At 38.1% G+C, this 288,358-nt stretch overlaps 2 protein-coding genes across 9 annotated transcripts; both read left to right on the top strand.

The window, feature by feature from the left end:
* Positions 1 to 2,286: 2,286 nt before the first annotated feature.
* Positions 2,287 to 14,039, top strand: SYT4 (synaptotagmin 4). Of its 2 annotated transcripts, none has more exons than XM_083882849.1 (4): positions 2,287 to 2,371; positions 5,107 to 5,915; positions 7,488 to 7,608; positions 10,580 to 14,039. In XM_083882849.1, exons 1-4 carry the CDS (start codon positions 2,338 to 2,340, stop codon positions 10,885 to 10,887), a joined length of 1,272 nt encoding a protein of 423 aa, XP_083738975.1. In that variant the 5' UTR covers positions 2,287 to 2,337; the 3' UTR covers positions 10,888 to 14,039. The 2 variants fall into 2 exon arrangements, with proteins under 2 accessions (XP_083738975.1, XP_083738974.1); XM_083882848.1 differs by having other exon boundaries at positions 5,107 to 5,921.
* A 76,894-nt stretch (positions 14,040 to 90,933) lies between these two features.
* Positions 90,934 to 273,661, top strand: RIT2 (Ras like without CAAX 2). Of its 7 annotated transcripts, none has more exons than XM_083883562.1 (6): positions 90,934 to 91,292; positions 147,937 to 147,993; positions 169,033 to 169,106; positions 187,651 to 187,842; positions 199,543 to 199,603; positions 254,939 to 255,006. In XM_083883562.1, exons 1-5 carry the CDS (start codon positions 91,190 to 91,192, stop codon positions 199,555 to 199,557), a joined length of 441 nt encoding a protein of 146 aa, XP_083739688.1. In that variant the 5' UTR covers positions 90,934 to 91,189; the 3' UTR covers positions 199,558 to 199,603; positions 254,939 to 255,006. The 7 variants fall into 7 exon arrangements, with proteins under 7 accessions (XP_083739688.1, XP_083739687.1, XP_083739690.1 ...); XM_083883561.1 differs by lacking the exon at positions 254,939 to 255,006 and adding an exon at positions 250,284 to 250,466; XM_083883564.1 differs by lacking the exon at positions 254,939 to 255,006 and adding an exon at positions 217,158 to 217,212.
* The last annotated feature ends 14,697 nt before the right edge of the window (positions 273,662 to 288,358 follow it).

The following is a 288,358-nucleotide window of genomic DNA, read 5'->3' as shown; positions in this document are numbered from 1 at the left end:
CAGTGGGGAAAAGTGCCAGGTTTGCACCTGGGCTGGGGCAACCCTAGATGTATGGAAAGACTGGGAGATGAGATGCTGGAAAGCAGTGCCAGGGAAAGGGACCTGGGAGTCCTGGGTCAGTGGCAAGTTGAACATGAGCCAGCAGTGCCCTGGCAGCCAGGAGGGACATCCCTGTCCTAGGGCACCAGGCCCAGCATTGCCAGCCAGGAAAGGGAGGGGATTGTCCTGCTCTGCTCTGAGCTGGGGCAGCCTCACCTTGAGAGCCGGGGGCAGTTCTGGGTGCCACAGTATGTGACATAATATGTAAGAGATGAAGGTCTTACAAGGCGTCCAAAGGAGGGCTGTGAGGATGGTGAAGAATCCAGAGGTGAAGCAGAATGAGAAGTGGTTGAGGGCACTTTGTCTATTCAGCTGGAGAAGAGGAGGTTGAGGGGAGACATCATCACAATACACAACCATATATATATTCTGTATATTTCTCATGAGAAGAAACGGAGGGGCAGCTACTAACCTCTACTCTGTAGTGGCCAGTTACAGGACATAAGGGAATGGCCTGAAGGTCAGTCATGGAGATTTTTACTGGATGTTTGGAAAAGACTCTTCCCCCAAAGAATGCTTGTACACTGGAACAGGCTCCTCAGGGCAGTGGTCACAGAGCCAAACCTGACAGAGTTCAAGAAGCATTTGGAAAATGCTTTCAGGCACAGAGTGGGATTCTTGGCATGTTCTGCTCAGGGCCAGGAGTTGGACTTTGATGATCCTTGCAGGTCCCTTTGAACATGAGATATTCTATGATTCTATGATCATCCTACTTTAATTTTTCTAAAATCCCACAAGCTTTGCTGACTTCACTCAGAAGGAAGAACATGCTTTTAAATGGGGCAAGACGTACTAGCTTTTAAGTGGCTGACCATGGAGTAAGGTCATGCTAGTCTATGTCTGCATCTGGATTTGTTATTTAGAGAAAAAACAACACCTGTTTCCCATTTATGCAGAAGAATTAGCTCCAAACCTGTATGCTTACTGCCATTTAAATCCAGGAGGAGTCAGATGCCAGGTGCTGGCTTTTGCAGTTATGTTTCACAAGGAGTTAGCTTGGTTTATTATACACTGTAGACATTCTAGTTACAGGCAGCCCCACTTTCTTATCCTGTTCCCCTCACATTCCTCCTGTCTGCCAGACTCTCCCTGTCTCCCCACCATATTCACAACTCGCACTGGGAAACAAGATGTCTAAAATCTAGAAGTATCTAGATAAAGTCATCTCTTTCCCAGACCTGCAAGAATATTTCCAAACTGAGGAGGCTGAATGTTGATGTAGGGGTAGATGTTGAGAGGAAGCAGGAAAGAGGCACAGGGACAAGTCACATCCGGAGTTTTTGTGACTCAAATTCAGTAAATGTATCATGTCAGTAATAAGAAAAATTTGTGCCCTGCAGCTGGAGCTGAGGTGTCTGGACTGTCTCAGGTTGGCAACTCTTTCACATTGTTGTTTTAAACTGTACAGCTGTTAGTTAATTAAGGAAATGAATAGATCTTACCCTGGCAAAAGAGGCACACCCATGTTTTTCAGAGGGTGCACTGAATCACTGACTGCCATTTCACTGTTTGTGTCCAGTGGAGGGGTGTGTGGGGGAGCTCATAACTTGCAGCAAGGCAGTTAAAATAATCGATGAGTGCATGTTCAATCCCAAGACAGGGACAGGGAGCGGGGGGAGGAGGAGGGTGTGGGAAGGGAGAGAGAGAGAGACAGAGAAGAAGGGAGGGAGGGAGGGAGGGAGGGTGTGGTGGCTAGGGAGAGGGGGAGGGAGGCGGGAAAGGTGCTGATTTCAGCCCTGTAGCGTCAGGATTGCGTCAATTTGGGTTTCAACCACGTACTCAGTCTCAGAGCGGAGCTACTCAGAAGAGCCAAAACAGGAAGGGGGTTGCAAATCAGTGTGCAAAGGGGAGGACCAAAGGTTCCCCTCCCCCCCTCGCAGCCTCCTCCTCCACTGTCCCCACTGCTCGCGTCTTCGGGGTTTTGGGTGGTTTTTGTTGTTATTTCCTTTTTTTCCTTTCTTTCTAATTTTTTTTTTTTTTTTTTTTTCTAAACTGCACTGTCAAAGACGGTTACCCGGGCGCCGTGAGAGCGGATAGCCAGGGAACAGCAAGGCAGTGCGCTCGGTGCCCCGGGCGGGTCGCTTAGCATCCAGGGAGGCGGCTCGCGCATCCGGGACAGCGGCTCCGGCACCGCGGACAGCGGCTCCAGCACCGCGGACAGCGGCCCCAGCACCGCTGACAGCGGCTCCAGCACCGCGGACAGCGGCTCCAGCACCGCGGACATCGCTCGCCACCAACATGGCTCCGATAGCGGACAGCCGCCAGCAGTTCGGTAAGTGGGTGCCGGCTCCCCGCACCCGGGGCCGGGCGATGCTCCTCTCCCCTCCCCGGGAGAAAAGCAGCCTCTGCTAAGACCCCCGGTGCCTCCCAGCACGCAGCTTGTTGGGAGAGACCTGGTTTCCCCCCCAGTTCTCTTCAGCTCTCAGAAGTTGTTGGAATTTGCTTTCTTTCCCTAATCTCCCTTCCTTCCTTCTTCCCCGTTTCTCCTCCTGCTAAAGTACCGGAAGAGATAAAGAGATTTTTGTAGGTGCGGTTTCTGATGAGAGAGGTTTGGGGTTGTTTTCTGAGTCTCTGTGAAAGTAACATGCATCAAGAGTTAGATGATGTAAATGCATCGTGTGCCACAGGGAAAATCTTTGTTCAAATCATTCTTAGAATAATTATCATTCCTTTTATCCTTATTGTAGGTCACCCGTTAGTTAAAGTGAAAAGACATTGCTAGGAAGATGAAAATACAGGATTTCAGTGTTTTTAGCTGAACAGCTGCATCTTAACCAACCCGGTTTCATTGAGAATAACAAAGATGACAATGAACTTTTTGGTTTTGTCATTTCTATACACTGCACGTAGTGTGGTACCAGAAGTTTCAGAAACAGTCATGTATGTGCACTTATAAAATGCATACATAAGTTGCTTTAGTTAGAAAAGCAGTGAGAGGTAATGTTTCTGAACTCCGCTTTACAAATGTTAACCCTAGCCTACATTGTGCTTGCTTTGGCAGTCGTTTTATTCAAGGATAATTCCACTGACTTAGTGAAGAGACTCCAGATTTATATCACATAACTGGAAAAATAACTTCTCTAAGAATCAGATGATGTTTTCTACTAATGCACTGCCTTGAATGCTACCCAATTGATTATGGCAAAGGCAAAAAATTCATGTTTTGACAAAATTTGTTGTAAATATAAAACCATTTTGGTTACCATTTCATCTTCTTTCTTATTCCATCCACTTGAGGTTTCTAACCACAGTTGTGACATCATGCTTGTCTAATTACTTATTTAAGAAAGATAATTAATATTTTAAACATCAAATCGATTCTATCACTACTTTCAGTAGTTGTAGAATTAAAGTAGAACATACTATCAATTCCTATAGAAAGTTTATCTCTGAGAAAGTATTGTAAATATACAAACCATTCCTTAAAGATAATAAAGCGTTCTGATTAGTTTTCAATTACTTTTAGCTTTCTATTTTTATACCATATATATTAAAATTTCTGCAACCCAAGGAATTCTTGAAATTCAAAACCACGTGCTTAAGTTAGGAAAAATACTTTTTGGTTATGTATATGATTTTCAGTCATTTCATTAAGCTCTTGTTATTAAATATATAGACTTCTACAGCTTCTAGGCATCAGGAAAGTGTTGTCATAAAAAATTAATAGCAAGGCCTGATCCTTTCAGTGCTGGAACATTATGTCCTACTTTGCTCTGATAGTATTGTTGTGGATTTTTGTTTTTTTTCTGAATCATCTCACTATAAAGCAAAACTGTATTGGCAGCACATTTATCGGCCCAGCTTTTGCCTGGATGAAGCTTATTTAGTAATACAGGGGATAGTTTTCTTTTACTCATCCAGAATGACCAGGGAGAAACAGAACTATTACATAATTGCCTTTATGCATAAACAATGTCATGACATCAATATTCTCTTGGACATCCGGGGTTGCAGGGAATAAAGATTAAGCTCTGATTGTTACATTGTGGGAGGTTTAAAGTCACTTAGTAATGTTACTTATGGGCAAAATTGGATTTCTAATTAGTTGTGCTCATTTACCCTTTGATGCATGCTTTGAAGGGCTAATGATAGTCTGTATGTAAATAATATATCCTCGTGGCAATGGAGGTTGTAACACTTGCTCAGGTTTCTCTTTATTCGATGTAAGCATAGGATTTATATTAAAATTGTAAAGAATCATGATTTCACATCTTTTCTTATATATTCCTAAGTAGTACTGACCTTTTCTGTAAACTCCCCATAAGCTTTGCCTAAATGTAAAGTTCAGTGGTTATCAATGATAAACTTAACATGATTTTCTCAGCTTTGAACTCACATGTGCTACCTAATGTCACATCCATCTGGAAAACACATCCAGTATATAATTATTCTAAATTTTCTTGATCGACTTCCTCCTGCAAAGTGCTGAAAATCCCAGTGAAACTCTTGAGTGCTATAACCTCCAATTAAACTCACTTCTTTCAAGAGATACCTCCAGGCAATTATGGGATCAGACCATAAAAAATTGGTTGTTTAGTGTACAAAGTATTCTAGGAAATACTATGGAAAGTAGATGATGTATCTATACGTAATGTATATTTTAGAGTGTGTTTTAGCTAGCCAACAAGCCTCTGTAAACCCAAACCTGAAACCAGCTGAGAGCTGGTATTATTCAGACATCCAAGCTCAGAAACTACACACAGAGGGTTGAGACAGTACAGAAATTACAAACAGTGTTTATTATTAGGATGGGAATAGTATTTTCCTCCCTAACTCTCTGTGTATGGAAAAATACTAGCCTAACAAGCATGCCTTAGAGTGGGACTGCACACTGGTGCCTGCAGGTGGCGCACAACGTGTACAATGCAGAGCACTTCCAGTCTGTCAATCCTGCTGATATCACCATCTCATATCAGTTTGTTTTACTAATTTATTGCCTGATTAAATATCACGCAGAATTCAAGGTACTGCTGCTTATGTGCTTCTTGCTGTTTATTTGATTTGCAGATGAAATTCCTACAGTGGTTGGGATCTTTAGTGCATTTGGCCTTGTCTTCTCTGTCTCCCTCTTTGCTTGGATCTGCTGCCAACGCAAATCTTCCAAGTCCAATAAGACCCCTCCATACAAGTTTGTCCATGTTCTGAAGGGGGTTGATATTTACCCTGAGAATCTCAACAGCAAGAAGAAGTTTGGAGCAGATGATAAAAGTGAAGCAAAGAACAAATCAGCAATGCCAAAGAATTCTCTGCATCTTGACCTGGAGAAGAGAGATCTAAATGGCAATTTCCCCAAAACAACCACAAAAATGCAGGGCTTTCCAGATCTTGAAAATTCATCTCCTAAGCACTTTGCAGAAAGGAAGAAAGATTCAGTATCTCCTGACAGCTTAAAATCCATTGCTTCACTGTCATCTGAAGACAAACAAGACAAGCTAGGAACTCTTTTTTTCTCCTTAGAGTACAACTTTGAGAAAAAAGCATTTGTAGTGAACATCAAAGAAGCTAGTGGGCTGCCAGCAATGGATGAACAGTCTATGACTTCTGATCCCTACATCAAAATGACAATCCTACCTGAGAAAAAGCACAAGGTGAAAACAAGAGTGCTGAGAAAAACCTTAGATCCAGCTTTCGATGAGACTTTCACGTTCTATGGAATCCCCTACAGCCAAATTCAAGACTTAACACTTCACTTCATGGTCTTGAGCTTTGACAGATTTTCCAGAGATGATGTCATTGGAGAAGTCCTCATCCCTCTTGCTGGAATTGAACTCTCAGAAGGAAGGCTGCTAATGGACAGAGAGATCATCAAAAGAAATGTTAGGGTAACATCTTTTCTATTCAAAGTTTGAAAATGCTGTGATAGGGTTAGTTATGATTCTTGTGTATTGCTGCCGCCATCTTGGAAAGAAAAGCCAAAACCCTCACCATTCAATTTCTAAGATACTTTCCTATGGCAGAAAAGGCAGTGTGAGGACGCCATTACACATATGCAATTGAAAAAAAAAAAAAAAAAAAAAATCAGGCATGTTGAAAAAACCTGATAATGCCCTAAGCTCTAATTTCTTATTCATCTGGTCTAGCAGATTTGAGTGGACCCATTCCAGTTAGCTCAAGCAGACTCGACCCCCATTGATATGCTTTTAAATGAAAGAATGCAAATATTTATGTATTATTTCCTTTCTCTTCCATCCCCTTTTATATTTGACATCATTCTTTCTTAAATCTTACTGAAGTCAATGGAAAATGTCAACTGCATGGGTTGTGTAGCACATTCTTAAGGAATGTAGGTAGTGTTTAGTTAGGGAAGTGGGACCTGCTAGATACCATATTGTTGATGTTGTAGTGTGTTCTTGCATGTTGGTGCTGACACGACCTTGTCTCTCATTAATTGTGATACAGGCTGCAGCTTTACTAAAGGTAGTAAGGGTGAACCCATAGACCTGCTGGAGTTACTAACAAAACTTCCTGACTTTACTGGAAAAAAATATTTCATGCTATGTTGTCTTAATTCAGAGTGTAAGGGTCATTTACACCTCAGCTGAAGCACAGAAATGCACAGGCATTGCACATACGACTCTTAAATCTCTGCCAAAGAAGTAGAATGTGTATTGATGTTCAACATGATTGGTTTCAAATGACAAGCATACTGCCAAATAAAATAAATGTCTACTAGGCAACATAACCTATAGCTAATACTGTTATTTTGCAATTCTATCACTATATGACAACAAATATAAGTATGTCACTGATCTTTTGTTGATAACTTATTGGATTTTCTAGTATATAAGGTACTATCTTGTCTCCCTTGCCTTCCTTCTCCCTTTGAAATAAACTACTCCTGCAAATTCAAATCCAAATCAAATAATCATAGAGAAGATCTTTGATCTCACCTTTATTTCATGTATATTATACTGCTTTAGAGAGTGTCAGGGGATAAGATTTCACTGACAGTTTGAATCCTTCCTGTTTAAAATAATTTACTGGATATTTTTTCTTTACTTGCACTGGATCTTTTCTCCCCAGTATATTTTTATGGAATTTTGCTTTGCTTAAGATAATTTTCTTTTTTAAATGAGATTTTTTTTTCCTCAGGATTTCATTTCTACTCTCCAAAGATAGTGATGTCATGTCAACCTATATTGTCCACTTATTTTTTTAATTTTCATTCAGTCTCATAACCAATCATAGGAAAAGTTATATAACTAATATAGAGAGAAAACCTTTTACTATGTAAATCAGAATAACTTCATGTATTATATCCTTTTACACAGTTTCAGAGCATACATTTCTATGACATTTCATAAACCTTTTTAACTCAGGTTTAAAGCTTGGTCAATATAACTGCTTATAAATAGTTTTATTCCATTTTTTTTCTTTAATTTCCTCAGAAATCATCTGGTCGTGGAGAATTACTGGTCTCTCTCTGTTATCAATCTACAACAAACACACTCACTGTCGTTGTTCTAAAAGCCAGGCATCTACCTAAATCTGATGTGTCAGGATTATCAGGTAATGGTTTTAATAATAAAAATCCCCTAAGAATATAAAACAGAATGCAAAAGACAGCTGAAATGTGGCATTTCAAACACTAAAAATTCTCCATAAATGCAGAAATTATGTTTCTATTATTTACAGCCTATTTGTTAAATTCATGTCTAGGTCAATGCTTTATTTCCAGGATATGCTTTATACAAATTTGTTCTTCAACCACATCAAGAAAAGGTGACATCTGTTAGCAGTGAAAACCAATGAGTTTTATGATTGTCTTGAACAGAACCCATCTGCCATAAGCGTGGGATGTTGTTTGCACATACCAAAAGCTTTTATTTATGACAAAAAATGAGTTTATTTGTAGAAGACCAGTGTTGAGTGAGATCATCATATGATTTATCTCAGAAGAAAAGCAGCCTCTTACCTCTGTCTTGAATTTGGCCCACTGAGCACTAACATTTTTTTGGCAAGGTGAAAAGGTGAGTTGTGCCAGTACTGGGAGGAGGCATGACACACACTCTTTATTGTGAGCCAAACACTGAGAGGGTTCAGGTTTTATCCTCTCTTTTCCTTGTCTGCGGCATTTCTCATTCACTGGAACCTCATCTGAAGCCAGCACAATTCAAGAATTGCACATAGAAGACATATTAAGGCTCTATAACATATTATATAACATAATAACAGTATAAAATTTAATGTCCGGTATATAAGACAGCCACACAAAAACAACAGTACACAAAAAAGGGCCGTAGTACCACATCTGCTGCTGCTTCTTTATAGAACTTATAGGCTTTTATTTCACTCAATATTATGAAAGAAGCAGAAGAGGAAGTAGTTTTGGGAAACAGTGAATTATTATCATTGCAGCCAATAATACAGTTTTTGCATTTCTCATACTGTAATTTACCTGGAAAGTGAAGCCATCCTGAATCCAACACAACAAAACTACAGGTAGCTCTCACCAAATTCCATTTACATATTTCTTTTGATCTAAATTTTGTTCACATATCAGAAGGAGAAAGGATGCATATGGAGCCAAACAATTTACTTGACTAAGAGAGGATATGTATTTTTAAAAATCATTCCCAAAGTCACAAAGATAGTGGTTTCATGAAGGTTTCATGGTTTTGTGACAGCCAGCTGATTTCAATAAACCTGCCTGATGTTTACCCAGGTGTGAAAAAGGCCTCCTAGTCCCAGAATCGACCCAGAACCTACGTAATATCCATTGTTTACTGCATCTCTTACAACTAAAGCTATAAAATTTGTTTTCTTTTCCTGCATCCCCCAGGAGAGCCTTGCTAACTATAACGGGAATGGCATCCCAGTACTTCTGCAGGCAGCCATGTTGCACGTGAACATCTACTTCATTTAAACAGGCTTTCATTATTTTCATTTTGTCAATAAAGTCATGTACAATAGACATTTGGGTGTCAGTAGCATACTGCACTCAGTACAGTCATAATTTCCTCTGTGACTTTCCCCTCATCCCAACATTAATCTTAGAAAAGGAGGAGAGTGAAGTGGTGTTTCTATGGCTTAAAATAAACAATTCCACAATTCAACCTCCTTGAGAGGATGGAAGATTTTTTATACTCAGAAGATCTTCCATTTTCACAATCTTCTTGATTTCCTTTGTCACTGATGCTGAGTGTCTTTTATTAGTCTAATAAAATCAAGTGGAACTCTCTAGCCTTATCCAGTAGCTAGTCAAAGGTAACAGAAAATTTCCTCTAAAAAGAAATGGAAACCAGTATGAATCCACTGATTGATATTGATTTTGGTATTTCTAATGCTGATACGATATACAATAATTTCAAAGTCAGTGAGCATTTTCTGTGTTTTTGAAATGTTCATGGTAATAGAATATGAAAATGAAGAGGTTCTCTATTACACCCCCACTTCTGGTAGACTATTTTGAGTTCAAGGAAAAGCATAAATTTTACTCCTCCAACCATTTCAGTCTGATAAGTGTGACACAACATGTATAAATACTGTTCAGTTTAGTGTCACATTTTTTTAAAAAAAGTATTCAGGTTTCTTGATGATTAACTTGGCTGATTGTTTACATAAACAATCATGTTTGACTGGGTTCAGTAGAGAAGATTTTGTACTACATCACTGCACCCCGAGAACCTGGAAACAGGCCCACAATTTCACTGAATAAATGCCAAGGTAATTGAAAGCATTGATTTATATAATGTCTCCTCTGAAAGAATAAATGTTGCCATTATTGAAGACAATAGCAAGGGAACTTCACAACAATTAAATAATTATGATGGATGCAAAAACTCAAAGTTGGTTGGCAGCAAAGAAATGGACATTTTCACTTCCTATACTCAACAGTAATACAACACAGATGTAAAGACAGATACACATTGCAACAGTAAACATACCCTTACATTTAAAGCTTAGTGTCAAATTTGTTCAATAGAAATTGGTGGCCTCAATTTAACCAGCTTAATTGTCTTCAATAAACTCCAGCAGAATTATTACATCCATTCTCTCAGCCCGAGTTTATTCACTTATTTCTGAATGTTTTCTTTTCATGCGTTAGATTAGTGATGATGATTATACCCTAGTAGATTGTGTGAAAGGTAAATTTCTGACTCACATAAATATGTAAAGATACATATTTTTCAGAGACCTTTAGAATTTTGTGCACTTTCACATCATTTTTGGATGTGGTAGAGGTGTTGGTTTAATGGACTGCAGGAGAGGATTTACCTCATGAAAGAAATACCTGTATTTGAGCGCAGTCTAAACTTCACTGCTGTCTTGAACACAGCTTTGGTGACCATAAAGGAGCTAATTCAGATGTAAAGAAAAAATTAAAAAATAGGATTAGATTATTCATCTTTAATATATTTGAAACAACTACTCAGTGAGATGTAATTATATTGGATAATTATAGAATTTATCATAAACTAGATCAAGGAACTTCTGAACACTATTCAACACTGATCTGTGCTGTTTCTTTTCATTGCAGACCCTTACGTCAAAGTGAACCTGTACCATGCCAAGAAGAGAATTTCTAAAAAGAAAACCCACGTGAAGAAGTGCACGCCCAATGCAGTGTTCAATGAATTGTTTGTCTTTGACATTCCTTGCGAGGGCCTTGATGATATCAGCATTGAATTTCTGGTTTTAGATTCAGATAGGGGTTCAAGGAATGAGGTGATTGGCCGGTTAACCTTGGGATCTTCAGCAGAAGGAACAGGTGGAGAGCACTGGAAAGAAATTTGTGAATATCCTAGGAGACAAATTGCCAAATGGCACATGTTATGCGATGGTTAGCAATTTAGAGAGGGGCTGAATCTTAAATAACTATATATATTTCCATAGGCAAGGAGCAGGGTTTTTTTTCTTTGATATGTATAATTACAAGCTTTTAACTATAAAACTTTTATTTTTTTTTTTCCAAAGGGGCAGAGGCTTTGAAATAAAATTGGATTGAATTATCAGAACAGAAGGTAACTTAATTTTCACAGTAAATAACGGAATTTCTATTCCATTAAACTTTAACATCATTAGTTCAAATTAATATTCTTCTAGAGTTTAAGTGGCCTGTAAATTCTAAAGCACTGTAAACCTCAAGTAGAGCAAACTATGTTTTGAAAGAGTCACTTATTAGTGACTCATATATGGAAGAAGATAACAATTATTACAATATATCCAAAAAAGACCCAACCTGTGGCTTATTAGGGAAGGGGATGGACCTATAAAAGCCATGGGGATTGAGGCTGAGTAGAGGGGGAATTCCTTCTGCCCCTCCAACAAAAAAAACTTCTTTTATGAACATTTAATCATTATTTGTAAGTTTTGGTTACTCATGCTTTGATCATCCCAAAAAATGAACACGTATTCTGCTTTACATATCACATTGTGCAAAACTATTTTTTTAAATGTTGAAATACTATATAACTACTAACACTTGGATTTTTTAGTAAGTTTATATATATAATTTTTTTATTACAGTGACCAAAATAGATACATACTTCAAACTAATGATTAAGTTAACATAATTTTTTTTGTTAAAAGGGCTCCTTTACGGGTGACTGTACATGCTACAGTATAGCTAGAATTTGGGGTTAGATATGGCTTGCATTTTTTTCCTCTAGGTAGGATTACACTTTAAACATTTCAAGCCGTACAAAAGAATTTCTGTTGAGATGAGGTAACATACAGGATATTACAAGCAATTACTTTTCACCGATTATATTTTAACAATTCACTAGTACTAAAAAAATTATTTTGATAGTTTCATTAAAGAATAAACAAAATAGTGAGACAAAGAAGAAAACCTTATTCTGCTGTTGAACTTCCTGTGTTTAACCTCCTGGACTGTAACAAATGCCATTACAGTCAGTACCAATATACAAATTTCAGTGCATTTTTAAAATTTTTCAGGAGAGGAAACCAAACTCGCTTTATAATTTCTCCAATATTATTTAGAAAAAAGTACTTGGAAAGTACTTTGATTATATGAATTAATGTACATTACTGACTGTACTGAAAATGGTGGTGGTAAGGGAAAATAACATCCTGATTTCATGTCAGTGTGACACATGTCTATTTAAACTTAAACTGTGTCAGGCTGAGGAAAAATCAAGTGTAACAATAACAAATGTATAAATAAAGCATTTAGACCTGTGCAATTTTGTCTTGGTCACACCGATAGGTTTTTAGGCTGTCAGAACTATAGCACAACTATAAGCAGATTATTTCCTAAAGTTTGTGCACTAACTTCTGATAAAGAATTGTTTGCAAGTATTAGTCCTATTTCATTTTCAAGTACAATATATATAAAGAAGAAGATAGTGACGTTAGTTGTTGACATAAGAAGGGTTAAAAAAGTGGAAAACATTTTCAGTATTTTTGCATACGTCATTTGTCAAGTGTAATCCCATTGAAGCAAATGAGACTACTTGGGAATCAAGGTACTGCTCATTGTGGGTAAAGGTAGCAAAATGGGCATGCCAGGTTAGAACAAACCAAACATACATTGAATGTCAATCTACTTTCATTAAACAACAGACCTAAGTCCTACTTAAAACTGTTGGGGATTTGTTGTCTACTTTACCTGTTCTCATATGGCCAAATTATGTTTGCAGGAAAGGACACTGAAATATGAAATATGCAAGTAGACAAATAGTACTGGAAGAATTCCATTGAGGCTCTTCCAGGTTTTGTGTCAGTATTTTCTCCAGTTTTTGAGAATGTGTTTGATACAACAGTGTTTATAGATTTCTGTAAAAATACATTTTCAAAATAACATAAACATGCTTTTTATGATAATGCTAAATGTAAAAAATTTGCGTATTGTATGTATAAAGGAGAGGAATCTTTTTTGATTATTTCTTTAGAAAGCTGATTAACTGCTTAAGGGCTAGAGTTTGCCAGCCACATTCAAGCAGAGCTAATCCAAAGCCACCAAATTAAAGGAAAGATGTCCACAGGCTTCAGTGGGGTTTGAAGTGCAATCACAGAGCAAAACTCTTCTAAGTCAACCCAGAAACGTCACTGGGACCATGGATATGGGGAGACATTGTTTAATCCAGTGGAGACTGGGAGAGTTTAGGTTCCGTACAACGCAATCAGAATTGTTACAATTTCTGAAAAGGAAAGAACTGAGCTGGAAACTATTGCATCTAAGAGAGTGGGGCATCTTTCAATTATAAAAGATGGAGGGTTTTGTACGCTGGCCCGTAAGTAGTTCATTATCTCTGAAATCAGATGACAGGCATCATCTGTCTCCAATGAACACAAAATATGACATTAGGGGATAACAATTAATCTTTTTGAATTAATGCTGGGCTGTAATGACCATCTTTCATTTTGCATCCAGCAAGTCGTCATTTCTTTTTTATTATTTTTTTATTTTTAGTTTTTATAGCAGCTTGAGGGTCAATATTTCTACCAGCTAAATGGCAGTTTTGGTTGAGGGTAGGGGTTTGGAATGGGAAAGGGAAGAAAAGGCATTTTTATTAAATCTAAAAAACCCTGTAAATAGATGGGGTTTTTTTCATTTAAAGCAATCCTTAATTTGGAAAGTTGAGTAAAGACGACTTGTAACACATTTTAAACAAGAAAGAGGCAGGAGAGTGAATGTAGGCCTGTACTGAGGTGAGAAATTCTGCTGTTTTATAAAGTATTCAATTCTCATTGTGAATATCTTGAATTCTGTTAAGGATACTGTACTGTATTAAACATGTAAAAAAAAAAAAGATGTTTGTCTAAGTAGCTTACAAAAATATTAACTCCTTTAATGGGAGACTATCCATGTCTGGAGATCTGTCGTAACTAAATACCTGATTCGTTATGGTGTTGTAACTTAATAGAAGCTATTCAAAAGGAAGCATGGTGTATGAGATTTTGTAAGTTATTTGTGCTGGTTCTGTATGTTGTGCCATGTGTGTAAGACAAGAATAAACTGCTGCTTTTGTTCATCTCATCCCAAAATAATTATCCTACCTATGTATCTCTCCCCCCCGCCACCCCAACCCAAGGATTTCTGCTATTGTTTGTGTTCATGGTCTACTCTCCCATGCTTCTATTGGAAAGCATTTGACTTGCAGTCTTCCTCTTCTCACAGAGATGGATTAGATTTGTTCTGCCAAATACTAGCCAGGCACATCACATGTTCTTTATTCCCAGCTGCTTGCTGAATTCAGCTGAATCCTGAATTGTACTCTGCAGTCAGGTTACAACTTGGAACATGGCCCATGACAGAAGTTATGAGTCTTATAGGGACAGATACATAGATGCAAACAAGAATGAATTTTAATATATTAGGTAAGAGGAACAAAATTAAAGTCAAATTATCCTCCTGTATTCTAGTTGTTTTCCAGAAGCAAATATTTACCCTGGCCAATCATACCACATACCGATGTACCACTTCCTCATAGACAAGGAAGTTGTATTAGGCTCCAGCTTGTCTGTAAGTTTGGAAGCTGAGGTAGAGAAAACATTCATTTAAGTGCTATATACAAATATAAACTTTGCTGTTGTGCTCTCTAGGAATATAGAAGTATTTACTCACACAGAAACAAAAACCAGAGAAGGAAGAAGGCAGGTGAAGCTGGGATACACTCTGCCATTTAATGATTCCCATAGTGAGTTCTAACACCTGGAAGGGATCCCTGATCTTTGTCACAGAAATCAATTACAGGATTCACTAGCCAGATGTATAAAATAGAACATCTTTCACAGTTATAAGCTGGTATATTGTCTCTGACAAATCTCCTGTCCCCAGGGGACAGGTATCAAGTGAAAGACTGCTCTACTCCATCCCATGCAGGCACTTCTTTTCTCTTCCTTGTATGGTACAGCTCTCCTAAAACAGTGGTGATTCACATGGTTCACATTCCAGGCCCACTTCTTCAGGATAGAGATCAAGAATGTCTTTATGTTTTCCAAATACTATTCAGGTGAGCCTTGAGGGGAGTCTCAAAGCTAATGTTCTGATTGCTATTTGTACCTCAAATTGCTGCAACAGACCACTGAGAGAGCCCTTGCAGATATCCTCCTCAAATCCCCAAGGTCTAACACTATTTTGTACGCCCGTTGTATTTTATGGCATCATGGATAAAAACATGCTTAACACATGGTAAAAATACATAACCACAGATGGCCATACACAACACTTCTTTTTTTTTTTTTTTTTTTTTTTTTTTTTTTCTAAAACAAGATTCAAATATGGTCTATGTAAGCTGCAACCTTTTTGTCTGGTCTCTCCTTCATGGTGTCTCACGGAGGTGCTGAACAACTCACAGCACTCTTGCAGCTGCTATAATTGGCACTGACACTCAATTGCTTTGCTGATGGTGACTCCTGAGCAATTACCTTAATTCAAAAAGTCCTACTCATATCTCACAGGCTTTTTCCATATTTTAACCCTCCACAACTGAACAACTGTTGTAAATCAATTTTGTTTTGGAAGAAGCACTGTCGTTCTGTTTATGGTTGTGGCATGGAAGAACTTTATATTTAGATAGAATCAAAGGATCAAAGTCAATAAGAGGGGAAATGAAAGAAGTTGAATGCTTTACTATACTTTTGCTATGCCTGCATTGTTATGTCATGTTTTTCCATTGTGTGCTTCTTTACAGAACCAGAGAACATCCGGCAGTCACAAGTGTGAATGCCCTGATTGCACTACCAGCAACAAAATTAGGTGTTGTCCTGAAAGATCTGTCAGCTTCTGCTTGAGCCATTTAGTCTCACCTGCAGCAGTAGACACCACTTAGGCCCTGACACTTTTCCCTACCCTCAGTGCTATGCAGTCACCCTTGACAAGCTCTGAGTAAGCCCTGGCAGTACTATTCATGCCCAGATGGAAGAGCTGCAATACTCCAAGGACTGGAAAAAATTTAGCAGCAGCCTGGGTCCTGGTCTCCTTGCAAGGACTAGACTTCCTAAGATATCATTAGGGCAGGTTGGCAGATGTGGTGTGGTGGTGCTTGAATTCAATTCCAATTGGGTTTTTACTGCTCCAGTTTGGTTTTATAATTTGTGTTTTATAATTTTGTAATTATTACTATTGTTTAAGATGGCCTCTCCTTCCCTCTCCTTCTCTCCTTCCCTCAGACTTTCCCGCCAAAACCTTGGTTGTCCTGGTTACCCTATCCCATAATAGTTGTTTACCAGTTTTCTGTTAAATGTCAATCTTTAAGTTATATAACTTCCCCACCCCCTCATCATGTATTCCTCCTCCCCAAGTTACTTATTATTGGTTCAAAAATTGTGCATTCCCTCATTATACGTTGGCAAAAGGTTATGATTGGTCCCACGCAATCCCACCCCTGTAACCCACTCAATAAAGAGCCGTGCCATCCCGAGGCCAGCGTCTCTCCTCGGAGCGCTGCCTTGGGGAACACGCATCCCCTTGGTTGCACATCCTGAGAGTCCCGCCTTTCTATTCTGCGCACTATCCGCACCGTGGTCGGGTTTGCTCACGCCTCTGGCAAAGTGGCCCCCGGGTTGTAGTGGCGGCAGGGCTGGCCGGAACTGCACCCTTAGTAAAGCCGAACCACTGCAATGTGGCATCTCTCTCCATATGGATTCTGTCTCCAGTATCTCTCACTCTCCTTTTCTTCTCTGTGAATATACATAACCTGTTGCTCCAGGCTGAGGCTTGCTCCTGTGTCCCATCCCTGGACTCTGAAAATCTCAGCGGTTTCTGGAATGTGCTACTGCCCATCCTCACTATTTACTCCTCCTGAAGCTGCATCAGCCCCAGCCATGTAACTCCCACATAACTTAAAGTCTCTGTAATTTCATAATTGCTTCTCTTTAAAAATTCAACATATAGTTTACCCTGTAGATCCTGCAGGATTTCTTGCCATGAATCTTTCCGACAACAACATGCTCTTAGGTCAGTAAAGAACAGGTTGGGTCTGACTGGAAAATGCTCAGCCTCCTCTCATTCTGGTGAAGGAAATTTAACTCATTACTATTGCTTTTCTGACTCTTTGGACAGCCTCTCAAGGAGGTTTTTTATAGGTGACTTGGCTGTAAGAAGACACATTTTTTAATGTGGATGTTGTGGCATGGAATTTCGGTTTAAGTGAAACATGCAGGAATGTTAGGTCCCACTGGGTGATAGGTAAGTGCTGTGCTACTGAAAGCAGCTTCACTGGGTCTGTGCTCACACAAAGGGCTGAGGCAGTAGTCATGTGCAGGAGTTCTGAGTTCATAGCATTTTGGATTATGACTTAAACTAGAATAGATTGTTTCCAATATAAGTTAACGCTGCAAAAATTTCCCTGCCTTTTTTCCACATAAGAAATACTGTTATAAAATACTCTACTTCTAAAAAAAGAAAAAAAAAAAAAAAAAGAAAAAAAAAAAAAAAAAAAAAAAAAAAAACCCAAAACAAAAAAAAACCCAAACAAAAACAAAGCAAAAAAACCAAGAAGCATAAAATACAAGATGCAAAAGTTTAAAACGCACAATGAAACACATTAAGACTATTTTCTTTAGAAATTGCAAGTGAAAAAAAAAAGTAAAACAATATCATGGCTGTTACAATTCTAATCAGCTAAGGGTGCTGTATGGTATTTAATTTAGTCTTGAAGACAACCCCAGGGATAACCACAAATTTTCTCTGACAGATGCTGTAAATAATTTACATGACTCAGAAAATACAACTGTTTTTATGGAAACAAGTAAGAAGTATTTCACAGTATTACTTGCCATATTGATTGCATCGTTATAATACCCTCTCAATGAAATAGCCTTTAGGATTGTGTGAATGAAAGTTTCTAGTTGAAGAGGGAAACCTCTGCAGGCCTACATCTGAAGTGGCTCTGTACATTGATTTGTGGGGAAAATAAACAGTATTCTAGCCTCAATTTTCCTTTCAGTATCACGGGATAAAGCTTAACAACGTCAATAGCAGATACTAACTTTATGATTTTGCTATGAATTATTATTTTTGCTGTTCTTCAGGGTTATAATACTGATCTGGGGACTACATTTTCTTGAGATAAATCCCTCAGAGCTGCAATGAATATATATGGAGAAGAAAGTAGATGTGAATCACAAAAAGGCATGTAACAATAGAGAATTATCCCAGGCTAAAATCAGAAGTTATGTTAAATAGCAATAAAATGTAAAGATAAGTAAATCAATTTGAAGTGCAGATGAGTAAAATGTCAGCAGACAAAAGAAGGTAGAAATCTGATACTTTTACAGAACAAGCAAAACCAAGGTGCAGTTGGCCCCTGATTACACATTTATAAGTCCTGTGAGGAGCAGCTGAGGGAGCTGGGAAAGGGGCTCAGCCTGGAAAAAAGGAGGCTGGGGGGGGGAACCTTCTGGCTCTGCACAACTCCCTGACAGGAGGGGACAGCTGGGGGGATCAGGCTCTGCTCCCAGAGAACAAGGACAGGAGGAGAGGAAATGGCCTCAGGCTGTGCCAGGGGAAGTTCAAGTTGGACATCAGGAGGAATTTCCTCACAGAAAATGTTGCTAAGCATTAGAAGGGGCTGCCCAGGGAGCTAGTGGAGTCACCACACCTTCCTTGGAGGTCTTCAAAAACTGTCTGGAAGTGGCACTCAGCGCTCTGGTCTGGCTGAAGAGGGGGGATCAGTCACAAGTTGGACACAATGGTCTTGGAGATCTTTCCCAACTTAAATGATTTTGTAATTTTGTGATTCTATGATTCTGTGATCTGGTTGGTTGTTTTTTGCAGTATTCACTCAATGAAAGCAGCATACCCTTATTTTAGCCTGCTTTGATTCACAATATATTTGCAGTGTGTGATTGGTGTTGCCTTTCCTTTGAATAAAGGCTGCAAGGATTGAGTGTTGCACATCTTTATTTGTACAAAAATTATCTAAAGGACTGTCAAGGTTTCATTGTGAGGAAGTACAGGGCCAAGGCTGATGCTGTCAGGTCTGGACTAATACAGTGATAAGGAAGCTCTGTTTGTCTCAGGTATTCCTCTAGTATCCAGGAAAAGTCTTTTGCTTTCATTCTTTGTTAGAAGACTCAAAGAGGGAAATTTTGACCAGGAGTATGTTCAGGACAAAAGGTTTGGTTTACTCCTCTGCTTCAGGCTTTTTGAATCACTGCATTACTTTCCGCTTTTTCAGTAGCTGTTAATGTTACTTAAGATTTGCTGCCCTGATATACCCTTTTCATAGGTGTGGACTGATTAGGAGATTCCCTGCCAAGAAAGACTTGGGGTGCTGGTGGGTAAGAGGCTAGACCTGCTCTGGCCATGTGCAGTCACAGCCCAAAAAATCCAGTCCAGGCTGCATCCAGAGCATCATGGGCAACAGGTCAAGTGAGGTGATTTTGTCTCTCTGCTTTCATGAGACCCTACCTTGAATGCTACATGCAGTCCTGGGATTTTCAGCACAAAAAAGGACATTGTCCTATTGGACTGAATCCAGAGAAAAGGCATCAGGATGAACAGAGTGACGGAACACCTTCACTATGAGGAAAGGCTGAGAAAAATGGGATTGCTCAGGCTGAAGGAAAAAGGGCTTTGGGGTGACCTAACTTCAGCCTTTCAGTACCTGAAGGGAGCTTAAAAGAAAGTCGGAGAGAGACTATTTACAGAGTAAGGTAGTGAAAGAACAAGAGGCAATTGTTTTAAACTGAAACAGAGCAAGTTTAAACTAGATATTAGGAAAAAATGCTTTACTGTGAGGGTGGTATGGTGAGGCTCTGTCATGGGTTGTCCAGAGAAGCTGTGGCTGCACCATCCCTGGAAGTGTTCAAGGACAGGCTGGATGAAGCTCTGAGCAATCTAGTATAGTGGAAGTTGTCCCTGCCCATGACAGTGGAGTTGGAATGAGATGATCTATAAAGTTCCTTCCAACCCATATATTCTGTTACTCACCCAAGCAGACAACGTATGTTTGTTACTGCCTCTGCATCCATTTCAGACAGTAATGATTCTGCTACATCCATAGCCAAATTTTGAATTTCTGATGCAGTTACCTAGGTAACCACAACTGCACACACTTTCATTAAGACCTTTTCTTGGACATGGCTGGCACTGCCAAACTTCACTCCCACAAAAGCCTCCAGTGCTTCTCTGTGAAAGTATGCCTTTTCTGGTTATGAATGTCCCTTAATTATTTGTAACATCCAGCCCTCCCCATAATGCTCTCTGGGACTTTTTTGCATCTTCTTACATTAGAATTTGTCACACTGAACAATTTCTTACATCAGGTTCAGTAGTTTTCTTTTTAAGTTGGCTAAACCTCAGGCTGATGCCTAGTCACTGGTTATTTGTCTGGGGTCTTACCTGAACTGCCATGTTCCTCATGTGTTCCTTTTTTTTTGTGTTCCATGCTTTTGTGGGATAGAAACTAGGTTTCAAGAATTAGGCTCGGATTGTTGATGTCCAATATATCTGTGTTAAAAAAAGTGGTTAATTTGTTTTGCCTTTGTATCACTGGATGATATTTAACTCAGGCCTAAATCATTAAGGTTTGGAACACTTGATACCTCTTTACACTTAATTTGGGTGGGTCAAACTGTGCCTGTCTTGAGTCATTTTTAAACCTTTCCTTGTTGAATCATGTGTGTTCTATTATTGTTAATTTGGATTAACTCTGTTGTCTCACAGTTAATGCACAGATTCTGAAAAAAATACATCTTTTGCTGTAATACAGCCAATAGAAAACTTCTATTTCCCCCCTCTCTCCCTACAGCCAACATTACAAAGTCAGAGATTGAGATAGCAATGATCCTTCAATACTCCATGGAAAATCCTGATGGATAGAGCTGAGAAAGCTCTGAGGTTTCACAAACTGAAGTTTATCCATCTCTGATAAAACCTAAAAAATATACAATTAAGGTCAAAGTAAATTTGTGCATAATCTCAGAGTAAGGCAGCTTGAAGTGACCCCAGAATAATAATATAAGACTGTTCTTCATGGAGAGGCAATTCCTTGCCTATCAGTTTTGTTATGGATTTAATGTTTCAACTGAATTTTTTTTGTTATTCACATTTATGCAGGACACAAGGATCTTGTCACACATTATGCCTGCTTGCTGGACCTGCCTCTCTCACAAGAGGTTGTGTTCTTTGCCCGTGGAGGTAAGCTTCACACAGCATTCTACTGGAGGCTATTTTCTGAGTGGAAATTGTTATCAAAACTACATGGAGCTCAGAAACTATATTCTAGGGACAGAAATTTTATTGTGATTGGTGTTTTTTCCTGTTTATAAGATTAGTATATGCAGAGTTCTTGCACCTGATGATTTATATTTTTTTCAGACCATAACTGACTGTTTTCCTGAGGGATGATGGGTCAATCTGCTCTCAACAGGAGGGAGGTGTTAATGCTTTATACTTCTCAGGGTGATTTTAAACCTCTGTGAAAGCACATTTGCAAACCCTATGTAGATGAGTTTCACTAAGAGTTGTTGTGAAAGTGATCAAGTTAAAGCTACTGCTTGCCTGGCATTTTTTGCTCTCTCAATGATAATTTGCAACTCAGAAATGCAGGAGAGTTATGATACCCAGAGCTAAGAAATATCTGGAGAAAGATTATCCTGTCAGCCAACGTCAATTATTATGGTTAAAATCTGATGCAATAATAATGCCTATCCTAGAACCTCCTTGACAATAACTTTGTTATATACACACGGCACTGCAAAATAGCATGCACATAGACACTTAACTGAATTTGCCCTTTGCATAAATCTACAATATATAATACCTATATAAAGCTGGCAATGTTTGATATGAATCCTCTCTGAAATATGGTGCATAAAACTGATGCAAAACAGGAACAAAGTCAATGCAACTAAAATAGTAAGTTATTTATGTCTATAATATGAATTTCCTAATTTTCTTCCTCATACTTCTGTGTTAAATGCCAAAACTGGCCTGTAATGGTGAATGAATGAGAGAGTTATGACACAGTATACAGCAGTCATGTCACTTTTATTCTGTGGAATAAATTTAAATGAAATACACATTATCTGAAGTGGTAGTTGCTATCTGGGCTGAAAACAGACATGTTCTTCAGCAATCTTCATGTTTTATTATCCTAAATGTGTTTTATATTTGTAACTTTTTTCCTCACTTTTGATTTAAAAAAATCTAAAAAAAATATCTTTCACAACTTCTTCTTGAGCCTGTATTCCTAATTCTTGATGGCTTCAGGGTGCAGGAATCGCTCTGAACCCAAGAAAACCTGGGGAGATGTAACACCCTCTAAAGCAGCCATGCAGATGTCAGACTGTGTTGTGGTTTTGGTTTGTTCATCTGAGTCACGGCACCATTTATTTGGTGGTTTCACATTTGCTGAATTTTGCTTGCCAAGTGGGAGATAGGATATTAGGAGAAAAAGGTGAAACAGGCTCAACTTAAAAGTAAAACAGATAGATTTTATTAATATACACCAAGGAAAAAAAAGACAGAAAAATGAATCTTTTAAACATCTTTCCCCCTACCATAAACTATTCACTTTCCCACTCAACATAGAGAGAAAACTATGGTTTTCAGTCAGTTGCGACCATTTAAACACAATCCTGCATCACTTTTGGGGGATGAGTCTCTCTAGTTTTTATAGAGATACATGCCACTGTGGAGGAGATAGCTGAGGAATGGTTAGAGGATAAGGGACACAATAGCTCTCAGAGCAATCTTGTAACTAGAAGCTAGGACAAGGCCAGCATGTTCCTGGCAGAACTCTTAGAAAAAGAACAGGATGAGGGAGAGAAGCTGAGATCATGAGAAAAGAGGAACTAAATGCTGCAAGGGGATACAACTGTTGCAATATGCTGATATAACATGAAGTAAGCTATTGTGTAGTCACTACCAATCAGGAGCTTGGCTTTTGCAATATGTATGAACTAATTACTTAGAATATAAATGTAAGCGAGAAAACAAATAAAATCGAGCCTGATTGATCAACATCGGTTGAGTCAGTCTCCCTCCATCCAACATGCCACCAAAAAAAAAAAAAAAAAAAAAAAAAAAAAAAAAAAAAAAAGTTTAGTGGCTCTCAATGTCACAAATCTGCAATTGTCTGGAATTTTGGAATTTTGCAGGTTTGCACCCATTTAACAGTTTCCCAAGCTGCTTATGGGCCTTTGTATGTTTGGGGTACCATTTTAAGAATGCTTCTTCTAGTATAAAACAAGGGTTCCTTTTTCTATCTCTAAAATTGTCTCTATCTCAAAAGAAACAAAGATCTCCTTTTATGCCCAGGAGCCGGGGCCTTACTCTATTCAAAATTCTCAATTAAATCTCATTTATATCAGTACACAGAACCTTTTGGCTAGAACTTGCATTCTTCCAAACAGCATTATGATACTACAAGAAATATTCCATTTCTCCATAGTACGCATCCAGAGAAGTCTGGTCAAAATGTCCACTTTCTCCAGCCCTTCTTCCAGTCTTTTTTGTTACTTTCACTGACTTAATTTCATGCTGTCTCTCTACATTTTAAATCATTCTGTCTTCCAGGGAGGAGGGAAAGGGTTAATGTCTTTGCCCAGAGTCTTTCTCTCCTCTCCAGCTGACTCCTGAAGCTTCAACGCAGCAGGTGACGGTGGAGGGTGAGGGGAAGGGGAGCTCAGGAACACTGACGGCTGATCCTCCTCCACCCCTGGTCAGATCCAAAGTGACTCAAGAAAAGGAGGCTCAGGGGAGATCTTCTGGCTTTGCACAACTCCCTGACAGGCAGGGACAGCCAGGGGAGGGGGTCAGGCTCTGCTCCCAGGGAACAGGAACAGGAGGATATGGAATGCTTCAAGCTGTGCCAGGGGAAGTTCAGGTTGGACATCCGGAAGAATTTCTTTTCTGAAGGGTGTTCAAGCACTGAAACTGAATTGTTAAAAAAAATATGGATATTGGTCTAATACTAATATCCAACTATGATGGACAAAGACTCTCTAACCGTTTAAAGTTAGAAAGTGTATGTTTATTACGATGCCGGGCAGCGTGCGGGATCACTCCCAAATACACACTGCAATTTACAGATGATCACAGGGTCTTCTATGTACAGGAGTATTGAATACCCAAAACACAAATGCATATTCATAACTCTGGTACATCCCATTCCTCGCTTTGTATGGTAATTAGCCAAAAAGCTATTAAGCATGTGTAGTTTGTTCTTTGAAATTATGGGGTAGGGTCTCAAAATGTTGAAGTAGGATGGTCTTCCTCAGCTTTGACTTTTTGACGTTTTAGTGTTACATGACCACTGCATCCTGTTTTTCCAGGACTGTTTGATTTATGATTGTATTGTATTCTTGGAGTCTATTGATTAGTCAGGATGCACAAGCATAGTTTGACAGGCTTCATGATTTATCAGTTCCTTAAATCCGGCTTCTGTTAACAGAAGGTAAGCTTACCTACCTTATCTCAGCAATATCTATTTTAACTAAAGTTTTTAATTCTTCTAAATTAATGTTTCAAAACAGGCTACCAGGGAGGTGGCGGAATTATCATCCTGGAAGAGTTTAAGAGAGGACTGAATGTGGCACTTAAATGCTGTGATTTAGTTGACAAGGTGGTGATGATCAGTCAAAGGTTGGACTTGATGATCTTGGAAATCTTTTCCAACCTAATTGATTCTATTATTCCCATTTAACAGTGTATGTGTGCATCTTTGGGCCATCACTTCTGTCTGTGCTGAGCAGTAGCAGTACTGTGCAGATATTGCTGTGCAGAAGCAATATCTCTGACCAGTTCAGCAAACCCATATCCTGTTACATATCACTGGAATATGGTTGTGGAGTGCTCACCCTGTGATTTGTTAGTTTTGGCCTTTGGTTTTGCTTACAAATTAAAGTCTGAGATTTTTTTCCTGCATGCAGCTGTTCTCATTCACCTCCAAGACAGCCTTCTGCAGTGGGTTGGAGGTGATTTATGCTCAGGGTGCTGAGCAGCTCTGAATAATGCCATAGAAGGGAAGAGATCTCCCATCAGCATTGTGCTGTGTGAGAGAGCGGGACCAGGAACATCCTACATGGGTTTTGCCTGAAAAGCTGAATTACACCAGAATCCATCTACGGAGATAGTTGAAACAAATACTGATGAGATTCTGTCAGGTGAAAAGGAAAAATAAAAAGTTTTTGAGAAACAATTCATTCTACTATGAAAACATTTTCAAAAGTGGATTTTTTTTTAAGTATTTTTGAAACTATTTTATTTGTAAAAAATGAGGATTGTCTGAGGTAGTATTGGTGTTTGACAACAGCTTTATTGCTTTGATTTATTTATTTGACTAATTTATTAGAGTTTTGCACCATTTTCAATTTTACATTTGCATATCACAGTAAATTGGAAATAAATATCAATATATTGTCACTATAAAAAACATTGGTTCAGAGAGTCTGAATAAAATTTCTATGTATTTGTCTTAACAACAATGCAGATGGAAAGATTTGAAAATTTGGACGGTTTTCTAGTTTCAAATTATAACAGTTTTGAAATAAGGTTTTTCCTGTAAAATTGAAGTTATGTTTTCTGAATAACTTCATTACTAGGAATTTGATTCTGCAAATTTAACACACTTAAAGTGAGACAGATTAACTGCAACTTGCAGGAATGAACAGGCCTGAAGGAACCTTTTAGGTTCAGGGCTTTTCCAACAGCAATTTTTTCATGTTAATGCATTCTATAGTGTTGTAGAAGGGAAAAAACTAGCATCTAAACCAAAGCTTTTCTATCTGTTGTACTTTATGTAGTGAAAACAGCAACAGAGAATTTGTGAGTAAGATCAAGTTTTTTAAGGTGATTCAGCCCCATCCTTTACAGACCACTCTTTTAATGGGTGTGTTTCCTAGGGGCACACAGAGATGTCTTGCAGGGTTCAGAAATGGAACTGCACTATTTAGTTGGTCTTTGAACTCAGGCTTTGCTCTTGTGGTTAAGAAAGTTAACTATGCTTCTTCTCCTTAAACACAAAGGGGATTGAGACATGATATATTCCTCAAAGTTTTCAGGGATGCCTGAACACAAGGACTTCTCTGTTTGAAGTGCAGTGGTTTAACAAAGAGATTTACACTGTTCTACCGTTCAGCCCAGTCATGAAAGAGGACTCTGAGCCTCAGGACATGCAAGATAAGAGTTGAATTGTTACACAACTTGCCTTAATATCATAGAGCTGTAATACATGTCCATTTCCAGTAATATATCATGAAGGAGATCATTAGAAGCTAGCAGAGCTATATCAGATGGATAGCCCAAAAATAACGGCAAACTTTCAAGTTCATGCTTTTGGATTTTCAGGAGTGTTCTACGTTTTAGAATCCAAAATGAAGGTCTGTGGTTCATTTTCTCAGAATTGCACTTTCACGATGTAGTGTGTGTTATCACCAGTTGCCAGGAAGAAACACTGTGTGCATGGGGTTAAGTTGTTACTTCTGATAAAACTGGATTCCCAGATTTCTGCATCAATGTTTTTGATTTTGACACAAGTTGTGTGGCATTGCTCAGTGAACTGGGAGAAGCAATGTTAAAAAGCTCCTTTCTTTCCACTCTGGTCTTGCTGGAAGGGAAAATAAAAGGTACAGTAGCCGTATTAGCAATAGTAGCTACAGTACAGTAGTAGCAATAGTTTAGAGGTGTGAATCTGTCTGCCTTTTGTTAACTATAAATTATATTGGCACAGAGCAATCTGACCTCTCCTGAGGATGAGTAGATGCTCTTTTTGTGGGTATACCTGAGATGACAAAGGATATGATGTAGTTCAGGTGTTCCTCTCACATAATTGTCTTCATTTTTTTCCACTGGACAGAGCCTGTCTCTACCTCTAGCCTCGTGTTGTTCTCATTCCATGTTGCACAAACTGGATGAGATGGCAGTGAAAGCAGAGCTTGAAGGTTTTCTAGTTTATAAGGAGGGGCATTCAGAAACTAGGTAGCAGTAAAAGTTGTCTTGTGTTCTCCACGTGTCTGACAGGCAATCAGGATTACAAAAGGAAAAATAAGCTGTGTAAAGGTGATAACTTATATTTACCTACAATTATATTAGGGTTCCCTGCTTTGAGCAGTCATTGAACTTCCCACTTTCACTCTGTATTTAGTTATAAAATTAAAGGCAACAGGCAGAAGAACCCTGATGCCTTTGATGGGAAATGATATTTAATGACCCAAGTCCTTTCTTCCAGAGGAGATCTAAGGAGATGTAATTAAACTATATTTTGGCTAGAAAATTATTCTCAAAAATGAAACTGAAGACTTATTATTATTATTTGAAATTTAATAATTTCAATATAATAATTAAATTTACATATTTATTATATTGGGACTAAAAAGTCATGTCAATAATAAAATTAGGAAATGTAAATTCAGTGAACTTACATAGGTTCATTGGAAACCATATGTTCAAAATGGCTTAATTATAGCAGCAATTTGAAGAACTAACTTCAGAATGTGATAGCCAAAATGGATTTCTGTAACAAATTCAGGGTTCTACGTCTTGTCTTTAGTTTACTCTGCTTTACTTTACTTATGGGTCTACCTTGCCACCGTTGTTCTGGGAAAAAAAAAATTCATCCCTTTTTACTTGTAGTTACCAGATTGCAACTAAAGACATGAATGTAACCTGAAGAAAAGCTCAGTGATCTCTAAACAGAGATAGAATTGGTACTAGAATGACCTTTAGAGGGAAATCTGAGATGCTGTATAACCTGAATGTCAGATTTTACTGCAAGATCAGGGGCTCATACTTACATGAACACCTGCTCAGGCAGGTGTTCTTGAACAGATCTGATGTATTCATCTATGCCATTACTAAGACTTAATTGGAAAAATGGAAAAACCAATGTAAACTGGCAATGGGTAAAAGGAAAATACAGGACTGGAAAAGTCTACATTGTTAAAAGAAGAATTTTAAGGTGGAGAGAGAAAATATTTCCTTATATTTATGCATTGGTCCCAATTTTTTAATGATGTTTACAATACGCCATTAGTCAATGCTCCAATGTTAAAAAGCCCCACTGATAACAAACTCTCCATTCTGAAGCCATAATTCTGCATTTTAACGGCAGAGGTGAATATCAAAGTTGTATTGTATCAAAGAGAGATATTTTCTCTCCTAATTAACTACATCGAGAGTAACATTTTTGGTTTTAACTCTCACAGAGCTATAATGTTCCTCTGCATAACAGCCAAGCAAATAATTGGAATGACAAAGACCATCTATGTTAAATTCAAATGGAGCTATAAACTGTAAAATGACTTAAACTGTGCCTGGCATCAAATGAGCACATTATGGATTATGTGTTTGGCCCAATGCCATCCTCTCCACTTGGATAGATGAACAAACACAGGAAGAGTTTCAGTGGAGGATATTTCTGAATGGTTTTAATGTTTGTAAATAAAGAACGATAAAGGCTACAATCCTACACAACTGATTGGGAAAAAGGTTACACAAATGCATCCCTTGTAGCTGGATAGACACTGCTGCCATAGCTGTTGTCAACAATTTCATTGTAACTTTCTGAGTAAATAGCCCCAAAGCCAGTGTTGTGGCTCAGAGGTTATGTCTTTGCTGCTCATCTCAGCTAGGCTGAATCAACATAGACCTCAGGAGAGTCCTAAGAGGTTCTTGGCTAAGCAAGGTAGTATTATTCTCCTGCTTTAGCATGGCTTCATTTAAGTGTTTGGTGCTTTATGTAATTCTGTGTTGAATTATTCAGAATAGACATATCTTTTGGAGAAAACAGTGATTCAGAGCTTCCAGCAGTTTCCTAGTCAAATCTCTGTTTTCTCTATAAAATCAATCAATAATCTAAATTCAATCAGTTTAGTCACACTCAAACAACCTCTTACTAGGAAGAATAGATCTGAATATTTCTTAGTGTCCCTTTAGGCCATTATTCCCCTTAAGGCTAGTCCATTTCCTTCCCCTCATTTTTCTTTTGAGTCAGTGAGAGAATGTTGCATACACATTTTTAAAATTATCTTAGGACTTGCACTGTGGCCTTGCTATGTTATTGCAATAATTATTTTTCCACCCAAAAAAAGTTGGTGTTCAAAAAATTTGGTATGGGACTCTTCTCTTCTATACAAGGAAGTAGGGAATAGTTTTCCTTTTTCCTTTTTGTTTCCCATCAGTTGTAGTAGAGGAGCTGGTCTGGAGAAAACTTTTGCAGTTTCATCTTTTGTACAAAAATCAACATTCACTCTTGTAAATTCAAATGACTTCTGGGTTTCTGAGTGGTCAAGAGTTTATACCGAAACTTAAATTTTCTCTTATTGAAACATCAGACATTCTCAATGTGTTCAATTGTCTAGAAATAATAAGAAGCATGAGAAACAGAGCCTATCTTGACAAGCTTCTTGTCTAGAAGTCAAAGGAAAGAGATGCACAATAAAATTGCTGAAAATCACTACCCACAGCCTACAGGCCTTAGATAGATGAATGAAAAATAGATAAATAGATAAATAATAAACAGATAAATGATAGATAAATGAAATAGATAAATGAAAAAACAGCACCCAATTCAGCAGTTTACTGGCTTTCAGCATATAACCTATAAGTATGTTGGGGAGAAATGGACATTACTAAATAAAGAAGGGGATGTAAGTTGCTTTCTGATCCTTTCCTTCATCTTAGTTCCTGCAATAACTTTTTCCGGAGGAAGAAATACAAATCATACAGTTCCAGGTAAATATTGCAGCTGGAGAGCCAACAAAAGCTACACTTACTCAGTTGTTCATAGCTTCATAGCTTCATGAAACTTTCAGGCTTCAGGATATAATTTAATAGCTTTAGCTTAACTCTTATGGAATTTATATCAAATGCTAAAAATTGTGAATAAAAGTCTTCTCCCACTTTCACAATTTTGACATTACAAGGAGCCCCAGGGCACAGTGAACATGTTCATCACTAGAAGGAGAAGTTACATTAATGGATTAAGAAGGTGTTCTGCATCATACCTATCCCCTCAAATCAAGAATCCATAGTGCATGTACAGATATAGCCACACAGCCACAAACAACAGCTGCATACAGTAGAACGTGTGTCTTTGATTCCTTTTCTGACTCTTAATGACAATTTTCTCTCTGAAAGATGTTTATTGCCATTTTTAAAATTAAAAAGTGTATTTGCAACTGACAAGGTGAAATTAATGCAAACCAATGTCCTATAAAACTTTTTGGCTCAGCATAAAACTCAGATTTTTCTTCTTCCTTTACTTCTTTATGGCTTCTCAGAACTTTTTCATAATGTATATGCACCTATCTGTTGTCATTTAAATGAAGTGACCAGGGCAGGGGGACTGGAACTAAATGATATTTAAGGTTCCTTCCAAGTAAAACTATGCTTTTATTCTGGATTCTGTGATTTTAAAACTGTCTGTACAAGGTCATTAACACTTCCCAGAAGCATAATGACTCTTTCCTACATACCAGCAACATAATGATTTCACAAAAGCACTTTTCTCACCACTTGCATGAGGATTTATAAGGTGTGTACTTATATTGAACTATAAATTCTTTACTCTAGGAGCTATAACAACCTGTAATCTGCTGGCACACCTTTGTAGACTGTTAAGATATTTATTAGTATATTCAGTGACAGTAGTAAGAAATAAGTCATAAATTTCATTAATATATAATTATTATTTGGATTATTTGAACACCAGAAGGTTTACCAGGCTGAACAAGTACGGGAAATACAGTCCAAGCCAAGAAATTACGAGTACAGAATGCAAGGCCTATTAATGTTGTCCAGTCAAATGAACTAAATGAAAATACACTAGGCTTTCTTTGAACTTATGGCTTAATATCTTTATCTCTGTCTTTCCAAGGGGCTGATCCTACAGAGAATAATAAATTGTTGTTGTATTACAACTTCCCCAAATGATGGGAAACATAGTCTTCACCTGTTCACTTAAATATGAGTAGAACTTGAACAGATTTTTTATTTGCTAAGCTGAGCTCCCATTCCCCCTCTGTGAAAATTAGCACAGCAGGCTCTGAGTCACCAGAATGCCACGATCTAGAGTCAGAAATGGGGCTGTGATTCCTCTCTAATGATAGAGCTTAAGAATGAGGAATATCTAGTGACAGCTGCTATGTGAAAGTAATCAGCCCTAAATCATTGGGAATGATCTCACAGCAGTCTTCTATTGTTCGATGGCAAATGTTTAGAACTACAATTTTATTGGTGGAGAAAGTAAAAAGAATTAAGCAATAAATAGTTTGTCAGAAACCCCACAGCAACTTTGATTACAGTTATGCTGTTGCTAACATATTCTAGAGACAGAGAATAACGTTTGGGGTTTTTTCATCCAAGGCTGGAACATGTTGCTGCTCCTGTTGATTTCATTTTTCTTTCTTTCTTTGTAAATGCTTAATAATAGGAAATGAATTATTTATGAAAATACAGACTTGAAATGCTGACCTCCAACTTCATAGTAGCATTAGAAATCAGAGATTTTACAACCAACAAGTAACAAGCCCTTGTGGTTTCACTGAAAGTCACAGAATTCTGTTTCTGAGAGTTATTCATGCTTCTGTATTATCAAACCTTAGCCCTGTAGTGAGTTCAATCGAGGCCATAATAATAACTCAAAAAAACAACTGATGATAAAGAACTGGAGACTTTCAACACATGTGTTTGCAGTCAGATTAGAGTATAGGTATGCTGAAATACAATCGTCATCATTGTAATAATAATGCATTTTAAGTGTCTGAAAAAAACCACAAAGAGGTTAGATCCAATGGTACTGCTCTCTGAGCTTGTGATATATGCTTAGAAGAATAACCTTTTAATAAATAGGGAAAATTAATTCCAACTTTATCTAAAAATGAGAAGGGAATAAGTACCTTGCATATGATGCACTTTTATTGTTCATTTGCCCAGAGACTAAGTATGGTGAGTGTGAAGGCATAAATTAACTGCATTCCTTACTAGTATTTCAGGATATGATTGGATTAACAGTGGCAAATGAAGAATCAATTAATTAAAATAAAGATTTTTATCTTCTTCTGATTAACTTCTTTCAGTTGTCTTTTAGTAACCCTTTAGAAGTTTTAATTTAGACAAAAATCTTTAATTTCTCTGGTCCCAGGACACACAGAGGCCTCCTTTCTGTGCACTGAAGAGACTCGCCACTCATAAACACTAAAATGAATTTTGGGAGAACTAGTCACTGATTTAAATATCCTGTTTGGGTAACCCCACTGAGCCCCATATTCATATGACACACACATATAGATTTAAATATATTTGGACTAAAGAGACAATGGCTTTAATTGATTATTATTTTTTTAAAAAAGTTAATCCTTCAAAATAACACCTTTTTTTTGGAACACACTATTTTGGAGTTTGTCTCAGTAGCTTCATATTATGTCAGCAAGAAACCCATGCTCAGAAAATTGCATGGGATGCTTTTGTATTGATTAACTCTAGGCAAGAACAAATGAAGTCAGGCTCAAACTAAGGGACTGATTTTGAAGTTAAATGATGTTTAGTGAATCACTTTTTTGCAGGTAGGCAATATGACAAAATGAAGTTGAAAAAGAAAGTTGTTGTCTTCATAACCTTAATAATGTCTCTTTCATAAAAACTATCCAAACCAGCTTTATTTCAGGTGAGAAAAGGATGTATCTCTTATACTGTTCTACATGTTCCACTGATTTTCATTTTTTATTTAACTCTGCTAATTTTTTTGTCTATAGCAATCATCCAAATGGAGGGGATTTGGATGTCACTCAGGAAAGACACGTCTCAGAACATTTGTTTACAAAATACATTAGTACATCATTCAGTTCCTTATTTCACATGATGAGCTGCCTGAAGGAGGATAAATGGCTCATAAAGTTCTCAATGGCCTAAAAGCAGGACCATCTGTTGAAGTCATCAGTGACTTTGTGTCTGAGCTTAGCAGCTGGGAAGCCTTCAATTCATCAGCACTTCTTTAATCAGCTAGGTATCTCTGAAGTCAGTGGGAATTATTGTAATAGATTCTGGAAGAGTTGAGACAATGGTAAGAGCTTTCCCCATTTTGAGATGATATCCATATTTCAACTCATTTCAATACACAGATTTTTTGGCTGTTCAAGTACCTGGCCCTCTCATGCTAAAACTGCTCCACATCTGCTCATGTTGCTCAGAGGGATTTTTCAGAATAATAGAAAGTGATAAAGATCTACTAGACCCTTACATCTTATACTGCTGGTAAATTTGAATACTTAAATTCACATATGTGCTTCTAATGAATCATTGCTTGTGAATGCCATCACCCTTAGGAAGAGAAAACATGAAATACCAAAGAAAAGGAAAGAAGAATGTGGTTTTTAAGGCCTTTGAAAGATAAAAAAATTCTGTTTTCCTGTCCTTTTTAATCCATATCTTCATGTGCAGGTAGAAGAATACTTTTAAGTTGAATTACAGACCTGAAGTGATCTTTAAAGTCTACAATAATTACTTAAGGAAAGGAAGTCAAACACACAGCAATGGATACTGAGGGTTTGTCGTTTAACTATTTTCTAAGGAAACAATGGGGATAGGAGCGTGTCTTAAATAAACATTCTCCAAGAGGTGCATTTCTTTGAACTGTGATGTTTTATATTCCCAGTGGAATTCTCCTCAAAATGTAGCAAAATTACCTTCGAAACTTATTCTAAGAAACTGGGGGGAAAAAGGGATGCTGGGCAATCCTGTAAAAGATCCCTGCTGCTCTTTTACCTGGCTTTAGAGAATAAATTATTAATTATTAAAGTTTTTTTTAAAAGTAATAACCAAAAAATAAATTCCCACCCTTCCTCTGATAGGATTTAAATATGGAATTCATATTTTCTAAACCTCAGTGTTGTATTAAAAACTGTAAATGACAACAGTTTATAAATAATTTTCTCTTCATGTTTTTATATCTTCATTTTTGCCAAAATATATAGTAAATCGATTAAGAGTCTGTATGTACCTGTTACCTATGTCTCATTTACCAGGAATACTGCATAAATCTCCATCAAAATATTGTCACAAAAGTTTCAAACTGTTATTAAAAGAGAAAATTTTAATACCCTTATATTGCGGTTTGAAAGCAAAACAAATGAGAGGCTCCAAGTCAGAGATATAATTTAATAAGAAGAAACGTAAAAATGTAAAAATAAAATAAATGCAATAACACAAAGGACTGCTGACAGAGTCAGAATACAATCTGAGCAGGATGGTGGAAGCAGTCCAGATGAGGTGGTCTTCCTGAAGCAGTGATCCTGTAGAAAGGTCTGGTAGCTCTGGTCCTCTGGGAATCCAGTAGGTAAGTGCTGCTTGTACTGTCCCAAATCCCAGATTATATCCAAGTGAGAATGCTTGGCTCCTCCCCCTGGGCGGAGCATCTCACAAGAGGATGAGGAGCGTGAAGTGGGTCCTTGACGGCTCATTAAACAGAGATAACCCCTGGAGGGAGTTACCTGTGACTCATGGGCCAGGCGTTAATGGGCCATTAGCAGAAGACAGCCCAAAGGCAGGGGCTTGGGAAAACACTAGCCCACCTGGTTTCAAGAGTTCATGAAGATGGTGATAGAATAAATACTTTGTGTACATCCTACACTGCAACCCAGGACACCTTACGCACTGATAATTTAATTGTGTTCACCTAAGTGAAAGACCTTAGTACAAATATTGGAGCATGAAGTGCTACTGAAACTTAGAAGTAATTTGCTTTTCATAACATACAAATTCAAAATCTATGAATGGAAAATATCCAATCTATTTATCAAAACTGAAGAAGATGAAATCCTGCAGAAGTAAATTTTTTGGGAATAAAAACCAAAACCAAACTAGATCATGAATTTATCTGCGTACCCAGAATAAAAGCCAGTATTATTTAATGCATGTTCTTCATAATGTTTTGTAAGATCACAGTAGAGAGGAAATATCTATTAAAGATGAAATATTTCAAATTAAGTTAGGTGGGAATTTTTTAATTTCTCTGCTTATTATGCATCATTTGAGCCCAGGAAGGATCAACAATTATGAGAAATAGATATATTTGTCTTTTAGATATATTTTGTCTTTTAACATGTGAATCAAGATCTTTAATTCATCTATCTTAAGAAATAGAATATAATAAAAGTAGTATAAAAATATAACAATCTCATGCTGTTAAAAATAGGCGGAGATAATATTTTTCTCTTTAAAATGCCTTTATTAATCAGCTCTTAAATGGGTGGCTCGAGGGAGGTTCAGCCCTTCCGGGTTCACCTGGAGGAGGAGGGTCTTGTTTGGCTTTGCAGTCTCAGGTTGCTGCAGAGTTGGGAGCCCCGTCCTCATCGGGGGTCATAGGAGTTCACTTTCCATTGGGTTGGTCTGGGGTCTGCCTCCTCTCGGGTACTTTTTAGGTTACAGTGAGTTGCAAAAAATTGTTCATTAACACTTTAGGGTATACATGGTTCAGTACTGTCCCCTGTGGGTCCAATTTTTACATTAGTTTGTTTTGGTAGGGGGCTTTTGGTTTTAAAATTGTCCCAGGGTACACCGGGGTTTCTAATTTGCATGTTGGTGGCAGAGGGTCGCCTGGGGGGGATTGCGGGTGCTGCAGCTTGCAGTTTCACGGCGGAAGTTGGGCCGGGCAGCTCAGGGGCCTCTCATGCTGTGACGGTGGGGTTTCAACGGGCCGGGAGCAGGGCTGGCTGGGTGGCGGCGGTGCCGGGAGCCGCGCGGACGCTGGGAGCTGGGCCAGGCCGAGGCGAGCTGGCCTTCAAAGAGTGCCCCCCCCCCCCCCCCCACTCTTCCAGGGGAGTATAAACGTGGCTTTCTACTGCCACACTACAGAAATTTCCAACTATAAAACTTTTAAAACATTAATATACTTATTATACAATAACCAAGGGTTTTAACACTCTAAATTTTCAACATATACTTAGGAGTTTTCTAATTTTTATTCCTTTCACTGCTACTTTTTCTTCCTGAAGTCTCACAGCTTGAGGATAAAAGTGTTCATGTGGACGACAAAACCATTCGTTTATGTATTATTCTCTCAGGACGCATTTTTAACCTCTCAGCATGCAGAAAAGTACTCAAAAGGTATTTTAAATGCATATTCTAGTGATTAGCACCCAGTGGGGGGGAAAAAAAGTAGAAATTAAATGATCTAATGATTTTAAGTAACTTGTAATTGCAGCTTCCACATCCTTTATTTGTTCATAGTGGAAAAATAACTCAAAGACCTGAACAAAGTGATGGATGTGCACTGGACAATGAGGAAGATCTATTTTTGAGTGTCCTGTTGTGATGTACATGTAACCTTTTTCAACTACTCCATGGATCCAACTAAAGATGACATCTGTTGATGACTAAAATTATGTGATATGTTCAGCAGCAGCTGCAGCAGCAAACATAGTAGAAATTGCTGCATGCTTCAAACCCATCTTGTGGGATGCCTTGGTTTGAAACAGCCATTATTCACAGTGTGAGACTAAAAAGCCACAAAATTTTTTTATGTGTACAGAGCGTCAACAGTTCTCACTGCCCAAGTAGTAGGAATAGCCTATTATCAAGAGAGGACCTGAAAAATTAATGTTATGGAGGGCTTTTTCTCTACTTTTTCCATTCTACTGAGAAATTTAGAGGTTATTTGTTATTCTTGTAAACTACTGGGTTTTTTTGTGATTGTTTGGTGGAAAGAAGCTTTGAAGGAAAGAGCTTGAAAGAATTCCCCTTACAGTCAGCCATACCCCATATAAGCCTTAACTGGAGGGTTAAATGAGTGCTATAGTTGTCAGGATGAGTCACTGATGATTTCAGCTTTCTTCCTCTGCTCACTCAAAGAGAATACCTCCTGCTGAGGGATGGACACACCATGCTTTGTGAACAAGGAAAATTATCGAGGCCATGCAAAAAGGATTGGGAGAGTCACAGTTTACAGGGATATAGAAGTCTGCACCCACTGTGGAAGCACTTCCTGTTGAAGAGGCCACTATCTTGTATAAAAATCACAATGTATTGCATCCTTTCAAGGTGTCAGTCACTGAGTTTTGAGATGTCTATGCAGTTGCAAGTGGCAGAAATCCATCAGAGATGAGTCAAGTAGATGGAACCAATGCAGCAACAATTAAGCAGCTGTTTTGAAGCGAGTTGTTTTCCTGACATGTATTAATATCTCACCCACCCATTGTTGTAGGACTCTTGTGTTATAACTTCAATTAAAGAAGTCAAAGAATCCAGTTTGGTTTGCCCCTCTCTCTTACAGGTTCCTTGATGTCAGTATTCCTCTGCTCTCCACACTGGCAGACTTCCAAAATGCCTTTTTTATTTTTCCCTATAGTATTCCCTCCTGCTCAAGACATTTTTTCTTTCCTGACAACAGTACCCAATCAATCTCCTCTGCACTTTCAACTTTTACAACTCAGTAAGTCCAACGAATTGCTCTATACAGCTTGCCAGTCAATTAGAGAGTCAAAAAGTCAGGCTTTCTTGTTAACCAGTGCTGTGTGGTCCTATTCCCTGCTGCATGACTGGGCCCTGTTATTTGTGACCCTTGGCTGCTGATTGTTTAACCAAGATGTAGGAGCAGGGTAGGTACTGTTGAGAACTGCCCGGCCTGCCAGGAAATGTGATTTTTTTTGTGGGAGTTAAACTGCATTATTGGACTGAACTGTTTAAGTCATCCTGCATATAAAAGGCATTGAATCATCAGAAGATGATTCTCAGTGGATTGTTTAGAAAACCATCTGGCATTTCAAGGACCAGCAAAATACAATGACTTCACAAAACAGAATTGCAAGTTTGGCTTGTATTTCAAAAAATAGTTACTTTTGATGAAAGGTTGCTCTGCAACTGACAAATTTTAAGAAATTTGAAGAAATCAATGTGCCCAAGGCAAATATTTGCAGGGCCACTCTAGATTTGGGAAACACTTTCTAGAAACTGACTTTTTGTTATTAGGTCTGTGTGTAAACATTATATAAGTGTTTTAAGGATTTTTATATTTTTTTAGGTGCCTTGTGGAGCTTTTTGAACTTACATCTCTGTGAGAAACTCATTAGACAGGAAGAAAGTGGTGACTGTAAGTACCAGGGCATTTAGAAGTGACTGGGTGTGACCTGAGACTTGAAGTTTTTTTGTCTTCTCCTAAAGTTAGAAGAAAAGAGGAAGAAAAACACACTCCAAGAGGCACTGTTTAGAGCATAAACACAGATAGTTATTCAAAGGTCTTGTTGGTATGCCTATGCATCTTTTTCCCTCAAAATGTTCCAGAACTTCTTGCTGGTTGAGAAGAATAAACTGGATTTGTTTCGAATGATTTGGGTCTATTCCAGATGATTAAGCTCTGTAGCTGTTTGAAATGAATGATATTCTTTTGAAGGGCCAAGTCCCCATAAAAAAGATAGGGGAAAATCAATATTATTGCTTGGTTTAGAAAAAACATTGTTTTTCTCTACTGCAGAAGAGGATGTCAGTGTAACTTCATAAAATGAGATGATATCTTGACTTACCAAGCTAGATGCTTCCGTGCCTGTTTATGACAGCTCTTTTTCTCCCCTTTTCCTAGCAACCAAGGAACACAATGTTATCAGGCTAGCTGAAGTAGGTTCTGCTCAACAGGAATTAATCTCTCTTTGCAATACAGAAACAGGTTTTCTGAAATCTTTGTGCCTCTTAGGTCCACTTACACCCACAAAGACATCTACAAGCCTTGGGGTATGATGAGGCTGTTTTATGTATCCCACTTTAAAAACAAACCCTTAGGGATGACCGGAAGAAAGCTGGTGCAAAATGGGACCATGTTCTTATCTCTTTTCCGAATTCTGTGCATTTTTTCCTCTAGCTATACATCTTTCTTTCCCCTTGTTATTTTTCTTTCTTTCCTGCCTCTCACATTTCAGCATAATTCTGAAGTTTAGACTATAAAGGAATTTTTTTTTCTTTTTTTGCATTATACTCTAGGAGGGCAGAAAAATTGTTCCTGCATTTGCTTTCAAAATATCTGTTTTAAATAACTTTGAAAACCTAGTAACAACAGACATGTCCTCAGGTATTGCACCAGGATACAGTTTTTGTGGTTTTATTCTGAAATTTATGATTTGTCTTTCCTAGATAAACTAAATATTATCTGTTATAATGAAGATATGGATTTACAGATGGATATTGTTTTTACTCCGTGTTAATATCAAAGGGTACATTTGCTTTTTCATTTTCATATAAATGGTATCACATCAGGAAATATTTGTGGGTTTGGATAAGTTTTAAAAGTGTTACTTTTAGCATGATATTATTAGTCATTCCGCAGAGCATGGGTCAGATTCCTTATGGCTTTTAGGCTGAGATAGGTTGTCACACTTTATACTGTATCCTTACAAACAAAGAGTAATCAAGCAATTAACTATTTTCCCTGTGTTTCCCATTCTGGATTTTTGACGAGTCTTAGTAAAAAGATTTTTGAACACAACTTTATCAGTTCTCTTTGGATTGTGGAGCTCAGTTTTTCTTCTGAAAAACAGATTTTCAATAGAGGATCAACCATTGCTTAGGACGTAGACTCCTTTTGATTTCTTCCTGCTGGTGTTATTGCAATAAATATCATTAACCACCAGGTAGGTTCTAACTTCAGCTACTTCTAACTCTAGCTCTTTAGAGGGCTAAAAATATCCTGGTTTGTTGTTTTGGTTAGTTTTGATTTTGTTTAGGGGGATTCTTGGGAGGGGTTTGTGGATTTTTTTTTTTTTTTTTTTTTTTTTTTTGTTGTTGTTGTTGTTGTTGTTGTTGTTTGTTTTTTTGGGTTTTTTTTGTTTGTTTGTTTGTTTGGTTGGTTTGGTTTGGTTTGGTTTGGTTTTGATTTTGTTTTTGTTGGGTTTTTTGGGTTTTTTTTACCTTCTCTTGAGTGGAGAAAACAAGTAAAGCTACCAAATGTTCCCAGTTTTCAATTCCATTTAAAAGTCCTTAAAGCCTGAAAATGGAAAACATACTTGGTACTGAGATCATCCAAAAGGTAAAAAGAACTCCTGCAACGCAATATAAGGAAGAAGATAGACTCTACTTTATAACCCTCTCACAAAAATTTCTTCCTTATTGCCATTGATACAGTGAGTGTTTTATCTTACCTTGATCAATTCTGAGTAATCACAGAGACATAGAGAGAACTGTATTTCACTTAAGAGAGTGTCAGGGAGGAAAATATACAGCTGATTGTTTTCCAAATCAAAAGGAAAAAGATATGTTTCTGATATCAGAAAGCACCTACAAGACATATTTTACAGATGATCTAATATTTGGGAGATATGCCTTTTTTTTTTTGGTTGACCATGCTTGTCCATATGAGATGCAATGATGTGAACAATACCAAAAGGTATCACAACATGATGTGTCAGAAAAAAAAAGCCTAAAATATATCCCCCAAAATCTTTGACACACCCCTTGCTTTGAAAAAAAAAAAAAAAAGACAGAGTAAAATCTATCTTTTCATAGATTTTTATGTTTTGCATCAGTTATTATGGGAAAATTCTAAGAACTTAGAACTTTGCCTATTATCAGAGGCTTATTAATTCCTCTTCTAGCATGACATAGTTTTCTTTTTCCACATCTGGCTTCTAATGCAGTAGTGACACTGAACAGTATTCATATGTGTGTCTTTTGCCAATGAGCAACACCTTCCTGGTCAAAATGCCTAAATTTAGACATGTAAAGTAAAGCATCCAGAGTGTCACAACTGAAGAGATTTTGGATATCTTGACAATAAGGCTAGACTACAACAACTGCTTATTTGGATACAATATTTAAACATAACACATAACAAATAAATCTAAAAGGATTTAATTTCCTTGACTTTTTATGCTGATTGTTCGCTGCTACAACTTAAATGAGGGCAAAAGGCATGATAATGAAATAGGTAAAATTTAATGATTATGAAAATTTCTGTACCTGCGTGGAACCACAGAAAAGAGAAAAAAAAAATTATGAATGAAGGAAAATCTTGAAGGGGTTCTTCTGATTCTTGAAGACATTTCTTTGAGTTTGCCAGCAGAAAAGGACCAGTGTAGTGTTAGCAAAGGTGTTAATTTTCTCATTATATGAATGCAGAACTATCCAAACTATCTTATAAATGCCAAACATTTATAAGATGACCTACCATCTTATAAATGTCTATTGCATTTTTATAAACTTCTAAAACTTCTATGACCAAGAGGATTTGTAGACTTTTTAAACTGCAGGCCAAAATATTTAGATTGCACCTTGAATGGGTTTGTGTGAGATAGGACAAAAGTCTCAATAGTCAGCAGGGAAAAAAAGAATTAGAATTGTGTGATGACGATGATTCCATTGATCTGTCAGCATAAGGAAAGACTAAGGACTGTTGAAGATTCTGGATACAGGTATAAAAGTTGTTGGGTTTTTTTTCCTAGAAATACAGAATTTCAGTGAAAGCTAAGTTCTACTCTGTTTATATGTCAAACAGTAAGAAAAGCTTTGACTGGTACAAAGGCCATCTCAAAGGATGAGGTTCCAGTGTAAGAGCTAGAATCCAGTTTGATCAAACTAGGCAGTGTGAATAGAGATTATCTTGCACATACTGTGATCAATGAGGTGGATATCTGATCTATCTGATTGATTTGGTGTGAGAGATGAGAGATCAGCTATTGACCTGCACCATGTCCCAAAAAAGACAAAGAATAATTCCTGGTCTAGTTCCTAGTCAGGTGACTAGAGGTTGATTGGCTTTTTCTCTGATCCTGGGAATAAATTTCCAGGCACATGAACGACAGGAAAATGACTGAGAACTAGCTAGCATGGATTTTCCAGGGTTAAATTGTGCCAGACCAGTGTAGTAGAAATTATTAGATCTGTGGACAGCACGTAGACCAAGAAAGTGTCTCACCTTGACACTAGTAAGGCTTCTGACAGTCTGACACAGTATCTTTCTACTTGGAATGCCAAGACATGGACTGGTGAATTTGGAGATGGGTTGAGGACTGGCAGAACTGTGGAGCCTAAAGGAGTAGGTGCCACTAATTGAGTTTAACTAGCTGTTGGCTATGAGTAACATTCCTCAAGGGATAAGAAACAGGAGGATGCTCAAAGAGAGTTCAACTGACTGGAGGAGGGGCCTGATAGCAAACTTGGAAATTTCAACATTGGAAGTTCTGTGTTGGTTACATAAATATGACACAGCAGCCACACATCTCCTTTTACCTTGATGCAAATTTTGACAAGATGCTCTTGTTAAGAGCGGTGAAGAGGAGGGAAGAAGAGACAGCTATCTTTCTGTAAAATAAAAATAAAATAACTAGGAAAAAAAAGCAAAACAGAAGATCAACATCTGAGACTATTTTTTCGAGAAAAAGGCAAGCTTATTTCTCTTGCATTTACTGATATTTATAAGGCTGAAAATTATTGGCAGCCAGCTCTGAAATCCTTGACTCTGAGCTACTTCTAAGCAAAAATACAATGTATTTCTGAATAATGACTTATCATCCACAAGCATATAGGTAACTAAGTGATACCTGAAAAAGTTTTCAGGTCCAGAGGGTTTGGCAAATTTCAGGTTATTTGCTGCTTCAGTGGTTGAAGTCAGGAGCATTTTAATCCTACTGTCAGAATTTTGTGATTCTTAGCAGAATTGTTATCCATGTGAGCAAAGAATAGTCCATTCATGAGCTTTGGCAATAAAGCCTGGAAAAGGATTGTTTCTAGGGCTTAAACTACTAGAAAGAAGTCTTGGCTGTTAGAACTCTAATTGTGCTATCCGTGCGAAGAATATTTTACTTCAGATGATAAACAAAACAAGAAGTCACTCTAACCCATTTTAAGAAAGAATTACAAGACTTCATTGATGTGAAACACTGGTCTCTGTTAAATCTGCTCTTGTATTAAGTTACAGTCAGATTCTTGCCTCTATCACTGAGGTGGTAAAGTTATATAAATATTTTAACAGGCACTTCTGTTATGGTGCTTGGAGAAAATTCTCATTGAAATGCTTAAAGTGAACTTGTGAGGAGTCCATCAAACTGAATACATAGTGGTTCGAATCACAAGAATAAGAAACAATAAAATTTGGTAGAGCTTTTCTAAGAGGTGAAAATATAGTTTTAAACAGTTTTTCACTCTGGCTTGCAGTAAAGCTATTTGACAAAGGAATGTTTATTGGAATTTTATGCATAGAGATATAATGTGCAAGGATTTATAAGGCTCTAAGAGCCTTACAGGAGCTCACAACATCACATAGCTAAATTCTGACAATTCAGCACCTTTAAATGACTTAAATGAGTTTAGTTACACTACTGTCAATATACAAACATGATACTGAGATTAAAGACCTCAGGTAGTCATGTAGCAAATGTGAAATAATTATAGGTTTGATTAAAGTCAAACAAACATTCGAAAAAGGACATAATTTCTGTTTTGTAGGTATGATATCTAATAATATGTTTAGTGTTGGAGAAGAGCAGCAGTCATATTAAGATGCTATGCAGAAAGTCTGTGACAGAAACAGAGATTCTGGGTGTCAGATCACTACTACCAACATTCTTCAATGGGTACCATAAATGCTATTCAGTTGTGCTGATAGCAAAGGTTCACAGATCTCTTAAACTTAGCTGGAGATTTCTCATTATAGACACTCGCAGGGGCTGTTTAAGTACAAAACACTTCCTTTTTAGGGTAATTTTTTTTTTTAATTTAAATTATAAAGCATTACTTTATCATAATTGTCCTTCAAGGGATTATAGAAAATGGAAGATATAAATTGCAAAAAAGATAAAATTTTCGGGTATAGTAAGACCTTATACAGAGAAAATGAGCTTTCTCAAAAATTTCTAATGTAGGTTAAATCAGGAAAAAATAATGGTGGAAAAACAATATAATTTGAGATGCCTAATCATCTTCCACATTATCATTGAAGCCCTACTTTACCTTTTAAAATAAAGGAAAAACAGGAAAAATAGGAAAACCAGGAAAATGGGAAAATTCTTCAATATTTTGACTATCAAGTTGGTAGGCCAGAAAAAAAATAAAGAAGAGATTTCTACTGCCTTTTAATAAACTCCACCTTCACAATCCTTGTCTTCTTTTTTTTTTCTTTTTTTTTTCTTTTTTTTTTTTTTTAACTTTTTTGTTGCCTTAGAACTGTTCAGTTTTTGAACAACTTTCTTCAAATATTTAAGTCTATTTGGATGGGGGATATACTTCCCCTTTTAAAAAAGACTGTGTAAAAGACAATTTTTAATTGCAAAAATCTCATCAACACCAGCAAAACCCTCAAACCTAGAACCAAAGAATAAACCCAAACAAAAACTACACAAATTGAAGGAAAGTTAATCCTCAATTTGGACCACGTGTTTTTGAACCCAGGCTGTAAGTTACAATAGGTGCAATTTTTTGCTACGATGTTATTCTTTTTTTGAGGTATGATAATTTCAAAATTATTACATTGCATAGGCAAAGATATAAAAAACCCCTCAACCCATACAGATCACTATTGCATGAACTACCTAAATGAAAGTTATTTAATATATAGACAACATTCTCAGAATTAAGTGTACAGATGGAAAAAAAACATGGAATAAATAACTGAGTTTCAATAGATAACAATAACTGCTGCAATAAGACATGAGCTCAATTTCATCTTGCACCTTGGAAAAGCTAGTTCTTCAGTATCTTCACTTTTTTGTGAAAACTCTTCAAAATAATTGTGTTCATGCAAAGTGTTTAGAACAGCCAGTAAAATGCTGGGCTACTCAGGTAGAAATAAACATAAAAATAAAATTAGTCAAATCAAATTTGGGTAATTGAATTTTAAATGTTTCAAAGTTTATATGACAATGAAATAATGTGAAAACATCTCAGGACTCCAGGCTTAGTTGCCAGTGGGAAACTGATAAAACTTCTGGACAAATTCAAATCTAACGGCAAGCCAACCGCACTGTAAGAACTTAAGATAAAACTGATAAAGAACAGCTTGAAAAATTTCAGTTGTACTCTTGGACTTAAAAGAATAGTATGAACTTTTTTGTGGTTACTTATTAAGTGGTGTTCACAAGTGATCTGATTGATGTGATACATGGAAGATATAAGTTAAATAGTTCAAGAGAAGACTTTTAAAAAAAAAAGCTGTATGAGAATTATTTTTTAAAATTTAGCTGCTATTTCTTCTTATCAAAAGATGGTAAGGCCTCTATTTATTAACTTAATCTATTTAAAATAAATGGCAATACATTGAGCTAGTATCATATTTGGTGACTTTTTTTTTTTTAACAACAAAATGCAATAGAATAAAATTAGAAGATACTAATTAGAGTTTAAGAAGGGTAGACTGAGTTTACCACAGCAGGAAAGAAGATGTTAATTTGTATTTAAGAGAAAAACCTAACAAGTAGAACAAGTAACATTCTTAGTGTAAAGAAAGGTAGACATTCCATGATTTGCTATGAACCACTGAACAGCAGATTAATCTGCGTCCATCCCTTAGAAAGACTAATGGTCTCTGCTACTCATTAATACCAAGTACATTTTCATCCAGAGAGTTGTCTTTATGATGGCTCTACAACTTTCCAAGGTTACTGTATTTATGATAGATAATAATTTGACAATTCTGCTTCTGTTTCTTGAAGTATCAGGCTTTCTACCCTAAATTACTAATTAATGGCCATCAGTATTTACTGGGGATACTTCCAACTCATAGAAGTAGACTGAGAGAAGGGGATTCTTCCAAAGGTAACTTTAATTTGGTAACAGAGGGCTCCCATAGAGCTGGCAAATACGAATGTTAAGAATATGCTTATCGGAGAAACAATTTCCAAATGATTGCAAAAATTAAACAGAAAACTGAAAACAAAAAATCCCTCACAAAAATTGAGCCTTGATTCTTCTTGTTTCTGTGTTCAGCCTGTTGTAACAATACGGTCTGTATTCTTGTCATTGACCACCTACAAAGTGTCTTGTAGTTAAATCTGGTTTTGACAACTATGTGATCATGAGCCAACTGAAGCTGGTAAGAAATTATTCATTATTGTCATATGTCTTCCAAGGTAGAAAAAATATACAGAAGCCTAGAAAGGAAGAAGGGATTATTGTGTGTCTCAAACAGCAGTAGCCAGATGGATGTCAAGCCAGCTATGGACAGTTGGTAACAACATGCTGTGAGAAGAGGCAGGATGTGGCTGGAGGTGCCGCGCAGAAGGAGGACATGATTTCTTTGGTATAAAAATCCTTGTACTGGTTCCTGGAGATAAGCACAACACAGTACAGTGCCAACACAAGAATGAGATCAAGAAGTAGTCATGGGCTGTAGGGAACAAGGCCACCAAAGACCCCTAAACCCCACTGGCCCATTTCCAGAAAAGTTTATAGCAATGGACTGTGCAGAATAAATGATTTGCATAGAAATCAGGAAAATTATCTTCATGATAGTGAAACCTTTATATAAAAGGTGCCCCCACCAAGCCCTGGTACATGTACCCCGGGACCCTGGACATCCCATCAGCAGGACTGGAGCAGGAGTGGTGACCTCTTCCTTTCTTTTCTCTCTGCCCCTCTTTAATCCACCCCCTCCCTGTCCCCTTTCACCCTGTCCCTTTATCCAAACCGACTGCTGTGCACTTATAGTGGAGGTCAGGGACCACCATACCGATTTCCTCACCAAATGTGGAATTTACTCATAAAATCTTTTTAAGATTTTGTGGGCCTTCTGACTTTTGCCATTCCCTTCAGCCATAAGCATCTACAAGTCTTGTCTGCTTTCTTCACCTTAAGGGTGGGTGTCACAGATTATAAGGTCATCTGAACAAAACATCTTGATAGGAATATTGGTCCAAATTTATAGTTGTCCTTTTCTGTTTCTGAGGGTCAATCTTACTTGATCTGTGGAAGACAAAGGGCTTTGATGATTAGAAGGCAGTAATTTTCACAAGTTGTCAGAATACAACGTTCTGATCTCTAACTATCGTGTTAGACTTGCTCTCCCCAGGATTTTTTTAAATCTATGTATGTATGTATGTATGTATGTATGTATCTATCTATCTATCTATCTATCTATCTATCTATTTATCTATCTTCAGCAATGCTATGCCAGAACACCTCACACACAGTTCTCTGCCTGTCACATAAAATACTGTATGTAAATCATTTCAGCATCCAAGTTATTTATTTTTATTTTTAACCAGAGGATGATAATTATATTTTGGGTACAAATAGTGCTAGTGGCTTTAGTTCATCTAGTTACAAGTGGATTTTGAATCTAGGACAAAAATTATCTTATGGCTAGGACTCTTACTTGCAAAAATTTATATCCAGAGATTTCTTTGTCTATCTAGTTTTACATAGCATATTATTAAAATATCTCTTCCAACATACTTCCAAGTAGCAATTTCATATAGGACATGAAGAAATCATGTTCTGTAAATGTTTCACTTGTCAAAAAGACATCTTTTTGTATAACTATTAAGAACAGAATGCAAATACCATTACTTGTGAAATAGAATTTTTCTTTTAGAAAGAGAGAGGAGTTTGATTATCAAAGTTCAGTACATAAAACATTATTTTCAAATTGTGAAAAATTGCACAAAAATGCTAGATACCTCCCCCAATGTTATTAAAGTTAGTAGGTATATTTTGTACTAGTGATCCATTACAGTATGACTCTTTTCTCCCTCGATTTAAACCAGTAGTGAAATTCAGGTTTTGATGCTCAGCTTACTTTGAACTGATGCTTTACATCCTCTTTTTATTTTTATAATCTCAGCTAAACTTGGAAAAGCAATAAGTCTGGAATTAACATTTACTTTTTAGAGTTTAATTACTTATGGTGGCCTGAGGGAGTATAAATGAGCACAAGGTAAGGGATAGAAGGCTAAAATCACTGGTTGGGAACTTATTTTTTCCATAGTCTTTATTTTTTAGTATTTTTGTATAGTTTTTAAAGAAACTGTAAAGAATTCATGACCTGTGATTTGTCCCCTCTGTTTTGCTTAGTATATCTTTATACATAAATCGTGTTTGTCAATGTTGTTAGAGATGCACTTAAGCGTTTTGTAAAGATTTTACTTCCATATCCAGCAGACACAAAAAGCAATCCATACTTTAGCTTTGTCAAATATGTATTTTAAAGCAAAGTTAACTGATAATCTCCCTAAAAAGAAGCTAAGCAAACAACCAAAAAATTAAATAAGGTTAGTTGCACTGATAATGGGATGAAGTCGTATAAAGTTATCATAAATACGTTAACTAAGGCTGAATGCATGTGGGACATATTTTGCTTTTAATAGGCTAAAAATGTTTGTGATTGTGTAATTTATAATGGAAAAAAATATTTGTTTTGGACAGTCTGAAGGAGTTTACAGTTCTAAAAAGAATTCAGCTATTCTTACATGAGTACTGTTTTAAAAATTGTAACCTTCCTGTGATTTGCAGATTTGGCCACCAAACTAAAAAAAACCAAAGTTATTCATATAGACCTGTTTTTTGACACTGCTGAGAGGCAAATGTTCTAAGCTAAGGAAGCACTGAAAGTGTGACTAGTATTTTCCAAATTTATTTTTTTGTTAATCACAGGGGTTTTTTTTATTTAGAATAAATTTGTCTGTGAATGAACACAGCCTTCCTTCAATGCCATAGTTTTCTCTGTTGTAATGTTTGGGATGAGTGGGCTATGGTTTTTTTGCTGAACCCACTGCTGCTAGACTTCAATTGCTTCTGTGTTTGTTAATGTATGGGATTATTCTCCTGATGGTTTGTATCATTATTAACCTCTCTGTGAAGAACATACCTGGGCAATAGGAATCCTTTGACTGAATATCAGATTTAAGTATACCAGTCATTCTTCCTTAAAAATCTCCCAGGTTTCAGAGATTTAACAAAATGAACTTGGGTGAAATTTGGACTATTTTCTTCATACCTTTACTTACCTAGAGAAAAAAATAAGGTGATTATTGATTTTAAATTATAAAAATTCTTACTCAGTTCTATCCACTGTCTAGAACAAAATAAAAACATATGGAGTTTCCTAAGTGTGGTTTACAGATGATTCTGAAGTGAGGTTCAGCAAATACAAGTGCTTTGTCTGTGCAAAGGTTATCTGGCCTAAGCTCATCTCTTCAGAGCAAGGAGGTTGTTGACATTTTTAAGAAAATCTATAGCAAGCTGAAGTCCACAAGGGAATCATAGCTTTAAGTTGAAGCAGCTGGATAGCCAGAAAAAAAGAGATCTATTTCATTTAACAAAGGATAAAAAATATATGCTAATACCAAGGCGTAAGGCTTGACATGGGGCGCTGAAATCCTACTGCAGTTTATAATCCAAGCATGCTGCAAAAAATCAATGACTTAGTCCTGAGCGTTCAAGTCAGTGTGTATGGGTATTAGTCACATGAATCCTAGCAGTCAATAAGATTTCCATATATCTCCAAACTGCGCTTTCAGAATGCAGTTCTTATCCAGAAGTCTGAAGCTGATGGGAGAAAAAAATTCCTCTTGATTTCACCATGAAGTGAAATAGGCCATCTGTGAAAAGCATATCTTTTTGAGGCAGTACCCCTAAGAAATCCATTTAAGGACAGCCACACAGACATTTTACCAAGGAAGGAATGATTAGAGAATTCGAAAGTAAAGAGATGGGTGCTTTTTTTTTGACAAACAAGAAAAAGTTTTGAAAATAAAAGCGTGTTTCCTAAGCCAACAAAAAAGTTGTAATGAACATTTACCAATAACAAGTACAGTTCATAAGACAACTTAGTTATAATATAACAATTATTTTATTTTTAAAACCTTCTTTTCTTAATTAGGTATCAAGAAAAAGAACTAATGATTTCCATTCATGAAAATGCATAACTCCCTTATGAAAGGAAATCTGTTTTGACAAATTGAATTCTGCCAGTGTGGTGGTTGTTTTTTTTTGTTTGTTTGTTTGGTTAGTTTTTTGTTGTTGTTGTTGTTGTTTGCTTGTTTATTTGGTTTGGTTATTATTTTTTTTTGTATTTTTGGGTTTTTTTCTTTTCCTGTTGTTATTTTAGGAAAAAAAATATCCACAATCTTTGCTCTGTAACTTGAGCTTCCTGTTAAAAAAAACCCACAAAACAAACTCAAAAATCCCCAAAATAAATTTACATCCTCCCCCCCCCCAATTTACATGACAATACTTTGCTCTTACAGGTGTTTAATGGTTCTTGATTCCGCTTACAGAATGGTAGTTTTTTTCATAGTTCATTGGATGATTCCTTGGGAGAGTCAATAGGAAGGTAGTGTGTGTGAGAGATGTCTCTGTGCACATAATTCAGAGAAGCTGACAAGACAAAAGATTTGCCATGCTTCTGTGCTTGTCCTACATATATCATGACTGCAACCAACTCCAGTTCTGTAGACTTGCAATTTGCAAGTCAGTGTTCAAAAACAAAAATCAGCCGCCCAATCACTAAATACCTGAACATGTAATTTAGTGAACCTGGCTGATTTATTTTTCTTTGGTCAGTTATTACCCTGCTAAACATTACCCAGATTGTTCAATAAATTGAATGCAACATCATCAATAAATACATTACAATTTTCTCCACCAGCACTTGTAATCCTTGTAGATTTATTCCTGCTGACAGAAACAGGTATAGATTCCACTAAAATAGTAAGAAGCAATTTCAAATTTAGGGACACTCTCAGTGAGTACCTATGGTTAACAGTGGATAAATTCTCAAATAAGATTAAGTATTCATCACTAGATATGTATTAGGATCCATTTGGAAAAGTCGCATTCAAGGTCACAGGGAAAGCAAAAAAAAAAAATACTGGGGATTTTAGAGTCATAGGGAGATGATTTTAGAGTCATAGGGAGATGTTTCTTTTACTGTGTAAATATCTAAAATAGTCAGTTACCTGATGTCCTTTTATAATCTAAAATTAGGTAGGAGGAATCATGCCTCTTTCTTAAGGTTTCAGAGCATTGCAGACCATGTGGCAACCATCTCTAGATTCTGTTACAGAAAACAGTGCAAAGGTCTAAGTAAATGCATGTCCTCTGTTACTCCTCACCTTTACTTTGCCTGCTCTGTCTCTTCTAGAAGGAAAGACCTTGAAACTCTCTTGCCTCTAAATGAAATTAGCCCTCTAAATCTGTGCAGTTATTGTTTCTAATGGAAGCTGCTCTTCAGAAAATAAGTGTGTTTGTCAGGCACTGAAAGATGCTGCCATGATGGTTTACAAGTATGAACCCAAGATTCTGCTGGGGTTTTAGTTTGTATTAATTAGGAATTCAGATTTACAGGAGAAAGTAAAGATCTATTTCCACTAACATTTAGTACCAGTTATGTCTCTTGAGCAATAACTGTTGTTGCTTGCTTTATGCACATATTGTGCTTTGCTATGGGACATTTTTCTTCATTTGTACACTTTGAAGCTAATTCTCTCTACAATTCCCATGGTAATCTGCCGGCTTTCCACCTATACATGGAGCAGTATTTTATTCTTATCGTTTAAGCAGCTGGATTCTTTATACCTCCCACGTTTCTTGGAGATAGACTTCTCCAAGTGTATTAAATGCGACAACAATAGTGAGCAACCACTTAAAGGTCTTGCAAAGCATTTTGTGTCCCATTTCTGTTCAGATTTTTGGGGTGGATAATCTAAGGATGCTAAAATACCTGTGTGGCACTGAACTGATAATTTTGCAGTGATCATTTCCTTATGTGCATTCTTTATCATTTGCAATTCTTTAAACACAAAGGCACAATAACAAGAGATCTGTGTTTGGAAAGATTGGGACAGGGCAGTGGAGCACATTTATACCTGCATCCTAAATAGAATTTTATAGGCTATTTACATCTTGGTTTAATACACAATGGAATGAACCTGCCAAGAGCAAGCATGAAAGGGCACAGTAAGAGTATGCATGTGGAACTGGGAAAAAAAAGGCAGGAATTATCTATCTTGAAAATCTTTCTGCATCTTCTAGTTTAGATTGTGCTGGTTTGTTGTGTGAACACCCAGGCAAGAATCTGATATGCTGAAATACTATTTCACGAACAGAGTAAATTTGGAGAAGAGTAGGAGATGGGAGAAGAGCCTATCATGTTATTGATTCTGTTATTTGCTCAGAGCTGCAGTCAAAATTTATTGCCACCACCTGCTGAAGTGCATGCTGTTGTCTTGGCTTGTTGCTTTAGCTTCATGCTACTAAAAATTATACATAGGGAGGACTGGAAATCACAGGAATGAATGCTGACTCAGGCATCAGTGGATACCAACAATCTAGGATCTCACAACTTTTGATATTTTAAATCTGAGTGGAGATCAGAATTTCTGAAAATTTTCTTCATCAAATCACAAACCGTTAGATAAGTGATAGTAAGTTATTGAATATTCACTTTATATTTCATAGATTCATAGAATGGGTTGGGTTGGTGCGGTGGTCAGCCCAATGGGAAGTGGCTCCGGCCAGCCCAGCTGCCACCACAACCCGGGGGCCTTTTATCCAGAGGGCCAAGCAGACCAAACCAAGGTCGCGGGAAGCGCAGGAAAGAAAAGGCGGGACTCTCCGGGTAGCGAACCAAAGGGTGCGTGTGTCCCCCAGGCTGCGTCCCAGAGAGACGTCAACCTGGGGTTGCCACGGCTTTTTATTAACATCAAACAGGGGGTGGGAACAGGGGTGGTCTCTCTGTCAACAAATCAACTTTCAGCAACAAACTCTAACAGTGGGGTGATAAAACTTTGGGCCAATGGGGAAAGGTTGGTTATGTAACAGGGGGTGGGGAAGGTTATATAACTATAAGATTGACATTTAACAGAAAGTGGTAAACAACTTATTATGGGATGTCAGTAACCAAGGTAACAGGGGAAAGGCGGGAAAATCCTGAGGGAAGGGGAAGCCATTTTGAACAATAGGAATAATATAACATAACTGGAAATGCAAACAACAAGAACTGGTCAGAACATAACAACCGCACCACCACATCTCCCCCTTTTTTGTTTTATGAAGAACAGTCTTAATACCGGCGAACCGGCGGGTAGATTTCATCGAACCAGTTGCGTTCGGTGGGCCATCTATCGTCGTCGTCCTCCGGGACGAAGTCCTCTGGATCAGGCTCTTCATCATCCTGCCATGGTGGCAGCTCAGTCATTTCGATTTCCTCCAATGGAGGTGCTGATGCCCACACGTTGTTAACACTTAGGGTTGATGTGGCGGTGGTGATGGCTCTTGTCGTATACCTTCGTATTATTCCGAAGGCTATCCCGACCAGGAATAACAACAATAAAACTAATAAAGCAGTCTTAATAGCTGAGTTAACCCAGCCCGAGAGTCCCCAGTTGCCAAATAACTGGTCAAACCAGTCCTTGGTTTCCTGCTTGATCGTGTGCACCATGTCCTGGATCTTCTTGATGGACTGCCGCACGTTTTCCGCCCTGGAGGACAGGTTAAAACAGCATAGACCCTCGAACTCCTCGCAGGTATGGTGGTGGAGGAGCAGGAGGTAATCTATGGCTGCCCGATTTTGCAAAGTGGCTTTCCTAGTTATCTCCTCGTCTGCTAAGAGGTCTGCTATGGCGGAGGACGTAACGTTTGCCTGCTTGACAACCCAGCATTCCAGGCGGCCTAATTCTCCCAACGATTTGGCAACTGACACCCAAGGCAAGAAAATTGTGATGGCCGTAGCCTTTGCCTTGGACCAGTGAATTACATCAGATTCACAGTCTGGGTCGAGATCGGCCAGGTCTCGTTTTTGAACTGTGTGAATTGAGCTATTCTTGAGAATCCAATCCATGATTACAGTTTTATTTGGGGTCAGCAGGCTCAGTCTTCCTAGCGTACATGGACCTCCGAGAAGACGAGAGGGGATGCCGTTGAAAGCCCGATCGCCACAAATTAAAAACAGGCCTTTGGGGAGGGTAAGAGGTCTAAATGAAAGGGTTGAGGCCATTTTCACGTGTGCGATTTGGCGGCACCATGGAGTGGCGTAGTACGCCTTCTTCACCTGAAGCAGGTTATAAAACCTTTTGGCCTCGGAAGGGGTAGGGACAAAAACAAACTGGACACAATTGGGAGCCGGGGAAGAGCCCAGGAGTTCCAGCTCCTGGGGCTCTTCGGGAGAAACGGGGAGCACTCCGGAGTGGATCCAGTCCCTCCAGAGTATGAATGGATTGGTTATAGGGTGGGGAAGCACGCGGTCCATGCTGTACTTGCGTGACTGTGGCGGAAAAGGATTCTTGTTAAAGTTGGCTTTCCACTGCAGGAGCTCAGGGGGGAGCTCTGACTCCTGCGCCGGGATCCCCACTAGGCACGATGCAATCGGGTCCTTGGTCGAGCCCTGGGACAGGCAAATATGATCCTGTCCCATGGCTTGAGCAAGGGTCCTCCAGACGTTTGCTTTAGGCTGCGGCACGACCCAGGACAGGGCAGGTCCAAGGACTGCGAGGACGACAGCGAGTTGGAGAAGGCACCGTCCTCCTGGGGCTCTCAGATGGCTCAGGGCTGGGTCAACCTATAATTGAAACAGACAAACACAAAATTAACTAAAAAGCCAGCTAGGAAGGGGGAAGGTAGGAGCTGACCTCTCCTCCTGAACTGGACCAGCGGGCTTCTTCTTTCTCCTTAGAGCAGCGTTTGTCACCTGCCGATCAATTTTCTCGGGGGCCTTGGGAACATAAGGTCTCACCCACTTGGCCGGCACCCATTTAATCCCGGTGGGTGTCGATACGCAGGCATAGCCGCGTCCCCAAGTGATTAACTCGTGCGGTCCTTCTGTTCTCATGGTCCCCGGATCTTTAAAGAGAACGGGCGGTTTCTTCTCTAATTGTAAATTTGGGTTCCCACCGAAATGCCGGATTATCGGGGGATTCATAAACTCGAATGAACAATTTAAGAAATTTATTGTGTAAAGTACTCTGGCCAATCTAATTTGGGGAGTTTCCAATTTGAGAATTTGGCTCTGTTGGTTCAGGACTCTTTTGATGTTTTGATGAGTCCTTTCCACAATGGCTTGGCCCGTAGGGGAGTAGGGGATGCCGGTCTTGTGTTCTACTCCCCACCGCTGCAGGAAGTCACGGAATTCCCGCGAAAGGTAACTTGGTCCGTTGTCGGTTTTGATTTCCCGCGGAATGCCCAGGAAGGAGAAAGCTTGGAGAAGGTGTTTGATGACATCTCCAGCCTTCTCCCCTGTGTGGGCGGAAGCGAAGACAGCACCTGAAAAGGTGTCCACAGACACGTGGACGTACTTCAGTCTCCCAAATTGAGAGACGTGAGTAACGTCCATCTGCCACACCTCGTTGCTGCTCAGCCCTCGGGGATTGACCCCAGCATGCAAGGTGGGAACTGCATGCTGCTGGCAGCTGGGACATGTCGCCACGATGGCCTTGGCCTGGTCCCGGGTCAGTTTAAACCCTCTCACCAGACCAGGCACATTCTGGTGGAAGAGCTGGTGACTGAGCTTAGCTTGCTGGAAAACCTCCGGCAACGGGGCTTTAGCGACAGGGGCAGCAAGAGCATCTGCTCTCCTGTTTCCCTCCGCTATAAACCCCAGTAAATCCGTGTGTGACCTCGTGTGGGCCACGTAAAATGGTTGCTCTCGGTGGGAGATCAGCTTAATAAGCTTAGAGAGCAAGTTAAACAAAGTGATGTTGGACACTTCTTGTAATACTGAGTTTTCCGCTCTGGATACCACACCTGCAACATAATGTGAATCTGTTACCAAATTGAAGGGTTCAGAGAACCTCTCGAAAGCCCTAACGACAGCGGCCAACTCAGCTATCTGAGGGGATCCCTCCACCTCAGTGACATCACTCTCCCACCGCTGAGTCTGAGGATCTTTCCAAGTCACAACCGACTTGTGAGACCCTCCGGACGTGTCAGTAAAAACTGTTAAGGCATCGAGCGGCCTTTTGCTCTGAACACTTTTTAAACTTAATTTGAATTGGACGTCCGAATTAAAAATTTTATGGGCAGGCCGAGTTACTGAAATTTGACCTGTGTAACTATCCAGAGCAAACTGCAATGCTTCGTTGTCCTGAAGCAAGTGTTCCAACATGACTTTCGAAATTTGGCCCGTACTTATCCGAATTGGTACGTGGATCACTTCGAAGTCACAACCGGCTAGGTCTCTAATCCGGACTCTAGCCTTCCGGATCAGCTCCGCCATCAGCTCCTGTGGACGACTCATTCTTTTGGACCGGTGGTGGCTAAGGAAGACCCACTCAATGATGATGAGTGGATCCCTCCCGCCGCGGTCCTTCCGGGGCAGGTGACCAACCTGCTGTCCCACTGAAAGATGACTCCGTGGAGGTGTGGCAGGTTTCCTAAAATGACAAACCGGAAAGGAAGGTCAGTCTTACACCTGTTTGCCTGTCTTGTGGACAAAAGTTCTTGCACCTTTTCCAGTGCCTTCTCCGCCTCCGGGGTGAGTGACCTGGGGGAACTCAGCCCCTCTCCCCCCTTCAATAAATTGAAAAGAGGCGCTAGGTCCTCGGTGGTCAGACCCAGCCAAGGTCTCACCCAGTTCAAGGCCCCACACAGCTGGTGCACATCCGCGAGGGTTTTAATTTCTGTTTTGATAGCCAATTTTTGCGGCACAATGGTCTGCTTGTTAATTTCCAGGCCAAGATACTTCCACGGTGGCATCCTTTGAATTTTTGACTCCTGTAACTCAAACCCTGCAGCGATCAGTGCATTGACTGTGAGGTCAAGTGCTTGTGCCAACAGATTGTCGTCGGGGGCGCACACGAGTACATCATCCATATAATGGTAGATGATGGCCTGGTGTGCTGCTGCACAGACGGGGGTCAGCAAGGAAGATACATACCATTGGCAGATGGCGGGAGAATTCTTCATTCCCTGCGGAAGCACCTTCCAATGGTATCTCTTCCTTGGGGCCTCTCGGTTGATGTTTGGCACCGAGAATGCAAACCGCGGAGCATCGTCAGGGTGTAGGGGAATTTGAAAAAAGCAATCCTTGATATCTATAACTGCCAATTGGTAATTTTGGGGCAACATGGCAGGGGAAGGCATCCCTGGTTGTAGAGAGCCCATGTCTTCAATAACGTTGTTAATTTGCCTGAGGTCTTGGAGAAGCCTCCACCGGGTCTTATCCGATTTTTGGATCACGAACACCGGAGTGTTCCATGGAGAGGTGGTTTCCTCCAGGTGACCCTTGCGGAGTTGCTCCTCCATGAGCTCATTCAGCGCCTTTAATTTCTCTTTTGACAGTGGCCATTGCTCAACCCAGACTGGTGAATTCGTCAGCCAATTCAGTTTTTGGGTCGGGCGCTGTTCAATGGCTGCGGCATAAATTGATTTTGGAGAGTCCGGAAGTCCAATTGTGGCTCCCCATTGAGACAGGACGTCTCTACCCCACAGGGGTGTCTTATACTTCAAAACAAAGGGCTTTATCGTGGCCAATCGCCCTTTGGTCCCCTCAATTTGCACCATGTGCTTCGACTGTTTGGCCAATTGAAGACCTCCTACACCTTCGACTTGCTCCACTATTGTTTGCAACGGCCACTGTGACGGCCAAAGGTGTTCAGGGATGACCGTCACGTCTGCCCCCGTATCAAGGAGACCCTTGATGGTGGTGGTCTCCTCTCCCACCCTGAGTTTGCACACCTCTTCAGGTCTGTTCTGTGTGATCAACATGACAGGCCTTACCTGAGGGTGGCAAATCTTGCAATCGCCTTTGGGGCAAACTCTCTCCGGCAAAGATGGAATGGCCTGGGCGATGATCTGTCCTTTCGACAGATAGGTGGGTGGGGCCGTGCAGCGGAGCCAGAGTTCAAACCACTCCGGATCCGTAGGAGTGGTTTGGGGCGCAACCTCAATCTCTGGCGGTGTGTACTTACAGTCCCCAACGACTACGTATGTGGTGCCAATTTTGTGCCAGGTACCTTTGTTTTTTCCAACCGCCACGCGGCGCCACTCGTCATCCCGGATCCAAATCCCCTTAGTGACTTGTAGATGAAACGGGACGCCATCGCTGGTTGTCGTTAAAGATCTCTCTGTCAAAACAATAGGTACACTGGTGTTACCGTCAGCAGGTGAACGACTCTTCAATGGAGAGTCTGATGTCACATCCGGTAAAACCTTCCCAGGATGCTGCAAAGAACCTCTTCGCTGCCCTTTGGAAGGAAGAGAAATGTCCGTTAAAAATCGTCCAGTTTGGCTCAAATCTACCTTTCCCATTCCTCCTCCCCCGGCTTGGACCGCCCGATTTGGGTCATCGCACTGGGCGGCCCCGCGCTCCCTTTTTAGTTTTTTACTTAGGAGCCTCCTCCCCTTCCACCTTCCCCATCTCCCCCTTTCAATTGTTTAAAGTTTTGGAACTCCTGCCTCAAAGGGCAGGCTTGCCACCAGTGACCCGGCTTTCCACACAGGGCGCAAACCCTGTCGGATCGCCCTTTCGATGGCTGCCTCCACGGTCTAGATGTTTTAGGTGTTCTCGGCGCAGGCGCCGCGTTGCTTGCTTCAGCTGCTGCAACTGTTCTCCTTTTCGGCTCAGGCTTCTCCGGCTTGGCAGGTGTCATCAGGGGAGCCACTTCAGTGACTACCTCAATGTAGTCCTGCAAGGTTGGTCGAGGCTGGCGGGGCAACGTTAACATCGCCTGCTTGCAGACACTGTTTGCATGCTTAAATGCCAAGGATGTTAACATTCGCTGCCTAACACTTTCATCCTCTTCTTCCTGCTCAATGGCAATCGTCAGCCTTTCGACGAAAGCCAGAAAGTTCTCTTGTGGCCCCTGAAAAATATCTTCATAGGATTCAATGACACCTGCTGGCTTCATTGATGTGAAAGCCTTTACCGCTAATTGCGCAATCTTTACTAACAAAGGCCTTGGAAGGGCCTCAGCCTGCTTTTGCGGCATTTCCCAGTCACCCTTCCCCAATAAATGTGGCAGCGTTATCAGGTTACCTTCACTGTCCAAACCCGTGTCCGAGTCCTGTAAAATCCCTGGGAGGGCATCCTGCAAGCATCTCTTCCAAGTGGCAAACCAGAGCTGATATTCAGTCCTGGAGTGCAGACACTTGAAGAGATACTTGATGTCATGTGGGACGACCGCAGTCCCGGTAAGCTGACCATCTAGACTAGAGCGTCCATACTCCTTGTAGGCCTTCATTAGATCCCGGACAACGTTTTGTGACAGTTGCTGCCATTTCACTTCCTCGTGCCTCCCCCTACCCCTCCGGTATGACACTGGGGCCAAGGAAGGGGTACGGGAGCCAGCACTTCCGGAGTCCCACCCCTCCTCTTCCGGCTCCGAAGCGTGGGAACTGGAAGAGGGAGCGTGAGAACCCGAAGTCGAGGGGCGGGGCTGGTCACGCCTTTCCGGGGGGCGCGGTTTGGTGGCAAGGGGCGTGTTAGAGTGTGGGAGGGACACGCCTTTGGAGGAGTGGTCAAGGGTGGAGAATTGGGAGGAGCGGTAGCTGGGAGGGTCTTGGGAAAAGGGTGGAGCCTTCCGAGAGGAGGGAGGAGAGGAGGGAGGGGTTTGGTCTTCTAGGGGAGGGGCCCAAAAAGGATTGTTGGGGGAGAGGTTCCACGGGAAGGCGGCGGGCAGGGAAGACATGGAAGAGGACCGCGCCAAGCGGTCAGCGCCATTTTGTTTTCTCCCCGACCGGGCGCCATTTTGTGAAACCCCGGAGACATCACCCTCACAAACTGAAAATCGAACCTTGGGCTTATTAGGGAAGGAACGGGGAAGGGAAAAATCCTCGGGAGCCTGGCCAGGGCTCCTTTGGGCATCCCGGGCAGACTGCCTTGTCTGGCCCGGGCGGGGGGCTGGTTTCCTGAGGGGGCCAGGGCTGTCGGGCTGGGGTTTGCCCGCTGCACCCCTGAGGATGCCACGACGGGGAGACGGGGAACGGGACACACACTGGGACGAACAAGGAGAAACTGAACGAGAACGAGAACTAGGAGGCTGCCCTTTTTGCATTCCCTTTAATGTCATCATGGCGGTCCTAATTTGCCGGGACCAAAATAAATGTTTCGCCGCTTTTTCGTCCCCTGACGCGGCCAAATCTGAAAATTTTGAGATCACAGGCTCCCAAAAGCGGGGCTCTGTGACAGCGTCAGGGGTAGTCTTTGGAAAATGCAAAAAGAGCTTGCGGACGAACCACTTGAGCTCTCCATTCGAGAACTTAATCTTACCAACCGATAAAATACCAACAAAACATCTATAAACGCCTTTTTGTTCTGCACTAAGTCTAGCACCCATGTCAACCAAAGCTCACCAAACACAAACCGAAATCAAACACTAAAATGCAGCGCTTTTCCAACCCCGGTCGAGCGGCGTCCCCGTCGCCGCTCCCACCCCGGGAGCACTACAACCCCACAACACAAAATCTGCCAAAACACCCAAGCTGCAGCAAATCCCCCGACTCGCCGCAAGCCTTTTCCTCACCCGTGTGAGGAGTGACAGATCACAAAATCAAACACCAACAAACAAACACAAACAACACAAGCACAGAAACCCACTCCAAACCCACCCGAGAAGAGAATATGTCTCTCCCCGAGCACCGCGCGGTAACTCCCCCAGGCCAGCCTCCTCTTTCGAGGGCGCCTGGGCTGAGTTTTTCCAGGGTAGGGGAGGGAATTGGGGACTCCTACCTACCTTTTCCTTGGGTTTCTGCAACCAGAACCGGTGAGCTTTGGGATCCCGCGATGGAAGAGGACCTCTCAGGTGCTAGAGGCTGCCCTCTTCGTCCTCCCGGGAGCGCACCCACGAGGGCTGCTTCCACCGGGGAGGCGCGACAACAATGATAGTCCGATTGGTCCCGATGGACCGGACTGGCACAAGGCTCCCTTCCGAGGGCCTTGCGTCAGAGCTGTCGCCGTTTGGCCTTCAGCTATCCGCTTGACCTTAGATGCCCCACGTTGGGTGCCAATCTGCGGTGGTCAGCCCAATGGGAAGCGGCTCCGGCCAGCCCAGCTGCCACCACAACCCGGGGGCCTTTTATCCAGAGGGCCAAGCAGACCAAACCAAGGTCGCGGGAAGCGCAGGAAAGAAAAGGCGGGACTCTCCGGGTAGCGAACCAAAGGGTGCGTGTGTCCCCCAGGCTGCGTCCCAGAGAGACGTCAACCTGGGGTTGCCACGGCTTTTTATTAACATCAAACAGGGGGTGGGAACAGGGGTGGTCTCTCTGTCAACAAATCAACTTTCAGCAACAAACTCTAACAGTGGGGTGATAAAACTTTGGGCCAATGGGGAAAGGTTGGTTATGTAACAGGGGGTGGGGAAGGTTATATAACTATAAGATTGACATTTAACAGAAAGTGGTAAACAACTTATTATGGGATGTCAGTAACCAAGGTAACAGGGGAAAGGCGGGAAAATCCTGAGGGAAGGGGAAGCCATTTTGAACAATAGGAATAATATAACATAACTGGAAATGCAAACAACAAGAACTGGTCAGAACATAACAACCGCACCACCACAGGTTGGAAGGGACCTTAAAGATCGCTTGTTTCCAAACCCTTGCCATGGTGAGTGGTATCTACTATAGACCAGGTTGCTCAGAGCCCTTCAACCTGGCCTAGAACATAATTTATTAAGGAAGAATTTTATTTTCCTAAATAACTACAGTGATTCAGTAATCATTGAAGAGTCTGTTTCCTTCATGGCTGGAAGAGTACTCTTTCTCAGCTGGTTAAGGGCAATCCATTTATTTTGCTGGAATGCCACAACTGCATGTTGCATTTTGTGCTTTCTATCATCATGTAATTTAATGTATGTTATGTACCCAACAAAATGATGCTGAACATGATGTCCAGCTTATCACATCAGTATCACTTATATCCATGCTACTATTAAGAATAAAAATCTAAACTTCCTGACAAATATATTTTATCTCAGGAAAATAAGGGATGAGAAGCAGGAGACAAGTACACAGATGATTTAAGAAGTTCAGTACCTTTGTGCTTATCTGAAATGCTTAGAGTGAGTGTAAATATAGTTTTTGATGCAATGCAGGTAGAAAGGCATGAGTCTGTAACTAGAGCTATGTAGACTGTAGAATACTGTATCTAGAGTGGTGGTTATTTCTACAGAAGTGACAGAAATATTCCACGTACATGCCGTATGATTACTGGGTGAAGTTTTTGGAGGCTTGCTGAGATGAGAATGAATTTACATCCTGACAACATTAGATGGCAGATGGCTGAAGTATTATCCCATTTTGGTAGACATTCTCTTTCTCATTCTGCCTTCTAACACTACTAACGTGGATTCTTTAGAAACCATTCGCTGGAAGCCAGGACTTATCCTTAGCTTAAGGTCTCAACAAACAGGATAGAAGTGTGTTCTTAAGAATGCTGTCCTAATAGTGCCATTTGTATGCACAGTGGTGAAGTCACAGTAAGACAGATGTCTTGGCTGCTGTCTTGGCAGCCAATAATCAGTATTTTAATATGTTCCAATGCAATATATGAGTTACATGATTACATTCCTCAATTCTTGAAAGAGACCTGTGGAGAAGGAATAGCACTCTGGGTTCTTCTTCTGTGTTTTTGGGTGATATAGAAGATGGCACAATAAGTGGAAGTGCCTCTCTTTTCTGTGAAATGAACTGAAAGTAAAGTGTTTCTTCTATGGTACAGGAAATATGATTTCAGAAAGGTTTGAAACTGTAATGGAAAAATGGTTCTTTTATATAAAATGAGTTGTAGCTATAATGACATTTTTCACTCTTTCTTGTGTGCTATAGGCTGGTTTTAAGCACACACAGATTGAATGGAGAAACTGAAGAGATATATCAGGTGGAAAAAAACATGGAGTTTCAGATTACCTTGTTGTCCATGCCATAGCATTTATGGGCATGATAAGTACCATGGTAAAAATCTGAACAGGCCATGGCAGAAATTACTTTCCATCTGCCCTGGGAAAGGTAATGTTGGGTATCAACTTTCAGGTATTTTTGCAAGTGTGGAATTTAGACAATCTGGATTTTTAGCTACAAGGAATCTAAATAAACTCCCTCTCCCTCCTGCACTATATGTTTTGCTGTTTTTCTGTCCTTTTTCATCTTTTTTTTCCTTTCTTCTTTGTTTTCTTCCTTTTACTTTCTTCTATCTCCATTTGTGTCTTTTTCTTAATAACCTACCCATTCACTCTGTCAGGTAAAGCTGAAATTGTGTCACTTCTGAGATATTTAGAGAATCTGTTGCCATTCACATTGCAGCAGGTTAGGAAGCACAGTAGCAACTCTGATATCTTTTACCACAGTGCTTCCTTCACAAGCAGCTCCCAAATTCCATTGCAAATTCTAGTTATTATCACCACCACTCATGTGTTGATTAATAGACGTAAACATAAGCTTGTATGCCCAACCAGAGTGGCAGTGAAACATGATAGGAGTGTTGCTATAGCGCCCTCTTTCTAGGCCCTGGAGGGATGTTATTTAAAATCAGGGCTTGTAATACATTATGTTAGGCCCATATGCTCTGACTGCTCTGTGGGCTCTGCTCAGCACTGGTGCATAGCCTCCAGTGTCAGATGTAAAATGAAACTCCAGTTTGAAATCTATACCTGTCATATTTTCGTTTTTTTGAGTCCCTGAGCATTTCAGGTAATTCCAGAGATACCTGTTAGCTGGAAATCCTTAAAGCTGTTCAGACTTTGAAAGGACTACATGGGCATATGATTCATGGACTTGTCTAACTCTTGTCTTTAGAGGAAGTTTTTAATTATGTGATGTAAACTTGATGTAAATTTGGAACTAATTTTGTTAGGACACTGTAGTTTCAGAAGAAGGCTATGACTGCAAAATGTTTATCATTTCCTCCTGTAATATTCAGTGGCTTGTATTATTTTTTCAGGTCTTATTCCAAAACAGGATTTAATACTAGATAAGAGCTGTCCAGATTTCTATGAGCTTTTCTTCCTGGTTTCCTATAGTAGATTTCTGCACTCTAAAGGTTTTACTAAAATACAATACTTCTTAAAGACCTTCTGACACAAGATCAGGCAGCCATGAATCAAGGCAGGAGTCAAGAAAAACCTACATGGTTTTACCCTCCTAGAGACCAAAAAACCCCATAGGTATTACTAGAGGACTCACAACCAATTTCTTGGTAAAAATTTATTGGTAAAAGATATTCCACTGGGTTGATTTTTTTTTTTTTATTTGGACACCTTTGGATGAGTTACCCAGATATAAAAGCTGCGTTACAGGTTTAGTCTTAAAGCGTGTGGCAAATGCTGTTACTCAAATAGGCCATGTGACATTTTTGTGAAGCAGAAAAGGTCTTTCCCTTTATACTCAATAAGGAACATGGGAAACCAGGCGTTAAAATCTTAATGGGAAGCAAAACATAAGATTTTTATTAAATTTTGTGTTTGATAGCATCTGTCACCTTGCAGTTCTCTGTTCCTCTTCTTTCAGGAAGAATTCTTTTAATATTCCATGTTTTAAGCCAATACTACAGAAAGTATTTTTGCAATTTCTATATTTTTCCTTTTTTTGGTAGAATATTAAAGCCTTTTCTTTCTGGAGATGGAACTATACCTTTATAAACACTTTGCAAAGCCCTGGTGAAACTCTTGTACCCAAAACTGACATTCCTATGCACAGACTCAGTTATACCTTAACACTTTTGCCTGTTTTGTTGAATATTTGAGTCTGCTAGTTCTTTGAAATTTATGAAGTGAAATAATACAAAAGTTGCAGTGAGGAAAAAAAAAAACCAAAACCAAAAACAAACCCAAACTACAAGTTATTTTTTGCCTTCAGAAAACTCACTGCACTTCCCTGACCTTCCCTACTCCTTGTTTCTCAGCAGCCAGAAGTGGCACTAGGCAGTTGCTCTGGTAATGAGCATGTATCCCAAAAGAATGGTTTTGTAGAACGAATCACTACAAACATCTATGCTAAATGTGTCACTGAGGCCAGTCAGGAAATTTTATTCAAAAAGACGTTCCTAGACCAAACTAACATATTAGTCTGGATTCACCTTTAAAGACTTTAGAATAGAAGAGATAATTTCAGTTATAAAGAACCTTGGTCATCCAGTCCAACTATCTGACCAATTCAGTGCTGACCAAAAGTTAAAGTGTGTAGTTAAGAGCAGTGTCCAAATGCACTTAAACATTGCCAGATTTGGAACATTGACCACTTCTCTAGGTAGCCTGACCCAGTGTTTGACCACCATCTTGGTGAAGAAAGGTCTCTTGATGTCTGATCTAAATCTCCCTTGGTCCAGCTTCAATCTGTTCCCACATGCCGTGTCACAGGAAGAATAGTTCAACATCTCCCTCTCTGCTTCCCCTCCTCGGGAAGCTGCAAGGAGCAACAAGATCACCCCTCACCTCCTTTTGTCCAATCTAGACAAGCCCAGAGTCCTCAGCCACCCACTACAGATATTTCCTCCAGCCCTTTCATCAGCTCTGTTGCCCACCTCTTTCTCTTCATTCCAACCAGAGTGGCAAAGGGCAAAATAACAGAAATTCACAGCAGTGTGATAATTCTGTTTGTAATAAGGGTGCTGTTCAAACCAGACCATTGTAAGTACAGAATAACTTCAGTTTGGGTAAAAATAAAAATTCAGAGACACTCTCATTCCTGAAAGTAAGATGCCTTTTCAGAAAACCTCTGTCTAGATAAGAAAATACCTTGGGGAACCACTCTTATTTTTCTGCATGCTAGGGATACGTGCATGAACACACAGGCACAAAAAGACCTCACATAATAATGCTGTTGAAGAGGAAAGTGGGATAAAATCAATGCAGAAGTCTCCTGTGATTATGAATGATTTTGAGGATGTAGTGTGATGCCAGGGATTCTTCTGGAGCTGATTAAATCATCAGACTTTTGTTATCTTTAACTATTCCTCGATTTGAACGTGAGTAGGTAGATGGGAGAAGCCCATGTGGTTTGAAGAGCTGAACAATTCAGACTTCATTTCATTTTTCCCAGATTAGGATTATTCTTATTTCATATAAAACAAATAAAAAGTCCAGGAAAAAAAATCTGCACTTTTATAACTGCATGTGACTGACAAATCCTGACAAAGATTTGGGGAAACAATAAGGAACAGGCAAATTATCATGTATTCCTTCATGTAACATGCTACATGTTTCTGTGACATGTGCAAACAAATAATGGGGTAGTACATGAAATAAAGATGTAATTTCAGTCATGAGTTGGATAAGATTCTGTTCATGAAACATTAGAAAGATTTCTCACAGAAATTTATAATTATTATATATATGTTATCCACTTTAAGTTCATTAAAGAAAAAGAAAATGTTAATTGCTGCAGAATTATACATGAATGATAAAACATGGCAAGTCACAAGGTACTGCTGATACTGCCAGAGGAACAGGAAAGAAAATGAAAGCCTGCCTTAAAAGTAAGATGTGGTAAGAAAATATCTATTTGCCATTATTGTATTTGGTACAATAGGATGTGTGCATTGATAAACAAATTGTGATTAATTGGGCAATCTTTGACAGTATCCATCTTAATTGTCTGCCTTTAATTCGGGATTTCTAAAATTCAAAACTCTAAAAAATCAAATCTCCTTAAGTTCCAGTGGGCTGTCAATTAAATTTGACTGATTATGCTCACCATTATCCTATAAAAATAATCCACAATTAATTGCTGCACTGTGCAAATTGCAGCAGGACAAGAATAGTTTACAGGCTTAGGGAAATGTATGGTAATGTGCACCCATACTCTCCAGACACCTGAATCTCAATTTTAATATTCCCAATGTCCTTCCAATGTCAGACTTAGTGATTTTTATGGGACTCATTATAGTGCATTTCTGCTGCAATTGGAAGATTCTTTAGCATGGTTCATGGCCCATACCTGCCAGATGAATTGCTATTGCATATACATGAGGAGAGAAAGAAATTCAGGCTAGCAAAGACAGTATTCCAGATTTGCTTTGGGAATGTTTTCTCCAGGATTTTAAGGGCTCAGGGCAAGAACTTGCTCCAAAGGCCTTCCTCAACTCTGTATGCAAACCTGGCTATTAAAAATTCCTTTTTTTAGAATAAAGTTTTGTAAAACCTGTTGGAATAGGATTTACAGGAAGATTTAAATGAGATGATCCTGTCATTTTTTTTCAGAGAAATGAATGGTGACATTGAACACAAATAATAAAATAATAATAATAATAATAATATTAACTGGTGAACACGCAGCACTCAAGCAGCAGTGACATTCTGGAATAGTAAGTGTTAGCAGAAGTTCCACTGGAGATTTTAAGAAATGGGTTCGAGAAGTCACATTTTTCACTAAAAAGGTGGGAGAATAAAAAATGTTTTAAAAATCAAGGTCAAATTTGCGGTAATACTTTTTTTAGATGCTGTGACTCACATTACTGTGAGTAAAAATTAATATGTTATTTAAAAAATCATCAAACATACTTTGACTCATTGTTTGATAACACACCATTGTCAGGGACATGTTCTAAATGACTACATAGATGTTACTAATAGCCAAATTAAAATAAATATTTAAAGATAATTTAAAAATTGCTAAACTATATCACTTGTTATGTAGCAATAACCATAACTATAAAGAAATAATCTTTCTTACTTATCTGTAACCATATTTACAGTCTCTCAAATCCACCTTTACAGTTAATGAATCCTTATCATGGTCTTTTGCTTTCATTCTCTTTTTAGGTTTTGCTAACTTGCAGCATTTTTCCAAGTCAGTATTTCACAAAGAAATATTGCTTAATACATGGAAGAATTTAACTGTATTTAATGAGGTGCATGATAAATCTAGACACCATTTACTTCAGTTAAACTTGGAACTAGGTTATCTGCTGAAAGAACATAACATCTATTCCTTTATGTAAAAAAAGCAAGACATAACTATGGTCTTCATTTCAAAAGAAGAGCTGATTTAGTAAAGAATGTGAGAATATTCTCTTCAGGGCAAGGATGATCTGCTTTCAGGATAATCAAATAGAGTGGTGTGGCATTAGAGAAGTTCTTTTTTCACTTCTCTGTAAAAAAAAAAAAGACAAAAAAAAAGGAAAGAGAAGTAAACTTCTCATTTTAAATTGTGCAGATTTCACAACCTCTTATAATTTTGCAGATTTTCTTTTCAAAGCCAATGTATCTCATAATCTTTTTGGAGTGTGAGGGATTTAAATTCTGTGAAGGATACTGATAAGTGTCAGGCACTGGTTATGTCAAAGCTATAGTCTGCTTCTCATCTGGTAGCTAAGATGCTGAGAGATTTTTTTGGCAACACTGCACCAAGAACAGGCATTTAGATGAGCATAAGGGTTACTGTGCTGTTATTGAGGTGTAAATGCTTGTTTTGTGTTTGTATGGCCAGGTGTTGGTAGTAGGGGTGCTACAGAGGTAGCTTCTATGAGAAGCTGCTGGAAGGTTTCCCATGTCCTGCAAGAGCGAGTGCCAGCTGGATCCAGGATGGACCCTTGTTGGCCAAGGCCAAACCCCTCAGTGATGGTGGTGACACCTCTGGGATAAAAGATACTAGAAGGAAAAAAAGAGATGGTATTGCACAGATGTAGCTGCAGCCAGAGAAGAGATGAGTGAGAGGAGTTCCCATGTACAAGAAGCAGCCCTGCAGACAGGCAGGGCAGTGCAGAAGGAGGGGCAGGAGCTGCTCCAGGCTCTGGAGCTCAGATTTCCCTGCAGCCCCTGGAGCAGCCCATGCTGGGGCAGCTGTGTCCCTGCAGCACATGGAAGGCACGGGGGAGGAGAGATCCACCTGCAGCCGCTGGGGGAACCCAGGGGAGCAGGAGAATTCCCAAATGAGGCTGTGAACCCACAGTAGCCCTGTGCTGGTGGGACACTGGAGCAGGTGTTCCTGAAGGACTGACCCTGTGGAGAAGAATCTCACATTGGAGAAGCTGGTGGGTAACTGCTGCCCATGGGATGGCCTCATACTGGAGAAGTTCATGGAGAATTTCCCCACGATGGAGCAGGGGAAGGACTTTGACCCTTCTCCCTCAGCAGCAGCAAGAACGTTTCATGCACTGACCAAAACCCCTATTCCTTGTCTCATTGTGCTGCTGGAGGAGGAGGGAGGGCCTGGGAAGGAGGGAGAGGTAGTGGGAAGGTGTTTTTGAGATTTATTTTACTGCTCATTATCCTGCTATGATTTTGTTAGTAATACACTGAGTTCACATCACCAAGTTTAGTCAGTTTTGCTCATCACAGTAATCAATTTTTGATCTCTCCCTGTCCTATCTCAACTCCTGAATCTTTTCTTAAACTTTCTTTCTTATGTCGAGTTGAGAAGGGGAGTGAGAGTGCAGCTTTAGTAGGTCCCTGGCATCCAGATAGGCCCAATCCACTTAAATGCTTTACTAAAACATTAGGCAGTATAATTAGAAGCTGTTGTTCAAAGAAAAAGAAATATCTCAATGTGTTTTTGAGGAACTTTCAGAAAAAAATAAAGACATGTTGGAATGCAGAGCCTTTCCAAGTATGGCGGTTGAGAGGGGCAGTTAATTCTAATACTATTAGAAGGTGCAAGTCCTAAAGTAATTTAAGCAAGAATGAAAAGTGTTTATTTTTATTCACATTTGAAGACTTGAAAGATATTTCTGTTGGAGTCCAGGGCATCCCTTTAGACCACCTAGGATCCGAGGAAGGGATTTTGAACCCTGGGCAGGGGGGTGTGGAGCCAGTCCAGAGGGGTTGGAGACCCTGGAACAGAGCTCAGGAAGACACTGGCTTTGATTTTAGTCCATGGCAGAGGCTTCCAACACTGAGAGAGGAATTACAAACCACAAAGGTGTGAAAACAGTAGTTTAGCATAGCACAGGGTAGAAATTTTTGTGGTTTTGGGGTTCTTAGAATGAGGTAAGTGGAGGAGAAAGTGGAGGACAAAATGGAGGATTTAGAGCGGTGCCCTAGGTGGTTCTTGTTCCCCGTTGGCATCCATCTTCTGCAGTGAGAGTGGCACAAAGTAGTTTAAGGGGATTGGGTCAAAGTAGAAATGATCCTTCTAGTGTAGGTAACAGGCATTGGAACAGAATTGCAAATAACAGACATGTAATTATCTGTATAAAAGTAAAGCAATGCCCCATCGGTGGGCAGTCACCTCCTGTCCTACCTGCTGTTCAGATCTCGGCTGGGTGCAGAGAAAAATAAAATAATAAACAAGAAATCAAGAAAAACAAAACTTTGAAGATGCCGCTTCTTTCTTGCGATGTGGCTCACGGCTTTCAGAAGGTAAAAGACTCTCGAACCACCACCTGAATCTCGGGTGAGAGACCAAACCCAAGAATTTCCACAGGAGTAAAAAAAGTTTGGATTCATATGAAATACACCCAAAATTCTAATTAAATACATATGGAAGTATAGGATACCACAGAAAATAGTCAGAGTTTGAGTTTGATTTTCAAAATTAAATTGCCAATTCTTTTTGTTGCAAGCATTGGAAGATAAATATAGAAAACAGAAACAGAACACAGACTCCCTGTTCTAAAATAAGGATATTACAGGGGTTGTCCTAAAATGATATTCACCTGATAACGGATTCCTGAAATCAACTTGAGGTCCTAGAAGAGCTGTGTCTTTCGTCTGGTGTGTAGCAGGGATAGGTTGCCCCGACATCAGTATTGGCTGGTTGCCACTATTCAAAAATTCTTTACTGTTTATAGTTAATAGGAGAAACATAATTGATTTGATCCCTTTGTTGGCCTGTGTCTAACATGGTATTTGTGTGCTCCTTCATATTAAGAATCCATCATTACCTCAGCCTTCTGCTTTTTTTATATTGTCAAGCTCTGTCTACAGCAAACAGCCACAGCAAAACTAAGGAGAATGAATTCTGTAGTCTACCCCTCTTCACTTGCTCATGCCTTGCAGCTACATCAGTATCCAAAGACTGCAAAAAGTAACAAAAACTGTCTTATAGCCACATCTAGAATTATGTTGCTCTGCAAACTTGTCTCTCCTGGGACTCGAGCTGGAGGAATAAACTTCTCCTGTTCAACGTTCCCGAGAGTCCTCTCTCATTCCTCCTACTCCTTGACTCCGGTTGGAACTGCACCCTCAAAAGTACCCTGGTTGCGGGTAGCGAGGGGCTGCTGATAACCGGCAACCTTGGGATTGCTGGACGGGGTGGGTCTGCCCCTCCGGAAGGACTAACCCCCGCAGACTGGCGCCCAACGTGGGGCGAGTGGTTGCAGTCCTCGCGTGAAGCCGGAGTGGCGAGGCACTCAGCGTGGTCGTCTGCCCAGAAGACTGCGCCTGGATCCTGCTCATCGGAGCTTTTTGGATTGTGACTGTCTCGTGCCTAGCGGTTGCAGCAGCCCTTACGGGAGCACTCCCGCTGGGAAGAGGAAGCTAACCCGAAGCACCCTCGGGACCTTCCTTAGGAGTGGGGGACCTGGAACCACCGATGTCTTTTCGCAGAAGCCCCAGGATTGGGTAAGAGCTGTCCCTCTTCCCTTTCTCTGAGAGCCTCTCCGGTTGAGGGCTCTCATCAGGCGTCTCGTCCAGGCGATTCTGGCCTGTGAGGGACAAGCCGCGCGGCGACTCGGTGGGGTAGGTTTTATCCTCACTCGGGTTCTGGTGGTGGGCAATCTGCGCTTTCTGTTTCATGCTTCTGTTTGCTTTAAGTTTGTGTGTGGCGCTAGCCGGAGCACGGGCTCTTGTGGGTGCCGGTAACGGCACGAGGATTTTGTCTTTGGTTGTTTGCTGGGAAACAGACGCCCCCGGGGCGGAGGCTTTCCAAGCCTGACCGGGTTTTGAGTGTGTCTGTGTTGGATTTGTGTTAAAAGCTTTCTTTAGGTGGCTTCAGAGAGAACTGCAGACATGGGTGCTAGGTTGTCTGTAGTTCAGAGAGATGTGTATCATAGTTTGGTTGGAGTTTTAGTTTTGATGAAAGTAAAATTTTCCAAAGGGGAATTGAAACGTTTTGTACGTAAACTCTTTTTGCACTTCCCAAATACCACTCCCGAGGCAGTGGCAGAAACCCAATATTGGAATCCTGCCATTGATAAATTTTCCGATTTGGCCGCCTCGGGAGACCAAAAGGCAGTGAATTATTTATTTTGGTCACGTAATATTTTGACCGCTCTGCTAAAAATGAAGGAAATGCAAAAAGGGAACCCCCGAGGAAATGTTTCTGGTTCATGTTCTCCCTGTTTGTCTTCCCATTCCCCTATGATCCATTCCCCTGTGTCCCCGAGAGGGATTTTGCGAGGAGCGGCAGGCGCTTCTCGGTCTGCCAGCCCCTGCTCCCCGAGAAATCCACGGTTTTCCCACTCCGATCAGACCGCAAGGTCTGACCGGAGAATCCTTAGCAGCCCTGGCCAGGCGGCGGCGGATTTCTTTCCAGCCCCAAAATTCCCTAAGACCTTTCCACGTTCTCCCCGTGTTCGTTTTAGTTTGGCAGAGGAGAGGTTTCCTATGCGGCAAAATGGCGCCCGAGCTCTTTTGGCTCAAGATGGCCGACGCCGCATGGCTCGGTCGTCTTCATTGTCTTCTCTTCCCGCCTTTTCTCCTTCCCCTACCCGCAAGCCTTTGCATTGCCCCTCCTCCCTATCCCCCTGTTCTCGAGCTCCTCCTTCAGCTCCTCCCCCTGGGAGGGATCCCTTGTGCACGCCCCCTCCTCTGGCACCTCCCTCAAAACGCTCCACCCCTGACTCTTCCCAGAAAGAGGTGGCTTCGTGGGAAGAGGATACGCCCCTTTCCCACGGGAAGCCCCGCCTACCTCCTTCCGATTCCCACGCTTCCCCCGCCCATTTCCACGATGGGGATCCGGAGGGGGAGGGAGAGAATCCGGAAAAAGGTTTTCCATTTCCCGCAGTTAATCCAGTGGTTTACAAAAGAGGGAGGGGAGGTCAAGAAAGAGCAAATTGGCAACAAATCCCTCAAAATACCATTAAAGAGCTCATGAAGGCCTTGAAGGAGTATGGACGCTCTAGTCCATACTTCCTCAGTTTGTTAAACGGCCAGTTGACGGGAAGCATTGTTGTCCCTCATGACCTGAAGCACCTGTTCAGGTGTCTCCATTCAAAAACTGAATATCAGTTGTGGGAGACCACCTGGAAAGCGTTGCTTCTGGACGCCCTTCCCAATCTGTTAGAGGCTCCTGATAGGTCCACCGATAATGAGGGAAATCAAATAACACTGAAGCATTTGATGGGGGAGGGACAATGGGAATCCCCACAGAGGCAAGCAGAAATTCTTTCATCAGAAATTCTAGGTGTGGTGGCAAAGTTAGCCGAAAAGGCGTTTGTCACCATGCGACCTTCGGGTCCATTAACATCCTATCTAGATGTTTTCCAGGGGCCGAATGAACATTACTTAGAATTTGTTGAGAGACTGACCGCTGCAGTCGAGCAGCAAGAGGAGGACAAGGTGGCAAGGGGCCGGTTGCTCCATTCGTTGGCTTTCAAGCACGCCACTGAGGTGTGCAAGAGAGCAATTTTGACGCTGCCTCGTGACCAGAAACCGAGCCTCCAGGACTACATTAAAGTGGTCATGGAGGTGGTACCTCTCATGACCCCTGGAAGACCGGAGAGGAAAGATAGGAGACCAACTACCGCTGCTGCCGCCAAGACAACCGTCCCTCCAAAGCCGCAATTGACCTCCTTCCCCCGGAATCAAAACAATGACCGCAGACCATCGAGAGCGGGAGACAGACTCTGCGCTCTGTGTGGGCGCAGAGGCCATTGGTGGCAAAAATGCCCATGGGGAAATGAGTTTAGGGAATTCAAACAACAAAAAATGAAAAAGGGGGAGTCCAATCAAAAAAACTAAGAGAGGAGCACCGAGCTGTCCAGCGTGTAGAAAAAAATAGGACAGCTCGAGCCATGGGGGAGGGGATCAAGGGACAAGGAACAGGCGAGTTTGAGAAAACTCGACCACCGGACATGACAATTCTTTCTTTTCCAGAGTCCTCATCCGAAAGTGGACGAGAACTGACTCCGGATGACAATTTCCCGGATGCGACACAAAACTCCCCCATAGGGAGACCCCGGCTTGAGGACAATGCTAACAAACACCAATTATTTCCCTCTCCAGAGACGACGTTGACAACGTCTTCGGAATGTCCACCATTCCGACTCAGGACGACTCAGTCGCTCTGGATCAAGGATTCGGATTGGTACACGGCGACGGTATCCAGGAACAGAGGTACCTGGTGTACGATTGGCACGAAATGGGTAGTCGTGGGGGATTGTAAATATACCCCGCCAGAGGTAGAAATTGTGCCACAAACCACTTCATCCGACCCCGAGTGGTTTGTCCTCTGGCTGCGCTGCACCAACCCACCAGTGTACATTCTTAAAGGGCAGGTCATCGCTCAAGCGATTCCTCACTCCCGGAAAGGGAATGCCCTGAAGGAAATTGCCAAATTTGTCACCCTCAGGCAAATTCGGTCATTTACATTTCAAAAAGTAGGCCTGAGGAAACTTGTCAGTTGAAGGTGGGAAAGGAGACCAAAAACATCACAGGTCTCCTTGACACAGGGGCAGATGTGACGATTGTGCCTGAACATCTTTGGCCGTCACATTGGCCTCTGCAAACCGTGGCCGGACAAGTCGAAGGGGTAGGGGGCACCCAATTGGCCAAAAGATCTAAAAGCATGGTGCAAATTGTGGGGCCCAGAGGGCAATTGGCTAACGTTAAGCCCTTTGTATTAGACTATAAGACACCCCTGTGGGGAAGGGACGTGATGGCCCAGTGGGGGGTCACAATTGGCTTCTCAGACCCTCCACGAAATTTTCGGGCGGCGGTCACTGCAGAGTGCCCCATCCAGAAACTCAATTGGAAAACCAATTCTCCAGTCTGGGTGGAGCAGTGGCTGCTCTCTAAAGAAAAATTAAAGGCACTCAATGAGCTCGTGGAGGAGCAGCTCCAAAAAGGACACATTGAGGAGTCCATGTCTCCATGGAACTCCCCAGTGTTTGTAATCCAGAAAGCTGATAAGACCAAGTGGAGGCTCCTCCAGGATCTCAGACAGATAAATAATGTAATTGAAGACATGGGAGCCCTTCAACCAGGGATGCCTTCCCCTACCATGCTGCCTAAAGAATGGGATTTGGCGATTATTGATATAAAAGATTGTTTTTTCAATATTCCCCTACACCCTGACGATGCCCCACGGTTCGCCTTTTCGGTTCCGAACATCAACCGAGAGGCCCCAAGAAGAAGATACCATTGGAAGGTGTTGCCACAGGGCATGAAAAACTCCCCGGTCATCTGCCAATGGTATGTTTCTTCTCTGTTGTCCCCCGTTCGTGCAGCCGCACACCAGGCCATCATCCATCATTACATGGATGATGTACTCGTGTGTGCCCCCAGCGACGACCTGCTCACACATGCGCTTGACCTGACAGTCAACGCACTGGTTGCTGCAGGGTTCGAGCTGCAGGAGCAAAAAATTCAACGAATGCCACCTTGGAAATACTTGGGCTTACAAATTAACAAGCGGACCATTGTGCCGCAAAAATTGGCAATCAAAACTAATGTGGAAACATTAGCAGACGCCCATCAACTGTGTGGGGCTTTGAATTGGGTGAGGCCTTGGCTGGGTTTGACAACAGAAGACCTAGCGCCCCTTTTTAATTTGTTAAAAGGGGGAGAAGGGCTGAGTTCCCCCAGGTCTCTCACCCCAGAGGCGAAGAAGGCGCTTGAAAAGGTACAACACCTAATGTCCACACGTCAGGCAAATCGATGCGACCCGGACTTGCCGTTCAGTTTCATCATTTTAGGAAATCTGCCGCATCTGCACGGACTCATATTTTAGTGGGACTCACAGGTAATATCTTTAACGAGGAAGGACCGAGGCAAAAAGGACCCCCTCTTGGTTATAGAGTGGGTGTTCCTGAGCCACCAAAGGTCCAAAAGGATGACTCGCCCGCAAGAGTTGATGGCAGACCTGATTCGGAAGGCTCGGATCCGGATCAGGGATCTGGCAGGGTGTGACTTTAACTGCATTCACATTCCAATTCGGCTAAGATCGGGCCAAATTACAAAAGTAATGTTGGAGCACCTGCTTCAAGAAAACGAAGCGTTGCAATTTGCTCTGGATGGATATGCGGGACAAATTTCTGTACATCGGCCTGCCCACAAAATTTTCAATTTGGACGCCCAATTCCAATTGGCTTTGAGAAGCGTTCAGAGTAGGAAACCCCTTGAGGCTCTGACAGTTTTCACGGACGCATCTGGAGGGTCCCACAAGTCAGTAATGACTTGGAAAGATCCTCAAACTCAGCGGTGGGAGTCAGACGTAACTGAGGTGGAAGGATTCCCTCAGATTGCTGAGTTGGATGCAGTCGTCAGGGCTTTCGAGAGGTTCACTGAACCGCTAAACATTGTAACCGATTCGGCCTATGTAGCAGGCGTAGTATCCAGAGCAGAAAATTCCATCCTGCAAGAGGTGACCAATGTTACATTGTTTAGGCTGCTCTCAAGGCTTGTTAGGCTGATCTCCCACTGAGAGCATCCGTTCTATGTGATGCATGTTAGGTCGCACACAGACCTACCGGGATTCATTGCTGAGGGAAACAGGAGAGCAGACGCTCTCGCTGCCCCTGTAGCAATGACCCCGCTGCCAGACGTGTACCAACAAGCAAAAATAAGCCATCAACTCTTTCACCAGAATGCGCCAGGTCTGGTAAGGCAATTCCATCTTAGCCGAGACCAGGCCAAGGCCATCGTGGCGACATGTCCCAGCTGTCAGCGGCATGCAGTTCCAACTATGCATGCTGGGGTTAACCCCCGTGGGCTGCACAGCAATGAAATATGGCAGATGGATGTCACCCACATCTCAGAATTCGGCAGGTTGAAATATGTACATGTTTTTGTAGACACCTTCTCAGGAGTGGTTTTCGCCTCTGCCCACACAGGGGAGAAAGCAGTGGACGTCATGAAACACCTGCTCCAAGCTTTCACCTTCATGGGCATCCCTAAATTAATTAAAACAGACAACGGCCCAAGTTATGTCTCCAAGGAGCTCGCTGCTTTCCTGCAGCAATGGGGAGTAGAACATCGAACAGGCATTCCCTACTCCCCGACAGGCCAAGCCATCGTGGAGAGAACCCACCAAAATATAAAAAGGGTTCTCGTGCAGCAGGAACAAATTCAAAAATTGGCAACTCCTCAAATTAGACTCGCCAGGGCCCTGTTCACGTTGAACTTTCTAAATTGTTCATTCGACAATTTAAACCCGCCCATCATTTGGCATTTTGTGGGCGAGCCAAATTTGAAATTTAAGGAAAAACCGCCTGTGCTAATCAGGGATCCAAACACTTTGGAAACACAAGGACCTGTGGATTTAATCACTTGGGGGCGTGGATACGCCTGTGTTGCGTCGCCCGAAGGACCCAAATGGGTCCCTGCCAAGTGGGTGCGTCCTTATGTTCCCAAAGTGTCCAAGAAGGGAAATAAACTTGCCGGGGAAGTGTCCTGGAGAAGAAGGAAAAAGTCCGACTGTTTGAGAGTTGAGGAGGAACCACTGTCCTTCCCCTTGATTCCAGCATGGCTCTTTAATTAATTTTCCTTTTGTTTTACAACTACAGGAGGCCACCTGTCGTGAGACCAATCAAAGCCCCCATGGACGCGTCCCAACTGCTTACCACCTATCTCGTCCTTGGATTCCTTGTGACCGCCGCTGGATGGATTGTTCCGCAACCAAAAGCTAACGTTTGGAGGACCCTCGCGATGGCAATGGGACAGGACCACATCTGCCTGTCCCAGGGCTCTGCCCAAGACCCTGTAGCGTCGTGCCTGGTGGGGATCCCATTCCAGGAGTCGGAGCTCCCCCCCGAACTCCTGCAATGGAAAGAGGAATTTAACAAAAAGCCCTCTCCTGAACTGTCCTGCAAATACAGTATCGACCGTCCAGCATGGTGGAGAGACCCCCTTTTTCTTGGCGATCGGTCAACAGGAAGACCCCAGCTCCAGAAGCTGACGGTCCCCCCTCTCCCCGTCACCAATCCCTTGTCCCTTTGGAAAGATTGGATTTCCACTAATGTCCTCCCCGTTTCCCCAGACGAGCCGCAGGAGCTGGAACTCCTGGGCTCGTCCCCCGCTATTTATTGCATTCAGTTTGTCTTCACCCCCCCTCCCCTAGAGGCCAAGCGGTTTCAAAATCTGCTACAAATCAAAAAGGCGTATTACGCCACCCCATGGTGCAAACATATCGCCCATGTGGAGACGGCCTCAACCCTTATGTACAAACCTTTAACCCTTCCCAAGGGGACCTTCCTGATTTGCGGTGACAGGGCTTTTAACGGCATCCCCTCTCGCCTTCTAGGAGGACCATGCACATTGGGTAGATTGAGCCTGCTTACCCCAAACAAAACTATGATCATGGATTGGATTGTGAAAAATTCTACTGCTCACGCAATCCAAAAAAGAGACCTGACCGACCTCGACCCGGATTGCAAATCGGACATAATCCACTGGTCCAAGGCAAAGGCGACAGCCATAACAGTGTTCCTGCCTTGGGTCTCGGTGGCCAAATCTTTGGGAGAATTAGGTCGTTTGGAGTGCTGGGTGGCTAAACAGGCAAACGTTACGTCTACCGCTTTATCGGGACTCCTAGCAGACGAGGAGGTAACCAGAAAAGCAACGCTCCAAAATAGGGCCGCCATCGATTATCTCCTTTTACTCCATCACCATACGTGTGAGGAGTTCGAGGGCCTCTGCTGCTTTAATTTGTCATCTAAAGCACAGAACGTTAGGCAATCCATCCAGAAATTAAAAGATATGGTCCATCAAATTAAGCAAGAATCCAAAGATTTTTGGGACTCTTTGTTTGGAAATTGGGGTCTTTCAGGTTGGTTGAACTCTCTGGTGAAGTCGATTGTTACAATTTTGTTTATATTACTTATGATAGGCATCACCTGTGGGGTGATCAGAAAATTTACTGCCCGGATGATCACAAACGCCACGTCATCGCTGTCCGTGAACCAGGTCTGGGCCACAGCTCCAAGGGCAGAGGAATTTGAGATGGAAGAACTTCCCTCTCCCGAGGAGGTCCTAGATGAAACGGATCCGGAAAACTATTTGCCGGAAGAACTGTGGCCACCAAAATATGAAGATCAAATGACTAACCAGCAATGGTTCGCGGAATGCTATCCGGACTCTGATTATCTCCCACCTCCTCCTTCTTTTCATTATGGACCTAGACATTTCCAAATTTAAAAAATAAAAAAGGGGGAGATGTGGTGGTGTGTTATCAAGTTCCAGTTTGATAAGGTTAAATTTATACAGTTTTTCTTTATTTAAGATGGCTTCTCCTTCCCTCATCCCTTCCCACCAAAACCCTGTTTCCATGGTTACGTCTACCCCGTAATAGTTGTTTACGAGTGAATGTTGAGTTGTCAATCATATAAGTTATATAACATAAGCCTTTGTCTATCATCATTACCCCACCCTTTATTCCAGAGAGTTCTCCAATTCTGTAGTTGTGATTGGTTCAGATTTAATGTATTCATCACCCCATATCCCTTCATTGGTTATTGCTCATGAAACCACTCCTCTCAGTGTTCTTATTGGATGTTTGTATACCCACCCCTTTTCGAGTTTAAAAGTGGTTGTACACTCAGCTTGTGGTCTTTCGGGCACTGTCTCTCCTGGGACTCGAGCTGGAGGAATAAACTTCTCCTGTTCAACGTTCCCCAGAGTCCTCTCTCATTCCTCCTACTCCTTGACTCCGGTTGGAACTGCACCCTCAAAAGTACCCTGGTTGCGGGTAGCGAGGGGCTGCTGATAACCGGCAACCTTGGGATTGCTGGACGGGGTGGGTCTGCCCCTCAGGAAGGACTAACCCCCACAGTCACATCCTCGAAGCCTGGAACAGAATAGCCACTAGGAAAATAATGAAACTTTGCATCAGTGGAATGTGGGTTTGGGAACAGTGTTTCAGGATAGGAGTTTAAATCCTAAAGTGTGCTGTTTTAGTGTTTTAGCTATATTGTCTATATATATACATATATACAATATAACTATATATATGTATGTCTTACAGTATATGCATTTACACGTATGTATATATATATAGATTTGATTCCAGATTCCATTAGAAGTAAAATATCAGAATTTTATGGACATAATAGAGTGAAATTTGGAAGGTGGGTGTATTTGTTAGCATTTTTATTGCAGTCGGCTTCAAGATTAGTACATAATATATATTGATTTTGAACACAGAAATATGGTTCTTAATCCCAAAACTCTGAGCTTTAAAGAATTTTGAAAATTCTTTTTTTTTTTTTTTTTAGAACAATGAAAACTACACCTGATATGAAAAGTGATACTAAAGTATGGAAATACAAGGTTAATGTAATACAAAATATTTTCTTGCAGGATTCTTTGACAGATTTGACTCCAGTAAGACCTACTAGGTGTTTCAATACAAAGAACCAGGATTCTGATTTTGCTGTCTTTTTTTTTAATTTATTATTTATTTTTTTTTTTCAGTGCTAAAGCTGAGCTTGTTATGGTGAAATAGTGATACAATGAAGCCTACAGTGACAGATTTTTGCAATTATGGTTAAATAACAACATTACAAAATTACTACACTTCTTTGCTTTTCATGCTATACAGAGGTTAGATTAGCACTTTCCTAACATGTAAGCTTATTGATCTTATGGTATTTTGTAAGAATAGCATATTTAAACTGATTAACAGGCTAACTAGTGACAGACTGCAGTGTCTGGTGTCTTCGGTAGAAGCAGATCTTGAATTGATTGCAGTGGGAGTGACAAGTGGGATATTTGTAATCTTTTACAACACAGATCTGTAAGAGCTTTCCAAATAAATGCACTGCATACTTGTCTAGCTCATAATCCACTTGGCAGTGTTTAAATGAGAGAGTTTATTTCAGATTTGTAAAACATAGCAATATCCTTCACACAGGTTTCCCAGTGTTTCCAATGCTGTTTTTACATATGAAACTGGTTACTTTAAACAGATTTAAAGCTGTCAAAATAAGTCGTTTGATGAGAAATCAAGCACACATATGCACAGAATGGCAGCAGAAACTTTTAGTCAAGAGGTGATTGCACTACTGTTCTGACAACAGCAGTATATTTATTCATTTTTGTCTTGTTTCTTGTAAAGCATTTTTCAGCCCATTATGTAGATGAGTTCAAGACACTGTTACTCCAAAGATTCTTAAATGTTCCTCTGTTCAACATGGGAAACAACATGTCCAGTGGGAGTTTTAGCTAGTCAAACCCCTGAATTTTCTTGGAAAAAACATTTCACTAATGATTTTAAAGGATCTGGCTTTGTTTTTCTTACCATTGTTTAGCAAAATTATGCACTTTGTTCCAATTATTTTTAATCACAACAGATTTAAGAACTAAAGTACTGCCTTCTGTTCAACTAACACAATATTAATAAACAACCTGATTTCTAGGAAAAAAACAAACACTATGGAAAATAATCCATGACACCAGAAAAGTTAAAGTCAGAGAAATTCAAATTTATTCTGTTTGGTGTTTCCTTGGTGAAGCTAGAGCTAATCTTACGTTTACTCAGTATACACAGTGTTGGGGATTAGATTTGTGGTGTGTTTTTTTTTTTTTTTTTTTTTTTTTTTTTTTTTTTTTTTTTTTTTAACTCATAGAATTTTTCCCATAAGTCACTAGGAAACTACCTACTGGGTGCTTATAGATACTCAGGCAGAACAAAGGGGCCAAAGGAGAGGAGTTGTAACACCTGGCTACACTTCTTTTGTCTCTGGGAGTTTCTCTCAGAGGAGATAACTTGAGTTTTGGGGCAGGTAAACGGCAGGGCTGGGGGCAGCTTCACTCTCTTGCTCTCAGCATCCGAGAGAGGCCAGCCAGGCTGCTGCTTCCTGTGGGAGGAGTTCACTGTCACCAGAAGGTTCTGTCCTGGGAAATCTACCACCATCTGCTCGTGTGCCCAGGAATTCTGAGCTCGTCCACCTGCCCTGCTGGAGCTGGGCCAGCCCTCTCCTGCTGTCATGGCTTCTTTGGCACCGCTCATTTTTTTGCTATGGTGCGGCCCCACACTCCGCCCCTGCCCTGCTGTGATATCCCACCCCTGCCTGCCAGGAACATCCTGCTGTTCCAGCCACCAGCCCGGGACTTTCCACCGTTCCAGCTTGGTGCTCTGAGGGTCCTGCAGGGGCACCGAGACCAAGCTGCCCTGGATTTTGTGAAGCAAAGCCCTCGAGGTTTCCTGGTTTGCGGTGGTCAGCTCCAATGGAAGCGGCTCCGGCCAGCCCAGCTGCCACCACAACCAGGGGGCCACTTAGCCAGAGGGGCGAGCGGACCCAACCAGCACTGCGGGTATGCGAGGAACAAAGAGGCGGGACTCTCGGGTAGCTGAACCAAGGGAGTGCGTGTTCCCCAAGGCTGCGTCCCGGAGAGACAACAGCCTGGGTTTGCCACGGCTTTTTATTAGCTAGCAACAGGGGGTGGGAACAAGGGTGGTCTCTCAACGGACAAATCAGGAACACTTTTCAAACTTTAACTGTGGGGTGAGCAAACTTTGGGCCAATGGGGTTAGGGTAGTTACATAACAGGGGGTGGGGAAATTATATAACCAAAAGATTGACATTTAACTGAAACTTGTAAACAACTATTATGGGTTGGGGGTTGTCATGCCAACGGGGAAAAGGCGGGAAACTGTGAGGGAAGGGGAGGCCATTTTGAACAATGGGAATAAATGCAATTTATAAAACATAACTGTATAACTTCAAATAAGAACAACAAAGTCCTGTCGGAGTCGCGCCAGCGCGCCACCACATCGGTTCTGTTTTGTTGTTAATACTGTAGTTGTTGTTTGTTTTGCTTTGTTATACATACTAGTGAAGAACTGTTATTCCCGTATCTTTGCTGAAAGCCCCTAATTGCAAAATTATAATAATTTGGAGGGAGGGAGTTTATATCCTCCATTCCAAGGGAAGCTCCAGTTTCCCCTGGCGGACACCTGTCTTTCAAACCAAGACATGCAATGAAGTGGAAAGCACATGAATGGCTGAAAGTAGATGAAATTCAAGAGCCTATCTACTCCTTTTCTTTTTCCTTTGCATTTTTTTACTCATACCCTGTTGTGGACTGGTGGGGTGGTGAGGTGCCATGGCCTTCTTTGCTAAAACCACCTTAAAAAGACATCCTGCAGGCACAGGCACACTCCCTGCCTACAGTGATTTCAGAGCTCTTTTGTGAGTGTGGATGAGCAACATAGCCATGACAATTGCCACTTTGGGCAACAGAGGGGAAATCTGGTGGATGGAGGCCTTCCATTTTCCAGGAGTTTGCCTTATTCTTTGGGATCCAGGGACAGAAGAACAACAGAGCTCAAGGGAGCAGAGATTATATAGGGAAGTCAGGGGGTGGGGTTTATAACTTGGCCAGTGAGGTGAAGGATTGAGAAAGGACTAATGGGAGAGAGGATTGGAAAGGGACAATCAACTGGGGTAAAACCCAGGAATTGAGGAAACAACCAATAGGGGGAAACAAATTAACACAGAGCGAGAAAGCCCCACGGGTGTGAACCTCTTTGCTGACAGTAACCAGGAGAGCAGTCTCCTAGAGAGACTTCCCCAGGGGAGCTATCCCAGCTTGAAGAGCATAAAGGCTACAAACTCTGCAAGGGAGAGCAACACCATCAGCGGATGGCTCAGGGGCCACCACAATGCCCTATTTTACATGGTTGTGGTGGTTTAGCACAGATCTGAGGGGTTTTTTTTCTAAGAAAGTTATAGCACATGTTGACAGCCTGGTTCACCAATTAAAGAGTTAGATAAATCTCTGAAAAATACCCATATAAATCTTGAGGGTGTCCAAGCCAGGCCCTTTTCCTTCTGGCCAGCGACAGGTAACAGCTGGCCCCAGTGGCCTGAGGAGTAGCCAGGCCGGCTCGGCCCCGGCCGCCTCCCCCTCCTGGCGGGGGAATCAACTCAGGCCTGTCTGTGCCGCCCGGCCCCGGCCCCGGCCTCCTCCGCTTCGCCCTGACAGGTGCGGGGAGCGGCCCGAGGCCTGCTCGGGCTCCAGCGGTTCTCGGCAGGGAAAGGGAGGCTGTAGCTTAACATCAGCTAATTTTAAAGCTGGCCGAGCCGGGAGGGTGCCGCCGGCCAGGCCTCTGATAACAGCTATGGGCCCTGCTGGGACGAGCCTGTCCCGATTATCACCGCGGGGTGGGCAGAGTTTTCCCCCAGCCATGGTGATGCCCGGGCAGAGAAGAAAGGAAGAGAGGGAAAGGCCAGCTCTGAGATTCCAGGCCGGAGAAGCTGCTGCCCGGCAGAGATCACATGATCACTGCAGGGCTGGGCAGATTTAACCCTTTCTCGGCAAAATGAAGCCTCCAAAGCTTAACCTTTACCTGAGAGAGACAAGAAAAGGACAGAGTGAACTTAGAGAAGATACAGCACGAAGCGAGGGAAAAAGGATTGATTGAAAGAAGGGATTGAGGAAGTGGACATTTTTAGCTGGACTTCTCTGGTGTAAATCATGGGAAAACGGAGTATTTCTTGTAATATCACAATGCTGTTTGTGGGAATGCTGGTTCTAGTCAAAAGCTGTGGACTAATTGAGATTTAATTGAGAATTTTGAACAGAGTAAGCTCCTGCTCCTGGGGTAAAATAAGGTCTCTATTTCTTTTAAAACAGACAATTTTAGAGCTAGAGGAAGAGAATCCTTGTTTTACACCAGAATAAGCATTCTGAAGTGGTACCCTAAATATGTTGAAAGGCTGTGGGTAGCCAGGGGAAAGTCTGCTAATAGGTGGGACTGCACAGTCTGCAAAATTCTGAGCAGTTGCAGATTTGTGACATTTTTTCTTGTGGCAAATGTCTCCATGGGACTCTAGAGAGATTCCTCTCCCAAAATGATGAAAGATTATGTTTAAACGGTGAAACTGACTGAAAACTACAGATTGTGTTTTTATGTTGTTTGTGAAAAGTGAACAGTTTTGGGGGGGGATAAGTGTTTTGAAAGTTTCATTTTTCTTTTTCTTATTTTATTGTGTGTATTAATAAAATCTGCTTACCGTAAGTTGGACCTGTTTTGCCTTTTCCTCCCAAGCCCATCTCCCAGAGGGCAAAGAGAGTAGACACTATGACACTAATTTTGGCATACAGAATTTGGCAAACATGAAACCACTACAATGGTTCAGAGTTAAAATCCGCATACTTGTAGTAAAGTAATTTTCAAGTAGAAGGACTTTGTGGATGAAGGCATTATCATAATCTATAAACTTTTTTGAGGTAACAGCTGAAGTGCAAGAATTATTTTTTTTTAGCAGTCCAAGTTGAAATTGAAAGAATCACCTTTATTTTCTAGAAACCAATACTACAATGATGACTTGAAAAGGAACAGTGCAGCAGAACATGAAAAGTCAGAAATTTTGACAGTCCCAGCAGATTGTGATCTGTCCCTGAGGTTATTCAAATACGGATCAGAAAATAAAAGATTAAAATGTGTCTCTTATTGTTGGTTGCCTACGTTTATTGTAACTAAAACAGGCTTGACATGCACTGGTAAATCCATATTGTATAAAGTCTTGAAACATTGATGTGGACAGATTTGGAACCAACACTTCAAGACAAGCAGTGGAGAGTCTTCGGGAACACAAATAGAATGAAAGATCAATAAATGACCTGTGGAGGAGAATTCATAGAGTAACTTTTCTGATTAAAAATAGGAAGCCTGAAACAAAAAGAAGATACAGGAATTCCTAGAAGAGCATTCTCCATACTTAGAAGGTTTGTTTGATTCACTAGCTAGATATTTAAATATGTGCTTGGTATGTTCACTATGCCTTTTCATAATAGCTGCAGTAAATAGGATGAAAAGTGATAATCTTACTGTATAATAAGGACATTTGGTTTTCAGAGATGTTTCTAATGGGATAGTGAGGCAATTTATTTCAAAGTCTGAGTAATTTCTTACTGTGGAAGACTTTAATATAAGGCTAAGTAAATATTGTCCAATTTACTCCCATGGATTAGTGGCATTAGGCAAGGATGAAAAAGACGACCTCTTCAGAGCTCTTCTAATGCTATTTATATGGTATCTCTTATTATATTCATGCTTATAATTTTCCTTCCTAACAAAAAAAGACTATAAGGTGTATCAATTTAAAATAAACCTACATTTATTCTCACAGGAAACATGTTAATATGGAGCAAGGCTTTAAGATGTCTAAGAATTTCCCATTCTGAATATGTCTCACATTTGAAAGCGTAGGAGCCTTATATATAGGTGTAATTAAAATTCAACAGAAATCCATAAATGGCCCAGAATCATTAGTATTTCTAGACGGTTAGGATCATAAATCATTTGTGAAACTTTATTGGAAACACAGAGAAAATAGCTTTTCTCTTTGAAATAGACTAAGACATGACCTTCAGTGTTTCTGTTCTGTCTGGAGTTAGAGTAATCACTTGTAGGAATTTTAAAGTTAATATTAAATGAGTGCTCTCAAGAATGTGACAACTGCCCCTATTTCTCAAACCTTTGTACCGTAGGTACTGTATTAGTGGTGTTGTTTGACCTGGGATAACCAAAGTGGAGCTGTTTTTCATGACAAACTTTTCTTTGACAAGACCAAAACCAAAATGCTGCTCTGGACTCTGAAGTAGTTTTACATTTTCTTTTAACAGTCAGCCTCGCGTCTTTTCTATTATTTGCTTTTTTTTTCATGACACATTGATAAGGCTTAGATTAAAATGTATTTGAGCAGGGGTAGGTCTGAAATATGCCTGATGAGAGACAGCAACAAGAATTTCAGAACAAAAGGCATCTATTTAACAGCTGTGGAGCCATCTTCAAGGTGTGAGGTTGTCAAGTGTCCAATCAACAACACTATGTGTGACAAAATGAATCATCCCACAAATGAGTAATTTACAGAATAGAGAAGGGATGGGGATTATTGAAGGAAGTCAGGGTGCCTGTGGCAGGCAAGTGATTGAACCACTGGGTATTTCTAGTAGGAATCTGAATTCCAAAAACACAGAGATGCTTCTGTAGTCTGTTAGAGGTCCCTTAGCAACACGATTCAGAGGTGTTCAGCATATTTGAGACTGCATATATTAAACACGCTAATGTAAAATTTAAGTTTATAATTATTTTATGTTCCCTAGCAATTGCTTTATTATGCTAGCTTTTGACAGAATTGATCAAGTTAAGCTGGTGTGCCAAATGTTTTTTTTTTTTTTTTTTTTTTTTCCTCAGGAGCACATTGAATCAGTTCTCCAGTCCTGTGCAATAATTTCTACATTAGCACTCTTTCTTGTCATAGCAGCACTTCAGCAATTTAGCAGGTTGGCCTTATATGCCTTTCTTATGAGGGTTTTTTCCTACGTTTCCTCCCTCTGCTGTATCTAATATGTAAACATGAGGGGCAAAAGATTGGTCAGTGTTTCCATAATGGTGTGGACCTCCGTGGGCTCATACATATTCACTATTAGTAGATGGCTCATATGCCTTTAACCCATCACTTCATGGAGCACAGATCAGTCAAGATTTGCATTTTGCTTGCTATTCAAGTTTTCAAACTCATGAGCTCCCTACCTAGTGACAAGAATATTTATCCAGGTTAATTGATAAAATCTCCTCAACATAAAGTGCTCTAGGAAACAATTTCAGAACACTTACATGTTGTAGTACCATCTCATTATTTTATTCAACAACCCCAGAGCAAGTGAGGATGTAGGATGGATGATACCTGCTTCCTAATGGCATTTTCTCAGGAAAAAAAACTCATCCACATCTCTTCTAAGACATCTGTATGTTCTTTTTTTAAGACCTAAGCATTCTTTTTAGGACCTAAGGTCCTTAAAGATCTTTTCAACCTTAGCTAACAAAATATGAATTCAAACAAAGCAGTTGTTAGAATTTGAATACTGAATGGTTTAATTGCTTGCTGTATTTCAAACTGAGTTTTAATAGAAAATTTAAAATAAAAAGAAGAGGTAAAACCAGCAGAATTATCATAAAGTCATAAGCAATATGTAAACCGGAATAGAACTAAATTTCTTAAATAAATGATTCATTAGAAGCTAGTACTCCAAGATTTTTTCTCACCTTTGCTCTTACACCTTTTTTTTGCTCAAGGACAGCTTTCTATGAATTTACATCATGATAAATGTGTCTTTAAAGCAGTGAAACAGAGATAAAATAGATGGTTGGAATCTGCCGTGGAATGTCGCACACTGTAAAAACTTCAGTATCTTAGGTTAAATAGTTGCATGTAGTACAGTTTATTCCTGTTATCTGTAAAATATTTATGTAGCTGATTTTTCCCCATATATTAATATGTGTTTCAGGACAGGTAATTTCAAATCATCTCACTATTAATTTTATTGGCAGCAGACTGAAAGTATACCCTTGTACTTTACTGCTCTGATGGGAAAAGGAAGACTAATTGTTGTTATTGTAAATGGAAATAAAGCTAAATACTTCTCCTCCACTGCTGAATTGAAGGAAATTAAGGCAGAGGAGACTGTCAATAGCAAGTTATGATGAAAACCAATTAGAACAAGTCCTGCTTTATAAATAGGGATGCACTATCACCTTTTTAAGCTATGGATAAATCTCTGGAATTTAGGAGGATATGTCTGTCCAATACATTTATTTATGTAATGTAATAATACTTAATAAACAGTTAAAGTTAAATAAACATGAACGTCTTTAAAGCAAGTATTTTGAAATTCTGTTCTTTCAGACAAAAAAAAGTGCTGTCAATTTTTTTTCTTGTTTTTCTTTAAAGATGAGGAAGTGCTTACTGTTTGGTTGTCTTACTCATCTTCCTGCTCTAACATAATTCCCTTTTGTAGCCTCTTCCATTTCACAAATTCCTTTCCCATTTTCCAGCTCAAAGCAAAAGAAAAAATGGGTTTGCTACTTTTCTATGACAAACAGAACAGCAGGAAAAAAAATCTGACTCTTTCTTGCCTATAATTTATACATTATGTTCACTAATATTTTTATATATAAGTATATTTTGCTTAGGTTGTCCTTTATGTCATGCCCACAGCCACTCACTTGCCTGACGTTTTAATGTCAGCCAAATGTTGCTGCCAGGTTTGGGAACAAAAACTCCTCAGGAGAAGGTTGTTGTGTTGATGAGAGATTACCAGAAAAACCCAGGTGTTCTAAGCAGTAGTTTTGATATCATTATTAGTTTTATCTATTGTATCAATAATGGACACGTGAGAATGGTTTTAATGAAAATTACATTCTAATCGCAGCAGGGATTAACTGACCTACCTGTCTGTTCCTGCTGAAATTCAATATTAGATAACATATTATTGTATGCAGCATTTCCTGTTTATGTCCTACTTTATGCTCTGATGAACAAACCCTTCTGAGTTCTGAGGTTTCCATCCAGACATAAATACAGGCACCCTCCCCTGGCACTACCGAGCTGTTCACAGCAGGGTTGGCCCAGAAGTGTCTCAGGACAGTGGCAGATCCTGACTCTGGAGGACTTCTCAGAACACAGTGATTCTGTCTGTGCCCTCTTTTGTTGCCTGGCTGAACACTACATACTTGGATTTTGCTGTGTTTTTCCAGGATCTGTTCAAGTGAGTATCCCTTAAGAAGGAGATGGTGGTTTTAATATTCCACGACAGAGTTTGTATTACTCTGTATTTAAATTATTTTTCATTACAAGATCAATTATTCTGCCTACAATTTCAAACATCAAAAAATTTCCTAACTTAGTTGTTACTTTTCCAAGTTTGGGGTGGTTTTTTTGTATATTTGTTTGTTTATTTGGTTGGTTTGTTTTGGTTTAGGTTTTTGTGTGTTTTTTTTTTTTTTTTTTTTTTTTTTTTTTTTTTTTTTTTTTTTTTTTGGTTTGGTTTTTTTTTTAACTGGACCACTTTCTGTCCCATTCACTGTCTCCTAAGTTTTTATTAGGAGGGAAAATGAATATTCATGTTCTGTTCACCTTCTCCATTCGAATTGTTATTATTATAATATCTATGTATCTGTTCTTTTTCAATAATGTATTTTCTTAGCCCATTAAGCTACCTTTTTAAAATATATGTGGTCTTCTACACCTTTTCCTCTCCTTAATTTTCTTTAAATCATGTCCTTCTTCAGACTATTTTTTTTTCATTTCTCTTTCAATTTTTAGTTCTAAACTATTCCTAAATAATACCTTGTGTTTACTCTCTGTGAAATTATTGGAAGAGTGGACAGATGAAGGTATCTCAGACTTTCAAAGTACTTTATTAGTTGCTTCTTCTGCTCCCATTTCCATGTCTCCTTAATAATTACTTCTGTCATGAAAGCCCAGAAATTCCAAAGGAGTACAAATTTTTTTCCATTTTGCGGTAGATGCTTTTTGGTCCCCAAAAATATCAAATAACAGTTGAAGCTGGGTGAGAATCTTATTATTTATCATGTTCTTTAAATAGACCAGATATTTTAAGAACAAAACCAGAAATCTATGAAGAGCTGCTGTGTTTTGTTTTAAGTATTCACTGAATAATTTCAGGGTGAGATTTTTGCACTGAGTGCCACTCATCAGCTTGGTAAGATAAATCACTTGATATTAGTATTAAATGCTTTTAAAAAGTTGGTTTTCTTCTTTACACCTTTTCTGAATGAGCAAATATATTCCACTCCTTTCAGTCCCTGTCTCCTTCAGAAATTGTGTGTGGAAAAAGGAGGGAAACATCAAGTAAAGTTGTTGGAGTTTTTTCCCCCAAAAGTATCTGGTCTATTTCTGCATATAATTGATGTAAACTCAACTAAAATGAGTATTGATCCGAGGACAAATCTAGCCCTAGAAAAATCCTGTGTTTGCAGTGAGCTTCACTAAAAAAAAGGCTGTTAAAAATTGTTACTTTTTTCACTTGTAACAGTATTAAGTGTAAAACTAGCAAACTTAATGATTATAGGATGCATATTAATCTCCAAGGTGAAAAGAAGGTTGTCCGGTGTGTTTTAAGATTCGAGCAAGTACTACATAGAAAAAAACCCCTTAATAATTAAGAAATTTGATCTATTTTGTTTTGCTGAAATATTTGATCTATTTGTTTAATGACACTGCAACCCCAGAGGTAGCAGACCTCTTGAGCCTCCCAAAACTGCTGCTGTCCAGGAGGAGAAACAGAGAACGATACAGAGCTAGGAGGGGGCAGAGAGAGATTTTTTATTGGAAGCTGTTAAAGTGGTTGCTATGAGACCTTCTCCAGCTAACACAGGCACAGCAGTGTGTGAGGCTGATAAATCGTAGCTCTTGCATTATATCTTCCTTTTCTGCCTTTTTTTTTTTTTTCCACTAACACAGCTTTTATAGTTGTTTAGGATCAGAGAAAACACCTGTCAGTTGCTTTTTCTTCTAATTTGGTCTCTTCTGCTGCTTTGTGCAAGATGGAGCTAGAAAATGCTATGATCAGCTCCTCGAGCAGTGCTTCAGCAGGCTCCAGAGAGTACAAGGTGGTGATGCTTGGAGCAGGGGGAGTTGGCAAAAGCGGTAAGTTTCAACAACATTTTGGGAGAGAAAGGGGTGAATTGGGAGAGTAAAGTTCACCGGAAAAGGACATTGTTTAATGGGAGGTTTCATTCCTCTTTGTCTTGCACATGGCTTGGATAAAAGACTATAGTTTGTGACTGGGGCAATGAGTCAGCTTAATTTGTTACAGACTGAAATGCTGCAAGCCTTTTTAATTGGTTATTTGTGTAGGGCTGACCTTGGGTCTGTTGTGTGTGAGGAGAGAACAGTCAGGCTGCTGCTGCTGTGAGTTCAACAGCAAGTGCCCATGTCACTCTCCCACTTGGTGAGGGGTGATGGTTTGCTGGACAATGTGGATGTAACTTGTTGGCCTGAAGGTCCTTGTGCTCAGGCAGAAATCAAACTAACTGCAAAGTCAGCTATACAGAGAGTAGGGGATGCCTGCAGTGACTCTGTTTTTTTTTTTTTTTTTTTTTTTTTTTTTTTTGTTTGTTTGTTTGTTTTTGTTTTTGTTTTTGTTTTGTTTTGTTTTTGTTTTTGTGGGGGGGTTTTGTGGGTGTTTGGTTTGGTTTTGGTTTGAGAGTTTTTTAGTGTCATCGTGCCTCTAGCTAGTTTTAGTCTCCTCTCTGCTCGGGACAGGTACAGCATGCCTGCCTGAGTCTCACTCCAGGGTATGAGGCAGATTTGCAGCATATTTTAATATCCCTGTCTACAGCTGGCAAGATATGCTAGTGTCTGAAAATGATATCTCTTCAGAGGAGTAATTATTTTCTCTGGACAGTGTTTTCTTTTTCCCAGATATTATCGGCTTTGATTTATTCTTACTGAAATCAGCATTCTCTGTTCTTACAAAGACTTTGCTGAACACGCAGAGTTTGTCTCAGAAGTCAGTGTATTGAGCTGGCTACATAACGAGAATTTGATTACATCTTCTGGAAATTTAAAAAAACAACAGAAAGAGAAACAAAATTACAAAAAGCAGGATAATATAATATGATACATCCCGGCTAGATTCCAAGGAATTTTCAGGATAAATAGCTGTGACATTAAACTGTAATAAATGTGTGGATCAAACAAGTCTTATTTATATTCAAGCAATAAGATGAAGCATGGAGCAAAAAGTTAAAAATTGTAAGTGAATATAATTTTCTTTCTGCATCCATAATCTTTGTGTTTTTGTTATATTTGGCATCAGCTTCAGTGGCACATCTTTCATTGAAAGCTATTCCTATCAGTGTTGCTTAACCAAGCAAACAGTTCTTGCACAGATGTTACTACATAATCACCATATAAAGTAGGAAAGAACAAAATATTGGTAATCTTGGAGTAACTTTCTGCAATTTCAGATTATCTTTTCCATAGAAAAGTAGGCATCCAGGATGTGCCAGCTGGAATTTTCAGTAATATTTTGGGGGTTTTTGTTTGTTTGTTGTTTTGTTTTGCTTTTTTTTTTTTTTTTTTTTTTTTTTTTTGTGTGTGTGTGTGTGTGTGTGTGTGTGTTTTCCTTATTTATGTCTTCTAAATTTATTTTTTATTCTGTATTTTTTCCCTGACTGTGTCAAAAAAAGGGCAGCAATTTCCACCCCCCCCAACATATATTTGTAGGAATAATGCCATTTTGAAAATTTGTTCACCACAAAGTATTACAAACTACTCTTCATTCACAGCATGACTGAATCATAACAACCAAACTTTACATGTATGTGGAGGAAATTTCTGAGTTTCATTTACTATTGGATAAGAATTGAAATCACAAATTTAGTTAATTCAAATCTCTGTGTTCAGAAAATCTTGGCTGTTAATTTAAGGAGAATAAAGCCTTTAAATCTGTGCATTGATCAAGGTATTATAAGTCTCCAAAGCTGAGAAACACATAATTAACAAGTAGAATTGTGTGGTCTAAAGAAAAAAAAAAGGGATTAAGTGGATGGATATTTATGAAATTCTATAGGATTAATGAAAACTTTCTGTTGTTATCATGAAAGTGAAACTCCTGGGTGAAAAACAAACAAACAAACCAGCAACTGAGTGTTTTTAAGAGTTCATAAGAAAGGAGGTGAGCAGTTCAACATTTACTGGTTATGGACTTCTGATGTGTAATGGACCTGAAATATTTCAGTAGAATCCTGAGAGATAATCCAACTGATAGAATTTAGAGAGAGATAAAAAGTAAAAATAGATGTAATTCCATAAATCACTAATTCATTCTGACTGTTTAATAAACAGGATTAATTTACACTGGATTAAAAACAGAAAAAGGCCTTAATGACTACTTTCATTCTACAAGATGAGCTCTGCTTTTCCCTAGTGACTTAGATTCACTGTGTCCAGGAAATTATGAATTTAACCATAAAAATGAATCAGAGTAGAATAAGGATGAAAGAAAGAAAAAGAATTCAATTTCCAATTTTGATTTTGAGATATGTGGTATGATGAATTGATACCATCCTGCCTTCTTTTTCCATCTTCTACCTCCTTCTTTGCTTTTAAGTCATGAAAGAAACAGTAACAGCTGGGTTTAAATTACTGAGTGGGAAACCTCTTTTGGATGAAAGCCTTTCTATTCCTCAATTCATTCAAATATTAAATAATTCACGTTTGGAATGAATTTTCCATAGGAACCAAGATGCAAAAATGTTAGATTTCTTTTTACTCACTTCAGAGATCCCCTGGGCATTTTGATCTTGTGTTTCCAACCCTCCCCTACTCTCTTACTGTGACACATATGCATGGGGTGGGATGAGGAGGAGGAGATCAAAAATGGACGTTCTTTTAACATTGGTATTTCCAATAAATTCTCTTTGGATTAATCAAGCTTGTCTCTTCTTTTCTATGCTCCAAGATGGCAGACAGTCCAGGAGGACAGCCAAAATCCTTTCATTTGTGCTATTCAGTGTGGTGTAAATTTCACAGTAATGGATAAAAGAAGATGAATTCTGTGCATCCAAGTCTGATGCCCATCACATACAGAGTAATAATGTGTAAACTGCAGATGGTTTGAGAATTATTACTTAAGGGTTCTCACATTCCAAAACCAATTCTGGAAAACTAATGAAGGGACAGGAAGTTCTGGGAAGTTCTGAGAAGGGAAGGGAAGTTCTGGGAAGGGAAGTTCTGGGAAGGGAAAAAAGAAAAGAAAAGAAAAAAGAAAAGAAAAGAGAAAAGAAAAGAAAAGAAAAGAAAAGAAAAGAAAAGAAAAGAAAAGAAAAGAAAAGAAAAGAAAAGAAAAGAAAAGAGAAAAGAAAAGAAAAGAAAAGAAAAGAAAAGAAAAGAAAAGAAAAGAAAAGAAAAGAAAAGAAAAGAAAAGAAAAGAAAAGAAAAGAAAAGAAAAGAGAAAAGAAAAGGTCTGGCATTATTTTACGGGAGGAAAATACACCACCACAAAACTTAGTTTCAGAAGAAGCAAGTAATAGTTGTGTCCAATGAAAATGTACAAAGCTGGATGCAAATTTTTATAGGAGTTCATTTCTGTACCATAACTATGGAATATAGATTCTCTAGAATGTTATCCCTTCTAAGACTTCTGAAAACAGAATTCTTTTTGTTTTCAGAGCAATATGTTAAATTTTTTTATGTTAGGTAAGTTGTGTTCATCATCAAGAACATCAAGTACAGGCTGATGCAAGTTCAGACCAAAGTTATGCTAGAACCAATAACTAAATTGAAATTAAACTGAAATAAATAAAGTAAATTTTGTATTGACTCACATTCAATTATAGTCCATAGCAAAAGGACAGATTTCTAACTATAGTTATATTTAAATTAAAGAAGAGAATTTAGTACTTGTTCTTCTCAGCTCTGATGACGAGTATCATCAAATATCTCAGTACCACTCAAACCTATCTGAGGTTACCTGACACAGGGTTCAAACCCTAAGAACCTTGGTGATTCTGAAACACACTTTGCTCACAAATACCTTCAGAGATCAGTAAACGAGGTGCTCTCATGGTCTTTGCCTGATACAAATCAGACTTCTGGGGTTAGCTCTATTTTTCAATGTTACAAATAAAAAACATGCACAAAAGAGCCTTTCAATCCTGAGACCATCCATTGCTGCCTTACATTTAGCAAATCAACGACACTGATAACAATACTTAACTGCAGCACATTCTGCAGAACATTAGTGCTGATTAACCCAGGAGTTGCAAAGCGACTGCTAAAATGAACAAATTGATGTACCTGTGCAACTGAATAAAATAAAAACCTCCCTCTGATGAAAAAATATTACCTAAGAAATCTCCAAACACTGATCAGATTGCACCATAATCCATCTTTATGTGTATCTTCTTGGCTGAATAAAACTATTATTTTAGTGTTTACTTGGGTTTTTTGTTTGTTTTTTTCTAACCCTGGTTACTGATGATTTATTTAAGCTGAATATGATCTACAGGTTTTCCAGGTAAATGAAACTATGTGTTTAGGCATAGCATAGTTTTATCATAGATGCAGAATTAATTTCTTGTTAGCTGTCTTACGGAAGTTGCATTTCAGATGAGAAGATGAATTCTTTAAAAAGCAAAACTAATTAATATCTCTTGCTAATAAGATATATTTTTTTTATCTTGGAGAAAATGTTCATTGTTCAATATTTATTTCTCAAACTGATTGTCAGATGATCTGTTGCCACCATAAGAAATTGGAAGAATGTTTTAAACTAATTGTCCTAAGACTTTTGTGAAACTGATATATTTCCAGTTTTATTGTATATTGGAAAGTAGTTAGAAATGTATTTTCAGGCTTCAGTCTTAAAAAGAGTAAAAAAAGTGGAAGAGAAGAAATTAGGAAAATATTCTTTCAAGGATACTGAAGGAATAGTGTGAGGAAATGTATTTTTAGCCTGGGCTGGCTAAGGCAGGCATTTTTACCCATTGATGTCCTTGATTTATTGTTTGTTTGAGTGGTTGGTTGGTTTGTTTTTGGTTTTTTACCCTTTTTTAAAAAATCTTATTTTTTTTTACCAATGCGGCATAAAAGCTGTGTTTCTACAGATGCAGGTGACTCATCCAATTAATTTCAAGATCATGTGTACACAGTAACTTCCAAAATTTGTGAAAACAATTATGTTCTCTGTGATGCCAGAACTTCAGTACAAAGAATTAGATTGAATCTGCATTTTTCTTTCATTTATGTGCTCAACTGCCATTTTTTTTTCTGGACTGGTTTTACCTCTAATTCTGCCTTGATAATGCATATTATGTGCCTATTATTCTCAAGCATGTGCTCCCAACAAGAGTCCCCAGTAAATAGAGCATCCCGGAGTGTAAACTCTCTGGAGATAAATTAATATACAATCCAGGTTACACTGAAAAATATGAAGGACAAAGGTAGAGATTCCACTGGTACCAAAACTGCTGAGCTTGAAAAGCACCACTTGGGCCTGCTGATGCTGTTCTTACCCCACCACTGCACTTGGTGTCACAGAGTACTTTCCAGACACTGGTCACCTCAGCAGCCTATTTGTTTGGAGGGGGTTGATCTTGGTTTGGTTTCTTATTTTCCCCAGGAATATTCTCAGGTGCAGCTGTGCTTCCCTAAACTGCTGGCAAATGAATCAAAGAAAAAAACATCTGGCCTCTCATATCCTGAGGCAAGCCTATCACTAGGATGAAGGTGTTGGATTAAGTTACTGCTAGTATGAGTCAAGATGCTTTCTAGTGCACCCCTTTCAAGTACTTGGGCATGCTGTGGATTACAGTAAAGGCAAGCTAAGTTGCTTTTTTACCCATCAAAGTCAACACAATTGTTGTTTTTACTGTTTTAATTTTCCCTTCTTCTTCTCTAACTGCAAAAATGGCTATTTTTTATTTAAGTGGAGAAGAAATTGAGGTACTTGATTAACAAAGACCCACATCTGTATGCCATCTGAAAAGAATTGCTTGTTCCCCCATCATTCTCTGTTTGAAAAAAATGTAATCCAGATTTTTAATTCCTTGAGTGTTTCAGGGAAATTATTCTACTTATTCATATTAAATAATGTAAAAAAAAAGGAAGGATGAAAAAATTTTTTGATTACAGGCAGACTTTCTACTTGGTGACAGTTCTGAAAAGGTAAAGGTACTGACCATTCAAAATGACATATAAATCCCTTTGGTCACTTCATGCTGCTGCCTGCAATCTCTGATTAGCTGTGACCTGGTGCAGAGGTGTCAGCGTGAGGCTGGGAAAGGAAGGGAGGAGACAGAAGAAATCTGACAGTGGTGCAGACCAAAGCACACAGTAATACTTCTTGACAATTATGTATCCATGGAGAAAAAATCCTAACTGAACACTAAGTCACCACCTCTGTTTGTCATGTCTGGGATGCTGTAAACTGAACAGGAGTCATAGTTCTGATGCAGAATTGCAAGTGTTTCATACAAAATAATGGCCATGTATGTTGTATTTTTGCCATGAAAAAGTAAATAAACACCTTCTTGAGAAGGGACACTAATACCACACCATCACATGCCCAGGTATGGATAACTTCCAGTTTTCTCATAAACCAGATTGAGCTCTAGAGATTATATAAAGGCAGAGTTCCTGGTAGGTTTGTGATCTTTGATAATAAAACTGTCCATGTGTTTTAGTTTCCTTCACAAGTAGATAATTGAATTTGCTTCAAGGTTGATTTTGTGTAATTCCAACTTTTAGACATTTTATCTTATCTATTTATTAACAACTTTGAGGAAGTCTGTTTTCTGTTAATATTTGTAGAAAATGATGAGTTCACACCTCAATCTTCTTTCACTGCAATACACTGAATATCTGAAATTTCACTTGTAGGACCTTATTTTCCTGCTCAGAGCATCTTGTATGCCCAATTACAGAACCCTAGTATTTCCACATTGACTTTTTGAGTATGAATTCCAAAAACTGACATGCTCTTCTATTAGTGGCCTTACTAGAAAAAAAGATTGTCTACTCTTTCCTTCTATAGAGTTATTTTTTGTTCCTCAGAGAATAAGGAATTCCTTTATTCAGGTGTAGTTCACAGAGGTCACATACAGAGAAAAATCGGTAGTAACTTGAAGCTATTTTCTTTTCCCCCAGCGCAGTCACCTGTGCTATCACATCGCTCACAATGATCTAAATTCTGCATTCTCATATGTGTTTGGGACCATTGAATCCAAGAACTCAAATGATTCTGGACCCATTTCTGATCTTCTTAATTTATCTTTAGTGTAAATGTTATCCACTTATAAGTATTAAATATATTATTTATTAATCAATTTATTTTGCCTATGGGCAGACCTTGTGGACAAAATATTTTGCCTCAGGGAAATGAGTAAAAGATGTGTTCATTATTTTGGCAGTTCACATAGCTCAGTGGTGGAGGATTCAATTATCCCCTCCCTATTTAATTGGAGGGTTTCTACATGTGAGATACTAACACAGTGCTGAGAAATCTGACCAGAGTCCTGGATTCTTCAGCACTAGAAGATGCCTGATAAATAGGATAGAGTTTAATGAAAACCAACAGAGAGTGACACCATGATTTATGATGACAAAGGACTATGACTATATTCAAATACCTGCTATAGAGAGTAATTAATGATCTTTATTGTGACACTTGCATATGTATACAGAGATTCGATGTAAATGCAGTGACGTAAATAGGTTGATCTATCCAGCTTCTCCCATCATAACATCCAGATGATTAATACCCACCTGGATAAGGCAAACAAGCTGGTGACTTCCCTGCCCCTTTGGAACAGGGGATGCAGAACTTACAATATTGAAAAGTAATGCATATCAAGAGAAGAACACACATATTCCAAAATTTGAGGAGGAAAGCAGACAGAAATACTTCACGGAGAGTAACAAGTTAAGTGATGAAATTGGAATTAGAACAAGTATAATTAGGTACAAGATCTTCAAGACAAACTTCCTTTGGACCATAAGAGGGCAGATGCCCTTAATGATTTGCTTAAAAGCAAGATGGAGCAGATTATGGAAGAGTCTTTGAAAGGAACAGGCTGATGAAAGTTTTGATAGCCTAAGTGCTTTACATTAAGACAGAACACATAAAACATTAAAGAGTAAATATACCAGAGTAGAAAAATAATTTCGAGTTTTCAAACTCTCTTATAGACCAGAAGGACTACTATCATCCTCAAAATTATGAGATATGTTAAAAGTCACTAAGATTTTTGGCTGATGTGGCACTAGTAATGTAGATACCCATCAATTTTCTTTGTGTTCAGACTGCTAAAGAGTCTTAGGCTAGTCTCAAGATTGGATTTGTCTGTTGTGTACAAAAAAATAGTCATTTATTTTGTTTCAAAAATAACTAAAATGTATCCTTCAGAGTAAAAAGGCTCCTGTAGAACTAAAAACAGGTTGAGATAGCACCATTGAAGTATGGGCCACCTCACGTGTATGTTGGGTAGTGGTGCAAAATGAAAGGCAAACAGATTTGTTAGCTCACCTCCTGCTGTTCTCTGTTCTGGGATGGAAATGGAATTTAATGATTCAGGGTCTTCACATACACTGCCTCTATGTGAACAATTATGTGAAGGACCCAAGGGAATGGCCCGAAGCTGAGCTGAGGGTTTAGTTTGGATATCAGGAAAATGTTCTTCCCCAGGAGGGTGTTTGGGCAATAACAGTTATAGACAGGTAATGGTCACAGCACTAGACTGACAGGGATAAACATTTGGACAATGCTCTCAGGATGGAGTGGGATTTTTGGGGATGGCCCTGCTCAGGTCCTGCTCAGGGGCAGGAGATGGATCCTTGTAAGCCCCTTCCAAGTCATGGTATTCTATGATTCTAAGTAATTAGTACTTACAGAAGGTTTTATTAATATGTCTGCTTTTCATGGTGTTTCATTAAAGCAGATCTTCACTTAGAGTGAAGATTTCAGTGACTTAAGCACTGCTCAGCTTTTCCCATTCACAGTGCTTGCTATAAAGAGACAGAATACTTTCTGGGTTATTCCTCAGCAACAGGAATTGGACTATCAAGGACTCTCCTAGTTTGAGCCATACACAAATCTGCCATTTGAAATGCCCAGACTGAAGTCTCAAACAAGAGAACAAGCACTGTTTCATCACAATGACTGGGCACTGTCGGTACCTTTGCTGTAAACAATCTGTTGAGGCAGCCACATAAACAGTTTCCCTTCCAAGTCATCTGTGCTGATGAGCCAAGCCATCTGCAGCATTTTTGGCATGTGCTATGTGCTAGAATTTGGATGAGATTAATTCCATTAGGGACACTCTTGAAAGTACAATTAAGAATTTTTTTTCTGTTGCTGCTTTCATCTATTTTCTTTCTATACTTTCCATTTTATCCCCTTCCATTCCTATGGTAATCTTTTTCCACTTTTAATTTGTTACTTGACTTTAATTAGCCTCCCTTTACACCTGCAAGCCTGGAAGTCTCATCATGCTCACACAGCTCCAGTGACAGGAATTGGGTGTTCCCAGAGTGTTGTGCAGGGTCCCAGTTTCAGATGAAGTGTCTTGAGAAGACAATTTTCTGCAAGCCCTAGAAATCTGCTAAAACATTACCTGCCCACAAAGCAGTGGAAACACTGGCTAAAATCACTTTTTTACAAAGTGGGTGAGGAAAATCCAAAAGATGAGCATGTCATAAAAGACTATCTCAGGAGATGCCAAGTTGTGTATTTCTGCAAATTTCACGTGTTTGGTCTCCATAAAAGTTACATTTTTAACTCATTTAGTCAGTGTTTTATATTTTCATTAAGCCGCTAGAACTAAATTAGCTATTTCAGGAGTCCCAAAGGTGGGCTCACAAATGTTTATAAGATTTAAAAATTAATTTCATAAGCTTTGGCAAAGTAAGAACTGTAATCAGGGGAGAGACTGATGCTAACAGTTCTTCTTCAGCTTATACTGACTACAGTTATGAGGAGCTGTTGTGTAATTTCTTTCCTTGCAATCTCCTTGAAAGGCTAATGTAATTTTGTAATTCTTGTCGATTTTCACATGCCCAAAATAAAGGAGTCCTAGCTGAAAGTCATATTCTCTGTCAAATCCTATGATTCCTTTTCTAACTTGATTGCCCTGTCAGATTCTGTGATTCCTTCAGTAACTTTACTAGCCTACTACCTGCATGACAGCTTGTTGTGTTACACTGAACTTTTCCCTGCTGAACAGAATCTGGAGTGCCTTTACCAAAATGTCTCTTAAGCAGTTTGCAAAATGCATAGTTATTTTAGATTTTTATTCAGAATGTTCAAAACCAAACCCAAGTGTTGTCAAATTCTCAGTTGTTTCAAAACCAACAGCTTCTCAAGTCATCCAGAATGCCTAGCAAGCTTTAAAAATCCCTATCCTCTAAATTTTTTCTAGACTTTCTTATACAGAAATTATGTTCTCAATTTGATTAAAAAGCAGTCATTAGACATTTTCTTCGCAGTGAATGATCCTACCTCTGCTGCCTGGTGACACGAGTGTTTGATCACTCATCACACGCAGCATGCCAGAGCTCTGTTCTGTGCAGTGTCTGACACTGGGTACAGCCCAAGGATGTGTTCCTGGGCTTCATGAGGGCTCTATGTATTTGTAGATATGCTCTAGATACACATTATTTCTCTCCTGGGATTAGAGGAGAAAAAAGAACAATCTATTACATTATACAAGTATATAATGTATAATTTATGAGATCCAGAAACCCATGAGCTCCAGAAACCAGGTTCATGTGCTTTTCTTCCACTTACAGCAGTTTCAATGGATTTCCCAGTGTAAAAAAAGCCTGTGAAATTGCAACATAATCTCTCTCCCAGTGCACACTCTGTTTACTAGTCTGTTCCTTTAAAAGTGGAAGTCAAAACCCCCTTTTTTCAAATCATTCCTAAGATACTTAAAACATATTAAATGCCTGACATAACAAGGAGTGTATCTCATGAGCTTTCTCTTTTTTCTCCTTTCCCCCCTCATGCTCAAAATGGTAATTGGCTCTGATATTTGATGATGAGGAAGGCATTATGAAAAAGTCAAAAGAGAAGATATAAAAGAAACAATCCAAGCAGTTTGTACAGGAAATGTTAACAGACATCAACAACTAAGAGCAGAGAACAAGACAATTGAAAAAATAGAGACATAGAAAAAGATTGAAAAAACAGAAAACTAGAAACGTATGAGTAAAGCAATGATAAAGGAGTAAAGGGATAGAAGGAAAATGCAGCAATTTGTACTTCAAAGAACATTGGTTTTACATGCTATCTTTTCACTGCAGTTATCCTATGGGATGCTAATATGGTCATATCCCAACACTTGCTGCACATTTGGTGGCCAAAATACACACAGAGGTCATATTAAGGGATCATTCTCCTGCCTCTGTGACTACTTATCCCATGTTTCTCAGTCAGTGGCTCTCTGGAGTAAGAAGCTGGAGAGGCATCATCTCAGCTGTAGACTGGCATGGGTCAATGCCTTCTGCTGTATAACAAGCCATAGGATAAGAGAAAATAGCCTCAAGTTGTGCTGGGGAGGTTTAGGTTTAAAATTAGGAAATATTTCTTCAGTGAAAGGATGCTCAGGCATTGCAAAAAGCTGTCCAGGGCAGTGGTGGATTCACCATCTCTGGAAGTATTAAAAGAACTTGTGCATGTGGAAGTTAGGGACATGGTTTTGTGGTGATCCTGTCAATGCCGAGTTAATGATTGAGCTTGATGATCTTAGAGTTCTTTCAAACCTTAATTTTTCTATGATTCTGTGATTCTGAGTCTTCTGAGCATAGGCTTTTTTTGCTCTCCTCAGCCTTGTACAAGGCTGTGTAAATCCAACATTAATATAGAATTATGGGGTGCTAGGCAAAGTGATGGTTCTTGTGTGTGGTGTTCTGACAACCATCCAAAAAGTCTGTGAGTCCCAGCCTTAACAATATATAACACCCTGTGAAATCAGTGGGAGGCACAGCATTTATCAGGCTCTTCTGTGTTCTTTGAAGAACTAGATTCCTCCACACACAAAAATCTTCAGTGGAACAATGAGTCACAGTGACGCTAGGGATATATCTCCCTTGGTATCAGGAAATAAAACTCTGTTTTCCCCCAATCTGGGAGAAAATGACAAAATGTGAAACAAATATATGTGTATTTCTATATATTTTCTCTTATTCTCTGTGACCCAGATCTTACCTTTGCTCTCACTCCCCAGTTTTTATTGCTCATAGCAATATAAACAAACTGCTGCTTCATTACAATATACTTTGAAGAAGTGGCAGTAGGAGGAAAAATCAAAACAAAATGCCAGTGACTAGAAACAGATTTAAATACACATATCCCTGAAACATGCTCATGTGAGGTTTATTTAGTGTAAAATAACATGCATTTTCACTCTTTAAGGAAAATAGTTGTTAGTGCCAATGTGTCATGCAAAGAATTTACAGACAGCTGTGCAAAACCCAGAGATAACAACTTGTGCTGATCGACAGTTACAGCATATTTAAAGAATAAGATTACTTGATGATTGAAAGCTTTTATTCCTCAATTTCATTTACCTAAAAATAACTACAGATCAAATTGGTCTGCTGTAGTGGTTTCATGTTTGCCAATTACTGTTTCTCAAAATTAGTGTAGTGGTTTGAGTGCCCATTTTATTTACTCTTTTTCTGCTACTAAATAGGATTAAAAGAAAAGCAAGTCAGGCTCAAAACTTAAAAGGGTATGAAGACAGGTTTATTAACAAAAATACAAGAGAGAAAAAATAATTAATTGGAATAAAATCAGAATAAAACCTTTAAAACACTTCTCTCTCCCAACAGCTTGTTTTCTTTCTCACAGACAACATAATAAGACAAAACTTGGAACTCTAGGTAAGTTTTACTACTTATAAAATAGTCTTTCATCAGTTCATTTTGAGAGTCTCTTTTGGTTTACCATGGAAACTTCCCACAAGACAAGAATAGTCTTCTTGTGGCCTTTAATTCTCACAAAAGCAGCCTCCCAGGAATCTACAGTTGTGGGATCCCTCCCATATTACACAGCCTCCCACTGCTGAAATATAGGTTATGCATACTCATGGGGTACTATTTTAAAATGAACAGTTCCAAAAGCAAAGGTTTTTCTTCATCTCTATGAACAGAGATCTTTTCTCTTTCTGGCAGCAGATCTTCATCTTCATCTCATCTCCCTCTCTCTGTTCGTGTTTCTTATAAAATCACAGCTACTTCAGTATTTCCTTAGTCCATCACAAATGCCTTTGCTTATATCTGCAGTCTGAATACTCTCACCTCCCCAGTGCAGGTTTTTTCCACGATTTAAAGGGATATTCTAGTCCATTACCATAGCTCAGAAAAGACTATCAGCCTTAAACCAAGGCATCTTTTCATCTTTTCCATCTAAGATGTAACCCTTCATTGACTTGGATGTCTTCATATTGTCTCTTTACATGTCTCCACTCTGTCTTTTCTCTCACTCAGAAGGAGGATTAGTGTTTTGCAAGTTTAATCTGTGCAAGGAAAGAGTTAACATTCTCCAAGTCTGCCGAGGGCATGATAGTTCTTTCCAAGGAAATGGCTGAAGGTGGTAAATTCAGGCCGTGCCAGGCCGGGCCGGGATCTGTTGTGTGGCTGGGCCCCTCCCCCTGCAAGGGCTCCTGGTGTCAGCGCCCGCAGCGCCCCGGCGGGGGGGGACGGCCGGGACCGCGTGGCCCCTGGAGGGGCCCTGCCCTGCCCAGCCCTGCCCTGCCCAGCCCTGCCCTGCCCAGCCCTGCCCAGCCCTGCCCTGCCCAGCCCTGCCCTGCCCTGCCCAGCCCTGCCCTGCCCTGCCCTGCCCAGCCCTGCCCTGCCCAGCCCTGCCCTGCCCTGCCCAGCCCTGCCCTGCCCTGCCCTGCCCTGCCAGGCCTCCTGGTGGTGGCGGAGCAGCAGAATGTTATCAGCTGCTCTGGCCTGATCCAGCCGGGGCGGGATATACTTTCCTCCCCCAGCCTGGGAGCCGATCTGGCCAGAAGTGCTGCGGCAGCAGGACCTGGCCAGCCGTGCCAGGCCGGGGGGCCGTGCAGCGCAGCGGGGCCGGCCCTGCCAGCCTTTGTCACCTGTTCCGAGGCCAGAGGTAAAAAAAAGGACTTTTCTTGAGTTTTCTCTGATTTTAACCCTGTGTGCTCACAGAGGAGTCCTATCTTTCTAATGGCTACATCAGACATCAGTATTCAAATCTAGTCCCTGATTGGTTTTGCTATAACTTTCTTGAAAAAAACACTTCCATGCAAAACCATCACCAGTGCAAAGTTGTGTTTTCGGTTTCTAAAGCATCACTGTACATACTGGATGAGTTTTAGAATAATAAGTTTTAAGCAATACTTAAACCAGTTTTTTTTGTGTGTTGGGATACTTTAGGTGGTATAATTAAAATGCATTTTCAAGCTTGTGAATAAGATGCATTTCTAATTGGTCAGAGGTAGGAAAAATGCGGAAATTGAAATTTTTATTTCAAGAAATTGTTAATTTTTCCCTTTCTGACTCTGAACATTGCAAATAAAGTTAGTAAAAATCATAGACAATGAGTACTTTACAGGGTTGGAACACTTGAGGATATCTTTAGCACCTCTGATGTTAATTTAGTCACAGCAAAATGCAGGATGTGGATTGGGAACAGATGAGATATGTTGTAGTAGACATGATTGCTCAGGAAATGACCTAGGTAGACACAATACCAGTTTGTACTGTGATGAAGGTTTCTGACGGAATCAAATGTTTCTCTGGCTCACAAAGTTCAATACCACGGACAAATACCATGAATAATTCTTTTCAGGTGATAGAGTTACTTGGCTCTGAGTACTAATTCCTTCCACCCATTTTTGTCTTTCTTCTGGCAGGCTGTCCCTTAAAGTATATGATAGAATTTATGAGAGAAGGTAAGGGAATACAAAATACCACCTGCTTATGTTACTAAATGGGGTAGAGCCCATGCTATCTTTCAAAATTATTTTTATTTTTCCCATAAACTTACTGTAAGTGTATTTCCTGCCAGTAAAATATTTTACCAGGAACATGACAATGTGGAAGGGCTTAGATTTGCAATCTATTGTGAAAGGGTTTTTCTGTTCCTATTTTATTTTATTTTATTTTATTTTATTTTATTATATTTTATTTATTTTTTAAAAATTTTATTTATTTGTCTAGATTGTTTCTGTATTTATATTAATCTCAGGATGTTTAACAGTCAATGAATTTCTCACAATGTACAGGGTTTAAAAGTTACCTATCTTCAGAACCCTCTCTAGCTAAACTGACAACCAAATACATATTTGTTTACTTAGAGGAAAACCAAGATAGGATCGGCCTTATTTGTTCTGTCAGTGTTTTATGTGTCATATCTGTTCAGCTCAGTGATTACTGTCAGTATCGTGGCATTTAAAACAAGACCTGAAGAGAGTGGAAATGCAATTTGTGTTCTGTGCTGCCTCACACATCACAAAGAAAGCTGGCAGCTTGACCTTAGCAGTAGAGCAGAAAGAATACAACTCTTTTTTTTGTAGTCTGAGAGTTCCAGCCAAATGAATGCATCTTAATGGGGAAGTCGCTCACTCCAGAGCAGGTGGGAAGGGGAGTGAAACAGAGAAGTATTGTGCAGCTGAAGGGAAAAAAAAGTCCGTGTTTGTTCCTGACTCTCCCTTTGAAATTACCATAGAATGGCTTGACCCCTATTTTCTGTCCTACCCACTGAAATATCTAAATTAAAGTGGTTGAAACAGTCTGTGGTTAAGTGCGATGGAGCAGAGACAGGGAAAGATAAAGGAATTATCCTTGTAATTTCTGTTGGTTTGGAGAGAAGCATCAAAGAGTATTTTGTCCTGCTAATATTATAACACAATTTATAAGAGAATTGAAAAGGCAATGGACCTCAAGAGTGTTTTGATACATTATGGAAGAGAACAGCTAACAGGATTAATATTTCTGGGCTACAGGAGAGTTTCTAAAGTTTAAAACCTAAGCCTTTGATTAAGCAATTACAATGGATTGATCACAGCCAAAATCCAAAAGCAATTATGGTGCATTGTTCCGGGAAGGGAAGGGAAGGGAAGGGAAAAGGAAAGGAGGAAAGGAAAAGGAAAGGAAAAAAGAGAAAGAAAGGCACACTTGTGACTTGAGATAGCAGTTTAACTGCTGAAGCAAAAGCTGTGAATATAAGTGAATTTAAGAGTTTATTTACTAATTCTTACTGCAGGCAGATTTTTAGCCAATTCCTCAAAACCAGGGCCTCAACACATAATGGCTGTGCAGGAATACAAATGCTATAACCATAAATGATTCTGCTTCTTCCTGCTTTTCTTGAGCTTTTATTCCTAAGTATGGAATAATACAATATGAATAATCTCTCTATCAGTTCAGATCAGCTGTCTCAGCTGTGTGTTCTCACAAGTTCTCTACTACTCCTGCTGGAGGCACTGCGAGAAAAAGTCTTGATGTGGTGTAGAACAGTTCAGCAATGACCAAAACATTGGTGAAATATCAACACAAGTTAAGTCACAAAATCAAAACCTGCCACCATACGGGATGCTGTGAAGAAAATTAACTTCACTACAGCCACCCTCAGTACAGCAATTTATAGCATGAAAAAGAGTGAAGGAAATGTGTGACTTTTTGTAGTTTGCGTCTAGAGCATCATAACTAACTGTACATTAGTACTGACGCGCTCTTCTGTTTTGTTGAAAAGTTGGAGGCCAAAAATCCTGTGGGAACCAGCCTTATTTTCCTTCTCTTCCTTCCTTGTTTATAACTTGACAGGCTTTTTTATTTTTTCTACAAAAAAATATCATGAGTGATATTTGTTTCTACAAAAAAAAAAAGTGAGTTTCTTCACATTTTTTTGTAGAAACTCGATACTTTGAAACTGACTGCTATTGGCATGGAAGTATTTGTGTTGTACAGCTTATATGTGTATGGTTTTCCTGAAGGCCACCTGAAATATTCACTGTCCAGCTATGTTTCTGGGAAACACCACCACTGAATCCAGCTCATTCTTATGGTCAGGTGCCGAGGTATTTACAATAGTGCTCAAATTTTTTTCCACACACAGGGATGTCTATGGCACAGCACTTTTACTGCAGCTGAAAAGACGTTAGCACATTTGAACATAATTAAATCATCATTGTCAAGTGGTGAGTCGGCATCACCAACAGTTTTTGCTATTTCTAAAGTACCTATAGTTCCAAGGAGACTTAATTCTGTTAGACTTCATTTCTGGAAGGAATCTCTCCAAGCCCATAGTGGCCAGTATTGTAGTCATCCTCCACAACAGGTCTTTAATTCCAGTTTCTCCATACAGCACATTATTTCCGGGTCAGTCTGGGAGGCCAAACTGCTTTTGAAGTTCAGGGCTGATTAATTCAGATGTTCTATTACAGCTGAGTGTTGGCATGCACCCCACACCCCCAGCAGGTGCTTCCAAATAGGAAAAGAATTTCAGTTTACCTTTAGACATTTTAGGAAGTTTAACTAGAAAGTTCTGAATTTTTCTCTTACGTCATTGGCTCAGAGCCAGAACAAGGCACAATGGATAGGGCTCTGAGAGTGTAATTCAAAACCTCTTGATGATCTTACTGGTAGCAAGCCAAATTGTCCCTTCTAAAACATTCAGTATTTAGGAAGGACTGCTAAGGAAGTAAAGGACTTTTTAAAGTGTTTTAGCAGGGTGTCAGAAATTTTCTAAGATGCCTGTGTGCAGCTTATCTTTTGGGTTTTTTTTGTAATGTTTGTTATTTTTCCTTATTAAACCTTTTGCTTTACAAAACACCTCTGAAGAACCGTCTTGCTAATAAATTTAGTCACTTCTCTGCAAAGGCTGGACCCTCAGAGATTGTTACATTTACACCTGAATCATTATGCTCTGACCACGTGCTAACCTGTATCAGCTGAGGAAGTCTGAGCCAGCATCAACCATAAGCAGGGACCAGACACAAAGCAGTGAGGCCAGTGGAATGGGTCAGCAGCATTCACCTTGCAGAGTTTGTGCCAGTGGGACAGATCCCTCAGTAGCCGTGCTGTTGTTCTGATTGTCTCTGTGGCGCTGGATGCAGTACTTGTCCAATTGTGGGCTTTGGTGCTTTTTTTGTTTTTTTTGATTTTTTAAAAAAATTCAGTTCTTGGTCAATTCTTGGCCTTGTCAGCATTTTTGGCAAATTCTTAGATCTGCTCAGTGGCAGGGAATGGTGATTCAGAAGCCCAGTAGGCAGTACTGAGGGATGCAGTAAACAATACTGATGGTATTAAAGACAAATGAGGTTTTGTCCCTCTTTCTTTCAGTTAAAATAATTTAATAGACATAAATGCCACCAAAAAAAACCCTGAAAACTGCAACAAATAAACCCCATTTATTTTCTTCCCTATTTCATCTGATCTAATATAGTTCTTAAAAATGTAGTTTGTGGGTGTATATTTTTGTGTTGTTTCCCTGTCACCATCTTGGGCCATCCTTATTTTTGAAAAATACATATCTATTTGTTAATTTTTGGACATTGATGAGACACAAAAAGCTCGAGTGAAATCCTCTCTAATGGTCCCTCAACAGCCATAAATCTTTGCTTGGATTTTAATTTTCAGTTTTTCAATTCATAAATATACCTGATTAATAAGCTCATGTCCTGGTTTAGGATAAATTAGGGGAGAACCTCTAAAGGAATGCCCTGATAACAAAACCTCTACCACCCCTCCTCCAGCCCTGGGTTTGGGAAGGAATTTCTCGAACAAAGTGGAAAAAACCGGTTTATTGACAAATGAAAAAAAACCCAACCCCCAACACAAGGGAAAAGGAAAAAAAAAAGCTCAGGTTACTGTGAGGGGGAGGGCGCAGAGCTTCTTTCGCGGGCTCCGGAGATCCTCGGACTTCTCAAGTCAGGTCAGGTCCGGTGCCGGTCCAAATCTTCAAGGGGCGGGGAGGGGAGAAGGGGGAAAAAAAAGGGAAAAGAGAGAGAAAAAAAACAAACAGAAGCGGCAGAAAAAGAAAAAGAGCGAGCAAAGCGGCAAGCCAAGCAGCAAAAAGCCAAGCAGCAAGAGCCAAGCCAGAGCAGCCCATAAGCCAGCAGCAAAAGCGGCAGTCCCCTGCCGAAGGGGGGCAGCTGTTAGACGTAACAATGCCACAATATGGGATAGGAGGCACCGTCAACCCAGAACATTCCACCCCTTATCCCATATCGTGGACACACAATAAAAAATTTTCATTTCACTTACTCAGACCTTTGACACTTACACATTTCTGTCTGTCTTACTTGCTCAGGCCTTTGACACTTACACGTTTCCTTCTGTTTCATGTCTGAGTGATCTAATGCACAGACAATGGTTGTAACATTCAGCACATATGTGTCTCACCCCACGTCGTGTTGGGTACACATCGTGTTGTTCCATCTTTCTGCATTATCCACCATGTATAACCCGATCCTTGAGCAGAGACAATTCCATGGATGGGTTTGCCTGTACTCGAGGCAGGGTTGATTCATACTGTCTTTCCCAACAAACCTCTAACATGGGCCACTGGGGCTTTATCTCCATCTACTATATTAAGGAGCTGGGACTGAGCAGGACCCACTCAGTTGGTGGAACCTTGGGTGTTAACTAGCCAGGTGGCCTTTGCTAAATGCTGCTCCCAGTTTTTTAAGGACCCCCCACCCAATGCTTTCAGGGTGGTTTTTAACAACCCATTGTACCTCTCCACTTTACCTGCAGCTGGTGCATGGTAGGGGATACGGTACGCCCACTCAATGCCATGTTCCCTAGCCCAGGTTTTAATAAGATTATTTTTAAAATGATTCCCATTGTCTGACTCAATTCTCTCGGGAGTACCATGCCTCCAAAGGACCTGCTTTTCAAGGCTTAGGATAGTATTGTGGGCTGTAGCATGAGACACAGGGTAGGTTTCCAACCATCCCGTGGTGGCTTCTACCATGGTCAGCACATGGCGCTTGCCTTGGCGGGTTTGAGGCAGTGTGATGTAATCAATCTGCCAGGCCTCCCCATACTTGTACTTAGACCACCGCCCTCCATACCAGAGAGGCTTCATCCGCTTGGCTTGTTTAATGGCAGCGCACGTCTCACAGTCATGGATAACCTGAGAAATGCTGTCCATGGTTAGATCCACCCCTCGGTCTCGTTCCCCCTTATAGGTGGCATCTCTACCTTGGTGACCTGAGGCATCATGGGCCCATCGTGCTAGGAACAACTCTCCCTTGTGCTCCCAGTCAAGGTCTATCTTCAACTCTCCTATTTTTGCAGCTTGATATACCTGCTGATTGTTTTGCTGCTCTTCATTAGCTCTGCTTCTGGGGACATGGGCATCTACATGGCGAATCTTCAGAGGTAGTTTCTCTAACTGGGCCGCGATATCTTTCCACTCTTCGGCAGCCCAAATTGGTTTTCCTCTACGCTGCCAATTCGCCTCTTTCCATTTCTTCAGCCATCCCCACAGAGCGTTGGCTACCATCCAAGAATCAGTATACAGATAGAGCCTTGGCCATTTCTCTCTCTCTGCAATATCTAGGGCCAGTTGAATGGCTTTGAGTTCAGCAAATTGACTGGATCCACCCTCTCCTTCAGTGGCTTCTGCGACCTGTCGTGTGGGGCTCCATACAGCTGCTTTCCACCTCCGACTCATCCCTATGACACAGCAGGAACCGTCGGTGAATAAAGCATAACGTGCTTCCTCTGCCGGCAGCTGGTTGTATGGCAGAGCTTCCTCAACCTGGGTCACTGGTTCTTGTTCTTCATCTGCGACACTGAAACTTTCACCTTTGGGCCAGTTCATAATTACTTCCAAAATTCCAGGGCGATTCAGCTTCCCAGCTCGGGTGCATTGTGTAATGAGGGCAATCCACTTGCTCCAGGTAGCACTGGTGGCATGGTGGGTGGAGAAAGCCTTTCCTCTAAACATCCACCCTAGCACCGGTAGTCGGGGTGCCAGGAGGAGTGGTGCTTCTGTACCAATCACCTCTGAAGCAGCTTGGATTCCCTCGTAGGCGGCCAAGATTTCCTTTTCCGTTGGGGTGTAGTTATCTTCAGATCCCCTGTAGCTCCGACTCCAGAATCCCAGTGGTCGGCCTCAGGTCTCACCAGGTACCTTTTGCCAAAGGCTCCAGGACAGACTATGACTCCCAGCTGCAGAGTAGAGCACATTCTTCATATCTGGTCCCGTTCTGACTGGGCCGAGGGCTACAGCATGAGCAATCTCCTGCTTGATCTGGGTGAAGAAAGCTTGTTGCTGCTCAGGGCCCCAATAGAAATCATTCTTCTTGCAGGTAACCAGATAGAGAGGGCTCACAATCTGACTGTACTCCGGAATGTGCATCCTCTAGAAACCTATGGCACCTAAGAAAGCTTGTATTTCCTTCTTATCTGTTGGGGGGGGACATAGCTGTGATTTTGTTAATAACATCCGTAGAAATCTGACATCGTCCATCTTGCCACTTCACTCCTAGGAACTGGATCTCCCAAGTAGGTCTCTTAACTTTACTTTTCTTAACAGCAAAGCCAGCTTCCAGGAGAATTTGGATGATTTTCTCTCCTTTCTCAAACACTTCTGTTGCTGTGTTTCCCCACACAATGATATCATCAATATATTGTAAATGTTCTGGAGCCTTATGCTTTTCTAGTGTGGCCTGAATCAGTCCATGACATATGGTAGGACTGTGTTTCTACCCCTGGGGCAGTCTGTTCCAAGTGTACTGCACTCCCCTCCATGTAAAGGCAAACTGAGGGCAGCATTCTGCTGCCAGTGGAATAGAGAAAAATGCATTTGCTGCCTTGGACTCCAGCTCGTACTGCAGTTCCAGCACATCTGGTACAGCCGCATTCAGAGGTGGAGTCACTGCATTCAAGGCACGATAATCCACAGTCAATCTCCATTCTCCGTCAGATTTTCGCACCAGCCAGATGGGGCTGTTGAAGGATGAGTGGGTTTTGCTGACCACCCCTTGGTTCTCCAGCTCTCGAATCATCTTGTGGATGGGGATCACGGCATCTCGAGTGGTTCTATATTGCCGACGATGCGCTATTGAAGTGGCAATTGGTACCATTTGTTCTTCTCCCTTCAAAAGTCCTACTGTGATCAGGTTCTCAGACAGTCCAGGCAAGGTGTTCAATTGTCAAATTCCCGGCCAACACACCAAAAAGTGTCCTGGTTTAGGATAAATTAGGGGAGAACCTCTAAAGGAATCCCCTAATAACGAAACCTCTACCACCCCTCCCCCAGCCCTGGGTTTGGGAAGGAATTTCTCAAACAAAGTGGAAAAAACCGGTTTATTGACAAATGAAAAAAAACCCACCCCCCAACACAAGGGAAAAGGAAAAAAAAAAGCTCAGGTTACTGTAAGGGGGAGGGCGCAGAGCTTCTTTCGCGGGCTCCGGAGATCCTCGGACTTCTCAAGTCAGGTCAGGTCTGGTGCCGGTCCAAATCTTCAGGTGGGGGGGGCGAAGGGGAAAAGAAAGGGAAAAGAGGGAAAGAAAAAAACAAACAGAGGTGGCAGAAAAAGAAAAAGAGCGAGCAAAGCGGCAAGCCAAGCAGCAAAAAGTCAAGCTGCAAGAGCCAAGCCAGAGCAGCCCATAAGCCAGCAGCAAAAGCGGCAGTCCCCTGCCGAAGGGGGGGCAGCTGTTAGACATAACAATGCCACAATATGGGATAGGAGGCACCGTCAACCCAGAACAGCTCATCATTTATTTATAAATAAAAATAAATTCAAGGTACATCATGTGTAGCAATCAAATCACTGGTATTACAGCAGCTGCTGCATATATGAGTTGAATTGAGAAAGCTGTTGCAAACATAATTAAAGAGTAAATGTAAATATCTTTCTAAATAACCTTCCCAGTTCCCTGACACTGTAACTTGGAGCCACTTTGCTCTGATTATCTGGTAGCAAAACTTGCATTTAAAGACAGAATCTTAACTTTTTACATATTTTTTCCTATTTTGTGGTCTAATGTCCATCTCTCTGCTCTTGCTTCTCATCAGTAAAATGAAGCCAGAGGTATTTACCTTCCTTTGTACACAAGAAGCTCTCTGAACTTCAAATGCAGAGCACCTTTTGAAAACTGTTAAGTGATGTATCTTTGCAGATGCTTCAGCCACAAGCTGTCATTATGTGCAGTGTAGTGCCATAACTGGTACCAGGCGACAAGTTCTTTGAACTCTATCCAGCAATGTCATCTCAATAATCAAAGTAAGAGATAACCCTAAACACTAAGATAAATTCTGTAAAGGTGATACAACTAAGAATGATGGCTCAAGATAAGAGAATCTACAGTATGTTCTGGTAAATTAAACAATATGTGAAATCAGTGTGTATCTCTTCAAACAGATCTTTGAATACAGTACACAGATTTAGATATCTGAAGTTCATGGATTGAAGAGGGGAGTATTAGACACTTAGTGCTTTCTATTGCTTGAGACAAACCTGGATGAGTAAGCAACTGGGATGTAAAGCTGTCAAAGCATGGGTGAGAATAGCCATAATTCAACTCTGGGCTAGGGTGATGGATGTAATTGATGCCAAGTGTTTTTGAAAATTATGAATCGTGGCATTCATTAGCAGTTCCTATTATTGCAAAGTTTAACAGTGTTTCCTCTTATTTATATGAGATGTATCTGATGGAATAATTCAATTTTTTTTAATAGATCATTCCTCTAGCAAAACCATCGATAGCTGTGGTGAAAAGAATGGGCTTGTTTAAATGAAAAATATACAGTGTATTAGTCAATGTAGCATGTGTCTTCCTCTGATCTTAATCTACTCAGTATGTGAGATTTTTAGTCCCTGGACTAAAACTACTTTCTTTTAGCTCCTGCAGACTGGTCAATTTAACTTTGGAGTTCCATAACACAGTAACCTTCAACACGCCCAGAGGTAAAGATTCCAGTTTTGTTGCACTTTTATTAAAGCAATTAGATTTATGAATTTTTTTTTTTCAGCAAGGCAAACAGTAAGCACTGGCTGTCCTACAGCAATATTTTCATCCATTTTGGAGGGGAAACTACTTAGCTTCTACACATGGCAAAAAGGAGAATCAGTTATTTAGACAGTCTAAATTTTGTTTGCAGAAGGTACCCTAGATTTCTGTAGATATTTTACAAAATCTGTGCTACTGCAGATAGTTTAAAGAATCTCTTAAGAAGGAAGCAACATCACAAAGTACATCTGTGCAAGGAATATTTTTCATCTAAGACCAGCTATGTTTTCCAGAAAGGCAGGATTGAAGGCAGCTGACAGCTTGCAAGACTTTGCTTTGCTTGCATTCAGGCAGACAATTCTTACTAGACAGTTACTTGATATTCATGGTTTCACTGAAGCAGGTTAAGTTGAAAGTTTCAAAATGGTGGCACCATATTTAGTGAGTTTTGGTGAACGATGAGTCAGAGCTTTGTGGAGCAGACACGTCTTCTGACATCGATATCACTTTGTCTGCCTTTCTTCTCATTTTCACTGGCACTTGTTCTTGATTGATCTCTTGTTCTGCACCACTTGATTCATCATGGTCAGCAATCTACGGGCATGAAAAATTCATCTCGAGACAACAAATACTTTGTACCTTATGATATTTCTTTCCCTTGGGTTTCAAGACAATTAATTCCTCCAGAGAGCAGAAAACTTACGGATAATAGCAATTCTGGCATTTCTGTAGTGAAAGCATGCACAATTATGTGTCTCCATTCTCTCATACAAGAATAAAGATAGCACGTTACGAAGATGAATTATCTAAATAATCAAAATGTAATTCATCTGAGTGGGTGTCCAAAGGAATTTATTTCTTCCTTTATGCTAAGCACTACTTAATACTATATACTAAATTCCCAGAAAGTTGTACATATCTATACGAGCAGAATTTTTTTTTGTAAGGAGAATCTTACTATTTTTGTAAGGAGTATCTTACTTAAATAAATTCTAGTATGTGTTGGTGTTGCTATACCTTTATTTGTTAAATGCCTACCTGTTTATGTCAAATTTGGTCTCTCACAAACATAATAGTCCCGTAATGTGTACTTCTCTCTAAACTTGCAATTGATATCAGCTTTTTCACTACAGCTTCCAACTAAAAGAACTTGGATAATATTCTGCCTCTAGATACTATAGAAAATCTGAAATGAAAACTATGAAATCAGCCATTATTTGGTCCAAGAGATGACTAGAGAGCTCTTAAGTCACAGGGCAAAGTCTTATCCCTGAGATTACCTTTCCTCTTTTAGAATGGGAGTCAAATTTGCAGATCATTAGACCTAGAAAATGGGATATTTGATAAATGCTGTCTGATGCCTTTTAAGTTATCTCCTGTAAGACAAAGTGGCATCTGAAACAATCAAAGAGACAAATGAAGTGAGAACTTTGCATATGAGACAGCTGATGTGTAATTTAAGCTATCTAGTGGCTGACTACAGTAATTGAGTTGAACAAATTACTTTCCTTCACAAGCAGTGGAGTTGTCTGGTGCAGTATGCGTAAACAGCTCATGCACATGGGATGGGGCTGGGCATGAGATGAGTAACTGAGGTGAGAGGGCCCAAATCATGCACCTGCTTGTAGCTAGGCTCTCACCACCTCACCCCCTTTGCTTGTGATTATCTCTGTCACCATATATTCAGATTAAACCAATTTATCTAGTCAGTTTATTTTTTTCTATTTTGTAAAAAATAGAGATTTTCTCTTTACATTTCAAATGCTGTCATATTACAATTCCTGTGTCACTGCCGTATAGGCCATCTCTTCTGTTATTCTGCCTCATACTGTATCCCTAAAACTTCCTGAGAACTGACATAAGTCTGATAAGAGTAATTTATTGGAAAACAATCTTTACAGTTGTTTTGTGTGTGTTCAGGGATGCAGCAGCTCCATTAGTGAACACTGCAGGTCAATTCCAGTTGCCCCTGACCAGTGCTGTGGTTGTAATGAACTGTATTCCATTAAAATGTCAAAAGACCGAGCAGGAACACATGTTTAGATGTAACTGGGTAATTTTTCAGGTGACCAGATTTCCAAAAGCAGAATGATATGATATCATGTCACTCTCCCATATGTGACAGCCTCCATGAAAGGAATATCCTTGGCCATACCATTAAAATGGGTCATATAGATTGAGGCTGCTATCAGATGATGTGTGTTGGAAAGTCTGCCTCTGTCTGAAGACACTCTCTCTATTTGAATTCCGTTTCTGTCAGATCATTATATGATTGAGTCAATTAATTTTCAGACTGTTTTTCAGGCAGCCCAGGACACTGTTTATCCTCTTGGCTGCCAAGGCTCACTGCTGGCTCATGCTGAACCGTTTTTTCCACCAGCACCCCAAGCTCCCTTACTTGGGCTGCTACTTGACCAGTCCTCCACAAATTAATGCTTTTGTCCAGCATTGCCCAGACACAGAATCTATCATTTGCTCTTGTTGAATTCCACTTCTGTGTTTGCCCAATGCTCCTGTCCATGTAGATCCCTCTGCAAGGACTTTCATCTCTTACGAAAGTCAGCCGAGGTGGATCTTCTTACTGTGTAAAGAATTCAGTTTCTGTTACTCCTCTAGACCCCATCTTGAAAGTGAATCATAAAAATTAAATGGATTTTGGTAACAATTTGGTGAATATCTTACTCTTCATCAGCTATTGGACAAACCAAAGGCATTTCCCTGACTTTTTACTATATCTGTTTCTGGTCAACTGTATCAGAACATTCCATGCATAGCCAGCTTCAGGAGTAAACAAAGGAATGCTGAGGCACTCTAGAATTAAAGTAGCATTGAGAAAATCAGGATTTCTTCTTGATCCTTTGTAGAGGTGCCTTTCTGTGCCTTGGCTAGCCCTGACACCTCGACAGTGAAGGGTATGGCTCGGTAGCAGGGTAAACCTGTGAGTTCTTGTCTTGCTTGAAGGAGTGAAGCAACGACAGCAGGAAAAAGGAGGAGGCTGTTCAGGGTTAACTGCTGGCTTTATTCATCAGGGTATCTGCCCCAGCAGACACCCCTCAGCAGAAGCAGCGAGGGAAAAGCGAGGGAAAAAAAGGCTTGGGGAACCCCCGAATGCAACACTTTTTATTGGGGGGAGGAACTCAGGGATGGGTTTAACTGAGGACAAATCAGGGGCCAAAGGGGCATGGCTCTTTGGATAAATGACATACATTGTAACAAATCAATAACTCGGGTGGGGAGACAGCTGAAGTCTTGTCCAATAACTTGGGGTTCTTCCTGGAACTTTCCTGACTTTTGGGAGAGACCCCAAAGTGACAGACAAGACCCAGGGGCTGGATAACTTATGACTGACATATAACTGGGGTTGGGATGAAACCAATAAGGGTGGAACATGGATGGCATGGGAAAAAGCATTATAAGTTATAAAAATGAACTTAATACAAAGAACAAATACATACATAAAACTGATAAAACCAAAACCACACCACTACAATCCTTGTCACCAAATAAAGCTACTTATCAGGAAACATACCTGAAATGAGATCAAATGTTCAACAGATTCAATATATGGCTTTCTAGAAGGCTCCAAAAGAGAGAAATGCAAACCACCCAGCCTTTGTCAGATTCAAAGCAGATGAAACCTGTCCCGAATCCCATTTAAAGCACATCAATACAGCTACAAGATTTGTGAAGATTACAGCAAACAAGGTCCCTCTGTGAGAGAAATTACTACTGTCAGGTGTCTTGAAATACATAAACATAAGCTAAAGCCCAATTTCTGTTAAATATTGTACTTTTTAAAACTGATGTGCAGTGGCTCCAAAACTTGCTCTTTACAAAAATCAATTCAGTAATTGCAAAATGTGTAAAAACACACTGTGCACCTGCCTTCTCTTTATCACTTGAGGATAACAGACTCTCGAAGGTAAAAAAGAAACAAATTCTGGAGGTAATTTTATTCAACAATAATCTAAGGAACTAACAATAAAACACCCCATGTTAAAAAACAAATGGAAAAAGTAACTCTCCTCTTTTGGATATTCTGTGAGTAGTTCGATCAGTCTGACTGAATGTTTGGTTGATTCTCTGTTACATAAAGTTGTTGTTAATATGGTCCTCCAAAGCCAGCTGAAGATAGTGGCAAGATTTATGTTTACCTCATTGTACTGTGAACAGAGGTGTAATGCTCACCCTCTCTGTATCTACCTACACCATAAGTTTTACTGTATATTTATATACATAACTACCCTTAATCTTCCCTTCATTCTCAGAGTTTTTCCCATGCAGTGATAAATATACAGCAGAAATTTTACAAGAATTCCCATTCTACACTGACATCAGACAGGAGTTCCAGTTTTATGTGAAATGCAGTGTTCTTCAAAATACTAATTTCTCTCTCTTTTTTTTTTCTTTTTGCTTGTACAAAAATGTTGAAGAATCTCAGATTTTTATTAGTATTGGGAAGCAATAAGAACAAAATTTGTCCAGTTTGAGAATACAGAAACACAGCAAAATGCCAATTCAGTCACTGAGAATTAATTTTGATGTCTTATGCGATGGAATCCCACTTAATACTTTCAAAAAGTTTTAGCCTCCAGTGCAGAAGTTTTTTCTTACTTAAAAAAGACAGACCTCCATCTTAGTGTTCTTACATCAAAAAAGCTTCTTGTTTGTAATATTTAGAGGGTGAGGAGGACAGAGAAATTCCACATTCCATGTATGAAAGATCTTGCTTTTGGGTTTAGGTACAGAAATATGCAGTTCACTTGAAGGAAGCACTTAAGAGTGTAGTTGTGGAAAGTGTCTTAAGAGTGTCTTTGAGGAAAGAGATGATCCCTGTCCATTGCCTAGATCAATGATTTTCCTTGTATTAGGAAAAAACCCTGGAAAGACATCTCTATTCTTAACATAATCAAGGCTAGCAATTCCATGGCGAAAAAGAAATTAAATAGGGATTTTAATGATATGTCAATGGATAAATTGAATTACATTCTAATATCTGCTTTTCTTTTAACCTTTCTAAAACTAACGAGCCTCATGTGTTCAAAAGAGCAATTAAAGATCACAGCTACAGAATAGTTTAAAGATTTCCCACATTGAGAGGCTATTTGATGTTAAATACTTTGTTCTGCTTCATATTAATACGTGGATTTATTTAATGGAGTATAGGGTTATTTACCAAAGTGCTGGGAAAATGTCTCTAGCAGCATATAAAGAGAGCAGATCATATATGATACCATCTAATTAATTCTGATTTTGGCATGTGACTATTTATCATACAGTAATAAAAAGTTAAACCACAGTGAGTATTTAAAAGATTAAAATGCCTAGATTATTTAGAGGAAACCAAACAGACTATTGTTCTAAAAGCTCTAGTCTTCTTTTGTAGGAATATACGCTTCTAATAACTTTCATAAAATAAAAAGAGAGGCAAAAGGAGGAACTAAATGACAGCAGTAAAGAATAGCATATGGAGAGCTCATTGCCATTTATATTCCAGGTACATTTACATGTATTTATTTGCAGTATTCTCGATTGGCCCCTGTGTTTTTTATACATAGATAAGCTAAGTAAAGCATCAGGAAGAAAAGAATTAATGCACATAAAGTTTCTGCTGACAAGAAGTAACTTCTCATAGTTCTCCTAAGCCCTAATCTACTTCTCTCTGTGCAGAACTCTTCTTTGGAGGACAGTTTCAAGTGACTTAATTCTAACCAAAAAATGTACGAAGTTAGAATGCCAACACCTGAAGAATCTGAGTTATTGGGGAATATCAAGACTGTCCTAGATGAAAAGACTTAGGTTGTGTAAATTTTATGATTTAATTTCCTGGATGTTTCTTGAGTGGTTCTTCAGTGTACACAGAATATAAATTGTGCCTCTGACCCATTTAAAGTAATGGAGATGCACAAAAATGAAGAATCTCAAGATGCATTTTTCTCAGTCAGAAACAGTACCTACAGTTGAATTCTCCACTTGAGAGATCCAAATCAAAGAAATTGATATCAGATAAAAAATCCCTTTATTTTCAAGGGATTTTGTGACTTTAAAAGAGCACTGCAGCACTGCTACATTCTTCTTATGCATTTTCAGAGTTGACAAAATAAGACTTTTAAAATCCTTCCTAAACAGCCCCTTTGCTGATGTATCCTGAGTTTATGAACCACCAAAGAATTTAGATGAGAGTAAATTTCAGATCCGGTTACTTCAGAGAAGGTCAAGAAACCGATGTTTGAAAAAAAAAATAATAATAAAAAAAAATATATATACAAAACTGAATGGGAAAAAAATCTTCAGATGTTGGGAATGGATGTTTCTCCAAGGAAGTGAAGTTTTGTAGAGTTATAATTTGAGGCACAGTAAAAGTGACATTCAGACCTAGATTCCTTGAAAATCGAAAAGGGTCTCCTGCTTAAGTGCATACTAAAAGACTGCTTTATGGGAAAAAATGTATGAGGTTTCAAGCTCTTTTAGAAATATTTTTTCTATAGGCAAACATGTTGATGCACAACTTTCACATATACTGAGAATAATCAGGCCAAGAGCTCAAAAAAGCCAACAACTGAAATAATAAATAATTTATAGCACTTTTGATCTGACGCTCAATATAAAAAATGGAGGTGATTGCATAGATTTAAAGGAATATGGAGCAGTTCCTATGTTAGTGAAATGCTTCAGACAGGGCAGCCATCATTTAAAATGATGGGCTTGGTGAAATCTTTTTTGTTTGATCAGCTCAGCATCTAAACTGAGAAAAAATGGAACTCTGTGTTTAAATAAAATGATTGTTGTGCAAGTACGTATGACAGAAAGCAAAAAGGTACTTCCCATAATTCAACACAATAAATGGAAATAAAATCAAGCAAGATAAACTTTATCTTTGTTGGATGATAATGTCTTTTACAGAATATTCTATAGAGGAGTATTTGACAGCTGATTTTTACGTGAATACTTTGTGTTTCAAGGTAAGGCATAAGGAGAGTTAGTCAAAGCTACATTTAACAGGCAATTATTTAAAAACATAGAATCATCTTTTTACAAATGAAATGGTCAGTGATAGCTATTACTGTGCTCTCAGGACCTGCCTGTCTTTCTTAAAGATGAATCTGCTCTTTGTGAGCCAGGAGTAATCATTATTTTCATCTGATTTCAAGCCTCTGTTGGAGAGAGAGTGCATTTAACACTCCATAGAGACTTTGCAGAAGAAAAGGCTTTAATTAACAAAAAACCTACAGTTGAACTGAAACTACAGTAATTGACAGTGAGCAAGCTTTGAAATATAGGGAAAACAGAAAATTCCTTTCTTGTGGTTTACTCAAGCTTTTATTGCTAGTCAAATATGCCATGGTCGTATTCTCATCCTTTAATTCAGGTTTATCAAAGATGTAAATGACTCCTGTAAAAATAAGGGGTTTTCCAGTTGCCTTTCCACAATACGTTGCCTTTCTATTTTAACACTGTGTCAGAAGCTTAGATCCACTGTAAAACTTCGATTTTTCATTAGAGACTTGAAACCATTTTTTGCTTGTTTTTTAGGTGCAAAGAGGGTGATATTGCAGTTCCAGCTTGCTATTTTATCTTCTCATTGATAATTTAGCTTGCTGAAAGGAATGCATTACTTTCTGGCATGAATAACTGGCACAGAGCTCATTAACCTAGTGACTGATATCTGGTACCCTTTGGCCTAGACCATAACTATGGACAGCTGTAAGCTCCTGATGCTTGAGAGCAGCTCTGCAGACCATGTTCTTTGCTGCTGAAGACTTCAGTGAAGTATTTTCAGTGTGCAGATCTATTGAAACAGTACCTGAGCAGCATCTATTGTCTTCAGGCACCTAAATTATTTATCTGTCTTTTTATTTACACTTTTCTTTTAAAATGTCTTATCTTTATATGTGATGTAGAAGAGAATATCTTTAACTGGCAACATTTAAATGTAGTTTTAACTTTCCCAGAGTCATTATTTCTCAAATTTTGTTTTTAGCTATACCTTGTGTAACTGCAAGTCAAATGTAACAGGAATTATCACAGTATTTGTTAAAGGGACGCATCTACAAGAGTCAAGAGCAGTACTTGGGAACTAGACTGTGTGATTTCTAATCAGTTGCCCATAAAATGAGTATAATTATAAAATAACACTATTTTGAGCAGTATTTTGATCTTGAATTCTTCTGACTCATTTTCAAAATAGAATAATATGAATTCATAATTCTAAATATTTCCTGGATAGGAAATACGGATCCACATATCTGCTATATCATATCCAAAAAACTGCCAACAAATCTTCAGGAACTGAGGTTGTCTTAGCTAATAGGTTTGTTGCTAGGTGATCATAAAATCACAGAAGTCATAGAACCACAGAATGACCTGGGTGGAAGAGATCTTGAAGATCATGTAGGTCCAGCTTCCCTATCATGGGCAGGGACACCTTCCACCAGACCAGGATTCTCTCTTTGGATATGCTTCCTACAGTGAAGATTCTTAATGTACATTAACAATAAAATAAATGCTACTCACTTACTTGTGGGAGAGAAAGCAAAAATTAAGGTTCTACTGCTCTCAGGAGAAATGTGCTATTTATCTTCATAGTAGGCTTTTAGGAAGGAACTGGGATAAATCTTACAATAGTCTTTAAATGATCTTTCAACTCTCATATGTGCACTAAATAGCATATATATATATATGTTTGTTTTAAATAAAATATGCCTTTTACAAATTTTATTGCAGACTTATTTCTGAAAGACAGGTACATCATTAAAATGGCATGATACTGCAGATGAGTCAAAATCTCCTTGTTTTGAGTAATTTAACTCCTCATCCTCATAAGCAGCAATTTCTTGGTACTCCAGAAACTGGCCTTTTTAGCTATCTTGTGATATGTATGTATTTGCTCACATTTTCAAGTCTTGGCCACCAAAACTCTGTAATTATCCTCAGCTTGTGTAGCTCACTGGGACTGAAGATTTTACTTCTTTGATATTGCATAGCTTGCCTTGTAATAAAAATGGTCCTGCAGTTTCTAATTGCATTTCACTTTGCAACAATCAGATCAAAACCTAGAAGGAGAAGGCAGGAATAATTTTGTAAAATTATTGCTCTGTTATCTTATTAATCTTTCACACTATTTTCTTCCTTCTGAGATGTTCTGAAGGAGCATCACTGATCAAAACCAACAATGCACTAAGACGGGGACAGACTGTAATTACACAACAAGAAACACCTGGGAAGAAAATGGAAAGTGTATCAGCTTACAGAGGGCAACCTCCTTTGCTGAGCACAGAAGGAATGTGCCTGTTTTGTCCACTCTGTCCAAAATTCATCCATTCTTGAGGAAGAAGGAGGAAAGGAATCTCAGCTATGTGTGGCACACTGAATAGGGCAGATATTCCCAAACCAGATCCTGCCTTGCCTGATCAAACAGCCAACAACCTTGTCTTGCAACCTTTCCCAAAAAGATCATGAAAACCAGTAACCATTATTTGTGCCAGTGTGCATTTGGACTTCATAACTTCTAGTTCTTTATTTACTTCTTGCACTTCACTGTTTATGCTGTGAGAACTCTAGAGTGGCATATTTTCAGCTTGGGCACTTATCCAAGACACATGCCATCTATCTTTGCATATGCTGAGCTGCTAATACACAGGGAAAGCATTCCCTCTGTTTGTTTGTGACTTGCTTTATTTTCCAGTTTGGTTTCTTCTCCAGTATGGCACACCATTTTCACTGTAATTCAGACAGCCCCAGGGTCCATTCACATTGATATAGCACACACAATAAAACCGACAGGCAGACAAATGCTGAGCCATCAAACACAGCATGGTCAATGATTCTATATATGCCAATCAGCAATTGGATCAATGTGAAATGGTTCTATAAATTTTATTTTTTTTTCATTGACTGATGTGCTACATCATGAGAGAGTAATGATGGAGGGTAAAATGAATTGTCATTGGCATATTTCATCTTGTATTGCTATTTTAAATATTAGAGATATTTGTCAAAAGACATGTCACAGATTTTGTCATTTATTTTTCGCTGATGATCTTAAAGGCAAATTTGAAATCGGAACATACTTTTCACAGTGAGGTTTATGGCCACAAGATCTTGCATAGGAACTCTGATATATAAAACTCAGATATCCTGGATTAGGATGTATGATACAGTATGGTTTGCATTAAAAATGTGTTATTTACTCATGGTTTCTGTGTGAAATCCAGCTTATTCCTTGAAATCCTCTCTATGTTATCCTATCTTGTAATAGTAAGCTTCTCGAGGAAGAACGCAGATTTGGTTCTAAAACTCTAGCTAAGAGTAGCCTGACAGTTTTAGAGTTATCTAAGTCCTTTCTTGCTTTCTTGGACAGGATTTTTTATTTTTTTTAATAAAGAAAGGTCATATAAGGAATATACGCATTTGCATGATCATGAAATCATCAGGTAATGAAAAATGTGTGTTTCAGTACACTCTTTATGAAGCCCACTGGAAAGCTATTCCTGGTATCTGGATGAACACAGTCCCATATGTGTTCTGCATGTGACATGATTCACCTACCTCACAGCATTTAAAGATAACCATATGTTCATGAATTGCCAGAAATCACTGGTCCAGCCATTCTCTTGAAATAATAAAGTGCTAGATAGTATTGAACAAATAACTCACAACATTGCAGGGATCTGTGTACTCTGGAAGTGTATTTCCTACCAATATTGAGTCACCCCTCCACGTTCACTACCTGATCATGTGGCCAATAAACCAATAATATGTCTGTATTCTACTTTATCTGTGAATTTGTACATCATGGTATCCAGCATTTCTGAAGTGGTTTTACCATGAAAATTATTATACACACATGAAATATTAGTCTTATAAACATACACATTATGATTACTTTGGAAATAAAAACAAAATAGCATGCAGAGATATAATTTCTTAATTCAATGGGTTCTTTATTTTGAAATGTGCTTCAGTGTTGAAGAAAGCATGAATAAACTGAAGTAGGAAAAGCAATCCAATCACTCTCAGGATCACACACCTCTCTTCCATAAATGCTTCAGGAGGCTCAGATGCTTCAGGAGGCTCAGTGCTGTCAGATACGATGATGCCAAGTATTCTTTCTGAAATTCTATCTTGTTATTTAATTCATATATCATGCTGAGTAAAATGGCTTCATTTAGTAATGGGAGTTAAGAAAAGATTTATCCACAAAATTAGTGAATGTTGCTCAAAATGCTGCAACAATGGAAAAAGATAATAACGTTTTTGAGAAAAAAACATTTTAAATACCAAATTCACCCTAAAAGGCTAAATTATAATCTTCACTGTACACATCTTCAAATCTTCCCCAGCCCAATATTTAATACCTGAAAATCATGACCTTAAAATAAAGTCTGTTATGATATTTTCTCAGTGATTCGTGTAAATTTTCTTGTGGGGTAAATTCTTCACAACCCGGAGTAGATACTCCAAAAACATTCAATTGTAACTGTATTTTTGAATCCTATGAAAAAAATTTCTTAAGTATAGGCTTGAACACTTTAATAAATAAATAATTTAGCAGTTTTGCTGAATAACCTTTATGTCAGAGATTCTTTGTAGGCTTAGGTCTTGCCAACATACAGAGTTAGTCCAAAACTCAATCTGTTTGTACCAGAGGTTTATGCCAAAGTTGCTTAGGTCTGATGACTAGAAGACAAATAATGTAATTACTTCAACAAGAATGAGAGAGACAAATATCTAAAATGTATTTTTTTCCCATGTTTCAGTTTTGCCTTGACAGCTTTTTACTCATTTGTTCCATTAAGGTTCTCTTCAGTTTTTAACATTTTTTTGTCCTTTTCATCTTAAATACATCCATTAGTGCTGGCAACAGCTGTACCTCTGTTTTGCAGAAAACAATTTGATAGAGTTAAAATGCCATCTCATTTCACTTCTATCAACTCTAAAGCCTCCATCATAGTGTAGGACTGATAATTCTTTTAAATTAATATTGGCAGTTACATATACATAATACACTTCCTTTTTTGGTTTCTTTGGGATTTTGGGGTTTTTTTGTTTGTTTCTCCTTTTCCAATTTCCTCTGACAATAAAAAGCCTTCTAAAGATAAATATCCATATGATATTTATAGCAAATTTTATCTAGGACAAGTCTTCCTAAATAGCCTAAATAATAGAATAGGTGTAACTGGATGAAGGAGGAAAAAGTCAAAACAGAAAATTTAAGGCTAAACATAATAAACAGCAGTGATATTCCAGCAGATGTGTATCTGTTGCACTTAGGTAATTACTTGGGCTGACACTATGGGGATATTTAAAATGTTAAGACTTGAAAGAAACAGGATATATGGCTTTTTGCACAGGATTTTACCCATGTGAATTTCACTTACTTTAAACGTGTAAAACATAGTTGTTTACAGCTAGTTTAATCTAAAGGCCTTTACACTCACTGGAGAGAGTAGCAATTCCAAGATATGATTCAGCAATTATGGAATAATGTAACTATGGCATCTTTTATTTTGTGACAAATATAAACATTGTTGTCAATTATTTTTAATATATTCTTATATATGTCACTGCAACAGTAGTCTCCTCCAAGTTTGAGAAAATCTCTTCTGCCCATCTGTCTTGTATTATAAACTCAGCATAGATTTCCAGAATGCTTCCTAGTCATTGGTAAATAGCTCAAAATTTGGAGCTTCTCTGCTATGGAGAGAGGCTGAGAGCTGGGGTTCTTCAGCTTCAAGAGTTGAAGACTCTGGGAAAACCTTTTTGAGGCCTTTCTTAAAGGAGCTTTATAGGAAAAGATGGAGAGAGAATTTTGACTGAGCTTGTAGTTATAGGATGAGGACTAACCGTTTGTAACAGAAAGTAAAATCAGAGTAGTACTTTCAAATAATTCTTTCCACAATGAAAGTGCTGGAGCAGGATGCCCACAGAAGCTGTTGCTGTGCCATCCCTGGAAATGTCCAAGGCCAGGTTGAACAGGGTTTGGAGCAACCTGGGATAGTGGAAGGCAGTGGCAGGATGTGGAACTGGTTGAGCCATAAGGTCTCTTCCAATCAAAACAATTCTATGATGCTTCGATTCTATGAAACTTAATGATGCACAAGCTGTGAAATCACAACTGCCACTGTTTATAGCAGTTACTACCATGAAACATCACTCAAAGAAAATAAATCATATTGACTTTGAGGCTTTTATTATTAACTAGTTACAAGCCACCCTGGTAAGTCCTGTAATTTCCGATTAAAATGTATTGGTGTCACCATAATGGCCTTAAAAGCAAAGCAGAATTACAGAAACACATGCACTGTGCCTGGGATTGAAATAAAAGTGGTATGCCACTTTTCAAGGCCTGTAAAATTCTAAAAATATGTCTACTTTAAATATGAAATGTGGTTATCTTGAAACCTTTTTAGTTAGTTCCATGAAGGACTCATGAAGTAAGACTTCAGAGCACCTCTTGTATAAACAAATGGCAGTCTATGGACTATGTAGAGGATATTTCATGTCAGCAGATGGTATTTGAATGTCAGATTTACATCCTTGTGTATTGGATGAAATTTTGGGGTTAATTAATATTTTCTACCCAAAAGTCTCTAAATATTCCAAACACAAGAATCTTTAATTTCATCTAATTCACCATATTTTCAGGTTATGTATTATACTTCACAGTAATCAACATATTTCCCATATAAATACTGCCAGAAGCTGAAATGATAATTTTACACTTTCCCAGTTAATCAGAAAAAAAATTAACACATTTCTTCTTGATTTATGTTGAAATATAATTTCATGATCTTTGACTTTTTCCTAATATTTTTCCTCAATCTCCATTTTTCTTTTATTAGGAAATATAATAACTAAATTAAACTAATTGCATATGATATACATGCTACCTTCTTAACAGAAAAATATTGTGTCACACAAATTATAAAGGACTTCTGGTTGCATTCAGTGTACAATTTGTATGTTCTACAGAATCCGAAAAGAAGATGTGTTTGTTTACCTGTGGCACGTCAAAAACTGTATTTTAATATTTCTTTTAGGCACATGATATAGACTTTTGTATCAGTACTGTCACTAAAGAAAGACAAGCTTGTGTTTTTTAAGCTGTGCATGAATAGATTTTAATTATGTTCCTTTGATCCAACCTGAATATCACTGTTTAAATGAAATTGAAAGATAGTGGTTCAAATAGTGCATTATGGCAGTGCAGAAATAAATGGTCTGTAGCTTTGGAATGTAAACGTACATGTCTGTGTTTATGTTTATATGTTCGTGTGTGTCTCTATAAACAATTATGTACATGATTGTGTATATAAGCATCATTTTTTCACCCTGTGGTTAACATTTCTGTATGAAATGCAAAATTGGACAGGTAAAACCGTGATTTATTGTTGGATGATGGCAGTGGCTGCTTATTCAGTATTCACCATTGCACACAGTGCAAATTTAACCACAATATTTATGCTAAAGAAAAACTTCAGATAACTAATGGAATGCTTAGTTTTGTCTACATTTCTCAAATGTACAAAAAAAAAATACAGAAGAAAAGATGAACAGCATTTCTTCTCTTTGAGTTACTTATCTGTATGTTCCTCTCACACAGTTATTTTAGCAATACCTATTTTAAAAGTATTTAATTTAAGTGACATTTTTAAATTGATTCTGGGAGAAAGTCAAGTCTGTTGTCGCGCAAAGTTCCATGACAACTTTTAGGAAGTACGGAATTGTGGTAAGGGGTAGGAAATACAAGTTGTCTCCCACTAGTAGTCGTCTTCTTGTGTCTAGGCAGGCATTTTATGTGCCTTGAGCATTACATTGGTAAAATTGGAGGAAAAAAGGTAGCTTTTCTAAAGAACTGTGAGATAGCATTAATTCCTAAGTAAGCAGTGGAAATTCAGCTCCTTGATGGTGTCTACAATGAAGTTACTTTGTGACATCTTCAAGGCATTTAAGAAATCATAAGTAATGTTCACGCAAGAGAATGTTGTTGAAATGAAAGGGAAGTGTGATGACATCACTGAATAAAATGAGCTACAAAATTCTGAATTAAATTTTATCTACAGAAGAAGCTTGAATAAACTTTTGAGCAATTAGTTTGGGTAAAAGTGAGCATCAGTAGGGATTTAATGTTTTTGTAACCCCTGAGTGAGTGCACCCTCAGCATAAGTCTATTATAATGAGAGACATGAAGTTTATTAGCTGAGCTCAATCTGTAAATTGTTTCTTCCCAGAAATGGCCCAGCAACTGGTACTGGGCCAAACGTTGATTCTCAATTTTTGGCAGTGCTCTGAGCTTCAGGGTGTTTCTGGAATGTTTGTTGTGCTCAGATGGCTCATGCAACTAAATTCTAAATATTGTGTGTAATGTGTTGCACCTGCTCTAAAGGTGAAGATCCCTGCTACAGATCCTCCAGTCAAAACCTGGCAGTTGCAGGCAACCTTTGGGATAACATTTGGGATGTTCATTCTGCCTAACTTGGACACAAACATCTGCCTCATCAAACATCTGCACCCAAGCTACTGAAATGAATGCTCACTTTAGCGCTCTGGGTATAACCTAAGGACCTCTTAAAAACTGGCTTCAGTGAACATCAGATGGAGACCAGAAGACAGAACACAAATTTGAAAGTCATTTAGCTCTAGGACTGAAGACACATGTCTATAGCATGAATTTCAGCGTGACAAAAAATATTAAAAAAAAAAAAATAGAAAAAGGACCATGAAGAACTTCTAAAGCTGAACCAACTCATCCATTGAAACATTTACATTTGTAGATAATAGATTCATAATATCACACTACATCATGACGTTTTTGAACTTTCGGCTATTTTATAGAAAGAGACCTGGAAAACCATCTGAGATTTCCCCCTTACTAAGCCAAATATCAGCCTCAAACTGCTATGCTGTACATATTTGACTGTACTTCATACATGGTTTGCTTAATTTTCCTGTTGTTTATAGCTGGTAAATTAGACTCAAGCTGTAATTTAAAAAATAGGTAGGGTGGCAGCAGAGATACACTCACCTAAATAAATAAATCCTCAGCTGTAGCTTGAAATATCATTACTTCAGCATTTCAATGACCTAAAAGTCTATTGAGGAGTTTAGTCTGATCCTTCCCCGCTCCTCAAAAGTCCAGAGTTTTATCATCAAAGCCAAGGAGTGCAGAATTGGAACCTCCATTTTAGAGAAATAACTTCAAAATTCCTAATGATTATTGCCAACCCTGCTCTTTATTAAGGAAACATGCCTTTGCTTGCTACCCTTAAATGATTTTCTATCCGACTAATAGCAGGTTCAGCGTTTTAGAAAAAAAAATTACTGCAGATGATAACAGGGAAGCATGTAGGTCTATTAGGAAGGAAAATCCTAGAGGTAAAGGTGGCAGCTTTACGACACCAGTCCCCTGCATTATTTACAGTAACTCATTTTGTATCTAGTGTTTCCTATTGGTGAAGCCAAGGGCTAGAGCTATTTGTTATTTACGCCAGTCCTGTGAGGGGGGTGATGGTATCCAGGGGGGCAGAAAATAGGTCTCTTGATTAGAACAATAAATTAGGTGAAGGCAGAAAGACAGGAGAGAGTAACGGAGTTCCACAGACATGCATAAACATTTGATGTTGTTTGCTACCTGTTACTTGGTTTCCCTATAAACTGTGAGCCAGAAGTCTTTAAGGTAATAATAAAGCTTCCCTCCTCATCCCACTCCCTGGGTTATTTATCGCTTTGGTTTGTCAGACCTTCTGTTTGTCTGACCTTTGCTATGGTTAAAAAACAAGGAGTTGTTTAGTTTAGAGTGTTGAAACTGCCAAGGAGGCAAAACCATCCTCTGTACAGCTGCATAAGCTCGTGTTTTTGACTCAGGTGAAAAGGAAACCGATATGTAGAAGGTAAATTTATCTTTTCCTACTGCCATACTGGATCTAGCTGTTCAAAAAATGCCCTGTGGGACCATTGGTCTCCATGCCTCAGTTCAGAGACCATCACAGAGTGGTCTTATTGAGCTGTACATTCTCAGGGGATTTTATAAGGTTCTGCTTTCTTTCATGATGTATTTTAGCTATATTGTTTTAGCTTCAATAAAAAAGTCAAAAAACTGAGTGTGTCAGCTGTGCCAACATATTAACCAATTACCAAGGTGACATCCAAGTCTTGTATATTTACAAGAATATTTAGTTTCTTCAAAAGTTTTGTTTCTCAAAATATTTATTTCATATATAAAATATTTAAAGTCACAAGTGTACTGCACAGATTTCACTATTTATTTTTTTTAAATGCATTTTTTTTATAACAGTCTTGAAATATGAAAATATCTGAATCTTTCCAGAATAGTTTTTGGATTGGTTTGATTTTCAACCTTGTACCTTTCTGCTAACTCAAAATTACAATAAGAGAATTCACTGAGGATTGCTAAATTTTGCAAATTAGCAGATTATATCCAATTTAGGCAATTTGCATGACCTTAATTTTGTCTTTAGACGTACAAATAGCCTCATGATCTTTAAAGTAAAGCAAGTGCTCCAGTTTCAACTTCAAAAGCATATATGATTAGAGGTAGCAACGCACATGCCTTATGAAATGATTCAGTTTGATATACCAATGGTAACTAGAATTTTGTTTAATTCACTTCTATTATTTGCTCTTTTTGTATTATTTCTTTTTTCTTGGCTTTTTTTAATGTGCGTTATGGACATATTTGACAGTTTTAAAAGATCTTAAAGATCTCGCATTAAGTTGTTTTTCAAATCTTCTATCAGGGTAAGAAGAAAACTTTTGCCAAATGCTTTTGAAAAGGTAAATTCATCATGGAGGTAATAAGGCAAATTTACATGCACAGCCACTGGTGCTGTGACCAGTCTCCTCAGCTCCTATAGTGTCAGACATCTAACAAATTTCATCACTCAGATGAGAAACTGGAAAATGAAACTGTTTTGTAGGTATCTTTTATGTTTCTTTTCCCTCCCAGGAAGCAGTGGTGCATCTCTCACTTTTTTTCTCTCCCTCTCTCTCTCTGTATCCATTTATCTGTCTGTCTGTATATATATATATATATATATATATATATATATATATATTTGTATCAATTCTCTCATTGTTAGAGAACTTCTGAGAAAAACTAAAATCTACGGAATGAAATAGCCTACCTTAGAATAAAGACCTCCTAAATACCACTGACAGTCCTTGCTCTGGTTTGGTCATTAAGTGAAATCAGTCAATTTGCAATTGGCAGCAAATAATTTGAATATGGCCTATATACTCTATATTCCCTTGGGTTTCACCTATATACAGGATTGAAGACTTTGTATAATTGTAGCTCTTTTTTATGTCCTGGCTAAAGGAGTTAGATGTGTTCTAGATCTGAGTGTTTATAAATTTTTTTTCTTTGCAAGAAACGATATTTTTCAATTTAAAAAATAATCAGGAGTTGAATATTTTTTATTAAAAAATTCAAACGGAAAGTTATATTTAATATTTCTTCCTTATTTTTGCCTTTAAAAACCATCAAAATTTTGAGACATGAAATTATACATGCACCAAAGGAAAGTTATAGGTAACAAGTGTATTCACTTGAAAAACATAAAGGCAAATAACCACAGTTAAACATAGATATAACAGAATTTTCAGCTAAATAGAAAAGTCTATCTCAGAGACACAAATCTCACTAATTCACTCAGTATGATTTCTTTACAAAAATATTTAAATACTCCTGCTGAAGGACATTGTGGAAAGAGCATTGCACAAGTAAAAACTTAGATGAAATGCCAGCTAATATCAATAGAGAAACTCCCAGTATTTTCTGTATACTTTTGTTTATGCCCTTCAAAACTTTTACACAAGGATCTCTCAAAGGAAGAGTCCCAAGCGCTACCATGCACGATGTGTAAAACTGAAGTAAAACCTATAGTGAAAGACATACGGCAGAAGGAAAAATACATTTTCACAATAAAATGAACAGAGATTATTTACTCTGTGCTTAGGTGAGTGCTGCAGAATATATATACCTGAATCAAAACCAGAGAGAAATGAAAAAAGCACATTGTTCAATGGATTGGATTTGGACAGATACTGGCATTGAAGTGGTGTTTGAGTTATGGAATGACCTCATAGTTGGATGTTAGAAACCAGGCTTAATACCCAGATTTTTTTGCTTACTTCCTTTTGACTGACTGACTTTATTTTCCAGTTATAAATACTTGCCATTCAGCCAAAGACTTTGCTGACTAAAACACTGATGATGGATGAGTCATTCTGTCACACGTATATCACAGTACCTTTCAAAAAGACCTGATTCTCCCCTTTTCTGGTAACTGAGCTGAGTCATTTCTGAATCAGCATAGCACAATATCATCATACTGTTAGCATGCAGAGTACTTCAATATCATTTTAGTCACTGAGCCCCTAAAAGTCTTCCTAAGTCCTTTATTTTTTATATACTTAAGAAAAACTTTCCAGCTGTTATAACCCAAAGGTATGTGAGATTTTTGTGTTTAAGATAGTCATAAGCTTACCAGGGTCTTAAAAAAGTATCTCTATGTTTTTCAGCTGCCAGATCATGATTTTTAGGGAGCTGAGTTATGATGCCTCTGTAACACCAAGACAAAATTTCAGTGTTATAATTACTGTAGAGACTAGCAGAACATAAATCCTAGTCCAATGATGGACCAGATGAAGCAAATCTCTTGACCCTAGGGCAAAATTATTTTTGCTAAGGAGATCTGATTATAGAACAAGTTTTCACAGTAATTAGGAAAATCCAGAAATGGCTACATATATTTGTCTTTTATGGCCTTTTATGAATCAGAAGTTAATTTTGATTCTAAGGAATTTTTCTCCAAGTTCAAAAATGTTTTTATTCATCTATCTCACCCTAATATATTGCGTTCTAAAATAAATTTCAGAAATCCTGAGAATAATTTTGCCTCTAATATAAATTACAAGACTTGTGTAACTACACCGTGCTTGTTTAGGGAGAATAGGAAGATTTGGAATTTTATTTCAGTTTGGTATGGTCAGTCAGTTGTTTGGTTGGGGTGTTTTAACTACTGCTGGTTTCTTATGGAAAGGTCTAGTGTCACCAAATAGGGCTTGTGTCAGCCATCAAGTGAAGGTGATATGTAGCACCCTAACTCCCTGAGACAGCTGGTTCACACCAGAATAAATGACACCAAGGGCAGAGAGTGTATTACAAAATACATGTAAGTGAATTTACCCCCGAAGAATGAAAGACTGAAACTCACCCTATTCTGGGACCTAAGTGTTCCTGGGTAGTGAGTTATCTCCTTCCAGCTGTAGGAAAAAAACAAGCAATATTGTCAAGTTTTTCCATGTTGCTGGTATTGAGAGCTTTAACATTTCTTATTCACACTGAGGATACAAGACTGAATAGGATAATGTAGGTTTTTTCTGTGAAATTACAATCAACCCTCTAGAACTTTTATATGTGTTTTGCAGCTTTCTGACCTTTTCAGTGGCACACTAATGCTGTAATAAATCACCTCTTTTAGTGCCTGAAGTGCTACCTTTCACCCCCAAACATGTCTGGCAACTGTGCCTGCTGTCAATATATCACCATAATGTAGCATGTACATGTGTCAAGCAATATGAATGTGCTTTTGGCAGATGTCAACTTCCAGTCAAGTTTGTACAGAGAGAGCAGGAAGAAGATGAGAGTCCTCATTTCACTTTTTCATCCTTGTACTTTTTAGTCTTTTGATCTCTATCACTAACTCGAGTGTCTCATGAAAAATGCTTGATCTCATGCCTCCTGCCTCCTTTCACCCATATAATTTAATGTTGAAGGGACTGGTTAAGTCTGTTCTTAGAAATTTCATGGTTTTATTGACTTGTTTTTAGACAAACAGTTAAAGAATACATTCCCAGTCAAATCTTACATGGCAATCCTGTAAATCTCAGAGTTTCTTGTCCATATTGGTGTTACCTTGGTTCTCTTGCAGGTTTGGAAACTGAGGCAGAAAAGATGCTGGTGATAATCAAAGGATAGAGAGCTTGTAGCAGAGTCAAAAGCTCAAAACACCTCTCTCCAGATTCACACAACCTCATAAAAGTTCCTTGAGTGTTTTTCCGTGATTAAAAAGCATAAGGGTCAGTGTTGTCCTCTGAAATAGCTCATTATGACCCATTGGTTTGTCTCCAAATTACTTATTGTTTTCTGGATCTAGAAACTCTCTTCTTCCTGATTAACTCCAGAAGTATTTTGATGTTAAGATGCTACATTCCTTTTCATGTCCTTAAATTCTTAAAGCTACTATTTGAAACTGTAGGATGTCTATTAAAGCATGTCTAAAATTTTGGGGACAGCTTGAATGGGATTTTGAAATGTCTGACCTAGTGGTAAGTGTTGCTGCCCATGGAAGGGGATTGGTCTTTGAAGTCCCTTTAAGCCCAAATTTTTCTCTGATTCTAAGAACATTGTTACCTTCGTGATTTTCATTTTCCCTAGATAGCCATATTCTAAGTCACAACCTAGAACTCCTCCATCCAGGAGATCTCATTTTCCTCATTTCCTGGCTTTTACAATGGTTTGATTTGTTTTTTGGGGAACAGTTCATAATTACTAGGCTTTTAGATTTGTGTGCATTCATGTGTAGATGCAGGGGGAATCAACTGAGGAGCCTCAACCTTCTCTAATCTTACAGAAATGCTTTCAGTACAGTATCAAAGATATTAAGAACTCATGTTGGTGTAAGAGTTAATATGGCAGGTTTGACTTTGTTGTGAAATGTTTCCTAATTAGCTGAGAGACAAAACATCTGAGATATAATAAGGAAAATATGTTGAGTGCAAAGTCACCCCAGCAGTGAGGAACACTTTCCACTCATATAGTGCAAATGATGTGGTATTTAGCTCCTCTGAGAAAAATAACTCCACTAAGAGAAATGTAAATTGAAATATATGAGTAGGAAATTAATTGTAGAGGACATCATTCTGGGAATTATCAAATACTTTTGCAAAATTGAAATATTTATTGGGATTTTAACAATATTTTGGAGTCAGTTTTCTGACTTAAGAATTAGACAACCATGATTATTAACAGAAAAAAAAAGTCTCAGGTATTGAAAGGAAGGATGAGAGAATTTCTGCAAAAAATGCAAAATTTTAGATTTCGTTTACATTTTCATTGAAAGGGAAAGCCAGCATATTAAGCTACCTTAATAAAAGTAAATGAAAAAAGAAAGAATAAATTAAATAGTTAGATATAAATCATGTTAATTTATAGTAGAAGGGTAAATATATGTAATTTATTATAAAATATATAACAGTAGTCTTAGTAAATCAGTTTCACACTTTTAAAAATATTGATGACATCAATCTAAACCAGTAATTTTGCCTTTATTTGGTACAGTTTCCTGACTTGAATTTCATCTAAACCAATTTTCTCACAGTTAATTATTTTAATTTCAATGGAAGTTATATCACAAGCAGAAAACAAGATCATAAGTTTAATAATCAACTGCTCTCATCATTCTCTACAAATACCTTGAGAAGAGGCTAGAACCAGGTGGAGTTCAACATCCTCTCCCAGGCAAAAAGTGGCAAGAAGAAATGGCCGGAAGTTGTGCCAGAGAAGACTTAGATTGAATATCAGGGAAAAAATTCTTTACTAAAAGGTTTGTAAGACATTTGCATAGGCTACCAAGGCAGTGTTGGAGTCCTCATCCCTGGAGGGATTTAAAAGTCTTGTGGATGTGGCACCTGGGGACAAGAGTTAATGGTGGCTTTGTCAGTGTTGGGTGAATGGCTGGACTTGGAGATCCTTTCCAACCTAAATGATTCTGTGGCTCTATAAACTTTGAAAAAGACATCTGAATGTTTGAAAGAAACACAAAAGGTTGTGGTTCAGATCACCATGGGCAGGTAAGCACCTAAAGCCTGTTTAGTCAAAGGGTATTAGTTGCCAACAGTATCTGTGAATCTGGATACTATATTCAATTCACTATAACTGAGACACTGAGAAAACTGCTACTGGAAAGGAAAGAATGAATAAAAACTTCATCTCTGTTTTAACCATGAATAAGATTTCTATGAGGATTTAAATGGAAGAGTTGTGTCTTCCTCTTTGATGTGTCGTCAATTTTCCAGACCATAGGTTTGATGTACAAAAAAGTTGGTACCGCATTACAGAACAGCAGCTACTCTCTCCCACTCACAAGAAAATACAGCTGCTGTCACTGCCAGTTCCTCACTGCTTGATGTATGGGGTGTAATTTCACATGGAAGGTACCGCAGGAGCTAACCACTAGTTTATGTTAGAAAACCTGCGAATAACCTCAATTTGCCACCACCTGAAACAGCAGCAAACCAAGCCTGAGCAGCTCAAGTTATTATTACAGAAAAACATGTCAACAGTTAAAAAAAGAATGGGAGAAAAAGAGATGTGGTTGCTGAGCAGTTTTTTTTTTCCATTGAATGAAATGACTTTATCCTTTTTTGAAAGTGTTTTTCTCAGTGAAGTAATGATACCTGAGGCTGGCAGCAGCAAACCAGAGTCCACTTGTATCAAGAATGACCCTATATTTCTCTTGTTTGCTGTACTGTCTTTGTAAAAATGAGATTTAATCATTGACTTTAATTGAAACCTGTCTATCTGCAATGGTTCAAGATCAACTCTATTCTTCTCTGAAATAATATGTTAAAATTGAGTCTTTATAGCTTAATTTATTGTATTCTGTTTTAAAAATCACATTATCCTGAAGCCTGCTTTAAAACCTACTTATATCATTATATGTTGGATTACTCACTAATGGAAGGCTTAAGTTGCCATTAGATTTGCTAACTGAAGAACAGTAGAAGACACATTAAGTTTTCTCTCAGATTTTAACTTGATGGAAGAAACACAGTGGGAAAATGCACTAATGGTAGCATTTACCAGCAGTAATTTCTGTTTATTACGGCATCTTGTCAAGTCACATAAGCCAAACAGGGTAGGGAATGTTCAGTATTTTAGTGGGAGAATTTTTGGGAAGGAATCAGGGATACACTACAGAGGAAATGGTTTGTAAGTGGTAGCAATCTACCTTATCATTATTGTTAATTTGTATCATTATAATGATGTCTCTTATGTGGGCAATAAATGCAACTCTTATCTACTTCGTTGTTTCCTTAACTGCTAAATGGATTTTTTAACACAAATTTTACAATTCAATGTGTTCTGCCTTCTGACCTGGAAATGAGTCTGGATGTAGATATTAATGGTAGTTAGAAGTCTTCAGTACAGCCATTTTTCACTAGAATGTGCTCATTCAGAAGCCATGGAACTTTTCTGCTGTGAGAACACTTCTCCTGAACAGTGTTTTCCTACAAGTTTCTCATGTCTAGGATGAATTTTTTGCACAATTTCTCTGTTCATTCTTCAGTCCATGCTAGAAAACTGCATCCACCACCTAGTATTTGTCATTTTTCCTCTAACGACGCCTTAAAGGAAAATAATGAGAACTCTTATCTCTACATCTAATGATTATAGGAAATACCAGAGGGAAAACTGCTCTAGATTAGTGATTTTTATTTGTGCATTCAAGATCATCCAAAACAAAAGATGCTTTTCTACCTTTTCTTTCCACTCACTTTCTTCCTAATTCTTTATCTTTGCTCTTAGAGAACACACTGTCTCAACATATAGTTTCTGCATTGAGTCCTTTGTTTTATTCTGATGGAAGTGGAGTAATTATAAAACTGAATACTTTCCAAAGAAAGCATCTGCCTCTCTCTCTTGCTATTAACTCCACATCAACATATTTTGATTACAGTCTGCTCTTACTTTTTTGTGGTAAGGGTTACAGTGGCTAAAGAAGAGTTTCTTCTCCAGCTACCCTAGTACCTTGATTTTCTTTTTCTGTTTAAAATTTACATAAGGTTTTGTGTGTTTATTTTTACTCTAATAATATAGATTTAATTTAAAAGACTTGATTTTCAGATTATTTCTTTCTGATACCTGACATTCTTTTCAATGGACTTCAGCTTCTATAGATGAACAAAATACCCACCAATTATGCAAAAAACCAAACCAAACCAAAACCCAAACAAACAAACAAAACAAAAATCCAACAAAAACCAATGCTGTGCTAGCATCCCATCCTATATAGGAGGTTGTGTTACAGAAAACTTCTGTATTTTTTTAGTACACTGGATTGTGTTTCACACAGAAATAAAATTCTGCTTGCCTTCATTTCAGAGCTAATGCTCAATAAATAATACATTGTAACACCTAAAAAATTAATAATTGCAGCTCACAGATCTTGCAGCATTCACTCCTGAAACAAGTGGTAAAGCTTTTGGCCAATTCCTTAAAGAGTATGACAATGTAAAAATGGCTGTACTGGGCCATAACAAAGGTGTCTTTAGACTGATCACCTGTCAGTGCATCTGGTCTGTAATGGTGTTTGGAGAAGAACAAAATAAAAGACATTAAAACTTCTGCTTAGAAATCCTCACATCCTCTGGCAGTATGAAGATAAGAGTGCATTTTTGTGGGGTGAGTTCTTTGACTTTACTGCAACCAGTTGTAAAAAATCAAAGTTTTTTATCTAGATATACACTTTGCCATTTACTGTGTCATGGGGCAATTGTACAAATAACTGTAATCAATGTGCAAAATACCATATTGCTAGACAATTTGCCCTGAATCTCTAGGTACCTGCCTTTTACTCTTTAAATTTCATGAAGTTGAGCAAAAAATACCTTGCATTAGACATTGCTTATCTTATACATCTTTTTGACCCAAATAAATGCTCTTCAGACCCCACCTTTGTTTTGTTCAGGTAACCTATCAGTTACTTATTCTAAAACGTACTGTAATCTACATAGTGTATATTAAATAGATACAAATGAAAACAAAGGAAATATATTACATATTCCAATCATGTAGTCCTTTGGAAAACTGTCGCCTATCTGATAAAGTATTCTTAGGAAATTGTGGGAAGACAAACTCAGAAATGCAATATATTTTATTTAAAACCATAAAGACTGCAGATGGGCTAGCTGTGACTTCATGAATTGCATGTGGAACTTCCCCAGGTTCTCCTGCTAACCCTCTTACCCCAAGAAGATCATAAATCTAGGGCCATTTAAATTATCTTTGAGTTTTACAAAACAATGCTTTCTATATGAAAGTTTCTTCCTGGAAAACAAAATGCTTTATAAAGTATTTGAGATCTAAAGCATGTAATATTTTAGGAAACCAAACCTTCTTTTCTAGAACTGATATTAGTTGTGTATCTGATTATAGATGTTATCCATATTAAAATGTCATACATTAAATTAACATTTTCCCTACCTGAAACTGAGAATACAGTGGAAAAATCTCCAAAAGAATGTAACATTTCACTGATTCAATAATTTCACTTAAAATCTCTTTTAAAAAAGAGAGGGTTTTTTTCCATGTTTGAATCTTGTTCCAGAAGATCCCTCATATGATGTCCAGAAATATTTTCTAGTCCATAGCCTACATTAGTCCATAGATAATATTTCTCTTTGTTTCATAGTAAAAATTTTGTTTAATTTTAATACTTCTTCCTTTTCTCATCCTTTCTGACCTTGAGTCATTAAACTTGCAGAAACTGAACACATATGAAGTCTTTCTCAGATTGCATTTAGAGAATATTGATTTTTTTTTTTATCCTCCTAATATACTTCATAATTATTGGTGTCTCCAACCACTCAGTGTTGCTGGGAGTGTTAATGCAGTTCATAGAGCTCATTAGATTTTTGAGAGAAAAAAAAAAAAAATCAACCAAATGAAAAAACCTGTCTTCACCTCCTACTATCCACAGAATAGTGGAAATAGTAGAATAGTAGAAAGAAAAAGTGTTCTGAGTTGGAAGAAACTCACTAGGGTCTTTGAGTCCAGCTCCTGGTCCTGCACTGGACCATGCCTAACAACCCCACCATGTCCCTGAGAGCCCTGTCCAGACACTCCTGGAACTCTGTCGGGATTGGTGCTGCGCCTGTTCTCTGGGGAGCCTATTCCAGTGCCCAAACACCCTCTGGGAGAAGAACCTTTTCCTGATATCCAACCTAAAGCTCCCCTGACACAACTTCAGCCCTTTCCCTGGGGTCCTGTCACTGTCACCACAGAGCAGAGATCAGTGCCTGCCCCTGCTCTTCCCTCACAAGGAAGCTGTGGCTGCACTGAGGTCTCCCCTCAGTCTCCTCTTCTCCAGCTGAACAGGCCCACTGCCCTCAGCCACTCCTCACACGGCTTCCCCTCCAGGACCTTCCTTCACCATCCTCACAGCCCTCCTTTGGACACTCTCTAATGGCTGAAGACCTTTCTTATATTTTGGCACCCAGAACTGCCCCCAGCACTCGAGGTGAGGCTGCCCCAGCTCAGAGCAGAGCAGGACAATCCCCTCCCTTGCCTGGCTGGCAACGCTGGGCCTGATGCCCCCAGGACAGGGATGTCCCTCCTGGCTGCCAGGGCACTGCTGGCTCATGTTCAACTTGCCACTGACCCAGGACTCCCAGGTCCCTTTCCGTGGCACTGCTTTCCAGCATCTCATCTCCCAGTCTTGGGAGACACATCCCAAGTGCAGAATACAGCCAGGGTTGACACATCCCAAGTGCAGAATACAGAAATTGTCCTTGTTGAACTTCACATGGTTGGTGTCTGTTGGTTAAGATTCAATAGGCAGAGGAATAATTGTAAATGATGATTTATTTGATGTGACAGTCTAAAAATTCATTGTTAGTTATAAGGGTGTTTTTAATTTTTCCAAGCTAACAAAATAGAAGTAAGCATTCCAGTCATCAGGCATGAACTTTTGAAAAGACTACACATTTTTGAAGATGACTCCTAAGGTCTTGTGGTATGAAATCACCAGAAACACCAGAACTATTCAAACTCTCTAGTATTTCAGAAAAAAAATAGTAGATAAATATAATGTTTGACCAGTGATTGAAGTAGTCTAATTTGGTGCAACATAATTTGCATATAGTTATTAATATGCAAATACTTTATTAAATTATAATATCAGATATGTTCAATATGCCCTGACCATGTTTTAGAGAGTTATTCTATGTTACATATAGACAGAAGCAAGGTTGCATGTTATATTTTTAAATTAAACATATTTATCTCTTCTTTTTCCATAGCAATGTCTCTTCCTCTGGTGCACTCTTCATTTTCAGACTCTATATTTTCTTTGCCATGTTCTCTATTCTAATGATATTTATGTGCTCTATTCTTTTTCTCATGAACTTCATGAACTAATCCTCAAATACACTGACTTTACTATATTATATTTTTGTTCTCATTGAAACCTCAATGTTTATAAAAAACATGAGTTAAGAATCCACTGGAAGGGTGGATCTAAATTAAAATGATGTGAATTAAACCTATGGAATAACTGGTCTCTGAGTTACAGCTATGGGGGTAATTTTGTTAGAGTGATTAAAGGATAGGATTTTGAGATGAGGGTAAAGATTCTGTTGGAAACAGATTTATTATCATACCATCACCTAAGAGAGTGTGAATATGTGGAAGCTCTTGGGTGAATAAAGAGGGATAGGAAGCTCAGGATGAGATATTCACATCAGGGATATTAGCATAACAAATATTGTGAAAGCTTGCAGAGTACTATCCAACCTTGAAAAATAGGTATAGGACTGCTTTCAAAGTTTTTGGTATAAATAAAAATTAGAAAAAAATAGAAGCAGAGTAGGATTCTATGCTATCTGCTCTCACAGCTATAGGAGTATCAAAACATTTTTCCTATTGGCTTGTGAACCACTCATACATACATGTTTTTAAGATTACTACTTTCTTTAGATGAAATTTAGTATTGCTGTACTGGTCAAAGAGTGCTAAGAATAAATACATGACCTCAGCCTTTTTCTAAGCATGAGATTTTCTACTCAGTGGTTAATAATTTTAAGAAGGATTTAGAATTATACTGGAAGTAGAAGACAGGATTAAGTTTATTATTCAAAGAAAACATATATATTTCTATGCCAGCATAGGTATAATGTGCAGCTTTTTAGACAGTTAATGAACATTAGATGAGCATGTTTGAAAAAAAATTAATCTGAAGGATTTGATCTGAAGGATCTGAGCCCCTTTCTTGTTTTAAAAAGACATGAGAACTTTAAAGTTGCATAATTACTCATGCATGTCAGGCTTACATTTGCTTAGCTGGGGCAACCTGCATTTACTTAGCAGGTTGGATATAATGAAGATGCTACTCATCTGAAACAATGATCCTTTTACTTATCATAGCTGCTGTGTGATCTACATGTCCCATTTAAATGAAATGATATTCACAGTGTCATAAAATATTCATTAAAAATTTTCAGACAACTTGCAATCCAAAATGTTTCCCTATATCTACTGTGGATTAAAAGGGTTTTGCTTGGTTTGATTTGGTTTGTTTAACCATTTTTTAACTGACATAGTTTTCACATGTGTATTTATTAATTCAAGTATCAACCTTACCAATTTATTTTATTTTCACACCCTACTTAAAAGCTACATTTTGTGCTTTGTGTGTGGCCCTAATTTATAGATCTGTATAAATTTGGTGTAGTATAATTTGGATTTCCAAAGAGAAAAAGTCACAATAGTATTCAATGACAGCTTGAATTTGTTAGGTGTGAGTGTTAATTTATATGGGAAAAAAAAAAAAAAAAAGGTAATGGATGAGGTAAACCATGAGACCAAGAAGAATATTTTCAACACACAGCATGAAATACCAATACAATTTTTGTGTTAGTTTTCAAAATTAATTCAGTCTGGAAAATTACTTTGGAGCTGATGTTAGTAGCAATAAAGAGGCCAGAGTATTCCAGCTGAGGCAGGTGTCCTGCTGAGGAGCCCAGATAAGGTTGGTTATAGGCAGGTGTAGTTCCTGAGGTTCCTGCTGAGCTCTGTGCCAGTGGTGATTGAAGGTCCTTTTCCTCTAGGAAGCACTCCACCAACTTTGAATCATCATTCAGAACTAATTTCCGCACATCCAGCAGCCAAGTCTGTGGAATACCTAGTAAAACTGGACAAAGCTGTTGCGCATGAGATGTCTGGAGGCTTCTGTGTTTTTCATCCTCCTGGTATAAGGAACTTATGTTTTTGTATCTACAATTCAGTTATTCCTTTCCCTTAGATGAAGTGACCAGCTGTGCCTCTCTGAAAATACTTTCTGGATTAATATGAACTTGGGTATAGCAGAAAAGGAAAATTCTTATCCTATAAATATCTCCAAGGGGAGCATGGGTTACAATTCCCACTAATACATCAATTTCCTTATCTTGCATTGTAATTCAGTGATTAAAAAGATCAGTGTACCTCAATGCCTTCTGTACCCAATTCCTGTGAGAGAGTGCTAAATCCCCATTTGAGAGGTGACGAAGACTTAAGAGGCCAAAGTTCCTTCCTCTGATGATTAGGGGGAGCTTGTGGCAAAGGGGTCTCAGGGAAGAAACTGTGTGACAAGATATATAAAGAAGGGAGATTTTATTCATCATTTTCCCAAGGAGATGAATTAAGGCATTCTCACTTCATTACTTTGAGTGCCTCTTTTGACACCTTTCTCAAATTCTGTACCTTTCCAGATTCATTTCATATACAAATCATGGAAATAGAATCGTTCAGGTTGGACAAGATCTCTAAGATCATCAAGTCCAGCCATTAACCCAGCACTTCAAAGACCTCCAGTAAACCGTGTCCTCACATTCACATTCCTTTGGAACACGTTCACTTTTGCATGCCACAATAGAAAACTTGGTATTTAATACAGCATGATGCTTTCAAATTTCAGTCCTCTTGAATCCTGTGGAATTGATGAGGATATAAATGATGTATTGACTCGTGGCTGTCTGAGGCAAGAAAAAAAAATTACCATGAGTTCTGCCTGTCCTCTGAGAATTTTTGTTTTAATTATAATTACAGATTTTGTGATGCAGGCATAGCTCCAAAAGGAAACAGAATGAGACCAGATGCAGAATAGTTAGGGACATTTTTTAAAGAAAAAAAAATGCTTCCCAAAACAAAGCAGGTAGTGAAGCAAATTGAATTTATTTGTAGTATAAGGCCTCAGAAAGCTGGAAATGTGTAGGCGTAAGCCAATAAACCGTATGAACAGCATCTCTGCTAGCTGCCTCAGCTTCGAAGAGCAAACTAGGCAGATCACATCAGGCATAAATTTGTTCTTCATAAAACACTAACAGCAATCAGACAAAGGTGTCTAAATATCTGTCACAATAAAAACAAAAACAGAAAGAAAGACAAACCAAACAAACAAACAAACAAAACCCCAAAACAACCTCCCTCCCAAAAAAAAAAAAACACCCCGAACCAAAACAGATGTCTGTCCTGGAAATCAAAGTGTCCAAACATACATAGTGTTTAAAAATAATGTATCCGAAAACATATAATACAGAAGATGTTAGTGTGTGTACATAGATTTATTGCTCTATAATATATATGGACGGAATGAGCTTTTTCTTACACAGTTACCCTGTCTAGGTATCTATGAATTTATAATGCTGATTCTTTGCATTTATATTTGTCTACACTAAAGATGCAATAATTTATTAACATGCTAATGAATGTTTAATACTTATTCTCTTTATCATTTTATCATTTAACAAAGGCTATTTCCCTAGCCTCTGTTTCCTGAAAATGTGAGAAGGACGAGCATTAAAATGAAACAATGCTGTTTTAAAAGCCAATGTATTTATACGCAGATTTTTAAAATGTCCCACATCTTGCTCATAATCTGTCATGCATGTTGTTGAAAGTAGCTGAGATCTTCAAGACAGGAGGCAAAATCTCATGTTGAATTTCATGTATTGTGACTGATAATTATGTTTCAGGTGGGCTACTTTTTTAAACAAATATCTATATAGTAACTGTAGATGAACTTTATTGCCATTAAAAATGGAAAGAAAATGGTTTAAAGAGAAACAATATATTAAAAAATCTGTTTGACTCTTCTTTTTTTTTTCCTTCTATTTAATTAGCATTCACATATTTAACTGTTGAAAGGCTTTTATTGACAACTGCCATTGTTTGGGAGATACATTTACTTTTCAAATAATTTGAAATTCAAAATTATGGGGAAAAACAACAATGAAAATGCAACTTCCCATGTTATTCTAATTGCTGATGATATTACTGTAGTCATTGAATATTCAGGCTTACTTTCATGGTTTTTCAAGGCCAATGGGCTTCAGATGTCATGTTGGACAGGATATGAAAGTCTATGTTTCTACATAAATTAGAATTTCACTGCAAGTGGCAGAATGCATTTTTCCTGAAGACTATGTAATTTTCCTAAAATTTCTGAGAGCAGTTAATATTCAGTCATATTACAGTCTGTTCATAAGAAAAGTTCTCTGGATGGTTAAGGGAAAGCCTTCATCTGTTGCATCAAGTTTAATTACTTTGGTATCCCAGAATACACCAAAAAGCAAATTAGGTACTTCAGTTAGTGGCATTGTGTAGCACAGTGAAAACCTTTATGAATCATTCTTGTAAATGATGTCTTATGGTTTTGTCATGACAATTTTCGTCTGTATGCAACATCAGATTAACAGTATTTACCAAGTGTTAAAAACATAAAAGATTTTAACACAAAGTTGATATAATGAAGTTTAAAAACTAAGAAATTAAGACAAGGCAAGAGGTTGAATTTATATTTTTCTTCATTTATCAGTTCTGAGTTATCAACGTAAAGCCAACGCATTGTTGCAGAAGTAGACATAAAACAAGCTTTGTGCTCGCAGTCTGAGCTGATACTCAGATTTGTGAGTTATCCATGTGTTCTGCTGCCTGTTTCTATTTAATGGTGGTGATATAATTCTTTTTTCTTCCCTCTTTCTTTTTCCTCTGCAGCAATGACAATGCAGTTCATTAGTCATCGATTCCCTGACTACCATGACCCAACTATAGGTGAGTATGAGTTTTTCACCCCTTTTCAGTTTTTCTGCCTGTGTGAGACTATGAGTCTCGCTTTTAGCTGCTTCTAAAAGGCCCTTAGATAGAAGCAAGATTTGCAAGTTTTAGATTACACCTTAATTTTGTGATGACAATAGAATTGTGTCATGGTCTTATCACAGATACTTCTTCCTGATGTTCTTTATGCAAAAATCTCTTTAAAAAATGAGGGTTCTGCATTCATGCACTGTAACTATTAATGTCGTGCATTTATAACTGCAGAATAGGAAACAAAATTACTACAGAATATAAAAACTCCAATCTGAAGTAGGGTTTGTTTGTCTGGTTTTTTATGTTCTGTTATTTTAATGCTATTTCCCAATATTAAAGTCTTAGATTACCTTCCCTAGGAACATCAAATAACTACTCAATTTAATTGAGTTGTTCTCTGGGTATACACACTTTGTTAACTTTGTGGGCTTTACCCACTTTATCAACTTTTATAATAATAGAAATTCACACATATCTACTTTACACTTTTTTACAATACACATTTTTTATCTGAAATAAACTTTAAATGCTGAGTGGCTGTCAGGACTACATGTTTATTAATTTAAGAGTGCCTTTATTACTTAGTTTTACTTATACTTTCAAATATACACACTATCCATGTGCAATATTTAATTATAACAGGAAAAGATGGCAGAATCTAAGTCTAATAAGTGGAGAGGGCACTAAAACCATCCACATTTAGAAAGATTTCTTTGGGGAGGGGGAAAGAGATCAATTCCATTCAGCCTTTTTTTTTTTTTTTTTTTTTTTTTTTTTTTTTTTTTTTTTTTTTGGTGTGTGTGTGTGTTTTGTTTTGTTTTGTTTTGTTTTCTTTGACATTTTCAAATCTTTCAAACTCACCTTTAACTTCAATAAAATTACTGTATTTGTATACAGAGCAGACAGTGAAAGCTTTTATTTTAATCTCTTATTTCTATAGCATTCCACATTTCCTGGATTTTAACTCTTGGTAAATGGTTGTAATTTTAATAATGAAAAAATATGTAAACTCTTTGTGTCAGCAGTAATTTTATAACTATTAAAAAGAATTGCAAAACAATAATGGGATGTGTCAGCTCTAAAGAAGGCAAAACTACTGTGGAATTGCTGCAAATTCATTTGCTGTTCTCAGAAAAAAAAATGAAATCATTAAATCTAATTGGAAAAGAGGAACATTATTAGTTATTGACATCATTAAGTTATGTACATACATCCATCTTTATTATTAGCTATCCACCTTCCATCAGTATTTATCCCCATATTGTATCTCATCATAATCTTAACTTATTGGTCTCTAGACACCACTACAATATGAATAATAGATTATCATAAAGAGAAAGAAAGCTTATGATGCATTCCAAGTACATACTGCAGGAATACCTAGTGGACCTGATCAGGATGAAGGTCTCCTTGAATAAGAAAGTGTTTCTACTCAGCAAAACCAACACTAAAGAAGAGGAGAGGATAAAAGTGAATGGGGAATTTTCGAATTTCATCTCACCCAGCTGGCTAGACATAGAACTGGAAGTACAAGTTTTTCACTTCGGCATTTCTCTTTCTCAGGACATGATGAGGACATTCGGAAAAATTCTTATTACTCTCTGTGGTCCAAAACACATACTAAACAGAAGAGAATACTCTTGGGCGAAGTATGTGTGTTTCTTCTTGGGCAAATTTCTGGTATGATTCCTTAAAATTTACCATAAAACCAAAAAATCAAGTAGAAGGAATCACTTGCTATCACATCTATAATAACAAACACACAATTTTCAAATGACAGCCCACTGAAAAGTTTGTGCCATTGAGATTTTTTTACGACTTTTACTCAACTAGCCCCAACTCACACAATTAATGTCATGTTTGATTATGCATCCACTGGCAAATGCATTTTTACTATTTAGACCATCAGCCTTAAAAAAAAAGGGGGATCCAAAATTAACACTCCCAGGGCCAAGACTATGCTGATGTCAGGAGATACCAGAGAAAAGGTTATTCCTCAAAAATCATGAGGAGATAGATGCTTTGTGTCATGGGGAAATTATCATCTAAGATCATAACAGCGATCACTCTATAGTCTGAGTTTTGTTTCTCACTGTAACCCAGCAGCAGATGATGCAGATACTGCAAAACAGGCCACACACGAAATCAGGCTGGCTAAGCAACAAAGCAGAAAATTAAACATAGTTTTGCTTCTTTCTAAGAGATCCCTGATCTCTCTGGATATCAATTTATTGCCTTTCCCTTGTGCATACATTTCAGGCCTCTTCCATTCCTCACTAATTTTTATCTTGTTTATGGAACCTATGGGCACACTGGCCTCACTTTCTTGTGTACTTTGGAAATACCTAGTTCTGGGTACCTGCAGTTTTAGTTTTCTGGGCATTTTTAAGGAACAGAGGTTTCTGTGGAGGTCATTGAATGGGTAATATTGTTCAGAAAAAAAGTTCTATGTTGTGTTTAAGCCATAATCCACAGATTCCCAGTGTTAACCAAACTATTGAGACTGCTGTTCTCAAGCTGAACATTAAGATAAGGTGGATTCTCTCATTTGCTTGACATGTACATAAGAAGCTAATAAATACCTACCTATTTTTTTTTCTGATATTCTTGCACTACCTATCACATTTTCTTTGTTTTCTGTGGTATGAAATTGTGGTGGCAGTGACCATTGCGGTGGTCAGCCCAATGGGAAGCGGCTCCGGCCAGCCCAGCTGCCACCACAACCCGGGGGCCTTTTATCCAGAGGGTCAAGCGAACCAAACCACGGTCGCGGGAAGCGCAGAAAGAAAAGGCGGGACTCTCCAGTCAGCGAACCAGGGGTGCGTGTGCTCCCAGGCTGCGTCCCAGAGAGACGTCAGTCTGGGGTTGCCACGGCTTTTTATTAACATCAAACAGGGGGTGGGAACAGGGGTGGTCTCTCTGTCAACAAATCAACTTTCAAGAACAAACTCTAACAGTAGGGTGATAAAACTTTGGGCCAATAGGGAAAGACTGGTTATGTAACAGGGGGTGGGGAAGGTTATATAACTAAAAGATTGACATTTAACAGAAAGTGGTAAACAACTTATTATGGGATGTCAATAACCATGGTAACAGGGGAAAGGCGGGAAAATCCTGAGGGAAGGGGAAGCCATTTTGAACAATAGGAACAATTATAAGTAATATAACATAACTGGAAATGCAAACAACAAGAACTGGTCGGAATGCAACACTCGCACCACCACAGACCATGATGCTCAACTGTGCAAATTTAGCCAGGTTTTAAAGAGGTAGTGCTGACAGAATTGATGCTGTACCTCCTTGCACTTGATGGGACTTTTTCTAATTCTCCTAAAACAAGTAGGTGCATAGGGGGTAGTGAATTAGAGGGGCCCTTGTAAACAGCATCACCATCCCTGAAATCCTAGTATATCACGTTCGGTTTTAAGAACAAGTTGTTGATGACCCTGGTGCCATCAAAATACTGATAATCACTTTGTCATTTTTAACTTTTCATTGTCCACTTTAAGCATTGGCATGGAAATGGAATAACATTTTCAGCTGTTTTTCATTTCTGTAGATTCTTGTGAAATAGTTTGTGATCTAGGTGAGAATAGGGGACAATAACTGTTCCCTAAACACATGAGCATAGCACTAATATAATCTGGTTGATATCCTAGTGGGAAGGCAAAGCCAAATCACCTTCAGTCACAAAATACAAAAGGTTCGCAAAGCCATCTCGTGTAGTCAATTAGGAATGCATAAACCCCCTGAAACCAGGAATCTACAGTAGTTTTGCTTTTACTTAAAAATAAATGGCTAGTAACTGGGTTTCATTATTTCATTTCATAAAATCTGAAATCTTTTCAATACTAAGAATTCTTATGGATTTTTTTTTTTTTTTTTTTTTTTTTTTTTTTTTTTTTTTTTTTTTTTTTTTTTTTTTTTTTTTTTTTTGTATAATGAACACATTTTATGTCTTGGCCTGCTCTTTACTCTATAGGAGCATATACTTGGGTAGCTGAAGGCTCTTAGATGGTTTTTCTTTTCCTCCTTATTTTATTTGCATTTTATACTTTATCTATAAACTGGTATGATAATAAGATTTAAGAGAAGATAAGTTGCCGTTCTGTGGGGGGTTTTTTGGGTGGGTTTTTTTTTTTTTTTTTTTTTTTAATTAATCGAATCCAACATGAGGCTATGGTGAAAACTGCTTAGTGATACTGACCAGATAACACAGAGTCCTTTCACTTTAATATGCTGCCAAATGTGCTTCTTCTTCTCAGTTCTACTCCCCTCTAAATACATTATTAGGGAATATCCTAAATGTTGTGCAGCAATAATCTTGCAGCTTTGAAGATGCAGGGTGTTATTTTTCACCTTTTTTTGTGAGAGTCCCCAGGAACATGGATTTTCCCTATCATTCCTTCTCATTGTGTTTCACCATTATGTTACCAATGCATCAGAGTTTTCTCTTCCTGCAGTGACTTGTATCTCTAGCAATACTGTAGAAATACACAATAAGAATACAACGGTGCTTTGTACTTGTAATTTTTTATTCTGTTATCCATTGATATTTCTGAAATATTACAGGGCATCTTGATTACAGAAAGCTGCTGCTGCTATTGTGAGGTGATGCAGAATTTTTGCTAAAAAGATATTTCAGTTTCTACATTATGGGGTACATATGTTTATAGATTTGTATGTTACACATACATATAGTTCAAATATTTTAATTTTGATCTTGAAAGAGCTATGCAAACAGGTTTAGAATTATTTACATTTTTTTTCTATATATATTTATGATTTATGAAAGAATATTTCTTAGCTCCACTTTTGAATAATTTAATGGATGTTATATCACAAAAGTGCAAGATTTTCTTAAAGATCACTATAAATTTATTTGAAGGAAAAGGCTAGTTTTTTGTGGTTTGTTTGTTTGTTTGTTTGGTTGGTTTTTTTTTTTTTTTTTTTTTTGTTGTTGTTGTTGTTGTTGTTGTTGTTGTTGTTGTGGTTGTTGTTGGTAGTGGTGGTTTGGGGTTTTTTTATGTTAGCTGGGTTTTGGTTTGGTGTGATTTTCCAAGTATGCAGAGCATTTTTATTCCAATAAGAGCTTATTGGAATAAATTACCTGCACATTGTGGAGCAGATGTAAAGTGTCAAAATAAATGTTCCCTTCCATTGTAGGAAATTTCCTTTTATTTCACCTAATTGTTTTAGTTTGGAAAAGCTAATAAGATATTGGGAAACTCAAAGTGCAGACATTTTACAGAGATATAAATAAATGTGCATTCACATAAATGGAGAAATAGATGTGTCAGTATTCATTTAACATATAGAGTAAACATTGATTAAAAAGTTAAATGCTACCTGATTTGCTAATTTAATTCTGTCACTTTGAGTTTAATGCCACTTCAGGATCAAATGGGTATAATGGCCATATTTTAGGCCTGCTACAAACATTGCAGTTCAAAAATTTCAGACAGAAACATATGACTTTTGTAAGTAAAGAGGGAGGGGAGGGGTAAAATTACTATTAGACTGTATGTAGGAAAAAAATCAGAACTTAGCACTTCATGAAAATGAAATTATTTTAGCATATATTTAATATTTAATTGTAGTCAAAAATGGGCATAAATTCCAAATAGCAGTGGATGAGATAATTTTCTGGAACAAATTGCTGAGAGCAATTTACAGTCTGCACAGTCTTTGGCTACATCACAGAGACTTAATGCAAGTGGAGTGTCAGGAAAGGAAGCATGACATAGAGCAGCAAACTGGACAAGCTCCAAGATGCTCATTAACCATGTGACTAATCTTAAAATGAATGCATAATGCAAACGAGATGCGAGAGCAGCTTCCTGTTTTGGTGAGATACCACTGCTTGAGATTGCGTCAAATGAGCAGTTGAGGGCATTAAGGCTGTGTCAATGTCAAACTCTAATTGAAATGGGTGTGGGATGGAAAGCATTCTAGCATTAAGCACATGAATTTCCATGAGGTTTCCTAACAAAGTGGTGCATTCACCAGTGCATCAAATAAAATGCATTACTCATCTTTAATAAGACGTTGGAACTGAGTGAGGGAATTTGAGACAAAAAATATATATAAAAAGTAGCTGGAAATATTCTAGGTTTATATAATGCGTAGCAAAATATGCCAGTGATACAAAGATTATATCTGCTTTGAAGGTACAAAAATGAAAAAAGGATAAAGCAAGGGAAATACAAGCTCATTAAAAATTAAAGAAGACAAAGGTGAGACACATCTGCTAGATGGGGAGAGGCATCTAGCCACAAATGTTCTATTCACATTTATATTTAGGGTACAAAAAGTTTCTAGAACATTTCTGCTCTTCTATAAAAAATAAATGCGTGTGTAGACAATTCCTAAATTAATTCTCATTCTCTTTTTTATATAGAACATTAAATATTTAGATTGGACTGAGCATGTCACTGCTGGATTTGAGTCCCAAAATAGTCTGGGTTTTTTTTATTTTCCTTTTTTTCTCTTTCATTCATCATTCTTCATATATTTATTAGCCTTATTTGAGATGGGATAAAAAAAATCATATAAAATTATCAATTTGTCTTCAAGGACTGTCTCCCAAGGGTATTCAGACTGATTATGTAGATGTAGCAGTATTGTCTGTGCTTGTTTTCCATATTCATCATTGTTTAAAACAAGAAATGAATAACATACAAGAATACTGGGGAACACATTTGAACCATATTCTTAAACTTGTGTTTTTATTTTTTATTTTGCTGTCTGTTGGTATTATTTGCATTATTAAGATATTAATAGTCACTTTTTTTGTAAAGCATTTTGGCTTATATATCAAAAAGAGCAGAGATTATGGCTACTGTGTTTGACGAAGGCTCACATTTAGACATCCAAATCATAATGTCTGCACGTGAATCATGTATCTTGGTTCCAATTATGTGAGATTCGGGGAGATTTGGAAATAGGGATTCAGTTCTTTGCTCATATCCTTTGTACCAGCTTGGAGTCATCTGAGATCCCCTGGAGCATGTCCAGAGAAGGGAACAGAGCTGGGAAAGGTCTGGAGCAAAAGTCTGATGAGAAGTGACCAAGGGACATGTGGGGGCTCAACCTGGAGAAAAAGAGGCTCAGGAAGGACCTTCTGGCTCCTCACAACTCCCTGAAAGGAGGGCACAGCAAGTGGGAGGGTCAGCTTTTCTCCCAGTGAACAAGGGACAGGACAACAGGAAACGGCAGGAAATGGCCTCAACTTCCTCCAGAGAAGGTTTACATGGCTATAAAGGCATTGGGTTTGGTTTGGTTTGGTTTGGTTTGGTTTGGTTTTTTCCCAGAAAGGGTATTAAGCAGTGGCACAGGCTGCCAGTCCTCATCTCTAGTGGAATTTAAAAGCCCTGTAGGTGTGTCACCTGGGGACATGGGTTAGTTGTAGGTTTGACAGTGCAGGATTAACAGCTGGACTCAGTGATTTCAGGGCTCTTTTCCACTCTATAGTGTTCTGTGAAGTATTCTGTGCCCTGCGATCCTGCTTTGGCTCAGGATCAGCCCAGAATCATCCCAGCCCACTAGATCTTCCATAGGTTATGTATGGCTGATATCTGTCTCCCTGTGGGTGTGACACAGGTTCTATGGATCACCAGAGCCATTCTAGTCCAGTGAATGAAAACCAGAAAAAAATCCCAAGAGCATATCAAACATCAAGACTCCAGTATGGGTAACTAGATAGCATCCACACTTCAGAGTAAGGAGATATTAGCTACCTACCTTGCATATAGACTTATAATTTGTAGGTTTCTAGATCTAGATGCCTGAAGGTGAATTGTGATGCCTTCTCTGATAGCTTGTCAGAACAAGGACCTTCACAAACCACTGTGATATTTCTCAGAGTGTCTGGATAGAGAAAAATGAAGTGAGACTTGCTTTGAACATTCCTTGCTAAGGTGGCAAAAGAAAGGAGAACATTGCCATGTGTCTGGCAGTATAGGTTTTTCCATAATAAGAGAAAAATAAGCCAAGAATAGAAAAGTAGGGAGTAGTATTAAGAATTAAGAATGGAAAAAGTGCCCAAACTGCTCAGTTGGTTTAGATTTCAGGGAGGCAACAATATGCCTTCTGCTTGGTGTTACTATTTCATCCTACTGTGAAAAGAAATAATAAATTCTTTGAAAGTGTAAAGGTGAGACTGGAAAATCACAGCACATTTTTCTCTCTCTGATGAAAACAATTTGACTTGAAAACCAAAAATAATCCCATTTCTCTTTGAGATTTTTCTTTTTAAAAGGCAGTATTTTCCCTCTGAAGTGTACATTAATGATAATTGGATAATCTCTCAACATTTCAGTGTGAGATACGTTTGTCTTAGATGAAGTGCCAGATCACGATAAAATTTGATTCTTTCTGTTGAGAACGTCAGTATTTTTCTTATTAAGGGAATAGTCTGATCTTATTCTAACATGCTGTGTTACTCAGATACATGATCTCCTGCTCTAATATTAAGCTTCCTTTGTTTGAAATTTGCTTTTATAAGACAACTTTTCAGTCCCAAGTTGTTTTCAATCTGATAATTTCATGCAATAAATTATCAAAGCAACAAGTTTTATTTTTCTGTCTGTACTCAAGAGGAATAACCCCTAAAATCCTGGTCATAATATTAGTGTCCAACATTCAGATTTTCTTACAATTATGATTCATGAAATTATTTTGAAGGCTGTTTTCATTAGGTGAGAGGGTTTTTTTTTTAATTAACATTTTCAAACACCAGGGAAATATTACTTAATCTATTAATTTTCTTTTAGTAACATATCTGATACAAACAATATCAGATAATCAAATGCAACCAATGTCTTTTTAGAGAGTAGGTACCCCAGAAGGCTGATTCTCCTGTCATCAGCTCCCCTCTCAAATCACCAAACATCTCCTCAAAGTTTGGATGTTGGTCAGAACACCTTGAAGAGAACTTCGGCTTGCACTTTAGTCTTGGCAATGCAGTGGTCTGTGTCCATCTCACATACCCTTAGAAAACTGATCACAGCAGCTCTACTGGCAGATTCACTTTAGGCATGACAGTGCCAGACAGCAGCTATAGCTACAAGCCCCTGCTTCACCCTGCTGTGAAGTCTCAGAGGAGGATATAGTGTAGAGATATCTATCTAGAGTTATTAATAATATAATATATTAATATCCATAGATATTAGTGTCTCTATGTAGCTATTATTACCTGGAGCTATTCTTTACCCTAAAGCATGGACAAGGAATGAGCTGCTAGGAACAGAAACTGGAGACTCTGGAACAGTGTGTAGTTTTGTGAGATGAAATAAGCCAAATCTTGAAACTCATTTTTGAAGAAAAAGAGGAAATCCCACTCATCATCTCTGCCCTTTTCCCAGCATCACTAGCCCTCTGGCATTCATTGTACAGTTTTTCAAGTTGATTCAATAGTATTCCAAAATAAAACTAAGGCATCCCAACATGGAATAGCTGCCTACCAGGTTACTGAATTTAATAATTTTGGTGAAAAAAAGATAGTTCTCAAAGCTCAAAAAGTCAAAAGGGATCATGTAGAAACAAATACATGGAAATGGGGTTTTATAAGTGGGAATGAAAGAGAACAGAAATGGTTTATGTCTAGGACAGGCGAGGTGTGAAAACCCTGTCAAGCATCTCATGCATTCACTCTCAGACACCAGTCCATGAGGCAAAATTCTTTCCCAAGTTGATCCCTGTCATCAAAAATAACAGTGACAATTACCTGTGCCACCCTGCGGGGTTCTTTGGGCTATTGTCCACCTCCAAATGAGGAAAACTGGTTAAATGTTCTTTCGACCTTTCGTGGCTCTTTATATTCTCAGTTAGAGCATTTATCTAATCAGAATTACATTAATTGATAATCTTGCTGGTGATATAATTTCCCTTTCTCCATTGTCTTAGAAATTAAGAAAAGAACCAAATGACTCTGTTTATTATGGGTAAAACCTGGCAGATGATGAGTGCTGGTCCGTAGAGTTAAATCCAGTTGATGGACAGCTATGAGGGGTGTTGTGATTCTATGATTCTCTTTCTCTAACATCTCTATGCAACAAGTGCTTACCATGGCTGGAAGAGGGCAGAAAGGTGTTTACCCTGTTTGCTGTCATGAGAGATCTATGCTTGCCTCATGGTCACATGCAAATACCGCTTAGCTGCTAATGGTTCATATTTATTATTTTCCACACTCCATTAATTTTCTTTGTGTTAGAAGTAAAATATAGTCCTGCCTTGGCCATCCTCACTTCACTGAATAAAGGGTCAATGGAGGATCAAAGTCTGGTATATTACCCTTCTATTTCTTCTGAAAACTTGAGATTAATTGTGTATAAGCTAAATACAGGGAGAAGAAAAATAATCAAAAACTGTATAGAAGTGTGACCTTGTGGTTGCTCTTTTTAAGCACTGAATAGTCAGATTAAAACTGAGGAAAGAAGAAAAAAAAGCATTTTCTTATAAATGTGATAATATAAAAGCATTTCAATGATGTATTTTTATAAAAATAGTAATACTAAGAATAATGATAATAATGAAACATTTTTTCTTAAAATTATTTTATAATATCTGCTATATTCAGAGTGTAGAAAAAGTGAGCCAAGAATAGAAACCGTTATTAAATTTTGTTCTCTGTTGTACAAAAAAAAAAAAAATCTATTTTTTTCTTCATACCAGCTTTGTAGAGGGCAGAAGACCTCCAATTCGGCAATGGCTGCTTTTGGTTTGACTCCATCAAAAAATCTTTGCTTCCCCCTGTTTTGATCCACCAAGTCTCTGATCCATCTAGCAGTTTGAGGCAGCAAATGAGTTAAATGGTTAAATGGTTCTTCTGCTGACAGAAGAGGATATTCTCAGAGCTCAGCTCTTCAGTCCTCCTTTCAGAACTACAATTACATCCCAATATTAACCCAAAAAAAGAAAATTGGGGTAATATCTTCCTCTTAGGTTTTTCTGTGCTCTCTTGTAGCAGAGTTTCACTGGAACATTTTCATTGGGTTGAGCCTCTCTATGATCTGTGGAATTTAGCTCTGAACCTTTAGATCCTGTCTGATTTTGGCCTCAAGCAAGGTCTGCATTTTGATGGTGACATGAAAACCAGGAGAGTTTATTTATGTACCCAGAACCTCTATCCACAGTGAAGTCACATACAGGTTCCAGTTTCTAATTAGCAGTGTAAGTACACAAAGCGATAGACCATGATTATCTCACCCTAACATCTGCATCTCATGTTAGTTACATGAATAATGTTCCCAAATGTGAAATACAATAAAGAAAGCCTAGGTTCTTGCAGCTAAAGTGGGGTGGAGTGGCAGCTGAGGATGTCCAGTGTCCTGGGAATTAAATGGTTGAAGCTGGAGTGAACACCAAACTCACTCTGTGGCCTTTGCCCAGTAGTTCTGCCTTAGGTGCCACAACCTTCATTCAGTAATTGTAATTACCATTAGAAACATGAACTTAGAAGGACCTGAAGCAAGACTTGCACTCCATGAATAGGAAAACTTGCTTATCTATTACCTTTATTGTTAAATTACAATAGCAAAATTATTCCATAAATGATATTTGAAATTGAAAGAGACACCCATGCCACGGCTTTCTAGAGGTGGCGGATGATTTATCATGCTCAATTCAAAATTCTTCGTCTCTGGACAAATGTTTCCATTAACCTTTCTTTCACAGAAGCCAGCAGCCATCTACACCTTACTAAATCGGAGGCACCATCCGTGCTTATAACCATGCAGATGCAGTCAATTTGCTAATTATTTCCCCTGAAATGACAAGAAATGAATTCATAGCTGTCAGATCCTCCCACTCAGTAGCACAAGCATGGACTTGAAAGAGTAGTGAAATTGCTACCTGCTATTCTTGTTCCCCAAGATAAGGGTACTTGGACTCCTGTTAATTATCATGTTTTGATTAAACAGGACTACTTTGTTCACTTTGTTCATGTATACCTTTGAATGAAATGAAATTTTTCTGGAAGCAGAGAAAGTAATGATATGCTTTTATTAAATATTAGTAGCATTATCTACATTGCAAGCAGTTCATAACAGCAAGTGCAATGGTTTGCCTGAGTTATCTTTAACCTTAAGTTGTAAAATTGCTAACTTTTGCAGAGAAATTATAATTTTTCTGCAAGAGCTAGTCCTGAGAAAAATTGCTTTATTCACTTGTGTGGGGGACACTTAACAAGTAAAATTTAGCCTGTTTGGATAACTGCGCTGTGAGTTCTGATGAAGAGCTGAGTTTTCTGGGCTATGAACTTTGTCCTATAAAAGAACTTATACAAATTTAGTTGCATATGTGCATATTCACAGATTAAAAAAATGAATGATTTTTTTTTGATTACAGCAATTGCATTGTAACTAAAAGCTGCTTCACCAGATCAAATTATTCAGATCAAAAGTGTCAGTCTTTCATTGAAATCCATGCTGTATCCCAGAAGAAAGTTATCATTTAGAGGAGGTGACCAACCCAGAAGAATTCTGTTTCACAATATTTTGCTATGTAAGACTAGAATGAGCTTCTCCATCCATGTGTTTGGGGAAATGAAGGAAGAAGGGTGAATAGTTTTCTAGACTTCATCTTGGTTATATAAATTGTAAAATAAATTTGATCTTGATCAGAACTTGTAACCACTCTGTGGCCTTATGAAAAAGCATTTTGCTTTAATTAATAATAATTTTATTTTAGGGGGGAAACACTTATCTGCAACTAGAAAATAAAATGTGGCAAACAGTAAAAAATTAATATTTGATATAATATTATAAAAATACCCAATGTCTCTGTAGAAGGAGGTAATTGGATTCATCTTTTTTGTGCTTAATTTTCAATCTGCTAATGGCCCTAATATTTTCCAGGAGTGGGTAAACTCACATATACTGTTATGCTCACATATCCTGCTGTAATTTACAAACTTTGGGGCCTTATGCAGAGATCTGACTGGGTGCAGGGTGCTGCAGGACCAGACAAGATAGCAATGAGTTTGCCTTGCTGGCTACAGAGGTTTTATACTTTTACCTCTTTTGTCTCAAAATAGGTGTCTTACCTTGAATTTCCTGTTGTACACTGTGTTTTGTACACTTTTTGATTACTCCATATAAAAGAAAATCTCTCCTATGCAAAACTGTTCAAAACAATCATTCTTAATTTTAGTTCTTCTTGAAAGCTGTGCAGGCCATTGCCTCCTTTTCCAACTGCTTTGTTAATAAATTTCATGATCATGAGAACCCAAAGGGAGAAGAGAAACTAAATTTAACTGGCTCAAAGTTCAATTCCCTCAGATATATGATCACACAAAGCATTTTAGAGCACAGATTATATGGTTTTTGGTTTGTTTTTTTTTTTCTTTTTTTGTACTTACCATACATAGACTAAGTGAGATTTTGCTTCCAGTGCTTTTCAGCAAAGAATGAAAGGGCACCACAGTAACGAAACAGCAAGCTGACATTCAAGAAGAGGTTCCTGAACACATCTATAGGTAAAACTTAAAAAATAATTAAATAAATAAAGATGGAACATGCCCCCATTTCCCTATTTCAAAGGCACTGGGTGCATTTAAGGTCACCAAGAAAGCTGGCATGTATTTACCCAAACTGAAAATCCATCAGGCTGCTTCAGCAGCTCAGTGTTATCAGTCCTGCCCTCCAGAGCACAGTTCTGAAACATTAGGCAGCCCAACAACAGGAAGAAAGTTAATTTGAGAGCAGCTGTTTTAAGACAGATACATAATGGCATTAGGAGAGGAGCATTGTGGTGAGGTGAGAGCTGAACAGAAATGCTCATTAGGCTGAGGAATCTTTAAGGTGAATTATTGGAAACAGATGCAGCCAAAGCCTGAGGTAACAGAGTCAGACAAGAGTATGATGAAGGTGGCTGCTAAAAAACTACTAATTATGAATAGTCAGACTGCGTGGGACTTACTGGGCCTAAATTGAAGTTTTTATTCTGCTACAATTCTGGATGTTCAACAGGTTGCCCAGAGGGATTTTAAACTCCCCATCTCTGGAAATGTTCAAGGTTGGGCGGGGCTTTGAGCAACTTTAGTCCAGTGGAAGGTGTACCTTCCCATGGTAGGGGAGTTGAAATGAGATTCTTTTAGGTCTCTGCCAATGCAAACAATTCTGTGATTCTGATTCTGTGCACTGTGCCCCCTCTCTAAGCATTTACACACAACTTTTCATTGATTAGGATTAAATGCAGAGATTTGTTTTAGGATCTGGATATAATCTAGTTGTGCTTCAGCTTTCCATTGAAGATATTATCAGTTCTTATATTAGGAGGACAAAATCAACTAAAAATTGTTCTGCTCATTTGTTTTCAAACATAGATAATAGAATAATTACTATCTTGTTTGTTTTTTGTTTTAATTGCATCTTTACTCCTTGAAATTATGAATTATCTTATGAAATATAGAATCACAAAATAATTTTAACTGGAAGTGACTTCAAACACCATTCATGTCCAACTCCACTGCCATGCGTAGGGACATGTTCAACTGCACCAGGTTTCTCCAAGCCCCATCCAACCTGGCCTTGAACACTCCCAGGGATGGGGCAGCCACAGTTTCTCTGGGGAACCTGTGTCATTGAGAACTCAGGGATAATATTTATGTGCTATTGAAGGAACAAAAACCTCTATTACAGAACTCAGCTGTTAGTTAAAAGCATGTCATAACACTGAACAAAGACTAAGTAAAGGAAACGTTTTCAATTGAAACTAGGGAGAGATGGAATCTACAACAGTGATAAGTATTTGAATTTAGGAAAGCCATTTGAAAACATTACAGAATATTTTCTGAAGACATATGTGGCCAAAGTTCAGTATATTATCTGTAAATATGTTTATGGCAATTTGAATGCTAAAATGGAAACAGACAGAGATTTCTGTATTTATTATCATGTAACTGAATGTATAATGAATACATCAATTAATTCCTTTTATGATAAGTACTTAACATGAATAATGCTTTATTTTTTCTCAGATTATTTTAGTGTTCTCAAGGCCTACACTATAGGATTTTTATAGGCATAGCAGAGATGTAATATCTACATTAAATGCTGCGTTACTTACCTATGTCGCTTTCATAGAAATAGCCAATGTGTTAAAATGTGATTACTGAAGGAAGTGTTTCTAGCTGTGGATTTAGAAAGGCAGAAGTATTTTTTTTTTTCTCTCTCTCTTTTGCAAACCATCATCAAGATTCTTCTGGCTGGAATAGTTTTGTCTGTTACCATCACTTTTGTAGGGTGGTAACAGGCAACGTGTGCTGTTAACATGAAACCTGAAGGATCTGACAAAGACATGACAAAGCTAAACAAATGACAAATGGCACATACAGCCCAAAACCTGAAGGATCTGACAAAGACATGACAAAGCTAAACAAATGACAAATGGCACATACAGCCCAATGCTGAGAAACAAACAACAGCAACCCTGTGAAGAAAAGCATGAAGTACTCCTAATTGCAGTTAGAATCATAGAATCAGAGAATAAGGTGAATTGGAAGGGACCCACAAGGATCAAGCTGGCACAAGTCCCAGTCCTGGACCTGCACAGGACATCCTCAAGATCACACCATGTATAATGATGTAACAGAGCTGGAACTGGAATATTTAAATATCCTAGCTAATAGCCTAGTACTAATATCCCTACTTGCATTATTTTAAAGGATACTGCTATCTACATGAGTATTTGCAAAATAAAGGGCAATCAAATCTGTCAGTCCTGCTCCTCTAAACCACTCATTGCTTATCATGTGTGCAGAGCTTATAGGAAGGCAACATCTGTGACTTGGTGTCCTTGTCTGCAAAATGCTGATAGCAATGCTCACCCAAATTTTAAAACACTCATAGTCCAAGAAAATAATTATATGCTAAGGGAGGTTTTAATAGCAATATATTTTGATGGGTAATTCCTGTGACATGCATATCCTTATCTCAAAGAGGAGGACTTTATGTGTAGTGTTTGGTACAGTGGTTTATGTCTCTGTTCATCCAGTCTTTTAATTTAAAAATTCCTTGCTGTAAATAGAAACAGCACCCATACAGCCAAAGACACATGACCATCCTACATTCAGCAGCATTGCTAAATTAAAATGCATTTTTTGCAGATAATCTATGCGCACCAAGAGCTGTGTCTCCTGTTGTTGCTTTGGCACACAGGGAGAACAAGAGGCGGAATTCCAGGTGTGGCTGACTGAGCTTGGATTCTTTCTCTCGCTCAACATCTCTTCAGTCAAATAAAATATCTGTTGGCTCACCTATATATGTGAATCTGATAATTTTTAACTGCAATTGGTATTGTACAAGACAGAGAAGAAGAGAGACTGTATTTAGAAGGCATAGAGGCAGAATTAATAAATGGAAGAAAGAAACATCTGACCTATATTTCAGGGACTGGAACACATCTCTAATGCAGACGAAAAGCCCATTACAACTCCCCTTCAAACTGAACACCATTCAAATCTCTTGGTCTTGAAGCAGATACCTGTTCATAACTGAAAATTTACTTTGATATATTTTTAATGAATATAATTTTTATGAATTCCACTGTATTACTGTATTTCTGTGTCCAGAATTATGTCCTACAAAAATGGAAATCTGAAAAAAGATCATGCATTAATTTTACACACACATTAAAAAAAGAAAACAAACAAACAAAAATCCAGATAAGATAAAATGTAAAGAATTTTTTTTTTTTTGCTTTGCTTTTCAAACAAAGGTGCAATTAAAAAATGAAAAAAGAGAAGTTGAAAAAAGCCCCAAACCTCCCAGGAACTTGGTTTCTTGGTTTAATTTATATATTCAATAAAGAAGGAAAAAAAAATATAGATACCATTCTGAAAACAGTTGGATTTCTACTTCTTTTGCCCCACCCTGCAATACATTAAACAGTCAGCATCCATTGAAGTCATATGATATCATAGTCTGAGAAGAATTTTATACCTATTTTCATTTTTATTTTTAATCTTTGTAGGAAATAAGATTCTAAAAAAAATCAACATTGTATGTAGGAAAAAAAAATTATCTTTAGCTGTACGCTCATATATCCATGCATTATTCTGACAACAAGGATGTGGGAGTTTTGTTTTCTTTTTCGTACCTGAAAAAAAAATTCATTCTTGCAGTCAGTATTTGACACAGAATTATCAGTAAACTCCATCCACAGGTTTGTACATGCAATAACCTATTCTTCTGAAGAATTTTATGCAAGCCAACAGCTGAGACTTTACAATTAACCTCACAGAAAAAGACTGATCCTGAGCTTAATATGAACAATTTAGTTATAGCTGATTTATTGTCTGATGTCTGATTAGCATTCATATATATTTTATATGTTCTTTTAATGCTTTTCTGAAACAGCAGCTGGATTTTGGCCTTGAATACTACTCCTTGGATCTAAAGGGTGTAAAGCATAGATACATGTGTTTAGCAGCCTCCAATTAATCTTTAAAGAGAGCCTTATATTCATATTATAAATTAATTAGGTGAAAGTAAATGTAGTGTACTCAAACATTCTGAGTAGTGTAAATACACCAGACCCCATTTTTAATCCAGATAAATTTTAAAAGGGAGGATGTTAGAGTGTGAGTTTATTAGTGTTCCTGATGAAGATTTTCCTGCTTTATTTCATATACTTTTAGAAGCAGTTTCAGAGGAACATTTTCACTTCTGTTCTTCTGTGTCCACATGTGAGCAGCTTGCTCCTGTGCTTTACATCAAAGTCTCAGAACTTCTCTTCCCTTACCATGACCATAAATTGTATCATGCTGCCTGGACTAAAACAACCAACCGCTCAGTAGTCCTTTCTGAAATCCTCTGGGAAATGTGTAAAAACAGCAGGATTTCTGCTGAATCTCATAGCCACCAATCAAACAAAAAAATGGCTCCAAGATACAGATTTCCCAACTCTTGACCTCCAGGAAGTGGTTTCTTCCCATGTTAATGTCTCTGCCTCATAATTTGAATAAAATAAAGATGGTTGCCCATGTACAAGGTAGAAAAGAGAATCAAACCTCTATTCACATTACTTTCTGAGATGAAATCCCAGTTTAAAAGTATTAATTGAAGACTGGAACTAAGTGGTACAGCTCTTCCTCTTGGTATTTATGACGCGATATGGGAAACATGGGTTTCAATTTTTTCAATTTCATTTTTTAAATTTTTTTCTATTTTCAATTCAATGCATCTTGCTTCTGCCTGCATTGGAAGGAATGATATGCCCAGGAGATCAGTGAATCCTCAGGTAAATGGAAAGGCAGCACCTCTCAAAAGAGTGACTGTGTTTGAGCATTAAGAAGGTGGTAGATCATGAGTGGGTGCTATGATTTGTTCTCTAGTATGAAGGTGTGTTGGCTCAAGACAGTGATTTCTTTGGCAAGTCTGCTCTTTAGGACTTCCTCTTAAATGTGTGCCTGAAGAAAATTAGGAGTTAAGACTCCCACCTATCTTCCATGTACATGCAGGTTGAAAATACTCCTGCTTATCACACTGCAACTGAGGACATTTTTAGGCTTCTGTTTATTATCTGTACTATCCTGCTTTTTGCACATAGGCAAAGAGAGTGTTACAAAGGAAATTCATATCTCCTTCCTGTTTCATCTCTACATTTCTTTGGGCAAAAGCAAATATTACATGTGAAAAGCATTTGCCTAGAAAAAACATTTAGATTCATGTACAAAGCATAACAAAGCATGTTTCTCTACCACCAACACAAGACATCAGCTTATATCAAGAATGAAAAGGGGACAGTGATTCTAACACTCCTTTGTGAAATGTTTTGACGTCAGAAGTCAGGGAAAGCAAAATAAATGAAAATGACTAAATGTCTTCATGCATTCAGTATTATTTCTGCAAAGTAAAAATATTAAGAAGATAACAGCTGGAGCCAGCTTTTAACTGTTGAAACTTTACTGATGCCAGTGACATTATATCAGGATACTTTCGGAGTAGCACTGTAGGGCAGATATCTTACATTCACTTACTGAAAGCTGCAGCTTATATTCAGAGGCTAGTGGGCCTTTTAGTTATAACGAACTGAGTCTGTAAATCCTTTCCATGGGAAAAGAAAAAAAAAAAAAAAAAGCAAAGAAAAGAGGATTTATCTAGCTTCATTTTTATCCAAATAAAATGTAAGTAGGAAAATTTTTCTCCATGTTGACTGTTTTAAAAGTTCTATATAAAGATTGGTCTAAGTGAAAAGGGAAGTAGGACCACTGCCTTTAGAGAATCCAGCTGCAGAGCCAAGAATACAAGCTAAATTTATGGAAGTCATGCTAATTACATATGGAGTAATGTAATCCAAATGGACACCCACCTGCATGGAAGTACATTATTAGTACTTGATAATATCAATGGAATTCATATGAAGGAAATACCATGCTTGACTTTAAATATTTTACTATTTTACATATTTTAATATTTTGCTTTTAATTTTTGGTTAAGAAAAAAGAAGAAAAAAAATAAAAAGAAAAAATCTACTGCTGGTAGGTTGCATTGTCATGCAATAATAAATTACTTAAACTGCAAGTAGTCCAAATCATTTTATATGGTCCCTTTTTGCCCCACAGGTTTTTTTATTCAGCAATCCCCAAAAAAGATCTATTAACTAAAACATATGGTGGTTGGAGTGCTCTGGTTTGCTCAGCAAGGTAAAATATCATACAATTAATTAAGCCTCCAGGCCATCTTAATACCAATGGCATTAGGTATTTGTTTAAAGAAAGTCATGTGCCTATTTGCTGAATTGAGGCCCAAAATACAGGGAAAATGCTGTTTGTGATTATGTCATAAAAGACAGCAATCCTCTGGCTGGACAGGAGGGGTCTGAGTTGAGGCTATACAGACTTGTATCCAAATGTTTTCATTTTTTTATTTTGCTGACAGCAGATTTTTCCATGCTTCTATGAAGCGTTGTACAATGCAACATATATATTATGGCACAAACTGGAATCTCCCAAGAAATCCAACTACCTGCCATATAATCCCATATTATAATCTCGGTATTATTTCAATAGTGATTGAGAGTCTGTTGCTGAGGGTCTGTGCTAGCACGGATTCTCAGGACAGGCCCAGACACAGGTTCATGATGGTTAAAAACATTTCTCAGGTACTTTTCTTGTCTTCATGCCTCAGTGCACTTCCAGAGCACAGTGTCAGTCATAAAAGCCACTCAGGCTGCTCTGCATGATTTTTCAATTAAAGAGCACAGATAATTTCCAAGACTATTTCAAGTATAAACACAGGCCAGTATCTCTGTGCCTTTTAATCTTATGAAGGAAATACAAATGTTGAGAGCAGAATAAAATTGAAATGTGAGGTAAACCACTTATGCAAATAGTAGTTCACCTTTTCTTTGTTTTAATTCTTCTAAATTTAGTTGACAAAATCATGAGTTAAGAGATGGGTACACAAAGCAGAATTTCTTCCCCTCTACCTGCATCTGAGTGTGAGTACACAGATTACAGAATTTATTTTTTAAAAGTTTATACTCAGCCTTTCTGGAGATAAAGAAGTTTAAATAATTGCTCTGACATACCTGAGCCAGGACTCTGCTTGGCCACAGGGCATCCAATAATTTAGACAATCTTAAAACTAAAAGAAAACTTAAAACTTAAAACTTAAAACTAAAAGAAAATCTCTTTGAATGTGTCATCATGGTAAGTAAAAAAACACTCTATTGCCCAGCACCAGCACAGCACCTTGATCCTTTCTGACCTAAGTAACACCTGGGGTCTGCGTTTAAAGAAATTGAAAAAAAGGAAAACTTAATTTCCTTTTAAAGAAAGGAAAATTTAATTCTTGTATTTTGAAGTAATGTGATAGAAGCAACTCTCTTTTGCTAATACTTAGTAGTGATGATAGGATTTCAAAAAGGGACTTTTGAAATAAAGCAACGTTAGGTGAGATTGGAGAGCTTTTGAAAAAGCCTACTCCAAACTAGCAAGGCTGTTTAATTTTCTCTGAGCCACTCATATGCTTAAGCAAACTGCACTGTGTTTTTCAGAGGATGCCTATAAAACTCAAGTCCGAATTGATGATGAACCAGCTTATTTGGACATTCTAGACACTGCTGGACAGGTGAGTAATTTTCCAATGTGAGTCATTCAATCAGAGATAAACGCAAAGATTTTAACCTCAGAGAAATGGGTCACAGTGCTGAAAACAAGGTTCCCTATTCAAACATAAAGGAAGCAGTTGCAGAATAACATAGATGAATTAACAAAGGGGAAGATTAAAGGAGTGCTGCAGTGTAGAACAGTATAACTTCCAAATCTCATCAGAGGAGACAGACAGGCTGAAATGAACAATAGATAAAAAAGATGTTTGTTTCTTTTTCTCTTGTGTACAGGAACATCTATCACAATAATGAAATTAATAAATGCTGTGTTGATTGTCTTACATCTTTCTCATTCTTCCTTTTCTATGTAGATTACAGGAGTTTTCTGGTTTACTTGTAGACTAAGTATTTTGTTACATTTTGTCTTCTCCCAACTTTATATCTGAACATAAAGTGTTCAACCATAAGGAATGATCTTAATGCCAAAAGTAACACACAGTGTTACATATACAGGTTTTCCAGAGAAGCTGTGGCTATACAATCCCTGAAAGTGTCCAAGGTCATATTGGATGGGGCTTAGAACAACCTGGGATAGTGGAATTTGTCCCTGCCCATGGCAAGGGGATTGAAATGAGATGAAATTTAAAGTTTCTTCAAATCCAAAAAATCCCCTGATTCTCCCATTTCTAAGACAGTGTGTCTGCTGTGTGAACATCAACCAGGGAATTAAGCTTCATATAGAGGAATGAAGAAAAGAGAGTTGAATACAATAATTTCTTCTACCTGATTCAGTTAATTTCTTTTCACCTCAAGATATTTTTACTGTTTAATCAGAGTTCTGCCACTTGCTGATCTTTTCCTCAGGTGTGCCTCAGGGTCTGTTCGAAGGCTTTTGTAGTCTCTCAAGTTTCCTTAGTATCTGTGCACCTCATGCAGGAACAAGACAACCAAGAAGGAACTTAAATGTACTTAAATAAACAAATATTTGGGAAGCAAAAACCTGCTAACCTTGCTCTCAGCTTCCCAGATGACTGAATACACCTAAGCTGGTCACTGCAAATGGTGGGAAATGCAGTCTGCTGCCAGAAATTTAAAGAAAGTTCAGCTATTGTCAATAATTTTCGCATATGCAAGTTTTTAATGATTTTTAAAATTTTTGATCATGTGAAAAGGCTAGAACTAACCCTCATTCTTAATTTGTGGGAGAAGGATACAATTGCCAAGGTTATGAATTTTGTCAAAACAGTTGCAAGGTAAGAAAAACCCAAGACTTCCAAGCCCACCACTAAACCATGTCTCCAAGTGCCACAGCTGCACATTTTTTAAATCACTCAGGGGACTGTGACCCCACCACTGCCCAGACATCCTGGGCCAGGGCATGATAATCCTTTCAGAAAATAAATTTTTTCTCATGTTCAACCTCTTTTCCCTCCTCCATTCCTCTTTGTAGAAAGTAGAGGCCTGTGGCAGAAGCATCACACTCAGCAGATTTATCATCCCAGGCTATTCTACAGCCTGGGGCATAGCTGTTTTACTTCCGTTGAAATGAATAAATCGAGTTGGTCTGATATGAGCAAATCTTTTTAAAATTTCTCTGTTGTTCCAGTGTAGATTATCACCACTGAAACCTGTTCCCAGCATAAATAGGAAGCTCTTCCCATTTTGTATCCCCACAGTTTTTCTGGAGCGTCCGTTCTAAGTGTCCTGGATTTAGCTGCTTGTCTTTGCAGATGTCTTTGAATTTGTTGCCTCTCTATCTGCACTACACAGCTCCAGAATAAATCAAGACCTAATCCAACTCCCATTGAACTCAGCAGCTGAAATAGGCTCTTTCTTCACAGAGGACTTAATGGCGCCCTCACAGAAGCTCACACAAATTCTGCTCTGACTTTGATGACTCGCGGTAAAAATCCAAAGCACCCATTTGTGATGCTGCTGATGTGTTCCTGGATGGTACCTAGTTGTTTTTATTCCCCTAGGTTTTATGTCAAATTGGAGATGGTGTTACAGCTTCTAAATCAGGCAGTGGAAAACTCATTTGTCTGGGTGTCCTCACAGTCATAAATACTTCATCATCAACTTTGAATAATGACTTTAATCACTTCAGGAGATCAAGGAGCTAAAATTGTAATTAATCCTTATTTGGGAAACACAAGGAGTCAATAGAGAAACAGACTGAATTTCATCTATTTTTTTGTTGTGCTGGGGGATATGTTTCAACAAATATGTTTCTCCTTTTCCTTCTGTATCTATGGACTAGTTAAGTATTTCAACTCTGACCAAATTAACTACTAATCATTAACACAGTTTTAATTGTCAAATCCAGACTTAAAAATCCACATGTTATTTCATACCTGACCCTGCATAAAAATCTTCAATACTTTAACTGGTAGATGCAGTTTGAAGACCTTAAAACATAAATGGTGCTTCAAAAATGCATTTATGTTATCAACTTTCTGAGCTAAGAAGAAAAACAAACCTAGACTTCAAACAATATGAAAACCAGAAACATTAATAAACTTGCTCATCTGGTTACTGATTTTTTTTATACATATACATAGACACTATAACATAGACCAACTCCTCATCTCAGGAAGTAAACTGATGGACACTGGATACAAATTTTTTATACACCATCAAGTGCCCTTTTGTGCTCTTCCAATGCTGTTTTTCCACTGAAAACACAAGAGGCATTTTCTTAAAGAATGTAAGGGCTGATGCAACAGTTATGCTTCACTGAACCCACTGCACCTGCTTTTCACCACCCTCTACACCTGCCAGACGGGCAGCCTGTGTTTGCCCAACCCAATCAGCTTCAGAGAAAATATGTTTACTTCAGAGAGTTTCAGGAACAGTTATTGATGTAGCTCCTGGTAGCTGGATTGTCATAAACAGACCTACCCTGATCTATTCCTACCAAAAAAAGAAGCCTCTAAATGTGTGTAAATGTGTGCTGCAAGGAAATTAACAAAAAAATTATGCTGGTATTTTTTCAGTGGCACAACTGAGTCTAGAAAATACTGTCAGTCATTCCTTTGGTTAGCTATCTATGATGCCTTTTGCTCTATAACTAGAAGTATTATTCTCAACCCAAAATTTTTCTTTTCCATCTACATTTCAATTAAAACAAAAAAAAAACCAAAACAAAACAAAACAAAAAAAAACAAAAAACAAACAAACAAACAAAAAAAACCAAAACCAAACCAAAACAAACCAAAACAAACAAAAAAGCCCCAAACAAAACCAAAAACAACAACAAAAAATAAAAATAAAAATAAGCAAATAAAGCCAAACACATTAAATGTGAGATTGAGATCATACCTATAAAAATGAGGAAGTTTATTTTTTTAGCTTTTAACTCCCAACGCTAGCTACAGTATGGCATATGGAGTATATAGGACAAACTTCATGGAAATCTGCAATGCAAATTAGTATCCATAAAGATAGCTTGAATTTCCTTGTTCACCCGTAAGGAACATTTTTCGAGTAACTTTCTCTTGAAATTCACCCACGTCCATTGAGTTTGGAAGAGATGTTTGGTGGAGGTAATTCTGAGATTTCCCTTCTCTTAACCAATGTGCCATAAAAATAATCTGATTTTACATACATTTAATCCAAATTGACACAAACTCTTTGATTTCCAGGAAACTTGCAGGTGCAAACAAAAGGACATCAGCCCTCACGTGCTTTATTTTGCATTCAGTTCCCCTCACAATTATTCTCGGAGAGTGACAACCCCCAATTGCTCCAGCCTGACACAAAAAGCCTCCACACAGAGTTACAGAAACCTTCTGTTCACTCATTTACACTTTCTCACCCTCTCTTCCAGCTCAAAAATATGTTGCTACTTCTGGAGCCCAGAAGCATGCTCCTCATGGAGCACACACAGCAGTTATCTCTCCTGCTGTATTTATAAACTGTTGACTGACACAGGAGCTTTTATTCTTGCCACAGCTTTCCCTTATATGACACATTACCCAGTCTCTCTGTGTAGACCTCACGCCGAACACTAAAAGAGCAGCAGAGCTCCTTTCACTGAAAAACAATCTGATCTGATATGTAAAAGCGGCAAAAATTGTTTTCAGATATAAAGCAGGCAGGCAAGTGGAAAAATGGGTTTCTGTACCTGTCAGAGAGACAGTACATTCTGAGATTATTGCACCAATTTTTGTTTTCTAAAACGTGAGCTTTTTATGATAAACTTAGTGCACCAGTATATTTCCCAGGTGTGAGTCAGAGACTTGAAAAATTGGCCCTAAAATGTGATGGCATGCCATTTCAGGGAGATTTTCCTTTGTCTGGAGTTGTGTGCCCATGAATTCATTTCCAGGCAGACACTTTTCAACCTGACAGCAACAGTGCTCTCTGTACTGAAATCCATCTCTCAAATTGCTAGCAAATCACAGGACATGTTTATCCTGCCAACCTGCAGGACTATGATTCTTACCCCCTGCTTCAAGCTTTGAAGAGGAGCCATATTAATCCCAAGAGCCCTTCAGATAAACACACTTTCTCAGACTAAACGCTATAGTCCGATGATTCACTCAGGCTGTTATCTGAGACCCTTCTGCTTATTATCTAAACATGCTGCTCTAATCCGGAATCAATGGAAGTGAAATCTCAAAGTACACCAGTGCAGCTTATCTCAAGGAAATGTAAAATGCCTTTTTGGCAGTAATTATGTCTTAATGGGCCTTTAAAGCATGTTCTTATAAGGGGAAAACAATTTTATTGCACTTTCTGGTAGGTACTGTAGTGCATAAAAGAAATCCGTTTTATTTTTAAAGCATAGCAATATTGAAGTAAGTAGAAACTATTAACACAGTGTGTTAGGTGAGAAGAGCATTAGTTTGATTTCCTTTGTATATTGTTCCACAGGCTGTTGAAAACATACTTAGAAAGTCAAATCATAACACTGAAAATTTCCTGGGATCTCAAGATAAGTTGTTCTTTACTTCTGGGAAGAGCAAAAATCTCTCCCTTGACCTAGCCATTTTATTTGCCAATGGACAGATTGTGGAGAAACACTTATTTGGCATAGATACAGAGCAGAAAAAATAGTTGCAGCAAATCACTGATGAAATTGCAGACCTGACACTAATTTCCTTCAGATCATTGGCAAAATATTCCTTGACTTCAGCAGGAAAAGATCTTGGCATATGCTGATAAAAAGAAGTATATTACTAAATGAAGAACAGGCAACTGGCAGCCAAGATTCCCAACTTCCTTTCTCATCCCTGTCCATGACTGAATCGCAATGCAATTAAGGGTGGATCAGTTTGTATTTCTAGGCCTACATTTATCTTCCTGTCAAACAGGTGCAATAAAATGTTGCAGGGAACAAGCATTTAGGGTGAAAATCTGCATTTATTGAGTCTGACAATACCTATTTCCTGCCGTTTGCTACCATTCCTCTTCAGCAAAGTCAGTGGTAGTGGTTCCAAACTGCAGGTGGTGCAAAATTTTCCAGTGTTTTCTTTTCTCTTTCAGAAAAGTCTTTTTTTTCTTTTTTCACTTGAAATACTTTTGAAATGCTTCCTCTTTCACTGTTCTTCATCTTTCGCTAACTGATAACTTCCAAAACCAGGTATGTTCCAAAACCAGTGATGCTGCTGAAAGTTTTATGATGTCTTTGTCTTTTTAATAAAATAAGAACATAGAAGAAAATATATCATTACAATTTTTTTTTAAAAGTAGCAAAATCTTTTTTTTTTCTTCTTTCCAATACTACCATTATTTGTAGCATTTCCTTGTGGGTTCTTGGTTTCGTTGCTGTTGTTGGGGTGGGATTTTTTATTATTTTATTTAATTTGGCTTTGAGGTGGTTTTGGTTGGTTGGTTGATTTTTTCCTGGTATACATTTTAACAACACATATATTAACACATTCCATATGAGTAAACTTCATCCAAGTCCTCCACAAGATTATGATAATGTAAATTTTCCTTTTCTCCTATCACTAGAAAATATTCTGCACTTTTTCTTTACAGCAGTGAATTGTACTGAAGTACTCTGGTGTTCCAGCAGACACTGCACATACTCTAAGTGTGTCCTGATTCCTTTATATATATGTGACTGTCCTAGATAATCACACTAGGAATCTCATTTTGTAGAAGTTTGCTATCAAAAGCAGCTGTACATAAACCAGGGATACCAGTGGGCAGAAAACTGTAATCTGCCTCTGTCAATTTTCAAAAGCTCACATCATAATGATATTTCCAGGACTAAAAAATTGGCTTGAATGCTGAGAAAACAAGCACTTATTACAGCCTTACATGGTGCCCATTTCCCCTGACCAAATGACCAAAAAAAGGTTCTTTTGCAGTGCAGGGCTTTAATACTTCTCAGGAAAAGTAGGTTGCCCCCCAAAAAATGAGATTTTCAAAATTAAGTGTCTTTTATGCCATTTTGAAGCTTTGAATGGTGGTGTCTCCAGACAAAGAGAATATAACCAAAATATCACATAGTATTCTCTGAATCATCCAAGCATTTCGCTTCTAATCCACATGAGAAGGATCGCTGGAAAAGGCTTTTTAAAAATGTAATTTTTATTTCCTGTTGCAGGAGTGGGAATAGAAAAACCTAAAGACAAGTAATATCTTTCTAGCTGAAGTTTCAATAGTTTTGCCCCAGAATCTGGAAGTGAAATTCCCTCCTACCAAGGAAACAAACAAACAAAAATTCCCAACCAACCAACCAACCAACCAACCAACCAACCAACCGAAAAGTAAGCCTCAGCAAATTTTGAACTCCACTGCTTATTACCTATATAATCTGAGAAAAGTTATTCCATCAATCCAGACTTTTTCAAAGAGGGATTGAGGAGCAAAGTAGGAACTCAATAAAATAATTAGTGAAATTATAAATTATTTTCTTGTTTTTTTTTTTTTTTTTTTTTTCCTTAACAAGTTATATTTCTGATATATATTTTTCTCACTTCCATAGAGAAACACTTGCACAGTTTGCATAAATTTTTGTGCCTGTTTTTAATTTGTGCCTGTTGGATGAAGAGAATAAGTTTTTGTCATGAGTGTTTCATGTTGTTATCAGAGCCATAGAATGATGTGAGACAAACCATGCCAAGGAACAATCTTTTTTTTAAAGAAGACAAAACCTTAAAAGTTTAGCACTGGCCACATTGGCTGTACCTGTGTCAGAAATCAATGTGTTACCTGACTAACACCTTGGACAAAACTGAAGGAGTCAGACTCCTATAACTTTTGGACATGTAGTTGTGCTTGGTCTTGTGTAGGAGAGTTTTGGCAAATCTCAGAAGCTACTCAGCATCTTTCAGGATCATAGAATCATGGAATGCTATCTATTGGAAGTAACTTTAAAACCCCTGCCATGGGCAGGGACACATTCCATTATTCCAGAATGCTCTAAGCCCTGTCCATCTTGGCCTTGGACACCCCCAGGGATGGGACAGCCACAGCTGTTCTGGGCAACCCCTGCCAGGGTCTAACCACCCTCACAGGAAGAATTTCTTCCCAATATCCCATCTTACCCTGCCCTCTGTCAGTTTAAAGCCATTCCTCCTCATTCTGTTGCTCCATGCCCTGTTCCCAAGTCCCTTTCCTAGTGCTCTTGTAGCTCATCCTGGAAAGTGCTCCAAGGTTTCCCTGGATCCTTCACTTTCTCTGTTGGATCTATTGATCCAACCAAGGTACCTCATGACTTCCTTTTTTGGAGCTCTGCCTTCGTCTTCATGTTTTTTTGTGGGTAGTTATTCTTTGTTTGGGTATTTTGGGGGTTTGGTTGGGTGGTTTTTTTTTGCTTGGGTTTTTTATGTTGTTTGTTTGTTTTATATCTTTTTGTTTGTTTGGTTTTGGTTTTGGTTTTTTTTTGGTTTTGGCTTTGGTTTTGTGTTGCTTCGCGTATCTGTCTCTCAGGTCAGCTCAGCGTCAGCTGAGCCACCTGCTAGCTGTGATACGCCCAACAGTACCCTCGCGTGGGTTTTTGGCTCCGCAGCCCCTTTGCCTTAGCTGTCTCGGCCGTGGTTAGAAAGAGGGGACACTCCGGAGGCTCAGGGAGAAAAGGTTTTATTCGGGTAACTCAGGGGGCAGCCCCTGGTTCCAGGCCTGTGCCTCTGGGGAGTGACTCTGGGCCTCGGTTACAGTGGGTTTTTGTTCCCCCAAATCTCAGGGGTGGACACAAGTTACAGAGACCAATCACACAAAGCCAGGTGGGTAAGGTCAAAATGCAATACACAACATTAACAAATGAGGTGGATTTGGGATGTGGCCCTGGGAGACCCACCAATCCCTGTCAGACACCTCTCCTGAAGGTCTGGGGTCTGGGGGATGGTGGACATGTGGGGGAGAAGTACAATGGGATGGGGGAAAACACAATAGGACGATCGAAACCCAGGGCAGAGGATTAGAGTTGTCTTGGCAACTCTTATCAACCTCTGATAAGCACATTCCAAGACAGTAACTTTACCTGGCTAGGGTTAAAGTCCAAATCACATCAAACCTACAACTAAGAAACTTATGATACCATTCCAGCACCCCCACAGTTTTGTTTTCCCTAATGTAATAAAAATTATTCATAAATATTTGTGCACATGGAAATGAAAAAACATGTTGGGAAGTCACATGGACATGACAACTCAGTCCTTTCATGTCACAAGTTCATGTTGTAAATACAAAATCTATGCAGATTGTAACGCAGTTATTTTGTATTATTTCTGTGGTGATTTATGTAGTCCCCAGGGAATGCACTCCTCAGATAAAAACTGAGCTAAATTTCAGCTAAGTTGCAGAAATGACTGCCCTACTGATTTAATGTTACAAAAGTTTAAAATAGCCACTCTGCAGATTGCTTGTTTCTTCCTTTCCCCTCTTTTCAAGTTCTCAGATTAAATTATATCTCTGCTGATGTGTAGGGTACAGGGGAGGGAAGAGAAAAACTTGTGTGGTGGAATTTTTAAGGTCAGCACACTTGTTAGGGAAGTCATCATGAGAGAGCATATATGCAAGCCAGAATATAATTTACAGTCATTTATCAGAGAAATGAGACGTCTGACTCTACAGCCTCCTGGTTTACTTCTGCAAGGCTGCACAAGGCCTTGCTGGGGAAGGTGGCAAGCCTGTGATGACCACAGAAGTTGACAAGAGCATTTCTGAATCCCTGCAAAGCTCTTTCTTGCAGCTGCAGTCATTACCTCTTCACTAATGGGTGTTGTCTTTTTTTTTTAATCTCTGCTGTTTATTGAAATGTAATTACCAAGCTATTAATTTTTCCCTTTAACAATTTATGATGCATTTGTGATAAAGTGAAAACTGGCTCTTTTCTTTTTTGCATACCTGTGAGAATGGAGGAGAACTATTATGCGGTGCATGATAAACCAAATGCATTTGGGGGTTTTAGAGGTAGTTAACAATAAATATTGCTTCAGTGCCTGCATTTAGATGAAAATTGCTAAGGTGTTTATCCCTCAGAGAGAGACCATTAGCATGAATATGAAAGAAAAAGGCAGTTCCCTGAGTTAAGGAGTGTAGCACTGAGGAATTTTTACTGGCATTGTGGAGAATTGATATGGTGATTTCATCCATATTTAGGGGTGAATAAAACGTAGATATCATCTCCCAGGTGATGGACTGCATCTTTTCATTACTGCACATGACAAACCATCTTGGGAAGAGCAGGATTAATAAAGTTAACAAAAGCACAGTTGCAGAAAACTGGCAAATATCACGCAGAGGCAGGAGGGCAATTAGAGTGGGAGCATTGGGAATCTTAGTGAAAAGAAGCTATATCTGGAGGGAGAGCCTGAGTGCCAGTGGAGGTTATTTACTAGTTCCTCAGTAAGAAAGAATGGTCACTCAATGATGTTATATTTTGTAGTCCTGAGTTATTTTACTGGAAGTTGCTCAAATCTGTCTTTTCCTCTGCCTTATTTATCTCCCTTTACTTACTTTTTTTCTATCATGCTGGTGTGGCTCAATCTTTGTGCATAAGTCATGATGCAGGACATGTGAATACAGAACAGTGAGTGTATATAAAATGCTCTGCAGTTAGGGAAGGGGCAGTGAAATAGTCATTCATCCATGCTCAGGATGCAAAGGAGCACTGACACCTGTTTTTCACAAGGCTTTATCCTGCATGGTCTGTGACTGATAGCAGTGACAGATAGCATGGGAAGCAGTATCACAGCTGAAAAAAGAAGGGGAACCTGAATACAAAAAGTCCACTTGTGGGAAACAACATGATTTCACTGATGATGAAAAAAGATTGTGTCTATCAATGATTTAAAGTCAATAAAAAATAACCTTACAAATCCATGGTTTTCAGATGGTGAAAGCTTAACTTACCACTTAAGAGCCTCAGACTCATTTGGATGAAGATGAGAGCAATGTCATAATGAATTACCATGGTTTAGTAATCTATATCAAGAAACTGCTATCTTTATTTTTAATTAATTTCTCTTTACATTCAGAACTTTAGTTGTGCATAAAGTCTTTTCTGCATTCAGAGATAAGCAATGTAATAATGAATGGGAAGGAATCCATCTCTTTCCATGAGAATACATTAGTTTTTAGAAAGAATCCTGAACTGAAGTCTAATGCAACATCATCTCCTTTCTGGAACTGAAGACCTGTTTCTGTAGTAAGGAGGTTTCTGCTGAAAAACATAAGTATAGCGGAAATTAGGAGGGGGAAATAATTTTAGAAAATTTTCAGCCAAAATTGTGTGAAAATCAGGAATGTAAATCTAAGCTTGAATTTCATAATCAGTGCATGTCTAATTGTGTTTTTTGAGTTGTCGATCATCCATTCAGTTGACCAGCTAAGCTTGGACCATTTTCTTGCCCATAGGCAACATCTTGAGCTGCTGTCAATCACTTTACCCAGGTGAACTAACCTGGAAAACCCCTAAGAATCAGCAGCTAAAAAGTAATGCTGCTATTTTTCACAGAAATAGATATCATACCTGTGTCTTCCAGAAAGAACAGCTGTCATGAATATTTTCCTTCTTCTTCTGTTTCTCTTTCCAGGTAAATAAATTAGCTTAAGCAGGGGGTTGCCAGTTGTCTTCTAAATTACGATTAATTTCAGTGCCTGTGTCAGCTTTATCCTGCTACGTTCCCAGAGTTAAGAAAAGGCTACTGATTTTGTACAGTGTGGTGTTCATAATATTGCCTTGGAAGGCTGTCAGATAAAACTCAGAAAGCCATTAGTCTGCTAGGAACTTGGACTGAATCTTTTTTATTTTCAAACTTCTCCCGTCATCAGTGATGTGCATTTTTTCCCCCAGTACAAATTCACAGAAGGAAAGGGATATTGTTGTTTTACAACAGAAGCAAGAATTCTTTCCTGTAATTATAAGCCTTGAGACACTGACTGATCATTAATCAAGGGACTGATTATAATAATAATCCACTTCCACTGCAGGCTTATGGGCTAATTCTCATTTATACTAATCCCATTTTGAACTGCTTCTGAATCATCACTAGAATGGGCAAAAAGGGTTGTGAGAGATAGGTTTGATGTACAACCAGAGCAGTGTAGACACCTGAGGACGAGAAGAATCAATCTCTGTCCTCCAGTGTTTAAGCCAGAACTCCTGCATTTTCTTTGGTCTGTCTGAGTTGTTACTCATCTCCCTTCCTTCCTCCCAGTGATGTGGCAGATGGTTTATGCTGGCACAGGTGGCTGAGTATCGCCTGCTGCAAATTTTTCCCTATCTTTTTCTATGTAACTCCTTTTGTTGCTGCCATTTGCAAAGGATGGCTGAAAACGAGAGAAGCAAAGAAGAGAGTGTGATGTTGATAATGTTCTGTGCTTTCTTATTTTCTGCTGCATCATTGCTGGGAGCCTGTGGCTAATTCAGGCAGGGCTCCTGTGAGTAAAGGCAGCAGACTGGGAACTTTGGCTTCTGTGGTGGAAAAAGTGTACCTTCATTATCTCACAGTGTTACTCAACACATGCTGAAGAACAGCATTTCTCACTGCTGAGTGCTGTGAAGGGAAAAATCCTCTATTGGCTTTAGGCATTATGTGCTACATTCTCCTGATCTTTTGAACTCCATTGGAAATGAAACAGCATTATAGAAGCTAAATGAAAAGCTTAAAATGGAGAAGAGGAATAGCCTTATCATTCAAATGCATGAAGGATATGACTGGGCAGGGCCTGCCTGAATATTGTACATATCAGGGGCAGGGCTCTCTATTTAGTCTCTCTCGAGGTGGTGAGAGACATACAAAATAAAAACTCCCCAGCATCTTAAATACTTCCCTGAGTGTGGATTGAGTTCCTCTTTGGAGTCAATCGTGTCTCTCTAATGACTGTAGAGAGAGAGGGACATGAAGACTAAATAAAGCTGTGATTCTGAATTTAGAATACCAGACAAGCTCTTCAAGAGGCAGAAATCAGATTAAATAAGGGCATGTCCTTTGCATTTAGATTAGTACTGTTATTACAATGTTTAAAATGTACAATGTTCAGCTAACATCTTATCTGGGTGTTTTCTTACTTGAAATGAAAGTGCTGTAGGTTTCTTGCATAAAATAGGTTTTTTAAATATTACTTGCTTTTGTTCCCTCCTCTCCTCCCAAAGAATAAAACAGCAAAAAAGTCTATGAAAACCAGATAATTATCGCAGCACTTCTCACCAGTGTACTTTCACCAGGTAAATCTATTTCAAGAGGTAAAAGAAAAGCATATTTTATGACAAGCAGTGCCAGATGGATGATATGTAATCCCAATGAAGTCAACTGTGATGCTTATGTGTGTAGCAGAATTTACTAACAGAGAGATATAGGAGGTTTGCATTTTGTCTTTAAAAAAGATTTGCTGCTAAAAAGTAATATTTTACCATATTGGCAAAAAATTTTCCTGAGACAGAAGAAATTTTCAACTTACTTTTAATAAAAAAAATTCTGAATGAACAATGAAGCTTCACATATTTTTTATTAATTTTTTCTTCTCTCATTATTTGAAGTTTATTTTCCCCTCTCCCTGAGTTTCCTGTGTCCTTTATATTCATTTTATCCTCGTTTGTTCATCGCCCTAGATGAACAATAGCCTGCTTGTTCGCAAGAACATATCCCACCCCTCTTGTGTTCTCTATAAATATATAAAAAAACCAGTTTATAATAAGAACGACCCCTGTGGTAATCAGGGAGACAGTTTTGATTAAGAACATCTGTTAGCAGATTCCCAGTTCTAAAGTCAAGCAGAACATAAGACAAGAAGATATAGAAAGTGACATTTTTCAAACTGTAAGGCTGGCCTCCCTGGGGAGGCTCTGACCTCTTCCAGAGATATAAGCCAAGATCATAAAAAAAAGAACAGCCATCAAAATGTGTGGAGTGTGTGTGTAGTTTGAAAAACATGACACCTTTGCTTTGGAGGTGCCGCATCTTTAAATTTCTAAGCACCACACTTCTGAGCAGCATGGGGAAGGACTGAAACTTCCAAGATGTGTTTACTGCTCAAACACATCACCACACAATGAAAAAGAGGGGCAGATGCTGACCCTCTGCTCATTGCCTTGTCCATTTTTATTTTTTTTTTCCTTCTTCTCTTCTTTGCCTTTTATCCTTTTTGCAGCTGACAAGGCCATCTCTTAGCTATGCACAACATGGGGATCTGGGAGAAATTGCTTCACTTTAGAGCTCTTCTGGTGTAAAGTGCTGATGTGGGAGATACTGCTTCTAAACAACTTCTATTCTGAGTTGCATAAAAGCTTTTCTAGCCCAGCACTCCTTCTCCAGCACTGTTCAGGAGGAAATACTTAGGAAACAGTAAAGAAAAAAAAAAAAAAAAAACGGGCTTTGCTGAAGTTTATTATACATCGTCCTAGACCCTTTCAGTCAGCAAGACAGGGCTGTCCTGAGCTGAACATGAGACCAGGACTCATGTTTGATAACAAGACATAGACCAATGCTTCATAGAGGTCTAGGTATCTAAGTCTTCATAAGGTCTAGGTATCTGCTCAATTACTTTATTTGCTCTTCTGGGCACATTAAGATACTCATCTTATTTGGAAATGATTCTGATCTCTAATTAAAACAAACCAACCAACCAAACAAACAAAAAGCCAACATACAAGTTCTACTTTTATGCCCATGATAACAGTATGAATTTTAAAATTAATTTAAAAAATTACTCTTTATGAAAAATATTTTCTTGGTCATTATGAAAGTGAGATAAAAGAGTATAAATCAAGAGGAAGGAGAGAAAATAGAGGTTCAGCATTTTCTCTTTGCTAAGCTGTTTTCTTAAAAGCTGCTAGGAAAAGGATATACAAGAGGATGAAATGTGGAAATAGGAACACTCTCCCAATGGCAGTTACAGAAGTATCTCTTTGGCATGAATTGATTGAATCATGAAAGAAGAAGTGTTGCTAGAAATGAGAATTTTGAGAGATTAAAAGGCAATGAGACAGGTTGCTACAGGTACACTGGCAATTCCACATAGATCAGGAAAAATGTTGGGCTGCTGCTGGAACAACTTAGTGTCGTAATGATGAGGAACATTGAATGTACAAGCACACTTAAGGCTTCCTCTCTCCCATCCTTCAGAGGCAAGCTCTGCTCTTAGGCCTCCCAGGAAAGTTTGAAGAAGAGAGAGAGTAGAGGGTGATAAGTAAGGGGCAAGTGAATCAAGCTCGGTGTAGGCAGTTCAGTACCACAGGATGAAGCACATCCAAGCATGTTGAGGAGGCTGCTTGATATCATTGTGAGGCCATTCTGTTACCTTTGACAAATCATGTCAGTTGTCTGATCACTGAAGAAAGGCAAATGTGACATCTCTGTAGGAGAAACCTAACCTAACCACCAAGAGACTTTCTTGTCAATGTTCTTCAACAACAGGTAGAAATACATATTCTTAAGAAGATTAGTGGCATTTTTTCTGCATTCGATTATACTGGAAAAAGAAAATGAAAAATTATGCTGCCTTCTTTCAACTTTTAGAAAAGTTTTGTTTTGTTTCTATCCAAACTTGATGCTTGTTCTCAAGTATCACATCTCCTAAGAAGAATGATGATTTGGTTTCAAAAGGGTTTTTTACCACATTTTTCAGTTAAGTCTTAGTCATAATACACAAGAGAGTACTCAAGTCTGATGTCAAGCTGCGAAGTGCTGAAAGCATGACAAATTTTCCCTTTAATTTTCAGAATTTATTTCCTTTTGAGGGGGTGTAATTTCTTTCAGTCTTTTCCCCTTGGCATTTACAGACTTGGGAAGTTTTGTATTTTCCCTTTATTAAGTAGAAAGTTGTATCTAGTACTATTCCTGAATGATTTTTCAGAGGTCCCTTTTACATCAAAAAACAATTAAAGAATATATTAGTGTGACAGATTCACAGCTTATTTTATAAGGGAATTAGGCAAAATATAAAAATAAAACTACTGAAAAATCTCTAAAACCTTTTGCTTTGTCTCTACACCTGAACATTAACAAAACCCAAGTCAACTTGTATTTTAGTTCTGCTTACTGTAGAGAAACATGAAAAAATGGGGAATCTGGAGTAAGATGAACTTAAAAATTAATAAAGACATGTAATTTCTTCTTAGTCCTTTGTCCTTTATATATAATATGTATACGGATTTGCAAATATTTTAGTGCATTTATTGGCAATTAAATTTATTCTTTCTCTTAGTGGATATTATTATGTTGAGGTTCCTGGTGAAAAGAAAAAAATCTCATTTCTTTTGAAATCAAAACGAAGTTTATTTACGTTTGACCTTGGAGTCCTTGACTTTGTTCTGAGAATCATGTCAAGGGGGAAAAAAAGTGAGAAATGAATGTCAAAATAAAAAAATTGGAATGGAAATGACTAGCTGAGTTAACAACAGAAAACCAAGTATATGTCCTCAATCCAGTTTGTGCAGAATACTTAATACCTCTGAAAATGGATCATTGCAAACATGACACTAAAGTATTTTGCCTGTTTAGTCTAATTTATCGCCAGTAATAATGTGTCATAAGGAAAAATTGCATAGGTAAACTCATTCCTATCCTGAAAGTCTTAACTATGCCCCAGCATGAACAAGAATGTGTAGGTAGATGATTCTTACTCAAAAGTGTCAGTCCTAAAAGCTGATAACTTTGTCCCTTTGGAATGATTCAGTGTGTGAAATTAGGAAATCAGGGCCTCCTGTCAGTCAGGGAAAGCCATTAAGCATCTCTGGGGAGTGATCATGGCAGTACTTGTGCTCTAGAACATCACTTACTGTGAGTAACTTAAACAGGGATGTGTGACCTAAATCCTTCTTGGTTTGCCATAAATGGCTATAAATGAGTGTACAGAGTTCTGAGCACTTCCTAGAGGTGGATCACCTCTCTTAAACAGAGCTCATTCTTTGTAAAAGTTCGTGAAGCGTTGTCATACCGTGGTAGAGTAGTTGATTTATGAGATTTCTAATTCAAAGAGACAGATCACCTGGGCTTGCCATCAGGTACCATGTGAAGACATGTACTTTTAGCTATCAGTTCCACTCAGTTGTATAAGCCCTCTAAAATAAGTAATAGGTGCAAAAAATAGATAATTAGATAACTAACAGTTTAACTATTTTCCAGCATCAGAAGCAGCCTGTAGTCCATTAATGGCATTGAATTGCTTACCACTTTTTAAAATGACAGCTTAGACAGTGGACTGCAGCTGCACAGCCAGCTAAATTCAAAAGCCTAATCCACAAATTTAACTTTGCTGAAGGTTTCTGTTATCTGCTTAGCCAGAAGGAATCTTGGACTAGTTCTGGTCCTCCTATAAAGAAGACTACTCTCCTAATAATGGTGTAGAACAGTTCTAAGGGACTTGTGAAAAGAGGAGAAAATCTGGATCACATGGGATGGGCGCTCCAGTGAGATCTTTGCTCTAGTTTAAATGCCTGGGCTCTGAGGGTGGCTAATGAATTTAATGGCTGTGTTTAGTAATTTTCAGCCCCAGCTTTCAGCTTGGGGACTTTGAATGTGATGTATAGTTTCGTATTGCATCATTTATTAATCTTGTAGCTATCTAATGTAGATGGCTGGAAAAGACCTAGGAATGAAGACAGAGCTCTGTTCAGTGTCTTGTCCAAACCATAGTGTGGAATCCTTTATGTTTGATATCTTCAGTGTTCAGCTGTCCTACTGCTTGCACATCCAATTTCCAGAAGATGGGCTACATTATAACCTGACTCACTCTGTCTTGTACTTTGGTAGCTAATAAACTCTCCTGGGGGGCTATGGGATGATAATTTAGAAATTTTCAAATTCTGAGTAAGTCTCAAAGCAGAATCCTGCCCTTAAATTGCCTGTTAGTCTGCCATTTTGAAGCTTAGTTGGATGAACTTTTTCCTGCAGCAGGTGAAATGTTTTGAATGATATATAAAGCCCTTGGGTAAAAGATACGTCATAAATAAATGATAATGGTCAACATGAAAGTCTATTCACAGGAAGTATTGTGAATCAACATGAGCAAGTATTGAGAGAGATTTAAGGCTGAGACTTTTAAAAGAGCATAAGAAATCCATTTCCCTTCAATTTTCAGCAAGGGCTGAGGATGTATATATGTAAACTAAACAGTTTTTAAAAATCTTAGCCTAAATTCTCAATAGAGTAAAAAATACAGGATTTTTTCCTGCATCCTGCTGCTCATAGAAATGGCCCAATGTTGATATGTGTATTCCTTTTTTATCAGACCTTTCTGCATCTTAGTATCTCTGGAGAACTGATTCTGTCAGGAGGATTCTGATCCTGACCGACTGTTGCCATGGTATTGGGTTATTCTGGGCTGTGATCAAGAAAAGCAAACAAACTTGAGGAAGAAACTGGCTTTAAAACATTCTCAAGCCACAGTGCCTGAGACTAGTTTTTGAAAACTAAATCTTGATTTTTTTGTACAATATGGCAGTTATTAAAAGCTTCTGAAAAAAAATACCAGTAGCAAGAAGCATTGCTGTGACAATAAACATTAAATGAGAAAATGAAGGAGGAGAAAATGGGGCCAATTCTTGCACAGTTTGAAATTCTTATTAATTCTCATTTAATGACATTAAATTCACATTTATTTAAGTGAAACCTCCATCTTTTCTGAGACCCTTTGAAAAAGGAGAGCTTTTTGCAGGTCGGATCCCTGTTTTGTTAGGCACTGTTCCAAAGGCGGTGGCAACTGATGAATGTCTTTTTTCTATTACTGACCTTTTGAATTCAGTGCATAATAAGGAATTTGTACCTGTCTCTGATTCCTAGGAAGAAATGTAGTTTATTTTATACCTGTTAATATGCATTCAGTTGCAAGTCATCTGTTTGTACTGGTAGCACCTAAGAAGTTTCTAGTAACACATGACACAGTATTTTCTGTATGCAGACACTTGCATAATGAGTTCATATTCTTAAGAGGACAGAGGTCCCTTGATGGGAAAAGAAAAAAAATGTCCTAAGAGAAATCCTTATTATTGGGGTTGATGAACCCAGAAGGCTCCACGAATTTCAGCAAGCAATGTTTACAATGGTAAAACAAGCAATGTGAATTAATGTGGAGAACCAGGGAAATTTTCCTCAAGTTTGTTATTTACAGGTAGATAATTTTGTTTGCCAAATTACTGAATGTTTTCTTCCTGTTCTGCAGGCAGAATTCACAGCCATGAGGGACCAGTACATGCGAGGTGGAGAAGGCTTCATTATCTGCTATTCCATCACAGACCGCCAATCCTTTCAAGAGGCAGCGGAGTTTAAGGAGCTCATCTATCGTGTCCGCCACACCTATGACATCCCCGTGGTGTTGGTGGGAAACAAAATAGACCTGGAGGAGTTCAGACAGGTAAGTGACTTCTCTGCTGGTCTTCGCTTGGTTTTCCTTGGCTGCCTTGGGGGTTTCTGCAGCATCTGTTGTACAGTGCTACTGAGGATTATTAGCACAATAGGAGATTTAATCCAAGAGCAACAAACTTTTAATGAATTAAAGTCTTTGTGGTGCTTTTCATTCACATTCATATGTTGTGGAACTTGAAGTAGCCTTGGCAAATCACATCTAAACTCTCTTTTTTTTCACTTGAAAAACTTTGACTGCTGTTGTCAAAAGATTTATGTATATTCATAAATATATCTGTATATTGAACATAAAAAGAGCTTCAATCAGGATCTTTGTAGAAAAAAACCTTGGGTTTCTTCAATATTGCCAGCCATTAAGCAAGATTTGTTTTTTGTCCCCAAACATAATAGATTTGATTAAAGATTTTTCAACCTCAGAAAAAAAAAAAAAAAAAAAATAAATAAATAAATAAAAAAAAAAAGAGAGAGAGACTACATTTGCCTGAAGATCCAGTGACTGTGGTAAAATGGGGACACGCAAGACTTGAATTTACTTAGATTTGTATACAAGATTTCAGCTACCACTCTACATAGAGCAACAGATCTTTTTCAACTGCAAGGTCAATGACTGTGGCTCTCTCACTGTCTAATAATCTTTGCTCAGTCTTTTTCTTTTTTCCCCTATCTAATTCTTCCATACTGTTTGTAAAGGTGATCTAGAGAGAGATCACATTAGAATGGCTTAGTTGTGAGCTGGTACTGAACAGAAAATATGCCTAATGTACAACCAGAACTGCCTTCAAATATCTGACTTCTGTGTAGATGTATGTAACACTTAAATAAAATGCTAGGGTCTGGTTCATTAGCATCTGTGCTCACACAATCCTATCTACTCTTTTCCACTTATCCCGTCACTCTTCGCCCCATTTTGTTGTCTTCTTTAATCTACTTGAAGAAAAACCAACACAACATTGAGCCTGAAATCAGTCTTAAATGTTCGATTACGTACATTTAAAATTTCACATCAGTTTTCCAGGTCATTGGCTTCCTCTCAAATCAGGCTGTGACAAAAATCTTATGGTGACAGTCTCACTGCAGTTTAACAGAGGCTTCAAACATGAGTGCTATGTGCTTATACACAGAAGGAGAGGGATCTAGGTTTGGGGAAGGATGTTGATTCAGTTGTTTTGCTGAGAGAACTGGACGTTCACTTGATCCCAAAGCAGGATACGATTGATTGCCTGTGGTTACCCCCAGATGAGGTTGTAGCAATGCTCTATTTCCTGACTGGTATAAAGACCCTCTTCCACCCATCTTTGGCACTATCTCCTTCTGATCTTACTTTTTGATGAACTTTTAATTACTTTCAAAATATATAAAAATATGTGTGTGTATATATATATATATATATATATGTATATGCCTGGTTCAAATACTTTTACATACTCCTTGGTGATCTTGCCTGGTCTCAAAAACAAGTAAATTGGCGTGCATGAATATCTGGATTGGATTTCACTTACAGCGTTTTGCATTAAGGGACATTGAGAGGCTCTTGGGAATAATATTAGAAATTAAGCCTGTGAGATGCACTAGACACACTAAAAACTGCTCTATGATCACCACTGATGATCCTGCCTGAATATGTGAATGAGGAAATTCCAAATTGTGGTCCTACACTTTTTAAAGTTTTCAATGAAACAGAATTTAAGCCTTCAGAATGTTTTCCTCCATAAGCCCTCTATATATATCAACACATTTGGAAATGTCAGAAGAGTTTTCTCAAATATTCTGCAATCCAGACTTTGGCCCCTAAGTCAGAAACAAGTAAGGTTGTGCAAAGCAGATCTGCTCCTTTAAATAAAGCTTTTGAATATGACTATGTGTCCATAAGCAAGTAGTATGTAACAACAGTAAAGAAAAGCTACTTTTATGGAGTTCATATTTTGGGATATTGTTTTTAAATTTCTACTTATGTCAAGTCCACGGCTGTTGTCTGCATAATTAGTTGGTGCTGAGGTGTATAAACTGTGCTCCCAGAATATATCTTCACTTAAATTTCATCCATTTCAGATTCCATGCCACATTATCTATGCTCAATTGTAAGGTTAAGCAATATCTAAGTAACTGGATGAGCTGTGGGAAGGTAGATTGAAGGGGATCTTTTCAAGGTCATGCACTGTGGTTACAGCTTCATTAAAAGCATTTGGATGGTCGAGACTGACAGCCAACTAACTCTGGAGTGACAGGCAGAAATGAGCTGGTGATGTAGGACATTAACATATCAATGAACAAACGGGGAAGTACACAAGCACAGCAAATTCAAACAGCTGAAAAATAGTAGGTGTCAGAATGCAATCAGCCAGATTGGAATTTGACCAGGGCACCAGGGCTAATATTGTTGCTTTGTTTAATGACATTTTTCTCCTGTGAATTTCATTAAAACAACTGCAATGTTATTCATGGTATTTCAGAACATAACATTAAGCTCAACATTCTCGGGCATCATTTCCATTTAATGACAATTCTGTAACAATCAGACAGGCCGTAGTGGCTTGGCCATGGCAAAGCTGTTGTTTGAAATGTGAATCCTTATACAGTACAGTTAATGATGTATGCTGCTTTCCTCAAATCTATCAACAGGACTAGAAGAACAAAAAGAATTTGCAATTATAATTGTAACTTAAGAGAAACACTGCTGAAAACCAAAAACAATGAGTTTATTATTTTTAGATGATATTTTTGTTTTATGATGGCTTCAGTGAAATTATAGTCTTACGTGTGCCTATGATTTTTAATGTCCTAAGAAATGGGTTTGTCTGTACTCCTTCTTAAAGCAAGTTTTAGTTTTATTCACCAGCCTAAAGAATAAAGACTTTCAATTTTCTCTGAAGAACATGGGGAAAATTGTGCAAAAACTGGGTGGAAAGCAGAGTAAATCATTATCTTGACATAAATGTGGTGGCAAGACACCCTCCATCCCCCACTGAATGGGCATGAATTGCTAAGGAATTCACAGAATCATGAAGTGGCTTTTATTGAAAGCTACTTTAAAGCTCATCTCACGCCAGCTCCTCTGCCATTATGGTTTCTTCTGAGCTGATCTTCCGGCCAGCCCTGCTTTTCAGATACAATATAAACAAGTTATTCGTTTGGGTCCAGATTTCAGACTGAGACGTGTTCTTGGCCAGAAGAATGGGCAGACTCGCACTTGGTGGTAATTAGGAAGGTGTTTATTCAGGGCAAAGCCCAGGGTGTGAGTGTGCAAGTGAGCTGTTCTGGCTCTTACCTGCCCCTAAGTACAGGGCTGTTCCCTTTGGAAATGAGGGGGAGTGACTTAGGTACAGGGGGCATTGACAGGGCCATTTTGGGGCAAAAGTGGTGTGAGGACACCTGAAGTCTTGGCTGAGCCACCTGGCTTCTGCCAGAGCAATCAAGTACTAGGGTGTGTCAATTGATAAGATACAATTGACACACAATTGATAAGATACAGTGGGCTGGGAGAGGCCTATAGTGAGGGTAAACAACAGATATTTGGGAAAGGGAGGGGTTGGTAGGGATGAGCTATTACAGAAACTATTACAGAAACAGGTAAAACCATACAGAACTTTAGAAATCTCAATCACACACATCTACATGCCATGGGCAGGAATACCTTCCACTAGACCAGGTTGCTCCAAGTCCCATCCAATCTGGCCTTGAATATTTACCTGCATCCATTCTGTAACTCTTCAGCTGTTGCTCTAAGAACCATTTAAGTATTATATGCATTGTATTCCATAGCTATTTCATTGAAAAATACAGAACTAAATGATTAGGTAATATATTAATTTCAGTGTTTTCAAACAGTAAAGTCATTAGATCAGTGAATCTATGCTTGTATGTCTTTAATTATCATCAGATTTTCAGAAACATGCTGGACCAGCTGTTTGAAAATGCTCATACTTTCGCTTTAGATAAACCTTACCACTTTACTCCGGATGAACACCTAATTCTTACTGTTTAAAGCATATTCATCATTTAAAAATACATTAAAGCTATTCAAGCTCATGCCACATTAATGTTAAATTGCAGCTTTATATAAAAATACTTAATAGTTAGGACCTGTGGCATAACTGAAAGTTTGTTTAGAAAATATACAAAAGCCTTTACCTACTAATCACTGCAAAATATTAATTACATTGAGAAATTCAGAGAGGAACTACCTACTCAAGCCCCTTTGAATAATGTGTTGTAGTCTGAGCTGTAAACCATTCTTTTTAGAGCCTTTTTTGACTTTTAATATGGATGTTAGAATCTGTCTGGAAATTCTAGCCATGCAGAAATAACACAGCCTTCACGGAGCAGTTTCTCCTGTACGTGGTGGGTTTTTTTTGACCCCAGAGGAATCAGCTATGGGCTCAGTTGAGTCCATGGATAATATGTTGATGTCCATTTAGTCTGAAGTTAGGAGGGCAGCTCATGTTTCTTCCAGCTCCTGGCCTCTCTGGGAAGGCTGTCATCAAAGCTGGTTTTTTTTTGCCAGTACAGTCTTGTTCCTGAAAATAATTATTCAGGTTTTTAACCTTCCATCCATGAGTTGTCTTACTGGCTTCAAGCAAAAATCTGAGAGGAACAGCACCTTTGAAAGCATTTCCTTCTACAACCCTGTCCCTTAGTAGGAAATAAAAAATCAGCATGACACCTTCCTTTTTCATCCAGAACTGTAGTGGTAGAACAAGGAGGAGTGTTTAGATCAGATGTTAGGGAGAAATTCTTCCCTGTGAGGGTGGTGTGGTCCTGCCAGCTGTTGCCCAGAGAACCTGTGGCTGCCCCATCCCTGCGAATGTTTAGGGCCAGGCTGGACACAGCTTGGAGCAACCTGGGATAGTGGAAGGTGTCCCTGCCCATGGCGGAGGGTGGAACATGGTGGTCTTTAAGGTCCCTTCCAACCCAAACCATTCTGTGGTTCTCTGACTCTACAGTTTAACATGGAGAAGTATATTACTTGGAGTGCAAATGTATTACAGATGTTTCATTTTATTTTTTTCTCCTAAGGTTTTATCATACCAGAAAATAATTCTCAAACCAATATTACAGTAAGTTTCCATGAACTAGCTGAATATTCTCACTTCTATAAGATTTACTCTGTATTTTGCTCCAGATGAGCCAACTGTTATTCAGACAATGTGAGTGTCAACTTTTAGAGTTTTATTTTGACAGTTGTTATATTTTCATGCTTCTCAAACCTTGAAATATCAGTTGAGTCTGAGACAGATAAACTTTTTTGGTTTGTTTTCTTTTGTATGAGTAACTTTTTGGTATATACATCAAAATTGTCAGTCTTTACCTTCTGGTGCCTGGTTGAGACTCTGCAAATACTTCAAGAATATGATCTTATATTTTACTTTTATTTTTATTTTTCAGTGCATGACTGTGAAGCACTGTTTACTAGATGCTCCTTTACTCATATTATGAATTATGAAACTGCAGTGTAATGAACTTCTTTACCTTAACATCAGCCTGAATTCTGTTGCTTTTGGAATTAAAACTGCTTCGAAATTCCTAACTGTACTTTAACACCAACGGTTCCATTTTCTCTTGAAAAAAATTAAATGTAAGGTAGGTAGAAGTGTCTGTACTGAAAAAGATTCTTGTTTCCCATTATTCAGACCAATGCTATATACAAAAAATGAAAGGTATAAATTTTCCTTCTGAACTTGCAAGTCAAGGGAGATGCATTTTTTTGCTATTTATTGACAAAGAATAGTATGCACTTGTGTTAATTATAGACATTGTAAATGATGAGATTAAACTACTTGGCCAGACTCTTTATAAAATCTATGCAGAAAACCAGGATTTATCACAAGTCATAGAAGCGTCTCATAAAATGAGATGTATCTGCCTGGGAAGAAGTCTGTCTTGCTGCTGACAGCAGAGGGAGGCTCAGACAGCTGCCTTTTTGCGGTGGTGTTTTGGTGAGATGAAAACTTATAAAATAGTTTCTGACATCCTTTCAGTTTAGAATCCAAACTTACTGAATCAGTCTGGGTTTGCTGCTAACTACAGACTTTACTTCTGAACAATGCACTCATCTTTTCTTTGATTTTTTGAATAAACAAAATCCTAGACAATGACTACAAAATTATAATGGAAATTTAATGCAAAAAATACAGAGGAGAATAAGGCATAGAAAAGCATGTTCTTCAAAAATATGTTGTGTCCAGGAAAGGGCAGCTAGGGAAGAGTCTGCAGCAAATGTCTGATGAATGTCAGCTTAAGGACCTGGGAAAGGGGCTCAGCCTGGAGAAAAGGAGGCGCAGGGGGAATCTTCTGGCTCTTCACAACTCCCTGACAGGAGGCGACAGCATGGGAGTTGAGCTCTGCTCCCAGAGAACAGGGACAGTATGGGAGCAAATGGCCTCCATCTGTGCCAGGGGAGAGTCAGGTTGGATATCAGGGAAAGATTTATTGGTGCAAAGGCCTGTCCAGCTCTGACACAGGTGCCCAGGGCAATGGTAGAATCCCCATCCCTGGAGGGGTTTTAAAGCCATGTGGATGTGGCACCTGGGGACATGGGTCAGTGGTGGCCTTGGCAGTGCTGGAAGAAAGGTTGGAACTTTATGGGCTTAAAGGGTTTTTCCACCCTCAGTGATTCTAGGGTTCTATTTATTTGAATTTTTAATTGAATTTTACTATAATTATTTCATCCAATTTGATTCCATTTGATTGTTCATTTCCCATGGATATTCATGTAGTTCCATTTTCCATCAGTGTCTGACAAAAATGAATTACGTTTGTAAGGAATTGCCGACATCAGTTACATGCACATGCCTACACATTTCCTGATCACATCATATCAAATCATGCTTTTTTGATCTTCATCTGTACAATATAAGCCATTTTTGCTGTTTTGATGGAACTCTGACAGTTGTCTGAATATTTGGGATTAAACTACTGAAGTTGTCATGGTGTTTTATTATCCTTGAAAACTGTCAGACCTTTGAATAATCACTTTCTTCCATTATTAAAATGAATATCTGAATTCTGTCATGTTCCTCTATGACTCTAACCTCTATTTACTTTTAATTGATTTTGATTTTTCAACATTTCTTTTACATTGGTCATTGTCCTAAGAAGTCTTTCTCATATAGTTTTTTAAAAACAATCTTTACAGTGTTTTCCCTTCCAAGAAAGAAAGATGGAAAAAAACAAAGAAGAAAGGGTATGTGGTTTTTTATGCCATCTCAATTGGCAACTGTAGTGTTTTGGAAGGAAATTCTACCATTATCAACAATCTTTAGAAAATATTTGTTTATACAGAGTTTAGCTCCTTGTCATTACAATGCTTTCATGTTTCCACAAGTTTCCCCCAAACCACAGCTTCACATTACCCAGGCTGCAGTAAATGCCATCAGACACACAGACGATGTAATGAAACTGTTGGCTCATTTCTCAATTTATAATTGTGTTAACCTCTAGTGAACTACCCAGTATGTCCTGTAATTCCTTCAACATGGAGCAGAAGACATTTGAAGGGGACAAAGATGCAGATAACAAGCTGCTCTGTAGGAGAAGAAAATACAGAAAAACAATAGCTGCACTGCAGATAAAAAAATGTTTATAATGTAAAACCTGGATATTCAGAGATAAAAACAAAGACAACTAATTACTTGTAGCTGAAGCAGGATGTGTAGACAAAGGTATACACAGGGGAGGTATTGCAAGGTCACTTCACTGCTAGGGATATTAAACAGCACAATTTATATTGTTTTGAAGGACTCTCTGTACTTCTTTTTTCTACCTACTTTAACAACACCATCCACTTCAGAGATATTTATTCTCCCCATGTATTGAATCCTGACTTGACATGACTGTGTGTGACTTCAGTGGGTGAACACCTCAGAGGAGTGGTGTGAAGGTACAGAGAGGCTCTCCCATCTCTTACCTTATTGATAGAGGTTGCTCCTCAAGGTCAACTTGGGCTGAGACTTGTCTGCTTGTCCTGCAAATTAACACAGATTGACTCTTGTGAAGGTTTTCGTCTGACAGTCATGCCAGCAGGATCTTTCTTTGTAAACAAAGCAAGTAAGTCACATTATCAAACTTCCACAAAAATCTCCCCCAGGGTTGGAGGAGTGTAGGTCTTGATTGCAAGTGAGTTCAAGGTGCTGCAGCTGTCCTTAGAATCCCTCAGAGGAAAAGATGTTGGTTACACAATGACCACACAGAGAAATACAAACTGCAAGGAAAAACACAGTGGCGTAATTTTTTGTGTGGTTAGTGTTTAGTCAGGAGGCTGTACAGATGGCTGTGCTGGATATTTGTTGTGGTTTTACTCCAGCCATCAACTAAGTATCGTGCAGCCATTCACTCATTCCCCTCTGCTCCGGATAAGGAGGAAAATTTAAAAGCAAACAAAAAAAGTAAAGACTTTAATAATTGAAACAAAATAAAATGTTTCTTAAAAATTATAGTAATGATAATAATAATAATGAAAAGGAGAGAGAGGGAAGAACAAAGCTCAAGAGAAAGAAGTGATGTTTACAACCCTCTGACCGATGTCCAGTGTGTCCCCAAACAGAAATAGGCAGCTCCTGGCCAAATCCTCCAGTTTATTGTCCTGGGCATGACATTCTGTGGTATGGAGTATCCCTTTAGACAGCTGGGGGCGTCTCTCCTGGCCATGCTTTCCCCTGGTTTTTTTGTGCACCTGCTCAGGGGCAGAACATTGGACATTGAAAAGTCCTTCCCTGAAGTGAGCACTGCTGAGCAACTACTAAAATTTCACTGTATTGTCAAAGTAATTCTGATTCTAGATCCAAAACACAGCACTGTACTAGCTACTAAAAAGAAAATTAACTATACCGTAGATGAAACGAGGACAAAAGAAAATTTTGGAGAAAGCTTATCATCCCTGAAGGACTTCTATAGCTCAGTTTTCTCCAACATAGCAAGGTGTCAGAAGAGACCTGTGTGCAGCTGTCACTCCACTTCTTTCCCTGCTCCAGGTGAAGTCAAAATGCCATATTATTAATTTTCTGTGTATTTGCTGAAGTCTGCATTTCCCTGTGAATCTCGCTCTTGAGCACTTGTGTACAAGCCAGGCATCAACCTGTTGTTAACGCAGAGAAGAGTCAGGAGCACACCACAGCAGCCAGTGCTGTACAATTCTGCCTTTCCACCTTCCATGCTGGAAGCCACATGACCTCACATACCTCAGGATTTATCCAGTCATTTTCCACACAGGGAAATGTCTGAAAGAGGATGCAGTGGGCAGTATCTCTTTAGATACTTGTTACTGTTTCTACATCAGCAAAATCAAAGTTTTAGCCCAACTCTTATATGTTATTTACTACAGTTCCAATTTGGGAAACTGAGCATATGCTTCATTAAGGTGGAACTAATGCAAGTTTTTTTCAAATGAATCTGCACTTGAGTGTAGGTGCTGTCCTGAAAGTGAGACAGTAAAGGGCAACTTTGTGAAAAAAAAAAGCATGTTTGCAAAGTAGCATATTAATATAGGCAGATACATTTGCAGAGTGAGTTGTTTGTACAAAAAGTGAATTTCTGGGAACTAGATAGCATCCTATGTGTTTTTTGCAGTAGGAGGTCAAACTACTTGAAAATAGAAACTTTTCCAGAACTTAATTACAGATCATTATGGTATTATTAATAATAAGAGCATGACCTAGCATTTAAAGAAATGAAGATTAATCAGTTTAATCATCTTTGATTTTTTTAGATTTGCTTGTGTTCTCATCTTAATGACTCACTTTTTTTTTTTTTCTCCAGATGAGTTAAGAAGTTAGAGAGGTTTGTTTTTAATCATATCTAACAACTTACCTAAGAATAGCAACATTAGCTCCTCACACTGTGACATTGTTTAAGTTGTGCAGTCATGGAACTAAAAAGAAAAAAAAAAAAAACCCTTATCCCCTCTGCCTCCCAAAAACACAGTACAAAAAAGTAAATGATGGGGAAAACATGTGTTATTGCCTCATCCACAGTATCTAAATTTTACTATATAAAATCTATGTGAAATATCAGCTTCAAAACCTCTGAGTATATTGTGTGATATAGCACAGTTATTTCAAAAAGATCCAGGAAGTCATCCATTTTAAAATTACATTAAAGCACATTATTTCACTTGAAACTCAAGATATTTAATGTCTACAAAATATCAAAATTTGGGGTTCAGTGTTAGTAATTTGCATTACTAACCCGATAATTTTGCTGATCAGAACTGTCTGTGAGTTAGGCTATGGTGTGTTATTTATTCGAAATTAATCTGTATTGGCTTTGATACAGCTTACTCTCTTCATCCACCTTGTTCTGATGGTGTTGTTTCTAAAAACAGAAAAGGATGGACTTCCCTTCTACCATTACTGTGTTTATTTCCTATGTCACTCAGGATTTGTTCTTTTTCTCTGTTTCCATCAATGTAATGTTTCCCACTGACTACAATTAAAAATGTTAATAAGGAGAAAAATATGTCTTGTCAATATTTTTAGTCATCGGTACATGCACTGATACAAATATGCAGCACTACCTGTGTACTTGCATCTGTCTGCATGTTTTAACACCACAATCTAACGCCAACGTTTTGCTCAGAACAGGAGCACCATAGGCAACCCCTGAGGTACTCCTGTCATAAATACTTAGATACTAAAATTTTGAATTCACTTTACATTTTCCCTGAGGTGGTGTGAAATGCAGTGTCTTTACATTTAATGGTGATTTTTATTAGTAAAACCATGGGATAATTCTTTAATTGTTTTCCTAGATGTGACTAATATAATATCTTAGTTACAAAAAAACAAAACAAAACAAAACAAACCCACAAAACAAATAAACAAAAAAAACCCCAACCCCCCCCCAAAAAAAAAACCAAAAACAAAACCAAAACAAAACAACAACAACAACAACAAAAAAAAACAACAACAACAACAATAAAGAATTAAATTTGACTTGGTTCCCTAGATTCCATTCATTTCTATATCTTGGACTTTAAAAACTAAGGAAGCATGAGGTGGTTGTTTTGTTGGGTTTTCCACCTAGCCTGCTCTAAAATCTGAATGATTATTGTACCAGGTGTGTTTAGTCTGTGGCTACTTAAACTATAGACCAAACTCATGATGTCCCTGTCATCATTTGAAACCTTCCTAGCAACTAATTTAAACTCCACACCAGCTACTGTCATCAAGTCTTGGAATATTTTCCAGTTAAACCAAACCCAAGGATTATGCTGGATGCAGGTGGTCAGGCTGAGAGGGGTGTTCAAATCCTCAGAGTTATCCAGAAATTTTTACTTCATTCTGAACAGATGCAGGAATGTGGATGTCAGGTGGCATCCCTCTGATCTCTTTTGCTCTCTTTCTCAACATATTGTATGAAAAAAACTGTGTGGATTTGTTCCATTTAATTAAAAATAGAGATTTTTATCCTAATTGTTTTTATTAATTAGTTATTTGTTAGAGGTCAGGAGGAGACTGAAGATGTTTGCAGGTTTTATGTAGTCAATGAAGAAGATAAGAGGAGGGTGAAAGAGAAAGTAGAGATGATGTAAGCTTTCCTTGGAGTGAAATACACCTTGAACACTCTCCAGACCTGTGGCTTCTGGCTTGAACTGGGGTAAAGATCCACATAGCTCATTTCTCAGTGCAACCCACTAAAGAAATGCTGCTCATAGGGAAGTTTTATTCCCTTTTAACCTCGTTTTCCTTCCCATCAGGAGAGAATGGGATGATTTCATTGACGATTGCCTGTGACTACCAGATGACTAGTGATGGCAGGTAATGTTTTCAGGATTATAATGATCTCAAAACCAGGAGGGGGTTAGAACTTGAGAATGGTTTGATTTGATTTTGAGGCTTTGCAATGCTGAGAATCCCTGAGATCTACCAGGAAACAAATAAACAAACAAATCCCCACTAAAACACAAACAAACCAAAACCAAAGGAAAACAGGGAAACCAAACTAAAATAAAACAAAAACAAACAAACAAAAACCAAACAAAAAAACAACAAAACCCCACAAACAAACAAAAGAATGGTAGAGTTAAAGAGATCATACGTGGGTCAGCAACATTTGGTGATCAGTGACATTGAAGCCTGAAAGTCCTTTGGGAAACATCAGCACTTCAGACATGATGGTGTCTGCAAAAAAATTATTGAGACCCCAAGTAAATGTAATATAAGAACTTTAATGCATTTTATATTAATATTCTCCTGTATTTTGAGACAGAGAGTATTTCACTGTCTGATGTCTTTGCTCTTGCTAGGGTTTTAGCCTTATTTGATAATTATTTGTGAAGAGAAAGAAATGGGAGTGGTTCATAGGTAGCCATTCATTAATTACTGCTTCTCCGTGTTTAAAGCATACACCTCAGTCCTTCATGTTTTATTAGGAGGGAATTTTGTGTAAGATAATTTTATGTAAGGATAATTCATTAAAAATCTCCATTGAACTTGCTAAATTTCTGGGAAGAATTTTATTGTATTCAATGTTACTTGTTCTTCACTCACTGTGGAATCTGGAGCACAAAGCCATGGCTACATGGGGAATAGTGGTAAAGATGCCTTTTTACTCTGTTCTGGAAATCTTTCTTGGCATTCTTATTAATAGGAGTGAAAAATCCATGTTAATAATAACTGAATTTTTCTTTATGCCAAAACATGTTTCTCTAAGGCACAATTAATTTTTCAGAACTTGTTGGAAAATCTCCTACTGTTTGTACCATTGCTCTGTGATCAGAAAGGCTGACATATTTTCCACTGCTGTCAACATGGCAACTTTTATTTCATTTAAATTTAACTCTCACACACACGAAATACTGCTTTGACTAATTTTAAATCCCCATCATATAAAAAATAGTTTTATAATTGTCCGATTGCCTGACATTTTCAATATGGAATGCCCATAAAAGAGAATTTTTTTTTATGGAGGACAGGTAAAAAGACCATGAGGGAAACAGAAGATAATTAATGAAAAAAAACCCTCATAAAAAAGTGGAACAGTTCCAATGGGTATCTGTTTCATTCTACTTGTGCAATAAAGTTAAAGACTTGTTGTTATGTCAAAATTACACAGTAGTGCAGAAATCTTTATTTTTATAATCAGCAAATTTTTTAACCTTTTGTCTAGATAGTCTGCTCTTCTTCAGAAATGTGCCTCACCAAAGCAAGATACAATCGGAATGGCTGTTTTTCTTTTAAAATTTAAAATATAAAGAAACAGCAAACTTTCATAGTATTGAAATCTTCAGCAGAAAATACTTCTGTAAAAAAAATGGTGATATTTACACAGAAAATTAACCCAATTCGATGAATGAAATGCAATGAAAAAAATTTAACATGCTACCTGAAATTAAATAATGAGCTGTTACTCAGAATACCCGTAAAGCCATTATCCACTTAAATGTATTAAGCCTTCAGTTTCTTCAATGCATGATTTTATTTGTCTAGATAGAGATTGAAAATAGATCATTTAGGTTATCTCTGCTTTTTTATAGTGGTGGAAGTATCAATAGTGCCTATATTATATCCTTTTTTCTTCTGTGTGTTCTTCTGATTGAAATTCTACAGTCTGAGCAAAGTCAGACCTTTATGTTCTGCTTTTACCTGCCTCAATATCTGTGGTTTTACCTTGATGAATAATGCCCCTAAATGACAGAATTTTGTGGTATTGTATTCTGAACAATCGCAGGAAAGACAGAGAATGCTGAGGTGACTTTGAATGACAGAAATGTGGGTACTTAATACTAAAAAATGGTGAAATGAAATTAAGTTTAGTTCATTGTTTGTATCAGGACAGAAATGGTTGGTATAGAAGATCTGCAGCCAGAACATAAGCTTCCCAAAATTTGGAATTAGGCCTTTAGGTTTGAGGGTTCTTTAACAGGCTCTCTAAATTCAATACTTGGGCAGCTTCTAAAAATGCTAGAAAGGAGAGGTTTTAGAACTCACTGATAATATATCTGGTAACAAATCATCAGGAACAGATGGTATTCACCCAAGAGTTCCAAAAGAGTTCAAGTATAAAATTGCTGAACTATTAACTGTGCTTAAAATGGAATCAGTAACAGGAAAATGGAAGATGGCACATGCACAACAGTACAGGGAACTGCAGACCAGTAAATCTGAGTTCTGATGAACAAATTCATGTCTACTGCAAGAGAGAATAGGAATAAAAAAATAGATGAATAAACATGTATAAATAGGAATAACAAATATGTGAATAAATTTCCTTTTAGAGGCAAAAGTCACTGTGGCTTTCAGAAAAGTAACTTGTGCCTGATAAATTAAGTGAACAAACATACAAGTTTCATAACTTTCATAAACTTCCAAAGACCTTTATGTGAATTAAAAAAAAAAAAAAAAAAAAAAAAAAAACAACACCAAAATAAAGAAGATAGGTCACATGTTACTAAATGTCAAATAGAAGAACTAACAAAGGTGGAAATAAATGGTGAAAAATGAAAAGTGATCACTTTTGTAAGGCCAGATAGATATAGATATTCCTCTTTGAAATAAATACATCAATGTCTGGACAAAAAGGTGATAGACTTTGTATTTAACTCTTTTAGTAAGTATTTAACTCTATTTTGGGTCGTGAAAAAGACAGTTCAGCATGATGACATTTAAGACCAATTCTCAGTATATTTAGAGGTTTTAGATTAATTCTCAATATTTTAAATATAAAGAGTGTGCATTGTTCCTAACAATACAAGAGTTCCAAAGCAATACAATTGATTAAGCATATTATATGTTAAAAAAATGAAAATGCTTTCCTAGTGTGCACAACTAAATTATAGAACTCGTTGATGTAGGAATTACAAATGTAATTTTATGGGTTAAAAAAATAGTTCAACCAGCTATGCCAGGAGTTTTAAAGGAAAACATGACATTCCTAATTCAGGAAGTGCCTGTGCCTTTGATTCCCCAAAGATGCAAGGAGACAGCAGTAGCATTTCCTATGTTTCATCTACTTTATATCCTGTCTCTGAGCAAGTTGCTGCAGTTGATGATAGCATGGAGGGACAAGATAGAGCTGTGGTCTAATTTGTTCAGTGTCACTGCTTTTCTGCTATAACACATATATAAAATGAACCATAACAACTGAATTCGGGAGGGCAAACACACAGAAGTCTCATGAAAACATTCATTTACATAAATATTTGCATTTCCATGCACTCATATATTATACATTAATGTATGCAACAGTATTAACACAGTGTTAATATAGACTAATCACTGTGGTTATATGATGATTGTATGATTATTATATAATCATCAATATATGATAATTACTGCGAACAGTGGTTGGTATGGATTTCCTCTGGAATTCTTTCAGCTTTCTTCCTTGTCTGTTTTTCTGAAGTACTCTATTTTCCAAGCAAATGTTAGCAGATGTTCAGTCTGCACTATAAAACAGTCCAGAACACTGGTCCCAAGAGTTCTTCCATTTCAAAAGTCTGTGAATCTTTTAATACTCTTTCATTTTATTTTTAAGTTCAGGGAGATTGATAGCACTGTTCATATTTATTAGAATAATTTCCGATAAGGAAATAAAAGAATCATTAAATACAAAGCCAATTAAATTAAAACTAAAGGTCTCCAGAAACTTTTCTTACATGTGTGGTGGTGTTCTCTAATCTAAAGTACATTTTTAATATACACATAATACAAGGATCAGGAATGATGTTAGAGGAAATCCTAGGAACCCTGACTTCTCATCAGATCAAACATCAGATAATGTTGTCCTCCTCATGCATGATTTTATGTATTGTCTCATTTCACAGCAGAAAATAACAAGTAGTAAGGGGTAGATAAATTCACTGATGCAGGTCCAAAGCCTAAGGCTGACACTGCCTTTCAAAACAGTTTTGGCTATGAGTGCTTACAAACAGATGTCAGGCTGGGGAAAAAACTGATCAGCAGTGCCACTAATTTGATGTCCTCAATGCTTCACTAGCTGGATGATTTCCCATCCTGGACTACTGGCCCATTAAACCTGTCTTTAATTACACAGTCATAAAGCTGAATGACAGAAAATACATAATTAAGACTAGTCAAATAGAAGGCAAAGGATCTACATTGATCTCATTTGTCTGAGATAGTGAGGGACAAATTGGAATCTAAGGGCTACTATAGAGCAACATTGAAATGTTTGCTTTCTGTAACACAGAGTTAAGATCTTTGTAGCTATATGGGGAAAATGCTAGGGGCATAGACAGAGTTATTATCCCAGTTATCTGGCATGCTGGGAATAAAAAAATGAATTGTATCTCCTAACGTCTTCGTGTTACAATTTTTTTCACCTGGGATGAGTCTGGAAAAGGTCTTTGTCAGTGACATAAGCAGTGCAATCAAAGGCATCCTCAGAAATCTTGGTGATGACACCAAGCTGTGTGGTGCAGTCACATGCTGGAGGGAAGTGATGACGACCATTGGCCTGGACTGGCTGGAGAGGTGGGACTGTCTGAAAACTGTAAAGATCTACAGGGCCAAGTTCTGGGTCCTGCAGGTGGGTCAGGGCCATCCCAATCACAAGTAAAGGCTGGGCAGAGAATGGCTTGATACCAAACCTGGGAAGAGGGACTTGGGGGTGCTGGTTGATGAGAAGCTCCACACGACCCAGCCACGTGCACTGGCAGCCCAGAAAGCCCCAAGTGTGTCCTGGCCTGCATCAGAAGTGTGGCCAGCAGGTCGAGGTGGGGAGGGATTCTTCCCCTCTGCTCCTCTCTGGCGAGGCCCTACCTGCAGTGCTGCTTCCTGCTCTGTGGCCCCCAGCACTGGAAAGATGTGGAGCTCCTGAAGTGAGTCCAGAGCAGGCCACAGAGACGCTTCCAGGGCTGGGAGACCTCTCCAATAGAGAGAGGCTGGGGGAGCCGGAGATGTTCAGCCTGGAGAAGAGAGGGATCCAGAGAGACCTTAGAGCCGCTTCCAGTGCCTAAAGGGAATTGCTGGAGAGGAACTTTGGGCAAGGGTCTGGAATAATAGGACAAATGGGAATGGCTTTAAATTGAAAAAAGGGGAAGTTCAGATTATGTATTAGGAAGAAATTCTTCCCTGTGAGAATGGTGAGGTCCTGGAACAGGCTGCCCAGAGAAGCCATGACTGCCCCATCCCTGGAAATGTCCAAGGCCAGGTTGGAAGAGGCTTGGAACAATCTGGGATAGTGGAAGGTGTCCCTGCATATGGCAGGGAGTGAGAATGAAATTAACTTTACAGTCCTTGACTTCATCAAGACAGAAGTTATTCAACTTGTTTGCTACAACTTCATTGCTCCTTTAGTCAGGAGAAATAATGAAAAGATCACCAGAACTGCATCTTCAGTATCATAATGCACATTGGATGTCAGCAAATTAAAGCTGCCAAATTAAGACTCAAATGTTTGGTTGCCTTTGAGCTGAACTTTTTGACTGCAGAGACACATTAGAGATGGTTGTCAATTGCCACTTTGCTCTCATTTCCCAAAGCTGCAAACACACCGCCTCTGCATTCAATTGTTCAGGAAGAGTCTGTATGATTGTAATCATTATCCTTGTGTAAAAGGCTGCATCTGTAAAAGAAGACTACTTCTACTGAAAAAATACTAATATTTCAGAAAATTTGAGATGTTTGTTCTACTCTAACGGCCTTTTTTAAAATGCAGTTTATTTTCCTAATATTCACCATCCTGTAAACTTTTTATCAGGAAAATTCCATATATATATATATATATATATATATATATATATATATATATATGTATATTACAGTATTTCTGTGTTTTTTTAAATCCTGTATGAATTTCTAAAGTTGCTAGTCATACTAAATCACTTCAGGTATTCACAGGACATACTGTCATGTATTAAAATGTACCATAATATGCCATGTCTCATTATTCTTTGCTCTAGATTCTTGAACTAAAGACTGGAACTCTCAACCAAGATTAATGACTTGGGCCTAAAAAATCAGTCTAATCTAATAACTTTGAATTTTAATAGCTTTTGAGTTTAATACAGCTTTTGCCTCAGTCCTATTTTACTTAGACATGTGGGCAGTATGGTTTTTTCCATGACTGATCTGCAGGTTTTGCTTTTGTGGCCTGTCTGCTAATCAATTTTAAGAATCAGTAAATATCGCTGTGTGTTTCAGTGGAAAAGATACACTCAAAGAGCCTTCAGCAATAATAAACCATTAATGCGGAGACTGATAAGCCTAGTCTGCAATTTCAATTAACAGTTTCTAATTTCTTCCTTTCATATCTTCTGTTAATTCTTTATCTTTAAGCTTTGTCTTGTGTTTGCTTCACAGAAACATCATTAAGGGGCAAAGACTGAGAAAAAAATCAGATTATTTCTTTTTAATAGAAAAGAAGATTAATTTGTTGTGTTGAAGACGAAATAACATTTTAATGATGATTAGGGGTGTATAAATAGTTTTCAATAAGAGAGATTAATGCAGTTTTGATAACCATTATAGCAAAATATTGAGGGCAAACTGCTAATACATTGGCATCACTGATTTTATGAACTATTTTTATTTCTATTCCCACTGTCATAAAAAAGTGTCTAAGCAAAATAGAATGGTTAGGAATATGCAGTGAAGAATATCTGAGCAATTATGTAAATTGTTTTGACTCTTGGAAATCAGAATGTAACTAAGCATTTACATTTTACTGCAATATTTTTATTATTATTATCATTATTTCACCTTTAATAGAAGCTATTTTGTGTGTGGGTGAACCAGAAGATTATGTTATAGCTAGCAAGAATGTTAACATAATTTTTGGTACACTGCGTTAATAAAACAAATGTAATGAGCCATAGTGGTGTGCAATATCAGGTCAATGTGAGAATTAAACTGCAAGTAATTATAATACTAAGATTGGTTGTATTCTAATTATCCCATGGCTAATAGTACAGAGTCGATTGTCTGAAACCAAAATTATTTGGGCTGGAGTTGTTTTAGTATAGATGAATATTAGCAGATGCATTGTCATTGAAGTGATATTGTCATTTGTTTTTCAGTAAAAAAAATCTCTCAAATAAGCACTTAGAATTTTCTTCTAAACGGAAATGCAAAATATGCTGGATTGTGAGGAGCAGTGACACTGGCTCCTTGCATTTATTCTGGGTTTTATGGTGTAAGTAATGTTAAGCAAATTTGTATTCCACATATCTCATAATGCAAGAACATGACTGTAAAAATGATCTCTATAAAATTACTAATTACCAGGGAGAAGCAGTAGATGGATATAGTTATATTCTGAGCACAAATTAGACATTAGTTCTGAGTGAGAACTCATTTCATATACAAGCTGTTTGAATTCAATCTTATTCTTAATTGAGAAGTTCAGGAAAATTTCCAGTCATAATGAAAAATGGTGGGGAAAGAGTTGGAGTTTGTTAGAGCTGTACATTGACATCAACATAAAAGATGCTGTTAAAAGTATATCCTCATTGTGTAGGACTCCCATCATCTGTCAAACCTAAAAAATCTGTTATTCAGTTATCTAAATTTGGTCTTTTCACCCAATCTGTCACTGTTCAAGGGGAGCAACAAATGTTCTGTGCAATCATATAAACATCTGTCCTATGTAAAAATAATGCCTTGCTATGTAGTGAATACCTGTCTGCACTGCACTGACTTATTCTTTTTGGTGTTATTAGCTGTGAAGGGGGACTGATATTTGGGGGGGGGGGAAATACATGTTCCGCAAAGTATATGGGTTAAGTTAACAAATTCGTTTAGCTCGGTGAATTTTGGCCCAACGGAAATGTTGCCTAAAGGAAGAATTCTGCAAAGGTCCCAGCTCTATCCCCAGCAATTAGCAGAGCCTGTTTTTCTAATCTAATTTTTGCTTCAACTCTATGTAAATTTACTTTACATAGAACTTTCATAACTAATAACGTTCTCTCATAACAGTTTTTATCAACAGTAGAATTTTCAGCAAATTTATTCCTGTTTCTCATTGTGATAGATCAGTGAACATCCTTTTCCTCACATGAATCTCTTTATCATTCAAAAGATAAGAATGCAGTTTATTTTAGAGATTGTTCATCAATTTGCTCCAAGACTATTACAAAGCATACTGGTTCATCCTAATTTAAAGCTCTTGCTGCTTAATGTATTGCATCACTCACATGCTTCTGGTTCTGCTTCATTTTATTTTCCCAGTAAGAGGTCCATAAGCAGGAGCTGAAGCAGGAGCAGACAGGCATGTCCCCACTGCTGGGGCCTGGGGAGATGTTGTCCTGCTAGACTCCTCTCTCATTTTGAGAAGCCTCACAGTGGAGATTACGAACCAATTCCCTTCATTTTCTAAGCTGATAAGAATTCAGGTAATAAGTTTTCTACATGTAAGGAAAGTATTCATCCATGAACGAATTCTTGTTATTGAAGTAAATGAAAGATCATTACATACATCAGTGGCTTCAGTGTAAAAACCAGTGTTGGGCTAGTTACTGCTAGACAGCTGCGAGGGCTGGATGTTTTGTAAGGGCAGGGAAACCAGAAATCAGTAGTGAGGAGCTGCACATTATCACAGAGCTGTGGTTTAGACAACTGTTGTGGTTTAGCCCCCTCCAAACCCCAAGCCCCTCCAGCATCTTGCTTACTCCCTGGCCAATAGGATCAGGGAGAGAATTGGAAGGGTAAAAGCTGGAAAACTCATGGGTTGGCATAAAGAGAGTTTAACATGGAAAGAAAAAGCCATGCACACCAGCAAAGCAAAAAAGAGAATTAATTCACTGCTTTTCATGGGCAGGCAGGTGTTCAGCCATCTCCGGACAGCCAGAAACCATCACATGTAACAGTGGCTTGGGAAGACAAACATCATCATTCCAAACATCCTCGACTTCCTTCTTCTTCCCCCCACTTTATACACTAAGCATGATGTCACATAGTCTGGAACATCCCTGTGGTCACTTGAGGTCGCCTCTCCTGGCTGTGTCTCCTCCCAGCCTCCCAAAGACCCCCATCCCCTCCCCAGCCTGGCAGTGCAAAAAGCAGAAAAGGCCTTGGCTCTGTGCAAGCCCTGCTCAGCAATAACAAAAACATCTTGTGTTATCCACCCTGTGTTCAGCACAAACCCAAAACACAGCTCCTGGGAAAAACCTAACTCTACCCCATCCAAATCCAGTACACCAGCACAAGGTAGTCTGCAGCATCCAACTGAGGTGAGTAGATCCAGATCCTCAGATGAGTCTTATGCTGAAGAGGCATATCCAAGAAAAACATCAACATGAGAGCTCCAAATACATGGTCAGGATCACGTCTGACAACAACCAGCACCAACCACTGTCCACAGATCACCAAGCAAGGCCACAGAGTTGAGGCTATTTAATATGTGGAAAAACAGAACAACCCTTGTCAGGATGTCAAGGGTATCTTACAGATAAAGCACTATTCTAAAGAGGAATATAACAATCCCAGTGTTTTCATCAGTTTGTTAAGTTCTCCAGCTCTTTAAAGAGTCTAAAACCAGTGTTACATTTTAGCATCTGAGCCAGCTTTCACTCAATTCATGGAGATTTTCAGCGTGCAGGTCGTATCAGTGAGGAAGGTTCTCAAAACACCTTGTAACCAGCAGAATTGTGGTGGTGCTTCAAAAAGGCCAGTGAAGCTGACTGGAGGATCTCAGAATTCTGATGTCAAATCATCCTTGTTAAACTAAACTATAGTAAACAGTCATCTGTAGTAAACTATAGTAAACACTGTGCGCTTTGGGGCAAACTATATATGTATCAAAGTATTTGCAAAGAAGACATAACTTTTGTTGCCTGTTGTAATTTTATTTTCATTCTCTATCTTGTACTCATAGTAAAACTAAAATGATGAAAAACCTTGCAGAAAGGATTTTCTCCTCTGTCTTCATTTCCCTCTTTCCAAGTTTTCTTCACAGTTATGTCTTGTTGATTAACACAGTACAGACAGCATCAATATTCATACTTTAAGGACAGCTATTGAGATCTATGTGTCTCTGGCTCAATAATATGCAGATTCTGAGGGATTTTTATTTTAGGACAGCAGAAAGAGAATTTAGAAAGTGATATTTAAAGAGATTATTAATAACTAATAACATTGGCTACACAATTTGATTGCTTTGCAATTACCTCAGAAGAGAGGGTCCATTAGACTTTGAGGTACATCTTGTTTAACATAAGCTTAGAGGAATATAGCTCTTCTCCAGAAGGAGAGTCAATTTTCAAAACATTTAAGAATGAAAACAAAATAGAAGTATAAAGAAAATCCTGCAGTCTCTGTTGCAGATCAAGGGCTTTTCACCTCAGTAAAACTAGCACTTTGTCACATAAAGCTCAACTCAGGTTAGTGAAATTAATATCTGGTTTCTCTCTCCCCCCAAACAGTTTTATACATCTTCAAGAGAACTGATAATGTGTAAGGCTGTAATCAGCTACAGTAATGTACTTTATGTATGCATCAAGCAATGGAATTTCAAAATTATGATTATTTACAAAATTATGATTAGCAAGGATTTCCCCTCTCTTATTTTGAATGCTAACAAATTAAGATACCAAAGAAGACTATGGTTTCAAACAAACAGAGCTGACTTTGCCCAGACAAAAGCTCTTGTCTGGGTATTGAACAATTAAACTTATATAATGTTGTGCCTCAGTCTGTTCACATCTGGATTTAGATTTCAGATTAAGCTTTATTCCTCCCAGAATACCTGTGTCTGGTAGCCTACAGAAGGAAGCTGATGTCTGCCTGTGCAGACATAGCCCCTGTACAGTGCTCACAGGATCAGATCTCAAATTCAAACCTTAACATTATTAGGGTTGGGAAAAATCTCTCCTCTCTTTGGAAATCTAATGTGGAGCTGTACAGCAGGATGAGTAGCACTCTAAAGAGCATCTCTGGGTGAGCCATATGTGGGAATGATGATTTCCTTTCACTGATAAAGAGAAAATGGAGTCAAGATGACTAACTCAGATGGAAGGTTGTTATGTTTTATTGTCATAGGAACTCACAGAATCACAGAATACTCTGGGTTAGAAGGGACCTTTAAAAGCCATGTAGTTCAGTGCCTCGACAATAATCAGGGACGTCTTTAAACAGATCCAGTTGCTCAGAGTTGCATCCAACCTGACATTGGATCTTTCATGGGTTGGGGCATCCACCACCTCTCTGGGCAGCCTGTTCTGGGGTTTTAGCACCCTTGTTGTAAAAAACTTCTTCCTTATATTTTAATATCTTTTAATAAAAATGGATCCTCCTTCAGCTTTATACCTCTTACCATATTGCTGCAGGTGCTGATAATAAGTTTGTCCCCATCATTCTTACTGGCCCCCTTCAAGTACTGAAAATCTTGTCTGCCTTACCTAGTCTTAAAAACTAGAATAAAAAATGAAAATAAAAAAAGTGAAAATAAAATTTATAGCAGCCCATCTGTTAGAGACTATAGGTAGAAACTGCTGCATTATTCCTCCTGAGGTTTTGTGTTTGTAATTTAGTATGGTATGTGTGGAGTGCTTAAATTAAACAATTGTAAAAGCACAGTACAATAGGTGTGTACTCAAGAGTGTCTGTAATAGACAGAGAAAAATTAGGGAGACTCTGAATGAGTCTAAGGAACCATCTGTTAAACAGGATCTGAAATAATAGAACAATACAATGCAAATCCGTTGTGGCTGATTCCAGGTACACTTGTGGTTTGAGAAGGACAGTGATGAAAATGCTATTTATTAATTACTTCCTGGAAAACTTCCTTGTACAGTCAATCACCACCTGGAGACAGAATTAGTTTTTACAAAAAGTTCCACAAATGTGAATAATGGCAATATTAACAGTCCATACTTATATCGAGTCTAACATTTGGGAACAACAAGAACTTCATAAATAGAGTAAAAAATTCAAAACTACAGTGAGGAAGTTATATAATAGAACTAGGAAGTCCTGTGGGTCAAACAGAAAACAACATGAGGTTTTTCTGTTAATATTTAAAGTGACCTTTGAACTACCTGTGGTTTGGATGGGCTTGTAATTTAAAGGTTTTAACCAGCAAAACCCTCCATTCTGAAGAAGAGTTTGCTGTTCTCTGAACTGTTTGTGATGCTGTGCAAGAAACAATGATGATTTTTTGTACATTGCCCAAATTGAAGGTGAGTGAATTATTTAGAGTGATCTCAAGTTAATACATTGTTTTAAGATCATATTCAACAAAAATTCTATATTAAAGAGACAATCTAACCAAAGTGAAAACAGTTTTGTAGCACTCCCAAAATAGAAAGCTGTGAAGACATCTGGGTTGTATCAACTTCCCACTTACCTCTTTTTTTGCTGGTAGTCATCAGATCACTGTACAAATACGAATGATCTGTATGCAGGTTCCCTCTTTTTTTCTTTTCTCCACTTAATTCAGAAGAAGTCCTCAAAATCTCACAGTTTTTACAGGGGAAAAAGGTTGTAGGTTTTGATCTTTTACCAGGATATATCCTGAGCCTTGTGATAAGCCTCACAATAACTATTTTAGGAATCTGAAGATTTACATGCACTTTGGTAAGAATAGGAAATGTTAGGGGCTTTTTCCATAATAAATAATTTATTTAATTTATTATGTTATTTAATTTAATTCCGTTCCATGTACATATTAATGTGACTCTCACTGATGCATTGTCTGAGTGGTTTCCTGTAGTACAATAAGCAAAATGTTCCCCATCTGCCTCATGTGGATCATTCTCAGCATTAGAGGAGCAATATATGATCGGTTAAATGCTTTGTTTTGTCAATGTTTCATTTTATTTGATTTTTAAAATAGATTCTGTTTTATTTTTATTTCAGAAAAAGTAGTTCAAGGAGAAATAATCTTGGTCTTGGGATGCAACAAGAGATTTCAATTTTAGGTCCTCAAAAATGTTATTCCGGAGCTTAAGAAGCTTTTTGGATATAGTTTGTTGTACCTCGAGAAAAACTGCGTGGTGGTTTAAAAATCCTTACTGTATTTAAGAGCTAAAATTATCAATCACAATTGTTACTCAGATTTATAATATTTCAGAAATTATAAATCTGTGTCATAAACTCATTGGGTATAATGTCAGAGATTGAGGGTATCTGAGAACCTGATGTCATGGGCTAGAAAGCAGGTCCAGCAGGTCCAACCTCTGTTAGAAGAAAAACTCTTACACATCAGAGCATGACATTTGATGGCTTCATGCTAAAGTTTACTGCATCATGAGCATGAAATGGGACCATGAGTTCCAGCTCTACAAGCCTGCCCCTGATTTCCCCAATGAACACTGTGCATGGCCCATCAGAAATGGCACAAGTTTGTTTAACAGGTAATCTTTTAAGTATAGCACATGAGATGGTCCGTGAAACTTTTGAAACACAACTGTCACAGATGATGGTACACTCAATGGGTCACCACTTATGTCTTGGGCAGGAAAATCCTTGAGATTCAGCTGCAGGTAGAGCGACTTGAAAAATCTAGTTAGCTGCTAGGAAAAGAAGTGCTTGCCTTCACCAGTGAGAGGCTAAATAAACATATTTTGTCTCCATCAATAGTGTCTTTGCCAGATTTTGCCATCTGACATAGGGATTTACCTGGTTCCTCAGAACTATCTCAATGTTCCCATAGTGAAACCAGAAATGTAGTTGGCTAAAAATGGTGAGGAAATCTTGGGATTTGTTCAAGTTCAAAAAGAAGTGACATAGGTCACTTGGGGCTGGGGAGGAAGAAGAAATAGTCCTATTTAAAAATTAATTCAGTAATGAGAATCTGTTCTCAAGAAGCAAATAGCAGAAGAATTTACAAAAGCCATATTTCTGTTCCGTCTTTAAAAAAAACCTATATAAACAGTACAAAAACAGTAATCTAAAATAATTGGGAAAAGTACGTGAAAGGAGGGACTGGGATCCAACATTCTGAGAGACTCACTGACACAGTATGTTGCTGAATTGTGATCCCAAAGCTAAAATTTACTTTGTTCCTGTTTGAAAGGAATTTGTGAAATTTAGAAATGAAATCAAAGAAAGGAATTTGTTGAAAATGAGAAATGTGTGCAGGAGTTGATGAAGTGGAAATGAAAGTTGCCTAGTCAAGCTTAGAGCTAAGTCTCCAAAGTAAAATATCCTTGAATCAGAACTGGACAATCTACATCATAGAATTCAAAATGAAGTGGAAGATGGTATAGCAGGCCCGAAGATGTTTTTACTAAGTATCTTTAAACAGATATCAAACATGTTGTCTGTACTTAAGGAAAAGAGACTAAGGAGAAGGTTCTTTATGCTTGAACAATAATAGTTTGTATATAAAATAAAACAAAATATTTTTAAATTCTCAGAATGAGTTTACTAAAGCTGCATTATTTGATGATCTAGAAAACAAAGTTGCCAAAATTTCTTTTTTCAGTTTTGTGTTAACTTCAGGCTGCACAAGGATCTACTGAGTAAAGTCCCCTAGGGAAATGCTTTTGAAGGTGGGGGAAATGCTCTTGAAGGTGCTGTGTTTACTTCATACGGACACAGGAGCAAGCAATTCCAAAATGCTGGAAATCAAGCAGACAAGGCAGAAGGTTAGCTTGGATGAGCAGAAATTTGTTTTGGAGCAAAGGTGAAAAAAGGAAGCGTGTGTTCTAAAAGAGCAATGTCAGGTGATGTGGGAGAAACAAAGAGATGCCTCTTGCCACTGCAGTCAGAAAATTTGTATGCCCAAAGTGCCACTGGAGATGAAACTGAGCAGAAATAAACTGGGGGGACAGGGAAAAGGGGTTTTTACATGCATTCTTGGGTACCTTGGAAAGTGCCTGGAATTGGACTCAATGATTCTGATGGGTTGCTTTCAACTCAGGATATTCTGTGACTCTGCAAATCTGTGGAAATAGAGAAAAAAAATGGATATTATGGAAGAAAATCTCTTTACTGATTTCTTTTTTTTTCCTTTACTTGCATAAAACCTCAATTAAATTGCAACATTAAACTTGTTGCACCAGGAGTCCATTAAAGATTTAGTTACCCTCTGTGGTGAATGTTAAGAAATTATTACTCAAAAGTCTATTTAAAAAGTTTAAAAATAATTAAAATATATAGGCAAGATCATTACACATCATGAGATATTTTTCCAAGGAAAATGGTAGATTGCTAAAGATTCTCAAAGGTTTTAGTTTTGGACTCAATAATTCAGAGATGAGAATGGGGTTTTGTTGATTTATCATTTGTTACCAAGAATTTGCCCCAGACAGAATGTTGCAGGTGTCTGGACTAATTTCATGTTTGTTTGGTGGTTTTGTGGCTTTGTTTTTTTGGGGTGGTTTTTTTTGTTTGGTTTGTTTTGGTTTTGGTGTTTTTGTTGTTGTTTGTTTGTTTTTCATGTTTTTCATACTTGAATCTTGAAAGAAAAATAATAACTAATCTTCAAAACTGACCCATGTGCCAAGTAGAGGTGAGTTTTCTGTTCAAATCACCTGAGAAATGAAAACAGGAGGGTTTTTCTTTAATTCTCGTTATTTCAGGACCTCAATTTTGCAGACTTCTGTAGCTGTTTCATTTTACAATGTTTTGTGGAATGTTTTATAGTTACTATTTTTGTTGTTGCTGTTATTCAGGGTGTTTATAATTGAATTTTTATAGCTGATGATATTAGTACTCATTTCTTTGCTTAAGGCATTGTTGGGCAGATCTAGATGTGGGAAATAGATATTCTGTATTTAATGTTCACCATACTCACATGAGTTTTTACCAAGAGATGGTAAGTTTTAAGAGTCTAAAAAATCTCAATCAAAAATCAAAATTTTAAAAAAAATTGTGAAGTATAAATTCACAAATTATTATTCAAATATATAAAATTTGTCAACCAAGAGAAAAGCTTACAGAAAGAGAAACATGTAGTTATTATTACTACTACTACTACTACTTCTTGGATAAAGTTCTGTGCTGGTGTCTGGGAGATGTTATCTCACCATTCTTATTTCTCCCATATCAAAATTAATGATATAGACCACTAGGCAGGTTTTGGCTTCGTATCCATAATTTTCACAAAAAGGAGTCTTCCTCCAGGAAGACCCACCAGGGGATTAAGGCTGTGTCTTATAATTTTGGCAAAGTGATTTCCTTTTTTTTTTTACTAGGGTTTTAATTTTCACATATTAATAGCATCTCATGATATTTTAAGCTAATATATTCAACCCTCATCTGGGTACTCTTACTGTTTCTGAATGTCAAGTATAGTCTCATCTTTTTATTAGTCACTCCTATAGATAAGGTTTTTTCATTTTATAGCTTTTTGACTCCCTCAATCAGCTGGTAAAGTTATCATTTCTTGCAAAAGAGCAGTTTTCAAAAAAAAAGCAATCATGTTCACTTTGCTAGTCTTAACAATATTATGTGCTTTAAGTGGCCACTGTGGATATTATTTTTCTAAACATAGAACAATTTTTCCTGAACACACTGCCTCTGCTCACTGTGTGCTGAGACATCAGGCAACAGTCTTTGGATGCAGGAATTACAGCTGGCACAGCCAGCGATTTGGTCCAACAGTAGGCCCATAGACACCTGGGCTTTTTTAGACAGATTTCTTGAATAGCAAAGAATTAGACAACTGCAAATCAGATAGAAAAATGGGGATGCAACTCCACTCTTTCTTGTGGTTTTTGTGATGGCAGTGACATTCAGGGGCTCATTACAATGTGGCAGAGGTTTCTGTGCTATTCCATGAACAAAGTTGCTAATATTGCTCTGCAACAACAATCAAAATAGCACCTTTTTCATCTCTCTCTAATTATATAATTGTGGGGTGGTTGGAGTTGGAAGGACCTTACATACAGATGATCCCATTGCACCCTCCGGCTGTGGGTAGGGACACCATCCTCTAGACAAGGTATCTCCAAGCCCCATCCAGCCTGGTTTTGAGCACTGCCAGGGATGGAGGAGCCACAGATCCTCTGGACATCATCTACCTTGCCTTACCACCCTCACAGCCAAGATATTTTTCTAATATCCAAACCTGTGCTTTGTCTGTGTGAAGCTTTCTCCCCTTTTTCTGTCCCTCCAGGTCCATGCACACAGTCCCTCTCCAGCTTTTTTCTTTTTCTTTTTCTTTTTCTTTTTCTTTTTCTTTTTCTTTTTCTTTTTCTTTTTCTTTTTCTTTTTCTTTTTCTTTTTCTTTTTCTTTTTCTTTTTCTCTGCCTGGCTGCCTGTCTTTTCTTTCTCATGTCTATCTTATTTAAAACCCAACTTTTCCTTTATAGCTCAAGCCAGGACTCTAAAATTAATGGCAGAAGGCCATGCAGGACAGGGATGCCAGTTCAGTAGAGTGGTATGCATCCAATGCTTTACAGAATAACTCATGGTAAAAGTGATTGTTTGAGTACCCTCACCGGTAGTTGTTTATTGGTTCCAGACCTGCTGTGGAGTGAAGTGCAAGGTGCAGTGAATGTTTGCAAAGAAGTGAAGGCATACTCTTCTAAGAAGTACCAACATTTATCTGTCAGCCTCTGTCCAAAGGATACCATCTCAGTTGTTCTCACCCTTTATCATATGTGTATAACCTTTGGCAACTGAAAAACATATCAGTGCAACAAAAATAACAACAACCACCAGACAAAACAACAATAACAAAAAAGCCCCCTGCCACCCAACCCACTCTGTGACACTGAATGCCTTGATCTTCAGAAATCAGACGTTAGAAGCATTTCTAATCCCGTATTTGTGAATAGCTGCTGTTTGGATGAATAACCTGAGCATTTTGCCTTATGGATAATGATATGGGTTAGCTATTCTGAAATGTTCAGGAAGATTCCAGATATCCTTCCTTCTGAAAAAAGACGAATGTAAAGGAACAGAAAAGAAATACAAAATAAAAGGTTTTCTTTCTCTTAGAAATGCAATCATCATACAAGGTCCAAAAGAAATTCCAATTACTGAATCCATGATAACAGCAGAAAGACTTGAATAATTAAATGATTATTGTATACAGGCGCTTCGATGGGACTTGTAATTCACAAAACTCTTTTTCATTTATTCAGATTCATAAGGTGAAAAGGGAAAAAATTGAAAAGCAAGTTGAAAATCCTATTAACCACTCCTGCTATCTTTGTACCTACACAGGCATATGACTGGATTCCTTTGCAACTGCAGATGTTTTGAGACAAAGGACATCTGTAGAGAGTGACTGCCAGAAAAACATTGTTGTCTGTTTTTGTGAAATAAGCCAGGCAATTAGTAAAAAGCTTAGGGTTCACTGTAAAAGCTATCTAGCCCTATAACTAATGTTCCCTTGGCTATTAACAGTTCACCTGGGACTATATCCTGCTGATATGTTTATTTGATAGTTTGCTGCCTATTGGAATGGGTAGGCATGGATGGAATATTTCTACTTAAGCTGGATTTTTTTAGGTCCACTGACATTTAATTTTTTTAAAGACTTTTCACTTCTTTTTACAATATTAGCCCACGTTTTTCCATCAGAAAGTGAAAATAATTCTGTTTATAGTGCTTGGGGAAAGTGGATTTTCAATTAACAGCTTTTACCAAAAACATTACTTGGAAGTTGTTTGGAAACTGAAGTAATATATTCTGGCCAACTATTGTTATGACTGAATAATGTAATTTCAAACACTGAACTTGACAGAAAGTTCATCAAAATAAATTAAAGGTATTCCAGTGACTTTCATCACACCCTGTGTCTGGCAGTAAAAAGCTTTGGAGTCAAGCCCAAGTAGGTTATAACAATGAGCTAATTATTCCATGATCTATGGAACTTATGATGAGATGCTTTTTCTACCGTCTCGGATTGTAGAGGAGTCTTGTCTCTGCCTCGGCCAGCCCTGACACCTCAACAGTGAAGGGCACGGCTCGGTAGCTGGGTGAACCTCACCGAACCCTGTGAGTTCTTGTCTTGCTTGAAGGAGTGAAGCAACGACAGCAGGAAAAAAGAGGAGGCTGTTCTGGGTTAACTGCTGGCTTTATTCATCAGGGTATCTGCCCCAGCAGACACCCCTCAGCAGAAGCAGCGGGGGGGAAAAGCGAGGGAAAAAAAGCGGGAAACCCCCCAATGCAACACTTTTTATTGGGGGGAGGAACTCAGGGATGGGTTTAACTGAGGACAAATCAGGGATCATGTGGGTATGGCTCTGCAGGTAAATGACACACATTGTAACAAATCAATAACTCGGGTGGGGAGACAGCCAAAGTCTTGTCCAATCACTTGGAGTTCTTACTGGAACTTTCCAGACTTTTGGGAGAGACCCCAAAGTGACAGACAAGACCCAGGGGCTGGATAACTTCTGATTGACATAGAACTGGGGTTGGGATGAAACCAATAAGAGCGGAACATGGGTGGCATGGAGCAAACCATTATAACTTATAAAAAGGAATATAAAACAAGGAACAAATACATACATAAAACTGATAAAACCAAAACCACACCACTACATCGGATTTAGACTGAAATCTATAATGTCCTTTCAAAGAGCACTTTGAGACCATGACAATCGGTAATATCACAGAAAAGAATCTAACGCTGCTTCATTGACTGACATAAACAGGATGATAATACCATAAAAGTGAAAATAATTCCATTCATAGTATTTTGAGGAATTGGATTTTCCATGAACAGATTTTATGAGAAAAAAAATGCTTTGGAAATTTATTTGGAAACCAAAGTTATATATTCTTTAATATATTTTAACTAAAATATTTATTAATATATTTAAATAGTTTATTATATATATTATTTTATAATAAGTATTATATTTTTGAGAGAGCACTTTGCTGTATAAAAGTCACCCTTCCAATTTCATTTGTCCCCTGAGAACCTAAGAGACCAGAGACTTGTAAACAAAGAGAGGGATAAACAGCCAAGTTATTCAGCAAATATTCACTAACTTGCAGCACTGAAAGACCTTAGGAGAGGGAGAGAATTCCATTAGGTATGATATACTGTCACAAAAATTGAAGGGCCTGATCCTTCTCTCAGGAAGAGAACGGAACACATTCACTGATTTTGGAGGAACAAAAGCTAATGGGAGATTATTATGGAAAGAAGAAAATCAGATTCTAGGCTTATCAACCTGACAGCTTACATCGCCACTTAATTGTTAAAATACACAAAAGAGAAACAGCTATTTTAAAAAGAATAAAATAATTTCCTAAAACACCTAAAGTCTATGAACAAGGTTTATCTAAAACCTTCATATAGAATGAAAATGATAATTTATTTAGTAGTTTTACAGAAATATCTTGGCTGATTGACTTTTATGATGGCTTGCGTTTGCTTCTTTCAGTCCTAAGACTAATTACGTTTTAGACAGAGACATTGATTAGATAATGCTACCCAAGCACTGGTTCTTAATGATGCAAAACGTGAGCCTCAGAACTAAACTGTGTTTTCAAAAATCACTGTGGCCACAGGGCCTCTACACCCTGTTAGTCCCAGCTTTTGCAGCTTGAGGCAAGCTGTAGTGTTGCTTTGTTATCCTAATATGGAGGAAAAAAGGAATGGAAAAACAGGGAATTTTCCTGCTGTATTTAAAGGAAAAAATTGCAAACGGATTTTGAAGAAAAGAGGTAGAGATAAGTATTAATGGAAAAAAAAAAAAACCAAAACCAATAACACCTATTTAGAGAAACAGTGGCATTTTGGTTAACTATTTAGGGTTGTTATAATCTCATTTCTACTTTCTCACCTGCTCAGCATACTCAGGAATGTTTTTTCCCTTCCCTCTTTCACAGCTTCAAATTTATAGTAATTCTTTTTTTCACCACATTTGAAACAACTTAATGAGGATTGAAATAAAATGCAGAGCAAATTGCATGTGCTTAGAGTGCCTAAGGTAATAAAAAGGCTGGGCTTGGGCTAGGGCCAGGAAAAGCACTTGCAGGTAGGTTTAATTATTAAAAGTTTGAGCTATTGGCTGTTCTCCAGTTCTTTCATTCAGTGTGAATTTATTTTGTTCTGGATGTTTTTTTAACTCAGTGTATTTTGTGAAAGCATACTAGTCATTGGAGTGACTTTGTTCATGTTAAGAAGGAGCTACCAATTCACACAGAATCCTATAACAGTTTGGGTTGGAAGGGACCTTAAAGATCATCTCATGCCAGCACTCTGCCATGGGCAGGGACAGCTTCCATCCCAGGTCATTCCAAGCCACATTCAGTCTGGCCTTGGACACTCCTAGAGATGGGGCAACCATAGCTTTTCTGGGCAACCTGTGCCAGGGCCTCAGCACCCTCACAGGGAAGAATTTCTCCCTGTCTATCTCTGCCCCCTGTCAATTTGAAGCTGTTATATGAAAACCATTGAAGACAGCATTAATAAAACCATGATTCTTCAATTTGAAAAGCAAAGGTGCAAGAAGGCCTAAAGATTTTGGGAAAATGCGATGGTGATCTAGCTCAGAACTCAGGATACCTTTTGAAAATGATGGGGGTAAGAGGATTTGAACTCATATGAAATAAATGTGTTCTTTTCTCTTCTTCTCCTTCTTCAGAACTATTTCTTTTGTCTTCAAAGTGAGTAGTTGTAGTAGTCCACATCATCCTTCTTTGAAATGCAGAGTAAGAGAGCCTTGCTCCCAGGGGAAAGTGACACCAAAAGTGTCCTCTCTTACTCAACAGTAATTTTTCTTTTCAGTGACTGTTTTTTGGGGTTTTTTTTGGCCATCATCACTTGTTCATGTAGAGAAGATTGATTTACAAAACAAAAAAATTATGTAACTTGGGTTGTAACTTGGCAAAATACACAACTGAATTTATTGCAGTTTAACAGCAGGTCTTTCTTTCCTTTATGAAGGATTATAGAGTCCAGGAAGTTAAAGTGAATATAATTCCGAATTATAACTAATTCTATAATTGGAGAAGCAATAATTTTTATCATCATATCTGCCTTGGTCATATTAATGAATTATTAAATGCTAATAAATTAGTGAAAAAATATTTCAGCAAAGAATATATATATATGATGACTAAATCTATCACCTGAACCCAAATCTTAGTGGAAAACAATTTACAAAAGTCCATTTCCTAAAAATAATTATATGGGTTATTCAGCAAGTCCATTAAAAAGAAATGAATACCAATTCTGTTGAAATGAAAAGGATCCATTTTTGGTTTGATGAATAGCTTGACTCATGCTGCAAATATGAAAGAACATTTGAAAAATATTTTATATATAAGATGATAGTTTTAACTAATACAGCTTGGAAACTTGCCTGAAAACAATATACACAAGATAATGCTAAGACAAATAAACACAAGATAATGCTAAGTGTGCACATATTGTAAAATATATAGATACACAATTTTGTATTAAATCCTTCTTCATTTAATTTAAGTACTGGTAGGAAAAAAAATCATGGCAAGGATACTGTATCCATCTCTCCATGGTATACTGTAGAGATCCCAGACCTCACATAAAATAACAGAAATTGTGCAGATGAGAAGTACAGGGATAATTTGTAGTCTGTAGTCCAGAAATAGTTTAGCCTCTTCTGTAAAGACACTGCTCAAAGCGCTAATTAGTCTTGCTTAACTACACTGTGCTCAGAACCAGATAGTCATATTCTTTCCAGCTCTGCAGGAAACTAAGGATTTAGGGCAGTTGTTTCTGCATTGCAAGACATGAGTCTTTATATCAGACATTGTCAGCGACTTCTTGTGGCACAGCCGAGATGATGTGACCTTGCAAGGCAGACCATGCTCTTCAACAGTGCCCACCAGCACAGCCCAGGGACATCAGCAAAACAGATAATGACCTTGCTATCAGGACAAATCTAACCCTCAAACAGCTTCTGGTCAGGAGTGAATGTTTCTGCATGTACCAGTCCGCAGTGAATTTTTCTCAAAGGAGTCTGTTCAAACTCTTTTTAGATTAAGGTGATATTTTTACATAATAATTATCCTGGTTTAATTTAGTGTTTTCTGTTTTCCTTTTGAAAGTGAGAAATTGTTCTTCTTTCATCTTACTCTTCCTACCACTCATATTTGTATAAATTTCTGTCTGTGATAACATTAAGTAAACTTAATTGTTCAAATAAATGCAAAGAGAGGTTAGCTAATAGAAGCTTTATCATTGCCTTTGCAAATGATCAGGATTTTCAGAAATGTCTTCTTTAGGGCCACTTAAGATTTATGAAAAAATTGTAGGCTCTGTGTTTCTTAGAAGCAAACAAAAATTTATATAATATTGGTGGTATACTAAATAATAAAGTATGCAGTGCAAGGATAGCATGAAGTTAGCCTTGCATGAGAAAAGAAAGGAAGAAAACACAACCAGTTTCTTGTAGACTGTGTCACGAATATCTAGAAAAAAATTATTCTAGTAATAAATTAAGTACTTAATGATAGAATACTTTGTCCCAGTCTTCTGTTTCATAGTTGAGAAATAGAGAAATTAAAAAGAATATATTACAATGCATTACTTGCTGTTACAGAGACATGATGAAGTGTAAGTAGCAGTTGAAATATGAACCTCGGCTGCAGGCTAGCAGAGTCCTCTTTCTCTTCTGCAAATTTCAGTCTTTCTGACTCCTCTTGTTTTACCAGATTTATTTTTCACATCAGCATTTTTGTTTGTACTGCCTGCATCCATGTACATTTTCCCATGGTCTCCAACTTCCATGACATGCTTCTTTGTTATTCTTTGTCCAAAAAGGAGAATTTTTTCTTATTGCTGCTTTGCTAGCAGTCTTTTCCTGCCATTTCTTTTGTATTGCTTCTTCTACCTTTAGTTTGTGCTTTTTTTTTACTCATGTCCATAAAACTTCCTAGATAAAGACACCTGTTAAACTGGATGTGAAAGGCAGAAGGGGCATTGCTCAGCTCCTCTGAGCACGCAAACTCTGCAGGGAGTGGGAAACCTTTTGCTGTGGTTTCCATTCAGAAGTTTCTAGTACATAGCAGAGTAGATACCTAATCACTTGTATTCTCTCTTGAAAAGGACAAGCTAGGAAACAGATCTCACTACTGACACCATACAACAGAATAGAATGACATATATTGTGAGAGAAAATAATCCTCAGTGTAAGAGAGTCTCACTTTAATTCAAAATAACAGGATACTGGGCCATTTCTTTGAAAAACTATTTTAACTCAAATCTGTAAACATGTGTCCCTGTGCCACAATGGGAGGCATTCATTCTGATTCTCCAAGGAGATCTAAATGTATTATTGGTGTTTTAATGCAATATGTGCCACAAAAGGATAGCTTTTCATTTCTTATTGTCCTCCATACTATGTCATGCTTCATCACAAAGCACACTGTCAACAGGCATAGTGACAAAAGACAAGCTGATGTGGTGTGACAGGATGGACAGAGGTCACTTTGATACTACGTGATGTAGCTTTCTAGAAATGTGCCAGAAATGACATAGTCTTAATATTTTTAAAGCTTTCTGCTGTCATATAATTTTATGTAGCTGAGCCACCTCTTCATTCCCACATCTTTGTCATATGCTCTGTACTATTTTGCTCTGTTCTCCTGAGGTGTCTCAGGCATTAAGACCTTCTCATTCACAGGAAAAAAAAAGGTCCAAAAGCCCTTCCAGTCATTTGAGAGCCCCCACGAGAGTCTTTTAATGTCTGTATTCAGGAAAGGTGTCAGAAACACCCTTATTTCAACAGCATTTGTATGGCGTCTTGCAAATACAAATTTGCATTATTTATATCTGGTGATTTCCAGCATATTTATTTCCATCATCTACTCAGTATTAGGATCTGGCTATAGATATTTGGATCATGGCACAATACTTTTTAAAGATGAATGTGACTAATTCCTTCATTTTCTTATTACCTTGCAGTCCATTATTCAATGTATCATGTGCTCAGTAGCTACGTAAAATGGGGAGAAGTTATCTGTTTTTGACAGTTGAGCATATGTGGATTTAGTGAGTTATAAACTCTAAAATAAGTCAGGTTTATTTAAAGGGGAAATAACTGTTAGGCAGTGGTTCAATTATGCATTTGAATTCAATATAATTCTGGATTGCTAGTCTTCACAATGGAAATAGACATTAGCTGGGTACACACTTTCAAATGTTTCTTTTTATCTATTTTTAGTTACTGTTCTTCAGTAATGCTGCTAGAGAGTTATTCAAGAATAATAATTTTTAAAAAGTTAAATTAATCAAGAAGGCAAACAAGGAGAATAATCTATTTGCAGCTCTGTAGTTGTTGCAAGAATGGGTTAATTCTGGTCCAGTTTTTCTCTTTCTAGTTACAATCTATGTCAAGTGAATAGATGAATTTTTCCCATTTTCACTTCTCATTACAGGGTTTGTCATGAAAAGTGAGTTATCACAGGATTTTATTGCCTGATATAGTTGGTGAATTATGACTGTGCAGAGGACATTTAACCTCTTTCAATAGTGTGTGACTTGTTTGACTGTTCCTGGAATGCAAGGGAGTACACAGGAATTCAATGTATTATATCCTTGCATACAAAATCAAAGATGACTCTTTTTAATGAAGAAAAGAACAAAGTTAGATCATTTTTAATACACATTGTGATCAGACAATGCTCCCTCTGAGCAGTAATCTTGAAAAATTAAAGAAAAATCTAATGATGAAAGTCACGATTACAGAAGTGTTTAGTGCAGTTGAAACATTTAGCCTGTGTTTGCTTTTACTTTGTCTGAGTTCTGACTTCCAGGGTGATTTTTCACTACAAAACATTTGGTCCTTGCATTGAAAATGTTAACAAATAAAGAGATTATTATTCCTTGAGAGAAAAATTGTTCGTTTGAGTTTTCAGATAATGTCATATGTCGTGAGGGCTATCACCTTCCTCTTTTCTTATATGACAAGGATAGACCCCAGAACATTATCCAATTACAGTAATCAGGAACAGCAATTGAAGAAAGAAGATAGAACATACATAGTCTGTATAGTTTGGCTTTCTCCTCTAATTCATCTGTAGCTAGGCGCATATATTTGATCCATGGAAAGTGGGGAAGGGAGGATTGATTTTACTTCATAAATACTCAAGGACCACACATTTCCTTATGCCACACATTACAGACATTATCAGATCATGCCTTCTCATGATACTGTCACATTTGATCATAATGGCCTTTACATTAAAGATCTCAATTTAATCTAATTTATAAATATTGGCTAGGTGTTGCTAATAACTAAGTTAGTGGAGAGATGGGAGGGATGTTGTCCCAATAAAAACGAAGGCAATCTGAAATTGCAGAGTCACAGAAGAGTAATGGAAGCACACTACACTAATCAGTGCCAACAGAGGAGATCACAGCCTTGGCTCTTCAGTAAACCCACATCTGGAACTGTGTTATTGGTGAGGAGTCTGCCAATGCTTGGAGAATGGTAAGATCATTTTTAACTGGCTTTGCAGGTCTACATTAAAACGTGCAGAACCTCCTTATCTGAGGATCTGCAAGCTGCTACTGAAACATAAAACACAAATACACACATGTAGTATATATAGAGAGAGACACACGCACATGCAGATATATAAAATTTAATTTTAGTTAATAGATACAATTGAGGCCATGCTGTAATATAATGCTGTGGAACAAACAGGACATTTCAGGGCTGGAAGTATGAACTTTCACAGTGAGGGATGAAGAATGCAGCTAGGTCAGGAAAGAAAAGACCCCCTGATCTGCTCACTGGCTCCAAGGAAAAGTGCTCCAAGGAAAAGTGCCATGGTTCAGTCATATATGTTCCTTTCAGAGCTACCATCAAATATATATGTTACCCTCACACAAATCCTTTTTTTTTTTTTTTTTCTGGCGAGAGCAAACTCAATTGCTTGCCTGTCTGAAGGTGCCCATGGGAGCAGTCCTGTTTGCTTTGCAGGGCTACTTTCTGCTTCACAGAGTAAAAGTCACAGAACTGAAGTTTGTAAATTGTGGTCAAACAATTTCATGAGTATGGTTGTTCCAAAGAGAACCACTAGTAATTAGTCTTATATCCATATGCAAGAAAGCATACCATAATTTCTTTAATGAATCCCTAAACAGGGAATAGCACACACAGAAAATTTAATGTGTTTTAATCAAAGGCCACAATCATCCAAATCTAATGCTATAAGGATGCTATCAGTCACCCAAAATGCTGCCTGCCAATTGTGCACAGTGTTGAGGTACAAACAAATCATGTGCAAAAGCCACTAACATATTTATCATGGAATGAGGTATAAAGGTAGATTTATGTGTGGCCAAAACATTATTCCTTACAACACAATGCATTAGCTGAGCATAAACATGTTCAAGCAATTTAGACAATGTGCATCACAGTGGAAGAGACTATAGCACTACCCCAGGGTAAAATGATTCAGAGGTTGGTGTCATTATGAGCTTCATATCCAGATATAAACTCACTATTCATAATAACAAATTAATCATAGGAAAGCCAAAGGAAGGGGGGGGGGGGGGGGGGGGCGGGTGAGGGGGGCGATCATCAAAGTCGTTGTCATATTCTAAAATCCAAGGACAATCAAAGTTTTTGTCATATTATGAAATCCAAGTACATCTGTTCTGACCAGCATTGAATAGCCCTGCTGGTTGGTGAAAAATGTGCAGAAAAAAGGCGTGAGGAAGAGGAAGAAGGTAAATTTATTTAGTGGAACACTGGAACTCTTATTCCATAGCAGGAATAAGTCCTGATGAAGTTCTTGGAACCAAACTAGTGGGTCAGCATTCACTAATTTGAATATGGTGTATTTCTTTAATATAAGTAAAGAATCAGGGTAATATGCTCTGGGCATCCAAAGGTCTAAAAGTAGTATTAGTAATAGAATTGTAATTTGATTTATAATATTATTTGTGGTGACTATTTGAATAGGTAATTTTTTCTAAAAATTAATTTTTGAAGAGATCAAAAAAATACATTCTCTTGACTTAATGCAGTGTATCTACTTTGAGATCCTTTTGAGACAATGTACATGAGAAAGTTTTAGAAAGATCCATTGCCCAGATTGCCTTATTTATAAAACAGTAAATCTGTCATGTTTGTGGGAAAAAAAGCTTCTTAATCCAGCTCTAGATTGCCAAAACCATAATCCTTTTATGTGAATACTTTTGGTTTTTATATTTGATTTGGATGAACCACACATTTAGGAGTGATCCTAGCCAGGATCACAAGGAGTAGCTAAACACCATGTGTACAAAAGTTCATGTATTGTCTATAGAAAACACATCCTGAGGATAATTTTCATCAATGTTCTTAGACTGTAGGAGGAAGAGTGCATAAGTGTAAAGCTGTGGTAAATTATGTTTCATATTACATAGCTGACTGATTGCTGTCTCTCAGTGAATGTAAATTAGACTGCAAAAATTAAAATCAGGAATATATTCTGAAATACTATACACAACTCTAAATAACTGCTCATGACTGATTCACTAGGAGGGATCAGGGAGAAATATTAACTTATTTAGCACCCTTGGGTCTTCATCAAGGGCCAGATTGAAGATTGCTTGGATTCCATTAAAAAAAAAGTTTCTTCATTGGATATTGCACTGAAGTTTGTTTTAGACACCTGAAATTGTATATCACCCATCAGCAAGAGTTTCAGCATCTCAACAAAGGTCCTCAAGCTCAAGAGCTTACTTTTTTTTTTTTTTTTTTTTTTTTTTTCTGTTGTCCTGGCAAGAAACATTTCGATTTGACTCTGATCTCAAAACTGCTAACAAAAGCATATTTATTTTCACAAGCACCAAGACAATATTTGTAGACATTCTTCAGAAGTGTTGGCAGTTCACAGACCAATAATATGGAATTGCACTGAAGCTGATCACTAAGCAGCCATTTTGTAATGAGGTCATTTAAGTCAGTTTTATAGAAAGGATTTAAAACAAAACGATGATATAATATATTGTAGAAAATGCTCAAGTCCCAAACTTTGGTGAATCCTGAATGGTATACTGGCAATCTGAGGCAAAAAAAGTAATAACTTTTCCCTCACTTCTTGGACAACTGCATGCCAGATTGTAATGTTTATTGATCACCCTCTTTTATTGCTTTCCATTGACCATTTATGTCTGTAGTTATGCATAAGGACTATTGATTTGGTAGTAATTACCCTCTTATGTAGGTCAGCTAAGGTCACCAGTACCAACTTGCCCTTCTTGATTTTTGTTAATTTAGTTTATTGGGATTTTGTTTTTCTCATTTTCAGTTTTGGAATTGATTTCCTTTTTTAATGCCTTTTTAAATGCCATACAATATTTAAATTGTTTACAACCTGTGAAGAAACTTCAACTTTATAAGTTCTTTTAGGAATATCTATTTCCACTGTTATTATTTACTGGTCTTCAATAATCCAATATATATTTTCTGCATGAAATCTAAAGTGCAAAAAGGAAAAAACAGAAAATTAGTGTAAAAAATACAACAAACTCAGAAAGATTATTTTTATTGGCTTTCTTTTGGGACAACTGACAGGCTGTAACTCAGATTATATGTCCTCTCATAAAGGAATACATAATGAATTCACCTTCTTGAAGAAGCTACTTGTAGAGGCATCCATGACTTACAGGGACAAAGTACTCTGCAAACCTGAAATATTCTAGAATATGTGGTTTTATTGCAAGGGTCGTGGGTAGAAGAGGCCTTTCCTTCAGCCACCAGCCTTGGCTGAAGGGAAGCCCCAGAGAGAGAACAAGAGAGAGCAAGAGGGTAAGCTGGCAAGAAGAGGGGAGAGAGAGAGCAAGCTGGCAGGGGTCAGAGTGCAGGGGGAAGAGCAGAGGTAAGAGCAGGGAAAATAGCAGGGAAAAGAGAGCAGAGACAAGAGAGCAGGGACCAGAGAGAGAGAGACAAGAGAGTGAAGAGGAGAGCCAAGAGAGCGAGGTAAGAGAGAAGGAAAGCCAAGAGAGCAAAGAGAGTGAAGAGCCCGAGGTCCAGGTTACAATACATTATATCGCCTTTTGTGATGAATATACTAATTTACAGTGACCAACCAATACAAGACACAAAATCCTATAGAATCTCCATACAGCCTACAAGAACTACTACATTACCATGTGTTATATTTTAAACTCTAAAAACTACTCTTTAGACTTTTCTGTTTTGCTACATTGACCTTTGGATCCCTTAGCCAGCAGAAAGGTATTGTTCCATCAAAAGGGATTCTCCTTCAGCTGGCCAGGCTATTGTCTTTAGGTTATATAGTAACTAAGACTCGGTATCCTACCACTCAAAGTAAGCTTCCATTTCTATCTCGATTACAGGTTTCATATTTTCAGAATCTTTTGCTAAGCAATCATATTTATAAGGTTTCCCTGATTCATCTTTCCCAACAGCTACTGAAGTGGGAGTAGGGTGGGATTGTATTTGAAAATGTGGGTCAGAACTTTAATTCTGATCTTATAGTCATGAGAGCTGAGCCAGAATAGGGTGTGGGAGTATTAATTTACTACTGAAGTGTGGATCCACAATGAATTATTGCACTCTGCAAGCAAATAATCAGAGATAATATCATGAGATGAGGATATTATTTGTTACACTTGTCTGCTATGTCTGAAATTGAATCTTGAGTACTTCCAGGGAGAGGTCATATGTTCCAATTCACTTTCCAGTGAACCAAACACACAAGGGACCTGATCATCACCAAGTTTGTCTTTGAGATGACACAGCAACAGAAGTTATCAGAAGCAGTAATAGAGTTTATTCAACGATTGAATTATGACAAAAGTAGGTGACGCCCCTGAGCTGAGGAGCTATGGGGAGTGGGAGCTGGGCATCCTGCTTCTGCAATAAGTGTGGCACTGGGTGCAAAAAGCTGGGTGGGTCTTTTTTGTTGGTTTGTTTGTTTTACATTTTTTGGGGGGTTTCGGGAGGTTTTTTTTGGTTGGTTTTTTTTTGGTTGGTTGGTTGGTTTTGGTGTATGGTTGTTGCTGTTGTTTTTTCTTTTGCCAGCAGTGTGCCCAAGTGGCCAAGAAGGCCAAGGCATCCTGGCCTGTATCAGGAATGGTGTGGCCAGAAGGAGTAGGGGGGTCATTCTTCCCCTTTATTCAGCACTGGTGAGGCCACACCTTGAGTGCTGTGTCCAGTTCTGGCCCCTCAGTTTAGGAAGGATGTTGGGACACGAGCGCATCCAGAGGAGGCAACGAGGCTGGTGAGGGGCTTGGAACACAAATCCTGTAAGGAATGACTGAGGGAGCTGGGGTTGTTTAGCCTGGAGAAAAGGAGACTCAGAGGTGACCTTATCATGCTCTACAACTTCCTGAAGGGGGGGCTGTAGTCAGTTGGGGGTTGGTCTCTTTCTCCAGGCAGCAACTGACAAAATGAGAGGACACAGACTTAAGCTGCACCAAGGGAAGTTTAGGTTGGACATCAGGAAAAAATTCTTCACTGAAAGAGTGACTGGGCAATGGAATCATCTGGCTAGGGAGATGATGGAGTCACCATCCTTGGATGTGTTTTTCAAAGCCTGGACGTGGCACTCAGTGCCATGATTTAGTTGATGAGGAGGTGCTACATCATAGGTTGGACCTGATCTCAAAAGGTCTTTTCTAACCTACTTCATTCTGTGACAATTTTGGAAGCAGGAAAGCTAATCAGAGATTATTTTGCTTTTTATATACTTGTGTTTAAGTGAATTTTTATGACCACACATACAAAAGATATTTGCATTTCATGGCACACAGATATCTGAAAGGTAATTAAAATTACCTGACTTTCCCCGAACTAATTTTTTTCTTCATATCAAACAAAACAAAACCAAACAAACAAACAAACAAACCAACAAAAAAAAATCTTCTTTGGATTGTCTTTTATCAAACTCTATGCTATTAATATGTTCACACATATCACAGAAACTTATTTCTAGTTTTCTCCTTCTCCAGGCAGTTCAGAACAGTATTATTGGTGGCTTAAAGAGTGGCTAAGCAGCTGGGACATGTTGGGGGAACATTGAATACATTTCTGTGAACTAGGATAATTGTAGAAGATATTTGACTTACACATAATTTTGTCAGTAAAGATATTTTGACCTTAAGTGCCACAAGTTATGCAAACTCAAAAAAAAAAAAAAATTGCAGAAAACATATATATTTAAACAAGTTAGTCTCTGAAGTCTTTGCTGTATAAAACAAGTTTCATAAAGTGTTCCATTCATTTCAGGCTGTCCAGACTTCTGAACTATTGGCTGTAGTGCTTTGTCTTTGGAAGGCTGGAATTCCCCATGGCTGTTGTTCACACTGACCTTTACATTGGCTCATTGTCCATACTTGACATGGGTCAGGCAGACAAACGCTGCTTTCCTCTTGTCAGTCAAACTGACTCCTTTCTAATTTGTCCTTTAAGGCCATGCCATGCCTTTTGTGAATCTCTTTGGACATGAAAAATCATGTGAGAATGTGTTTCTTGAGGAAGGAAAACTGTCATATTCATTTTTATAAAAACTGTGAAAATCCCTTCAAGCATTTACTCCTGCTGCTATGCACAAAAGAAAGTTTAAAAAAAAGAAAAAAAAAATCAAGGTGCATTAGAGATTCAGATATGTATTTAGGATAACTAGTTTATCCTAGTCATATGATTAACCTCTGCCTTTTGAGTTCCCTGTCTTAAGAAAGTTTTTCCGTGAAACAGTTATATGTGAGGGACCACTTACCTGATTCCCTGGGAGAACAGCGATAGAGTCAGACATGGACAGACAATTTTAGCTGGTAAAAAAACAACCAAACTCTTCTTTGAAGAGCACGTTCACTTGAAATTTTGCCCAGAGCTATGTGTTTCCTGGACCAGAACTGATGTTAGTCTTGCTATTGCAAAGAAAGAACAGAATTAGTGCATGACTCTTTTATTAGCTATCTGAATATGCCTTGTCTGCTGTTATGTAACAGTCTCCTGTGAAAACTAAATATGCCTGTGGGATATTTTGATTTCTGGTGTTAAATACATGGGCCAGAGGTAACACATTGTTCAGAGTGGCATGGAAAAATCAGGCTTTTTCTTTCTATATAACAGTCAGTTGCTGTAACTTACATAACTTGATGAGCTCTAGTTAAAGTGATTAGCCATCAAAAGAAAAAAAAACTAAAGGGAAAGCAGAAATTTTAGAAATGCAGACTACAAAATGTAGAAAAGGGACATAAACATATTAAGAAAGTTACTTAAGAAAAGGAAATATATTATGTGAAAGAAAACAGATTTTAATACTCTGAAAATACCCTCTAGTTATTCTGAGTTATTTTGTTTATAAATTATGCCAGCTGATTTCCTGGCTGCAGAAATTTTTGAAAGGAATTGTATGGTTTCTTCCGAGCTGATCTCCGGCCAGCCTGCTCTTCAGATAACCATATAAATGAGTTATTTGTGGGTCCAAACCCCAGATAGAGACGTGGTAGACAGCTGGAAGAAGGAGTGGACTCACACTTAGGGATCAGGAAGGTTTTATTCAGGCCGTGGCCCAGGTGCAAGTCATGATTCTGGGGCTTACCTGCCCTTAAGTAAAGGGGAAATGTTACCTTTGGAAATGAAGGGGAATGACTTAGGAACAAGGGGCATTGGCATGGCCATTTAGGGGTGAAAATGGGAGTGGGGAACCTGGAGCCTGGGTGAGTCACCTAGCTCTTGCCAGAGCACTCAAGTCTTAGGGTATGTCAATGGGTCTTATCAGGAAGGGTTTACAAAGAACTGGGGGAGGCTATTGTAAGGGGAAACTACAGGGATCAGGGATAGGGGGATAGTAGGGATGAACTATTACAGAGATTTAATAACAGAAACACACAGAACTATAGAAAACCCAAAATGCACGTTGCAGCAGAGTTGAGTATGAGCCAATGTAGCTGAGGTCTACAGATAGCAACTTCTCTTAGGATTAGGGCAGAGCTATAAAGTAGAATGTGTATCAGCTCTCTAAGTGGTTTTGAAAAAAAATCAGATGGCACATTCTTTGCACCCTTGAAAAATGCATTTTCACTGCATTATCTTACAGTATCTTAAATTATCTTACAGTGCTGTCTTATCAGGAAAGCAATATTAAAACATCTAAGCTGAAATTCATGCCTCTACATTTAAGAAGGTTGAAAATAAGTTTCTAAGCAAATCTTTTGTTTGAAAATCCTTTCTGCAATCAATAGAGACAAACACTTTCAGAGAACAACCCAACCATTCCAAAAGTACAGATCCCAAAAGTAGCAACATGTGGTGCACATGGCCCTATTGTATCTGGCTTTTCTTCTGAGTGTAAAAGGAACCTAGAGAAGGAGTCAAGAATTGATTCTAAATTTCCAGGTGGACAGACTTAAGACATATCATTCAATTTGCAAGGTATTCTTAAAATATGCACACCTCTGACTCTGAACTTTTTCAGCCACCTTTTCACACAGCCTCTTGCTGCAGGTATGAAATGGAGCTTAGCTCCTTTTAGGACTTTCTATCCGGTTATCCTTGTCATACATCCAAAGAAATAGACTTTTTTTTTTTTAGTAAATATATCACTACAGACTTAACTATAAGTTTCATATTGTTGGATACTAAAGAATGTGAAAAATTCCACGAGGCCAGCACTCAAGAACTTCCATTGATTTACAAGCACTTTCAAAAAAGAGAATTAAAAAGTCACTGAATTATAGAATGGTTTGTGTTGGAAGGGACCTTAAAGACTGCCTTATTCCGCTCCCTGCCATGGGGGTCACCTTCACCTATCCCAGGTTTCTCCAAACCCTGTCTAGCCTGGCCTTGAAGACTACTCTTCAGGGATGCAGCAGCTACAGATGCTTTGGGCAACCAAAGCCCTGTGCCAGGGCCTCAGCACCCTCATGAAGGAGAATTCCTCGCTTATCATCTAAACCTATTCACTCTAAGTTCAAAGTCACAACATCCTGTCCAAACTGAAGCATCAGACCCTTTTTGGATTCATTAAACTTTGTTGATCTGAAAGATATATTGCATCTTGCCTGGTATCTCCTTGTTGCATTTACTGATGGAATAAGGTCACCTAGAGGACTTTCACCTCATCAGCTTATTCAGCAATATTAAGTGAACTTTATGTTCAGACAGTTTAGCAGTGATGCCTTTTATATGACTAATTTATGTCAAACATGTCAAGATTGTTTTTTCAGAAGTACTGCATCCACTATGGCATCAGTTACCAGTCATTCAATACATAGCTGCATACCAAAACAAGCAAAGCATCAAACATATATCTTTTCTACTTAGAAAATATGTTAGAAGTAAAAATATGGCAGAATTTCAGTATACAAAGTAGATTTTCTTGAGAACTTACTGTAATTTCCTGTCTTTGAGAACTTTTTTAAAAAAACTTATTTTACAGTGCAATAACATATTTTTTTTTTCCTGTCCTAGTCAGATAGGAAGAAGACAAAACCCAGTGAGAATTTTTAATGTATCAGGAACAGAGTGGGTTCTGGCTTATAAGATAGCTGTCATATGGCATTGACAATGTTGTTGTCATTGCATGGAGTCCAGTGTTGTATCCAAATGAAAAGTTTGGATATTATTAATTACTAAGATGTAATTTCTTTCGCTTGGACTGTCGCCATGTTTTTTGGCCATGGTTAATAATTGCAATAATGTTGAAGTAATCTGAATGCTTCAGCAGCACTTTTAAAATTTTTTCATCCATCAACATTCAGACCATCAGCTAAAAGAGTTTTTCAAAGAATAGTAGGCATTTAAAAATGTCTAGAAATGTATATGCAAGTTTGAAGCTGTTTATTTTTTGTTTTTATTTTTTTTAATAAATGTTCATGTTAGGTTCTTAATCCACATTGAGACACTTCTCATCCACCACAGAAGGATCATTTCTATAACACCCTCAGAATTAGCACAGGAGACAAAAAGAGGGAAATCTATTAATTTTTAGCTTTTTTGGTACCTTCATAGAACACTGAAGGACCTGACTGTCAGAGTTGTCCTACATACCAAAACATGTATTAAAACCATGTTGTTGAAACAAGACCTGTGGAATATCAGGTCAGTTTGTAATAGCTCTGAGACATCCCTGGTTTTTAAAGTACCACATAATTCTCCAAGAGCATCTGCTCTCCTATCTGCCTCTGTACTGAACACAATTCAGGTAACTCTAGCACTGGCTTCAAGTCATGCCTTTGATACATCTCCGTCTAAGTCACTGAATTCAATAAATATAACATTAAAAGAAGATACCTCACTTCAAAGTTGGAAAAAGACATTTCCCTTCAATGTGGCTTTGGCTGTTACAGTATTGAAGAGAAGACATGAATGTAGATTATGTATTTACTCCTGTCATGACTCCTTGAGACTGGAAATGTTTCAGTTCCAAAAGGATTAAAATAGGACAGATTTCATTATGTTTTTGAGTCATGATAGCTGTTTTTGATTCTGTTTACCTACCTTAGATTCAGTCTCTAAATTTGGAACCCACTATGCTGAAACTGGCAATTTTTCTTTTTAAAGAGGGTATCAAGGAAAAGGAAATCTTTTGGGGTAGAATTGCAATTCCCTTTGAAACAGTTTCCATATCATAAAAAGCTTTCACATTAATTTGCAATAGAACAAAAAGTTACTACCAGATCCACAATAATATAAGCAGTTTAAAAATTTCCATATATTTTTCTTTTCTTCTTGGGCAGTTTTTCCTAAATCTCACGAAAAATCAGTCTTGTGGTTTTTTCTTACATTGTTCTTGTTTTTGTTTTGTTTTGTTTCCTGAAATTATATCAATGTAGTCAAACTTTTGAAAATACATTGCTTTTTAAATTCTGGAAATCGTTTTACAGTAAGAGAAAGGGAGACTTGTGTTGGAATATTTTGTCCCAATTCTGTATTTGGCTTTGAAAATATTGTATTCCTTCTATATAATTTTTTGGGAATTCAAATGAAGCAAAGAGGTATTTAAAAGTAGTATCTATAGACTGAATATTTGGCCAAGAAACATATTGAGAGAAAAACTCAAACCCCAAATATAATATTTTACAAGTCGTATAGTTCTAGGGATTTCAATCTAGCTCTTTCAGCAAGAACATTGGAAAAAAAATGTCAACTGAGATTTTTTTATGATCCTTTAAGCCCAAAATTTGATTAGAAGTATAATTATGTTCCGTACTTTCCCTGTTCCTGGGAAAAATGCCCAGAAAAAATAAAAACAGGGTAAAAAGAACCTGTGAGAAACACTGACAAGCTTTAGTAGTAAAACAACAGCAACAAAAACAACAAAAAAACAAAATATTTTTCTGTTGATGGTAAAATGGTAAAGGAAGTACTGACTTCTAGATTTGTTGGAGGAGACTGATAAGGCTACATTTCCCATCATGGCATTCACTAAGAAATAATAGAAATTTCTTTTCAGTCTCTATTACATAAAGCAAGTAGAGCTTTCTTATTCCTTTCCCAGAAAGCAAAAAGGCTCACATGAGGAATAGGCTGGAAATAAGTTTCAGACTAACCTATATCTCCACTACGTAGTGTAGAGAACTTGAGTTGCTCAGTGTATTCAGGATGGGTAAAACAATGTAATATTGTTGCAGATAAGCAGCAAATTACAGCCCCTTAAAGCAAGGAAGACAAAAAAGATGTTATGATTTAGACATGTAATGATACTTCCACAAGCTACTGCTGCCTAAATGCTACTCATACATCAACCCTTGCTCTTGGCTGTATATGAAGTCACAAGAAGATACTAAAAGCTGAATTCATGGGGAGAAATCCCAACCTCACTGCAACCAGTGAAAAGAGTCCCATTGTTTTAAACCAAACCCATCTTTCACACCTGGCATTTGCACAGTGTGATGAGAAGTTCCTGTTCCAAATATTGAATGGGTTTAGGTAGCACAGACAGCCTGGTGAAACAAGGGTGTACCTTATTAATAAAAATTACAACCTTGCAGTTATGTGATGCTCTTCAGTTTTGGGGTTTTTTTTCCTTCCTTTTCTTGTGTAGTTTTCTCACTTATTAAAAAATTTAAAAATATTTAGAGTGGTGTTAGGATGAGGTCAAGCTCAAAAAGTAATTTAATTTGAATATAATTATTAAAATCCCACAGCTTCAAATGAAATTTTTCAGATTAATAAATCTACAGATATATAAAATTATCTGATTCATAACTATGCATTAGTAAATCTGAAATGTCAGTTATTATCTTGTTTAATATTTTGATTGTTATATAATTTTACCTAGCTTCTGGAATAGGTTCAAAAGGAAGAGAAATAGGAATTTTCTAGCTATGATTTCAATTTGATTGCCAGACAAGGGAGTAACACTCAAAGTTAAATTTTCTGTGATTAACATAATATAAAATAAGATATCATAGTGATATTCTTAGTCATTGTGGTGCATACTCTGCTAATAAACTGAAAACTGTGTATTGTCCATAAAAGAGCACAAAGATATTAATCTTACACGTCGCACATTAGATAAAAATCTTTTTTAGGTAAGAGCAGTATCTTGACTGGACTCTAAGCAGTGAGAAAAAAAATCACTGGCAACTTTTTTTTTGTAAGCAATGAATTGCAGGGTTCGTATTTACTGAAGTTGTAGGCCTCTTTATACAGCAGGAAAGTCAGGAACCTGTCTCACTGCTAGAGATCTTTTCACACTAAGAATCAGCAGACAATAAGCTCTGCTAGTTAATTCATAATTTACACAATTTGGCAACTGATTTTATTTGAGCCCCGAATTTATCCTATTCTTGACACAATGTCTTATTTTAGATCTCATTTCCTTTGGTGAAAGTTTTCTCATTTAGTATCTGTCCTGTTTTTCTCTAAAATATAGTGCAGTGAGAATGCAGACCTTGTGCAGAAAATGAATTAACTCCTTATGGGTTTCTATGTGCAAATTTATTAGAAAAGCAGTATATGATTCTGCAAACCATGACTGCTCTTTGCTTAAAACTTTTTTTGTCCCATACCAACACCATTGGGGTTTCCACATCCAGTTCTAGATTAATAACACAAAGCTTTCTTTATCCTACAGTTTGTAATGGCTTGGGACATTCCCTGAAGGGAAACACCCCAAAATATGTTTTTTAAAAGTCTTCCCACTCCGCATACACACAAAGAAGTAGTTACCTCTAAGTAAAGACATTAATTTTGAAGAGAAACCAAAACAAAAGGCACAACACAAGAGAATACCAAAATAAGCCTTAGGGCCTTTCTCTGAAAGAAAAGTGCAGCCATACAGCTACTGTAGTTAGGAAAATTGACTGTGGAACTAGCGAAGACTCTCATTTAGCTGAGAAACCAGCATCTGGCAACAACTGATACAAAAAGCCTAGTTCACAGTTTACCTTGTGTCCGTTGCTCTTTTGGGTAAGCACCTGATATTAACACAGTTAGGAAAACATAAATCTCAACTTTGAATGTTATAAAACTCCCTTACGCCCTGGGAATTTCTGGATTCAAACTATGTGGAAGATTTTCTGTAGCTGTTAAGGCCAACTTTGCTCATAATTCAGGCCCCATTTCAAATCATTGAGCCATCAGAGGCAGAATCCACGAGTTTGGGGTTCAGGTTCAACATCAGACATTTAGTTGGAAATGCTCTGCCCATGTACAGTTCATTTTACACCTTCCATAATAAAACTAGTCAAAAAATCTCTTCCAGTCACCTCCTCTGCTTGTTTCATAGGTATGGCTAGAGCTACTCCCATTCTTTTTATGTCACATCCATTTCATATTAATGTTCTGCTGGTGTCCAAAATCACTGGAGAAATTTTTATATTCTTGCACAGAACATTATTATCTCTCTGCAACAGGTCTGGTCACATCTGGCCTCCAACTCTCAGAGCTGTGCCATAAAAAATCGTCTGGATGGTCAAAGCCAAGGAGTGGTGGTGAATGGAATTAAATTCAGTTGGTGGCCAGTTACTGTGGTGTCACCCAAGGCTCAGTACTAGGGATGATCCGGTTTAATATCTTTGTTTATGATCTGGACAAGGGGATTGGGTGAACCCTCAGTCAGTTTGCACATGACACCAGGCTGGGTGGGAGTGTGGATCTGCTGGAGGGCAGGAAGGCTCTGAGGAGGGATCTGGACAGGCTGGCCATGGGCTGAGGCCAGTTGTGTGAGGGGCACCAAGGAGAAGTGCTGGGTCCTGCCCTGGGTCTCACCAACCCCTGCAGCTCCAGGCTGGGGCAGAGGGGCTGGAAAGGACCCTTTGGGAAGGGCCCTGGAGGTGCTGGTGCCAGTGGCTGGACAGGAACCCAGGAGTGCCCAGGTGGGCAAGGGGCCGATGGCCCCTGGGCTGTCCCAGCCATGGTGTGACACAGCCCCAGGCAGGGCCCGTCCCCTGGGCTGGCACTGCTGAGGCACCTCCAGTGCTGGAGACAGCTCTGGGCCCCTCAGGACAAGAGAGACACTTAGGGGCTGGAGCGTGTCCAGGGAAGGGAAGGGAGCTGGGGAAGGGGCTGGAGCCCCAGGAGTGGCTGAGGGAGCTGGGAAAGGGGCTCAGCCTGGAGAAAAGGAGGCTCAGGGGGACCTTCTGGCTCTGCACAACTCCCTGACAGGAGGAGACAGCTGGGGGGGTCAGGCTCTCTCCCAGGGAACAGGGACAGGCGGAAGAGCAGAAAGATGGAGGGCGGAGGGGAGTCTAAAGTCATGTCAAAGGAGGTTTAGATTAGATCTTAGGGAACATTTCTCCACTGGACGAACTAACTGTCAGTCACTGAAAGAGGCTGTCCAGAGCTGTTACGGAGTCACCATCCCCGGGGAGATCTGAAAGATGTGTAGATGTGACACTTGGGAATAAGGTGATGGTAGAGCTCCTGGCAGTGATGAACTCAGTGGTCTTAGAGGTCTTTTTCAATCCAAAGGAATCTATTATTCTATGATTTTCATATAGAACTAAAAGTCTCTTGGGTTTTTTTGTCTTACTTCACCAGTCTACCAAAAATATTTTAATTGTATTTGAGTGTTTAATGTAACAATGAACCTCATATCTGAAAAACCTATTTGGACTTGAACAAAAAGAAAACAAACAAACTAACAAACAAAATCTCTAAAACTATAGCTCCTTCATTCTCACATATAAGAGTTTTAAAGGTTCTAATAATTTTTGGTTTCCTAGGACTGGATCATTAGTAGCACATCTGGAAAATTTACAGGACAACTGGTTTCACCTAGGTTTTCAATGCAGAAAGAGTTACGTTCATTTAGAAAAAGCACTTATACTTCTCATCTGAGATTTAAAAATCACTCCTAGGAAAATCAGAAGCGATATTAAATGGGTACTGATATTGCAATTGGACAACAGGCTCCTGTTAATCTTCTCTAAAAAGCAGATGAAACATAATTCCTCACATAAAGCTAATTCTGTGATTTCCTGGTTCCTGCAGGCTGTACTAGCAGATGGTATCAGCAGCATTCCTTCAGCTTTGGCTAAGACTCAGCTTTTCATTTCAATTTGTCTCTTTTTAATTTCAACCATGGGCACTATATGCAGTAGCTGCTTAAGTTCGTCAAATAATTATGGCAAAACAACATTTGTGATGAAATTTAATGTCTACCTACTGAATAAGATAGATAACATTTTTTTATTTCTTGGCAGCCAGATTTAGAAAGAGTCCAAATGACCTTTTTTCATAAGGCAGTGAAGGCAGATCCATGGATAGGTCTTGAAATGTCACAGAGCATTCTTCCTTTTTAACATTTTGGGTCTCTTTTGCTGTGTTATTTTTCAAGAGTCTTTCCATATTAATTATGGGCCCAGCTGGCAGTACAAAAAATGTCAGATCTTCAGCAGAGCCTGGGACTGAGGTAGAGCAGTTTGGAACTAGTGCTACATCTCCTCATTGGTAGAGATGGTTCTACAAAAGATGGAAATCTCAATCCAACAACCTTGTCAAGTTTGGTTAACAAAATTTTGTAAGGTAAGAAAGTATTAGTAATTCTGCTAAGAAAGTGTTACTGATCTGGGTAACGAGGCTGCATGGGCAGATAAATGGGCAGAATTAAGACTTCATGGAAAATATGGTATAGAATTATATACAAAAATGGACATATGAGAAATAAGCATTTTGATAGTAGTAATTTTTTACATAAGAATGTGCATTCTAAAATTCTTCATATTACATTCCTAAAATCAAACATAATTTCCAGTCAGAGACTGTGGAAAAAGGTAACATAAGCTTAGTGGAATAGCTGAATATGACCTATTGCTTAAGAATAAAACTTTGTATCTTTTTATTAATTTTATTGACCCCCTGTTGAGATCTTTAAGATTATTCTGCATTAACTGCATCCACTCAATTTTTATTTTTTACTGATGGGATTATAATATGTGATAGTTCCCAGTGTGATTAAAATAACAACATTTTCTTTCCTGACACAACAACATGACTTTAACAGCGTGTCCTGTAAACATTTCTTAGGGTACCCCTTAGTACCTTTTATAGAGTAGAAAGTTTGTGGCTCAAGAAAAAAAAATCCCACAACTTTCTTTTACTAATTTTAAAGCTCTTTGAAATGTTGTTCTGCCCTTGATGACATTCATCAAATATTTACCAAATGTGTCCTTCCACATCATCTTAGTATGCAACTGATGAAACATTTAAAAGCTGTCAACAGTGGTATATTTATAAGTTTGACTGCAAAATCATTACATTGCATATAAATGTTGCTATGATGCACTAAACCTGTGAAGTAAAAAAGGAGAGAATGTCCCTCTGGTATTTTCTGGGCAGGTGTTGTGGATTTTTGAATTAAAAGTTTGATTTCACATATTCCAGGTGACCTCTTCACACATTAAAGTGTTGGAGTGGTGATGGGGAATAGTGGATAGGGGGGTTGTTGGTTGTGATTACTGACACCTTTTAGTACTTTAATGATGAGAGGCAGACAAAATTATTTCCATTAATTAATTAAACACAATAATTTATAAATATATAGAACAAAATATCACAATACTTAACATCACCTTACTATTAAGGAATATAAGGAGTGTCTCTAAATATTTATCAGTGTCTATCTGCTTTGTTGGATCAGAACTAAACTTGTTAAATATGGACCTTTAAGAGGATAAGGGCAGAGAAAGGGTTAGGTCAGCAGGAGGACAGGTGATGTGCCATGCCCAGCTGTGACAATGGATGATCATTTAAAGTGGGCAGATAGATGAGAGTAAAAAGAGTTAATAAGTGAGAGGATTAAGCCAAGAAAAGTAAAGATTAAACAGCACGAATAAAGTTCCTAGCACCAAAGTCTATTAGTGTATGAAATTATCTGCCATAAGAAATGATAGATATCCTATTTTTTGACTCACTGCACACTATATGGGATAAGGTATTCATAAACAGACAATAGTAGGGGAAGAAAAAGCTCTATTCTTAAAAGCAGAAAGGCAACAAAATACCCTTAACGAGGTTTTCCAATTTTGCAATTTCCTCGGGACTACTTACCTGACTTAGTGGCAGATACTTCAGAGCAGTCTGTCTGTCTGAGATTTTTAATAGGTTGTTTTAATAAGCTTTTCTTGTGATTTGTGTTTCTGATACGAACAGCAATTACCCAGCCAAGTAATGAGACTCTAATGAACATGTCTATCCTAGATTACTTTAGAAGTTCATCTGAGGAGCTAATAGCATTGTAAAACTAAAATCTCCTTTTTTTTCCCTGTTAAGAATATCTGATTGTTCTTCTAAGTGCCTTTATATTTAAAAAAATGGAGAGAAAAAGAAATATATGTAGGTCTGTGCACAAGTGTGTGACCATCAAATACAGGTTGTTTTTATCTACAGTATGATATAGAACAAAGAAAATAAATGTTTTTTTGCATGCTCTGGTCGACATGTGTACATCAATGTATTAATTTTCACTGCAGGTTTCATGCCAAAGTGTACCTCCCTTGTGTACAGAAGGAAAGTTTCTAATTTTTTGGAAATGTTAGTTATTTAGCATTTCTAAGAAAATAAATTAAAAACTTTTAAAAATAGAGGACCTGAACAAGGCTTTGAACAGCAGTTCAAAGCAGTGCCATAAAGGATGCACTGTACAATTAAGAAGGGAAAATTGGGATGATGATTTAAATCTGCTTGCAGAGGCATGAGTTAAATAATCAAGAATTCTGTACAACCAAGGGCTGCAAATCATCTTACTTATAACTTGGAGACTTAAAAGGTTAAGGGGGAATTTTTTTACGTATTTGACTGACAAAAAAAGATAGTATTACAAGTTCACTTCTTTAACTGATTTGGACAATTATTTTATGATGAGAACAAACCCATCCTAAAAGGGCTGATTTCCCCTCTTTTATTACACACAGAACCTTCTAAAACTAACATTACTGTTTAGTTCCACATTTGAGCATTTGATCAGAAGAATCCCACCATGACAAATAGTTCCTAAATTATGTGACTCAAAAATATTCATGGCAGTAAGTGTTAATTGAAGCTGTGTGATGAGTTTATTTTAAAGGTTAATTAATGTATGCAGAAACATCATGACTTCAGATGTTCAAGGTTGACCTTGAGTTCTGCAACAAAATGATACTGTGAATTGTTTTACTGGAATAGTTTTTAAAGCAATTTCAATTTTTAGACATTTCAATAAGGTGATGTGTTTTCTTTTGTTTGCATTTTTTCCCAGGTGATTTTATTTACTGATTTGTTTGTTTGTTTTGATAGATATTTGCTTTCCACAGTGTGTCCTTATAAAAGGAGGAGAAAACTCAACAGAGAGTGTTATACCATTGCTTGGAAATAATTATTTCTAAATAATCATATCTAAATGTTTCCCAGAGAGATTTTCTTTATAGGAAATTAATAGCCATGTGTTCAACTCCAGGTGGATGCTTTTGCAGCTCAGGAATTCAAATTCCACTTTCAGGCTTTGAAAGTTTTTAAGGTGTTGATTTTTAAATGGTTATTCTCTTAAGGCCAAAGAGGAAAAATAAATGTTCAAAGAGTAAGAAGTTTTATTTTCCTACATTTAGTCAATAGAAAAGCAAAAAAAAGAGGCACTGTAATTTTTGGTCATTTTCTTGACACTGTTAAAATAAAAATTGCTGATCATTTATGTCAAGTAAGAGTCAGTAAAAAGAATATTAATTCAGTCCTGCCATTTTGACTAAGAAGAAATATGAACAGCAAAAACTTTTTTTATCACAGAGAGACCTAGAATGCAGATTCCTAGCCCAAGACCCTCAGAACTTTTCCTCCTGGAACTCAATTTCTTTCCTGCAGGTTAGAAATTACACTCCTTAAATTCAAAGTGTGTAATTGCTGAGACAAACAATTCAGGAACAAACCTTGCCTTGCAAATTCCTGGCTGCAGATTGCTGGCATACAATGACAAATGATGACTCTGCTTGGGATGTGTTTGCAAGCAGACAAATCGAGGACAGGCTACGTGCATCAAACACTTAAATTGGACTGAATAATGCAAATGGTAGTAGTCAATAGTAAGTGTAAAACATCAGAAAATGGAACCTGTGGTTTCACAGGGTAGAAAAACTGTCACAGTATAAGAAACAGAGGGGCTGTAAGGTTTGGGAGGTTTCTGCAGAGATAAAGGTTTGGAGCATTCACAGAGGAACAAAAAGAATATCAGGAGGAATAGAACGCAGGAAATGGAAGGAGAGTCACAACTACTGATTTTAATGAGAAATTACTCAGTCTGTGTTTTCATCAAAGTTGTGATCATTGGAATAGCATAAACTCAGGTACTTTGTTGGGAAAGATGAATCAGAGAAACCTTATAAATATGATTGCTTAGCAAAAGATTCTGAAAATATGAAACCTGTAATTGAAATGAAAGCGTACTTTGAGTTGTAGGATACTAAGTCTTAGTTGCTGTAAAACCTGAAGACAATAGCCTGGCCAGCTGAAGGAAAATCCCTTTTGATTGAACAATGCCTTTCTGCTGGCTAAGGAATCCAAAGGTCAGTGTAGCAAAACAGAAAAGTCTAAAGAGTAGTTTTTAGAGTTTAAAATATAACACATGGTAATGTAGTAGTTCTTATAGGCTGTATGTAGATTCTATAGGGTTGTGTGTCTTGTATTGGTTGGTCACTGTAAATTAGAATATTCATCACAAAAGAAGATATAATGTATTGTAACCTGGACCTCGCTCTCTTAGCTCTCTTCTCTTCTCTCCTTTCCCTGCTCTTGGCTTCTCCTCTCTCTTCACGCTCTGGTCCCTGCTCTCTTGGTTTTCCCCTCTCTGCTCTTCTCTTCTCTCTTCCCCCTGCACTCTGACCCCTGCCACGTTTCTCTAGCTCTCTCCCCTCTTCTTGCCAGCTTACCCTCTTGTTCTCTCTCTCGTTCTCTCTCTGGGACTTCCCTTCAGCCGAGGCTGGTGGCTGAATGGAAGGCCCTTTCTACCCACGACCCTTGCAATAAAACCACATATTCTAGAATATCTCAGGTTTGCAGAATACCTTGTCCCTGTAAGTCACGGATGCTTCTACAGTACTTAAGTTCGGTAAATGAATATTCTTAGCAGATACCTGGTGCCAGAAAGTGAAGTTCTTCAATAAAATCATGTATTTGGATTTGAAATTTACTCTTGGAACCACACAACTTATGTCAGTATCTTCCATCACCATGCATGTTCATCCATGAGTATATAACCTCAGGCACCAGATTCAGTGCCAGACGGAGCACTGACAACAGAAAATTAAAACTCTTAGGTGCACAAAAAATATATAGGGAGGGAAATAATAAGAAAAAGATACAGTTTTAACAGCTAAACATCCATGTATTTGGACACTGACCAAGACACATTTCAATCCTTTTTTTCTTTTGTTTTTATGGGAGGAATATGTTTTCTTTTGCTTAATTTGACAACTGACTACACTATACACAGTTCTAAAAATAGTTTATAACTTTTTTTTTTTTTTAATATATTTAGCTAATATGGTAGGAGGTACCTCATGAGTACTTAAAAAAAATTAAACAATGGAAACTTTATAAAATGACGCTTTAATCTATTCTTGTAATATCCTGGCAGTTTTGCATTGCCTCATGAAAAAAAAAATGACAAGAAAAATGTCACTTCTAGAAAATAGGACTAGTGTATATCTCTCATTTATGAAAAAGAAAGGGTAAAGACAGTTTTAGGGATTGAACTCCAAAGGCATACGTAAGAGAAGAAAGGTTTCAGAATTGATTGAGATAGAGTGTCATTACTCACAGAATGCACAGAGAGAAGTGAATTACCTAAAAGTGAAGCAATAACAAGTATATTCTTATTTAATGAACATTTTTTGTTCATCTCAGTATTTTCTCTGTCAGTGATAATGCTGAAACGAACAGGAAAGGTTATGCAATAGACCTCTGGAAATTTCAATGCCTTGTGTACATTTACTTCAGTGTTTTCTTCATCTCACTTTCTGTTTGACTCCTCAGGACATAATTTTATGTAAATTCTCAAAGGAAAGGACTTTGGTTTGTGTTTACAAACAGTGCTGGCAAGAACTGGGTGGAAAACTCAGGCAAGTTGTGCAGCTGAACATTGCTGTTAACTCTTCCTAAGTAATCACAGCCATGAGGAAATGAAACAAACACATTTTAATTTCAAAGACAACATATTTTGATACATTCTTATCCTATTCAGATTGAGGTCCCTGGGATTTTCTTTTGGATTTTGTGCATACATTGCTGAAAAGCAGACTATCTTCTCTACCTTGTGCATTTGTGTGACTGCCATATTTAAGCCACTGTTTGTATCTGAGCCATGCTTTTGTTTTATACAAGCAAATAAAACTGGAACTGCTGGAGCCATACATCCCTGTAATCCCTGTAGAAATGAACCAAGATGCATAACACTTGCTAGTGCAGTAAATTAACAAGATTAATGGGAGATTTCCTCTTATCTTGTGAACCCAAAAATTCATCTCTTTGTTCACACTAGATTAGTTTTACTCTTTGCATGTGGCCCATTCCTAATTTTACATTCTTCAAAGATTATGAATAATTCCAGACTGTAAATTTCCAGTACAGCACTTCAGCAGTATGCTCTCTGGGATTTGGATTTCAAATCTACCTGGAGACTTAAAAAGTTGTTTTCATCAAATATATACCAGTCTCTGGTTCTGCATGTATTTATCCTGTGTCTTCAGATTCATGACATATTTACTTCATAAAAACATCTCCATATAAATAAAACAGAACATGGGGATCATCATAGCATAAGAGGCTTGAATCTTGTTGCCACTGTGGAAAAATCATTTGGCTTTTCTGTGTCCAGATACAACTGGAGCACATTGTTTTTAGCTGGAATAAAAAATAAAGTACAAAACCTTTTCTTCGGCAAGTTATTCTGGCAATGACCTACTATTTCAGGTATATGGAATTGTTCCAAACAGTGTGAAGAGGTATTATAGAATGTGTTTCATTCTGAACAGGTGTCTAATTTAATTAATTTATTTTATTCATAGAGTCATAGTGTCACTATTTAGGGCTTGTAGGAACCTCTAAAGATCATCAAGACTAATATCTACATTCAAAGCAGAGTCAACTGTGGCGGGATGCTCAGGGTTTTGTCCAGTTTTGAATACCTCTAAGGACAGAGAATATACAACTTTTCTGGGCAATTTTTTCCACTGTCTGATCACCCTCACAGTAAAGAATCATAGAATCACAGACTCACTAAAGTTGAAAAAGACCTGCAATATCATCAAGTCCATTTCATCTTGTCCTTAACCAGAATTTCTTCAGATGCAGATAAATAACTAATGTGTTCAGGTGCAGCCAAAAGTATAAGAAATCTAGTTTTTCAATTGTCAGGTTTTTCAAGGTAGCAACTTGGACAATTTTTTTCTTCCATCACTCCAGGTAATGCTGTAATTTCAATTTATTTTAGAACAATATTGCTAAGATGATAAGCTAAGAATCCTATATTAATTCTTTATGTAAAACCCATGCAAAATCCTTACCAAGTGGATTGGTAACAACCAAGTGGAAATTCTATCAAGTTTAGGTTCTATATTTGCTTTTGGTAACAACCATGTCAGAAAAAACTTAAAAGTTAGCAATGGTTCCCATACATGTGAAAACTATGAATGTGTGTGGCAGAAGCATAAATATGAGCGGATCAATAGGAATCTAACTTCAAAGGGGCAATAAGGATGTGTTTGTGCAATTTTATGGATGTAGAACAGCATCACAATAAAAGTTCATCCCAGAAGATCAGTAGAATAAATTTAAAACCTGTTTCATTTGGAAGAAGAATCTGCAGTAAAACTGCAAAGAACATTTCTAGTAAACTTCTAGTCTAATATATTCTGATACAGGTCAAGACTATTGCATATGTTATTTTAACTTTTTCCATTATTTAAATAGCCACAGAAGTGTATTTGTGTTTCTTTTTTCAGAAATATTACGAGACTTCTTCCCTTTTTCCTAGGACTGGATGTTGGATGAAGCATATTAAGTGCTAATTATAAAAGAAAAAGGAACATTTGATCTATAAAAACAAAGAAAGTAATATTTTGGTTTTCAATATGAATTTCTGAGCAGGACATATAAAGATATTAAAAATATTTGGTAAAAAAACCCCAAAACTATCTTAAAAGTATCTATTCTCTCCTTTTCTTTTCCTTTTTTTTCCTTTCTTCTTTTTTCTTTCTTTCATTTTTCCCTCTTTTTCCCTTTTGCCCTTCCCTTGCGTTCCCTTCCATGCTCCTCTTTTACTTAATTAGATATATTTCAGCATTGTGAGTGGAAACCTCATTTTCAGATACAATAACCTGAGAAATGCAAAACCCATTATTTGCACCCAGATGAAGAAATTTGATTTGATATTTCATGATACAACATTATGACAGTTGTTATTTTTATGAGTATTCGTAAAGATATAAATAGAGGTGAACTTCAGCTTAGATTAGATAATTTCTTAGGTAATTAGCAAGTTAATTAATTAATTAATTAGTATTAATTAATATGCAATTAAGAATGAGGTCACTGTGGCTTACAAGCCTGTACAAGGGTAGCCTGGTCTTTAAAAGAAAAATTCAGGCTTAAGGTGAACTGACTGTTCTGTTCCTGGCTATACAGGCAGCCAGAACTGATCACTCCATTAAATTACTAAAGTCCTTAAAGTTCATTGGATCAAAACCGACCTTTGCATTTGTATGTATTCTGGATTAAGGGTATTCTCAATATAGGGACCCTAGTTGAAATTATTCTAAGTATTCTATATCTTAGAAATTCTCTGTGGCTGAATTCGTGGTCAGGTCTAAAGCACAGAAATAACCTTGCATGCATAAAGCAGAAATATGCTTTATGGAAGTTTAAGAGAAAAATGTTAAATGACGTCTCCTGAAAGACCGAGGAAAATGAAATAATGAAGCACATTAAGATTTAAATACTTAAATACCAGAGTGAAGATCCATAAATTGTAATTAGGGTTTTTTTTTGTCATCATCTAAGCCTTTTTTATTCAATATATTAAATTATAGGTAATGAAGCCTTCATGAACTCTTACTTTCTTACAAAGATACAGCTACATTTTTGCTGAGGTATTATTTTTCTCCTTTCTGCAGTGCCACAATCTTGAAAACGATAGATAATACTTTTTTTAGTTTTCTGTTATCCTGCAGAGAAAAGAATTGGTATAAAAACGTTAGACCCTAAAGTGGTCCCAAGTCTGTAATAAGATTCTAATGTTGTTTTTGTGCTTTCAGGTTACAGAGCTCTTTTGTAAAGGTAGATTTTCAGGATCATCTTGTGCTTTGGGGAACTCAAGTTATCTTCAGCATGGTTAAAAAATTACCACTAAACAAGGTAGAGGAAGCTAATTCTTGTACTCTGCTTGGATACTGTGGAAGCAATCAACAGATACAAATCACCACCTCCGACATATCAGCAAGCCCCAAATTGCTTTCTGTTTAGTTACTTTTTCATTGCCTTACTTTTCAGCTTTCTTTTCTCTCCCTTTCTCCCTCCTCCTGAAAGTGTGTGTATATAAGCATGTTTGAAAAATTACACAAGATTGCATATTTGTAATAATTTGTAATAATGATGTTGTAAGAGCTCTTAGAATCAATTCAGTATTAAGGTATAGTCAAATTACCTGTTTAAGAGTACTAGTACCTGAATGTTGTCCAGATAATCCAAATCAGAGCCTAAATGTGAATTTTTATTGACATTCTTCATGTTTCATTTTTAAATAATTTTACTCATTTGAATATGAATATATGAAATAGTTTTTTTATTATTTAGGTAATGAAAAATCTTGCATAATTTTATTAGGCATCCAGAATGTAAGTGCAAATGCACTCAGAAAAGAGGCAGTTTCGTGGTGCTCAGCAGGATTTGGTATGGCTTCTGCCTACTGAGACCTTCAAAAATCTTTAGACCACACAGCCACCTCCTAACTCATCTCTGCGTAAGTTTTCTTGGCTACCTAACACAAGCAGGTATATTAAATACTGTGATTTTAACATTGTGTTTGGCATTAGACTCATGCAGTGCTGCGTCCACGTCTGGGCTCCTCGGGACATGAGAGGCAGGGAACTCCTGGAGTGGGTCCACAGGGCTACAAATATGATAAAGAGTCTCAAGCATCTCCTTTATGAGGAAAGAGTGAGGGGACTGGGGCTGTTCAGCCTCCAGAGGAGCCCCAGGTGAGAGGGGACCCCATCCCTGTGTGTCCCTGTCTGCAGGAAGGGTCAGAGCAGGGCCCGGGCTCAGCTCCGGGGGCCCAGCAATGGCACCAGAGGAACAGGCAGGGACTGAACCCAGGAAGTTCCACCTGGACATGAGAAAGAGCTTCTGTCCTGGGCAGTGACTGAGCCCTGAACAGATTGTCCAGAGAGGGAGTGGAGTTTCCCTCACTGGAGATATTTCAGACCCCTCTGGACACAATCCTGTGCCCTGTGCTCTGGGGTGGCTCTGTTTCAGAAGGGAGGTGAGATCAGATGGCACCACTGGGGTCCCTTCAACATAAATCATTCTGTGTTTCTGTTGAAAGCTTGAACTTGAGCTTTAAGCTGATATTTGTCCATCCACATCATTCTATTCCCAATAAGCAAATGATCTTCTGAATCATGGTATTGCAGCAGCATATGTCTTCCTAGGAGAAATCATCAAGGTGCCATATTTTCAAACGTATCATTTGTAAATTGCTTGACAGTTATTTCTCCCATTATTATTTATCATGTTTCACTTGTCATAAAGTGGAAAAAAAAAGGTTTATTTTCTGCTTAACAGGGTCTAAGAAGAAGATGTCTTATGATAAATGACAGGATATGAATCAGGATATATCGCACATTGTGAAACATTTTGCTGTAGTAAAAGAGCAACAAATAATAACTCTATCAGCTTTATTGGATATTGGTTGTTCAGTCTCATATGTTAGATGGATCTGTGTAGCAACAACCAAATCTAGTATAGTTGTAAAATACACATTCCTTTAAAATGCAGCTTCCTCGACAAGCTTTAAGCACCTGCTTTTATAGTGAAGGTAGGGGTAAAACAAAAATACTGTGTAAGGAGGCTGTATTGGGCAGAGTAAACACCTGAGAGTACCTACCAGGAGTGAGGAGAAAAAAAAAACCAAGGATGTGCTCCATAGTTGCAGATACCAGGTACAAAAACTTCCCTGGCAGAAACAAAGTCTTTGATAATGTCCACATATAATTCCACAAAAGTGACTGCCTCTGCTTTTAACTAAATAAATGAGCAATAATAATAACCACAGTGATAGCAATAATAATAAATTAAGGCAATCTTACTTGTACAAGGTCTCCTGAGTGGAAGACTCTCTTGAGAACTTCTCAGAGACCTTGCCTGGATTGATGAGTGAGTCTGCAGCTCACCACGAGCCATCCTAGTGTCTGCAGTTCTCCTCTGTCCCCTCTCCCCTAAAACAATTCTGAGCAGCAAATAAAGTGACAAATTGCAATAAATACACCCAAACACCTGCTACAAATATTCAAGGCATTCCACAGACACAGAAACAATGATGCATGAGAATAACAACTCTCAGTATAATGTCCATGGGAGATTTGAAGGAGTGCAAGGCTATAGGCTATTTTGGTGAGGTATTATAGACAAAAGGACCTTTCTTTGGAGTACAGGGTGAGTTTAGCTATATAAATTTAGGGTTAGATAATAGTCTCTGATCTATTTTATTTACTGAGATAGATTTAGATGGGGAAAGTAATTTCTCAAAAAAACTATGTATCTGACAGACAGTCTGCGTAAGACAATAAACGGTCAACACAGTTTGTTCCCTGCCTCAGGGGCTGCCTGACATAGTCACAGGATGTAACTTTTGTGGCCATACATTAGCAATAAAATGTTGCCATTCTTGTAATTTGAAAGCTTTTCATAATGGTGATACTGCACAGTACAAGCAATTTCATGAAGTCCTCTGCAGCAGCTCACCAAGCAGCCAGAGGGAGTGTGTTGACAGATATTTTACAACACAGTCATTACTTTGTTTGCTGGGGAAAAATGAATTCATTTATTACCTGAAAGCTGTTTTCCCACCTCTCAATGGTTGGGAAGAATTTGGGCAGGAGACTAAAGGAAGAAAATCTCCAATATACACATCAGGAGCAACATGCATATAGCACATTACATAGAAAAATCAACAAAACCCTCAGCTTGCAAAATGTGCAGTAATGCAGCCAACATATTTATTGTCTGGTATCAGCTGGCTACTGCCACAGAGGAGATACTGGCCTAGGTGACAAAGGAGAGTCAATCACCACTGCTCCTCCTGTGCTTTCTTCATTCATGCTCCAGAGAAAAGGAGGAATTTAGCCAAGACCAAAGGCAGCAGCTCAGAGAACAAAATCATACATGTGCACTAGAAAAACCCAAAGGGGTATGTGCCAACAAGTGACTCAGCTAAAGAGATCTTAATCTCACACAACACTGTTCATAGAACACAGCTGCAAATTAATTTAAAACAATATGGAAGCAGGTGGGGCACTCCACAAAGAGTAAGGAAAACTTTTTTTTTTAATTCTCTGCCTTCATATAGACATTTTTCTGTGAATTAAGCGGACACTTCTCTCTCTGTATCATGTTCTTGCTTATCTTTCTTTTCTCTGGCCTCTGCAGATCAAGTTGTCCAATCTCTAGGCTGTGTCCTGTTATGGAGTATGAAATCCAGCCTAACACTCATATAGACTCCAGACTCTACAGAAATAAGAGATTTACCCATTTTCACATTGTGCTTTGGTTTGGAATTAAGTTGTCCTTACTTCAGTTTTCCAGTCCTACTCTGGAAAAGGACTGTTTTGACTGCTAGAACAACTTCTATATCATACTATATTGAATGAGAATGAGTAAAAAAAAAAAAAAGAGCTCATTTTTCATTTAATAAAATATGATATCATCATCCTGGGGATGAGGCCTGCAGGACACTTATTGCTGAGAGATACTTTAAAGAGCTCAGTCTGCTTGCTTTATTAAACAGAAGGTTCAGTGATGGCTTGCTTTCTGAATTTAAATTCCCCAGGGAAAATAGAGACATGGGCAAAATCTTTGCTACATCCAGCATTGAAGCAAGGAGCAATACCTGGAAGCTGAATTAAATTGCAGCTGAAGCCCATTCGTACTTTAGAAGAGGCTCAGACTTTTCTGCAGTACTTGACCACTTCAGCGTGACACCCTAGAAACTTCAAATCTTCTTCCTTCTTTTCAAGGTGCTGAGATGAAACTGCAGAAATGAAAGTGTAGAGCCTTTATGGTACTCTGAAGGAGGTCAGATTAGTTAATTGTACTTTAAAGCCTGAAAATATTATATATTATTATATCTACATACGATGTGCATTTAAGACTCTGTTAATGAGGAAAAAAAAATACTGAAGCAGATTATAAATTTGTTGGCACCTCTATTTCTTAATATTTGAATAGAAGAACCCATAGTAAATAAATATGTTTAATGTGATGCTTAATGAGTCCAAAAGAGCAAAGTATCTCTGTGGAAAGAGCTATTTACTGGGATCATTATTGTTATTGCTGCAAGTACAACCATAGAGGTCAAAATTTACCACATCTTTCTTTGTGAAAGAGAGGCTTTTGCTTTGAGGGAGATATCTGTAAGTCTTAAAAAGCAGATCTACAGACTGTTAAGAAACTTACTCAGAAGGGCTATATAAAATGGATAATTTTGATTATTTTTTTCAGCGAGAAAGCAGCAGCTTGCTTTCTATAACCACAATGGTCCACAAAACACCTTTTGATGACTACTGTATCAGATAACCACAATTACTGGCAATGGGAAATGGAGTGTGACAATGTTTATATGTAAGGCAAACTAACCAGAGCCAGAGATGATCTATATTACCTCTAAAATACTCTACTTCTCTTTTTTCCCTAGTGCTGCTGAATGCCACCGAGCATCTGAAAAAGGGGTGGGGAGGACAACCAGCCTCCTCATTAAAACACAGTTTAGCTTAATGCATCACAAAGACTGCACAAAATAAAAGGAAAATATGGTAAAGATTAAGCCTTTTCTGATAAAAGACTTAATATTGCTACCTAATCAGTTAATTTTATTACTTTTTTCAACAATATGCATGATGACATACAGGCGAATAAATTCGACTGTCTTTTTGAACTTCGGCTTGTTGATTATGTTTTCTGCGGGTGACTGATGACTGTCATTGATTTCAAAGTGACTCTCAGGATGGTGCATGTGTGATAGGTGGCTTGATTTTCAAAAACACCTCTTGTTGGCCCCGCTCTAAGTATTACAGGTCAATAACACAGTTGTAACGAAAGTAAAGTCACTGATGAGTAAATGAGGGAAAAAAAAAAAATCCATGTACAATAGATTTTGAGATTTTTTTAGGGAATACTTAGAAACTGTCTTATGTCTAGAATAGGCAGTTGAATCTGACCTTTGAAAATGAGGACCAGTCAGAGGTTCACCAGTATAATAATTTGAGATACTCAAAATATTAATTTTTGAAAATATTAACCAAGACATGAAAACAAAATAATTTCAAAAGGAATATAATACTTTGAAAATGTATGTTAAATTTTGCTTCAGTAATGATAAGGAATTGAAATTATATTCTCACAGAGCTGAACTCACCGTTCATAAATTTCAGGGATGATTCATGATTCAGAAGCCATGGTATTCTGAAGAATGGGTAGACTTGTGTCCTGGGTTGTAGTGTAGGATGTACACAAAATATTTATTCTATCACCATCTTCATGAACTGTTAAACCAAGTGGAGTAGTGTTCTTCCCAGGCTCCCTGCCTTTGGGCTGTCTTCTGCTAATTGCCCATCAATGCCTTGCCCATGACTCACAGGTAACTCCCTCCAGGAGTTATCTCTGTTTAATGGGCCATCAAGGACCCACTTCACAACTCATCATCCCATTGTAAGATGCTCCGCCCAAGGGGAGGAGCCAAGCATTCTCACCTGGACATAATCTGGGATTTGGGGCAGTACAAGCAGCCCTTACCCACTGGATTCCCAGAGGAGCAGGGCTACCAGACCTTTCTGTGGGATCACTGCTTTAAGAAGACCACCTCATCTGGACTGCTTCCACCATCCTGCTCAGGTTGTATTCTGACTCTGTCAGTGGTCCTTTGTGTTATTGCATTTATTTTATTTTATTTTTACCTTTTTACCTTTCTTCTTATTAAATTGTATTTCTGACTTGGAGCCTCTCACTCATTTTGCTTTTAAACCACGACAACTTGATAGCTATTTTAACAATCTGCTACTTTCTAGCACAAAATAAAATAAATTCTATTATTCAGACTATATTAGCTAGCATGGTCAATCAGAATGTTTATGGATCTCTGGGCACCATGGAAGAACACTGTGTACTAAAGACTGCCAAAGACGTTACGCTGCTTGGGTGATGGCTTTTAAATTTACCTTTCAAAAGATCTTACTATTTTTAGGCATCATAGAAGCACTGAAGCTCATTGAACCATCCCAAACATACTCCGGCACAGTTTGTAGAAATGTTGTGAAAACATCCTGACATATAGCCTTGTACATTCCAGTCCCGACCTTATTATAATTCCTATATTCCCTACAACAAAAACTGCCCTGCTTTGTCAATTTCTGCCAGCACAAGGTGGCTTCATTGTAGAAATTCAGACAAAATGCCAAGTTTATTTCCCAAGGGACTTGGGCAAAACAAGGTTTGAAGGAGAAGAAAATACTCCAACACCCCAGTTAGTACACGGAAGGGTAGATAGGACATCCATCCCAAAAGAAAAATATAAAGATGGGGATTCCATTAACTCTGCAGGTGAAAACGTATGACATTGTACTTGCTTCACTGTGGTGGTCACCACTGCAGCTGAAATGCTCTATTTAATACACCTTTTTTTTTTTTTTTTTTTTTTGAGGATCACTGTATAGCTCAAAATTATTTTATTTCCTTCTATCTAATAGTCATTATCCAAATATGCTTTGGATACTTATAGTTAGATTTGGTAGGTATTATAAGACTTTTACACAACAGGTTGATATAAAACTTAATAAAACTTTGATTCCTATGGTGTGCTCTGAACCTGAAAGGAGGTGTGCTATATGGGATAGTCTATGTGGCCCATGCAACTGTTCTAGAACAAAAAAAAAAAAATGCTAGGAATTTTCTCACAACTTTTTGTTTCCTCAAGGACACATTCTTAAATATACCTTAAAAAAAAAGCAAAATCAAACAACTCAGCCCTTATTTTAAGAAAACAAACACACACATTACTTATCTGTCTTATGTCTTAGCAAAAACAAAATATAGCCAAATACTGGCCCAAATATGGCTGATAGCGTGTCAAAATGTGGAAAAATAATATATTTAAATAATTTAAATCATAATTATTAGATTTATCTGTTGGTTTGTCCTGCCATTTTTTTAATTCATTTATTGTATAATGGAAATCAGTGTAGTCTCATGAGAATGACGTTACAACTGTGTTGCCAGAGGCAAACAAACATGGTACAGATGCTTAAGGGAGATAAAACCCCTAAATTTTAATATTTTACTGATGTAAAAAAAAACCCTAAAAAATGTCAGGACAGGAGTGGTGTTCATGGATTCTTTTCTGAGTTAAAAGAGTGCTTCTCACAGATATGGGGCAGTCACAGTTTTAAACACATAGATTTTATTTCCATGGGGTTTAGTGCTGGGGAATTGTGACAGAGTTGTTTCTGACAGATTGCCCTGAGCGTATATCTGATCTTTCAAACTGCTGCCTCTACGGTTCACTGAGAGGAGATCAGAAGGCCTGGGGTTGGCATGTGGCAAGGCAAAGCACACAAACGACAAGGTTGTCTTTCACAGCTATTTTTTTTTTTTTCCCTAAATCTCCAATCCTTTTTTTTTTTTTTTTCTTTTTTTTCTTTTTTTTTCTTTTTTTTTTTTTTCTCTCCCTTCCTTGCCTTATCACTGGCTTTCAACAGTTTGGCCTCTCCAACTCCCCATCTGCTCCATCCCTATCTCCAAAAAATGGCAAGCCTGTGCAGATAATTCACAGAGAAGCCTGAAGGCATTGGATTATTGGAATTAAAGCTGTGCTGTCGACCAACTTTGGTCATGAACCAGGACCCCCATAGTGCTGGGAGCCAAATGGAGGGCTATTCTCAGAGTGGGGTGTCTGAAGCAGCACAACTTTATGGCTCCCTGCCATCGAGCATTTCATTTCTGTCAGCTTGGTATTTTCACATGGAAAGCAATGCCATTAGACTGTTTTCACTCAAAGTAGCTGGGAAGTTATAATCACACATTAATAAAAATAGAGACAGCCATCCAGCATTTCATAAATCAGCCTTTTCTCCACTATGTCCTGCACAACCATAACAGATGGGTTAGTTGAGATGGGCCAACAGAAATGGGTGATTTACTGGCAAAAAATATATGACAGCTGGATTGCACCCATATAAAACCACACACACTCTTAAATTTAAGTAACGTTTTAGAAAGAGAGGATTTGGTTCTGACCCCACTGGTTGGAACTGGATATAGCCTTAAGAATATTAGGCATTACCCTTCAATTTGCTGAACTTTAACTTTTTAAATTTGCTGATATCACAAAGTGGCAACATTTTCTATCTAGAAGAGACAGGATTATTGTAGAGGAAGAGCTGTGTGACCCAGAGGAGTGATAGAAGTGGAATTAAATGCAATTGTAAAAAGTGCAAGGCCATGTCCTTAAGGACTAATAGCAAGGCTGTTTACTATAACATATCAGTTCGGAGGCAGGAGAGAAATCTTGGATTTATCAGCCACATACAGGGTAATTATAAACTACAAACATCATGAAATTGTGCATAAAATAAATGCCACTTCAAGAAGTGTTTGGAGTGATTTTTTTTATCAGGGACGTGGAATAATTGGAGGTATTACAAAAGATACAAGGGAAAACTCAGTTAAGGTTAAGTGTAGTTGCTTAAGGATGATGATGGCAAGTTCAAATTGAAACAGATGTAGAACATGTGTATCAGGCTGGTCCTATCAGAGAAAATGAGAGACAGTTTAATTTCTTTAGCCCAGGTAAATAACAGTAGAAGTGCGATAAAAGTACACATATATGCAGATAAGAGGTGAAGGAACATAAAGCATTGTGAGGAAGAACCATTTAAAACAACAGACAATGATGGAATAATATCTAATGACAGCTTACTGGCAAGGAACACATTCTGTGTAGAAGTTACATGATTCCTCTCCTCTCCTCTCCTCTCCTCTCCTCTCCTCTCCTCTCCTCTCCTCTCCTCTCCTCTCCTCTCCTCTCCTCTCCTCTCCTCTCCTCCCCTCTCCTCCCCTCTCCTCCCCTCCCCTCCCCTCCCCTCCCCTCCCCTCCCCTCCCCTCCCCTCCCCTCCCCTCCCCTCCCCTCCCCTCCCCTCCCCTCCCCTCCCCTCCCCTCCCCTCCTCTTTCAGGCATGGAAGTCAACCTGCACACGTTCCAGATTTATGTAAGAGCCACTATGATTACTGGTGATTAAATACTGATAATATTTAATCATCCAGGTTAAATTTACTCCTGAGAAACTGTATCTTTCTTCCTCCCACTCTTAATACTATTCATGTTTTAATGTATTACTTGAATATGCAACTTAATGTATTTATTTCCTGGTATTATATATGTATTAATCATACCTTCTTTGTTATCTGTTTCCTGACTTTCACTTTCAGACTTTTTTTTATTTTCATTTTCACTCTTTTCTCTATGGAGGGATGCAAAAGAAGTGGTTCATTTGGCTGGTTACAACCCACCATTTTTTCCTTTACAAAATATTCTGGAAAACCTTGAAAAAAGGGCATCCTGGCATGCAGCATTTACACTATCTGAAATGTTTTCCGTCACATTCTGAAAGGTGTTTTCATATTTTCACTGCCATTTCCAGAGCCTGTTCATACTGAAATCTTGGAATGAATCAGTTTCATAAAGCATGGGAAATAAATAAACATCAGAAACCATTTCTAATCTGCAGAGGAGCTAATGCTGAATGCCTCTCAGTACTGAAGGGACTCTTTATAATGGTATTTTGTCAGAATCCATAATGAAGCTTTGCTGTAAGGCCAACCTTTTCTGCCAGGTATAATGGAAACGTTCAACCTGATCCCTGCAGGATTTGTGGTCTGTGTGTGTTTTTGTGTGTAGATGCATATTCACACATGCTGCTGGGTAAACTGAGCTACAGCTTTATCAGTGATGGGCTGAAAAGTCTGTTACTCTGAGTAAGAATTTTCAGTTATAATCATGATTTGGGCTCATAGGGTGTAATAACATAGCAGCTTTTATACATCCTCATAATTGGAAGGATACATCATGGCATCATGGATAGAAGAGGTTAAACAAATGCTTCTAGGAACTTCTTCCATTTTGTGTAAGACTCTATTTTCTCATTCAACCTTCAAGCTAGCATAATAAAGATGTAATTTGTCTTCCTCCCTGTCACCATTCTTCCACCTTCACTCTTCTCCTTTTCTCTTTTTCTATTATGTCTTTTTTTTTTTTTTTTTTTTTTTTTTTTTTTTTTTTTTTTTAATTGGCAATAAATAATAATAATAATAATAATTGGTTTGGATTCAGAAAAAAAAAATCTAAGAAAAAACTTCTACTCATCACCATACTCATCAAAACCTCTACTCAAAACCTCAAGAATCACCATTGCTTAAGTTTCTGTTAGTAAGGAATTCAACACCTCTTGGGAATGTAAGTGAGAAAGTTTGGTGCTATATTGAACAAAGTTAAGATTGTGCCAGCTGTCAGCTGCCACTTTGGTTACTTTGGGGTGCTCAGTCTTATTATAAATCAAAATCCATGTACAGGAATCATGGAAGGGTTATCCAAAGAAAGTGCCCCCTGAACAGGGACCTTGCCAACAGGACAAGTTAACCACAGATACGTGAACGACTTACCATGGAAACCATCCAAGTCCACGATTTTAATCTGACACAAAAATGAGGTGATTTGGGCAAGGTTAGCAGGCAATAGGAGAGCTTGTTATGTCTAATTAGCTAAATGTGTTCTTACAGCTCTTCCTACCAACCAGCCATTTAGGATTTTTAATTTTTCTCCCTCTGAAAATTCATTACTCATTGTTATCCCCTTCATATGCAGTTCTCCAGACTCAGGGTTTCATTCTGCATTGTCCAAGTGGCAGGTTCACATCACACAATGGAACTTAATGCTCCTTATTCAGCTGTCATTCTGGGTTTGACATTCCTGTGTCTGAGGTCTCTCGCTTCAAATGTTCCTCTGACCACAAAAAACCACTCTGCTCTTCCATGAAGCTCTCCTTTCATCACACTAGAAAGAAGCTGAAAAACAAAGGCTCCATAAATCTCCCATAATTTTTTCAATCAATTAATTTTCTGCAAAAGTGCAAAATTTTCCCTGAATTAATATTGACATGGAGAAGATCAATGACATTAGTTTAATAAAGATACTCTGCAATATTTCCTGTAATGAGATTGTTTGACAGACCTTCCTAATAAACTTCAAAATTACTAAACCCTCAAAATTAATTACATGTTCTGGGATAAACAACCGCAATGATTCACTGCTCCCATTTTCTGACAGCTCAAGCCCCTCTCATTGCATCCAGTAATTTTTTCTTTTAAAAGAAACTCCGGTAAATTCTTAGCTCATTGCATTGATTAAGTTTTTTTCTTTTAAAAGCAGCTCAAGTAAAATGTGTAAGAGTGAAACATTATTCTGTAGACTGTGCATAAGACATGTTGATACCTCATGTGTTTCAGCACATGCTTGCTTCACAGTAAATGATTTCTAAAAAAAGAAAAAATCAATTGCAGTCCAAATCTTTGTAAATCTGTTATAAATTCTTCCTCTTCCTCCCTTCTGTCAAACACTTACTTCGGCAGCCTGGATTCAGACCATAAATCCCAGCAGACTACAATTGCCTGGAAAGGAAAGGAAGAAGGAGAGTTCCTTGCAATTTTCTGTTCACTGCCAGAAACTTAAAATGGTGTTCCCTGTCTGCCTGGAGTCTGGATCTGGAAGTATGTTTATATGTGAAATCTATTTCAGAATATATGTGTGCTGAACCCAAAAGTGATGGGAAGCAATGTGTGCTGTTAGGACAAACAGCACTCTTTACTGCATTTTTTTTTGTGACCCTTTTATTCCACTGTTGGAAACATATTCAGCTCAGGCAAAAGGGGATTTTCAGAACTTAATTCCAGTAATCTGTCTAAAAAATGTGTCTAAACAATGAGACTTTTAACTAAACACAAGATTTGACTACATTGGCTCAAAAGATTATTCCACTTCTGTGAATCACTAATACTTTGGTTGTGGGGTGTTCTTTTTGTTGTTGTTGTTGTTTTGTTTTGTTTTTTTTTTTTTTTTCCTTAATTTATAGTTCTTGTTTGCAGCCATATGTGTAAACATGCACAAATAAATAGACACCTGTTTCTGTCTCTTCCTTGATTACCATTTAGGTCTCCAGACTTCTTTTTAGTTCTCTTGAAATCATTGAATCACGTTTTTCAGTCTTCAGCAGACAGTTGAGGAAAATAGAACACTGAAAGCAGACTCCTGATATTCCCTTCTTACTGACTCCTCTATTGTCTTATCTTTTCATCTCAGTTGAGTGTTTTCAGGACAAACTATTGCTGTTAGAGACAAAGTAATGTAATATCAGAAAGATTTGTTAAGGTTACCAGGAATTAAGTTTATTTACTCAGTCCCAAGTGTACTTAGTGCCTGTGTCCTGATGAAGAACTGAAGTCAAGTGGAAATTTAATGCCTATAACTGAAAATAATTTACATAACTTTACAGATAAATAAAAGATATGGAGGCTGTCTTTACTGGGCTGATGGTCAACTTGCACTCACAAAACAATAGAAACCACTAACAATGTTAAAATAAGAGCTGAATGCCACAAATTTTCTATTTGCTTAAAAAGAAGTCTTAAGTGTACATTTGAAGCTCCTTTTATATGTAATTTTTTTAAACAACCATCTGCTGTTAGCAGACGATAATTGATTTATTGGTTGTTGCTTTTAAAAAAGTTGAAAAAAAATTGCTTTCTTGTGAAAATAGCACTGCAATTCCTAGATTTTTTTTCCCTTACAAAACCCAGCAGAAGTCCATGTGAGACTGATGTAGAAATGACTTCTTTTTAGAACCATCTTATGGCCATCTATGTGTTCAGCTGAGCGTTGCAATCAAAGAACCTTTAAAGATGATGGACAATTTAGAAAATTGTCAGATCTCTGAGAAATGCTTTGAGCAATTGACCTCAACTTGTTCATCTTGAAGACAGATGCTAAGGATTTAACACTTCCACATTCTCTTCAAATTAGACCCAGAGCTATTGCTGACTGATGCAGGATCATGTGGCTTTGAGTATCCAATTCAGTCAGATCCCGAGGCCATCTCTTTAGAAACACTTTCTGATGTAAAGATGCTTTAACCCACTCATCAGTCATGCTTTTGACAAGAAAAAGTCAAAAGAGTACAGTCTGTAGTAGAGAAGAACAACTTCAAAGCCTAACCTGCAGACAGCATCCTGATTCTGTAGTGATTCTTTCATGAAATGAGATGTTGATTCAGTTATTTAGCATTGTATCTGTGGAATAATGAAATAACATTGTCACAAGTTGGAAACAGTAGAAAAAACATGCTTTGCTAGCTTTTTAGCTAAGCAACTGCATGGAGAATGTTTATCTTTATTTCAAACATTTGTCCAAAACAGGAATGAAATTACCTGGAGTAATAGCTCTTATGTCGCTAGAATATTCTGCACCCAAAATGTGGAAAAATAATAAAATTCCAAAAATAACAGAAAGACTAGACAGATATTAGTAATCTTCATCACAAAAGATGCTAAAAATCTGCAGAAATCATTCCCAAATTGAATCTAGAATTTTTTACATATGAAAATGCATGAGAGCTGTATTTAAATAAAATAGTGTTGGCTTAGAGTTTTCTTGCAAGAGCGTAGAAATTACTACACCAGAGAAAGTGTCAGTTTAATCTAACAAGGGGTCAATAATGAATTGCATAAGAACAAGTGTTCAGTGATGCTTCATCAGATTTCTTTCAAAACCTCCAACCATTTGCAGTTCCCTTGGATCAAATAAAGACATGTTTCTTCCATGCTCAGAACAGACTTTAAGTAATGTTTCATGTCACAACTTTGTGACTAACCAGGTGAGAAGTACATTATTTAGAACAGATCAATCTCTCTGGTTTTGTCTAAGGATTTATTTTTTGTAAAGACTATTAAATGGCTTTCCTTTAGAATCCCATACTCTCCACCCTCCATCTGCTAAAAATAACACACAAAGATCATTACAGAATAGCTGGACTATTTTATTATTTTCTGCATTGCTAAAGCTGTATTTTCCTTCCTGACCATTCCTTCCTTCCTAAAGCAAAGTCCAAGTTACAAGGAGAAGAGAAGGATATCTGAGCCTCAGTGAATTTCTTCAGAGGTTGGAGCAGCTGAAGATGAGATGTGCATTGCTGGGCCATCTGCTATTTCCATGGCATCCAGGCTCTTCAGAACATAAGTTCACACAACAAAACTTTGTCTTCTTGGTCCAGCCTGCTAATCCTGCAGGCTGAATGTCCATGGCCATTCAAGCTGGACCCTGTTCTGGTCACCAAAAATACTTTAGTGTGAAGCCAGAAAAAAAAAATGCAGTGTCAAGGTCAAAACAAGAACATGGAAAACTCTTACAAGGCATGTCCATCTAGAGACAAAGAAGCAATTACAACACCCTCATGATAATAATTAATTTTGGGTTCTCATAGCCTAGAATGCCAGCAAAGATGAACTAGCAGAATTGCCTGCCATGAAGTCAGAGTGAAGTTTCTCCAACTACTTACTTCTGAAGATTTCCAAATGGATTTAAGAGTAATGGCGTTGCCATGAAATTCTCCTTCCATGTTTCTGTATCATGTTACTCATTAACTGTGCAGGCTCCTGAAAAGAGGATTGCTTACCCAAGGACTGAGGGGAAAAAGTAAGGTGTACTTGTTTGGTTGAATGAAAAATGCTGTTTTGTGACTGTGGAAACTAGTTGTGCATTCCAGTGGAATCCTGTCCAACTCAAATGATTAACAGCAGTGTTTACAGTTGGGAATAGGGTCATACATGAATGTTGAAGTGTTTATGTTTTCAGAAGAAAAAATTTCAGCATTATACTTTTAAGCACTAATAATTATAAAATTAAGTTTAAAATTCTGCAAGAAAGCAGAATATTTGATGTTGAGGAAGGTAAAAACAGGAGATTTTAATGACAAAGATTTCCGTCAACTTTTGCATTTGCTGTGCACTTCTTTAGACCTGAAACATAGTCATATTGAATGTCTGGCCACAAAAGGTCACACTGGTTCCACACAGACCCTAGTCTTCAACATTTTTTTCAACTAAATTGATTTTGAATTGATTTTGGTTTTTTTCCTTTTTTCAGAAATGTCATTGCTCAGTGGCAAGAATATGATAGACAGTTTATAAGTAAAAAGATCTGAAGAAAGAGAAAGAGACTAAAATGCCTTGGAACAGTTTTTCATTTTCTTTAAAAAAGATGTTCCATGATGTTTATTATGTGAACAACAACAGTGCTGCTTGTCATAAAAGACAAAAAGATTGATTTTTCTTCATTTTTTTTGTATTACTGCTCATGTTTTCAACTCCAACCACTACTGTAATAGCTGTTTGAGCTTTGACCTGAACAATAGCATTTCACACTTGGAAAGATCCTTATATCAGCCTGTATGAAGTCTCTGCCATCATGCCTCTTCATACAACACATGTCTAAGGAAAAAAATTATTAACTGTCGAAACTGACATAGGTATAATGGATCCACTCTTTGTTTAATGGTTTGCACTGCATGCTTCTCAAAACACGATTCAAATATTTACAGCGAATGCCTTTGGTTGTAAGAAAGGTAGGTGGCAATATAGGAGCAGCCAGCTCAGCTGTTGCTGGACATAGTCCTACCCATCAAAGTGAAGAGGTTTTTCCTGTTCCAAGCAGCAAGCAGTAGTGTGGGAGAAAAAGGCTTCACGCTGAGCAGGGAAGGCTTGGATTGGATGTTAGTAAAAAATTTCTTCACTGAAAGGGTGGTCAGGAACTGGAACAGGCTTCCCAGGACAGTGGTGGAGTCACTTTTCCTGTAAATGTTCAAAAGACATGTAGATGTGGCACTTAAGAACAGGTTTAGTGGCAGGTTAGGCACTGTTGCATTAATGGTTGCATTAATAATGGATTTGATGATATTAGAAGTCTTTTCCAACCTAAATGATTCTGTGATTATATGATTAATGAGAAAACTCACAACTGTTCTGTGGTAGTGTCTTAATCATAAACTTGGTTGTCAGTGATAGGATTAAAAAAAATCACTACTCATGTCTGTCAATGCAGATTGTTTTTCATTTTGTTGTCCAGAATGGCATTCTTTTCTAGACCCATGAGATTACTTTTCTCTTTTTCTTTTGCAAAGTTACTTACTAGAGAATGAGAAAAAATGGGAATGTTTTGATCTCCACAGCTCTTTCCTCTAATATGTCATGAGTTGTCTTGGTTTGGCAAAACAGGTATCTGCCAGGGAAAGCTGGAGTTTCCCTTGGAATGAAGAATGTAAGCCACCCCTCCTTTTCCAAATTATTATAAATTTGCAATTAGAGGTCTTTCAGGCAAAAATTTGGGAATAGGACTAACAGTTCTTTACTAGGGATATTAAGAATACAAATGTAGTAGAACAAAAGAAAAAAACACGAAAAAAACCCCAAAAACAAAACCAAAAAAAAACCAAGCAAGCAAATAAACAAATTCTGCAAACCCTGACAGAGTCAGAAATACAACATGACAACCTGTTGGTCAGGGTGTTGGAACCAGCCCAAACTAAGCCCTTCTGTAGTGGCAGATGTGGTTCTGTTGGAGTAGAGATGGTCCTGTAGAAAAAGGGTCCAGTAATGGCAAGATGGCTCCAGTCTTCCTCCAGGAATCCGGTGAGAACACTGGATGCCTGGTGCTCCTGTGTCTCAGTTCTTATCAAGGTAGGAATGGTTTGGCTCCCCGCACTGGGTAGAGCATCTCACAATGAGATGATGTAATGTGTCATGTCATTGGTGACCCTTAATGGCCCATTAATAGCAGATATCTCCCTGGAGGAAGGATGGATCGTGGAAGAGATAAGGAACAATCTCCCACCTGTTTTAACAGCTGGCCCATTAACAGAAGGCACCCTCCTCCTCCCCCCTGGAGTTACAAGAGATAAAGAAAACACCTCCCCAGCCAGTTTCAACAGATGGAATAGAATAAACATTTTTTGGTTACATAACCCAATACATGGGTTTACACCTGTACCAAAAGGCTTATTATATTTGTCCTGATATGCCAATGGAATAGGCTGTGATGAGGAGAGACCCAAATATATTTGTGGACTCTTCCTGGTTGCCTGGCTATCTCTAAATTGATATCCAGGTTCTAATAAACAACCTGGCACCTCGTTCTTCTTTTCAAGAATGGGACTTACTGAGAAACAGAAAAAAATCCACCAGACATGAAGGGGATGTTGATCTTTCTGGGACCTTACTCAGAATTTCCTATTCATAACATTTCCTAATTGTTTTATTATTTTCTCTTTACTGGTGCAAGCCAGGGCTGCTCAATACGCCGCTTCCCTCCCTATTCAGTATCTTTTTTTACAACTCTCATAAATTATTGCCTGTCAAAAACATAAATCATGATCAAAGCCAACAGAAATTCCTAATATTTCTCTCAGTGGGATTTAGACATGCCACTCTGTTGAGCAACATGTGTGTCTTCTGTCTCTGATCTAGATCATGTGTCTTCAGAGAAAAAAAAAACCAACAAACTCACAGAACAAGATTTTTGGATACATAATTATCCAGAATTATATAACTGAGTTATATGATGACTACCAGGGTAGAAGTCAGTAACAAAAATTTAGGCAACCTTTTTGCAACCCTTAGCACTTCACCTGCAGCCCCAGATTTCTCCATGGCAATCTGGGAGCTCTGAATTATGAGGAAAAAAACTGCAAAAGCCATCTGAAGTAGACCATGCTGTAGCAGGGATGAGATGCACAAGTGGAAATGCATTGCTTCCATGCCTGAAGACCCCACTAACTCACCCAGATTCAAGCTGTTGACTCTGATAGTAAAATCTCCATCAGATAAATCTACTTTACGATCCTTCTGATACTGCCATGAACAATGGAGGTTACAAAGCTGAACACAATCTGATCCTGATGGAGATTTTCCAGCTAATGACAGTCTAAGGACAGAGGCAAACTATTGATCTGCTTAGTTTCTGTGCATTTTCCAATCTCAGATACAGGTATTCAGATATTTTTATACCCATTGCCCATGGGGGCCAATGATTGCCAGTGACCTCCCCACCCACCAACCAGCCCAGGTGGTTTTGTGCAGGAGCTGACCTCAGTGGGGAACTGGCTGTCGTAAAGATGGGCAGCTCATCCATCACAGCTTTTGCAGGCTGTCAGCATTGCATTTAATCTCACTTGTAATTTTCCATGGGAGGTTTGCAAAAGCCACAAACAGAATCCTAATGCTATATAATGAGGTTTGTAGCCAGTGAATACTTCCCCTCATGAGGAAGCTGAGTTGTGTTCTAGCTGCCCTCAGCTATGCAGAGATGGGAAATTCCCAATTCAGCCTACAGCACCATGTGTTATTCACGCTGTTGGAACAGGTATATCTTTTCTAGACAAAATTCAGTTGTATGTTGTCATAGACATATCTTCTCTCTCAACTCACGTGCTCTCCTAAATGGGCACTCAGAATCCTACACTTTACCAAAGAAGACTTTTCCAGCTGCTGACACATTGTTTCCATGAGGCTTCATTCCCATTTTATGGGTTTGGGAGATCTTGCTCATTGATTGTACTGCAAGTTTCAAGTCCTTCTGTAAACCCTGATCAAAACCCCACCCAGACAATCACAGTTTTTAAAAGTTTGAACCAAACTCAGGAAACTTCCATCAGCTCTGAAATTTTCATTTTTCATTATGTTTACTACACCTATCTTCCACCTTCTTGAAGTTTACCAGCACAGAAATGAGCTAAGTTGGAATCAATATGATCAGAATTAAACTCTTGGAAACAATGCCAGATTCAATCAAGAAGGGTTACTCGAAGGATGAGATATAAAGCTCTGCTTCCTAGATATATATTCAATAGAATGACCTCCCTCCCTGACCTTTCTGTCTGTGTCATGCCGACAGATCATATCTTCCACTGATACAGACCCAAGGAAGCTGCAATTTGTCAACAAGTCCCTGGGCTGTGCAGATCTGGAATGGATTTCTACAATATAGTTTCTCTTCTGACAATAAGATGGGAACAGGCTAAATCCATGGAATTATGTGGGCCTCAGTCACCTCATCAAGCTTTATCCCTTGTTTCTCATTCCATAGGTGTCTAGCCTCTTGACCGAATGATGAACCAAGAGAAAAATGTGTATTTTTTCTCTAGACACCACTTTATATTTACAGATTCTTCAGCAAACAGATTAGTTAAATTACTATGGCTATATTCGTTGGTGCTAGAAGCAGTAGGGATAATTATTACAATGTTATATTTTAAAAAATTATGTTTTCAGCCTTGAAGCTGAAAAACATCAGCTAATCATCCTGAAATTGTTTCTGCCAGGTGTCATCCTCATGCTGAATTAGCTCATAAAATTTCGCCAAAGCAGTTAATCAGTTTCTGAGGGCAAGATTTAGGAAAAATACCAGGCTTTGAAATGAACCATTGCCATTAATAACTTTCTCTGTAATTTGGCAGGAAACTGGAGTTCAAAATCAAACTTCTGTTGCTTTTTAAAAGAAACTCAACCAAATTTGGCCAAGTTTCTAACCTAAAGCTACAAAGATATTGGCAGGAAGGTTTTCTGCATGATTTAATTCTCCTGAGTATTCTCCACTTCCCACAGCTCTTAGCATTCTTTTTTCATTACAAAGCGTAGCATGTCTTCCCTACAATTATTCTTCCTTGTAGAATGGAGAAAATATATATTTAAGCTAGAAAGGAAAGAGAGAAAGAGAGAAAGAGAGAGAGAAAGAGAGAAAGAGAGGAAAGAGAGAGAGAAAGAGAGAGAGAAAGAGAGAGAGAAAGAGAGAGAGAAAGAGAGAGAGAAGAGAGAGAGAAGAGAGAAAGAGAGAAAGAGAGAAAAGAGAGAGAGAGAGAGAGAGAGAAAGAGAGAGAGAAAGAGAGAGAGAAGAGAGAGAGAGAGAGAGAGAAAGAGAGAAAGAGAGAAAGAGAGAAAGAGAGAAAGAGAGAAAGAGAGAAAGAGAGAAAGAGAGAAAGAGAGAAAGAGAGAAAGAGAGAAAGAGAGAAAGAGAGAAGAGAGAAAGAGAGAAAGAGAGAAAGAGAGAAAGAGAGAAAGAGAGAAAGAAAGAAAGAAAGAAAGAAAGAAAGAAAGAAAGAAAGAAAGAAAGAAAGAAAGAAAGAAAGAAAGAAAGAAAGAAAGAAAGAAAGAAAGAAAGAAAGAAAGAAAGAAAGAAAGAAAGAAAGAAGAGTGAAGTGGGGTAAAGACTAGAAATTCACATAGAAAAAGAATGGGAATTTTTTATATTTGAGTACTATTTTGCTGAAACCCTAATTATATTTGTGACCTAGCCATTATTTAACATAAGGGCATTTCAGTTCATGTGGATTTTTCTTCCTTTTAAGTAATGAATGCATGAAATCTTCATTGAAACCACATCTCTGTGCAGTCATTTGCTTAGAACTGCAGTATCTTTAACAAGATAAAAAAAAATCCTCCTTCAGCCCAAAAAAGGCATAGCAAGGAAAGAAAAGCATCATTATAAAGTCCAAAATAAACCAAAATAGTCTTCTATCCAGACAATCAATTTCTCAATGGTGCCCAATAGACATATTGAATTCATGCATTTTGCTTACACAGCTGCCCAGAGAAAAACAAGGACCATATTGCTACCTATCTCTTTTTGCAAGAGGCTGGCAATTATAGTGCTTGGAAAGTTGTAACCATCTTTCATTGTGTCAGTAAGTATTATTCATGTTGGCATACAACCTCCCTGCTTACCCTTACAATATTCTTAATTAAATTAAGATTGTACCTGGAGCATAGAGGCCTGATCCTTGCAAATGCTACCGTTTGTGACTTAATGCAAAGGTAATGGTGGGGAATTCAGAGATGTGTGTTATGCAGGTACATGCTCAGTGCAGATTTACCTCCAGGCTGGAACAAGCCAATTTTCTGTTTCATTCCAAATCCTGTTTCTCACCATAACCAGCCTTACAGATAGGTGGAATAAATGCCATGAGGTGGTGTCATAATTTAATCATAAAGGGCATTTTTTTTATGGTTGGTATGAGAGAGTGTGCTTGTATGTTGAGTCACAGGGCTTAATTTCCTTAATGAAGATAAATGGCATTTTGGGAGCATGAAGCTAGAAGCCAGAAAAAAAAAGAAACAACAAACCCAACAAAAACAAAGCACCAAGACGAGTCTTGTGGTAGAGAGCAGCAATTGAGACTTTCCATAGCCTATTATGTAGCCTTTCACAAGGTCATCTAAAAGTACTATTTTGCCTTTTCATAAGGATGTTTGGAAAATGACTTGAATAAATCATGATATGCAAATGTAAAAAAAAAAACAAAGCCTGGGATTTCTGACCTAGAATTTGAATATACACCATATATACAATTCATACAATTTCATTTATTCAGATTTATGTCCAAATACTGAAAATCAAGGACAGTCTTTTGGCTGGGAAGCTGAATTAACATTTAAAAGCTCACAGGATTTGCGCTGTGTTTTGCTGTGGACTTCTTGCATGGTATCTGGTGAGCTCTTAGAGTGTAAAAAGTACCTTAAGTGGCAGGCTGTGGCACCCCTTAAGATAAGCATTTAAGCTCTATTTGATGCACACATTAATCAGCAGGCTGAGCACCCTTCCATTTAGCAGGCTGGCAGGTCAAATGCCAAGGGATAGACAATATGGAAATTTCAGAGGAATGATCCTTGCTTCAGAAGTCAGAGAAAAGAACTGCCTTGTTTCCCTCCAGGCTCATACAGTTCTTTAAAATACAGACACATTTCCTATATGCGCTACAGGAGTACACAAGTCTTCTTAGGAAGATGACTGAAAAACAAATAGATTTTGGATCTTCATACAGCTGAGGTATGAGCTCAGTGATAGGATGACAAGCCTGCAAAGACCAAAAAACTCCAAGGCATGCTCAGAAATTAATGTGACTGAAAAATATTAGAGTATGAAAGCTGGTGTGCCTAAAGAGTCAAGTTGCCTCCAGGATTAGATTAATGCTCAACAAGGATTTTCTATGGCCTTAATTCTGTGTAAGTCTTTCTAGTAATCCATTCTAGCCTATAGAATAAAAGTACCAGTACTGTCAAACCAAAGGAATACTGTACTAAAGAGAGGAAATACATGGAAAAATTGATGCATCAGAATTAGGGACATAATACACCTGAGCAAATGGATATTGCCAGTCTGTTTTGTTCAAATATATTATGAATTCAGCCTCATGAATCGTATCTGTTGGATGCAGTCAGATTATTTTTCTGGTCAGTGATTTGTAGGATCTAAGAAGTCATACTATATATATTGTAATGTTCTCATGTTGATGAATGTTTTGTGGATTAGCCAATATTTATGGAATTTTCTTTTCTTTGTAGGTCTCAACTGAAGAAGGAATGAGCTTAGCCAGAGAATATTCCTGCTCCTTTTTTGAGACTTCAGCTGCACTCCGCTTCTACATTGATGATGTCTTTCACGGACTAGTGAGGGAAATTCGAAGGAAAGAGTCCTCACTGTCCATGATAGAGAAGAAGGTGAAGAGGAAAGATAGTCTGTGGCGGAAATTGAAGGGATCCCTGAAGAAAAAAAAAGAAACTACAACCTGATGAAAATTCTCCATGAGCCACTCATCAGCTCATCAGTTAAAAAAGGCAGCATTGACACAGCATCTTCCAGGCCAGGTCCTGGAGTTCCTTCCCTTCAACTCTCATGCAGAAGTTGCTCCTTGAGAGCGCAATTCATGGTTTCCTTGTGACTCTTCTGTTCTATATTGTCATTTAGCATACCCTCTCATACCTTTTCTGCAACTCTGAGTGGAGAAAATACTGGTTTTTTTAATGCGTGCTCCATGGCTGGTCTTCAAGTGCTATGAGTGACGCCAGAATTCAAGGCAGAATCAGCTTCCATCAGCTCTAAGACAATGGATACTCTTACTGCCTCCTCCTCCTCTGCATGCACAGGTCATTTCATCATCCCAGGACCAAATGAAATTAATTTCAATGGACATTTTGACTGTTTAAGGACCTTGAGATATGACTTTCAGCTTTGCATTTACACGTAGGTTTAGGGTTAGAGCCTAAGGCCCATGTCTGTGTGTGAGTGTGTCTGTGAGCCAGGCCCACAGGGAACACTGGCCACTCATGATTCTGACACGATGGTGCCCCATCCCCACTGTGTCCTGTCCACTTAGCAGGCAGGTTTTGCAAGCAGAGTACAAGTCGTACACCAGCCCTGCAGAGGCTGCAGGGGAATTGCTCTGTCTCCTCTAGTCTGTACTTGCCAGGGCTGGCTTGCAATGTCCTACAGGCACGTCCTGCATTAAAATCATACAAGAGTTTGTGTTGGAAAGGAGCTTTTAAAGGTCACCTGGTCCAAACCCCTGCAATGAATGGGGACACCCTCAACTTTATTGGGTTTCTCAGAGCCTTGTTCAGCCTAATCTTGGATGTTTCCAGAGATGGGGCATCCACCACCCATCTGGGCATCCTGTGCCAGTCCCCTGTCCCACCAAGGAGCTCACAAATGCTCTGTCTGTCCAATGAGTCCCAGAGCCCGCCCTGGAGCAGTGCAATTCTGTTCCAGCATGTAATAGCATCTGTGATGTAGCATCCAGCCCTTGACTTAATAGAGAATTGCATCAGCTCAATCACCATTGTTCATAGTCCTTGACCATCCAACTGAGCCACTTGATTAAGCAGTTGAATAAGTCTTTTTAAATACTCCTTTTTAAAGCTGGCATGAAGTAGAGTATATACTCTTAAACATGTTTTCCCCCAAAGTTCTTTTAATGTTGTTGCTCTTTATAAATTTTACAGATATAAAATGCATAAATTTTGTCAAAAATAAAGATTGTGATTTCCATGGAGCCATACTAGTAGTCAGTGTCATTTGTGTCTGTCCTGGAGTGATAATTGACATAACAAAAAAATATGTATCTTTGTTATTAAAGATAACTTTTTCAAGATTAAAGATAAACTTTTTCACTTTTCTTCTGAATATTTTGCAGAGTTTCAACCAATTATATTTTGCATATTCTGGGTGGGAGTAGATTCGTTTTCCTCTGTAAAACTTGGAAAGGTTATGGCATTGTGAATAATTTTAGTTCACTAGAGTCAGACATTTTGCTCTCCACTCTCCCCTTCTTTCAAGGGAATCCAGAGATATTTTGTGACTTGTCAAAAATCCTTCATCAAAAGTAATGCTTTACTGTACATTTTTAGATACTATGTGGCTACATTTCTATTTGAGAAAGATTATTTTGGAGGAATATATGTACTCATTCAAGGTGGATTTTCTGTGTCCTGTCTCTGAAAGCTGAAGTCTGCATTTATATCATTGCAATTACTATTATTATTTTATCTGTATTGCCACAGAGATTTTAGGTCAAGTGTCCTTAGAGATGCAACAATGCACTTGTCCAAAAAGTTTATGAGCTAAATATTGGTGGAGGGACAACAAGAGGCTGCACTGACCAGATGGCAGCTATGAGACAATAAATAACAAGGGGAAACATCTGTGTCTGCTCCAATCCTGAACACTGCAGAGGGGAATGAAGCAGTCATTCGCTGTGTAAGAGAGCACAGAAATTACCACCCTGAGAAATTTGAGGGATGGTCTTTGCTTTTTTCAGGCAGATGCCTGAGTTTTGAGTCAATTGAAAATCATTTACTATTGGTCATGTCATTTCATATCCCCCACACAGGAAAATATAATATCAACATGGACTTGGCTCTGTATTTTTTGGGGTACCTTGGTTCAAGTCAGTTTGCAAGACAAATAAAGACAACAGCATAGATACAGTCTACTATTAAGTCTTAAATGGATTAACTTGATTAAATATAACCATTCACTAGCATTAAGGTCATCTGGCATATTGCAATATCTTTCCATATTGTTAAACTCTCCCAGCCTTCACAGCAGTGTTATCACACACAAGCTGCTCTTGGAAGTGATTCCTGGACTGTTCCAGGTTCTGCACCATGCTGAACAATGTGTCAAAAAGTGCTGCTCTTCTGAAATCAAGATAGGCATCATTCTACCATGGCAATATGGATGTGTTCAGGTGTCTCCTGGGATATGTTCAAATTAGCAGTACAGACACAGGTTGCATCATTATATCTTCAGATGTAGCAAGCCCATGAGAATGGCAGGTTCTACCTGTCTTCACAACCAGCCCTGAAGTGCTAATTTTGAAAGTTATCTGGTACCAGATTAGTCTCCTCATGAAGAATGAGGTCTCATACTCTCTGAGGATATTCTGCTACATCTTCTACATCTTGAGCAATTTCAGGCACTGAATATGTTTTAGGCAGAAAGGTCTGCATTTATGTCACCCCACTTTAATCATGTATAACTTGAGGATGACATCCAGTCCTTCAGATCTGCTCTTTGGTTAATACAGAGAGAGATGTTGGTGGCTTTCCCTATATGGTGTGGATGATTAGGATATGGTGGATCCTCCCTTAGCTGGCTGTCTCTTTCCAGTGACTCTATTTCACTCCACAAAAACCAGTCTCCCCACTATCATTTTGATGTCTAAATTCAGGTAGGATAAACCCCTTCTGTAAAGATTTTCCCACTCATTATCAACAGCAGAGAATAGTTCTACAAGTGCTAGGCATTGAGCCTTGTCTGTGAAACACCTCACCATCCTTTACTTCTAAATTGGGAAAGTAATTCTGATTTACCATGACCCAATTCCTCAATAATCTATAATGCTTAACCTCAGTTAATTGAGCAGAGCTGATGGAGGTTAGAGTCAGTGAGGATAGCATAAGTCATAATTGCACAAGAGGCTGGGTGCAGCTCCTTTATCTAATTAATCACTTTGATTTCACTACAGAAGATTGTATTTAGCTGTCAGACCTAGCTGAGAGATTTAAAAAACAGCATCTCTGTGTCTGAAAACTTTCCTGTGTCTGACTATTCTCTCATCTAATAGTGTCTGGAAAATTTGAAGAAGGAAACAGATCATTTTATTTTGCTGTGTTGCCTGCAGTCCCATGAAGGTAGCAGCTATAATTTATTCCACTGTCAGACTGTGTTGCAATTGGACCATAATTTAGGTTCCTACAGAAATATAATTAAAGCTGGCTAATAAATAAAATAAAGTAATAACAATTTGCAAAAGTATCGTTGGTGTCTCTTGCAAATACATAATATATGGCAATTAATTACCCTTCTTCACAGCTGTGGCAGATCACATGTTGCCTCTAATTGAGAAGTGATCTAGGAAAGGCTGTAAATCAAGGTGGAATATTGCAGAATTTAAATTTTCCTTTATACATGGATTTTGCACACCAGCCTTAGAACTTTTGTGCAGAATCCTCCTGTGTTCCCTGAGATTGGCAGTTCATAACTATGCTAGCAACCTGATGTCTTCACAAATGATTGAAAATAGTTTCTTTACACACCCCAAAAATGTCTGTTTTGAGACTGAGATGTAAGAAAGCATATCTAGAATGAAAAGAACTAATTATCTTTATCTTGTCCACTAAATATATAGTACATATAAAATATATAGGCATTATACATACACTATAACATATATAGTTTCTGGATGCCTCTTATTTGTCTTATTTGTAAGCTTAGATATTTGAGCCCTCTCTCTATCATGACAGATATGGAAAAAAAAACCCCAAAAAACAAAAACCATGCAGAAAACAAAAGATGGGGCTTAGCAGAGCTTAGTGTCTCATAGTGAAGATTTGGACTCCACAACTGTGTAAAATTCTTCTCCCAAGCTGAACATTTCTCTTGGTGGCCCAGATGTGAGATTTGCGATAAGCAAAATAGCTGCAAGTGGATCTTCTTGTAGAAAGAGTAAACAAAGGTACCTACTGCAGCCATCTCAGAAGGTGACACTGAAATAATAATGAAAGTTAAACTGAAAACTGTCCATGTATTTCATATAAATCACAAAAAATTTATGGTTAGCTCCTACAGCTAATTCTATGCACTAGTGTTGGCCTGAATTTGTACTAGTAATCTAAAGAGGGATGTCTAACGTAGAAAATTATGGTAATATAATTCAATTAAGTATACTTACAGCAGTTAGCCATATATAGACATTCCCTTTAGGGACTCTTATTTATGCCAATGTGCATCACACACTGCTCATTGCTTATGACTCTGAAAAAAATCCCTGAAAATTAGCAGAGGAATGGCAAAATCACAGAATGTGACTTTAATGCAATACGAAAATCAATGTTCTCATAACTTTTAATGGCAGTTGAATGGAATAGTGTCTTAGACAAGATCAACCTCCTTCTTAATACTGTTTCTAGCTTGGTCTGTCCCTTCAAGCATGTGGAGTTAGGATGTCTGCCTGGAAAATGATTTGTAATGGGGATGGCATTGTCTCACAGACACTGTGAAAGTCACCCCAAAAGCCATTGCCCTGCACCTCTAGCCTGATTTATCACACCCTGATGCTTTTGGTTCTAAGCCTCCTCAATTTGAGCTCTCCAATTTTGTTACTTCGCGCTGAATTATGAGGTTGTTTTGTGATGAGGACAAATGTCCACTCAAGAGCACCAAACTAATTTCATGATCTGAACTCTTTCCCAAGAGGTAATAAAGACAAGAACATCCAAAGCCATTGCATCACCTGCTGTATATCTTCTGTCAATAGATAATTAATGTGACAATTAGATTTTCCCATTCTTGCACTTCGTCATGCATCATTTTTTACTGCGTTTTTGGACTTACAACTATTTCAAAAACTGCATGATCAAGCTAGAAAGACATCATTTTTCATGGTGCTCTTGGAACAGAATTCCAGTAAAAGAATAATGTTAGGAGGGTAAAGAAAAGCGGGTCTTGTAATAGTATTATATTACCTTAGTTGTATTTTAAAAGCCCAAAATAATTTAGCTTTTAGATTAGCTATAATCAGTTGAAGAGAAAGGCAGTCTATTACACATCTGTGAAATTCACTGGAGAAAAATCTTATATATTTATACTCTTCCTTCATTCTGCAAACAAGATAGTTTGAAATTATTTTTCCCTGGAAAGAGGAAATCAGAATAAAACTAGTAGATTAAAGAACTGTACTGTAAACCATGACTGTGACTTCATTTAGCCCATTCGAAAAGTTTCTTATGAAGTTCCTTCCATTTATCTTTCTTCGATCCTAAAACAACAGGGGTAACATATCCATCTTGAGCTCTATCCAGATAAACTAACTCTTTTTCATTTTACAACAGCATGTAAATGACAGGACAAGGGGAAAGGATTTAAATTGAAGAGATTGGGTTTATAATAGATTTAGGTACAGGAAGAAAGTCTTTTTTTTTTACTGTGAGGGTGGTGAGGTTCTTGGTTCCCAAGAGAAGCTGCAGCTGCCCCATCCCTGGAAATGTCCAAGGCCAGGTTAGATGGGACTTGGAGCAACCTAGTCTAGTAGAAGGTGTTGTACCTGCCCATTGAGACAAGATGGAATTGGGCGATTGGAATGAGATAAGTTTTAAGGTCCCTTCCAAACCAAACCATTGTATAATCCTATGATTTTATTTAATTTTTTATCTTGCATCAGCCCCAGCTATTTAAAATCCAGCCTCAAATGCTTTTGACAGACCAATGACACAGAGTCTTCTGCCTTCTTCATAAATTTCTCATTAATTTTCATTCACACTGTTTTCACTGATAAAGTTTTGCAAAGTCACTCATCTTTCTGAATAAAAACTGAATTTGCCTCCATTGCTAGACACCACTGACTAATCACAGATGCCTCTTTATGTAGGGCATTGACTAAATAAGCTTGAACACATAAAGCATTTAGCCAGCATAAGTGGGCAGCTCCTCTGAAGGAAGTGGAAAATCTTATGGTTGATTCACGTCCGTCTCTAGAAAAAAATTGCACATTACAGCATGATAAGGAATACACTTCAATCACACAGAAGAGGATGAGGTTTCTGTCACTGAAAACTTCCAATACCCATAACCCAAAGCAAGACAATCTAAGGAAGACAGACTAAACAGACTATTAGTAATGACAAGGATAAGCAGAACGAGTAGAGGAGAATACAGTATAAGTAAATGTATGAAAATCATAAAATCACATAAAGTAAGAGAAACCCTTAAATATAAATGGGAAGCTGGATGGGAGCAAACGCAGACCCAGCCAATATGGTTAATCATACGTTCTCCGGTTTATTTTGTCTAAAATGGCAGGTTATATATACTTCTATATAGTTTACACTTGTAATTACATTCTCATTGGCATACAGCACAGGGAAAAATGCAAACAAACATTGTTTAACTTGTCCTTAAGGTGGCCAAAATGTTCACACTACTAACTATACCTACTAACATCTAGAAAACCCACTGTCCCTTGTTAACACCTTAACATAATTTCTAACTGCGCCACAGGCTTCACAGGCCACGGAGCGAGGCCCAGGCTGGGGTAGTTCAAACCTCACTCCAAATATAGATCATGCCCTCGTTCTCTAAGAAATTCTGCTACAATCACAGAATAGTTTGAGTTGGAAGGGACTTTTAAAGGTCATCTTGTTCAGCTCCTCCCTGCTGTAAAAAGGGACTCCTTCAACTAGATAACTTTTCTCAAGTCCTGTCCAATTTGACCTTGAATTTTTTCTAGAATGTGGCATCTACCACCTTGGTGGGCAACATGTGCCTCAATAGAACTTGGAAAACCTTGCAGCATTCTCCACTTTAGATGAGTTTTAACACCTTTTAGAAGGGGACCAAGAGTAGATAAAATGACAAAAAGATATAAAGAAAGTTTCAGAGATTTGATTCAAGTGCACCCACCATAGGAGTTTGGTGGAGGATATTGAGATGAGTGATACTAAGAGAAACAGAAATTGATGATGATTTTCTTCATCCTTCATGAAGATCATGAAATTTGGTTGGCTTAGAAAATGAAGGGGAGAAATCAGAGAAGTTGCTACTGCTGCAAGTATGCAAGATGGTTTAGGAACATTTTAATGTAAATCAAATAAAAAGAACACAGCACAGAATGGAAAATTGAACAAGAGGAAACAATACCAAAACTCAGTAAAGTTAATGGGAACTTTGTATTTCCTCTCTGTAGTACATATCAGGTTTCTAACAAGAATCTGCTTGAAGCTGACTATGGAATAAATTGGTCCCTCACTGGAACTTCTTTAGACACTTAAAGAAACAAATCTCTGTATGGTCTTGGCTGTCTCCCTGTCCTATGTGTACTTCAGGATTTGAAAGCAACTCTTTTCAACAGAACAGTTGTGGGAAAAGTAGGATGCTCAGCTTTTTACTTTTGGAAGGATAGTAGCAAAACCCTCATTTGTATGCTTCATAACTAATATAAAAGATGGCATGATAGCTCCCTGCTGAAGATTTCAAATGATACTTCAAATATATAGTTTCATCTGGGAGAGCAGCTACCAGTTTGCAACCAGTGCATGCAGATCTTTCGCTGCTGGCTTTTTCCCTCCCACTGTGCACAGACCAGATGTTAGTGAAAAATGTAGGAACCTGATTCTGCTCTCCTGTTTTAGTTAATAGGGTGTTTACTGAATACTCCTAAGTCTTTATCAAGCAAAACTGGATGAAATCCAAGTTATCAGAGAATACAGCAGGGATGTCTTTAAGGAGGCAGATGTTCAAAGGAGTACTTTGAAGAGTTTTTTGACCTGTGAGGAGTTGATTACCATGATGTGGATGAAAGATGAGAAGAAAAATAGATGAAACCACAAAGCCTAAGAGAATATGCTATATCTGCCAACAAAAAACTTCAGAAAAATTTAAGTTATAGAAGCTGTAAAATACTGCTGTGAAAAAAGTTCTGAGCAAGGATAGACCTTCAGGGACTGCAGAGAAATTTGAGAACACTCAGTATCATTTCTGTTCTTTCACCTGACAGAGATTTTTCAATCCACTTGTCACTGAGTGATAAAAATCCTTACAGAGAATCACAGTGGTTCAAGTAGATGGGACAGGAAAAGCTATACTGTGTCACAAAAAGATCTTCACTTTTAATGGATAAGGAGGTCTGGCTAGTTTGAAGTTTACCCACCGTGAATCAGGTTTTGTAAATTAAGAGCAAGTTTGAAGATGACTGTTAGAAGCCCTCAGTTCACCTTAGACTGAGGTGATAAATCAGTGTCAATTATTTCACTGATATATAAATGACTGTGCTGTTTGTCAGCCTGATACAGAAGCAGCCTGTCCTCCTTGGTCAGCATCTTCCAGACACTGCAGAGAACCTGTGGCCCCATGTATTTGTTTGTTGCCAAATGGTTCACCAGCAGTGAGTGAGTGCTGAACCTCAGGCTCTGCCTTACCAACCTTCTGTTGGCCACCTGTGGATCTCACCCAGGCAGAGCCTGGAGGAGGAATTCCATCCATCACAACCCTCTGGGCTGCAGCAGGTCCTTTCCCCCCGAGGTGGGTGTGAACAGAAGCAGAAAAACTATCACCATTTGGTAGGAGTCTGAAGGCAGATGCCCTTTCCAACAATCCTTGAGCTGTGCTGATCAAACAGGGAGCAACTGCTCTTCTTGACATATTTTTTTAATTCCTTCAAAAGTGTTAGAATGGTAGACTTAAATAAAATTTGCCTTTTTTTTTTCTATTTTAGAACTGTATGTGTTCTTTTTATCTTGCAGAACAGGGCAGCACTATGTGATTGCTTTTTCACTGGTAAATATGCACCCTACCCACCCCAAATATTCTCAGAGACACACATATATAATACAAGCTGTATTGCAACCCCAGAATTTAGCCTTTGCCCATCTGAAGCAAAATATAAAACTTAGGGCGATTACTTTTTGGATTTTTACATCTTTGTACTACTAGAGGAAAAAAAGAAGGATCATATGCTTCATAATTTCATTGATAACACCCACACCATCTATATGCCCCATTTGGTGTCTTTCAGTTATTATTTTCCTAAACATAGAAACCATAATAGTCTTCTTTTCACTGCAAAGAAATCCAGAAAGGTCACCTAAATTAAATCTATAACTTTAATGTGACCATATTTGCCTAAAATAAGTACTAAATTTGTTCAAGTGCATCAAATTTGGGTTATAATAATTCATGGTGAAGATGATCAAGCTACTGGCACTTGGTGGAGTACTTCCATGTGACTTATCTTAGGTATTTTTAATCTCTGTAAAAAAATTATGCCAGTGAGAGAGTGGAGTCAGCTGGGATGATTTTGGGTATGTACATTAATCAGCACTAGCAGAAAAAAGTAAATAGATGTTCTGTATTTGGCTAACTTCCAAATGTTGAGGCACATTCAATGGTAGGCAAGGCTTGCAAGGGAACTGGTAAAGGCCTTTACATTTAGGTCATCTATATTTAGAGAAGATAAAGCACTATGTCTTGTCCTACTAAGAACTGTCCCAGATTAATAGATCATTTCTCTACCCAGCTTTCACATTTCTGCAGAGGACTGCTGTGCTGCTGCCTACAAAACAATGCCTGGATTTGAAATAACTTTGAGTATGATTTAACCAAAAATAAATTGTATTTATCTTTAGAAAACAACAAGTTGAAAAAAATAGGAGTCTATTTCACTTTGACCAATTCATAATATATTTTGTGGTATATTTTTTGGTTCATTTTCTTGCATTCATTCTCAGGTTCAAGCACTTGCAGTGACTTGGGTAATACCAGTATCATTTACCATGGGTTTCCTTCTTAAAGGATGAGACTTTCTTTAAATTCTTGTTTTGGTATATTTTTCAGTCCCTTACCTTAATTAAAGGTTTAAAATACAGCAGAACGTATGTTTCATACTGCATCTGAATAAATGACCCTTTACTGCTGAAGCCAAAGGAGAATTCCCAGAAAGCAGATTAAAAGACATTCAGGTATATTGTCTGTCTTCCTTCAAACACTGTTCAGTAAGAACCACTTGAGTCAGATGTTATATCTGAGAAATCAGCAATTCTCAATTGAGACTTTTTCATGAAATTGTTCTGGAACTTGGTTTTGAACCTGTAAACTTTGGCATCCAAGCAAAAGGCTAAATATTTTGTATCCAGTTAAGTTGCACGAGACCTTCCTGAGAAACTTTGAGAAAAACAAATGATTTTCCTTATTTTATCCAGTTGCAGAATAGACACAAGTCTTGTAAAAGTTCACTAATTTCTCTGCAGAAAAGAGAAAGCTTAATTTCCATAGCTAAGTGTGGGCTTTTCTTGCTTCTTGACGGACACAAGGCATTTGTCTTTCCGTAGAAGAAGCTGGAAGCTCTGCACAACACCCTGGGGCATCCCAATATAATTCTTGGGCAGGTAGGTATGTGTGAGAACATGGGAGATAAACAAAACCCCAACACATGAAGGTGGTTCATTGTGTCCTTTTTGCGTGGGATCATTCCTGACCCATTCCAATGCCCAAACAGTGTCAAACCCAACTGTGAAGGCGCTACCCTCAAAACCCTGAGAGGAGTTAGAGCACAGAATCCTGGAATGGTTTGGGTTGCAAGGGACATTAACAATTGTCTCATTCTAAGCCCCCTGCTATGGGCAGGGATACCTTCTACTAGACCAGGTTGGTCAGAGCCACACCCAACCTGGTCTGGAGTGCTTCCAGGGATGGAGCAACCACAGCTTCTCTGGCAACTGTGCCAGGGCCTCACCATCCTCACAAACAGGGCCATCTATATCTATGCACTCTGTGCTATGGGGCATATACTCTAATACTCTAAAATAATCACTATCAAAAACCTCCAAATTGCTGTTTTTTCCTACTTCAAAGGGAACAAGTTTTCTCACGTTTCTCAGAGCAACTCCTTGAATGAATTTGAATGCTTGTGTGAAGACACATGTGCAGGACCAATGCAGCCACAAAATCATTACTGACATATTTCCAAGTGACTATACTAGGCCAAAGATGTTTATGTGTCTTTCATTGTTGTAAATACAAAATAAGTTTGAGAGAATTGTGGTAGCTGCTCTGAGATGAGATAGAAGTTCAGCTTCTATGGGCCATCAGGAAGAAATATGAGTAGCCTTTGAGTCTGCAGTTTGAAAATGAATACTACAGAGTATAGAAGGACTGCATTGAGCAAGCTCATTTTTAAAAAACAAATAGCCTTCTCCAACAGAGAAAAATGCTTAAAGCAGCTACTCATTTACTTGAATGAATCTTGAGGTCCTGCTCCACACTGACTTTGGATCACTCTGTATGCTTTTCTCCAGTTACATTTATTTTACTTAGTTCTAATTGCCTCATCTGAGCATTGAAATTAAAAAATTAGGTTTACTTGTGTGAGTTATATAATCCAAGTTTTAGGAGTGTTTTGGAAATTCTCTCCAAATTCTGTTTTCTAGGACTTTTTCAAAGTCAGTTGTAAAATAATCAAGAAATTCATTGTAACAATCAGTTTTTATAGAATCACAGAATTACAGAATTTTTTGGGTTGGAAGGAACCTTAAAGACCATTCAATTTCAACCCCCTTCCATGAGCAGGGATATCTTCCACAAGACCACATTGCTGGTGGTTGGTGTTCTTTCCTCAGAGGTGAAGCCAGGAGTCTAATAAAGTCACTATCCAATAAAATTAAAATTTTCTCTGCTATTTACCCTCAAAGTACCTCAAAATTCCCCAAACATATAAACAACAATGTCATAAAATAGTATGAAGTTCCTTTTTTTTTTTACGAACTAAGAATGAAGCTAGAAAATTCAGGTTTAATTAGTTCTTAATTTTGGAACTTCTTCAATAAGAAACACTTTGTGAAAAATGAAGGAGGATAGTAAAATTAATTTTAGTATTTATTTCTTGAAGGTTTTTTTGTGAGAATACCCTTTCAACGAGAATTTTTCTTTGTTTTCATGTAGAGTGCATTAATTCTGCATTTTAACATATATGATTTTAAGAACATAATTTTTGCAAATCAGATATAAGAATTATAAATGTGAAGTTATAGATACATGAAATCAGTATATTAACTAGAAATCTGTTGCTTTTTGACTGAAAATATTAAAGTTGGTGTTATTTTCTTTTTAATTATAAGGAATGCTTTGCATGTTTTTCTCATATCCCGTTCAAGTTTCCTCTAGTAAACACTGAAGAATATAAGTTTTAGTGTTCCATTGAAAGTAGCAGGGACCTAGAACACTATAAGGGATGGCGCAGCCACAGCTTCTCTGGGTAACCTGTGCCAGAACCTCACCACCCTGACAGGGAATAATTTCATCTTAGTACCCAATATAAACCTATACTCCCTCAGCTTGAGGCTGTTCCAGTTTTACTCCCAGTCTGCTAAATCTGATATCCAAAGTGGGTTTCTTGACTTTAAACAAAGTATAAAAAGTGCTGGGACATGAACAATGGGATTTAAAGGCCAGCCCTGAAAAACAATTGAGCTAATCAACCAAAAAACTGGTCAAGGAGAGTGTATGAGTTCTTGCTCATTTCATAATTTAGCAGGTTGTTTAAAACTCTGAGTTAAACATCTGTATTAGGTTTGTGCCTTCTGCTGTATTTAATCACCTAAAAGTGTTTATTCTTTCTTGAAATGGGCTGAGAAGAGCAAACTGGGGTAGCAAATGATCACTCTTGATTCAGATGCTAAAAGGCAGAGAATTCATCCAACCATGGGTCCAGATTCATGCCTCTGAGATGGCTCCAGATCCCTGCTGTACTCAAAGCCTGGGGCATACACTAAACTAAGACAACTATGGAAGTTATTAAAATGCAACCAAGGATCTGGGCAAACATTTTGGTGCATGAATTTGTATTTCTAAATTCCATTGCAGAAGAGAAATATTTGCTATGGTCCAGTTCACACACCTTGACTTGGAGAACGGTAGCTGCATTTTGCAGTTTCTGTCAGAGTTTCAAAGGACATTACCTGGCTGAGCAGCCGCCGAAAAAGAAAACCATAAACAGTTAGATCTGAAAATGAAGATTAGAAGCATTTTTAAAGGATGTTGCTGCCTGTTATAAAAACGTTTCATTTTTATCAGGTCTCTGCTGTAATTAAGGGACTGACCAGTACTAAGCAGTGACATAAAACCACTATCTCACTGGAGCAGTAGAAATAATGTTGCCAAGGTGATTCTGTTTTTTGTGATATTCTAAACATATGGTGAGACAAAAACACTATAATACAAAGGCTTAAATCTTGCTGGGCACAAAGGCTTCATTTCAACTCTCAGCTGAAAATCTGGGACTTTCATTATTATGATAATTCCAGGTAAGAGGGCCAAAAATAGTTGATTTTCCTACAGACTTAAAAATTAAAATTCTTGAACAACCTGGAATATCTTAGTACAGCAGCAGATTTTTATGAAGATAGTGTTCATTAACATATTTGCATTCCTGTATGTTTCAGTTAAAAAAAAAGATTAAAATTCCAAGTTAGGTTGGATTCAGATCAAGTCATCCAGGCAAGCTTCCAGAGAGTGGGCTGTTTCTCAAATGACAGTAATTCATTAGTATACTTCCTGCAGCTCATCCAACATGCTTAACCAGGCACTTGGTAGAAGATGATGTTGTCTAAATATTTTGTGCTCCTATAACAAGGGTTTGATGAGTGATTTAACTCTGTTTTCACCAAACCAAATAGGTGATTTCCTCTTGACATCAGTATGAAAAGAAATCAAGGCAGGTGCTTTATGCAACTGCAGTTTATAATGCTTACTTTGACTAGGTGTATTTTGAGGTTGTTTTTTATTCATCACCTCTTTTTGAACGGGAGGAGAGCAGCCAAAAGTGGGCACTGGACAGGTGTGACACAGCTTGAAAATGGTAAAAAATTGCTTAAAAGAATCCTAGATTTTATTTCTGCGCTGCAGAAAATTAAGACTATGTTAAGGAAATTGGGCACGGGGAAAATTAAGTGAAGGAAACTCACCAGGATGCTGGCAAATTTTCACATCCTGTTGCCGCATGGGAAACTTTGTGTCTGATATGTCAGAAACCTGTTCAAAGACCTCTTTATAAAAGTCCATGAGTTTCTTGTCTATTTCAGCCTAAAATCTTTACTGCAAGTTCAACTTTTTTTCTAAATTTGCCCATTGTGTCTTCAAGTCTTTCTTGTTAATTTTCCTTTTCAGAGTAAAACAAATGAACCCTGAATAAATAACATCAGTATTTCACTGTTACCAATGACATTATTACCATTATTTCCTTAAATTCTTCATGAGTTTATAATTATTTCTTTTCGTGCCTCCAGCTGTACCTGATGGCTAAGGAATTGTTTTATTATGGGATTTTGCATGATGGGGTTCAGTTGTGCACCCAAATGTGTCTGCCTGTGCACCTCTGTTATGGTGAGTGCTTAAATGTGAGAATGGGAAGGAGTTTTGGGAGGAAAAGAGATGAGTCTTAGCATGCTTTTTGTCATTGTAAAAAGTCTTTCACAAGTGATCTATGTGTTTATAAGCCTTAGCTGTTGAATATCAACTGGTAAATCTGTCCTCACACATTGTCAGATATGGGAGCAGAAAGGCAAAATAATAATGATCTTAAGTCATAGATTCTCCACCATGTGAAGTGCAATAAATCTTATCTAAATAGTTTTATTATTTTTCCTCTGTGAAGAACTTCTGCACATTTTTAATAAATTATTACAGAAAATTGGCATCCACTTTGAAATTCAGAGTGTCAGTACAATTTATAGAGCAAAGCGTCATAGTAATTAACAATAAATCGAAAAATGCAGAGAAAATTCAGCTTTCTCATCACCTTAGCCAAGCATACTATGGTTCTATAATCCAAAAACACTCTAATACATATTTTATTATCTTCAATGCTGATACAAGTAATTGTATGGAGTCAGATCTCTTAGGACTTCCGAATTTTAGCTTCATTTTGTTGAGTCCAAAATGTTCAATAACCTTGATTAAATGCCAGCAAGGGATCTGAGTCTGAGACATCACATAATAAAGCTGAGTCAAATATTAGTTCTGCGCAATCCTGCTCACTTTGCACCACCTTTGGGAATGTTTTAAACTATTGCTGCTCAGTGATTTCTACAGCATTGCTAAGCCCATTCCATTAGCATATTTCCAAAACTAGATCCCTAGGATTGTGG

Source organism: Zosterops lateralis (genome assembly GCF_965231275.1).
Source record: "Zosterops lateralis genome assembly, chromosome: Z".
Taxonomy (NCBI): domain Eukaryota; kingdom Metazoa; phylum Chordata; class Aves; order Passeriformes; family Zosteropidae; genus Zosterops; species Zosterops lateralis.
Note: the sequence above shows the minus strand (reverse complement) of the source record. Positions and strands in the feature narration are given on the sequence as shown.

Bases quoted from the DNA above. Each gene is read 5' to 3' on its own strand.
- SYT4 (XM_083882848.1), top strand. From the start codon at position 2,338: ATGGCTCCGATAGCGGACAGCCGCCAGCAGTTCG. The intron at 5,922-7,487 runs GTAACATCTTTT...TAATTTCCTCAG, and splicing joins TCATCAAAAGAAATGTTAGG to AAATCATCTGGTCGTGGAGA. The intron at 7,609-10,579 runs GTAATGGTTTTA...TTTTCATTGCAG, and splicing joins TGATGTGTCAGGATTATCAG to ACCCTTACGTCAAAGTGAAC.
- RIT2 (XM_083883558.1), top strand. From the start codon at position 91,190: ATGGAGCTAGAAAATGCTATGATCAGCTCCTCGAGCAGTGCTTCAGCA. The intron at 169,107-187,650 runs GTGAGTAATTTT...CCTGTTCTGCAG, and splicing joins TTCTAGACACTGCTGGACAG to GCAGAATTCACAGCCATGAG. The intron at 187,843-272,728 runs GTAAGTGACTTC...TTTTCTTTGTAG, and splicing joins ACCTGGAGGAGTTCAGACAG to GTCTCAACTGAAGAAGGAAT.